At 41.4% G+C, this 288358-nt stretch overlaps 1 protein-coding gene and 1 long non-coding RNA gene across 5 annotated transcripts; one reads left to right on the top strand and one right to left on the bottom strand.

Annotated features, from left to right (window-relative positions):
• The first annotated feature begins 20354 nt into the window (after window positions 1-20354).
• Window positions 20355-22675, top strand: LOC308649978. Its single transcript, XR_014022204.1, has 2 exons — window positions 20355-20879; window positions 22442-22675. It is a non-coding gene; the product is annotated as an uncharacterized lncRNA (long non-coding RNA).
• A 95264-nt stretch (window positions 22676-117939) lies between these two features.
• Window positions 117940-252141, bottom strand: QKI (QKI, KH domain containing RNA binding). Of its 4 annotated transcripts, none has more exons than XR_014021952.1 (8): window positions 251852-252141; window positions 216820-216962; window positions 197007-197123; window positions 159098-159241; window positions 130229-130316; window positions 128590-128889; window positions 125782-126635; window positions 117940-121948 (listed from the first exon to the last, which is right to left on the bottom strand). XR_014021952.1 is itself a non-coding variant. In XM_081294237.1 (8 exons), exons 1-8 carry the CDS (start codon window positions 251991-251993, stop codon window positions 121932-121934), a joined length of 1026 nt encoding a protein of 341 aa, XP_081150363.1. In that variant the 5' UTR covers window positions 251994-252141; the 3' UTR covers window positions 117940-121931. The 4 variants fall into 4 exon arrangements, 3 of the variants coding, with proteins under 3 accessions (XP_081150363.1, XP_081150364.1, XP_081150365.1); XM_081294237.1 differs by having other exon boundaries at window positions 125782-125856; XM_081294238.1 differs by having other exon boundaries at window positions 125782-125856; window positions 128590-128865.
• Window positions 252142-288358: the final 36217 nt, after the last annotated feature.

The raw sequence follows: 288358 nt of genomic DNA, 5'->3' as shown, positions 1-288358 counted from the left end.
TGGCTTCGAGGCTAAGACATCATGGCAGAAGCCTATGACAGCAGGAAACCAGGTTGAGGGAGAGAGAGAGAGAGAGAGAGAGAGAGAGAGAAGAGCCAGGGATAAGTAAACCCTTCCAGGGCACACCCTCCAACTAGGTCCTTCCTCCAACTAGCTCCCACCTCCCAGTAGTCTGTTCAACTGTCAGTTGCCGCAGTCTGGCTGGGCACAAGATCACGAGCCACTCACAGCTTTGTAGATTCAAACAGCAATTCTTTATTCCCGAACTCACACCGGCCTCTACACACTTTCTGGGGAAATCCAAGTTCTGGGCCCAAAATCACGTCCTCCACCAGGCTTTTTTCCAAATACTTTCTGAATTCCACGAGAACTCAACGGGAACTCAGGCAGCAGGATATGCCCTATTCCCAGCAGGAATAACCTTAAACCTGGAACTGCCCTAAACCCAAATTGTCCTAAACCGGGAACACCCTAAACCCAAGGAGCGGGATACTTCCTAAAACCTGCAGGATACACCCTAAACCTGGATTCACCCTGGTCCTTGAGCAGGGTCACCTTTCTCAAACATACATGCAATGTCACAGTGAATGTCCAAGGCAAGTCCATTTCCACAAGTCCTTCCTCTAAGCAACATGGGGTACGCTGGCAAGGAAATTTCGATGCGTCATTCCTACTTGGCAATGGCCCTCAGCAGTCAGTGGATTCATCCATCAAATGCATCGATTCTCTGATACATCAACAGCCCTCCTGTTCCAATCATTGCTAAAAGCTCCACCTCTGAGCCTCACTGCCCTGGGTTCCATGAGCTTTGGAGAAATGCTCCAGATACAAACCATAATACTTCCTCTGCACTCTCCACCCCCTCACTTAGAACCTACATAGCTCCAATTGGACAACAGTGGACTTGTCCACCCTTCCCCCTAAAGAAGATTCCAGAAATCGCTGCCATAGATCTCACTGCATTTACTCCAGATGGCAGGGTGGTGGCTGAAAATGGCCCAACCATCCTGCATCTCCAAAACCTCACTGCCCACATCCCTTGGACCAAGCCTCACCTCCGTCCCATCTCCACCCAGCAACGTATTCCTGCACCTACTCTTCCAGGCCCACCTGCATGTACAGATCACCAGGTCATCTCAGTGGGGAGATGCCACTCCTCTTCTGAAGTCTTGTGACACTTATGCCACCGCATAGCAATTTCTATCACAGTCCCACAGATGCACAACTGGCCTCTCCTCACAATTTGCAATCTTCCCAAGGCAAGTTTCCCAGCTTGTGTGCCCACCCATACCTGAACTCCGTATGGGGGACTACTGATAAATAACTAAGTATGTTTTTGCACAAAAAGCCTTAATGTACTTTTTATTGAATACTATAATTTTTAAAAATTATTGGTAGCAAGATATGTTCTTGTGAAGAATGCCTTTGGACAGCTAGAGGTGTCTCTGTGGCCTTGGGCAATTCGGTTACTTTGGGGGCCCTCGTGTCTCTCAGCAGTGAAACGGGGTTAGGGATGGAACCTGCCTCCTGGTCTCACTAGGAGCGTAGCCAGGTTGTAGGAATTTAAACTGGCAGAAAGGGCAGCTCTTAGTTAGTCTGGCCGTGCCAGCTCCATGGCTGGAAGCTTCTGCCTGGGGAGCCACACTGTAGCCCGTCTTCACACACAGCCCTGACCACCCCAGCTGTGCCCATCAAGGATCTGTCTACATGAGAGCCACCTGTGTCCACATGTCAACAGCTGCCAAGCCTCCGTCTCCAAGGAAGCCCAAGTCCTTCGTGACGCTCCTTCCCCAGGAGTCGGGCTCTGTCTGCCACATTCTACACTACAGATGGCTTGGCCGCAGAACTGCCAGGCTTTACCTAGTCTGCCCGCCCCTCCTCTCCAGCCGGGAATTGTCCGCAGGTGGCACACTTTGGTCCTGCACAGCACAGGGTAGCTACTCTGATGGTTTGGTTTAACTGGGTGGATTTTTAAGGGTAAAAGAAGAGCCAGCTGGCCTATGATAAGCCCAGGACACAAAACTGACCCTCTCGAAATGACACAGAAGGGTCCCAGGATGGCCTAGCACTTCCCTGACACAGATGCGCAGCACACGAGAAGCACTGTGTTCCAGTCTCCACAGTCACACTCCCAGGCTCATTGTCCCAGCCTCCTCCACTGCAGGGGCCTCCTGTGGGGTCTCCCTGCATCTGCCTCCCACCCACCCAGTCTTTCTATATGCACTGGTTATTTTTAAAAACTCCTACCTAAGAGACGAGGGGTGGGGTGGGAAATATTAATAGAATAGAACTGAAGTTCAATATCAAAAGGCTTACAGCTGAGAATAACTACCACACGTTTTTCTGCTGGGCCACGAGTTTAAAGTCCGACTTTCTGGAGAAATGGAATGGCAACCTGACAGCTCTGTACAGACGGCATGTATAGATCGACGGAGGACACGTTTGCAGCAAGCCACAGGTGTTTGTACTCAGCATTTTGACAGTCACAGGCCGTCAGTGTTCCCTAACTACAACAATAGTAATGAACTCATAGCAAGCATAATACTAACGGGGACATGACATGGAAAGAAGATCCTACAGGTCCCACTCCCAACTCAGGCAGGTTTTCAGAGCCTCTGTTCCTCATTTTGTTTCAAATCTCCTAAGCCAAGGGTTCCAAACTGAAGTGACACATCAGTCTCAGGCATGTGAATGTTAGCTCCAAGAACATTTCCATGGTTTGTATCTTCATTGTGGAAATCTTAAAAAATGCTGCATCATCTGAAGGAGATAACATCAATGGACCATGATTCAGTTCTGCTGTGCTGCTCCACAGCCTGAGCTATTGACTGTGGCTCCGAGCCCTGGGATCACCGCCGTGATGTGCTCTCACATCTCCGGCTGCCGTGTCCTCGAGTCGAAATCCCACACAAACCCTCCGTGGAACCCTGAGGAGTCTTCATTAATCAGTTTTTAGAGTAAAATTTCTGTTTTGATGTGATAATTCTCTATCAAGGAGCATTTCCAGATACTAAAAGTTTGGTGTGTGGAAGGTGCTTTCCAAACTTTCAGAGGGAAGACAGAGGCCAGTGGCTGGCGAACAACAGAGGCTGCGTTCAAAGCCCTGTGCTGCCACGTAGTAGCCGTGAGTTCGCCTAAGTTCCATTGTCTGTCTGCACTTGAGTTTTCTTAACAGTAAAACGAGTGTAACCGACTGTGGCAAGCATTAGTCTCAGCAAGATTTCTAGTCTCTTCCATGTCTGGCTACATGTCTCCTTAATTTCATAGATGGCCATATGAAATGCTTTGGCCAATGAAAGGCTGTGTGTGTGATAAGAATTACTCTGGGGAGAAATGTTTAAGAAAGTGTACACAATTTCCACGTCTTCCCCCCCCCCAAAAAAGATCTGCAGGAATAGAAGCCAATTTGGAGGTGAAGGAAGATATGAAGCAGCCTAGAACACTGAGCCTGCACTTAGACGGTCCTGGACAGCCGCCCATACCCACAAATGACTTGATATACAGAAGAAATAAACATTTGTTGAGCTAAGCCACGGAGATTTGGGTGTTGTTTGTCACCGTGGAAGAAGCTGGCCTGTTCTGGCTGATGTGCTTCCTCACAGAGCCCTGCGAGGATTAAGTGAATTAGTGTACATAAACACTTAGCACATGAAAGCTCTGCAAACATTTGCTAAAATTACTCTATTTAATTTATTCTAACATGTATTTTTTTCATCTTATAAATGATGGTGTTTCATATTTTAATTGACAGCAGTGTTTCTTTCTTCACAGCCCATAAAATCCTCATGCACCTTAGATACAATGAGATAAAGTTTTGTTGTTTTATTTTAGGGGTTAGAGAGCGAAGAACAGAGACCACAGTCTTCATGGGCAAGTCTTGGTTTCTCACTTCACAGTATAAACAAAGGTTTCGCAATAGTTTAAGCAGAGGAAAGTGAGAGAAAACTGAGTTGTCGTCCAAAAGACAGTAGCAACACACGCTGAACTCTGAATTAGTGACCATATTTATTTTAGGAGCAGATGTGTTATTTGGATCTAATCATTGTACATACCGGCTGGTAACAGTTCATTTGTAGTCAGTGTAACAGCCAACATTCAAGGAAGGACTTTTGGCAAATGCTTTTTTAAAAGTGTTCAAGATTACATTTTAGAGCACACCGATTAGTTCATCTATCAAGATAATAATTGGCAGTTAAAAGAAAATTCACTGGATCTTCTTTTCAGCAAAACACCAGTTACCCCAATAAATAATGCTAACATGAATTTTATTTGTTAACACTTTCTCTTCATTAGACTTGTAAATTTGTTTTAGTTTTATAGTTGCATAAGAAATGGATGCATAAGAAGATTTTCTTAGGTATTTTTATTTGTACATGTTGATGTAACAGAAAAATAAGCATAATTAAGTCAAAACAGAAGGCCTTTCAAAGAAGGTTTATACATTTTTTAATGTTGAGAAACATTGGCTCAGTTTATGCAAGCATACAGTTGTCTCTGTCTTTCTGACAACACTCCTAAAATATTCTGGGTGCCAGAGGAAATCATCACAAGCCAGAGAGAACCTCTGCTTGGTGGGCCCTGCGTGGAGGCTCCAGGTCCCTGGCGCTGCTTCTCAATTCTCCTGCAGAGCCCACACATGGCCATGGTTTCTGGCAGAGGAGGTGGACCGGAATAGTGAGGGACAGAGAACATGCTGGATGGGAGGTCCCAGGAATCATGGCAAGGAAAGGGGCGGGCACTCAGGAGCCTCCTGAGGGAGCGCAAGGCACTGCTGGGATCGCGGCCTCCAACTACTGCTGCCACGGTGACACGGGCATCAGGCATCCTGGGCTCCTGGACAAAGCCCCACTAGACCTGCGCTGACAGAGCACCCCACACCTACAGCATCTGCGTCACTTTTCCTCGACCCCAGTCTCCCTCACCCAGACCCCACTGCACACCAACCAGCTCCATTTACCACTGCTTCACTTGGCTTGCCGGGGTTTGCCCCTGAGACCCAGGGAAGTCGTGTTCTTTTTGATTGACATTTGGACCTTGACTGACCTATTTAATGAATTAATTAATGATTTGGAAACCCTGCTTAGAAACCGAGTCATCTTGGATTCTTGCAGAGAATATATTATTCAAGGTGAAGAACTGAAAATAGCATTCAAATTTGATTATCTGGTTCTATGAACCAACATATGATTAAAAAAAAAAAAACTACCATCCTTTAACAAAGAAATTTTAGAAACTGACTCTTTTCCCAAATTTACCATTTAGTTGCCATTATGCAGTTGGAATTGACCTTGGAGCCTTCTAGTACCATCACCTGCTTCACTGAAGGTGCTGAGAGGAACTTACCCAAGGCCAGGTAGCTAAGAAGCCCCAGAACCAGGCTAGAGCAGGTCTTCCAATTTCAGGGCTGTCTCCTCACTTGCAGAAAATAAAACAGACCATTCTTTTTAATTTCCCTTCATGGCCCCAAGGTCCTCAATGATGGCACTGCACATAGAGCTCCGAATATTGGATGATCAGTTCAACCTGCAAACCTACTACACACAGCCCCCAACTGGCAACTCATGATTTTTTCCTAAAACAAATACGCATTCAACAGAAACCGTACTTGGAAGTTTGAATTTTGACTTATTCCCACTCTGGCAATACGTGACATGGTACAGTGTTCTCTGGTGAGAAGCACGGCTCCCGGTCAGCCCCACAGTCACCAGGGAGACAGCCAGTCTCCCCCGTGCCCAGTGTGGCTGAGCTACAATGTTCAGGAGGTTCTGTGTCCTCGATGCCCTTTCCACTTGTGATATTTTCAGCTTACAATGCAGCTCCAACATGAGTCCTCGCAGCATCAACCAGAGGGAGAGCCCAGCTGGGCAGCGGCGGAGCCCTGGAGAACCAGGAAATGACCCCGGGCACACTCAGTGTCAGCTAAGAAACAGCACACTCATGGAGGCGCACCCCGTGAACACCACGCTGGGCCGGAGGCAGCTGTGGTTTGAACTATGTCCCCTACATCACGCCGAAGTCCCACCCCTCATACCTGTGCATGTGATCATGTCTAGAAATAGGGTCTGCTAAGAGGGGGCCCTGGTGGGATGAGATTGGGGGTGGGTCTTAATCCAGTGTGACTGGTGTCCTCAGAAGAGGAGGAGACAGACACACTCAGGCAGGCCACGTAGAGGCCAGGTGAAAAAGAGGCCAAGGAGCCAGAGGTGTGTCTCCAAGCCAAGGGACTCCAAGGCTCAGTGACAGCACCTGAACCAGGAGTGGCCAAGAAGGAAGGACCTGGGCCTACTGACACCTGCCTCTTGGACCTCTGGCCTTCAGGACTGTGAAAAATCCATTTCTGCTCTTTTAAACCATGCACTATAGTACAGGAGCCCCCATTGTCTGCAGGAGATACGTTCCAAGACGGTCAGCGGGTGCCTGCAGCCCGGCAGTACCAGGCCCTGCATGTTCTATGCTCTGACCCATGCATACATGCCTGCCATAGTTAGGTTTATATTAGGCACAGCAAGAGATCAACACTCAGAGCAGGGAAGTACAAGGATTACAATACACCATAATGAAAGTTGTTTAAAAGCTTATACTTTTGTTTCAGGAATTTTTCCATTTAATATTTTCAGCCTGAGGTGGACCACAAGTTACTGAAACTGAAGAAAGTGAAATTACAGAGGCTCCACATCCATTGATTCAACCAACAGGGACCTAAAAATTGCTGCCAAAAAAATGATGTCTGTATGAAAACACTACCGAATTTTCCTGTCATTATTCCCTAAACCACAGGCATAACAACTGTTCACAGAGCGTTTACAAGGTATTAGTAACACATCATCCAAAGACGATTTCAACCCTGCAGGCGGGTATACAAAGACTATGCCACTTTACCTAAGGGACCTGAGTGTCTACGGAGTTTGATATCAGTGGAGCCCCGGATCCAATCCCCCACAGATACCAAGGGACAATAGCACTGGGCTACAGCAGCCTTGAGAAGGTCACACAGGTGACAAATGCTTTTCCTCAATGCTTGTCTAGCAGTGACTTTAGCCTTTTAAACTCTTCAAGGGCACTGCCAAAAATTTCTGGTATTTGAAAGTATCCTGCAAACATGAAATAATTGAGAACAGCTGCCACGCTCCCCTTAGACGCCCACATTCCTCCCACCCCTGTCTACACCCCTCCACCCTTCAGGGGTTCCCCTCCCCCACCCCAGGACAAAGGTTCTGCAGGTTCTTCACTAAGTGAGGGAGAGCGCAGGACCCAGTAGTGCCCATTGTGCCACACCACTGCCTCCTGTGTCCCAGCCACACTCAGGCCACTCAGTCAGTTATTCAGCAGTGATTGCCCAGCACCTACCACGTGGCAGGCATCACTAGAGCCCAAAGGCTTTCCAGAGAGCGGATGTACATTTGCATGGAGGGGGAGGGAAGGACAAATGGATAGATAGACAGATAGATAGATAGGGAGAAAGACATAGGTAGAAATATGGACAAAGAGATGTGAATGGATATATATAGGTAGACAGAGATGGAGCTAGAGATAGAGGTGACAGATGGACAGACAGGGATGGAGATAGATATGGATGGAGTTAGAGAGAGATGGTGGAGATAGGTAAACAGATGATAGATAGATAGATAGACAGACAGACAGAAAGGAAAAGTACCAAGAGGTCCTAAGTGTCAAGCAGAAGAGGCTCGGTGACATGATAGTGGCCAGCCAGGTGGTCGTTCCATTTTGTCTGGTCAGGAATGTCACTCAGGGGTGACTCAAACTGAGCCCTGGATGGATACCTGGAGCACAGGCCCTAAGGGGAGGACCTGCCAGCTCTAGTAGACAGCACTGGCCCTCCCTAGGCCTCCCCAGGTCTCCCACTCCCAGGTGCACAGTGGCCTGCACAGCCGCCTCCTGGGAAGTGGGTGTGACCCACGTGGGGCCAGGAGAAACAGACCTGGTAGGTGCAAGCCCGGCACATCCTTCCCACTTCCGCCCAAGTCATGGGGCCTATGTGGACATGCAGCTGAGGTCAGTGGTCCCAGGCCCTGTTACAGGCAGAACCTTCTGGCTGGTCCACACAGGGCCAGCAGTCAATGGCCCTGAGTTCCGGTTCCAGTAGAAAGCACATGTTTGTCATTGTGAACCACCACTGTTGGGGGCACAACCTGATCACTATGACAGACCGTGCTTTGGGGAGAGAAGGAAGGATCCGGGAGGTCAGGGGCAGTGGTGGGAAGAGCAGGCCAGGAGGCGGGCAGGACCAGGCCGGCCTTCCCCTAAACCCTGGGAGAAGCCTTGGGGGTTTTCGGCAGGGTGTGATCCCCATGAGCAGACATCAGCTAGGAGGAGGGAAAGCCCAGCAGGGCCTCAGAGCCTGACCCGGAGCCAGACCTCTAGGACGCTCCTCAAGCCCTGGGACTGGAGAGTTCCCCTCTGACCGGGCTTTACTCCCCTTCACATGACGGTCAGTCACACTCCCAGCACCACCGCGTCCTGGCTCCTGTAAGGGCCTGGAGAAGCAAGCGCTCCAAAGCGGCAGCCAACTCCAGGCCCTCCCCAGGCCCCTCGCTGTTCCGGCACTGCTTCTCAGCACTGCCCTTGCCGTGGACACACTTACGCTTCTCTCCCAGCTCTGGGCCCATCTGACCTTTGCATAAACGTGCCTTCAAGGTAGGCCCAGAAACGGGGACTCGGCCTCTTTGGAAAACCAGAAGTCAATTTAGGAGACACTGGGAGTAGGAGACTACTCAGCCTGGGTACTGAGTAGGACCGGATCCTGAGCACCTAGGGGCTCTGCTGGGCGGGGGTCAGGTGAGCAGGGAAGACCTTCCACTTAGGGACAGGCACTTGCTGCGGTGGGCAGAGCCTTGGTTTCCTTTTTTATTCATCAGTTGTGCTCTGAAGGAGGGAAAAGGCAGACAGGAGATGTTCAGAAAAGAATGACAAATGCAAATTTATAATGGATAAAATGCCATCTGGATGATGGCCAGACCTTCCACTGAAGAGACCCAGACCAGAAGCAAGGTGTCCGGAAAGGGCCTGGCATGGAGCTATTCTGAAGCACCAGAGGCTTCATGATTCTTGTGCCTCTGTCCCTCAGGAGAACTCCAGAAAGGCCCCCGTCCACTGTGGAGAAGCTAACAACGGGCACCTGCAGAGGGGGTGGTGAGGCCCAGGACAGGAAGCAGTGACAAATGTCCCCGAGAATGTATGCCAGCACTTCTTCTTTTTGCTCTAAATTGCACATCCTTTTTGTAAGTAAACATAATAAATTAAAGATGGTTTTAATCTCTCTTAATATTTGCAGCATCATTAGAAATCATGTTGACTCAATTCAGAGTACCCGTGGGATCCCAGGCACCTTGGTTCCTGGAAAACCCCAGAACCAAGGAAAAGTGTAGTCTGTGGTTTGCAAACCCAAACCTATAAAGTGACAATAAATGCCACCTTGACCTTCAGCAAACACTAACTCCTCAAGAAGATATTCCTTGTAAACACAGGGTTTTCTGGACCTTAAATGTCCCTGATGCTCTTAAATGCTGTGCTTAGCAGGGGAGAGAATTTGTAAGAGGGCCCTGGCTTTGCTGGCCCCCCACCAAGCCCTCTCCAGATCCTTTAGGACCAGAGCCACTGCAGACCTGGAGCATGTGGCTCCCTGGCATTAGAGCAAGAGGGTCCCCTGGGAGATGGGGACACCGTCTTGGGCAACTCTAACAAGATACCACAGTGTATGTGGCTTATGAACGACAGACATTTATTTCTCACAGCCCGGAGGTTACAAGTCCAAGATCAAGATGGCAGCAGAGCCCAGGTCTGGTAAAAGCCAATCCCTGGCTCACAGAGGCACCTTCTCATGAAGCCCTCACAAGGGCAGTGCTGAGAAGAGGTGGGAGCTCTCTGGGGCCTCTTTTATAAGGACACCAGACCCTTTCCTGAGACTCCAGCCTCATGACCTGATCACATTCAAAGGCCTCAGAGTGTCCTCTTGGGGGTCAGGATTTCAACACACACACATCCCAACACAGCAGCACTGACCTGCATCCTAACATGCAGGCTCGTCTGAATCAGTGTCTTTCTGGTCCTTGAAGCCATTGTCCCTTCTGGGACTTATCACTCTCTGGAGCCGAAACTCCTGAGTCCCCTTCAGCAGGACCTCATTTCCCGTGAGGACAGAGCCTGGAAACAAGCAGGCCCCTTGGTTTAGCACCCCTGTGCCTTCTCATTTCTGCCTGCCCCCCGCAGCTCCCTCCATGCTTCCCACTCCCTGGACCCTCTGAATGGACAGCACCCCGTCTCCCCTCCACGTCCTCCTGAAGCCTGTGACCCAGCTCCACCCCACCTTCCCCCAGAGTTGTCGTCCCGATCACCAGTGGCCTTCCTGTCACCACATCAGTGTCTCGCCCTAATTCCTTCCTCCTGGACTTCTTGGCTACACCCCTAAACGTGCGCTTCCCTATCAGAGAGCCGGGGTCAGCTGCAGGCCAAGCTGGGGTGCTGCTCTACCAGGCTTCCCAGCAGCCTGGCCCTGGACCCTTCCCCAGTCACAGGACCTCTGCGCAGGAGTGGAGCTGAGGGAGGGAGAGGAGAGAGGGGAGGGCCAGCGGCAGGGGCAGTGGGAGGTCGGGACTGGAGGGGAGAGGGGAAGGCAGGGCAGGAAGGGAGGGATCTGGAGAGAGGAGCATCGGGGTCCCTTGGGGGAAGGTACGTCACTCTTCAGACTCCTGATTAGGTGGAGGGGAGTGGACTGAATAGGGGAGTGTCCACATCAAAGCGCCAACAGAGGCCTGCCTCCCACTCAGCTGTAAACAGGAGGAAGGACACCCAGGCACCAATCGTGCATGGGCACGAGATGTGGGTGGGAGTCCTGGGGGAGCCCTGAGCCCAGGACCATGAGGACAAGCTGCAGAGGCCCACAGCACCGTGGCCCAACACAGCCCAGGACCCGGCTCACAAACCACAGGAGGAGTCTTGCCACCCGCCCTGGGCTCCCTGCACTGGGAATCCGAGCGTTCAAATTCCCCTTCCCAATCCCAGCATTCCCCACATGGGCCGAGACCAAGCCGCCCACGGGGCAGAGCAGAATCAGGCACTCATTCTTACCAGACCTGAATCCACGGGGTCAGGAAGGCCATGGGTGGGACAACACCCCCAAGAGCCCTGAGGCCTCCTGGAACAGAAACGCAGGCGGCAGCCCCCCCCCCCCCCCCCCCCCCCCCCGCACCCTGAGCCCTGCTGTCTGCGCCTCTTTTGTAGTTGTTGTTTTGGGTACGGAGGATTGAATCCAGAGATGCTTAGCCTCTGAGCTACATCCCCAGCCCTTTTTATTTTAATTTTTATTTTAATCAGGGTTTCACTAAGTTTCTGAGGCTGGCCTCAAACTTGAGGTCCTCCTCCCTGGGTCTCCTGATCCACTGGGATTACAGGGATGCTCCACCACACCTGTATTTTTTTAATTTTAATTCCTCCACAATATTAGTTCTCTTGTGCATAGTGAGAGCTCAGGAATTATTGAACTGAACTAAAGTCAGCTGAATTTAACTGGATTGAATCTTTGTCTCAACACCCTCTAGGTTGCTGAAAAAGCAAGTCACCCCAAGGGCAGCCAGCCCAACCCCTGCCCCAGGCCCCCTTCCCTGGAGGCTGGACGTGGAATCAGCACTTGCCCTCTTCCCAGTGTTCTGGGGGAAATGAGGCCAACACGGCACTGGCCCAGAGCACTGGGTTTGATGACACCCTCAAGGGTCTATATTTGTCCACAGCTGAAAGGAGGGAAGGAAGCGCTGGCGCGGCCTCTCAGCTGCCACCAGTCCCAGTTGCGGAGGAGGATGGAGGCAGAAGGCAGCTGTGCCCCGTTGTCTGCAGCAGCACACAATTCCTCCAGTGTTGTCACCATGTGACTCCTTTCATTCACAGGCTCACGTAAAGGGAGGCAGATGAGACCGCCTGAAACCCGTCCTCACCAAGGGACTGAATGCCCACCCTCCCTCCCTCCCTTCCTTCCTTCCTTCCTCCTTTCTCTCCTTCCAAACATCACTTCCCTGCTGGAAAACAAGTTATTTTGCTTCAAAAACTATTAAGCTCAGAACCGGCGAGAATAAATGACCCTAAATTTAGCCAATTTCCTTCTCCCAGCCGATGTGCCATATTTTCTTCCCACCCTTGGCCTCGAAGTCAAAGTTCAGCTGGACGGGCCCTCTCTCCCACGCCTGTTCCTGTCCTCCTTCCCACATTCTCTTAGGATGGTTAATTGATACAAGATGCAGCAGCTGCATGGTCGCTGGGGCTGAAGGGCGGGAGGCCTCTGCCCCGCAGCCACTTACAATAAGCCCTTCCGGCTGGGGGTGGGTGGAGATGAGAAAAACATCTACCTTCCTCATCTGGAGTTCAAACTACGGCGTGCCCTGGAAGGACTCTGGAAGGGAGGACAGAGAGTCCTAACTGGCTGGAAGCTCCTGCCCAAACAGAGGATCTGGAAAGCTGATTTCAATCTGGGGTGATGGGTGTTGAGCGAGAACGACCATGCAGACTCACAACCTTTCTCTTCATTCCAGAACTGGTGAGACCTGTTTTCAAAATCCTCAGCATCAACACCAAGCCAAACGCCACCCAAGTACTCCGCTTTGTGTGCGGTGGGTTGACGGCTTCTCTTCAAGAGCACAAGAACATTTGAGCTGGGAAGAAAAAGGTGAGAGAGGACTCAATCCCCCATGCCCTGTTAATTAGCAAGACTGGAAATGATTCCTGCACTCGTGCCGTCCCCTTGCACATGGCACACCCAGTCCTGTGTCATGTCCTGTGCAGGGGGCCGCTCCTTATTTTGGAGCTGTTCATGGGTGTGCCACTGCTCTCCAGTAGCGTACAGACTAAAGAAGTCCAAACACAGCTGAGTACGCTGACCCCGGGAGCTTCCAGTCTCAGACATGCCGCTGGCAGGGATTAGAGGCACATACACAGGCTCCTTTGAAAAATTAACTGTACGGAGGGGAAGAGGCATTGCAGATTTATCATCATCATTATCATCATCAAATTAGGCTTTTGTGAAAGCAGGAAATGGAGCAGGAAGTCCAAGAATGTACCCGGGAGCTGAGAGATGAGGAAGTAAAAGCCAGGAAGAACCAGGAAGAATGGGCTTTTACTTTCCTGGGATCTCCCAGAGGATCCCGTCTCCAGTCCTCCCTGACCATGCCTAGAAGTAGGCTGGTGAGTTACACGGTATCTGTCAAACAGGCCGATTCCTGCGCTGAAGTCTGATGCGACAGACCTGAGGTGTACCCCAGGATCGCGTCTGTCTGCTAATTTCCAAGTGACCCACATACACAGCCAGGTTAGACCAATCTCCAAAACTCAGTCCTGCTGATTGTCTTTCCATATCCATGAAACCTAAATGCTGGGTTATTACAAAAAAAGATTTAAACAGGGATATAAAATCAAAGACAAAAAAAAAAAAATACCAAGGCTACTTAAATACAAGGTTTACTGTGAACATTATTTTGACATTCGTTTTGTGTCAGATCAGGCTCTAAACATTTTATAAGATTTTTAAGAACGCATTTTATGTTCAGTCACATATTGAAAGGAGAAAACCCTCAATAGCTAATTTGATTTGAAATCAGCTTTATTTATTACTAGATAATGAAGCTCAGGAACCACTGTTTCAGGCTAGTGTCCAAAATGCTGCTAAATTTCAACAAATGGCTGAAAATAACCTAGTCCTTCCTTGCTCTCTAGTATTTGTGTTGTTCTCTGTGTTGGGGAGAACAGTGTCCCTCCTGCACTCCTGGAGGGACACTCAGGGTGAGGGCTAATACCTGTCCTTCATGCACAGTAAAGAGCAGAGCTGGGCATGGGGGTCCTGCAAGGGGTCCTGGACTCTGTGTTCTGCCCCTAGTGGCTCAGGGCAGCTGGGGAAGAGCCCAGGGTTAGAGAGGGATGAGGAGATTATGGGGATCACTTTGCCAAGCCGATTACACACCTCCTCCCGCCCTCCACCCCACATCCTTTGCTGCCCAGTGGTTCTCAGAGCCAAGCTGGCATGGACTGCCCTGAAGAGAGGGGGAGAATGTGGTCTTCAAGCACTCCCTAGGGGCCACAGCCCTGGCTTCCTCTCCTACAGGAAGGAGGCCATGTGGCACCTTATGAAGGATGTGGGATCAGGAGGGGCCAAACACAAAGGGCAGAGCAAGTCAGGATGTTCCTAACAATCCAAAGCTTCCTTCCAAGGTTCCTGTTTGGCTAAACATTTCAAAGGATCGGACTTCCAAACCTGTAGCTCTTCCCACACATTCCTGAGGCCTGCAGGGAGGGTGGAGTCAGACCTGGGGCTCTCCACTCCGCTGGCCACCGGAGCACCTCCATGGTGTTTCCCACTTAAACTGACCTCTTGGGCAGCTGTGGAGAACATTTCTTCCACTGGTCCCTCTGAGTTGCCCCCCAGGGGAGCAGATAGACTTCTCCTGGAGACAATGGCTGGAGCAGAGAGCAGGGCCTGGCAGGCACTCCTGGGCTTCGAGGTGGGCTTCTCAGTGGACTGAAGGGAATGGACGCTCAGATGCTAAACTGGGTCTCCCTCTGCTGCTGCCAGTTCAGAGGTGGTGGTCGTGACGGCAGGCTGAGAGCTGCTGCCTGGGCTCCTGTGCACATCTGCCATGTTGTTCTCTTTAGAACGACTCAGGAAGGGAGCCTATTGTGTCCACAAATGGTGCACGTTCACCCCCATTACAATGCTAAGAAGAGGCCTGCATATGGTAGGCCACTAATCAATCAAGCTAATTTTGAGACAAATTAGCTGTAGGGGGTCATCTTCTTTCAAGACTTGAGTATGAAGAGAAGGCGCTGTATTAAAATCTCCCAGACTATTTGTAAGCTCTTATGACACATAAGATGAATCTCAAAATAAAACTCAGTAAGCATTGTATTTAAATAGCATGAATTTTTTCTTTGTATTTTACAATCATTTTCAATTCCTATTATAATGAAAGCCCAACATTCTCATTTTGTAGATATGAAAAAAATACCATGTCTGAGTGAATAATGAGAGATCTGGATTTACAGCTCCTGGTCCAGTGAGCTCTCAGAACCACATGAGGACCAAGAGGCTCATCAACGTGCCACATGCTGCCCGAGAGCAAGGCCCGCAATACCCACAACCCCAGCTAGCTGTGTCAGAGGGGAGGCTCCCGCAGCCCTGGCAGCTGTCATCATGGGGAGAAAACTCACCTTCCTGAAAAGCCCTTCCAACCACACAGACTAGGCCCCCAAACTGAAGTAGAACCGACAGCAGCTCAGCAAGGCCCAAGATCCATCTTCTCTCCCTTGCTTCTCAAGTGTTCTGGCTCCACACACTTGCCATAGCCTATTCTAGAACCTGCTAATGGTCAAGTGTGGTTGGCTGGGGGACCTGTTTTTGACACAGGACATTCTCCAGTGGTTGTGGTGTCAGGAACAGACTCTTTCCATTTCTGTGGTAGAGTGCCCTGTGGTCCGGGTTCACTCACTCAATCTGGATGCCAGGTTTTCGTTCCTCCTGCATAGCAGCTCACGTCCACGCACATTCACCATGCAGCCTTTGGGAAAGGTCACAACTGTGTCAACGGGGCCAAACACTCCGACCCCGGAACATCGACTCCCCGGGGTGGCCAGCCATCTGCAGTGACACTGTTGACAGAAACAGGTGTTTTAAACCGGATACTATAAAGGTAGCATGTCAGAGTCCCCAGCCGTGATTTCACCATTCACCCAAGGCGCTCTCCTGTCTGAGAAGTATTCACCTCTTAGAGGGAAAAGAAGAAAGAGCTGGGGGAAGGCTTGCCCTGGGCAAACGCCTCCAAACAAGAATCTGAAAGCAGGTGAGTCTCAGTAGTCCAAGTCACAGCCCAGTGGTTGGAAATCCCCCCCGTGTGTTTGACAAACGATGCGTGTCATTTGCCACTCAGTCCCAGGCTACCTCTGGTCCCCAGCAATGTCCGGGCTTGGTTTCTTTTTTTTTTTTTTTTTTTAATATTTATTTTTTAGTTCTCGGTGGACACAACATCTTTGTTGGTATGTGGTGCTGAGGATCGAACCGGGTCGCACGCATGCCAGGCGAGCGCGCTACCGCTTGAGCCACATCCCCAGCCCCTGTGCGGCCCTTCTTGGCGTGTGTGTTCACAGGGACCTGGCAGGAGATACAGTTTGTGTTCCTGCCTTTGCTGACCTATTTTCCAGAGGAAAACTTCTGCAGATTCCTCCCAGGAACCTCCGCCCACGGGAGCTTCTCCGTGGCAGTCTGTCTCCCACCACAGGTGTGCTGGCCTAAGCTCAATTATGAAGACCAATTTGCCCCAGGATCCCCCCGTGGCGGGAGTGCTGTGCTCTGTGAGCAGCACAGAGAAGCACCTTCTCTTCCTGGGCTTTACTCCCTCCCCCACCCCCGGACCCAGCCTAAATATCACCACCCCCATCTCAAACGGCTGCTTTCACTTTCTCTCTACTTGTTGGGAGTCATATTCAGGGCTCCCACTTAAATTTATCACATGGGTAGCTTCTAATGTATCTGAATTCTAGAGTCATAAGAGAGAACAACAACTAGAGTAAAAGATGTGGCTCAACCAATTTATAGGCAGGGGACATGCAACCCAGCAGAGGCGACAGCATTCTTGTGAGGCAAACATGGAACTCCCTCAAGGATTTCTGCACTTATATTCACATCTAAGATCCATATCCCAATTACCCATCACTATGGAAACCAAGTATTTTTGATTGATACTTTAAATATAACAAAGATACAGGAGAAGGAAAAGACCCCCAAGATGCAGATCTCCTTCCAGGTGATGAGTGAGTGTGTGTGTGTGGTGCTGGGGATGGAACCCAGTGCCACCTCACACCTGCCAGGGAAACTCTATCACTGGGCCACACCTAGCCCCCAACGGGAACTTAAGGTTTTAGGGATGGGTTGTTCATGGGACTGCCTATTCTGACATGGGACCTAACTTAGTAGTTCTGAATCAGCAGACATCAGAGTCACGGGGAGGACTCTAAATACCCCGATTGCAGGTCCCACCCACAGAGCCTCTGATTCAGAGGGTCTGGGGCTTCGCCCGGGAACCTGCATTTAAACAGGTGCCGCAGGCGCTGCTGGCTTGGGGACCAGGCTCCGAGAACCTGCTGCACGGCTGAGTGCTCTAAAATTTCACACAGCCAAGGACGACTGGGAGAACAGACCCGGGGGCCGAGGGTCACCCTCGACTGCTGCCGCAGACTTTCTCTGGCAAGTCCTCCCCCGGCTGCTCCTTCATGCCAAGGTCCAAGACTAGAATTCCACTTAACCAGAGAGCACGTGGCGAGGGAGCTGCGGTCCTGATGTTGCTCAATTATCTCAAGTAGACTTGCTACAAATTTAATTTAGGTTTAACAGGCGAGTTTTCACAAGCTAATTAAACACCGATTGATCACCAAAGGCGTACCGGTGGATTAACGTGGGCAGACCGGGCTGCCCAGGTGCCTGCCACATGTGGTACTTACCAAGGACTAAGGGCTGTCCCCTTAGACAGCGAGTGACAGGGGAGACACTTAATTTTGAAGTGTGAGTATTTTGGTTCAATGATACCTGGCAGCACACAGAACTGATTTGGGCCAGAATTTTTAAGCTGTGGTCCTGTGCCTGACTCGGGCAGCTCAGGCCACGTTGGTGGGCGTGGACCGGACGACGAAGCCCTCACTTAGCGCCTCGCTGATTGGCCCACTCAGACCTGAAGGGGCGGGGTTCTCCATCCCGTCCTTCCTTCCCAGTAACCACTGCCAGGACAAAAGCATCAGCGAGTCTACCCTGTTTCCTATACCTCGCGAAATGGGGATGGCGACCCTCCTTTTGCAGTCAATGGAAGTAGGTTCCCCGGGGATTAAGGAGCTGACCCAGGCCACACGTGCAAGTCAGTGATGGAGCTGAGGTCAAACTCAGGGTGTCTGACCCCAAAGCGCTCCGCTTAATCACTATAGACGTATTGAATATTGGACACGTTAGAGTTTACAAGAGCTTTAACATATTTGTAATGATTTTTTTTTATGTGATACATACTCAGATACTGGTTACATTTTACAAACAATAGAACGGAGGTTCAGTGAGGTTGAGAGACTTACAGAGCAAGTCTATGAAAAGCCAAGACTCTATACTAGGAAGCCCCCTCTGAACTCTGCAATGCTCCTGGATAACTAGTTTTCTTCACTCAGCCAGTTGCAAGATAGTTACAAAAAGCCTGCCACGTACTCACACTGACAAAATATAATTTCTGGTGATGTTTGTGATTGGTCTATTTAGTCATCATGGTGGCCACATGGTCTTTGACTCTCCTCCCGATATCCCAAGGGCTCTGAGGTAGTCTATGACTGAGCAGAGGGCCAGGTGACTGACTGACACCTTGGCTAACTCCCCAGCCAGCCTAGCTGCTAGCCAAATAATGCCAAGTGTCTTGTCAGCTTAGGCTGCCATAGGCTGGGTGGCTTAAACACGAACATTGACTTCTCACAATCCTAATGCTGGGGAGGCCGAGGGCAAGTCACACAGATCTGTATCCCATGCAGACTCACTTCCTGGTTTGCAGATGGCCACCTTCTTGAGCAAGACAAGCTCTTGGGTCCTAGGACAGTAATGATACTTATAATCCCATGACCCCCCAAAGTTCCCACCTCCTAATGCCATCACATTGGAGATGGGGACTTCACTGTAAATCCTGAGGGGACACACACATTCACTCCACATGCCAGGTGACCCCAGTCAGTGCAACATGAATACAAGCATCATCCAGCCGCTCAAATTCCTCTCTTCCCACTTTATGGAATGTGGTAGGATTGTACAGGTTTTCAGTCACTGAGTCTTGGGGTAGCTTGTCAAGCTGCAGTTGGTTATCAGAAAAAAACAACTTATCAGCTGGAGGTGGGGTGGGTACTGACATGACAAAAATGACAACATGTGGCATTGTGTTGGGGACATGGGGTGGAGGTGGAAAGAGATCTGAAAGATCTCAAAGTGTCCTGGTATGTGGAGGGGAGGTCAGTGAGAAGTCATTATTGGACACTGGAGAAGAGATGGGGGCAAAGAGTTCAAGAAAACTATTTCTTACAGAAACAGGGAAACTAGAGGGCATATCTGTGAATGCATGGGTTTGGCTGCAAAGTTTCCCAAGTAGCTTGTAGAACCCTTCTTCTGATTGCCAGTGATAAAATTCAAGATTCTTCTGATTGCCAGTGATAAAATTCAAGAAGAAAAAGATGAACTACAAAAGGAACTGTTCATGTTTTAAGCAGAGTGTCCACGAACCAGGACTTGCTAGGTTTGAAAATAAAACTCTTTCTTCTCGTTATTCTCTCCCAGCAACACTTCTCCAAGGGAAGGAAAAAAAAAATGGATTCAGGGCAAAGATCAATTCCAGGATATTATTGCAAGATTCTTTGTTAAGCCTCAGAAGATCTAAGGTAATGTCTCACAGATCACTTCAGAGAGATGAAAGTCCTGCTAAGGATGTCCAAGGCATGCCTCAAAGACCATCCCGTTCAAAGATGGCTTCCAAGGAGTCAAGGTCACCGCAGCTGCACAGCAGCCTTACCCAGAGCTCAAGATAAAGAGAGGCCTATGTGACTCAGGAACACATGTGAGAAGAAGAGGGGCCCGAGCAAGCCCAGGCTTAGTCCTTGAGCATCTCCCACGCCGTGGACCCCGCCCACTTGCCCTTGTGACCAGCATGCCATCCTAGCCATCCATCTGCAAAGCAGAAGAATTGCAATGCCTGTGCTTGCCCAAATCCCTGACCCACAAATTTGTGAAATACAACAGAATGATTAACATTTTGAAGGTCATCTATGCATCAAATATAACAACAGCTATGGAAAAATTTTTCACAGAAAATGAGATAAGCATTACAAAAGTCAAGGGGAAGCTTCTATCACTTTATGCTCATAACTGCAAAAGGTTCCACCAACTACAGGCTGCTACTAACCACCTAACAAGCAGATCCAAGCGTTCCTGACACTTTCTGCTGCAATAGACACTGTTTACCTCATCTCCTGCCAGGAACTTCCTTTCATGTGTCTACCGCACACGGCACTTACCATTCTCTTAAGTCCCTTTTGTAAATGACTACCATTTGTCCCCTTTCACTTCACCTCATTGAAGCCTGTCTATCTCTTACCCAGGCTGTCGCAATTGCTTTCTAACTAGTATCTCTAGCTCCAGAATGTCCTGAACTTCATGCCAGGTTAATCTTCCCAAAGTGCAACTTTGATTATATCCAGCCTGACTCCTAACAGATGTCTCAAAAAAAATTTTTTTTTTCTTTAAGGGCTGGGAATGTGGCTCAGTGGTTAAGCGCTCCTGGGTTCAACCCCCAGTACAAAAATATATATATATTTAAATTACATACTACTCACCATACCCTAAATAACTATCCCCTGAATCTTGACACATGCCATTCCTTCTTTCTAGAATAACCCCTTTCCTCACTCAACATTCATCCTGGCCTCTGAAAACCAACCCTACTCCTTTGGATCCCTGAGTTGCTGTTACAATGCCTTTTTCCCTCGAGGAGCTATGGACTGAACAGCCAGCCCCATGTCGGTCTCCTTCCTCTTCAGTTCCCAAGGCAGTTGGATCACAACTGCTCAGACTCAGCCAGTGAGTGACTCATAGGCTTGTCCTCTACCCGCTTGTGTGTTGCACAAGGTTGGGATGAGATCCCAGCTGTGGACACCCCAAACGTCAGCTGAACGCACTGGGGAAGACGGGCCTTGCTCTCAAAACATGTTGCAACCCACAAAGGCAAGAGCGACCCAGTGAGCAATGAGAGAACAAAACAAGACAGGATGTCATGCACTCCCGATTCCATGGTGCGGATCCCAACTGCTTCGGGAGACTGCAGAAGAGGGAGGTATGGTCGAGTGCTGGAATGAGCAAGCAAAACTTGGGATGAGGAAGGATGAGAAGCTGCGACCTGAGGCTGGGGAGGAACTAGTGAAGGAAGCCCAGGTTGAAAAAGAAATCAGCACAGGCCAAATGGGAGATGAGAGAATTGTGCTGTGGTCACCACAGAGTGAGGAGATGGGCTGCAGGTCACGAGTTCTCCAGGGAAGAGGGAGGCTCTCCAAGGCCAGCCTATCCTCATAAAGAGAGAAATGCCTATTCTTGACCTAAGCCAGAGTCCTAAGACCACCTTACTTTTGGCTATAGAAATCATAGGTATTTCCCAGACAGAAACCTGGGCAGGCAAGGACAACCCCAAACAGGAAACACAAGGAGATGCTTTTACTTTGTATCCTAAAGCCCTGGGCCAGTGCTCCCTTCACATACAGAGATCTCATGCAGGAGGTCAGGCCCACAGCTATGTCCCTGACCAAGAATACTGAACCCTGGGCCCTCAGTTCCTGATCTGGTCAGATTACAGAGCCAGTGTCATTGTCATTTGCTAAATGCAGAAGGGCACCTGGAGAAGGATGAGCATGTGCAGTGGAGAGCCTGGCATGCATCCACCCCAGGGTTATGCCAACTCCAGGAGACACCAAGTTTCCCAGTCCATTCCTGCAGTGAGCAGGGACCTGGGTCAGCTGGCAAATGTCTCCTATAACCCTGCCACAACAATCAGAAGCAGGTGGAACGATGAAGCATCTCAAGATAAGCAGCCCTTTTCCCTGAGCCACCTCCCAGAAGACAGCCACCCCTGGAAAGTTACCCACACCTGAAGTAGACTATGTGAGAGAGAAAGGAACATTTGTTTGTCCACTGAGATTTGGAGTTGTTGTTCCAGCATGACTTTGCATGTCCTGACTAATTTATAAAGTATTAATTACATACATTTCCTAAACAAACTACTTTCTTCACTTTAGAGATTATGAATCTGGGGCTTGGTTTGAGTAACTTAGAGCTTAGTGCCACACCTAGAGCAAGCCTAGGACCTGACACGAGCTGTCTGATTCTGAGTCCCAGAAGTTTTTCACTTCTGTTCTGTCTTCTCTCAGGACAATGACATTATGGATATTACTCAGAAGAGTAAGCTGTGCGGAGGGATAGAAATGAGTCTTACCATGTATATTTGTAATAAGGTGTTTGCAACAGGAATTACTCCTCCTCCTACCTCCCTGCCAACCCATAACACTAGGACTTGCACCAACACTTCTACCCTCTCAGGATGTGGCCATCTCCTAAAGAGGAACAGCAAATGAAGGACACCGTGGGACAGTGGGGGTCTGGCAACTGTCACTGGTCCATCCTCATTTCTCCGATAGTAGGGTCAAAGAGCTAAAAGAAACTGCCCTTTGAGCTGCCTGTCCTCTCAGGCCCTGTCCACCTGCTGGGCCCATAACTCAGCCGGAAAGTTCCATGCAGGAGAAAGGGAAGTAGGAAGCTCGTTTTGGCTTCATGAATAAGTTCCATTCTCCCTGATCTTCCAGCAAAGAAATAATTATTTCTAACTGAAATCACTGTTTCTTTCTCCAGGAGCTCAGAATTCAGAGGCAGTAAGAAAACTGACTCCCTCAAAATCCTCCATCACTGTCATCCTGAAATAAAGATCAACAGAAATTGTGCTCCGTGTGAAACGTCAGCCCACTCAGCTCCAGTCCAGAACGGTGGGGTGCATGCCAACAGTGACTCATGTTCTCTCCTTGACTTCCTCTGAGCAGGGCTCTGAGCCCCCACCCCGCCCCCAAATAAATAAAGCTCTGGGCTTGACATCAGTCGAGTTGTTTCTGGTGCTCTGGGGCTGGGCCTTGTCCTCCCCCTTCCCCCTAGTTCTTCTCTGTGGGGGGTGCCTATTGTTAGCAGAGCTGACGCCAGTGCTGGAAATGGCACCCACCGGCCTAATCATGGCTTCTGAAACAGCTGCAGTGTCTTCAGGAGTCGGATGGCAGAAATGTGTTTTCATAGTTACCTTTAAAAATAAAAGAACAACAGGACAATACTGAACTCACAGAGGACAGAGCACAGAGGTGCTCCTGCCTGGCCACGCCCAGCCTCCTGTTGGCTGTGCAGTTGGCCCTCGGCTACATCTATCCCTAGAGCTGCTGATTCTCCCCTTCCAGATTCACACCTCCATCCTTGAGCCAGATCCCATTTCTCCTTTCTTTCTTTTCTTATTAGTGCATTACAGTTATGCATAAAATTGGGGCTTATCTTGACATAATCACACAAGCATGGAATATAATTTGCTCCAATTCAGTCCCCAGTACTTCCCTTGTCTCTCCTCTCCTACCTCCCCTGTTCCCCTTCATCTATTTATTTATATTTTTAATTGGGTGTTTATAGATACACATACAGGTGAGATTCACTGTGGCATCTTCCTGTATGCACACAGGATAGTTTGGTTGATTTGTTCCACCCCTCCTTCCTCTTCCCATCCCTCCTCCCTCCCCCTCACTCCTCTTCTGTACTCCGTGGATCTCTCTTTTATTTTCATGGGATATCCCCCCACTTTTTTTTTCTTATTTTGCTCTGACTTCCACATATGAGAGAAAACATTTGATCCTTGACTTTCTGGGTTTGGCTTATTTCACTTAGTGCGGTGTTCTCCAGTTCCATCCTCTCACCCGAAGATGCCATCAGTTCATTCTTTCTCATTCTTTACTATGGCTGAGTGAAACTCCACTGGGTGTATCTAAAACCACATCTTGCTTATTCATTAAACTGTTGACAGGCATCTGGATTGGCTGTCATGAAGTATGCTGCCATGATCATTGATGTCGCTGTCTCACTGTAGCATACTGACTTTAGACCTTTTGGAGTGGGATAGCCAAGTCACATGGTGGTTCCATTTCTACATCCCTAGGATTTTTTAGGATTCCCCATACTGCTTTCCAGAGTGGTTGTACTGATTTTCAGTCCCACCAACAATGTATGAGTATATCTTTTTCCTCACGTCCTCACGAGCATTTATTATTATTTGTATTCCTGATAATTGCCATTCTTCCTGGAGTGAGATGAAATCTCAGCATAGTTTTGATTGCTAGTGATGTTGCACATATTTTCATATATTTGTTGGTCATTTGTATTTCTTCTTTTGAGAAATGTCTCTTTACTTTTTTTGCCTATTTGTTCATTTTTGTTAGTTTGTTTTGTTTTGTTTGTTTGTTGGTGTTAAACTTGAGTTCTTTATATATTCTGGATATTAATTCCCTGCATGACAAGCAGGTGGCAAAGATCTTCTCCCATTTTGTAGATCTCTGTTGGCGCTCTTGTTTCCTGCTGTGCAGAAGCTTTTAATTTTAGGCCATCTCATTTATTGATTCTTGGTTTTATTTCTTGCACTTTAAGAGTCATGTTAAGGAAGTGGGTACCTGTGCAATATGTCGGAGTGTTGGGCCTACATTTTCTTCTAATTGCAGAGTTTGCCAGATCCCATTTCATCTTTCTTCTACCAGACCTGGATCCATCCATGGTCCCTCTCCACACTCAAACCTTGCTTCCTCCCTGTTGACTCAATCCTTTCCCCTGCCTATAAACTTGCCTCAGTGACTCCTTTCCAGAGGAAAAGCCTTTACCTGCCTCCCCCTCAGTTGTTACTGCTCTTTTATCCACTGACCAGCTGCTTCAAAGAGCCACATGCTCCATCTCTGATTCCCTCTCTACCCAAGGCTGCCTGCATTCACTCATGCCAGTCACCAAGACTGCTCTCTCTCTCTCTCTCTCTCTCTCTCTCTCTCTCTCTCTCTCTCTCACACACACACACACACACACACACACACACCATCTCTGAAGATGGCCTCTACTGGGTTGAATGCCACCCTCTGAACACTCGTGTCCACAAAGACCCTGTCAACGTGACTTAATTTGGATGTAGGGTCTTTGCAGATGTCCTCAAGTTAGAGTGAGATTGTTGGAGTGGGCCCTCATCAAACATTACTGATATCCTTCTCAGAAAGAAGAGACCCAGAGAAACACTCAGGAAGAAGACAGCCATGTGACAATGGAGGCAGAGATGGGAGTGATGAGTCTGCAAACCAAGGAGCACCAAGGATGGATGGCCAGCATCAGAAACTAGATGAGCATTGGAAGGACTCTTCCCAGGAGCCTTCAGAGAGAGGACAGCCCTGCTGACGCCCTGTCTATGGTCTTCCCGCCTCCATAACTGTGACAGAAGTTCCTGTCGGCCGAGTCACCTAGATTGTGGATTTTCATTATGGCAACCTTAGGAAGCTAACACATGTCTTCTTTTCAGTCATCATCCTAGCCTCCTCCTCTTTGCAGGATGTGATGCTTTTTGAATGTTTGAAGGGCTGGAGTATGTCCATGGTAGGGCACTTGCCAATGCATGTGGATCTCCTATCCTTGGCCCCACCAAAGAAAAGTGGAAGAGAGAGGGGCTTTGAGCAGCCTACCATTCATACCAATGGCAGACCCGTTGCTGGGCCCTGGGTGAGACTGGCTGCCCTGGAGAGTTCAGTGTTCACCCTGTTGCCTGTAGGGTATGAGTGCAAGACGCTTCTGTGGGTGGTACATGGGGCATGGCTAACCTGGGTGAAGGAACTGAAGGTTCACCCTAAAATTTGTCATGTGTAAGAGGGGGAAAGCCTTTTGCAACTGGAATACACATTTTATAATTTTAGATCAACTTACTGATACATTTCTTCCCAAATTCAAATTTCCACACACCAATTTATGTTAGACATATAGACATCTATGTAATCTGATAAATGTATAATACCTACCTTCTATATCATCACTTGAAAGTTACAGAGGCAACAGATCATCTTGAAGTTTACTTTCACAAAATATGGAAATTGTTGGGTTATAAAAACCTATGGCCATTGTACTGGACGGCTTATCATCATCCAACTAGTCCACACTGTGCAGAGCTTGTCTAAGGACCTGGTTTCCTCTGGAAGAAAAGGAGATAGGCCCTGGCTCCTTCCCTTTTGCAAGGGTGCAGTAGCCTAAGATCCCTGGTGGTCTGAGTGACCCTTAACCAGGTTTCCATGGACAGCAAGAGATGCCAAAACAGGGGAAAAGATGGAAGGGCCCGGTGCCCTAGCTCAACGTGAGGATCAAGTTTCAGGGTCTAGGAATAGTCTGGAAGTCCAAGCGCCCACCATCCTGAGACGGTGTTGACAGTGGTTTGATGAACATAGCTGCCGTTGTGTACTGGACTCAGAGCCTCAGTCCAGAGCCTCAGTGCCTACGAGTGAGGCACAGGGGTCCACGGAGTCTGGAGCAATAAGAGTATCCCCATGGCAGTGCCCCTATGTCCTTTGGCTTGGCTAGGACCCAAGTGGCTTCTACAGCTATATGAATGCAATTAGCACAGCCCTGAGCCTGGGTAGCCAATCAGACCCTTCAGAATGCCACCAAAAAGCTGGCTTCTGAACGTAGATGACTCTGAATTTCTTGGGACTTTTCACAGAGGTGAGGTAAAGAAAGGCCTCAGGAGGGAGATGATGGAATTCCTGCTTTCTAGGCAAGTAGAACAACTAACAATTCATTAAAAAGTGACCCATTTGTCACTCCAAATTGATAGAGCAAGTCATACTAGCTACAAAACACACAAATACGTGTCACATTGCATTTAAAACCAAAATTAAGTGCACACTCTTCAGAGATGGCTTTAAGTGCAATACTTTGAAGTATGTTGATCAAAGAATTTTACCAACACGTGAAATGCAGAAGCAGGGGTATGACTCAAATGTCTTTATTTGCTCTTCCACTGCCTCTTGGAAACACATTCCATGGGACTGAATATTACCTATGTGGCTTACTATTAGGTAATAAACCTTATGGCCACTTTAAGTCCCAAACATTAATTTGTATTACAAATTTTAATGTCTGTTTGAGGACAATCATCAATCTTCATTTCCAAGGATAAAGTCTCTTCTCCCACCTCTTACTTAGTGAAGGCATGATTAGCTTCCACTTTCCTTCCCTCCTCCCACTTCCACACTCAGTGATTAATTATTATTTCAGGCCTGGGGGAGTCTGGGGACAGCAGTCTTTACCTCCGCTGAGTGGTTGCATGTGTCTGGGGGCCATGTCAGATCCTCACACCCAGGAACCCTGCAGTCTCCTGAGCCAGGAGGTGCAGCTTGACTCTGGACAGTGTCTTCAGATCCTCTCCAGGGCCTAGAAACATTCCCTCTCTGACAGCTCCCTGCAGCTGGCATCCCTCCATCCTTGTGGGTGGCTCCACTGGACGGGACCCAGGATGGTCCCCCACCAACTCTCATGAGCCCCATCTTTAGGTCAGAACACATTGGTCCATCTGGGAGCCCAGGACACTCCCAGGCATCCCTTGCTGTTCCTCAGGCCCTCAGCATCCCCCGCCCCATTGGAAGGCACTCATTTCAAGGCCCCTGAGACTGACGGAAATCCCCTCACTAGGTGAGACATGAGGGCTGTGGCTCCCCCAGACCCTTAAGAGGGCATGGGGGTTCACAGCACAGCAACCACACTGTCCAAATACATCTTAGCACAAATGTCCATGGATCCTTCCTTTATCCCCTTCTAGATCTTCTGTCTGGTTTTGAAGTTCAAGACTCATCGAATCCACTTGCAAATCTTCCTTCTGTAAATTCTGCATATAAATATTTGTCTCCACTCCTTTTGGTATCTGACATTTATCCTAGAGACGCTATAGCCCAAATCTCCCCTTTAAGATCTACTCAAACACTAACCATTTTTGACAAAATCTGAAGTTATTATTTTAATACCATATTTATTTCTACACATATTACCTATTCAGCTTTTGATGCACGATTCCTGCACTTGACATGATTAAGCCTGAAGTTAATCCACTTAACTGCAGAATTAGTTGGCCAACATGCCTTGAATCACTCTTGTGTGTGCTCAAGTCCTACAAAGTCTACACAGGACCCCAGAACTAAGAAAGCCAGTGGACTCAAAGACCAACAGGACCCACAGCACTGTCCACAGAGCCGTTCCAACATGTACAGTGACAGCAAATATAATAACCTGTTCAACTTAAAGGTTGGCAAGTACAGCCATGTGGGGATCTGTGGCTGGATTTTCTCATTGAGAAATAGACAGCCTGGTTTATTGTCACCAGAACAGAGAGTTAGAAGGTGTTATTTGCAAGGATGTTTACAGTGGTGTAAAATGTTACTTGAGAGCACATTGAAAGACTGTGAATATGACACCAAATACCAGTACTTAAGCTTCTCAGTGAAAGTGTCAAAAATAAAAAATAAAAAAACACTCCCCTGCATTTACTGTATTTGATTTTAGTCAGATACCAATAAACATACAACGGTAGCATTTATTTGTATAACTCCAAGTGAACATAGTACATGAAGACTTACGTGACAATTTGTGACTGTATAGGCATGTAACTAGTTTTATCCAGTTGGCCCACGTTTATAAACATATTTATCAGGAAGCAGACGTGACCGACGTATACCTGTATGCTTTTCTTTCGTTTTTGAGCTACAGATGGAGAAAAATTTGCACCAAGTTCATAAGGCACGCGCCCCCCCTGGTTAAAATCCCACACATCTGGTTGGCGTGGTATTTCCAGGACGGCAGGTATCCAGCCCCTCGTGCTACTGTACTCTTGGAGAATGACAGAGATGACTGCTTATAAAATGGTTTTGACAATGAAGTTGTTGAAAACCTTCTTGGAAAATGTGATAAACTTGAACCTTTTGCTGATGCGAGTGTTGGGGCTAGTCTTCCCTCCATGTTTCACAAAACGCTGACACAATGACCTCAAGCAGCAGTTCTCAACCTCAGCATTATTTCCAGTTTCAACCAGACAACTTCTCAACACGCAGCACCGCGCATGGGAGGGCGTGGAGGGGTCTCCCTGGCCTGTGCCCTCTAGATGCCAGTGGCACCCTCTCCTCTATCTGCAATAGCCCAAAATGCAAAAATGTCTCCAGACATTGCCAAATTCCCTGGGGGCAAAATGGCCCTAGCTGAGAATGACTGATTCACATTCAGCATTTGGGCACAGATGTGGTAAAATCCAATTCACCCAACAGTCGCATGTTCACTGGTCAAAGGTATGGAGCTGTCAGTCTGGCTGGAGAGCTCGCCAGAAAACTGGGGTTTATGCCATGAGCTGCCCAGGATGGCACCCAGCCTGCCTTTTACTCTTCACCTCTCAAAGGATAGCCACGTTAGCCATGCCTTGTACAATGGTGGTGAGAACTGGATGGGAGAGTCGTTCACAGGAGACACACCAGTGGTGTTGGCAGAGGCACTAGGTGCCATACTAGCACACAAGAGCACAAGAGTTGTATGTCTTCCTCTGACCTCAGCTGGACATGGTGAAAGGCATTTGCCCAGCCCACCTCCAGCAACCGAGCATGGGGTCACTGCAGACACATGCACATACATGTGAGCACACACTTGTGCAGTTTTCAAAAGCTCCAATCTGTAGCATCCGTGTTTCATCAGGGTGTCCGCTGCATTTTGGAGTTTCACCTTCAGTAAGTTAGACAGGGTGAATTCGTTTCCATTCTGCTTGTAAATATCATCCCTCCTCACAAAAGCCTGTAATTGGCATCATGCCACTGTTGCTTTAGGAGCCAGTGCTAATATTATGTTTGGGTTTTAGATGTTCTTTTCAAAACATCTTTTAATAAAGGTAAAGGAAAAGAGAAGAAGCTGCCTGTGATTTGAAAACTAGTGTCTGTTCATTGAAGACATTTGTTTCCCTCTTAGTGGGAGACTACATGGAATGGTCTCCCAAGCATTCAGCTTGGCCCACGTCATTCCACAAACCCCAAACACAGCGGCAGGAAGGAAATCCAGCGGTAGCGACCTATCAGATGAGACCTTTCCAGCCCACGCCCATCTGGAGTCATGAGGTCACCGAAAATAGATGTTCAGCTTGGGAAGTGCTGAGAGAGAGTTCAGCAGGCTCTGCTCTCCTGAGGTTCCAAGGCCTTCTGGACCTGGCCCCTTCCTCCAAATGGGCACAGCCCTGGGCCAAGACACAGGGCCCGATGAGTCAAGAGAAGGTGGCCTCAGCCCCACCAGCTTGTGTACCAGGCCTGTGTACTCCCCAGAGGAGAATGAGCCTGCAGGCTCACTCTCTGTGCCTCCGGGCCATGCATGTCTTTACCTTGAGGTGCCACTGGGCCAGAATAAGGGAACTCTGCTCAATCCCAGCCCCTGGATCCCAGGGCCCAGCACTGATTGGCCTCCTGGACCTCAGGAGCAAGTCCTGACACTCTGGTCATCAGGCCTTTACAGAAAACCAACAGTCAGGCCTCCTGAGCACAAGAAAACCATTCCTCCTCCTATGGCCCTGCACCCCACCTCTCCCAGCAAACCCCTAGGGCTCCTCCACCACTCAGCCAGAGGTAGGCTGACCACCAAGGCCTCTCCTAGCTCCCTCTGCCACCACCAAATTCCGAGGTCACTTGCTCCAGCTAACCATGCATCATCAGAATATTCATTTGTGAGTCTCTGTCCCCCGCTAAACCATGAGCGCTCCATGGTGCGCTTAATAGGTTGAATAAATAAATGATCTGATTGACATTTTATAGAATTGAATATAGCTTTTCATTTCAAGGGACAGATTAACACTACATGAGGTTCAACTGTTATTTTTCTTCCAGTGAAATCCTCCAAGCCTTCCGAGCGATTTAATGTTTTCCCAGTAGAATCATCTAAATATGAAAATAGCCACTGTCCCCCAGAACAGAGCAGCTTCCCTTAGGAATCAGACATGCAGTTCACAGAGGTGGCTTCTAGCTCTTGAACCCACTGAGCATGATGATGTTTATCAAATGCCTGCCACAAGTCAAGTAGGGAGGGTGGTCAGGCACCTGGAAGGCTCACAGGGAAACTGAGGCACCAGAGGCCAAGGTAGCCACCACGGTGCAGAGCAGGCACATCCCGGAGCGGGCTCTCATTTCAGGTCTGGCCACCCCAGGCCCCTGCTCTCTCTATTGCTCACTAATTAAGTGCAACATCCTCAGGGCTCTCCTCAAGGAGAAACTGAAAAATCCTTGAGGGACATCTAAATTCCTCCTTCCTGGAATTCAGTTAGATACCAGGTGAACTGGAGTGTGAATTGAAAGCACCTCAGTCATTTCGGGCCGCTCCATTCTGAGCTTCAGCACAGTTGGGTGTGTCTCTCTTGCAGGCACCTCTCCTCCAGAGCTCTCTAAGGGGCTTCCTGAAGTGCTATGGGTTCATGACCGCCCTGACCGGGAGTCATCCTGCCCTCACCTCTGACAATCAGGTAAGAGAGAGCTTCCAGCTCCTCACGCCTCAGTTTCCCCACCTGGTGCAAAGACAGCAGAGCATGGTGGGCTTCCTCCAGCCTCCTCACCCCATGCTGCAGGCCTCAAAAGGGAAAATAAGAACCTCTGTTTCTCAGAGTTCTGATGCCTGGAGAGAGCCCAAGCTCTATTAACCCCTAAATGCTGGTAGCCTCCAGACTGACTGGGGCATTTTTATGTATAATACAACTTGGACAGAAAATGTGCACCTTTGTGAATTCCTCCCTGGGAAAGCTTATTAGAACATAATTAAGGAAGACCATTTCTTTTTCTGATGAGTTAAAAAAAAAAAGTCGCATATTACACATATGATCCTTGGGAAAAATGAAAATGAATGAGACCTCTGAAATGACAAGGACTTCTCCCTCAAAGCCAGAACTAGTTGGTGTTTAACCCCATCCAAGCAGTTTCCTTAAAGACTGCTAACCGGGAAATGCTACCTGAGTTGTGCACGTGTTGAATGTGCAGTTCACAGTCAACACCAGGTGCTGCCTGGGGCTGTATTTTCTTCAAACCGGCCTAGCTCGCGTGTGCATTTGCAGCAAAAAATATGTGTGACACCCAGGTCAGTACCACCCTGCAGCAGAGGCTTGATTTGACCATGCAACATGCAGCCAAGCACCGCAATCAAATTGTCACCCGCTGGAGAGAAGGCAGCGTTCACACACATAGACCTGTGGGGTCCCACCCAGCATGCCCACCCAGCGTGCAGGATACGAAGCCGAACAGCTCCGCACTGGAACACCGTCAAAGGAAACTGCTGTCCACACTGCTTCTGCCTGGGAAGGAGCTCACTGCTTCCTGGACACCTCGGCCACCTCCTGCCACTTCAGAGAACAGATACCAACTTGAGGAAGTCACGTTTGCTTGTTTGTTTCACAAAAAGAGAAAAGTCCTAAACCAGAGAGAGAATTAAAAGACTCTATGGGGTTTCAGTCAATTCAAGGCCTGGACATGGGGCAGAAAGCTTCCCCTGCCCAGCCCTTCCTACAAAGGCGCCCTAATCTCTGGTTTCTGTAATGGAGGTTACTGATGAGTGATGGCCCCGGGCAAAGCACAGGCTGACACTTCCATTCACTCTTCCCAGAACTTAGGGAAATGCGACAAATTGAACTAGGGAAGAAGAGGGTCAAGCCTTGCAGTTTGTGTCCAGTTTTCATCCCTGGGTCCAAAACACCTGACATGGACAACCTAGAGGAGGAATGATGTACTTTGGCTCATTTATTTGGTCTATCCGTCATTGGCCAGCTGCATAGCCCTGGGCCCAAGGTAAGGCAGGTCCCCACGGTGGAAGGGCATGGAGGAGGACAGCTGCTCAGCCCACAGCAGCTGGGAAGCAGAGACAGGGAGGAAGGGCCAGGGACGAGGTACACCCTGCCGGGCACCTCAGTGACCTGCTTCCTCCCACGAGGCCCCGCCTCCCACAGCTTTCCCCGCCTGCCAGTAACATCGTCCCATGTTCACCCCTCAGCGGGAGAGTCCCAAGTCAGGGCCCTGGAGATCCCCTCACTGCCAAGAGCCCCGCCCCTGCACTCTGCTGCCTTGGGGACCCGGCTTTCCACATGTGAACCTGGGGACTGCCCGCATCCTAAGCACAACACAGTCCACGAGGTGCAACTCTAAAGTTAATCATGACGGGTGTCACCAGTTGTCACCATGATCCCAGCGTTTGCTAGCTCTGTTGTCTCCTAGTTTAAAAACACTCACTGCCAATTAGTAAGAAAAGCCAAGTTCCTGACGGCAAGAGCTGGAAGGTGATCCGCAGGCTGCCCGTCCTGTACGTCCACAAACACAACACCAGAGCCAGTGTCACTCTTGGCTCTGAGGATGGATATGAGCGATGGGCCACTGCCGTCCACAGCAAGAGGGGGACGGAATTGACCTATAGTGCCAGCAGAGACCGCACCCGTTCTGTCTAGAGTGGCTTCTGAGCGGCCCTGGGAGGGGAGAGGGAGACGCTGGAGTCCCTGGAGAGAGGGGAATGGTCCAGGGCAGAGGGCCAGTAACAGCTCCAGGCAATTTCAGAGGGTGAGCTGGCGTCCCGGTGGACTCAGTCACAGTCCTTTAGGGAAGCTGGGTTGGGCCGGAGGACAGCCATGAAGAGGGTAGTTCCAAGAAATAGGCTGTGGAGCGCAGGGTGGCCAAGCCAGGGGACCCACGGGGCAGGAGGTGGTGGGCAGGATGGGCTCCAGGGACAGGCAGGAAGAGCCCTCACTGGGGAGCCTCAGTCCTGTCCAGCTCACCCGGGTAATCCCCTGGGCTCCACTGAGTAGGGGCTTAATTACACCTGAAAACACTTCACAGCAACACCAGGCTCGCGTCTGGGACTGCAGGACTGTAGCCCTGCCAAACCAACACCTCAAACGCCGTCCCTTGGCGGTCATCATCGTTATCGGAGTCAGTGAAATGAGGCACCAGACCATCTGGGTCTGAACTTAGGTACTGTCACCTAGTACTAGCTTCATGTCTTTGAGCAAGTCACACATCTGCTTAGCACCTCAGTTTGCCATCTATTGTACCCAAAGGACTTAAAATCAGCATACTACTGTGACACGGCCACATCAATGTTTATAGCAGCTTAGTTCACAATAGCTAAGCTATGGAAGCAACCTAGATGCCCTTCAACAGATGAACGGGTAAAGCAAATGTGGTATACAATGGAATATTACTCAGTCTTAAAGAAGAATGAATGATGGCATTTGTAGGTAATGTGTGGAGCTGGAGAACATCATGCTAAGAGAAATCAGCCAAAACCAGAAAAGCCAAAGGCTGGATGTTTTCTCTGATAAGCAGATACTGATCCATAATGGAGGGGGCATGGTAGGGAAGAATGAAGGAACTTTGGATTGTGCAGAGGAGAGTGAGGGGAAGGGAGGGGAGGGGAAGGACGGTGGAATGAGATGGACATGATTACCCTATATACATGTATGATTTCACCACTGGAGTGGTCTGCTGTTGAGAGCCACAGCCAAAGGAGCCCCAGCAAACTTCCAGCTGCCAGCAAACTTCCAGCTGCCGGCTGATGATTGGCTCACAGCGCCCCAGCAACATCTAGCTGATTGGCTCCTCCGCGGAGCTGCTCATTGGGGGACTTCTTTGGCTCCGCCCATGCAACCCAGCCAATCCGCCTCAAGAGCAGTAGGATTGTGGGAGGTGGAGAGGCTGGTGTGGGGGTGAGAGGCTTGTGGGAAGCCCCTGGTGGCAGTTGGGCTCTGAGGGTTTTTTCCTGAGGAGCTGTTTTGTTTGGCATGTGTGGTTCTAAAAATAAAGTTAGTTTCTTTTGACAAGTGGCTCCTGAATTGTGCCCAGCCAGACTGCGGCAGTCTGCACCATGTACAGCCAGAGGAAGGAGAAGCTCCATCTGTGTACAATGTGTCAAAATGTGCTCTACTGTCATGCATAACTCATTAGAACAAATTAAAAAATAAAAGAGAAAAAAATCATGAAAATGGCCCCCACTGTTTAGATGTGCTAAAGGACTAAATTGACTCACAGGCATAGAATGTTCTGCATGACACCAAGATACACTCAGAAGTCAGTGGGTGCCATCTGTCACTGTGACTGTGACCTCCATTACTTAAGGCATCTGTGCAGCACTGTGGCTGGGGCTGAGGTGTCTCAAGTTACCTTTCTGAACTGAACTGAAAGTTCCAGACCCAATGCTTTGGTAGCTATTGATTTAGTATCTGGGACGCATGGCAGGGTGAGGGTTTAAATCGTGTACAGAGGACTCCCGTACTTGTTGGCATTACCTTCCCCCTGGAAACATGAGGCAGACAGGTTTGGCCCTCAAATGCTGAGTGAAGGGGAAAGAAAGTGGTGCTCTGGAGTGCAGATGGGGAGGGCATTGTGCTGCCGGCCTGAGTCCCACCTGCTCTGGAGGCGGAGGCCCCCTGAGGAAGGCCCCTTGAGCCCAGGCGCTCTCAAGGCCAGCCTGGGCAGCTCAGCAAGAACCCATTTCAAGAACCAAAAACAGAAAAGAGTGCAGATGGGAGACAGGACTTCCTTCCTCAGTAGGGTCAGCTCTGCTCTGGGGTGAATAAGTAGGAAGTTGGAGGGGGGGGAAGAGAACGGAGGGGAGGGGAGGGGTCGGTAGGCAGGCGGTGGCTGGACCAGTGCAGGGTCATAAAGATGGCCCTTGGCCAATAAGAAAATCCCCAAATGTACGTCTCCACTCCAGGAACAGGGGAGTGCTGCACTGGGAAAGCCGTTCGCTTACCTCAGAGCTTCAGTCTTCATGTGGAAGACCCAACAGTCCCACAAGCTCCAGAGCATGTCCAGGGGTTAAAAACACCTGCGGGGGAGTCTTTTCACTGAGTGTGGTCTCTCCTGGGCTTTCCTCGGTGGTCTCATAGATTGAAGCAATAGGTACAGGCAGCTGATACCTCCTATTAAGAAGCAGTCGCTCCAGGTTGTCACAGCTGAAGAATCTGATTTTACAAATTCCATAACCAGCAAACATTGGCTTTGCCTTTTGTACTAGAGTTGCACTGGAATTAAAGGATTCAAGATTGCAAAGCCTTCATGAATAATTTAGAATCCTCCAGTTCCAGCCAATATTGGCTTCACTTTCCATGTGCCAGTATTGGACTCCGACATTTGAAGAGAATTTAATGGTGCCAAATGTCCTTAATTCAGAGTCATCTTCGAATGCACATGCACATAGGCCCAGGCACACACATGCACACATACGCAAGAAGAAAAGCCATGTACAAATGCACAGACACACACACACACACCTGCATGCGCGCACACACATGCCCCTTTCAGCTGTTCTGTGGAACTTGATTTCTAAAATCTCAGAATTCATTCATTCCTCAATATGATGAGCCCTGTGCTCTATGCAACTTATTTTAACACTTAGTTGACATATCTTAAGATGGTCCCCAGCAGTAGCTCATGGGGACCTTCATAATAATTGATGAGATAAAAACAAAAATAACACTTTTTCTTCAGATGAGGTAACAAAACACAGAGAGGTTAAGCAGCTTCTCCAAGCCACACACCTAGGAAGGGGTGGAGCTGGGATCCAGATGCAGGCTCCCCAGACCCTGTGTCAATATGTTTCCCCGTGAAGCTGCCTCTCACACTGGTCATTAAGATATGAAGATGGATGTCCACGTGCTGCTTGCCCCTCTGTTACATACTTGGAAAGGGGTCAGGACACTGGCTGAGTCTCTGCCCAATCTGGAGGATCCCTTCTCAGCTCAAATCTCAAATAGCAGCAGTTCTTCTGATCAACCTGCAACAGGAAGAAACATCCTCCATTACCACAGCCTGTCAATGACAAGACACAGGACAAGCAGAAACTGCTGAAGTATCCAGTTATATCTATTTCCCCCCATAGAGCATGGTGGCATTCCCAGGACTAAAAGAATTGCAGGGACAATTCACAGTCCCTTTTGCAGAATAGTCTCAGAAACACCAGACTCTGAATAGGTATTGAATATTCCCGACTCTGAATCTTCCCTAAAGGGTCACAAACATCCTTGTATACCAAAGTGATCATTTAAAATTGGACTACACAAAAAAGAAAAGGCCAGCACAGTGCTCTCCCCTGATCCCTGGCCATGCTCTCCCTGAGTTCCCTAGTTAAAGAAAACGGAACTCCATCCAACCTATGTTTACATTGCTTGCTACGGAGGCCTCGTGATCATTAAGTTGGTGCAAGAAGAAAAGCCAGCTCAAGTGAATCCACTTAAAACAGAATCAATATTTCACAGCAACCAAAACCATTTAACTGGGTTTTATGTTGAACCAGAAGTCAAATCAAATTCATTTTCCCATAAACATGATAATAATTATGTGTCAACTAAAAATAAATTTTAAAAATCATTTTGTTCATATTTAACGTTATTTTAGGTTAATATTAAACAAACCACACATTGAGTATTAATGGGGAAGTCCTCACAGCTGGACACACCACATTCCAGGCAGCACAACCAAAAAGAGGATCCAGAGGCTGGGGATATAGCTCAGTTGGTAGAGTGCTTAGTTCACATGCACAAGGACCTGGATTTAATCCCCAGCACCACACACAAAAAAAAAAAAAAAAGAAAAAGAAAAGAAAAAAAAAATTCCAAAAAGAGAATCCATTTTGCAAAATGTCTCAGCCCCTTCCCCAAAGCTCCCAAGGGCTCCTCTTGAACTGCTGAAACTTTTCACATCACGGTCCCTCTCCATTTCCTACTCCTCACTGGTTGGCAGCCTCACCTTCTCCAGAGCTGCTTTTCAAAGGCTTTGCATAAGATATGGACAGTTGTGCATCAATTTCATCAACTTGGTATAATCCTACCTCCACTGCAGACTTGAAATTTTGCTTTACAAATGTTCTCCATATAATTGTATAGCAGTGTCTGATGTCATGGAAAAGATAATAAGGAAGAGAGGGGGTTTCCAAGAGGACTGGACATTCTTTTTAGCAAGGCTGGGACTATTTTTTTTTTAATAGTGACATGCATTTTCCCTAAGCAGATTTGCAACTGAAGAGACCAAGCTCATAACAGGAGAGAATGGGAACCTCCTGACATGGTTGTTTGAAGGACTGAAATCTTGGGGTCCTCTAACTTAACTTTAGGCTTTGCAGGTGTCTTTGGAGATTCTGCATGATAGATGCTTTAGGGAACTTAGCATTCCATCTACCTGAATCACGTAAGCCTAATCTCCCACAGAATTCTAGTACTTTCCATTTTATTAAGATAACTAATGGCACAGGCTCAAGACCCTCCAAATACAAAACTATTATATAAAATGTTCATTTTAAAAAAAAATTTATAGCTAGCCTGACAAGAATTTAAAGGCAATTCTCACAGGCCATAAATGGTGAAACACCCTGAATAGAAAAGTGTCAGCAAGGGCTAAGGCTGGCAGATGCAGTGGCGGGGTAACACCCCGGGCTATGCAAAGAAAATGGAAGAGCTCACCTAGGATCTATGTGGCCTTGGAGCAGGTCAGAGGCCACCACGTAAGGAACACAGGACCCTCAGAAGATCACAAGCATCAGCAAGAGAGAGTATGGAAAGATTGCTTCAGAGTGGTTCTTAGGGAAGGAGAAATTCCCCGAGGATTTCTAACTACACACTGGTTCTCACTGAATTTGGGAGTAAATTCACTCTACCCCTGTGGCCCCTATAATCCCTGGTCTTTGTGTCCGTAGGCACAGAACACGACTTTAGCCCAGGCCTCCAGGCATTTCTGTTCATAAATCTCTAAATGACATTTCACAATTGAAAATCAGGCCAGACATACAAGGATACAAGCTACCCTGAGTGAGAACAAATGGAAGCAAAAACTCCAAAAGCAAAAAACACCGAAAGCAAGCCCACAAAGAAGCAGAATTCCGAATCACCTAAATGCACAACTTGTATGTTTGAAGAAATTAACCATCTCTGACCCATGATACAAACACCTAAATAATCATGAAGATTTGAAAATTTTTCTAAAATTGGAAAAATGTAAAAAATAATTAATTTTTTTAAAATAATTAAGTTAGAATAGCAAAGGATGAGTTAAAACCGACTATATATCTCTGAAGAGAGAATTAATGAGGTGAAAGATAGATTTGAAGAAATGTCCCAAAATGAATCATACAGATAGTAAAAGGGAAAAGAAAATATTAACAAGAAATTGAGAAATAGCGATAGAGTAAGATGCCCTATCATGCACCTATTCAAAGTTATTAAGGATAATGCAATGAGGAAGAAAAAAAATATTTAAAGAGAGAATGGTTGAAAATTTTTTCTTATTAATAACAGACATAAATCTTCAGATTCAAGAAGCCAAACAAATCCCAGGAAACAAAATAAGCATGAAAATATTGGAGAACACTAGGACATTAACTGGGAGGGCATGGGAGGAATTAAAGCTTTCCAAGATTTTTTAAATTTTTAGAAATAAAATAAAGATATTAATTAAATTTAGATTTTTATAAACTTAAATGTATTTTAATTTTTTTCAGGGAAATCACTATAATACATTTCTTCCAATTTGTAGAGGAAAAAATTATTGCAAAGAGGGAAAAATAAGAAATACTCAGTCAATCCAAAAGTGAGAGAAAATAAAATACTAAGAAAAGATGGGAAAAAATAGCATAAAAACAAGATAGTAGAAGTAAAATATGTCAATAATCATTATCAATGTAAATGGATTACACTCACCAATTAATCGGGTTGTTTGATCTTTTATTAATAAATATTATATGCTACACTGAAGACTCATCTAAGACAGAAAGACTCAGAAAAGTATAAAATAAGAAGATATAAATTTTAAACACTAACAATATAATTGGCATTAATAATAGAAAAATATTCTTTGAAGTAATAAGTATTATGAGAGATAAATGAAGTCCTACACCATATTAAAATTATCAATTTTGTTAACATTTCTATAAGGGGAATTTTAAAAAACTAAAACTTGCATGCACTTATTAATATAACTGCAAAAATATTTTAAGCTGGGGTTATAGCTCAGTGGTGGATCTCTTACTTTGCACGTGTGAGGCACTGGGTTTGATCCTCAGCACCTCATAAAAATAAATAAAAGTATGGTGTCCATGTACAATGAAAAATAAAAAATTAAACAATTAAACCAATCTAGTTGACAGTGTTTTACATATATGCATAGATACATTTATTTATTTAAACAGCAGAATTTCAAAAGAAATTGACAAATCTACCAAAGTACAGGAAGCTTGTAATACTCCTTTCTAAATAATTGATAGGACAAGCAATCAAAAAACCAGAAAAATAATGTAGAATATTTGAACAATGCAGTCAGCTAGGCTGACTTGCTTCTTAAAGCCACAGAATTCTTCTCAAGCATGCATGGAACATTTATAAAAATGTTATGGGCCTATGGGCCATAAGCCAAGCTTCAACCCATCTTTAAGAATCATTATTATACAAACGACATTCTCTGTATAATAAATATACAGTGCAAGAAAGTTAGATATTAAACACACACACACACACATTTGTTTACACTCCCTCTACATGAGTAAAGTTACAACATCTTGTTGCTGGTTGTGGTAGTGCACACCTATAATTCCAGTGGCTCAGGAGGCTGAGGCAGAAGAACAAAAATTCAAAGTCAGCTTCAGCAGCTTAGGGAGGCCCCCAGCAACTGGGCAAGACCTTGTCTCAAAATTTTCTATAAAGGGCTGGGAATGTGGCTTAGTGGTTAAATATACCTGGGATCAATCTCTGGTACAAAAAAAAAAAAAAAAAAGTTAATTAGTTCTTAGTTCAGAGAAAAAAATATAATTGAAATTTTAAAATATTCTGAGCTAAACAATATAGATCTATTACAAATGAATACATGTGTTGCAGCTGTGTTATACTTTAAAAAATATAGGATTAAGTTCTTTTTTAGAAAAAGTGTCTCAAAAGTCTGAAAATTAATCAGCTGAGGATGCAACTTAGGTAATAATATAAAGAACCATAGAATTCAACTTTTGAAGGAAAGGGACAATAAAACAAAGACCCTAAAATAATGAAAAGCAAAGACCTACAAAAATCAAGTTGAAATCAGAAGCTAGTGTTTCCCACAAGGGCTTAAAACCATGGATAATTCTCCTGCAGTCCTGATCAAGAAGAGAGGAATCAGAATTAAAATTTAAAAAAAAAAAAATGCCAGTGCTTGTGCAAAGCCAGGCATACATACGAGGTCGGTAGAAGTCACTCAGGGTGTGTAAGCTGTTAAGGATGCGACATGTGGAATCAGGGCCCAGAACTTGCTGGGGGGTCTGAAAGGGCCTTTTCAGGTCGGACTTACAAGTGCGGCTCCGAGAGCCATTTGGAACTCTCATCTGCAAGGAGAAGTTACTTCTTGTGAAGCCACCACTGGCATGCAAGTTCAAGAGGGCACTGCCATGGCTACTGTCAAGGCATGGGGATGACGGCCACTGTGCTGGCAGTGCACAAGCACATCCCAACAGCCAAAGCGGGCAGAGTACCTCCCCTCACTAACACCCCGCGTTTCACAGCTTGCCTCTAATTAGTGCAGACTAAACTGCCTCTCCAAACAGAAGGGAGGTTGGAGAATACGTCTGCACACCCCTTTCCCGGCACATCCTCCACCAGTTATTTCAACAGAGCTGTGATTGCTTCCTACACAAAAACCGGAAATGCCTGCAGTTAGAAGAAAGGTCCCCTCAAGCTGCCTAGGCCCAGGACAGAAGGATCTGCTTCAACTCCATGGAGCTGTCAGATAGACCAGTTACCACTGGCACAAGGCACGTTCTGCCTCAGTACATTTCTTCTCTCTTCTTTTACTTCCCCACATTCCTGCCTCTGAAACAAGAGCCCATTTTTGTATTAGGTAGCTAACAAAGATGGAATAAACCAAATGGACTGTCAGGATCTAGAAAAAGACTCAGGATAACCACAAAACACAGCAAGCCCAGAAGAACCAAGTCAGGGCCAGGTACTGAACTCAGAGTCGGTAGGACCCAGGACCCTGAAGTGTGCTTCCTTCATGACAACCACCAGCCAAACAGCACTGAAACTACAGACAAGGCAAGTAAGACTCATGACATTTCATGAGCAAAGACATTTCTAGAAAGCTGGTGATGCCATGTCAGTGAAGTTCAGCCACCGACGCTTCTGAAGAGGGCACTGAATCGCCTGGTTTTTCAGATGACCCCAGAATGACAATGCAGACTCTCTCCCCAAACCCTCATCTGGTCCCAGGTCCTACCTGCAGGATGACATTTTAACGTGAAGGGAAACGGCCGGCAGGTCCCAATCAGCTTCACGGCTGGATGCAGAGCTGTAATAGTTTTCTCTTGTCACGTAACAAATGGCCACATGGGTCTGTCTAAAAACAAGTAACAATTGCAGTGACCACTGAAAACACACCTTAAACCGGGCACACTGGCACACGCCCGTAATCCCAGAAGCTGGGGAGGCTGAGGCAGGAGGATCATGAGTTCAAAGCCAGCCTCAGCAACTTAGTGAGGTCCTAAGCAACTTAGTGAGACCCTGTCTCTAAATAAAATATTTAAAAAGGGTTAGGGATTGGCTCAGTGGTTCAGTACCTCTGGGTTCAATCCCTGGTACAAAAAAAAAAAAAAAAAGAAAGAAAGAATTCTTACTTATCTACTTAGAATTGCACTGCAGGGCCACAGTGCTCAATTTATTCAAAGGCATCTCTGATTATTAATTTCATTTCACCTTTTCTCATTTCCTTCTTTTGAAGACCACTTCTCCTATGCATGGCATTAACATAACACGATTCTCCCAGGAATACGAATGCTTTGTTAGCTCACCATCACATTCCCAGGCCTTTCAAGGACACAGTGGGCACTTCATGGGGACCAGGACAGGTTACCTATAGCAATGGTCATACTCAACTCCATGTTTGATTCAAGCACCAGATCCTAAGGAAGACACGGACAGCTTGGAGACCAAATTCCTCTGCAGAATCCACCTCTCCTCCCTCTCCATGTCCCTTTCCCTCTCTCCATCACTACCCTTCCTTCTCCTTCCCCCTGAAGACGTCACAGAATGTACACACACACATGCACACACACACACATACCCACACACACACACACCACCACTTGTGCTTCCAGCTTTTAGTGGAGCTCAGCGTCTGGGTCAGTGCGCACGCTGTGCACACCTGTGAGACCCAGGAACTGCAGGTTCAGCAAGAGGCTGTGTGTGGAAATCTCTGCCTTCAAGCGATGACAAGGGATTCTGGGAGTCTACAGATACAATATTAATTATTTACAAAAAATGACTTGCACCTGCATTCAACATAGAACTATATCAAATAAAATTTATAACACACAGATGATTTCTGGTCTTTTATCACATTTGTTTTCTTAAAATAATTATGTTAAAAGGGGCTCCCTTCAGCAATAAATCCTTACGTTTAACTTAACTCCCACTTTCCATTCTAACCAGGCTCCTCTGTAATAAAACCAAAATTCATCTGACATGTTTGTAGAGCACTTTATCCAAAGAGTCCCAGAGGCTTTACAGATTTCACTCTATCGAAGGGAAGGGAGTAAATTATTCACTTTACCGAGGGCTGTGAATAATGTTTTCTGGCTACTTCAGTCAACTGCCTTTAACAGTGATAAACTAAATCAGGCTCTTCCGCCATCTGTGGGCCAACCTCCACCTGTAGGCTTGCCAGCACCCAGCGAGACGAGACCCCCTCTCCCAGCTCCACATCTCCTCCATCTCTCCTCTCTCCGGTCACTCCGCTGTCTTTCCTGTCTTCACTGATCTTACTCACCAAACTGTGGAGATAAAATGAGGACATTTCCAAAACTTAAGAACCAGGGCGCTCAACGGTTGCCTGTCACTCTGAAAGGTTAACGTCATCTCAGAGAACAAGCCTGCACCCCATCTTAAAAACCCCCTCTTGCCAGCCATTCCCCCAATTAAATTTGATTTTCCAACCCATGTATTGCCATTGGCCACCAATAAACACAAAATGAAAATAAGGAGCAAGGATTCATCGAAATACAATACTGTCTAAAGACAGAATATCTATGTATGTGAATTACAGTAGTAGTAGCCACCAGAAAAATAGCATTAAAACACTAAAGGGAAAGAAAGAAGGAGACGAGGAAGGGAGGGAGGAAGGAAAGTTACAGGGGATCTCAACAAGCACCTAGTAAGAAGGCCACCAACACAGCTTTCTAGTGGGTTAGGCGTATTGTCACAGAGGCCCAGAATCATCCTGGTTTTTTGCTCAAGGGAAATAAAGGTAGAGAAAGAGCACCAGTTGACTATCAGTTTCTGGAAGATTCAACAGTGACTCCCTGAATTCACCCAATCCCCCGACATTACTCATGATCCTTCAATGCTAGGAGCCCTGTGCTGGGCATGGAAAATGTAGAACACGCTTTGCATTTTCTCCACCTAGACTTACAGGGCAGCATCTTGAAAGAGCAAACTGAGAATTCTTAATTTATCATTAGAACACACGCACACCCAAAATATTTTTTTAATGCTAACATTACTTACACCCTAGTAATAAATACATGCAGAACTGCAGAAAAACACTTTGCAGATTAGGAATCAATGCACTAAACGTTTCAGCTTTACTCTAGTATCCAATCAATCCACAGCAGTTTATTGCCATGTATCTGCCAAATCGATAAAAAATACACCTTAAAAATATCTATAAAATGGAAAGCTATAGAACAGATACTGCGGGACTACAAGAGGCAATTACACTGTACAATTACAGAGCGTGATACAAACAGCAAGTAGTTATCCTAACTGCCCATGAAAAATTATGGGATGTTTCAAGCTAACTTGCTTCCCATTACCTCCTTCCCAAACAAAATCCAATATCAAGAAGCATATTTATAGTCTTTTATTCACATTTTCTGGCACTGTCACCAATTTTGAAATGTTCAGTGCTAAATAGGCCTGATTTGAAAACTATTCAAAGCGTGGGCTCCCTTTGGTCCCAAGTAGGATCCTGCCAAGGCTATAGAAGGACTGTGTGTCTGTGCTGTGGTCCTCCCTCCTCCAGGCCCAGATCTGAGCCCCTCACGGACCCTGCTGCCCCTGGTCCCTGCTGTGGCCCTCGTGAGGGGAAGCGCCGCACGCTGCAGCCTTGGCTTGCTGTGTCTCCTGGGCCTGCGCCTCCCCGGCCCTGCTGTGGTTGGAGGGTCCTGGGAGTCCACCTTCCCTCAGCGCCTATGGTGAGCAGCAGGTCCATCACCCAAGCCCCACGCAGAGGGAACGGGAGAAAGAAACAGAAAGGGGAAAGGAGGGAAGAGCAGAAATGGCAGGAAGGAAAAAATAGAGGAAGACTCTACCATGCGGCCTGCGCAGTGGTTTCATTAATGAGGTTCTAGGCATAAAGTTAGTTAGAAGAGATCGAAATAAAACACACAAACCAGTTACCTTATTTCTATTGCTAGGTCCGAGACGGCTCGCCTCCCTGGTTCCCGCCTCCAGCCGCCCAGCAGGGCAGCGAGGATTACTCTGGGCTAGCAGGAGAGAGAGAGAGCGAACACGCCGGGGAGTAGCCTTTTATTGGGGAACAAGAGATTCAGGGGAGAATTCCATCCAATGGAGGTTGAGGGGGGGCTGCACTCCAAGGTCAGGGTCAGTGATAGGGTCCCCGGGGTCAGTGGTCAGGCACACCCCACACGGATGGGCTCTCTCATCAGGAAAGGGTCGGGAAAGCTCCGACAGAGCCAGAGCGCCTCAGGCCCTTAACGGGAGTCACCCAATCACGTGTCAGAATGGCTCTCCACAGAAGACGTGAGAAGAAATGAAGCCAGAGATGCCCCAACTGTTTGAAAATGATTTACATCTGCCTGGTGTCCTGGACCACCTCACAGAAGCGTCTCCACGGCATCCGAGTCACGGTCACTGCTTCCTTCAGACGAGGCAGCAAGTGGCTTAGGCTCCAGTTCTGAAGAACAGGCCTGGAAAAGGGCCCTGCCTAGTAGTAAAGTGAAGGGTGATTGTAAGAAGGCTTCACCCTCGCTGGATGGGAAATGAGGGTCAGCGGGGCCAGGGAGCCGACGCACAGAAAGAGGATCACTGTCTTCAAATAGCAGGTGCCATGTAGGGGGTGAGACCTACACTCAAGGACCCATCCTGTGGCTACTGGTAGAAACTCATTTTAACATAACAAAGACTTTCTCAGGCTCTCAATGCAGGGACAAGCTGTATCATAGCCCAGTGAGCACCTGCCGCCGAACACCAAGCCCAGCTCTCGGTGAGATGAGTGAAGGAGAGCCCTTCCTTTTGGAGGAGAAAGAGTTGGGTGACGTTTTTATAGCCCCTTCCACACACCTACCCCACGAGACAGAATGGTATCATGTTCCAGGACCATTAAAGGAAACGACACTTCTGACAGCAAGAAGCCTGGCTACACTTCAAGGGAGAAGCTTCCAGAACTGAACAACTAGCCCCTCTGAAAATCAAGAAGAGTCAGACTGGGCTGGGGATGTGGCTCAAGCGGTAGCGCGCTCGCCTGGCATGCATGCAGCCCGGGTTCGATCCTCAGCACCACATACCAACAAAGATGTTGTGTCCGCCGAGAACTAAAAAAAATAAATATTAAAAAATTCTCTCTCTCTCTCTCTCTCTTTAAAAAAAAAAGAGTCAGACCAGAGGGACCCAAGGAATTGCACCTTATGAGAAGGAGCAAAGTGTCCAGCAAGTAAAGCAGCAGGCGACGAAGACCACCAAAGGCAGCTGGGGATTCAGAGGGAAACGGTCTCCCTTTGCTGTGTAGATTTTGGTTTCTGTATGTTTTATATTTGGCTTCATTAGATTGAAAGCTACATTACACATTTTACAATAGTCCATTTTCTGTTTCTATACCAGAATGCCATAGACTGGGTAATTGATAAAGAGAAGAAATTCATTTCCCACAGTCCTGGAGACTGGGAATCCCAAGATCAAGGTGCCAGCATCTGTCGAGGGTCTTCGTGTTGCATCATCCCATGGTGGAAAGCAGAAAGGTAAGAGGGAAGCAAGCAGGCAAGAAGGCTGACCTCGCTTTTATAACAAGCCCACTGTCGAGATAATGGCACTGACCCATGCAGGAGGCAGAGCCCTCATGGCCTGTTCACCTCTTAAAGGCCCCACTTTTCAGCACTGTTGCTCTGAGGACCGGGTTTCCCACACGTGAACTCCGGAGGCGTGTTCACACCATAGCACACAATGAAGTAACTCACGGGTGTGGGGTTCACACCCTGTAAAGTGTTAATGCTGTTTCACTGCCCAGAAAAGGGAGCCAGCAGCAGAGTCAGGATGGGTGGAGGAGACATCAGATGTTTCCTTGGTCCATGGCCCTGGATGCAAACCTGCTGGGAGCGGGTGACAGTGGGGCTGATGCTCAGACTTTACCCTGGAGTCCCCGGGGTTCAATACTTTGCATGTGTCTAGTTCAACTCTGCTCCATCCCTACCCCAGGAGAGCCTCTCTGCCTAGGAGGTGTCACTCTCAGGAGCACCAGGCTCTGCTCAGGACTGATTTAGACAGGAAAGGCTGAGTCCTGCTCACCCTATCAGCCCACAGCAGGCCTCTGGGCTCAGCTCCACACAGGGGCCTCAACTAGATGCTAGAGCATCTCCTTGACCAAGGGAGCAGGTTGGAGGACCACAGGCAGGGTCCTGGCCACTTTCATGGCCCAGAGCAAGTCATATAGACATGCTGAGTTCAAAGGGGGCAGAGAGAGAATCCTCGGTGCCTGCCCCAAAGCAGAGGCAAGCACTGTGTTTGTGCCCAAACTGGACAACCACCCCCAAGACGGACAACATGATTCTGCCTTAACTGAGTCTAAGTGGAGCTAAATGCTCCTCACTTAAACAAGATAGGGCTGTCCAGGGTCACAGTGTCCCGCTTTTGGGTGTGGCCATAGGAATGTAGCTCTAGATACTGGCAAGGATCCAAGAAGGGGCTACAGATGATGGCTTTCAACCCTGGCCCATCAACAGAACTGACTGCAGACCCTTACAGAACAGTGATCCTGAGACCCCCCAGTGCAGTCACTGAGCCAGAATCCCAGGTGTCCTTTCAGGGCACCCCTGAGCCAATGACTTCCTTAGACCTTCCTGGCCCTGCACCTCAAGTCCTCAATTCTAAGATGGCCTGTAATCTCAATTCAGAAGAAGCTTGTGGTCAAAATGTGCACAAGAATCTAGTCCCTGGGCAAGTCTATCAGAGCATTATGATGTCCCTGCTCCTGAGTGTCTACTGTCCACAGCTGAATGTTATCTGAGCCAACGTAGCTCTGAGAGGTTCAAGCTTTCTGATAAGAAGGAAATTCACCTTATACCTCTGTAACCTGTGATTCTGTGACTTCTCAGGCATGTGGCTCTTCACAGTACAAACATCTTCAGGAAAATCATCCAAATGAGACCTCATTAGGGCTATCACTAACTAATAAAAGAAAGAAGTATTTAAGGTATCATTCCTCCCCCCACCCCTCTGAAGGTGGACGGAATTTCAATTTTCTCCAAGTAAACATGGGCTTTGTTGTTTTATAAATGGACGCTTTGCCTTTACAATTCTTGCAGTAGAAAATGCTGCTCTTCATCTCTCACTCTTTGTCCTGGAGGAGCCCTCAAGGAGGCGGTCGGGGATCTCGGCCCTTATTAGATGCACATCAAGCAGACCTGAGTGCTTGCTTTCTGCCTTCCTTCTGTGGCATCAGGGGTGGGATGCTATTTGCAAGCAGCCAAGGTAATTACCAGTCAGCGGGGTCCAATTGTTTTCAATTAAAAGCTTTACTGCAGTCTTTAGTTTTAATACCATTGTGGCCATCTGCTTTCACTGAAGATCTACCAGCCAAAAGCTCAAGCCACATCTTAATGCCATTAACTCCTGAGAGCCATTTTCCTCCAAAATGAAAAAAAAAAAAAAAACTCAATAGTCCAGGGAAAATATGAGACTGTTCCCACCTATCTTTGGTAGCCTGGGGAAAGCTACAGGACTCCAGAAGTTTGTTCTCAGAAAGACAAACCCTTCCTCTTCTGGCCGGAGCATTAGGTCCTGTATGAATCCCCTGCTTCCTTCTGCAGAGGAGGCTCAGTTTGGCTCCACTGCCCATTTTCCATTGAGCCTCGATATTCTGTAGCTCTATTCTCAAGTCACTTTGGTGGAGACAGTTTCTAGTTCCAATATCCAATATTAATCCAAATCTGCTTAGCTCACCATGACCCAGAATCCAGGTGTGGGTACATTGTAAGAAGCCATCCACATGACCTACCGATGCCCACACTGTGGTGTGAGGTGGCTTAACTGTTGTCCTAGCCAGGAGCCTGCAGCCCATTCCATAGATCACAAAGTTATTAGGAATTCGCTGGTTTTACTGGCCTATCAGGGCTGACAGCCCAAGGCCTGGACTTGGATTTTCCAGCACAAGTTCAGTTCTCCCTGATGGTGCAGGCTGTGCACGGGTTCCACCAAAACCACCTCTGAAGTCCCTTCTCTTTTCCTTCCTCTACAAGAGAGGCTCCTTTGCACTCCAGGTGGCCACAGGCTGTAGGCCTGGCCCACCAGGTGGAGGAGCAAGGCCTGGGAGGGATCACCTTCCCGAGTAAAAGGCAGACCCTCGCATGAGGCAAACGTACAGATCACGGAGCAGACATTCAGAAGGCGTGTGAGGCCCGGACGAAACAACCTGTGCTGCTGCACCCAGACTCCTGGTGGGTGAGGCATGACAATCACCAGCTCTTCAGACCCACCAGAGGACTTACTGTTATTTGAAGAAAGGAAAAAGCAAGTATCCTAACTGTTAGAATAATCAAGACCAAGAAAAAAGGAGTCAAAACACCAGAGGCACAGGCTAAGGATAATTAACTCAGTGGCAAAGCACTTGCCTAGCATATGTGAGACACTGGGTTCGATCCTTAGCACTGAATAAAAAAAAATAAACAAAATAAAGGCAAGCTGTCCATCTGCAACTACAGGAAAAAAAGAAAAAACAGAGGCATCATCCTTCTGGTTCTAGGCCAAGAATGCATTTCCGCTTTGTAGCAGCAAACATAATCTCTCAGTTCTCACAATTGTAAGGGAAAATAGTCTTGAAGGAACTAGCCAAACTATAAGAATTTTGAATGCAAAAATAATAAGCCCTGGGTCATAGTCATTTCTGTATTCCAATATTTCATGCTTCCCCTCTCCAAAAACCTGGTAGGATTGTACCTTCCTGCCCTTTCAATGACACATTAGGGTTGCTTGTTACAGCACCGTGACTTAACTGACTTGCTACACCATACTAAATCAACAGGACCCAGGAAATGCAGGGACATCAAGTTGGAGAAAGGATTGAAAATCTTGACCACGAATATTTAATCAGATAGGCCAAGAAGCACAGTTGAAAAGTGAAGGACAAGAGCTGTGACTTTCCAACTTTGCTGACATTCATCTGGAGGGCGGCTAAAAGTCCTGATGCCACAGCTCACATCCTACACAAATTATATGAGTGTTTGAGTGAGAGCCAGGCATCCGAATGTTATCAAATCCCCAGGTGATTCCAAGGTATGAGGAACTTTGGGAACAATCCAATCAAAGTTTTTAATTTCTTAATTTAAAAAAAATTGCACTTTTTTATGAACATAAAGATATTGATGCAAGGAAGTCAATGAGCAGTGGCTGGGCATGCTGAGAAAGGAAGCACAATGACAGCACTGTCACTCAGAGGCCATCCACAGTGCCTCCACACAGGCCAGACAGGAAGGGGGCTTCTGCAAACTCTCCTCAAGCTCAGCACAACCTTTAGGGGACCTACTCTTTGTCACGTAAGTCACATGATATCATCTCAGTCAACTTTTCAACTAAACATGCCCACCTCTTTCTCAAGGACTCATTCACACGTGGCTTTGTGCACCGAGATTGCTTTCGGGAGCTACATATGCATCAAGCATGGATATCCTGTTGCTCTAGCCAGACCCTTGGTGTAGACCACCCAGGAAGGCTGCTAGCCTCTCCACAGTTCTGAGTCCCAGCCTGGGCTTCAGGAAGTTGCAGGCTACCTTCTGCAGGCAGCAGGTAGCCCTGGCTACAAAGACCTGCCCTGATCTTCAACTTGCCCCTGCCCTCATTCAGAAACGAGACTGGAAACCTGACTGTGGAGAATTGACTTTTCTAGAAAAGAGCAAAGTAAGAAATTAGATATTGATAGATTGTGCACCCCCACACCCCCAACTATTTTTGAGAAGGCTTTGACAAACCTCAGAGGGGTTGGGCCAGCCTGGAACAGTACCGGAGCCACCTGAGAGAACAAACCTCAGCAGCGTTCCAAAGCCCGTTTCTGGAACCTAAATGTACCCATTCTCCGTCCACACTTGCTTCCCCCAGCCCCTGGGTCTTTCCTGTTAGGTCTGAAGAGTTACTCAAGAAGCTGTGCACGTAGCCCAGCAACCAGACGCCCTCTCAGGCGGCTTGGCTAATGGCCACTTCCTGCGGTTGTCAAATGAAAAAAGAAAAACTAGCACATCCCCAGTGAATTACTGTATCACTTCCCGTATCCCCCTCTCTGGCGGCAGCGTAATTTAACATCTCTCATAAATTAAGAGCCTGTGGCATGGGTGCTACAGCCGAGTCCTCCAACCCCCATTTTGCTGATTAGAAAGAAACCTTGCCAGGACTTCCATTATGAATAGTCATTTCCTAAAATGTAACTCCAACAACACTGACATCGAATCATATATTAAGTGAATGAATAGAGGTTATACATTCACCCTCTATACCTCTGAGCTCATTCTGGAGATTAAAATGACTTCCTTTAATGCTCTCAAGCCAGCACTGAGCCCATGATGTCAGGCCTCACCATGACCCGCACAGCCTTCCCCTGCGTACCCCTGCAGCCTGCGGCTTCTCTACACTGTCTTTGTTTCTTTCTTTCTTTTTCTTCTTGAGACAGGGCGTGGCTAACTTGCCCAGGCTCTTGCTGACCTTCTCAGAAGGTCACTTTCGAGCCTGGCTCACACCTGGAGAAAAGACCATCTTGGAGCCATAAGTGTGTTTCATGTGTGTATCTTCTGTTCTGTGCTGTAGCTCTGCTTTCCCAGGGTGGAATTGTGAATGGGCCCTGGCGTTGGAGTGAGACTGTGCACTTTGCGTGCCGACTCTTTTTTCCATTCACAGAGTGGTCCCAGAGGCCCTTTAGGGACGCGAGCTACATTGGGGTCAGTCCCAGTCTCTTTGAACCTTGGGTTTCCTATCCGTAAAATGAGGATAAGTCTAAAATCTGTACTCAGGGTTGTTGTGAAAATCAGTGTGCTAACGCACCAGGAAATACTGTAGGAAATGAAAATAGACTAGCCATCATTTTTTCTGGTAAGAAAGGACTAACCCAGTCTGACCACGACCTCCCTGAACAGGATACTTAAACCCCCTCAACCCCAGGAACTTCCAACAGCTCACTGCTCATTCCTAAGTTTGTTGTAAAGGCTGAAACAGTGAGAAATAAGACATTCTGCAATTCTTGGCAAAAAGTAGGCCCTCAGTGAATGACAAGTGCTGTTATTTTCTTATTGTTAGTATTTTTTTTAAATTTGCATAGAACTAAGCAAAGAAAAGACTTGTCCAAGAAAACCAGTGAGATACTGCCTTTTTTTACATTTCAGGAGCCTCAAAAAGGAAAGATCAGGAAGCAGGCTTTTCACAGCCCTAAAATGGCTTTGATTCAGAAATGAAAACCAGTGTTCAATAGTTCCAGAATATTGCCTAACGGATTTGGGAACTCTGAAAAAACAGAACAGCTGACGCACTGCAGCTTAAATATAATCAGTCGCTGAAATTGCTCTGCAATTTGTTTCAGTGTTTTCCTGTGGATTTCTTTTTTTAACCATACATGTGTCCTAAATATATAATTATATGGCAGAGTATAATAGCTCATTTAGAGTTATTGAGGTCTATTATGTAATCCAATAGGACCACGGGGCGGGGCCTGGAGAGGGCTGCTGGTTATTAACTCAAATGCGCATCGCACAGGAGCATGGTGGAATGGGAATGGGTGGCCTCAGCACCAACTTCCTTCTTGCCTATGCCAGTACCCCAAAGACAGAGAGGTCACTTTCCTGTCATTGTGAACAAATTGTTTTGAATTAATGCTATATGTTTGTTCAAAAGATCAAAGATCCCTTTCTGTAACATTTCTTAAAAGTAGAATATGTGTGTACCTCTATTGTGTCTGTGTGTGTGTGCCTGTCTGTGTATCTGTGTGTGAGAGAGTCTATGTGTAAACTATAGGCATGTGACTGTGTGTCTGCATGTCTGTCTGTGTGTATTTCTGTGTATGTCTTTGTGTCTGTGTCTGTATGTGACTGTGCCTGTGTGTGTCCAGGTGAGTGAAGCTGTATATGTGTGTGCCTTTATGTGCATGAGGATCTCTGGGCATCTGTCGAGTCTGTCCACCTGTCTGAGTGTCTCTATATCTGTGTAAGTCCCTGTGTGTGTGTGTGTGTGTGTGTGTGTGTGTGTGTGATTGCATAGAACGTGTGTTTTCCAGTGTGTGAAGTGGTGTCTTGCATGTGGCAGATGCTCAGCAGATGCCTCTCCCTGGCACCAGCCTGTGACACGTGTGTGCCTGTGTCAGAGGGACTGAACAGGAAGTGCCTTCCGTAGCACCTTTTCTCAGACGTGAACAGAACTGCCAGAGCTACGGTCCTCTGCTGGAGCTAATCGCCTTGCCAATACTTCCCCGTTGATTAACTGACGGCCTCAATGAAGTCTTTGGTCAATTTCCATTCCTATTGGATGGCATCTCTCCTCCAAGACAAATTAGTCAGGGCATTAGAGATCATGTACCCCAAATCCACTACTTAATTTATTTTTAATCCCAAGAAAATCCAACACAGATGACAGGTCTGTCGTGCTGTAAACAATTGACTCCCTAGGCCAAGGCAGCAGAGTGCCCTGCCCAGCGGGCTCCCCAAGTGCGTGTGCTCCAGGGCTCCCCCTGGATTGGCATACATCCCTGCATGTTCAGCCAATTCTATGGAACAGACTACCATTTAGCTTCTGGCACTAAAGTGTGTGAAAAAACTGCATTTCACCCAAAGTCTGTCTACATAAGGGACCATCCCACTGCCATATCCGAAGGTTGTCACCCACTGTGTCAGCTTTTCATTGCTGTGACTAAAGAACAACTGTTTCAGAGGTTCAGTCCATAGTCAGCCGACTTCACTGCTCTGGGCCTGAGGTAAAGCAGAACACCGTGGTGAAGGGCGTGGTGGAGGAGAGCTTCTCCACTCATGGCTGCCAGGAAGCAGGGGGGGCGGAGGAGCAGGACATAACCCCCAAAGGTACACCCGTAGTGACCTACTTCCTCCAGCCATATCCCACCTGCCTACAGTTACCACCCAGTATAGACAGCCTTGAAAATTACTAATATATCAAGTGGATTAATCCACTGAGTGGCTTACAGCTGGCTGTCTCCACAACCAGCGGTTTTTCTCAGCAGACAGTTCACGTCATTAGCATCACCTAATTCCTGGGGTCTCCCTTCCAGCTTGGGCTTCACCTTTACGCCTTCACCCATCACCCTCTGGGGGCAGCTGCTTCCTGGCTCCACCTCTCTTCTTACCGTGGAAGAGGAGCCATCATGAGGCCAAGAGGAGGTGCAGGCCTAAGTCTTGTGGAGGAGCCGGGCCATGAGGCTGCAGCCCCCCGGGGTGAGAACGCTGACCTTTCCTCCCATGGCAGAGGGGAGACTCCCTCAGGAGAAGGAGGGTGCTACGCTGAGCCTCACAGGGGTCTCCAGATACGGGGGACCAAGATGGGCACCTGAGGTGGTTCACAAAGGAAAGAAACCGGAAGGAGAAGGGGGGTGAAGGAAAAGACCCTGGTGAGAGAGACCACTGGGCCTTCGGGGTCTCCTCATGAGGCCCTCAAGAGACCCCTGTGCTGACTGACCCGACCATCACTCAGCAGTCCTTCCCCGACACCACTGGACAGGGCCTTCCCGCCTTCCCCGGCCATTCCTGGCTTTGAATGTGTTGCGGCCAGTGTCCGTCTCCTCCTGTGAGAGGACCCTCTCCTCACCCAGGAATGCTGTCCACCAGGTGAGCCGCTCACTCACCCTCTCAGTCAAGGTCACCTCCTTGCCCAGAAAGGTGACAGGAGTGAGTGACCAAACAGTGCTGGGTCCTACCCCCAGCCCCACTCCCAGCAAGTGGGCTCCTGGGCCTCCTGCCGCTGGGCGTGGGTCTCCCCGGGAACACCCAGCCTGGTGTTCTTAATAAAACCTCCACCGCCTCCCAAGGCAGGGCGGGCTCACCTCTGCCTCCTCGAGCAGCCTTCTTCTCTCAGCCGACCAGACGTGGACGGCTGCAGTCCCGTCTGCCGAGGGAAAGGAGCTTTGGTTTAGCTGATGACATCAGGGCCCTGATGCTGAGCTCCACCAGGGGCTTCCTGTGAAGAACTAAGTCAATCCACTTAGAAGATGTTGTCATTAGCTCCTTCCACAGTGTACAAACTGGGGCACCAAGAGGACAGTTCCTGTGCCCAAAGTCACCACTATAAGCCTCCAGTCAGGCCCTCGCGCCCAGCTCGTGGGCACAGAAGCTGTGCTGTGACGGCCCTGCACCCCCTCCACCCTGCCCTCCTGCTCCTTGTTCCCTCCATGCTGCGCCCAGCACAGCCCCACCTGGCCTCAGGTCTTGTCAATTTACACACCCACGTCATCATCCGCCAGACTGTGGGGTCCATGAGGCAGGGATGGTGACCCGGGCCCCTTATCATGAAGCCGCCAGGGGTCAAGAAGGGGCCCAGGGAGCCGCACTCTCTTGCCATGGAGGACCCTTGTCGAGTGATTTCTTTGTTTTCCTTAGAGTAACGGATTCTTCTTCTCAGTGATTCCTCAACTATGTAGCTCCTGAGTCCAGGAGCAAACAGCACAGTGGTTGGATGACCTTGGCTTGCATGGCTGAGTCTATACCTCTGTGCAGGGGACAGAGTGCCCTGCTGCTGGACAGTGGGTTTCCAGCCCTCTCACACATATTTTCTTCCTGGGCGACAGGTTTTCCTCCCAAAATAAAAGGAGAATTGCTAGGGCTGGGGACATTGGATTAAGAGAAAAGTCAGCCTGCACAAGAATAAAAATTCAGCCATGATTCATTCTAAAACTCACCAGGCACTGCTGATGCTAGAGGTCAGCAAATAAAATCTCCAGGTCCTGTGTCTCCAGGCACCCCAGCAGAAGACGGCTGGGCTGTCTGTGCTGAGGGCTGACCCCTGAGCAGAACTGACCAAGGCCAGGAGCTACAGCTGTCAGGGCGTGATGGAGGGGGCCTCAGTCAATGCCGGGTTGTGGACACCAGGAACAAGCAGCTGACAGGCAGGACCCACACAGGCAAGTCCACCGTGAAGCAAAGCCAGCTAGCAGGTGAGGCTGCAGGACCTCGTTCTGCAGTTGATTCTACAAACCCCTGTAGTGTAGCTGCCTCCATTTACCAGATTCAATTTGAGCCCATCAGAAACAGCCGGAAACGCTGCCATGAGTCGGAGAGCATCCTCGTCTCAGGCCTGACTTCTCTGTTGACCTCTATTTGACATTTGCTTCATGATTTAATTTACCTTTTCCCACTCACCTTTCCCTCTCTTGTTTACCTGCATCGCAATTGGATTTAGCAGCTGAATTTTCATTACGCAAGTCAGAGGCCTGAGGAAAGCAGATGAGCTTTGAATTCCTGCCAGCAGGGCCCTTTCTGTTCTAGTCCACTCACCGTCACATGACGAATCAGCCTGGCCCACACTGACCCACTTGGGTAAAACAAGGTTAGCGACGAGGAGAAGACTCATAGATGCAGGAAGGATCTCGCTTTTCTCCCCAGCTTCACCCACCATCAAGGACAAAAATGGGCCTGCACAGCTTCTCTTGGTGGTGCCCAGTGGAGGGACAAATGTAAGCGTGGCCCTCATGTCTGCCTGTGATCCACCTTCCTCCCAGGGACTCCTGCAGACCTGACCCATGTCGTTAGCCCTAAAGGAACCACAAACGGTGGCTTAGGGAGAGCCGCGAGCTGTGCCAACTCCCCAAACCTCTCAAATAAGTACACACTGCAGCTGAAGGAAAACATGGACCAGGAGCCATAGCCTCAGACAAGTCCTCCGGCTGCCTCCTACCCACGGCCCCTCCTGGACAGAGCTCCAGGGCAGCCGCGCCTGCTGCTTCTCCACTCCACACCGTGTTGCCTTCCAAGCCCCGTCTCCTTCCCCAGAGGAACAGGCCTGGCTTCAAGGCCACTCATGGGCCCCCACAGAAAGGCTCTGCCTGGGACAGCAAAGGAAGGACAGAGGTCTGCTCGGGGAGCTGCCCATGCCTGCAGCCTGCCATCTCAGCCGCCTGGTGTACGGGCATCTGCAACCTGCAGAGTTGAAAGTACCAAATGTTTCTGTGACCCAAGATGAAATGGTGATAAGAGGAGGCTCTAAAGAGGGAGAAGAAATGAACCCTCATCTGGTTGCAGTTACCTCTTCTTAAGAATTCTTGGGTAGATCAGCAGGCAAAATCAGAATAAGGACAGTGACTTCTATTCAAGCCCATTTTTTCAGATGCCTCAAAGGAGCCGCTGTACCATTGGGAGAGAAAGAAGATGGGCAGGACGTGGAAGCGGGTTGGTGAGATAGGACTGGAGCACAAACACTGCCCAGATAAGATCCCTGGTTGTCCTCTTGCAATATGGAGCTGGGTAGAGAAAACAGACTGTAAGACTTGCATGTTTTTGAGTGCACTGTATTTCCAAAGGAACACAACTGACCTGCAAAAGCCTCGTCTGTAGAACCTACGAGAAGTCCTGATTCCCCAGGCCTGCGGGAGTAGACTACAAATGCCACTGGCCCCACAGAAGGCAGGCCATGGTCTCTAGTGCCCCTGTCACGTATGGCCAGAGAGGAAAATGGTCAAGAAGAACTTCTCCAAGGGCAGAGTCTCACCCCACAGAGCGCAGTGGGCAAGGGAGCTATTAAGCTAGTTACTCCCAGAGGGCAGGTGGTGGGGGCACCTTGGGCTAGCTGTCCAGCAGGATTGGAGCACCATGATGGACTGGGAACTCCTGTGGTCTTCTCCACTCTCCCTCTACCCGATGGGGATTTTCTTGAGGTTACTCTGCTCTTGTGTCCTGGTGATGGGGGACCTTGAGTGGAGGTGGGAGTCAGGCAGGAACTTCAAGCTAGATGAAGTAAGTTGACTGGATGTAAGGATTCTCTTTCTTAGGAAGAGGCGAATGTGTTTAGATGGGGGAACACAGATATTTGAGTTATCAAAAGAGAGATCTGTCTCGGAAACTTAGATGTTATCCCTTGAAATCTATTTTTCTATAGTAATAGGAACCACAATGCTTAAGATCCAGAAATAAAGACCTCACTTTCCAGGCTCCCACCCCAGGGTGAGATGAGGCCAGGTGACCAAGCGCTCACCAAGAGCATGCAAATGGAACCAGTGCATGTGACATCTACGTTGCGTCCTCCCATTACCCCAGAGCTATAATATGGATGTGCTGGCAGGAATTCAAAGCTCATCTGCTTTCCTCAGGCCTCTGACTTGCGTAATAAAAACTCAGCTGCTAAATCCAATTGCAATCCAGGTTAAAAAAAAAAAAGAGGAAAGGTGAGTGGAAAAAGGTGAACTAAATCATGAATCAAGAAGACACTGGGGTTCCTGTACCTCAGAGCTCTAGCCTTAGTCCTGGCCACCGGGGCCTGTCACCTGGGCGGGCCAGTGTCTTTACTTCAGCAGCCAAGCCTAACCTAGCAGAACACGGACAGAGCAAAACTGAGTGAGTTTCACCAAAAGGAAGGGAAGGAGGACAGAGGAAAAGAGGAAGGGGTAGAAAGAAGGAAGGAAAGGAAAGGAAAAATAGAAAGAGATATACATAAGTAAACTAGAAGAGAGGCTGCAAGATATAACATCCAAATAACAAGAGTTCTAGAATTGAGAAAATGGAGAAGAAATCATTAACAAAATAATTCAAGAAAAGTTTTTTTTCAAAAAACAATGTGGAACATGTATTTACAACTTGGAAGATCCATTGAATGTCCAGCACCGTGGAAAAAATAGATTCACCCCAATGCTCAGCACCACAGGATTTCAATAAAGGAAGTATGTTACTGGTTAGTATGGATGATTCCAATTAATAACATGTTAAATGTTCAAAAATGAAATCAAGACCCCTGACTTATATTCAAAGGCAAATTTCCAGAAATTCCATTCTTTAAAGTTGTGTCTGTTTTATGACAATTCATTGTGAGTTAATGAGCTCCACACTGTTTTAAGGGTGAATGTCCTCATTTTACTATATTCTTTGGCTGTGGTGAAAACTTTTTGTGACCTAAGAAGATAAGCTTTGAGTAGAAATATCTAAAGTAAACGTGACAGAGTACTCAATGAGATTTTTTTTAACATCATTATAGATTTGAATAGATGACAGCCAAACTATGCGTTTGCTTTCTAACATACTCCCATCTCCAGGACAGACTTGTAATAGAGGGTAGTAACTCATCCAGAGCAGTCCTTCAGGGTGGAGAACGCCAGCAGGGCAGCAGCTGTGAGAGCCACCAACAAACAAGGTAGGGATGTCCCTATTGGGTTTCCTGGCTGTCAATCACACATTCCTCAGCTGAACAATGTCTGCATTAAGAGAAATAAAAAATAGATGCTCATGTATTCAGGTGCCTGCCTGCATGACAACTTCGTTATCACTCAAGTGGTAACAGTGCCACCAGGGAGAACTGTCCAACAGGCCTTGAATTTAGGTTTATAATTCAATTAAATTCTAATTCCTGATTTACTAGGAGTATTTCTTAAAATATACCAAGAATGGCTTTTGAATGTTATAAAACATTCTTATAGAATAAAATGACTTGTTTATAAAATAAATCATATTACTGGATCCTCTAAGGCCAAACCATTCCACATTCTTGGAACACACTTTATTTCATTGTGCATCAAATGGCCCTATTAAAAGGATTATTAATATATATATTTCTATTCATAAGCAAGATTCATCTTAGATGTTTTTGCTGATGATGATGATTATTATGTTCCATTTTGACACATTTTAATATCAAGATTACGCTCTCTTTGTAAAATAAAACTGGAATTTGTCTATCCCATTGTGCTCTGAAACACTTTGACAGGATAGGAGTTGCGCATTTGAACTCACCATAGTATCACAGGACAGACCCACAAAACTTCGTATGCACTTGAGAAGACACTTGTTTTAGTCACATTTTCCATTATTTCTTTGGTTTTTGGTCTACTTCTATATTTCAATTTTATTATTTCATAATTCAATTTTTTTGATTTTATTTTTCTAGAAAGTTATCCATTTCATCCAGGGTTTTCTTTTCTAAATTCTTTAGCATAAAGATACACACACAATGCGAACTAGGGTTGTCCAAAGAAGCAACGATAGGAGATATACACACACACACACACACACACACACACACACACACACACAGAAAGAGAGAGACAGAGATAGAGAGACAGAGAGACAAAGAGGCATGATGATTATTTTAGAGAGCTCATGCAAATGTGAGAGCCAGCAATTCTGAAATCCACAGAGCAAGCAGAATAACAAGCTAGAAATTCAAACAGTATTTTCTGTTACAGTCTTAAGGAGAATTCCTACTTTTCTGGAAAACCTGTCAGCTGGTAAGGCCTTCAGCTGATTGAGCGAGGCCTGCCATTATGGAGGGTGAGTCACTTGCAGTCTCCTGACTGTGAACGCTAGTCATAGCTACAAAGAACCTTTATAACAACAGGTAGACTAGTGTTTGTCCAAACAACTGGGAACCCTGGCTCTGCCAAGTTAACACATAAGTCAGCCATCTCACCAACTGTCATCTATTCTAAGATGCCTTGTTTGGTCATTCTGATGTGGCAAATTGGGACATTGCTCCTGCCCATAGGCTGGGTCATGGGAAGATCCTCCAGCTTTGCACAGGACCTAAACAAGAAAGGGTGTCAGCTGCATCCATCATACAAGTACCCGCACCCCTGAAGGGAATCTGCAGCTCCAGCCGCAGGGAGGAGGCCCAGAGCGCGGCCAGCTCACCCAGGGTCCGGCAGACCCTGATGGGTTGGGCATGTCAGTGGTAGGAACAGAGTTTGGGGTGAGGCCATTGGAGAATCACAAGGCGCTCTCCTGAGGTCCTGGAGCAAGAGGGTGCCATCGGCATCAGAGAATTACACATCTTTTGAGAAATATCTCCTGATGTTCCATGAGCCCTGGAAGAAACAGAGGGTCTGACCCTGGACACCAAGTGACCATGTGACCAGGATTGCCCAGGAGGAGCTGAGACCTTTCAGTCCCACCAAGCCATAAGTCAGAGCAGACACAGCAGCAACCCGCTGCAGTGATTCGTTTGGGTTCCAAAGAGAGCAGGACAAGCAAGAAGCAAGCAGCTGCACCCTCCCCCAGGCACGCCTGTGTGACTGTCCCATCAGGAGGAAAGAAAGCCTGAGGTGGGTATGGATGAGTCGCCTGGGTACCTGCTGTGTGACAAAACCAGAGGGGTCTTTGACAGACGTGTTGGAGGAAAGTCCTCTTTATGGCAGAGCTTTGGGTATTGCGCCTGATCTTGGGCAGCCAGAGAAATGTCTTCAGATTAACTACAAATTGTCTCATGGGTGGTTGGGAATGGTCTGACCGGTTGATCAGAGCCTGGAAGGGGAAAGATTGGAAAATGGGGGACAAGAAGTTCTGAGACAGGGGCATGTGGACATTTGTAAGTGGGCATAGAGTTTAAGATTCTGTATCACATGTTAATACCCTCCAGTAGCCACCCACACTGAAGGGACACTGATCAAACAAGTAGACAGACTGAATGGGCCAGCCGTGCCACCCTGTCCTTGGCTGCTCCAGGAGGCGTGAGGAACACAGGGATGTGTCAGTCACCATGCAGAGACGGAGACTATGCGTGGATCAAGGCCTGGACTCCCTGAAACTGACCTAGTCACTGCCTTCGCTGAACTTTCAGTCTGAGAGTAACAGAGACCATAGCTGAGCCTTCAGATGGCGTGGCCATCAAGTGGACCGCTCTCTACTCGTGGCTTCTTGACTACATGAATCCCGGCCACATCGCAAGGGTCGGTAGTTATGTTGGACAGGAATAAAGGTGTCCACAGCGCAGCCCCACCTTTCCACAGGCAGGGCCACTCTGCGAGACCTGCAGGGCTGCCCCGTTGCTCGTGAGAATGCAGGGTCACTGCAGAACGCCAACCCCTTTACAGCAGAGGAGGCACGAGGCCAGGACCCACTTGTCACATCCAGAGTGGCTGTCCAGAGAGGGCAGTGGAGCCACCCGCCGAAGGGCCAGGCGGAGGGCCAGCTCCGGGCGGAACTCAGAGCGGACTGCCACCCCCCAGCACAAGTGCAGCGCTCCTGTGCCACGTGTCCAGCTGTGCAACTCCCTCCTGTGCCACGTGTCCAGCTGCGCAACTCCCTCGGGGGCGCGGAGTCTGCAGTCCAAGGCTGGACGAGGAGCAGTCCTGGAAGAGACCCTCGCGGGCCATCCCTGCCCGGCGGGGAGAGATCTGAGAACGAATCCAGCCGTGGTGCCCTGTGGAAGGAAATCATCAGCTCCAGCCACAGGGAGGAGGCCTAGAGAGGGGCCAGCTCACCCTTCAGAGGCAGCCCCGCCCACGATGGCCCTGACTTGAGAGGCCAGGAGGGAAGATCAAAGCCTACATCCCACCCACTCGGGCTTCATGTGCCAGAAATTCCCCTTTATTATCTATTGGGTTGGGCTGTTGAGAAAATGAAGATATGAATAATTTAAAAGGAGTTCTTTTTTAATTTTGCCAAAATCTTGAGTAATGTGAAAAAATGACTAAATCAATCCCTGCATCTCAAGCCAAGCAGACAAACATCCAAAAGAAGGAGCTTCAGCCAGGCGGGGCTGCACCTGTGGCTGGGCAAGCCGGAGGACACCTGTCCTAGGGCAGGGAGGGAAGGCAGGGATGGCCTCCAGTTGTCACCTAGAAAAGATCAACAAAAAGGTGACCTCATGGTGGGTGAGACCAGGGGCAGGCACAGGGTCACCTGGAGAGCAGGTCCCTGCTCCTGGGCTGGTGACCCTGAAAGTGCTCTCAGGATGTGCCTCCCCCATGTGAGTCCCCAGAAGGGCAGCAGCACATCTACCCCATGCAGGGCCTCTGCCACGTCAGGGGACTTCCAGACGCAGGTGGTTCTCAACCCTGGCTGCACACGAGAGCCACTGGGGAGCGCTTGCAGAATAGATAAGTTGAGTCAGGATGGCGATTCCAAGCAGAAGCCAAAGCTGGGACCCCCTTTGTTCATCCTTCACTCCCCCAGCGCCCATGCCCGCCCTCAGGAGAAACGGGGAGAACCGGAGGAAGCCAGCTGCCCACCCTAAGCTTGAACTTCAGACAGCGAGTCTCCCTCTGCCTGCCTTCTCCGTGGTCATGAGCTCTGGCCTCTCTAACCCCATATTCTCAACCTTCAGCTGCCTCCCATTCCTTGGAGTCTGGAAAACACAGAGGGCGCAGGCCCCACCCTCCACGGCCCTGAGGCAAGAGATTTGGCTTGGGGCCCAAGAATCAGCATTTCTAACAAGTTCCCAGGGTTGGCCAGGGCTGTCTGGGGACCACAGTTGAAGAACTGTCCTTCTCTCTCTGTGGTTCTTTTTTTCCACATTTAGTCTACTATGTGACCTTCTTCTGACCTCTATCATGGACTCGTCCATGAAAAGCCTCTATTTGCAAAGCAGGCTTCCAGCAGACTGACCAGCGCGCAGCAGAAAAGAAGGATTACTCTGCGGCTTTGCTGTGTCAGCCTGCGTTGAATGTCCCTGAGTGCTTCGCCTTGTCGTTCCATCTGTGGAGATGGTTGGTGGGCAGTGGCCATCTACTATGACCCTCCATCTCTTCCTTCTGACATCCTCTCCCTCCTGCACATAAACACCCCTGAATGTTTCCTGTAACAAGAAGAATGGCTTTGTATTTTCCTGCTGAGGGACTTATTTATTCATAACCATGATGAAGAATTCGAAACTCATAGATTTGAAAACAAGGAAGAATAATAAACGACGACTGATCTCTTGAACTAAACTCTATTGAAGTAAATTGCCTGGAACCCTTCGGGTGACTCCCGCACACTACTGTTGCCATCCTATTTCCTTCCCTTGCATAGGGAGAGCCTTCATTGTCACAAAATCAAGCTTCTAACTATATTCCAAGTGGCAAGTGTGATCCTTCCAGCCTTGGTGACGCGGAGCCACGGCAGGTCTGGCCTTTGAATTAAACATAACTCGTCCTCCGTGATCCATTTCTCAGACTTTGCTCTTCTTGTCCATCTCAGGCTTTTCACTGCTGTGCGAGCTGTCCTCTCCCATTGGACCGCCCACCAGCCCTCCGGGCAGTTTGTGTCAAGAGTCATATTAACCCTTTCAGGCCAGGCCCTGCCACTCAGGGCTTCCACGGGACAGTGCTTCGCTTCTCAGGGCTGTGGGTCTCACTGGGACAAGGGCACCTCCCGCAGCTGCCCTTCTCAGAAGATCTGAGAACGTGGCGTTTCCATGCCCCTAAGGATAGCGTGCATCAGGTCAGCAGTGACACCTTGCCCCCGGGGCCAGCCAGAAACGGAGGAAAGCCACCATCAGAAGAAACTGATGGGGACAGGGCATCGAAGTGGGTTTCAGCTCCCCAAGGACTGAGCCAGACTTCATCCCTCCTGAAAGCCTGAGGCTCGTGTTGTCGGGCTGAGGTCACAAAAGCCCTGAAGCCCATGCCCCAGAGCCAAAGAATGCCAGGTCATTGGGGGGTCTCCTGTTAGTCCCCCTTGGTAATGCTGAGATGGCCCATGGTCTAGAGCTGATGTCACCTGACCCAGGTGCTAAATCTGTGGCCAGCTCTTATTTCTTCTAAAGCCAACACCATTTTATAAATCCTAAACTACCACATCGACAATGAAGGAGTGCACACACATACATAACACAAGTTGGAAATTCAAGTGCTCCAGGGCGAGCGGGTCCATCTTAGAGCCGTGTGGACGGGTGGCATCGTCACAAGGGAGTCACTGAGTTCCCCCAGCGTGGCCACTGAAGAATTGCCGGACCCTCTCACGTAAGCTCGAAAATCCAAATTTTAATGTGAAAACTCCTGGCTTTCCGACGTTGGCAACCAATCCAAAAATGTTGAAGCTTAAGCAGCTGAACAACGCAAGTCTGATGACCAGTCTGGCCCTCAAGTCGCCTGTCCACGGCCACTCCTGCTTCAGCGGTCTCAAGGTCTATCGTATTTGACCCGCCCACAGCGTCACCACTGGGCAAGGTGAACCCCATCTCTCCTCCCAGGCGGAGCCACGGCTTGCCAGAGACCTCACGGCTAACTCAGCAGAGCCAGCACTCGCACGGCGGGGTCCGGCTTGTCCGGGACCCGTGTCTGCTTGTGCTAACTGTCGGCCTGGGGTGCTTGGGGGGCACCGGCAGCTCTCCCCCCACCCCTCTGGCCCCTGCCATCTGGTGGCTGTGCTGTCTTCATCAGTTGCCTTCCAAAGCCACCCGCTCCAGCCAGCGGAGAGGAAGAAGAGCAAGGGTGGCCTGTGGGGACAGTGGGTGGGCAGGTCCCACGCGCCCACGTCATACCCGCCTACAGCCAGCTGCTGAAGACTGGGTGACATCAGAGCACCCCAACACAGGAGAACCCGGTGACGCAGTCTGGCCCTGAGCCTAGAGAGCAGGGCGCAGGGATTTGGTGGTCTCTTAGTTCTTCTGCCACAAACCGACACGACACCAAGTTGTGCTCTCCGATGCAATCCGTGTTTGGCTGGAAATACGACTCATTTGTGTTGAGGCCTCACATTTTTGGAAATATTTTTAGAAGAGAACAGAGGGACAAGTCTCCTACTGATTAAATACCTAACTGCTGCTCCGGGTTCACTCTTCCTCGTATGATGCTGGGCACGGAGGACTCTGCGTTAGTATCGACTGCCGTGGAGGTAACTAGGCCTGGGGGCTAGTCAGCCCTGATGGGGCTGAAGGAGAGACTCCTCCCACGCCAGCCAACTGGTGCCCCAAGACGTGCCAGGTTCAGGAAGAGGACCGGGCCTGTCTAGATTCAGCATTGTGCTGAGCTTTGGGGCCACAACCGTGGCCAGTCACTTCCCTCCCTCCACATCTAGCTTCTCATCAGAAAGGAGATGATCTTGAACAACAGGCTTTACCATCGGCCCTGGTGCCACAGAAGTCAAAGATCCGCCACGGTGCCTAACAGGTACAGCGTGCACCAATCAGTGCTAAACACACAAGAGGCTGGGCTGGGCGCTGAGGTCTGAGAAGCCCAAATCTGTCAGTGCTGAGGAAACCCCAAATTCACCCACTTGCCAACGGGGGCTGCAGGGACATCGCAGGAGAGCAGGCGACCACTCTTCCCACACAGCGGTCGTGGGTGGGGGGTGTCGCAGTGGAGAGGTTAGGACCCAGTGGCTTCCCCTAGAGTGTACTGGGTGCTTGGTTCTGCCAGGGGGTACCAACCCAGTGCCCTTAAGCCCAACACACACCTGCAGCCTCCCAACAGCCTGGCCCAAGGCTCTGAAGCCCCTCAGCTCCTCCCGTCTCCATGTGTGGAAAAAGCTGGGGACTGCAGACCTTCTGCAGCCAGATGCAACTCCCCCCAGAAGCCCCAGTTCACCCCCAGGTACCAAGCAGAGCGTCTCTGGTCGGCAGGGGTGGGGAGAAGAGCAAGAACTAGCCCAGGTTAAAAGAGCCAGGCTGGGCCCTGAGCACTTGTCCCAAGTGTGGTGGGCTCCGTGCAGGAAATGGCAGAAGGCTGGCCCCGAGGGTAGGTGTACCCACCAGAACATAGCCATGAAATCAAGTTAAATTGAGTATCGAGTGTAGCTGTAAAATGGAAAAGGAAAAAAAAAATCGTTTGCAGCCAGAGAAGGGAAGAGAGGAAACTGTGACCTTCATTTGAGTGAAGAGTACAGGATCACTCCTCAACTCGGGCAGGATGCGCCTCGAGACCCAGGAAGAGGCATTTTGCAGGGACCCCTTCATGGAGACCACTCCCAGAAATGCTGACACAAGGCAGAGTTGCTGATGTCCATAGCCAAACCCAGATGTCCCGGCGTTTGAACCTTCTGAGCCACGCTCTCTCTAACTTCCAATGTATGAACCCTACTGTGAGCCTGGCCCACCTCTCTCCCCAGTTGTCCTTAGCGAAAAGCCAGTTTGAATGTGCAAGCTCATCGCTGGGGATCTTGCTAAAGTCCAGGTTGGATTCAGAAGGTCTGGGGTGGAGCCTGAGATTCTGAGGTTCGGAGAAGCTCTCAGGGATGCCGACTTGATACAAGGTCCCCAGACCACCCCATGAGAGGCAAGATCCAAAAAAAGCTAAGTGAGGCCCTCAAGTATGTCAAGTTCTGGGGCTAATGGTAGGGGTGGGAGTGAGGGTAGAGGGAGCGCAGCTCAGGGACACTGCAGCTGAGAGTCAGTGACCACTGTTTGGGGGGATGCGTGGCCCTTCCCAACCACAGGAAATCATCGTAGCTCAGTCTGCTGCAGGTCTGCTGCCGTGTGACTGTAGCTGGGCCAACACCTCAAAACCCCCGGTCAGCATCCCCGGCACCCCCTCCGGCCTGCAGCTTCCGTTCAGCCACCCGGCTTCCCTGGTCCAGTCCACACCCTCCCGGGGTCCACTTGAGTTTCTCCTTTGGAAGTGGAAATGAGTGAAGCAGGAACCAAACTTGTCCACAGAAAGACACCATCAAAGTGTAGAAAGACTTTCTTTCCCCTGAGAGACCTGCGCTCCCTGGGGAAGTGATTCTGAAGGTGTGGTCAGCGCCATGTGGGCCTGCTCCAGAAACCCTGGGTGGTGGAGCCCAGCCACCCAACTGCAGCCCACCCACCAGGTGGTTCTGGTGACCCGTGTCCTAGGGCAGAGCCCAGCTTTTAACACAGATCTGCACAGTAGGCATCAGGTCTTGACCCCAGCCTTGGTTTTGCTACCTAGCTTTGCTACCTGGCTCCCGACAGCTAGAGAGATTTAAGTCATCTGAATAGTTCTGCAGGTTACATACTTCCTTACTAATCACAATATAAATTTACAAACCCAGGCCAATTTGGAAGCGTAAGTTGTCCTTTTGATTTATACCTATAATGACACTCATGCCTAAATTATTTATGTAATATGATAATGCTCCGTCAGTTGTAGGCTCTTTGAGGTGAGCCCACATAGATAACCACTCTCCTTCCTGAAAATAAAATGTGTCAAAATAGAATAATGCGGTATTTTCTTAAGACGAAAACGATGATGTGATTTGCAAATGTCAGGCTTTCAGGGCATGAGTAATATTCTCATTATTCATAATCTACCAACCAACCTGGAATCTGTGAGACCGTTGTAAAGGCAAACAAGGTGAAACTCTCTATGTAAACATGCCAAACACATCGGATATTTCTTCTTGAATTATTTAGACTCGATCACCCACACATGCTGATTGTTCCATGTTGGACGTTAATTACCTCCTTGAATCACCTCAGTGCTCAGAGCCCTGCTGCAGAAATACAGCAGAGGTTGATTCTGAATTGGCAGTGCTCAAAATGAGCACCGCACACTTAAGAACAAAGGGAAAAAGGATAAAACTGTCATCCAGAGACCTCAGGAGAATCTAACAAGATGTAAACCCGCTCATGCTTGATCTCCTGAGCCGGCATTGACTAGGTTTGCCATGCAGCAAGGGTGCCAAACCAACGTCCCCATGAGCTGGGTCGGCATGAAAGATGGGCATGTGTCTGGTGAGCCTGGTCTCCGTGACCACTCTCCATGATGGATGGCCCTTTCCTGTCACTTAAAGGATGGCTTCTGAATGCAGAGCACCGACAGGTTATTTTTCCTGGTTCTTCTTATTTACTCCAGATCTTCCCTTCCAACTTTATAGAATTGAAAGTAAATTCTGCACAACCAAGAAAGACAGGAAATTTTCCTGCATTCCATCCATTTTGTCTGGGGAAAGTAAGCTGCAGATCCTCAGCCCCAAAGTCGGAGAAGCAAGTCAAATCATCAAAATGCTCTTGTTCTTGGAGCACAACATCACAGGCTCCCCAGGCACACAGGAGTGGCAGTTCCTTCCAAGGTCTCTCAAGAAGGCTGGAAAACAAACATAAGCTATAATGATACCTGCTGCGGTCTGAATGTGCCCAATTCCTCAGATTCATGGGTTGAAACATAATCACACTGTGATGACATGAACAGGTGGGGCCCTTTCAAATGGGATCAGTGCCTTGTAAAGGGCTCAGGAAACCAGACACTCTCTTGCCCTTCCTCTGTCCTCCATGTAAGGACATAACAGGACAGGCCTCATCAGACAAGGAACACTGGACCCTTGCTCTGGGGCTTCCTTGTCTCCAGAACTAGAAGTAAAGGACTCTCCCTTCGGTGTGCTCACCCCGTAGAGACCTCTTCTTCAAGAAGGGTGAGCCCTGGTTTAGGCTGGAACATTCGTGGCTACTTATTATTCAGGGATGGGAAACTAATACAGAGGCATGACATTATTCAGAGGAATGTTGATAAGTGGCCACTTAACTCGAGCACATTTTCTTTAAAAAAGGAAAGCTTAACTTGGATGTAATCTGATCCACTAAGCCAGCCAGAAAAATCATTGTAAATTCCGCGCCTGGGAACTAACAAACTAGCATTCCCTCCCCAGGCCTCGCGGCTCTCATCTCAGTCCAGTGACGTTTATTGAGCTCCTTCTGTATTTCTGGTTTGCTCTGCAAGTCTTTATTACCCTTCTTCTCACTAACACCAAGTAGAATCACAGTCACGTTACTGGGACTATTTTTGTATCTTCTCTTGTCTTCTGCTCCTGGTAGTGGATCTCAGTCCCTGTGTGGTCCCCACCCCCACTTATTTCCAGTATCCTCCAGAAGTACCACCAGTTTCCTTGCTCTCTGGTCCAGCCCCACCCCTGGCCCCTGTTCGGGATGGATGCTGCCTATTTTGTCCCTCTTTGGGTGCTGGAAGAAAGAGCTCCCGCCAAACACAACCCCAAACCTGCCACAGGTTTGGAATCTCTGGGGTCCCCAAAGCACTGAAACTCCATGCCACCCACTTGTCCCTGGGTATCCAAATAAACATGTCACAGAGGCATGTACATCACAGCAAATCAACTGAGGACCTCTGTTGAGCTTCTTCAGGCATTCTCACAAGCCAGACCTCACCTCCCCAAGTGGTGCTGTGCCCTGGTCTGCCCCTCACCAGGCCCCGAGTGATTTCCCATGGGTCCAAGTCTGGTTACTCGGCACCCCAGGTCCCTCTTTCTACCCCAGAGCAGCTCACAAAGCATTGACCATTCCCTTCACCAACACACACCCAAAAGAACACTGAGGGATTCTCCTGCCAGCTGCTAGGATTTTAAGTTCTTTGGACACTTTGGAGATGAGCTATGATCCTCAAGGTAGTAGAAGACAGACCCCCAAAATACCTTTCAGCAATTCCAGTAGTTTGTCATAGTCAGCACTTGCTGCATAACAAGCGACCCCACAACTCAGTGATGAGATCAGCAATGGTCTGTTTTGCATTCTGTCTGTGAGCTGGGAGCCTCCCTGCTGCTTTCACTGGACTCTCCGGAACTGCAAGAGCCATACTGGTGAGGAACCCTGTGCCTAGAGGGGAGCCTCTGTGCCCTTCCACACAGCCGCCTGCCTCCAGCAGGTTAGCCTAGAATCTTTCCACGGTCATCTTGGGACAGCATCCCAAAAGAGAAAAGCAGAAGCCACACAGCTTCTGTGGCCCCAGAAGCCACAGAATGCCACCTCTGTCATGTCCTATTGATCAAATCACCTCATCCTGAGGCCAGCCCAGAGTCGGGGGGCCATGAAGGTGGGACAGGACCTAGATCTCACAGGAAGAACAAAGTCTCGTTGCAGAGGTGCTGCCGTGCTAGGACGAGAATAACGGGAGGACACATTTTTCAGTCCACTCCCCGGCTCTACTTGTATGACTTCATTCTCTCTCTCATGCTCACTTTAATGCATTCTGTATCTCCCACCGCCACCCCAACACACACACACAAACCCAGACACTCAGACAGGTGCCTACACCCTCCTGGTCAGGAGGCAAACCCAGGTAATGCGCACCAGGAATTTCGTCTCTGCTTTGTCTTTGACCCACTTGCCTCCCCAACTCCTGCTTTAGGATGAGTTCTTCCCAAGAGAGTGCTCCGTCCCCTGAACACATTGGCCCTCGTGATCCAACATGTCTGAGTCCAAGGGGCCTGATCTGTTCTGCTCAAGCCAGCACGACTTCCACCCCGCTCCATGGAGCTGCTCCTCTGACCACCCCGTGAGGAGGGCCAATGCCACCAGAGCTTTGCACAACCTCCAGCCTCACGGGTTACCAGGGATGCACAGGCCCCCCGCTGGGCGGCAGGGACCCTGGAGCAACAGAACAAAGGTGCAGGGCAGCAGGCAGATTGGAGGTAAAATATCATAGCGGGTGTCCACTGGGAGCCTTGGAGATGGTTCTAGAATAAGCCTGGATCCTGGGGTTCACCAAGGAACTCACTGAACTGCAGATGCCTTCCAGCTCCTGAAAAAGGTTTCCGTGAAGAAGGAAAACATGAAGAAGCAAACCACGGCCCCAAGAGCTTGGCTGCAAACACTCAGCATTCACACCGTGGTGGAAAAGGAGCCTTAGAAAAGCTTCATGTGGAATCTGACGGCTCAGTTAAAACATCCAAGTTCACCAACTTGATAAATTTCAGCTTTCCTCAACGTGATACAGACACAGCATCCCCTGAGATCGTGCAACAGTACCTTTCCACAAAAAAAAAATAGTAATAAAAGGCCACTAATCTATGTCCTTTCAAAGTCTAAGATCACTGGGGAGCCCAGCTGTCCCCTCCTCCAACGTGATGATTCTGGGCACACACTTGAACCCATCTGGCCACTCAAAATCGCCCTGGTCTAAAAAGAACAAGCCAGCAAACACAAAGGATCTATCTGCCAACTCAAGAGTTAGCGGGGCAGAGCGCTTGGGATGAGGGAAGGAGAAGACAAACCTAGAGGCAATTTAGAGATCATGTTTGGAGGGAGTTTTAAAAAAAACAGCTTGGTACATTTCTATTTTCAAATTAGTGACATATACTTAATCAAAAATGGTATTTCAGCAAATTGCACAGATAATTAAATCTAATTTCAATGATGTTGAAATAAGGACAATAAATCTTTATTTGTTCTTGTATGCAATCCATACTGTAAATTTATTTAAATTTTATTTTAATACAGATTTTTTTCTCAACTTTGTGACATTTCCTGAGTTTGATTAGCTAAAGATATATCTACATATCTAAATACTTTGGACAAAGAAGGAAAAAAGAAAATTATTTGACGAACTTAATTATTTAAAAATAGTTCATCCTATTTATGCATAGTAGGGCCTCCATATTTCACAATTATTCCTTTTATGGCTTTAGTATTTATTTTCTCAATTCCTATCCCTTAGGTTTCAGAATTTATGGATTATAATTCTCTTTTCATATTCACAAAGTGGATTTAAAACTATAATAAGTGCATCATTTGACAAACGACTCCAAAACTCTAAATGAACAAAGGCTGGGGAGGTAGTAGAGAGGTCCTAGTTGAAATAGATCCATATTTCTCTTGACCTTCGCCAGGCCAGCGGGTGGGGAAAGCTGTTGGGGAGTCTCAGCAAGAGGAAGCTGGTTCCAAAAAACCACACACCCAGGGACAGAACACCTCCTGGCAGACCTGAAGCCAGGAATCCTCATGCCAATGTGTCATGGAGTGTTTGATAGCAGAGCTACTCCCAACTCCCGTGGGTCCCAGACACCTGGAAACGACTAACCCTGCGCGTTGCCTGAGTTACTTGTAGACATGAAGGTCTACAAGACTGCCTTCGAGGATAAGTTAACCACATTCGTCCCACCATAGGGACGTTGCTGCCTGGGGGCAGCATCTTTGGCTGAAGGGCTACCAGACCCAAAACTCCTCAGGTCTGATGTGCACATTTGGTGGAGACCGTTACTTCTGTGGGGAATGGAGCTCATGTAGCTGAAGTCCACCACTCTCTGCTGCAGAGGTGCCCTGGGGTGACAGAGCTGGAGCCTGCAGGATTAGTACTACCTCAGGTCCCAGTTTCCAGACCCAAGTGAGCTCACAAAAAAGACTGAGAGAGAAAGCAGGGAGGCCCCACAGTAAATATGGAGCTTTATTCCAGAGCACCGAATTGATGTCGACATTTTAAAGATAGGAAATAACGCATTTATACTAATTAAATGTACATATTGTGGAGTAGGAGGTACAGTGTACACAACCTTTCAGATCAGTCACAGACTTCCAAGAGAGATGGCTGTGGTAGGGTAAAGAGCTGATGTTCAAAAGTCAGAATATATTGGGGCTGGGGATGTGGCTAGAGCGGTAGCGCGCTCGCCTGGCATGCGCAGGGCACTGGGTTCGATCCTCAGCACCACATACAAATAAAATAAAGATGTTGTGTCCACCGAAAAACCAAAAAATAAATATTAAAAATTCTCTCTCTCTCTCTCTCTCTCTCTCTCTCTCTCTCTTAAAAAAAAAAAAAAGTCAGAATATCTGGGTACAAATTCTGGTTTCCTGGTACAGCCCCAAGGAAGCTACGTTGCCTGAGAGGTAGTTCGCTAATTTGTAAAATGAGGTTTCTAACTGCACCTCACCAGTGGCCACAGGTTTCAATGGCCTATGTAAAGTCAGTCAGCACAGTTGGATACCTGGTCCTTACCCTGCACCAGCCTGGTTCCTCCCATGCCTCCCATGCCAGCTGGGAGCTCTCTGCAGGTGGCACCTGCCCCTCCCAGTCCTTGCTGGCTCACTGCTCCACCAACCCAGGGCCAATGCGCCCATTCAGCAAATAATTGACAGGTGTTTCCAAATATCCAAATACTGGGGGTCATTACCTTCTCATTCTGCCTCCCTCTCATCTCTTCATTGCATTCCAGAAATGTTCTTGAGATCATTCTGAAGGGCCATGGTAGACCCACAGACCAAAGTATAAAAAAGTATTTATCCCGTGACTCCTGGTTCCCACCAGCAAAGGTGCTAAGAAAATAGTTAAATATCACACTTGACATTTTTAAAAGATGCAATCAGATCTGAATTATTTTCCATGTTGAAAGAAAAATTAAATAATTCAGAACCCTAAACCACTGTTGTTTGAACAAACATCACTTGTCGGAAGTCCAGTGTTGTCTGTGGTAGGTCATGAATTTCATTCCTAACAACTAAGCCATTTATTACTTTTTACAAATATCAGGTTCTTGGAAGCACTGCATTTAAAAGAAAGACTCTTGACCTCAACACAAAGCCCCTTGGTTAGATTTAATCACACACATTACTTGATTTTTTTTTTTGGTAACTATGTATTTAAACTAAAAATTATTTATTGATTATCTACTTTGTTCAAGGTCTCTCCCTTCAAAACTTTGGCACCCTGATAAGAGGCTAAGAAGAGCATGCAAGTGATTTCACTCTGACCTGAGCAGAGTAGCACACAAGCAAGGCAGAACACTCGAGAAGCCAAGAGCAGAGGTTTGCAGGCCAAAGAACATTGGGAAGCCCAACTCTCTCCTGGCCTCTGCCTCTTCCCAAGTGCAGGGTCCCTCATAATATCAGTACTAAGGACTGGCCTGGGAAAGATCACAAGGGACAACACCGCCAACGCCTGCCACAAGCCATCTATGAACAAAATAATGACAAAATAAACAAAGAACTGGCAATTTGAGGTGGGATGAAAAGATCGTAACACATACCCCGTCTGAGAGAGTCACCGTCGGTGTAAATTGATTCATTCAACCCTCCTACCAGAACCAGAGCACAATGCTGGTTGTAATACCTCAGGCAGAAATTTGGTGATGGCAACTTCCTTGTAACCTTTGTCCTGTTTCTGTGCAATGATGAAGGGTGCACACTCTTCAGCCCCCGACGCTCACAACAGTTGCCCGTGAACCGACAGCTCATTCGAATGTCCCCAGATGAGTCTCAGCCTTCAAACTCCTGCTCCAGGGAGCAGCAGGGCAGTGACCTGGGGGCAGCCTTGGGACGTGGCTCCTGCTGCAGGAAGACTGGGAACACCAGGGGCCTCACCACCGGGCCATTATTCCACCCCGTCCCCCTTGCTGCCTGTCCTCCTCCTGGTCTGCGCTGCATGGAGAGGGGACCAGCACTGTCTACCCTCCCACCCTTCTGTCAGGAGGGAGCCTTTCCCAGTGACCCGGGCATTTTTCCTATTTTTAGCCTCCAGCTCCTGACCGCCCGCCCCCTTCATAGTCCTTGCCCCAGGTCTTTTCCTCAGACCCCAGTGAGGACTGCAGACGAGAGGTCCCTCTTGTATGGCAGGAAGCACCCCTTCGATGTCCGCCACCGCACACGCTCACCCCACGTCACACTCCCTCCTGCACACTCAGCACACGCTCAGTCACTTGCTCGCACACTCCTGTCACACACCCATGCTCATGCACACCTTGCACACTTGCTCATGCACACGCATGTGCACAACCACACGCCAGCCCTCTCCAGAACACTGCAGTCCCAGGACCAGCACCCCAGTCACGGACAAGAGCCTGCAGCCCGGGAGAAAGCGAGGACACGGGGCTCCTTTGCCTTTGGAGTTTCTGAAGCACAGGCCTGAGGGAAATGGAAGTGCATAGTGCAAACACGGGAACGGGGACATCGGTGAGGTGCCACAGCAAGTCTTCCAGGGCCTGTCCAGAAAGATGAGGGAACACAGACTGGAGAGGCGGACCTGCAGGGCAGACCAGGTGGAGACAGGGGCGGGGACCCCCGAGGCCAGGTGGGCTCCACGGTCTGGCCAAGAAGACTCAGGCCCTTTGCCCACAGAGCTCTGGGAGCAGGGCCACTCAGAGGCCAGATGGCTATGCGGGCAGTGGGGACAAGCAGGGCCCTGGGCAGCTCAGAGGCCGCAGGAGCTGTAGCAAGCTCCAGCGCCAGCAGAACACACCCCAGGTGGCCTCGGGTTAGGAACGGGGGTCCTGAGGACCTCATGGAGGCAACTGGTGACTCACCTTGAGACCCAGGGGCTGTGAGGCAGTGGACATCTGGGTGGACAGTCAAGGACCAGACACAGCTAGCGCACGGTCACTGGGTCGACTGCTCCCACCTCCTCTGAAACTCGGGGCAACTGAGCAGGGGCCAGGGAGAACCAAGCCAGCTGAGATTTAGAAACAGAGATCAATAGGTCGCCTGCCCCTCTCATCACCGAGTTGGTGTCTGAGAGCCAGGAGCGCCGCAGGTACTCCTTGCTGACTCCCTCCTCCGAAAGCTGCAGGTTGAGGGCGGGGAGTGGAGCACAGGAAAGGCACCGTGTCCCCAAGTGTGCAGGCTGCGGGGCCGAGGCCACCAGAGCTGCTCCAGTGCCCACGCCCAGGCCAGCCAGGGAGCAGTGCCGCTGGAGGGGCCCCTCAGCAGGAATTTACCAAAGTGCTGGTGGAGGCCACCCTCAGCCCAGAGGCCTCAAAGACCTGACCCCCCTCCTTCCCTCTCTTGTATCAACAACACAGTTCATTCCTTTGTCATTGTGTGAGTGCTATGGACTCGCTTCATGGGCAGAGACGTGTGGCACCTTTTCTTGTTCCTGACGACTGCACAAGCAGGCAGGGGCTAGATGCTCCCTGTGGTCAGCCACCTCTGAGATGCTCCAGTGATCCCCATCTCCTGGAACTCATTCCTATGTATTCTCCGACCCTGGAGCGTGGGCTGGACCTGGTGACCTGTGGGCTGGCTTCTAGAATGGAACTCAGCCAGAGTCAGGGGATGTCACTTTCCAGCCTGAGGTGGCTTCTGTCAGCCATGCCCTCGTTCTCTCTGCAGCCTTTGCCAACCCCTACCTGAGCTTGGGGAGGCTCCTCCGCCGGCCGAGCCTCCTCATGAGACTGCAGCCCAGCTCCTGCCGTGGTCGCAGACGTGTGGAGACACAGAGCCAAGTAGTCAGCTCCACCGCAGATTCCTGACCTTCAGAGGCTCTGAGGCCATCGTGCCTTGTTATGTCAATCCATTAGACTTGGGGGCAATTCATTACACAATATGTGTAACTAAGACCTCACCGATATACTTTTTTTCCTTAAAAATAGAATTTCAAATTTTCTCTTAAGTTGAGAAAGAATTGTCTTTTATTTATTATTTAATATTTTAATTCAATAAGATATTTTATGAGCTGCTTGTGTTTTTTAATGCTGAATTTCATCTCTATCATTTAAATCACCTTTTCATTTTCTGCCCTGCTTATAACAGGGCCCTCATTCATTCTCCTCACAATTCTAAGATTTTATATTTTTGATTATTAAAATGGAAGAACAAAGAAAAAGAAGAGGAGCGAGAGATATTTCCTGTGCGTGCACTATGCTCTTTCAACAGAGAAAACATTCTCCCTCAATCTCAATTTCTAGCCTCTTGCTCTATCAAGTGTTGCAAAATTACATTTTTCCCTACATTACCTAGAAAGATTGTCCCTTTCCATATCTTATGCACTAGCTGTTCTGACAGAGCAATCTTTGTGCAAAATATAAAGAACCTATTATTTGGTAAATTAATGCTTCAGTCACTAGGGGTATATTGAGGGATCATGATATTCTTCTGGCCCCACTGGGGGGCTAGGCTGCATTGCCCATTACCAGACACCTCAATGAATTTCCACCCAAAGTCAAAACTCCACTCTAAACAGCATCTTTAAAGTGAGCCATAGTGGCTGCTTTCTACAAATAAAGATAAGTTTTAAGGGGTGCTCCTAACGAAAGACTTAGGGTCACCCTGTCTCCACATGCAAACAGCATGGAAAACAAAAGCAACAATCTGGATAATCAATCCTCAAATCTACCTCTCCTGGAAATACCTTGATAATTTGTACAAAAATATAAAGGAGGGGTTTTCAGGTGTTGGGCTGTGGTCCTAATCCCTGCCAGCTGGGTCAGACCCCCTTCTCTGCAAGGGGTAGGCGCTCCTTTCTGGACCCCAGGACTCCTGGCACCTCTGTCGACACGCTCTTTGCCTCCCCTGGCTCCTCTCGTTTCCCTGCAGCACTGTAGCCTCTCCCAGGCCCTTGGATGAGCAGGTGCCCTCACTGGTGGCTTGCTTTCCCCCCAGAGCACCCATCACATCTAAATCACAGATCTACTGGCTCCTTTGAAGATTAAGTCCCCTACTAGAGTATAAATGCCAGGAGGTCACGGATGGGCCCCTTTCACATGAAAGTGTCAGGCACAAAGTCATCGCAAAGCAATAATAATCAAATAAACAAGTGGGTGAATTTAATCAGGTTACAGAAAGAAAACCAAACAAGACCAGCATCTTAGGCAGGAAGACATACTAGACTCCAGCTGCCCAGTGACTGCAGTGTGAGAAGGTAAGACATGCACAGAGCTCTCCAGAAAGTGGAGCTGTAGGAAAGAAGAAGCTCATCCTGCAAAGCCAGGCATGGAATTGGCGGACCCTTGCAAGGGGCAGCGGCTGTGGGTGGGGGTCTGTGACTGTCACCTGCACGGCAGCCTCTCACACACCTGCACAAGCGCCACTCTGACTTCACCTCTCCTGAGCGAGGCATTAAAAGGCAGGGCCAGGAGCACCCAAGACAAACGCACCCCGGGCAGCTGGTGAGAAGCGCATCCTCAGCGTACCGCTAGGCGGAGAGGGCCTGGTAACAAAGGGGTAATGGAAGGCGCTGCTGTAATTGTGCCTCACTGGCCATCGCGGTGAAATGACAAGGAACCGCACCTCATTACCAGGCAGGGCCCCGCGGAGCCTGCTAACGATGATGTATTCACACCGACGCTTCTGGTCCTGCTGCAGCGGCCGCCTGATCCACATAGACAGAGGGAACAGATGGATGGCTTGACCTTGGACTTGGCCTGAAAAGTGGCTGCCACCTAATAAAGTAAAATGACACCCTTTTCTCTCTGCAATGGCGCCCTATCTGCAAGGGAGAGATGTGTGCCACCCTCAACTCTGCCCAGTGGGGCCACGCCGGGCATTTCCTGTGTCTTCTCTATTTAGGGCACCAGGCAGGTCTGTGCCCTGACTTTCCACTTATCTGATTTCTCTGATGTCGGTTTATCCTGCCACATCCCCTCATCCAAACCCCAGGCACCCCTTTCTACTGCTCCCGTTGATGCCATGATGGCAAACCAAGTTGGAGCGCCTTTGAGCAATAACTAGGGGCTCTCTGGCCTCCCGCAGAGGATAAGCCCAGCAAACCCAGAGACACGCCTGCCCTCCAAGAGGCCCGAGTCTGGTGACCCATCCTGGGTGAACAGACCTCTCAGACGGACGCTCAAGACAACCTCACATCTGATTACACTGATCCAAACTCAATTAAATTGGCCACAAGAAGACAGAATTGATTGGAAAGGAGTTAAATTGCAGATATATAATGTCAAAACAATCAGGGGGGAAAGCTTTTAACATGTGGTGCGTGAGGAGGAGGTTAGACAGACAATTTGCAGCAGCCATTGAGTTCTCCTCTGAGTTCAGTGATTATCCAGCCCTGCTGCCTCCCCTGTGGGGCTGACAAGCTGTCACAGCCCTGTGCAGACAGGAACTAAGGAGAGGGTCTTGGATTTCACCCAGCTCCCAACTGTGCCACAACTGCCCTCACGTCCTCCCATCCGAGGACCTCACCACAGTGGTGGCAGGACCACATCTCAGCCACCCTGGATCCTTAGGCCCAGCAGGAAACCTGGAATGGGAAAGCGGCTGGTATTAGTTTCCTGTTGCTGCTACAACAATTCAGCACAGATGTATTGATCTTCAGCAGCACAAATCGGTTCTCTTGCAGTCAGGAGGTCAGGAGTCTGGCCCCATCTCAGGGGGTGGAATCAAGACTCCGGTAGAGCTGTTTCCTTCTAGCGGCTCTGGAGAAGGATTTACTTCCCTGCCTGTTCCAGGTTCCAGAGAAGCCCACATTTCCTGGCTTGTGGCCCTTCAATCTCCAAAGCCTGTGGCTGCCGGTCAGGCCTTCCTTACACCACACTGCTCAGACCTCTATTCTTCTTCCTCCTTCTTCCAATTTTAAGAGCCCATTGGAACCACCCAGATAATCTAGGATCATCTCCCTATTTTCAGGTCAGCTGACTGCCAACCTTAATTCCATTTACAACTTTAACTTCCCTTTGCCATGTGGCCCAACATCTTCATAGGTTCTGGGGATTAGGACTAGTACCTCATTGGGAGCCTTTCTCTCTCTCTCTCTCTCTCTCTCTCTCTCTTTGCATACCATAGTGCTAACAGATTAGTCGGTGCCGAGTCAATAACTCTAGATTATTTAAGACTTTATTCACCGGGTATCATTGTGTATTTTCTACTGCTACAGCAAAACACCTGAGGCTGGACACTTTATAAAGAACAAATGTTTACTTAGCTCATAGTTTTAGAGACTGAAAGTCTAAGATCAGGTAGCCCAATCTCTGGTAAAGGCCTCATGAGAGAGGGGACCACAATGGTGAGAACATGTATGGAATACAGGAAGCCAGAGGGATTTGAGGACCAGGACTGCTCTTTTTATAAAAACTCACTCTGGAAAAAAGTCACTCTGAGACACCAGCGTTCATCCTTTCTTAGGGTGGTGCCCATGTGACCTAATTACCTTGCCTTAGCCCCACCTCTTTAAGGTCCCACCTCCTCAGCACAACCATATCAGGGACAAGCCTCTAGCATGGGAACTCTGGGGGATCCTTTCAGTTCATATCCAGGCCTTACTACAGAGCCCCTAGTTAGCTATTTCCCTCCTCGAAGCATTGCATATTTCAAAATGGAAAAAGGCATCCAAAGTTTATAGTGTCCATTTTTATATCAACCTGCAGGGTAAGGGCTCAGAGCCTAATCAGTGATTAACTTCACTATCAACAGCCACATGTCAATGCTTTAGGCTGAGGGCACAGAATTGTCTACGTGGCAGAAAGCCTTATGGACTAGGTCCTTCTTGGAGGCCACTTAATGGAAGCACGAAGATATTTGTTTTAATGCTGGTTTTGTCTGCTCTGCTCAATAAGCCCTGGAAACTCCAATTGCACCACCAACACCGTGTGGGGGAGAAGGCTCGGGTGGAGGGGCCAGTGCTGGCCTCAAGGGGAAAAGTGCTGCATCCAGTCAAGGAAGATCCAAGGTCCTGACTTCCTTCCCTTCCTACAAAGTGGCATTTGCCCCTGGCACCAATCTTGCTGCTGGCCTGACCCACTGAGAGTGACTCTTCCCTCCTCCCCAGGCCCCTCAAGTCAGGGCACCAGAAAACACAGGGCCCTGTCCATTTCAGAGCCAAGCCCTGGGAGCCCTGCTCCTCACCTCCACCCACTGTGCTCCGAGGTTGGGCTTCAGGGGAGCAGAATGGCCAGGAGAAGGGAGATCTGATACAGGATCTGCTCTTCCTTCAGACACGCCCCCAAGCCAGGGCGGAGCCATGCTCAGAGGAGGCACCACTGAGGGTCCAGCCATAAGTCTAAGTCTCGTGGGTGGATCCAAGAGCCACCCACATGGAGCCAGGAGCTGGGTGGGCAGCCCGGCAGGTTGCAGCTGCTTTTTCATGGAAGTGCATGCAGACTCCCTCTTGGACCTCTGCACCCTGATTATTTTTAACTCTTAGCATCCAGTGGACAAGGCCACTTCTGATCCCTGGAATACAACTTAAAAATCACCTTATGGAGAGAAAATATCAGTTATTTGTTAGAGATGCAGAAAATATTTTAATAAGGCAGAAAATTCACATTCCTCCTCCTGACCGACTACAATGTATTGTGTATTTCCCACGTGTCAGGACGCGTGCCCAGGGCCGTAACCTCACCACCTGCAGCCATGACCACAACTACACAAAGGCTTCTTGCAAGTGAAAACAGGAAAGTGCCACAGTGTCCCCGGCGGCTGCGGGACCCTTCTCAGTGTCCACCATTAGTACTAGCTCTAATTACCTGTCTATTTCCTTGTCGGTGTGTTGTTCTGGAAACCTGAGAAATGCATCGTTTCTGAGTTGAGATGGCCCCGAGTCCTACATCTTCCATGAGCATTTCTGCTCAAAATCCAGGTGCACTTCAACAAGCTTCACCGCCATCGTCACATTGTCAGACCCTTGCAAGATGTCACTGTGGCATTTCGTTCCAATTGCCCCGATGACAAGAGTGGCCGAGTCTCCTCTCTGGTTTACTATCCACTTACATTTACCTCAGGACCACATCCACTTTGAAAAGGGGCCAGGAGCAGCCAGGAGAAGTGGGAATCTTATGGAAAACTGTAGGAAAGTGGGGGACCCGCTCCCCTTCATATTCCCAGCCTTGGAGCCATCCCCCCCTGGCCCCGGGGCTGAGGGCTCCTCTTCTCACCAAAGCCCTTGGTCCTGCCCCTTGTCCTGTCCCAGGTGCAGTCTAACCAGAGGCCCACATGATGTGACTAAGTACAACATAAAACAAGTGTATGTGTGGGCGCCATCCTCCTCCTCAGGATCACAAGCACCGAGCGTTACAAATGGGTCACTCTCACCTTGTGCAGTCAGACTCGGCCGTAGGCACCCACGGAGAAGAGAAGATGCCCTGTCAGAGAACCACCCACCTCCTGAGAGCACCCCTGGAGGCAGCTCGGCTTCCTTCCCCCACCAAGTCCTCTGTGCCCCCGGATTGTGGTGCCTGGTTCCAGGGCTGTGCCTTCTCCCTCCCCATGAGCAGTAAACTGAGCTGTTGGATCACAGCTATGTGCTCCTGATGGTCCTTGGCAGGGGGACCTTTATGTCAGGAGGAACTAGTCATCAGATCTAATTAACAGTTGTGGAAACCCTAGCTTGACAGGAATCCTTTAAATGAATTAGTGCCTATGTAAATGTGATGATTCTGTTTTGATAGGCTCTATTAGTCCCTGGGATGGTAGAAGGGAAAAACGAGACTGAAGATAAGATTCATCCTTGAAAATAGCAATATGTCCTCATATAGAAAAAAAAGAATGGGCAAGACACACCCAGAGACAGTCCCTCCGAGAGGAGTACAAACGGCACACTTGGGAAACACACTCAGCCTTGCTCAGGGTGGGAATTTGTTTGCAAAACCGAGACGCCATCTCTCATCATAGACGAGCAAAAATGTCCAAGCTTGGGGGCAGGCACACTGCCAGTGGCTGGGGTGGCTCTGTCCCGGGCTGCTGGAGGGGATGAGAAGAGTGCACAAGGGTGTGTCTGCAATGGAACACTGTGTGTCCTAAAAGGAACAGACATGTCCGGTGGCAGTGAAGTGACCTACAGCAGAGAGTGAGTGACAAGAGCTAGGCTGTGGAGCAGTAGGGCTCATGTGCCTTTGTGGAAAAGGGAAGGTGGGAACAGAGGGACGGGTGAGAGGCCAAGGACAGGCTCTTACTGCATGCACCTGGCCAAAGAGTCTGGACTTTGACTCTGAACAACGTTTTTATAAGTCTTAGACAGCAGAATTGACTTTTTAAAAATGACAAGCTATCAAAACACTGAAAATAAACCAAAAAGGATATTTGTTGATGTATTCAAATAAGACATACCATAAGGCCCCAAGCACTCCAGAGCGATCCTAAATTGCTGTCCCTAGCTCTCAATAGCCAACGCATTCATTATGATGGTTTGAAACTCTATAAGAGAGGGATAAAATCAATTATTATGTCAATGGCAACCAGATCAAGGTTTTCAATGTGACAAAAAGACAAGTGCATATGTTTGAATAGTGTACTTGAATCTTAGTGTCCATCCATGATTTCCTTCGTGTTATTTTTAAGTGCTCTATAAAGCAATATTGAAGGTCTTTTAAAACATCCACAGAGTTTGTGATGAATTTAGAAGTCAGTGCCTGATGTTGTCACCTCTGCCGCTTCCTTCAATGCGGGTCTATTCTTCTACAGTTGCCAACACAATAGCCAAAAACCGTCTGGTGTTGCTATTTTAGTTCCACTTCTTAGAAACAGAGAAATAGGAACCCGGAGGAACAGACAGCTTTTCAGATGCTTTTGGCCAAGCCAGGACTTGTGTGTGGGTGAATCTTCTGTTCATCTCTTTGGTCCCATCTTCCATATGTTTGACCTTTATTTCATCAAACCTAGTGTAGCTGGCTTTTATTGTGAGCTGTTTTTAAGAAATAGGCAGTATAATAATAAATAAGAAAAAACATTGAGTTAAATAAATACTTTTTGAAAAATTCTTACACAGGGGACTTGATCAGGCTTTGGACACACAAATGTGGCCTGCCTGGGGTCACATCCTCAGGAAGCGAAGGACCAGAGGGGAGATAAGACTTGAATATACAAACTGCATCACAAGAAGAAAGAGAGAAAGGTCACAAGGAAGAGATAACCAGGCGTAAGAATTCGCAGAAGGCAGAGGCCCCTCTTCCCTGGGAAGATAAAGCATCCGCTCAGAGGAAGAGGTGCCCACGGTGCAGGCTGTGGAGGGCAACAGAACTCTGCCATGCGGGTCCTGAGGAAAATGCATGTCCCACGGGAATGAAAACAGAGGCTCAAACCTTGGAGCATGAATGAGAGAGAGAAAGAGAATTTCCATTTGGTTGCATTGAAAATGGGGAAAGAGAATTGTGGACATGGCAACTGTGGTTTCCCACGGGACCCAGGGGATCAGGATCCACTCCGTATCAGCAGCCATGAGCCTTTGGTTTTGAATTTGATTTTTTTTTTTTAATTTTAGGGGAACTACTCTAAAGTGTCCTTGGAAGGGCTCTGTAGTAGCGCAGCCCAGGGCTGAAGGTGCCTGCCCTGTGGGGTGAGAGGGAGAGAGGATGGGGCAGGGTTGGGGGGACCTGACACAAGGGAGCCTGTCCCTCCTGGGCAGGCTCTGTGACAGACCTACAGCACACAGCAGAGGGAAACCGGGCGAAGCCAGTCTGCAGAGAGGTGCTCAACACTGCATCGTGGTGACAGCGGAGAGTTAGTCTGAGAGAGAAGAAAGCACGCGCCCTTTCCTGGGGAGTGCAGGAAGGGTCCAGTGAGCACCAAGATATGCAGGAAACGGAGAATAAGAAGTTGGAGAGCCCCACTGGCCTCGAGTTCCTCAAGGTCACTTAGTAAGGTAGGAGGAAGAAGAATCTGTCCCCAAAGGTGATGCTGGAGTGGGAGTTTGAAGAGGGTGGAAGTTGGGGATGCATTCTGCAGAGCCTAAGAGAATAGTCACATGCTGAGAGGGGCACAAGGTGTCCCTGTGTCACGGGAAGCTGCCCCAGAGCCACTGCACGAGGTGGGCTGGTGTCAGCCCAGCTGGACGTTCAGCAGCAGAGAGACAGGAGGGAGGCTGATGGATGAACTGGCTGGCAGGGAACAAGGTGTCCACCCACTCCACGAACACCAGCGGGGCTTGCGGAAGGCATCCTGGAAGGCCGACCCCAGCCGCGTGGCAGGCTGACAACCCGGGACACAGGGGTGCTAGCACGCGCCACCCGCCCAGGGCCTGCCCAGGAAGGATGGGGCCAGGAGGAAAGGGAACCGAGTTGCACAGAGAGCCTATCGGGCCAGTTTGAGGGGTGTGGCAGGAGGAGGCTGGCGAGGACCAGGGGACCTGATGATGTGAGACCTCAGGGCAGGGACCTCGGGTGCCCAGCCCCGGGGTGTGCGGAGCAGGCATCCAGCCCATCCCTCCTGGGCGGGCTCTGTGACGGAACACCAGAGGCCAGGTGTCTCCGGAACAAGACATTTACTTCTCACCATCCTAGAGCCTCGAGGTCGGAGGTCAGGGTGCAGCGCCGTCAGGGCAGGCCAGGGCCACCTCCCGGTTCAGCGTGTCTCCACGTGGCAGGAAGAGGATGAAAGAGACCTCTGGGGTCTCACGGGGCATGAAACCCAGCACCAGGACTGCACCCGGGAATCATCGCCTTAACCATCCCACCTCCTCTTCCCAGCGCAGGGGGAGATGAGCATTTCACCTGTGAAATTAGGGGAACAGATATCCAGTCCAAAACGATGTGGGCCTGCGACCCGGTGGAGGGGCACACTCTCCAGGGCACCTAGCCCAAGGAGGCCTGGCTGAGCTGAAGGTCACAGTGAGAGCCAGGAATGCAGGGAACGAGAAGAGGGAGCCGTTTTCAGAGACACTGTGGGTCTGCAAGACGTGAGGGTGGACGCAAGGGTGGAGGGACGGGAGTGGCATGGGCAGCCTGAGAAGAGGAAAGCAGGAGACACAAAATCAGGGCAAAGGCACCAGAGCCTGATTAGTACAGCAGGAGCCCAAAGAGAGACAGATGGAGGGGACAGAGAGACCCTCGAAAGGAGGTCACACCCGGCCTCTTTGGTAGCTCTGGGTGCCCTGTCACCCTGCCGAGCTGAGGAACGCCTGATTCCACCACCATTCGTTCCCTTTGTGACAGCCCTGGCTCTGCTTTGACTACAGAGGGCGAATCTGATTAAGCGTTTGGCGCAGGTCTCCCGAAACAGTAAAGCCAAGAGCTTTCTTGTGCCATTTCTTTTTTATTTGTGTGTCATTAACATTAAACACATGATGTTGCGACAACGATATAAATGATGGCTTAATGGGTCAAATTTAAATTCAAGAAATATTTCCATTAATCTAAAAGCCATCCCTTAAAAGTCAGTAAAATTAATTTATTGAAAAAAATTTCAACATAACTCTACCAGAAAACTCTCCTCTGAATAATAAGGCCACGCATTGTTCTGCTAATTCCTTTTTTCTTTTTCATTAGCTCATGCCTTCTTCCAGCCGAGGCATTGCCAAAGATGTGACCAAAAACCTCAGAGCAAGAGATCCGATGTGTCTCTGCAACCCTTGAAGCCCATGGGGACTTGTGAAATCAGAGCACAGAAAGGCCACGCCAGGGTTCCCAAAAGGAAAGGTGGCAGGCCTCTCGGGCCATGGCTCGGAGCCATGTGGGTGCCAGGGAGGAGCTGTGTACCTGGAGTGGAGGAGGGACAGACACAGGTCTCCTCCCGGTTCATCTGAAAGTCCACAGAGCTCTCTAGCAGCCTGGGGCTACTGGAACAAATGACCACACACTGGGTATCTCAAAACCACAGAAATTCATCTTCTCTCTGTCCTAGAGGCCAGAAGTCAAGGCACCAGCAGGGCCACACTCCCCGAGAGGCCTCCGGCTGCATCCTTCCCTACCTCTCTGCCTTCTGGTGGTTTCGGGTGTCCCTGGCTGTGGCCACACCACTCCAACTTCCGCCTCCATCACCCTGTGGCTCGCTCTCTGTGCTTGTCTCCTCTCCTGTCTCTGATAAAGATGCGGGTCCTTGGTTTTAGGGCCTGCTTGAGTCATCCAGGATGGTCTGATCTCAAGATCTAATTTCATTAGTAAAGTCCTGTTTTCCAAACCAGACTACAGTCACAGGCTCCAGGGGTCGGGGATGGCACATCTTTGTAAAGGGACCCCATCAACTACCACTCAGGGAGGATGACGGTGTTTGTTCTAGAGGGGACACTTTGGGCCACACGCAGGTAATAGACATTACACCAGTTCTGATATAAAGGAAGTCGGTCAGCTCACGCCCCAGGAGGGGCAGACACCTGGACGGCGCAAGTGCGTGGAAAGGAGTCTGGATGCAGAGGTCCTTCTTCTCCCCCCCACCAGCTCCCTCCCGGGGCTTGTCACAGGTCAACAGTGTGGCCATTAGGGCAGCACGTGTTCCTGTTCATGGCCAGCAGAGCAGAGCAAGAGCAAGTCTCCCCAGAGCTCAGGTGCAGCCCTGGTTGAGCCCCCTTAGATCAGGGCACCCATGGAACATTGTGGTTTCTGGGGGAATCCCACGACCCCCCTGGGGCTGACATAAATCCCACCTGCGCCTGGATTGGGGCATGTGCTCAGCCTCCTCCAAGCTGTAGGGCTGAGTAGAAGAGTAAAGAAAACCCCACATCAGTGGGAACCCAAAAGGGTAATGTGGACAGGAAGCAGGAGACACCAGCCCTGCTGGAGCCTGCCAGCAACGGTCAGTGAGAAGGGTGGTCATTTACCTTGAGGCCTGCTAGAAACAGCCGCTCCACGTGGCTGGACCTATTAATTGACTCCAGGAAAATTATCCAAAGGGGTTGGGCCAGAAATTTAAGAGCAAGGAGAGTCACAGTAGCATTCCGTACAGACAAGGAAAACTAGAAGTCACCTGAACACTCAACACCAAACACAGTTAATAAGACACCAGGACCCACGTGGTGGGACATGGCGCATCTACTACATGCTCTTGGAATGTGTCATCTGGGTTGATTTCTGCACTGGGACAAGAGGAATAGCTAACATTACAATATGGGGACACTTTAAGGAGTTTGAAAATGGACTATGGCTTGGATGATAATATCTGTGTCTAGGTTTAATCCCTGAATTCTGATAATTATTCAGCGGTTTTGTAAGAGAATGTGATCATTCTTAGGTCACATTGCCTAATGCATTCTGAAGTATTTAGTGTTACAGAAGCATGAGCATGAATTGGGGGGAAAGGTAGATATGGAAAGAGAGAGAAGAAATGATAAATGAAACAACAAAATGCCCACGATGAGTTGCTCTGGGGAAAGGGTACAGGGGTTCTTGGAACTACTCTTGCAACTTTCTTCTAAGCATCCAAATAAAAGGCAAGAATTCTATGGATCTACCCCAGCAATCATGGAGCAGGAGCCATACAGGGCAGGCGCATGGGAACTGGCCAAGAAGCACTCAGTGAGGCACAGCTGGGTGGAGCCAGCAACACTGCTCTCACCCGCAGGTCTGCGCTGGGCCCTTCATCAGCCCGGAGCTCTGCAGCACCGCCTGGAAGCCCCCAGGGCCTGGGACACGTCTGACATGGAACAGGGGGCCTCAGAGTCAGGGTCAGCCAGGAATCTCAACAGAACCTCACCTTCCCCGCCGCTCTCCAAACACATGACAGCGAGAAAGCCAAGGTTCTAGCGTAGACTTTATAGCACACAGCTGCACTGGAACACAGGACCCCTCCCGAGCCCAAACAGTGAGTTAGGGTCCAAGCCACAGAACCTCTGGGAAGCCAGGAGTGAACGGAGGCAGACTCCCTCTGCCCAGGGGATGGCCTGAACCAGGGCCCAGGCCACTGCCCTGCAGAGCCGCTGAAGGAGCTCCACCTCTGTGAGCTATGAAAGCTCCCAGAGGATCTGGGGACGGTACGCAGGAGGGTCAGCTCCTAAACACAAGCTCTCCAATAAACTTACAAACGGCACAAGAAAACCCTGCTGGGGAAAGAGGCCCAGCACGCAGTAGAACCCAGAAAGAGAGTTTATCTGCCAGAAAACAGGGGCGTAACACCTCCCAGTGCTGGAGGAAAATGACTGTGGGCTCAGAACATTCAAGGGGAGGGTGAGACCCAGGGGTTGCAGACATCTGCAGACATGCATCTAAAATTCTAGAAAGGGATATGGGATTCAGGAGTTGGTTTTCCGAGGGATGTGAACGTGTGTTAAAACTTTGTGAATGAATGTGTATGTATGTTTTCCAGGAGAGGAAACTCCATAACTTCCAGCAGACTCTCAAAGAGGCCCGTGACCTCAAAAGTAAGCTAAGCACCATTGTCCTTGAGGCTCTCGGATCAGTCACAACACAGGAAAGGCTCAGGTTCTCAGAGCCGCCCGGCTCCCAGGAGATCTGCACTTTCCTCCCTGCGTTCTGGGCTCAGGGCCACCAGGTGGTAGCAGTGGAGGCTAGAGACAGCCCCTCCAGCAGCACCCTAGTGTCCCGCACCTGGGACCAAGAACAATAATGAGCTCTTTCAATCCACGTGGCCACATCTGAACCTAAACCCTAAAAGCTGTTAAAAATGAAACAAAGCGTCCACATAAGTCTTTCATCTAGCTCTTCCAACGGGTGGTGTGGCTTTTCTTTGTAACTAATATAGATGTTTTTGCCTGAAACAGTTCTCAGCAGTAGCGCTCTGCAGCCCAGATCTCTGCTTCCCAATGACAGCAAAGCTCCCGAGGCTGCCTGGAGCTGAGAGGCAGGGACTGGGCTGAGTACTGTGCATTGAACGGGAAGTGAGGACAGCTGTCACCCCTCGGGCACCCTCACCTGCAGCTGCACCTTCCCAGGAAGGAGAAGAACCAGCAAGTGTGTTTAAACTGTGCAAGTGACCAACTCAGTATATTTCTCATTGTCTGATTGACTTTGTTTCTAAGGGAACCATGAGTGGCATGTGACAGGCACTCAGCAACAATTCTCTCCCCTCGTCCTGGCCCTCAGGGACGCGTGCTTCCTTTGTGGTGGGCTTGGTCACAAGCCTCACTGTGCCCAGAGAGCTCAGTGGGCATGTGCAGCATCTGCAACCCAGGAAAGCTGCCCTGACAAAATGCTTTCCAAGGAGAGCAAGAGGGAAGCCGGGCCTGTCACCCGGGCTAGTTAGAGTTGCCATCCTTCAAGGAAAACAAGAGGGACCATTGTCGGTCTAGAGACCAGATTCAGAGCCTCCAAATCAATGTTTAATGACAAACAAGAAACCTTCACAAACTGAGTACAGATTTATAATGGATGAAGCTACTCTTGGGACTCTGACGAGTTCTAGAACATGCAAATTGTAAAGGGCCCATCCCGCCTACTGGCTTTTAAAGTTTAAGCTCTCTTCCAGGTGTTTTAGGGTTGGTGGTGAGGTTAAATTTATCACTCAAGACTTTTTAAATTAAAATATAAGATACTTAGAACAAAATAATACATATGCAAAGATGACCATATAAATTCGTTGGCAATGGCCAAGTATTGTGCTCTGAAAACTCATTTTGTGTGAAGTGAAGATATTTGCTTTTGAAGATATTTGCTTTCAGGGGAAGACAAACAGAATAGAAATAAAACCTGATGCACCTGTCTTTCATCTTAGCAAAGGAAACTACCCGGGCTCTCTTGCTAGGGAGAGCAAACTTACCCATAAAACCGTCCAGTCAGAAGGATTCACACCCATCATCAGGCCACCAAGTACAGCTGTTCACCATTAATGTCTCTCTCCACCCCACCTGACAGGCTCAGCATGAGGAAATGGGACCATTGTGGGAAAGGCCAGGTAGTTTTCCAAGTCTAAGACCAACAGCTGGCTCACAGTGGTCTCTTTACACCCCGAAGGGCTGGGAGTGCCCACTTGACACTCAGTGCAGGGCCACCTGAGCCGAGCTCACACACTGTCTGTCACGAGGAGAGTGATCCTGGTCACTGCTCCAGAGGCAGACCTCTCCAACTGGAATGTGTGAGGTGTTCAGGCCCCAGGTCTGGTTTCCCAGAGGTCAAATGGAGATAATAAGGACTAATTCATGTAGATCATGTTTCTCCACCTGAGTCCCTGAGGCAGAAACACCCACAGGACCTGGGAGCTGAATAAAAATGCAAATCCCAGGTCCCACCCCAGAGCCACTGAGCCCCAGGCTAGGGTTAGAGCCCAGCAGTGTGTGGCCATCATCTCTCTGTGACTGTCCTGGGAAGCTTCAGGACAAGTGTCAGTGGAGTGCCGAGTGGACAGAGGACTGCAGGGAGAAACCAGTGGTCCACCTTGCACTTTTTATCCTATCTGCAGTCATTAAATAATGTCGGGCTCACTATGATTAGTATTGTTCCCACACAGCGAAGGCAAGAGACAGCTCCTGCCTCAAGCCTCCCCACCCCCCAAAGCACGTCCACCACCGAGCTGGCCCTGTCACCTTCCCCGCGCCAGGAGAGAAGACGCAAGGGCCTCGGGGCGCCTCCATCCCAGTGCAAGCACCAGGCTCTTTTCCCTCACCCTTCCCCCGCTCCGCTCCACCTGATGAAGACTTTTTTGGGTATAAAATCTGTAAAGTTCTCCTTTCCAAGGGAGGCAAGTCTCCTGCAGGAGACCTCAGACAGCAGGGGAAGGGGCTGAGCAGGTCTTCTGTCCTTGGCCTCAGGTGGGACTTCAGAATCCACAGTGAACCTCTGAAGTCTGCCCTGCCCCCAGCCTAATCTGGGCGCTGAAGAAAAACAGCTATCATTCTGTTTTGTTCCGTCTTATTTAAGGCTTCGTGGAAGAGCCTCTGTCCTCAGCCCTCCAGTCACTCGGGTCCCACAGCTCCTTGGAAAGGCCATGAGGCTGTCGGGGTGTACCTGACAGAGAAAGGAGAGCAGGGAGATGGGGAGACAGCTGGGAAACTCATGCCCACAGGCTACAAGAGGGGCCCTGCTGATCTCCAGCACGGAGCAGAACAGATGACCAGCAGCAGCCGCCCAGGAGGGGAGGGGAGGTGTGCAGGAGGTTGGTGTGTGTGCTTTCATTCTTGCATGACATTCTGTTTATTAAAGATTTCAGAGCACAGTGCATGAAACGCAGTGAGAGAAGCCACACCACGGTCGGCTGCCTTCCTCCAGGGCAGCACCCTTTAGGCAGAGGTGGGAGCTATGCTGCTCCCGGGTGAGCCCAACCGCACCTGTGTCCACTCATGCTTCTCTCCTACCAGCTCTAAGTCCACCTGTGCCAGAGGTCCACATCATCATGGGCTCTCAGTTCTTCCCAGAATGCCAGGTGCACAGGTTCAGGTGTAGGAGGTGAGGCTCCTAATGCTGAAACATCATTGAATTCCAACTTCACCAAAGGCCTGCACAATTTGCAAACCTAAAGTCAGAGGCTATAAACAAAGGGTTTTGTTTTGCTTTTGTTATAAGAAGAAATAATAGGGAAAAATTTTTAAAGCTTTAACTACAGCTCCAGTCTCTCTTCGTGATTGTTGAAGTGGCAGTGGGTCCCATCGGGACAGGTCCCAGAACACCTAAAACAGGCAGGGGGTGGAGGAGAAATGAGAGAACCAGTCCCAGCTTCTTGTTTTGCCCCAGAGGCACATGGTGGTGTAGCCTGGGGACCTGGCCACCTGGAATCCAAGCTCCCCTCTGGCCCCTCCAATGCCCACTGGGGTTCATGGTGATTGTACCCTCAGAGGGAGGAGAGAACGAGCTCCTGGGGAACTCTGGGTCCTGTGCCACAGTCATGGTTCCAACGAAGGTTCCAAGAGTCACACAAGGTGTTAGTGCAAAGCCAGTCCTGTCAGAGGGTGCAGCCTCCTGGCAGTGCTGGTGGCTTCTACGCAGGGCCACGTCACAGGGCGGAGCCGGCCTAAATAGGTTTGCTCACCTCCTTGCAGCCACGCCTTCCTTGCTGGATTTATCAGAAAACCAGCAATGGGTGCTGTACCAGGTACAAACTAAGCAAGGCTCCTTTGACTGAGGTCCAAAAGTAAGACCATGGATTGACCTTTTTTCCTTTAATCAAATGTGCTTTCTAAAACAAATATGTAGCCTGCACACCATGTGCATGATCAAGCGATCTCCACAGGGGCTAATATCAAGTTAGAAAAATCCACTCTCCCTCCTGCCTCGTCATTACTAAATTGTGGAAGCATTTATATGAGCAGAGCAATAAAAAGGGAAAAGGAGATGGAATCCGAGAGAAACCTATAAAGATGATTAAGCTTGTTAAAATAAGAGCTGTTAATGGAATAAATAGCACCAGCACTAAGCACAAATTGACAACATCTTTCTCAAGTTCAGATAGTTGCTAGAATGATAATTCCACTATTGATTATATTTAATTATTAACATCTTTTCCTCAAATGAAATGCAAACTAGTTTTCTGGATGGCAGACTGTTATTAACTAATGCAGCTAAATAATTTTAATGACTATCATGCATGAAAATAGAAAAATTATTTAGCTTTTTTTTACACCAAAACAATACGAATGAGACAAAAAGCCAAAAAGATGGTTTAAGTCGACGTGCTAAAATTGAAGATGTAGTTTCAAAGCGAGGCTATCCTATGATTGAAGCCTCCAAGTGAAAAGCTGAAGACCTCCTTCTGCAAGCCAAGGCCTACCTGGGAAGGTGCCCACACGCAGCGTCAAGGTCAGCACTCCTTTACTGAAGGTCCCCTGGACGAGGCTTGAGCTCCACCGCTCCCTTCTGCACCAAGTCCCCTTCCTGGGCTCCTCCTGCTTCCACTTCTAAACTCTGCTCCTAGGAGGGTGGGGAAACTTACTCAGGAAGAGATGGGGATTAAAATGCATCCTGTCCCTGGAGAGTTTGCACTTTAATGAGAGGAAAAGAAAAAAAAAAAAAACTAACCCCACAAGAATGTGTCATAGAACAAGAGAATGGCAGGGACCAGGCAATCAAGGGCCTGGTGGTGTGGAAATTGGAGTTGATGGGCAGGGACCCCTAGGAGCCTCCTGGGGGGATCATCAAGAACCCATGCCTCGGGCTGGGGATGTGGCTCAAGCGGTAGCGCGCTCGCCTGGCATGCGTGCGGCCCGGGTTCGATCCTCAGCACCACATACAAACAAAGATGTTGTGTCCGCCGAGAACTAAAAAATAAATATTAAAAATTCTCTCTCTCTCTCTCTCTCCCCCCTCTCTCACTCTCTCTTAAAAAAAAAAAAAAAAGGACCCATGCCTCCCTGCAGCCCCACGAGATTCCCTGCCTGCCGGGGTCTGGGGAGGGAGTCCTCTTCTTTATCTACCCGTCCAATGCACACGCATCTTTTGCCTGCACTGATGTAGATGCAATTTAACAGTGAAGTTACTGACAAATGGCAGGCTTGAGACATCGGTTTAGAAAGGAAAGAAGCTGACTGTGATTTCCTTACTCTATCACATACCCCAAGATGCATTTTAAGGCCTCACAGGACAGAACTACATAGAACTTACATGTCTACATCGAACTTTGCGTTTTCACATATTCAAGGAAATCGCTGTAACTAATTTTCATCAAATTAATGTGTTAGTGGTTTCCACAAGACCCAGTCTTGCTGTGAACGTAAGATGCCTATTTCTCAGTGTTCTACTCAATTAACTTCATGAGCTTCATAGCCCGTGTCCACTGTCGGCTTCCTGCCTAGAACGGCTGGCCTTGCTGCTGACTCTTCAGAGGCCGGTCACTCTGCAAGCCCAGCTGGGTTTCCCATTACTGCTATCACTTTAGGTAACACGTGGGCGTGCTGGGAGCCCAGCCATGCTCCAGTGGACAGGTCCCTGTGAGGGGGATGGACTGCCGACAGTACACAGTGCAGCTAGCCAGAAGCAGAATCCCCGCTCCCACTGCGACAGGAACACAGCTACCAAGGCCCCAGCGCAGGGGGCGGGGGATATAGCTGTTGGTCGGGTGCTTGCCTCACGTGCCGAGGCCCGGGTTCCATCCCCAGCACCACACACACACACAAACAAAGCTACCAGCACTTGCCCAGGTGTCTCACTGTGGCCACAGAGGCCAGGCCATTGATTCTCTGCCACTGTGGGTCACACCTGTCTGCCACCCAGCTGGCCCCCAACTGGAACATAGTCTGTCACACCCTGGTACCTAATGTGGCTCCTCTGAACCACAGACAGCATCTTGCACAGATGAGGTGGTGTGTGGGGCTGGGGTCTGAGTGTGCTGCCACAGGGTCGACCAGATGCCCACTGTCACTGAACACAAGTGACAAAGCTTCCTCTGTTGCTGACATGCGTCTCTCGAGGATGTGACGCATGAGCAGGTCAGTATCCTGATGGCCGTTCACAGTGAGGGACTGAGGTCTGTGCCAAGGAAGATCTGTTGTGCCTTGTCCTCTGTTGTGCCTTGTCCTGTTCAGTCTTGATCAGGATGACGCTGCTGTCTCCAGCATGTCCCCGGCTCTGAATACCAAGGTAAGGGAGGCAGATGTGGGCTGCTGTCCAGTGGTGACCCGTGAGAGGACCCTGGGGACCCGGCAGCACAGCTGCAAAGGCTACTCCAGATCACCACCCAGGAGGAGGAGCCGGTGGATCTGTGCCTCAGTGACAAGGGGCGGGCGCAGGTCCTCAGAAGTTCCAGGCCAAGACCTCCAGTGGCTAAGGTCCCCCAAGGGACTAAGCATGGTACGTGGTAACCAGGGGGTGTGGGACCCCGTGAGTGAGATGCGACACAGTCCCAGGTGGGGTCCCAGGTAGACAGGGCACCTAGGAAAGGCCTGTCCTTGTCCTCGGTATTCCAAGTGTCATGGGAAGCTGATAGAGCCTTGAAAGCAGGAGACTTACCTGGTCTAATTTGTTTTCTAGAAGAACAATCTAGCCACTGTGTGGAGTTGGTTGTGTTGAGTAAGAATAAAAGTTGGGATTGTGGTGAAAGGGCAGGGACATTTAGACCAGCAGCCACGCTGGGACCCCACCTCCCCAGGCTCCCTGGGCTCCTCTGTCAGGCACACTGTCTCCTGGCACGGGCAGGAAACCTCACCCACACCTACCACTCAGAACCAAAAGCACGTGTCTGAGCATCCTCATTCCATAGGACCTGCAACATGATCCCACAGACCAGGTGGGAAGCTGGGTAGATAGACCACACCCAGCTTAAGGGGAAGAGGCTAACAGCAAGGAGAGGAAAGAGCAAAGGGGCTGGGGATATAGCGCAGTTGGTAGAGTGCTGGCCTCACATGCACGAGGCCCTGGGTTCCTTAGCTCCACCTTCCACCAAGCTTCAGAGAGGGTACCCTCACATCACCCTTGCATTCCTAAAGGTCAACAAATAGAATGAGAACTTAAACTTCCCGTTCTCTCTCTGACTCAGTGTGGGAACTAGCAAACGGTTCTCACCCAGCAGAAGCCAAACTCACGGGCTTTCCCCGGATCCAGAGTCCTGCACTCCAACGTAGCCTCTGAAACCAACCCGTCTCCCTCCTGGCCGGAGAGCGGCCTTTTCAGAGGGAGGATCCAGAGGACCCTGAGAGAGGAGGATGGGAAGGACAGTGGAGGGGCCTCTGTGTTCTCCTGGGGGAGTCCTCGGGGCTGCTGTCGAGTGCTGACCGACCCATCTTCGCAGAGTGGCCTCTGCCTGGGTCCAGAGTGCACCCTGTGGCTCTGCAGCCTCCTGGCAGGAGGAACCCCGTGGAGGCTGCCGTCCATTTCTGCATCAGTGGACTGGACAACGAACTGACATTTTCTAAGCAGCCTCTGCTCCACCCTTGATTAGAAACTATCTTTAATTAAAACACCACATCAGAATTCTGAACCAATTTCATCCTGGCTGTCCTAAGTGCTCTGCACAAAACATTAACTCTGGAATCTCGTTACGCATTTGCAACCCCTGTGACAAACATAAGTGATAATTTAGGTCTAATGCCTTCTAGAGCGAGCCATATTTTTAAAGGCTCATGGATAATAGTAACTTACAGAGGGGAACGTGTAAGGGCTGGATTCATCTGTCTCTCTACTTTTTAAGCAAAGAGTCAGAGCTGGTGTTACAAGGGGTTAAACAGCATCACCATGCACCATCTAACCCAAAGTGGGTCGGCAGGAACCTGGAACTCTAATTCAGTGTTGTTCCTGGCAAGTCCCTGTCCTTAGGTAACAACAAGGCAGGTAGGGGACACTCAGCTGCACAAGTGAAGAATAAGATTCTGAACTGTATGGCTCCTGGGCTCACAGGAAAACTGTCCAGTGATTTGCATAACAATTTAGAGAAGGCCCTCACTGGAGGAAAGAGAGACTGTGAAGCCGTAGACTTGATGAACGACTTTGTGACCACAAGGCCCAAACCTTCTGCTTTGCTCTGACCTATCAGTTTCCCAGTTATGCCCAGGGAGACAGGGGTCATGGCCATGGCCCTTCCTAATGGAACAGCCTTGGCTTGCTCTGCATGACCCCATGCTGTCCAACCGTTGGTGACCAGACCAAGGGTAAACCTTTGATTTGACCCAAGAGCAGCTCATCCTTAGGCTCATGGGGAGGCTGTGAGGTGGCCTGGGAACAAACACCCTGCTCAACAGGGGCCAGCTGTGCTGACCAGATGCTCAGAACAGAACAATTCAGGGGCTTCAGGACCAAGCAAGGAAGAGTGAGGCTGAAGTGGAAGTGACTGTGTAGAGGCCACTAAGTGGAGAGCGGGCCACAGGAGTCACGAGCCCGTGGAGGTGGAGAGAAAACCAAGCGTGTCATGGGAGGAGGCCACCGAGAGAGCAGAGGCCAGGCCAACCAGGATGTGGCCAGAAGATGACCACATTGCTGAAGACCAGCGAGGTGACACACACCTTAGGCCCTGATGGCCTCCCTGGTCAGGTTCCAGGAGGTTGGGTCCAGTGGCTCCTGTTGGGGGGTCTTCGTGGGGTTTCAGCAACCTTCTTCCAAACACAGCCCGAGTGCCTCCCTCAGCCTGGACACAGGAAACCACAGAATACTCCAGTCCCGCCAGCGCGGACACCTTCGGTCCTCTTGGGGAACATGGTGTCGACTGAGGACGAAGGCCAGTTGGCTGCTGTCATACAGGGTTTCCCCACCTGCTTCATCCTGTCTCCACAACCTCTCTCCGTGGATGCCACTGTTTCAGAAAAGGACTTCTCCAGAGCCGAGGCTGCAGCCCTGCGAGGGAGGCCCCACTCGCCTCTCCAGGCAAAACCAGAGAGAGGCAGCGCACGTTCTCTGACCAGCCTGAGGATGTCAGGCAAGGCAACTTCTGAGCCAAAGTTTTCTCCGTAGGAAAATGAGAAAAATAAAGACTCTCCTTTATTGAGCTATTTGGAAGGTCAGTAGGGAATAACAATAGAGGCTGATTTATAAACTGCAAAGTGCTACAAAATGTAAGGGATTCTTATATTATTGTGGTCCATCTGTTGGTTCTCATTTGTTACATCCACTCCTGACACTCAAAGCCCAAATTTCTGATTATTAGAGAGAGAATGATATGATATCAATAATATAACAGTAAAGCAGGTTATAAGTGAATAATCCATGCTTACAGAAATGAAATACACATGGTCACATTATAAATAAGCCACATGGGAGGACATCAACCTGCCCATTATCAGGACCACACTTGGCTGTCCTTGTTTTATGACACAAAATAATGATGTTCAACCCCTTCTTGGGGGTTGAGAAAAATAGGGCACTGATTAGAAACAGTCCACAGACATTCATTGGATGAATAATCAAGCTTAAACAGAGTGTTACAGAACATTCCCCCCTGGAACTGTGGAAACATGGTATCAGCACCATGCCGAAATAAACCGGCAGATGATTATTTAAAACAATGCCATCTGTGAGGCCAGGATCATATACTATAATGTACCTCTACTCATTTTAACCAGACCAAAGAAATATAAAATAATATTCAATTGCCATATTTGGGGTAAAATAAAAAGCCCTTCTCTGAAGAAGAGAATGTCCTTCACTCCAGCCCTTTCCAAAATGTGTGCTCAGCTGCCTCTGGCGGGGTGGAGGGACGTGATGTGGGTGAGTCCGCTGCAGGGAAGGGGAGAGGCTGAGCCCCAGAAGCACATCTACTCCCCGTTCTGTGAGCTCACTTCCAACACACTGGGGCAGGGGACAGAGAGAGGAGAGGCCGCGGTGCCTTCCCACAGCTGGGCGCATCGGTTCTCAGGAATCCCGGCTCTGAGTCTATTGAACTCGCCAGAGGTAGTTGAATGGATCACACCAAGAAAAGCTTAGAAGAAATGGTGACTGCTGTCGATTCCACAGGGACAAGGAGCTTAGCACCGGTAATTGCCAACTCTTTCGTGTCCACGGGAACTGGACATCAGTACCACACACACGAGGGCCCCACTCACTCTCCTTAGGACTCCAAAGACAATCCGGGAACCAGTGGGAACTGAAGCTCTCCACAGAGGTGGCGTTTGAGTTTGGGGCTTCCAGGTTTGGCTGATGTGGAGCACGGAAACCTGGTGGGATCGTGGAGTAAGTAGACGAGGAAGCAAAGGCTGCATGGTGCTATCTCGGGTCTCTCTTGACAGCCATTTTGTTGGTCTCTGAGTCTGACCTGGCACTTCTGTGACCACTGGATAAATGCTAAGGTTGATGGACCTGTGGCCTGTCCCAGACTCAAGGCTGGGAATGAGATGGCCCGAATCCCATAGGGGATGTCCTGCCGAAATGTGAATCTGCTGGAGGACCCTCTGCCTACACGGTGCCCGCCTGCCTTCAGGGAGGACTCTAAAAGGCTCGTGAAATCTCATCGGGGGAGAACCGTGTCCTTGGGCCCCGTGTCCTGGGGAGCTCGTGTTGTTAGCTCCAGCTTGTGTTCCTGGAGTGTGGTCATTCATGGTGGCTCAGAACCAACCGTGCTCTCCTTTCCTCAAAGCTCAGTTGTCATTTCCCGTTGACACCAGGATCAACACCCGAGCCACCATCCAAACATGCACCAAAGTGACGTCACACCAGAGCTTCATTCTGAGCCTTTCACCTCCTCAGCTCCCTCCCAGCCACTCCTCCCTGTGCCTGGGAGCACCTCCCAAGCCCAGTCTCTGCATCCACCTGCTTCACCACCCACTCGGGTCTGCGCCTCCCCCTCATGCATACTGCTGTCCCCCTCTGGTTCCTTTCCACCCGGCCAGTGGATCCCCTTCCTCTGCAAGCTGCCTTCCTAACACTTTTGACAGGGCTACTGTCTACACTGGTGGGGAACAGCATTCTGGAGCAGGTGGGATTTCAGGGTATGGGTGCTGCAATTCCGCCACCCCCTCAGCGCCACTCACTGGCTAGGGTTTGTTCGCTGTGGGAATACTCTCAGCCTCAGGTGTGAGAAGAAGATAAAAGAAGGAAATGAAATTGTTATTCTTAAAAGGGAGAATTAAATAAAGAAAAAAATCCCATGTGATAATCTGGCTCTTAATTCCAGAAACTCTGACTTTCAAGAAGATAAAAATAGAAACTGCATATATAATTGCAGTTCGTCTCTCTCCAAGGGGTTCTCTAAGCATTTTATTCTAGGTGTTCGTTTTCTCACGTCTTCTCTCAAGGACACCTGGCTTCCTGAGGCCCTTCCTTGCACCTGTCAGTAGGCAAGCTCCAGACGAAGCCTGGCTTGGCTGTCAGGCAGACTGTTCAATGAACACCAGTCCAGGGGGACGGGGACCCAGGGTCTACAGTGGAGGAAGGGCAGCAGGTTTCTGTTCTAGAGAGGCGGCATCTGGGGACTTTTAAAACCCCAAATTCCCATCCACAGCCTCACTTGCTTCTCTGTTCGCAGGGAGGGAATTGAAGTACAAACTCCAAAAAAAGAATTATAATCTCACAATGCTTTCACAGGAAATGCCTTTTCCTGCCTAGAGGGTTACTGAATATGCCAACTTAAATTTTTTTGAAGTTATTTTAATTTATTCTTTACCAGCTTAAATTTTTTTTTCTCAAAATTTGAGGGAAACCACTTTTTCCTCCTCTGCCACCTCTTCTCCCCCTTCCCCTTTCTTCTTCCCGTCTTCCTTCTCATTTTATTTCAAAGCCTTTTCTCTTTACATTTCACAGGGTGTCCAGATGCTGGGGTTTGGTCTTGCTTGGATAACTTCCACCCCCCCCCCCTTCCTTCCCTTCTGTCCCCTCTCCTTGGGAGACAGAATCAAGTTGAGTCTCCACCCAGAAATGCTCACATCTTAATCCTGGAACCTGTGAATGTTGCCTTATGGGACAAAGGGGCTTTGCAGATGTGACTGAAGTGAGTATTTTGAGGTGGGAGATCATCCTAGATTATCCAGTGGTTCGGTGTCCTCTTCAGAGTTTTCATAACGTCACAGGAAGCTCAGAGTCAGAAAGTGCCCAGAGGACAGGCGAGAGGCACTGGCAGCCACAGAATCTCCCTGGAGCTCACAGGAGGGTTGAGCTCCTGCAGACCTGTGCTAGACTCTGGCCTCCAGAGTTAAGAGCGTAAATGTCACTTTGGTGTGAGTTAGTGGTGATCTGTGACAGCACCCATAAGAAAGAACACTCCCCTCATACGTCCCATCACCCCTCCCCCAGTGAACCTGGGAATCTTCAGGGTCATACCAACCATTGCATCTAAAGCACACTGGCTTCAACAAGACACAATTGTGCGCCTGCTCAATGTACCCTCAGGACTGTCCCCCAGAGGGCTTTTCAGTGACCCAGTGGTGGAGGCTCTGCTGCCCTTCCCTGTGGTTTCTACAGTCTCTCCCGTATCACTGTTCCAGACAGAGAGGGGAGGAGAAGCCCAGGAACAAGAGGTGGGGACTGTGACAACTCTTTTGTACACATTCCACTGGAGAGAGCCTGGTCCCAGGAGCACACCTAGCTGTTGGAGGTAGTAGGGAGGGGTGTAAGGGAAGGCTGTGAAATGTCATCAGCTGGACTTCCCTGTACTGGCCACCAAGGACCTGACTCCCACTGACTACCCTTTTCAAAGGAAACAGCCCCAAGTTCATTCAAGAGAGGGGGATGCTCCTTGATTGGACCTCAATTCTGCTTTCTGGGGGAAATACCTGCTGCATTGTCCACTCTGACTCTTGCTTTGTCCTCTGGGAAGCCTTGGTCCTTATTCTTCACAACTATCTGTGAGCTGGGACTTGGGCAATCCAGCCCAGAGCTCCTGCACCTGATGCTGGCACACCTGCGGGATGCCAAGCATTGTTGTAGGGCTCAGCTCTTCACAGGTCTCTGCACACCTGGACCAGCTCAGGTGGGCTGCAGGTCCTTTTGGTCATGAAATTTTCTCAGAATCTCAGGACACTTCTGGTACATTTGCTTGTAGTCTGTTGGATGTGCCAAGAACAACATTCAAAACTTCACCCTGACCTTGCTCTAAACTTAATGATGACTAGCTTAAGGGCATCAAAAAGAATTATGGAAAGGCAACGCCCTTGCATTTTTACAATAAACTTTCCTACAGGATGGCTCCCCCCACCCCATCCCACCCCGCCCCTTTTTTTCAGCTGAGAGGTTCCCAAACTGCCCTGAGTACTCCAGCTTTCCAGGTCTGCTCCTGTCCGAACAGACTCTCCCTCTCTACTGTTTTTCTTTCCTTCCTTCCTTCCTTCCTTCCTTCCTTCCTCCCTCCCTCCCTCCCTTCCTTCCTTCCTTCCTTCCTTTTTTTGTTTTTTCCCCTTGCAGGGCTGGGGATTGAACTCAGAGACCTCACACACACTAGGCCAGCACTTTATCACTGAGCCACGTCCCCAGCCCCTCTACTGTTTTTCTTGAACATTCTCAGGCACATATCCCTTCCATGTGAACATTGAGTTCTTACCCAATCAGAGTGTTTGGGGAAGTGTTCTTGAATTGCACTGTTAAGTGCCTGCTGTATTCTATTGTTTTATTTCCTTGGGCTAATCAATTACACATATGTTGGACCTCCTTTGCCCATATCAGTCAACTGTTTCTTCCTTTCATCTATTTGCCCTGACTTCAAGACTTTTCTCATTTTTGTCTGCTTTGTCTCTGACTCTTATTTCTATTTTCCTTTGTGCACCTGCAGTGTGAAATGATTTCATATTTTTTCCAGAAAAATATCCAGTCCTCTCTTTTCTAAATAATAATAATAATAATAAAGTATTATCTGTGATGTTCTTTCAGAGCAGCAGTTACTTTATAACATAGCTCCTCTTTTAAAATTCATTTTGGAATTTTGTGTCAAGTATCCTCTGCTGTGTGGATTCTTTCTGTTTGTTTGTTGTTGTTGGCTTTTCTTCTCATAAGAAACTTTAGAGTATGCTCCCATTTTCATTATTATTCCTTATTTGACCCATGACCTCAGTAGTGTGTTTCTTAGTTTCCAAACATATGAGAGATCTCTAGTTATATTTTTATTGTTGACTTCTAGCTTAATTTTACTGTGGAAAGAGAGAATAGTCTATATTATTTTAGTCCTTTCAAAAACTCTTAGATGCAATATAATGTACAGCAGTTGAACACAGTGTTCTAAATAGCTACTACATGTAAGTATTTTTTTTAAAGAGAGAGAGAGAGAGAGAGAGAGAGAGAGAGAGAGAGAGATAAGTATTTTTAATCATATTGTTCAAATAGTCTAACTTCTTTCTATATTCTCACTTATTTTTGTGTACATGTTTTATTGATTACTGAAAAACAGTAATAAAATCTCCCACTCTGAATGTGGTTTGGCTTAATTTCCTTATGGTTCTAATCATTTTTGGTTTTTTAAAATCTATCTTCCTCAAATTTTTAAATTGTTAAACATTAAAAAAATGTCTTTCTGTGTCTGGTCTATTTTGTCTGTTATTAATTTAGAAAATCTGCTTTCTTTTCCTTAGAATTTTGCTGGTTATTTTTTCTCTATCCTGTTTTGATCTTTTTAAAATCTTTGTGTTTCATGCATGTCTCTTGTAAATACTATTTGGCTTGATACTCTTAAAATCCAGCCTGATAATTTTTTTTTATTTTGGCTTTAGATGGACTTTGTAGTTTATTTACATTTGTTATATACATACTTGTCTTTATATCTACTACCTTAATGTATGCTTTTTAAATTTTTCCTGCTCTTTATTCCCCCCCGCCTTTTGTTGTATTTTGGTTGATTGGACATTTTTCCCATCCTGTCTTTTTAGGAGAGCCTAAAGATGGAAGCTGTACTCTTCATTTTACTAGCAGTTGACCTATCAAGTCCTAACATATTTGCAGAAACAAAAATAAGTCCTCTTTGAAGACATTCCCCAAACAGGCAATAACTTGTTAATAGAGCTGTTCAGTCCAGTGTTGCTCCTCCTAGTCTTGTAGGATTTAGCTGTGGTCACATGACTTATCTTGGCCAATAGAGAAAAAGGAGGTCAATTGTGTTAAAGAACCCCTGAGTGGTTCACCTTCTTTGCCTTTACAAGCTTGGAAACCTGTCAAGATGGAAGCCCTTCACCCTGGGCTCTGGAGGGTTTTTGATCCAGTGAGTGTTGCACTGATCTGCATGGGGACATGTGTAGGGGAATGAAGCTTCCCCGTGTGCCTGTGTTCAGCCACCAACATCTCAGGATTGCTTGTCACTATAGGATAAACCAGCCTAATCTGAATCATTTCACCCCTTTCTAATGCATATACTATGTTGGCATTTAATTTTATCTTTCTTTGGTAGAAGTCCAAATACTCTGCTTCATATTTCTAAATCTCTTGCTTATATTGTGCATCTGTCTGTACATAAGGGTATCTATCTTAATTCTCTCTTGAGCTGCATCTAATCACCTCTCAAACCTTTCTATTTGAAATTTTCCTCTCAATTCTTACATTTTTCACCAATAGGCGGTCTATTGGTCTGTTATTTAGATGTACTTGGTCATTTTTAGTTTGAAGCTTTTCCTTCATTGCTTAAGCATATTAAACACAGTAACTGCACAGCCTGTGTCTGAGGACTTTCCTTCCTGAAGTCCTGGGAGCCTGGTTCTGCTGGGCCTGCATCTGTATGTGTGCTTAATCCACACACTCACACACACACACACACACACACACACACACACACACACACACAGCTTTCACTCTTGGTGCCTTATTTCCTTGTTCATTTCTGTGTTCATTTGTTTTTATTTTTTTTATTCATTTGTTCATTTTTATTTTAGAATTGTGTTAACTGGTGTATTTTGAAGCCCAGGCTAAAGGAAGAGTTTCCCAGGGAGGATTTGTGTTTGTTTCTGAAGGTGCAAGCCAGGCACCTCTTTAGAATAAATCTTTGGTTTGAGGTTATTTTCAGTCAGCAGGTGGTCTGAATTCTGTCTGCAGGTCATTGGGTGGAGGCAGCTCTGGTTCTCCCTTTCAGACAGAGCTTGCTTTCTTCTCCACGTGTCAGACTTGTGGCTGCCAATGGCTTCCCCTGTAGGTTCCTGTGTTCTGTGGGTAGGCAAGTCCTGTCTACCTTGCTTATGCCAAGGAGTCCCTGCTCTACAAGTGTCTCCTATTAGACTTCCTCTTGGCTTGTTCCCATGTCTTTACCTGTATCCTGTGCCTCAAAAAGCAATAAACATTGAGCCTTAAGTTACCCAGGTTGGTAAATATTCTCTCAGCCAAAGCCAGTCTCGCTATTACCTTCTGCTCTAGTTTCATGACTTCATCTAAAATTTGGACAAAGGAGGGGCTGGGGTTGTGACTCAGTGGTAGAGTGCTTACCTAGCACAGGTGAGATACTGGGTTCGATTCCTAGCACCACATAAAAAAATTAAATAAACATAATAAAGGTATTATGTCCATCTACAACTAAAACTAACTAAATAAATAAAATTTGGACAAAAGGTTCTTTCTTCTCTTTGCTATTTTGTTGATGCTTTGTAAAATGGATAATATATTTTATACAACACATTTTGCTGCTTTCAGTGGGAACATGTATCTGAGTCCCAAATCTGCCACATTACCAGAAGCAGGAGTTCCTCATTGGTTTTCAGAACAAACATTAATTACTTCTAAGTGTCGGAATCTACTCCAGGTGCTGAGATTTGAAGATGATTGACACGTAGATCTTATCTCAGGGACATCATGACATGGTATGGTGACAGATGTGCAGAATGACAAGAGCTACCCATACTCCCAGAATGTTTTATGGGAGCCGAGAGATACTTGGACCATCCCAGTTAGCAATTCAGAAAAGAACTTCTGATTTAGTTGCTGAAAGTCAAGAATCAGCCAGGCAAAGGTAGGAGGGAAATAGTGGTCTTCAGAGGAAATAGCAGGCAACACACTTGAAGTTTAAAGGTGAGAGAATAATGTTTGAGTAACAACCATTCAAACTGGACTAACCTGAGGGTGAGGGCAGTTAGGTGGGGAGAGAGGACCCTGGGAAGAGGAGTGGAGGGGTCAGAGTGTTGCAGGAGTCTGTGGTCATCAGTGTGTTTGGTGGCCTGGAAGCCCACTAACGGTGTTCTGGGAACAACATGGGCATGGTCTGTCCCCCTAGAGTAATTCTATTTTGCTTAGGTGACTTGGAGAAGACTATTTGACCCAGGTGGCTGTTGGGGACAGGTGCTGGATTCTAGTAACGGGAGAGGCTAGAGCAGAGAAGAGGAGGAAGGAGGGCTGGCTGGAGGAAGGAGTTTCTGAAGGGATAGGAGATTTTGGCTGAAGAGAGGAACTCTCAAACTATCTGGAAGACTTGCTGTTTAGCAGAGCACGGCAACTTTGATAATCATAGCTTGCCTTCAGAGCCGGATGGTAAATGGCACGTTGACAGATTACAGAAAGAAGAACCATCCAAAATGCAGGATTTCTGGTCTCTAGACTCCAAAAGGAGAGACGGGCTGTGGAGAGGCCCAGGCACGAGCATTCCTGAGTTTAGAAGGGTTTCCGGAGGATTGGCGGGAGGCAGCTAAGGATTGGAGGGAGGCAGCTGCGGAGGCCGAGGAGCTGTTGTGAGCACAGCCCTGCAGCGTCCCAGGAGACAGCACATCTCTGTGGTGGCAGTGCAGTGGCAAGGAAGAGAGGACAGAGAGTGAGCACTGCCAGGGTGGCCTCTGGGAACGCGGGGGACGGAGGAGGTGCATTCCAGGTTTCCACCTTGGACAAGGGGTGCATGGCGAGGCCAAGTGCCAGAGCAAGGGCAGGTCCAGAGGGAAGGGGGCTCAGCGCCGGACCGACGGGCCCCAGGTGTGGTCTTCGGTAGCTTTTGGGGCACCTCCCCCAGCAGGAAGGAAAATACATTGCATTTCACTCTAAATCACGGAAGAACTCCAACAGAGCAGACTTTGATGAAGTGCCTGAGGCTGACCTTCTTCTTGTTGTTGTTTTCGGTTTCACGAAGGTGCCCAGGCTTCTGAAGGCCTCCAGTCCACCCCTGTTCCTGAGGTTCCCGAGGTGACCAGGTGGAAGGGGCAGTCATTGCCCTTCACAAGCACTTTAAAATCCATTGTCCTGCAGAGGCAACCTGCTCAGCTCCTGGGCTGCCCCAGCATGGTCCCGTGGCTGAGTTCTCCTGTTTTTCCAGCTTTATTCCCAGCTCCGTTTCCCTATTGTCGTCGGTTGATGGTTATCACCAGCATCTTTATCTCACCACCATTATTTTAAAAAACGGGCTTTCCAACCTCAACAGTGCATTCATTTTAACAATTTCCACTGGCGTCCGGTTCATACAAGGCTCTCTTCCTTTTCTTTAGAATCTGCGCCTCAGAAATCTTCTACAATGCTAATTACAAAGCTCTTGCCTTTGGACAAATATTTCCGTGTAGTAGAAATCACACTACACGAAACCCAAGAATCTAAGAACTCAGAAGGGAAAATCTGACATCAGCAATTTTCCTCCAACTGCCCCATCGGGACGGTCTGATTAGGTCTATTTGTTCTGTCTTCTGAATTCTCCTCTGCCTCCTCTGGGACCCAGTCCCAATTGTAGTCTTCTGTTCTCCCTCACTCTGGGGTTCTTTAAAGCAGACCTAACTGAACCCCAGAGTGTGTTATTCTTACTACTATATTCCAAGCAAAGTGGCTCAGACAGGCCACATTAGAGTGAAGACCAAGGACAGGGCACCAGTGCTCCATGGACGACCACTGTCTGAACCAGCCCAGGGCATTTTCCAGGGCTGCCGCCTGGCCAGGTCCCTATGAAAGTAGTGAAGCAAAATTTGTACTATGAAGAAAAAGCCCAGGAAGAAGGCAGTGCCTGGTGGGATTTCTGACTCTATTTCCCAAATGCATGCAGGCGACGCCCTGGCACACCTCACACAGTCTCTCGGTTTCTCAAGAGGGGTTCCTCCAGGCTGACTGTGGAAGCCCAGAGCAGCACCAGTTGTATCCTGAGAAAGCAAGGGAGGGCTTCTTGGGAGTGGGGAGAAAGATGGGAGGTTTCCCTGGCAGGTGGCCTGCTTCAGGGTTTTTTTGGGGGAACAAAGACAGGCACAGTGAGAATCATCTTCATTTACTCATTATTTTATTCTTTGGCCTGTCTTTTTTAGAATAAACTTTAGCAAATTTTGAAGTCAGTGTGGAAGGGCCTTAGGATCACTGGTAGGTGAGGCCAACAGTCCCTCGAAGAGAGAGAACAGAGTGCACAATCACAGCTGGGCTTTGCAGAGTTCCAAAAGCACTGTTGTGCTTCCTGGCACTTGTTTGGAGGCCATGGGCATTAGTCTGGCCTCTGGTGTGTCTCCAATTGGTCACTGATCAAATCACTTGGCAGGGTTTTATCTCATCTGAATATTCACACATTGGGAAATTGCCTGGGAACATACATCCTAATCTAATTGTTAGGGATGATGTCTAGGTATTGTTTAAGTGTTCACCATCACATAAACTGCTTTTTAGTGTGCATCATAGAAATTAACATATAAGATTTCAATATAATGGCCCAGTGGAAGCTCTGAAGGCCATCACAATTGTTTGTGTCCGTCACAGTTGCATTACATTGAGCTACGTTTTGTCTGAAAACTCCAGCTCCATGATAAACGCATAGATCCCTGCAATTGTGTACCAACGTGTAGATGAAAGGACTCGGGAATGGAGGGCTTGAGGTGGCAAATCAAACACTTCTTCCCTTCCAAAGGTCCACCACAACCACCATGCAGGGAAGGAAACAGGCCTCCTACCCAAAGGAAGTAATAAAATAAGTAATACTTGGAGGCTCACTCTTCCTGTCCGCTAGGGCCTCTGAGTGATGGCCCAGACTGACTGTCCTGAGCACACACGCAGGAGTACCAACGTGGCTCCTGCCGCTCCCCACAGCACCTCCTGCAGGCGGACACTCACTCGGTCTGTGCCCTGCGTGTCTGTCAGGATGAAGTGGCTGAAATTAGATCAATTCAACTCCGAGAGTCCTAATTTGAGTCTATACTTTCTGAGGATTTACCAGTGAAAGTAAGTCAAAATCAATTGATTTTTGTTGTCAAAATGATTGCATTAGAACTTCTTGGTATTCAGCTTTCCATCTCAAATATGAGCAGTAAGGTCTTTTTTAACATTTTGTTTTAGAAGCATGTGTGTGCCCTACTTATGATTGCTATGAATGGCTTAGGTTATATAAGCCATAGTTTTAGTCTGGGTCTCAAATTAGATGTGGCTTTAGCAGGGACTCCAGTTTTGGAATGATGGTCAGCGGCTTCTGATTGCAGAAGCCCCATCAGGTAAGACTCTTTGAGTGCACAGGCCTGGCCAGGCTGGGGTCTTCTGGTGAAAGCTGCACTGTGAACTCCTGATCTATAAAAATAAACAGTCACCTTCCATAGAACATCAGACACCAGGAAAGAACACTGACCACTGTGTAGTACCACATGACCCACAGGCAGTGTGATTCTGTGGGAAGAGAATCAAACAAGAAACTGAAATCCCCCAAATTAAATGGTAAATGTGAGCCAGGTTACTAGGCGGGGAAAGGAAAAACAGAATCAGAAAAAGACACACCTAATTATTTTCTCCATCATTGAGAGATGAAGCAGAGATCTTCAACTAACAGACGGTGACTCCTAAAGGAGATGTGTATAGCTAGGAATCAGGTAGTTAGCTGGTCTAAATAGCCCTTCAAATTCCTAGAAAAGCAGTCTCATTATACTCAGAATTTTCTAAGTCTTCGGTACTCCAACCTTCTCATCAACAGGTACAGAGGTGTAGGATAATCTAGAGCCCCAGTCTATGCTCTACTGCTGTGTTATGAGAGGGCAAGCAGTGATTATTAATACAACTTACACACAGGACACCAGGGAGACAAAAAATCAAGTCTTACAGATAGCAATTTAGATAGGAAAAATAGATGAGTATGACTTTATTAGCAAAAACTGATATGAATTTTGAATCATGAAACACGACATTGGACATGTTATAATATAATGCTGAGTTTCCCTACACTATTACCCTTTGAGTTATCCTCAGCTCTGAACTTTCCATTTTGCCTGGGTTGCCACATTGAATTCTACCTTTCTCCAAAGCAGCAGAGTTTTGCTTGGCTCCCTCCTTACCCCCGGTATGCAGGGAATGCAATCAAAAGATTGTCCACTCAGCTGTGACCCCTGACCATTGGCGCTAGCTAGGAGCAGCCTCATCCGTTGTCCCAGTCGCCCATTCATTATTTCCTGAGGGTACCAGGAATGGGAATCTGGGAAACCCTGTGGAGAGCCTGCCTGATTGCTGGCATTTCAGAGCAGAAGCTGAGTCTTCCTCCATATCCTTCTTTTTGCCTCTCACCTTGAGGGAGAAAAATTGAGATATGGTACACAGGAGGTGTCATTAAATGACAAGGAGATCTGTGCCCTCAGTGCTGGTTTAGCAGAAAGTTATCAAGATGGGCACAACGGGACAAACAAGCAGCAGCTGTGTGGGCAAAGAGGCTGTGAGTCACTTACATGTGAGGGGTGGTGGCTGGCTTGCAGGTCATACACATCTGAGAAGAAAGGGAAGAGCTGGCTTGGCCCTTCCCTGTGCCTACCTACTTCCCTCTGCACGCCTCAGAGTCTGGGCAATTTGCAGCAGGTCAGTAAGATGTGCATTTGGCTTCTCTCTTTTTCGTGCATGTGGTGCAGGGATTGAACTTGCCTTGTGCATGCCAGGCCACACCCTACCACTGAGCTACACCCACGGCCCCAGGAGTTGCATTTTGGAAATGTTCCCTATTGTTTTCCTTTGTTTCCCCAGATTCCACCTGAAGTGGTAAAGAAACTAGACTGAGGTGGGGAGTCCAAGCACAGTAGGGACCTTCACTTTGATGAAGCCAGAGCCTGAGACAAACAGTGCCCTTGCATTTGCATTGCTTTCAAGGGCTCAGTCTTCAGCCACATATCTGAATTTAGGAATATTAAATATATTTTAAAAATATATTTTTCCTCTCTGGGCATCCAATCCTCATCTGTAATCGAAAGGATGTTAGTTCTAAGGGTCTTTGATCAACTTTTTGTGGTTCCCAGATACAGGAAAGGGATAAACTATCTCTGCCTCTCCATCAATAACTTATTGTATGACTAAAATGAGCATCCAAAGTCATGGAGATTAAACTGGCATAAGGAGTATGGTTTAAATCTTGTTGACGGATGAGCTGGTGAGGGGCAGTCACCGGGCTCAAGTTTGCTGAGACCTTTCTGTGGACCCTCGTTCCTCACTTCCTTGCGCCTCCACTGAAGTACACCAGTCAGTCAATGCTCCTGTACAAGCACATCTACCACTTGAACTTAAAAGAGACAAGGTGTATGGTGGCATATATTCATATATTCACTCCGCAAATATTTATTGAGCCCTTACATTCCAATCATGCCTAAAAACTGAGACATGATACTTCAGGAAAAACATAGCACTCTAACATTTAAGAGTACTCTGGCAAGTTTTCCCTCATATTTGAGGCTGCTCTCATTGAACAGAGTTGATAAAAGTACTAACAATCCTAAGCATGTAGACTGCTAAGGTCAAATGCCAGGCTATGGTTTTTGGACAAAATTCCTCTTAGATGATGGAAAAGGATTAGAGAAGAGCTGCTGAATCTGTTGTTGATTCCTAGGACATGGAAGACTTTGAGAAGGATTCTGTTTAGTACTAGGGCTTGGCTGGGCAAGGAGGGTCAACACTCACGCCTGGCACTGGGGAAAAAACCAAACCCAGGGCCAAAGGCCACTGAGGAAAAATGGCACCTCACCCTAGGACTGAATATAGTAGCTTTAATGGAAGCTATGACTTGAGGAAACAGTTACTTCACACGTAGCTGTACCACCATGAAGCAAACTTTGCACTAATGTTTACACATCTTTATCATAAGCAGCTTTCCAGAAGAACATAATGCAAGAAACTTGCTTCCCTTGTGGAGGAGAACCACAAACACTCTATTTCACATAAAATGGGGCTTAGAAAGCTGCTGCCACACACGGGAAAACTTTCACATGACTCTTGTGCTGTTTGCCCCAGACTTGTCTAAAGCAGGAACCCCGTCTTCCTCAGTGGCCCTGTGGCCAGGCTCAGCATGCAGAGAGTCACTTAGCACTTACGTATTTCTCCAGAAAATACAATGACTTAAACTTTAGGGTTTTCTTTCATTCACACTTTTAATAAATCAGCATGAGTTCCAAATCTGATCTACTCAAATAATATAACTGATGGTTCAGTCTCAAAATCACTTTTTAAAAAAAATCTACTTATTTCCTTAATCATTACCCTCTCTTAGATTCTATATTAAGTAACTTGGTGCAGATCAATTTACTCATTTTCAAAAAGTAGGGACCACATACATAATAATTTTACAAAAACTAGCTTAACCAAAAAACATGTCATCATAATCACATTACTCCCCAACCACTATATCATGTTTCCTGTGATGAAAGGAACCAGACAACTGACATGGCAAGAAGCATTGCTGGAAATGTCAACTTATCTCCACTCACACACGAATTCCATCTCAAGCTAGCATAGTGTAAATGCAGAACTGATGTCTGAATGTGGACAATGGCCAGTCATTACAACCCTATGGCAAAGCACATAAACAAAGGAGCAGGTTGTACTTCACAACACACCACGCTTTTGGACACTGTGATGCTTTTGACAAAATAAGTCCATGGTGCAATGGTAGAAAGGAAGCTATATCACCCCCATCCCCCCCAAAAAGAAGTAAATGTACAGCACACACACGCACCCTTGTCTCTATTGGTGTGTGGCCTCTCTCAAGCATTTAACCTTTCAATTTCAGAGTTGTTGAAGAGAATACCTTGAAAATGGGTGGCAGTAAAACATTTGTAAAATTTTTCAAAAATGAGGCTAAAATTGTGAAATAAAAGGTGTCTTTAATTAAACATCCTCCTCCCTGTCTACCTAGATGACATGGTCAGGGAACACCAGCAACAACAGTAGCAAAATCTCCCTAACAGGTGCTTAAAGGAGTGTTTGGGAGGACACAGATGATGAATGGAAGATTAGACTATTACATGGCTTTGCCATAATTGGTAACATAAATTTTATTCGCAAGAGATCAGTTTTAGTGTATTTTGATGCACAGTGAGTGAAATGGCCATTTTTAAAATTAATTATATTACTGATCTCATACTAATTGTAGCATTTAACACCACGTATCTTGTATTTAACTCTTGGGCTATGGGTGTCCTATTAAGGAATTTGGAGCCCGACCCCACAATATGTAGATCGGAGCCAACTACATATCCAGCTAACACTCCAAGTTGACAGAGTGCTAATTTCCATCAGTAAGTAGCTGGAGTGTGAGGCATGTGTGGTTTCTCAGGGGATCCTTCCTATTGTCCTTTTTTCTAATGTCTGACTTTTCAAGCCACTAGGGTACAATATAGTGCTAAAACAATCATTTTCCAACACACAGCCTAATGAGTTTTACTCTGCCTTTCCAGTACAGTTTTAATTCTATTTCAAACCTAGTTTCAACTCTTTTAGGAAATTTCATGGGGGAAATAGGTTCCAACTTAAGAGGAGTGGCTTGTCTACTACGCATGCAAATTTGAAGGCATTCCTCACAGCCCGTTGGAGACCCTCAACAGAAGACTCACTTGGATCCAGATTTCCAAACAGCAAGCAACCTGCCAGAAGGGTGCAGATACCATAGCATGTGCATTACAGTATCACTTCTGCTTCTAGCAGGATGACAAATGTTCTTCCTATTTGGATGAAATCTGTGGGGCTTTTTCTATTATTCTTCCAATCAGTTCTGTTCAATGCAGACTTGAAGAGAAGTAGTATTCCTCTTTGCATTAGGATGTAAGGAGTTCCCCCAATACCTCCCTCAACACACACTCTGGCCACGCAAATGTGGAATTTGATAGGCAAGAACAGAGCAGATGTGTTTCAGCAGTTAAAACCAGTTATCCTCCTGGCAAGTACTTCTTCCTTTTACAACAGCTTCGTCTGCTTTTGGACTTCAGAACTCCTTGACTAAACTCTAGGACGGAGGTGAAGAGATCTTTAGCAGAATATAAGAAGCAGGTTGGAATCGGGGCATTTACAAGCCACTTGGCATTTACTTGCTTAAAAGCATACAGCGTATCGGTGGAGTAGTGCGTGTCATTTGTGACAAATCTCTGTCACAAAGATTTGCCCACAATTCAAGGAAAAGGCAATGTCCTTTAGGAAGACACACGATAAAACATCTACATTTTCCCCTTTGTTTCTCTCCATGCCTGTTGCTTTCATTATAAACCCAAAGAGAAATGGGAGGTACTGAACAAAATCTTATTAGAGGACAGACCACTTGTAGATTGTGTCAAATTCTGCTTCTTCCCTGTGGCCAATTTAAACCCTGTTTCAGATATTCTCCCACTGCACTCTACTCACCCACTTCAAGTGTTCCACTCTCCTACCATCTGGAAACCTAGTAGGTTTAAACTTTTGAACAGTTTTTAAATGTCCTTTTACATCAGTGAGAAAACAATGAACAAAATTTTCATTTATCAATGTAGACTGTTAAGTCAACTCTCCTTTTGTACTGCTGGTCTAATTTTGTAGAATACATCAATTAAAATACCAGGTAAGAGCAGCTTTTAAAACTTAGGTTTCCAGGACAGCCAAGGCATTTTTTACTTATTCCCAACCTTGACACAAGTTCTAAGTTAGATAAGTGATCTTGAAATTTTTAATACTGACATTTTAATAACTCAAATTTCCTGCAAGAAAATACTTATTTGCCAACTGTTTTCTTCTTTCATATTCATTTCCCCCATAACTTTCACTAAAATCCAGTTAAGCAGCCAATATATATAGAACATAAATTAAGGAAACAGGGATAACAGTACATTTTAATTCAAAGAGATGTTCTGAAAAACTGGAACTGCAGCACAAACAGGTGATACTTTTATGAAGGTGCACATATTTCACAAAACAGTACTTAATTAGCATAATCTAACTTTAATACACATTTCCTGAAAAATTTGACTCCAGGCTTTATGAATCACTAACGTTTTCTGTTATACATGGAATTCTTAAGTTCAATTAGTACTACTTTCTAACATCACCAAGAGTTGCTATGAAAACAGCAGCAGATAATAATTAAACAAAATCACAATAGGAAGAACATTTAAATATCTACTGCCTTCACTTCAATAGGTATCTCACTCCACCAAAACACAACACGTATGAATCACAGTGACTGATGTTTGATTAATGCAGAAACCATATTCATCTCATTTTTCAGGAGGAAAATCATTAAAATCTATTCTACATGATCCCCTTTGAGGAGGCAATTTGGTGTCATCACTCTGATTAGGACAGACAAGCAATACAGGAGCCAGGAGAGGAGAGACCAAAAGCAAGACAGGATGGGGAAGCAGTAATAGGGATAGTTTTCAGTTTTAAGCTGATGGCTCCTCTGAAAACATGTGCTTGAGCTTTCTAGATACTCTGATCTTTGAACTGAGCAGACTTCATGAAGATTAAGTTTACCCTTTAGATTTTTAATGTTGGCAAGTAATTGGGGGGGGGGGGATAAATAAATAAATAACAAAAAACTCTAACCAAAACCAACACATGTATAGGCCAAACCAAGACATGACTCTGGGCTAGTAGTCTACCTGGTCCTATGGATGCCGACCTAACGCTACTTTGAGAGGCAGGTGAAAAAGACATTGTCAAGGAGAATCGAGAGTCCACAGAATGGGTGGAAAGGAAATGAAAGAACTTGGAAATTATATAAACAAGATAGACTGGAAAGTGCAAGGAGTTACAAAACTGGATATCAAGAAGAGATCTTAGGAAGTATTGGAAACAATATTTCACCAATCTTTTACTTTATAACAGTATTATTTATAAGATAACAGACTTTTTACACATAGTGGGTGAGATAAAAAATTGGTTAAGGACTGCTTTCTTACATTTAAAAATTACATAAAAATTGCACTAGGGTTTCTTTATGATAACTAGAAATGCAAACTATTTTGGATATGCAGTCCAACAGAGGAATACTGTAATAGTCTATTTACTTATTTCCTTTTCTTATTACTAAAATTAGAGCAAGTTATATGATCATCTTATAATTACATATTAAAATTAAAGAATGTAAGCTTCCTTTAAGTAGTGTTAAAAGCATTAAAACTTAAATTTGCATTCTTTATTCTGGATTTACATGTGTGTGGGGCCAGCATTTTCAGCTGTAGTGGCTTAAGATAAAGCACATGCAGTCTTTCCAGGTGGCTTACTGCACTTCATGTACTGTTTTGTTGTTCGAATCACATGTGCTTGGGGAACACCCATTCCAATGTCTGTATATAATATACAGAAACTATAATTTCCAAAAGTTTTAAATGTTTTATACATACCATACATACCATTATAATATAAACCACAAGATAAATCTGAGGACCAAAGCTTCTCAATAGTAACACCTTAAAAGAGATGTTAACTGATTTTTATACACTGGGAACCGAGATCATTCCACAATGTAATATCTTTTCCTAAGAAGGGACAGCAAAATTTCAAGTGATGTCAAATCAACAAGTGTTGCTCTCTGCTGCACCCACCACCACCTTCTACTTACCAAAGTCATTCCTCCTCCCCCTCTCCACCCACAGCAGTAACTGCAGGAACAACACAAGAGGAGGCACTGTGTTAGAGTCACCATTGAGTACTAGTTGTATATATGTAATTTTAAGTCTCTTCAAAACAAAGGCACTTCAGTTTACATAATTTTATAGTGAAGACACCATAGAAAAAATTGTGTGCCACGAATATTTCTAAAATAGGAGTCCATAAATAAGTTAATGAAGACAGGCATGCCCTGCCAAACAAGCAAGGAATGCCCCCCTCCAACTGTCACACGTAGGATACCAAAGTGTTAGACTTCACTGGCAGAAATTGGCAACAAACAGCCATTGGTTTAATAGAGCATCTGCTTTTGTTGCACTAGAAAATGACACCTTACACTGATCTAGTTACTCTGAAAAACTTTACCAAATATTATTCTTGTATATCATGCGTAAATCTTCTGTTTTATGGACAACATGCTTCAGTAACTGCTCACATGTATCCTAACACAAAAACTATTGACTAGGGTTGTATGCAAACATGTACTTTCATATGTTCTTCCTGACATTTTGTACCTAAAGGAAAAGAATGTTTAAGTATGTTAATTTCACCAACTTTTTTGACTGAAAACTATCAATCATTTTATCAAATAACAATATCAAGCAATAAACTCCAGAATTTTACCACTCCAGCAACTTGACAGTTTCATGTTTAATATTATTGCGACCTGTATAAAAATGGGATTTGCAATATTATTTTCACCCTTTAAAACTGTCTTTTACAACATTTTCAACATAAAAGGTGACAATGACATAATTATACATAAAGTACCCTTAACTGAAAATGAGATGAGACTGCATTCATAGGCTTCAGAGAATAGCAAGTTGCATAGAAATTCTTCATCACTTTAAGTGACATGGTACCTCAACTGGTGTATTAGCAGCTTGACAGGCATCTTCAAATTTTCACAGAATGATACATGAAAACTTGTTATGGCAATGTGAACTTCAACAGGTAAGTAGCATATCAAAGATCTGCCTACCTAACAATGATACACTGCCTACTCTTTCCATCAGAGAAATGACATAACCCAAATGACCTTTTCATTGGTGATTAAATTATCACTATTCTGATAATTTCATATATGCATATACATATATGAAACAAGAAATATCTTGATAATCTGGTTAGAAGCACATTGATATAATTATGACTATTACATGTAACTCATTTCAGCCCTAAATTTTAGAACTCTTAAATAAATAAAATATAATTTATAAAAATAAACCACTATTTACAAATGCAAAATTCATCCTGAGAATTTTTTTTTCTTACGCAGGAGAATTGTTTCACAGAAAAGGCTATTACCAATCTGTGACATAAACACACCTCAAGAAGTCAAGATTTAGAGGTCCACTTACACAGGCCACGAAAAGCAGGATATTTAAGAAATCTTCTCAGATTGATTTGCATGCAAGAAATTAATCACACCTAACATTTCAAATCTCAGTGTTCTTCCCTCTTAAATTTCTTGCATCAATCTTGGCTGTGTTTTGGAAGTGGGTCAGAAAAAAACATCTGAGAAAAATCTCCATCATTCATTGAAGGCTGGGTGAGGAAGAGGTGGGGCTGCATTATCCTGGCTACTCATCTCTTACTCTGCAATATTAGGAAAAACAGACCCAATTTGCCTCTAGCCTTACCTACGTCAATTCCTCTAAAAGAAACAGCTGGCTAAACAATTCAATGCTTTACAAAGGAAAAATACCATGTTAAAATAAACATCTTAATACAAAAATTCTCTGCTTTATGATGTGACCATAAAATCACCTACTCATAGAAATTAAAATGAATGTTCAATGAATGAAACTGTTTTCTCAGGGCATGTCATCACATTGAATCTCTACTCTGTATGCTGTGAGCAGACAGTGATTATTTTGGAGAAGGAAAAAATAAGAAGTGTGGAATTAGTAATGCAGATGCTGAAAGGCAAGTGGCATGACCAGGAGAAGAATGCCTCGAACGAATGCTACTTTGTTCTCATCTCCACTGGCACCTACACCCGAAGTAGAAGGCCAGAATAACCAAAGCCATTTGAACAGTAGTGTGCGAAACTGTCAGCTGACAAACAACACAAAACAAGTCACGCTATGTTATCTGTGGTCACGGTCTTCAGGGTTAGTCCAGGAACTCAAGACTTTACATTCTTTTGTCTTTATTTGTTTATTTTAATTAAACATGTAAAGGTTAATAAACAGACATAGTCCAGAGTTAGTAGGTTGGTATTATAACATTTATTAAAATAATGCTATGGGTTAATAGAAACAGCAAAGAACCAAAGAATTAAAATGCAAGCTATGTAAAATCCCAACTAAAACCCAAAAGTGTCTAATTAATGTATTCATTCATCAGCTAACTAAAAGCCCAAGAAAGACAAGACACCCAATATAATAAAGTACTGCAAAACAATTGGCAATTTTCAGTTATCAAAATTGTGGATTTTGCATTTTGTATCCTTTTCTCAATCAAGAAAAAAATTCTTTTTGAATGTTATATAACATACATATAAAACAAGATAGAAAAATACATTATAAACTTGTAACAATGGCTGTAAATACATTATCTTACATGTTTCTCATAGGCAATAGGTTGGTTATGGTACATATAGAGCATGAAAACTACTAAGATAATAAAGAAGACAAAAATACATGTCAGCTGTACATTAACATACCAGCGACACTCCCATCTACCCACACTAAAAATTACATAATACTGTCAGAAAAAAGTCTTAAAAACTACATACTTTAATAAGAAATAAATTCAAAAAGAATGATAATACTGAGAACCAAGGCATTCAGATTTCAAAAGTCATGCTTCTTTTAAGTTGATCCAAAATTTTGTCAACTAAGTTTTTAAAAGTTTGTTCAGAGCCAACATTACTCATGTCACACTTTTATTATTTCATACGTTTACTTTCTTCCCCATAAAAGACCTTTGATAAACATCTAAAATGTCCAGGTTTAACATAGTTGAGATGAAGCTGGATCAAATACTGGTATCATTTTAACTATCACCTCAAGTGTTTGAGTGTCGCAATTTATTCAACCAACCAACCAAAATTAAAATCAAAATGGCAAGGCATATATTGTAAATAAATCAAAACAATGGCATGTGTAACAGAAAGAGCAGTGGCACATTAAACCAAAACTAGCTGAATATAAAACAACAACTGTCTATTGCATAGTAAATAAACTGAAAACGGTTCCAAGTGAGACAGACAGCTGATGGAGAGGTCACCATGAAGGTGCCAACTGAGTTTCCTGCTGATCTTGACTATGAAGCTGTGAAGGTATGGAAGAGGGAACGAGCTGATGAGCTGGGAGTCCACTATCACTTGAGATTTGCCACGTCTGGTACTGAGCAGTTAATGATTTCCTCAAGTGTTTACATGTAGCCTTTAAATGCAAATTGTTTCAACTATAAAACTGCACTTCGTGAGAAATTGGAAGCTTAAACTGAAATGTAGTTCAGTATTCATATGCACAATGATGCTACTTTTTCACATTCTTTTGAAGTTAAAAAAGGTGGCAAAAAGGGCATATGTGGGAAGAAGGAGAGAGATTGCTAAAGCCAGCAGAAGATGGACTTTGACTATGCCAGTTATCTGTATGCTATAAACAAGTCTCATTAAATTTGGGTCATTTAAAAACACTATTTTTTCCAGAATGAAAGTCACAAAAAAAATTAATTTTTGTGAAAAAGTTTGCTAAGTAGACTATTATCTCCATTACGAAAAAAAATCCAATGCATCTCTCATCTCCAAATATAATAAGCTCTAATTTTGCCTGTAAACTGGTGTTCAGATCACATAATTTTTCAGAATTCTTTAGGTTAACATTGAAGTTTGTAACAACCAAAAATACTCAATTATGATATGTTTTTAAAAACTTACTAGGTCAGATATTAGAAAAGTTATTCAAATTTTTTTCACAGTATCAGATTTGGCAAATTTGCATCAAGGTAACGTGGCACAAATCATACAATTCAAACCCTCAACTCATTTGTCCCCCTCTCATCTTCTTTCACATACTGGGCGACTGAGTAACATGCATTTACTTTTATTTTGAGGGAGGAGCTGATCTTACAAGACACTTGACTAAATGACCATGAAGGAAAATAAGGCACTTTCTTTTCTTTAGACTTATTCCAATACTTAAAAAATAAAAAAGAAAGACAAAAAGGCTCTTTTGGTCTTTTGTTTCTTGACAACCACCAGAAAAAATCATTTAATGAAATAAAGGGTTTCTTTGTTCTTTTTCTTTTTTTATAACACTTGAAAGTATAAAATGCTACATTTCCAAAAATATATATATTTTTTCTGCACCAGCACCCTTGTATAGTAAAAGTATCTACTTTTTGTTCATTTGTTTCAATGCACTACACTTTATCTACAATTTCATTACATGTATACAGCAAATAGGCAAGCATGGCTTTTACATCCTTAATGATTTTTTTCTATACAGGGAGGTTTAAAAAAAATACTTGAACAGTTTGCCCAGTAATGTGACACATAATGCATGTACCTTGTTCTCAAAAAATTTTTTAAGGAGGTGTAAAATAAAGGTTCTGTAATTTTAACTCAGATATCCATCTTTTAAAAAATAGTGTTGCAGTTTTGTTCTTTGCATTACTTTTCAAAACTTCTTGTTAAGTTTTTCTTTCATGGCACACTCTTCTAATACTTCAAATTTGGCAGGCAATATAAAAAAGGCTGCAACTTCTGCCCTTTGAGGGCACTGTAGTGACTGAACAGTATATCAAATTTTGAATACTTTTTGAATCACTTCACCAATGACTTCCCTGACCAAAGGTTCATGCATGATGCATCATCACACAGTACATTCAGAGAGAGCTTGACTTCGCTATGAGAAGAAAAGGTTCCTAGAAGTCTCTCACAGTAACTGCCTCTGTCACTGAGTAGTTAAGGGCCATCTGTCTCCCTTCTTAAGGAGGCCTTCTTACCGTTCGCTTGGGGTGGGACATTGAAAGATGATCAGTGCTGTGGGATGAATTGGGCCTTATTGCTTTACTACTATTCAGTGCAGGTTCTAGAACCACTTTCACCCAAACGGGGGGAAAAAAGCTGAGTTGGAGGACAACAATTTCTTTGTCTTTTGTTTGGTTAGATGGTAAGACGAACGGACAAGTGCCTCAGCTCGCTGCACTGACGACAGGCAAGCAAAGGCGATTACCAGTTAACTGATCAGCAGGCAGGCATGGTCAGGTCATCATTGGGTGAAGAGTTCAGAGGTCAGAAGGTCATAGGTTAGTTGCCGGTGGCGGCTGGGTGGTTAGAAACAAAAAACAAAACAAAAAAAAGAAAAGAAAAGATAGAGAAGAGATTAGTTTCAGCTAGTGACGGCTTAATGACAACATGAAAAACTAATCACAACTAATAAAAAAAAAAAGCATGTTTAATTCTGACAAACTGATTGACACCATCTACAGAATACAATAAAAATCATGACAATTCATATCATGATTTGAACAAATGAAGAGGAGCCCACTCCCACAATAGAAAAAAAATCGGTTAACAGAAAAAATAGAAATAAAATACAACTAACAACTAATAGTTAGTAGCAGTCAATGAAAGAAATTGGAAAACAATGATGAATAGGTTTGATATACAGAATTTTGAACAGTCAGTGCAGTTATCAGTATCTGACTGCTATGAAGCATTAGTACTCTCTCAGATGCAAGCATTAAAGCAACTATTAATGATGGATGTGATTATTAATAACTGATGATTAACAGAAATGAATCTAAAGAAATTTAAATTTCTATGAGCAATTTGGTTCAACATAAACTCTGGGCCAAACAAGGTTTCTTTTGTTCAATAAATGTTTATTGCTTTTTCAATTATTCTATTTACAAACAACATGGAGTTTCTTGGCCTCATGATACAAAGCAATACTGTAGTCTAGCAGTGTAGGCAACATCATGGGAACTAGAAAAAGGCCAGGCCTTCTGCACGGGCCAACAATTTCCAGTTGAAAATACTATTTTACACATATAGAACACTTATAAAATGCACTTGCATGTAAACACTGTAAAATCCTGCCATTTAAAATTCTATACCTCAAAGAGCTCTAAGTACATCAAAAAATAGAAGAAATTTCTAATTGATACCAATAAGGCATTTTAAATCTACAAACAGCTTTCTTTATTCAATTTCAAAGCTAATACTCTGCAAATACAATAAAATCTGACATTTCATATACATTCCTGCTTTATATTTTTATATTTTAAAAGAAGCCACCTGTAAATACTATTTTCTTTTGCAAAATAACAAAAAGAACAAAAAAAAGTTTTTTGTTTTTTTTTTTAAATTACAGTAAAACAAAGTAGTTCTCAAGTGGAAAAGTTATCATTCCCAATGTCCTTGAGTTGTTCCTTCCTTAACCAACCTCTGTCACATTCTGCTTCACCAAACTTGGTCCACTTAACAGTAGTATGATTTTTAAGACTCATATTCAACAGCTTAATTATTTCTACTATATTCTGAGGTTTGATAGAATTTTCTGTACTGTTGCCATTGTGACTAAGGCAGAGGAGATATGAATGAAAAGATACTCAGTGCAAAGTTAAGATTCTGTGCCACTTCATAAATTGAAACCCAGCAGGCATAAAGTTCACAGAGTTTAAATGATCTCTATGATGGACTGATTTACCTTCATATGAGGAAAATGTTTCCACTATAGTCTATCATTTAGGATAGTTTATAAATACTACAAAAATATGGTATCATCATAGTGACCAAATCTTCCCTGAATGTCTTAAAAAGTAGAATTTTATTTAATATTTTCAGAACTGGTCTTCCAAAAATCAAAGGAGAAAATAAATATTTAATATGATGTAGTCACACTACTTTTTCACAGGTATTCCAAAATATGAATTTTAAAGCATTTTAGATATTACTTAAAATTCTGATTAAAATGGTTTAAGCTTATCCAAATTATGTAAGTAATGGTTTTTGTAAAATCATTATTCAGAAAAATTTCTGATTGTGGGGGCTGTGGAGTAGAAAAAAAAGCAAACTACCATTTATATATACCAGTACACCTAAAATATATCCTCTGCCAAGTCCTGGTCTCATACAGTACACACAGGTATGTCAACTGTGCAAAACCATTTATATAGTTCATTACAACTAAAAAGTCACTTGGTCTTAAAGGCTTTAAATTTAGTTTTGAAATATTTATAGAGGTGGGTTTATTTTTAGTAAAGAACTAGATATTTGTCTATCACATAGTACTCTAAATGATCATATAGAATTACATGGTTATATGTTCAAGGGCTGAGTTTTCTTTCATCCAAAATGCTTATAATAAGTTCTCTTCAAAATACTTTTAAAAATAAAAAAAAAACCTCAAAAATAGAGAAAACAGTAGTATAATAAAATAATTTAAGTGAAGGCTTCAGACATCTCCCTTAGACCCAAAGAGTGCACATGGTGATAGTAAGAATGAATGAATATTGTTACTATTAAAAAAAAAAAAAAAAAAAGCATTTCGGTTTGCTGACATTGCATTTTGAAAGTAGCAAAATTAATCAAAATACACATCACTACAAAAGAGCCATGCATGGAATGTGTTGTTGTTTTCCAAATACTTAATAAAATATTCCTCTAATATTTTCAACTATCTGAAGGCATTGGAGTAATAAATAAACCAATAATTACTGTGTTAAAATTAAGACAAGTCTCTGAAAGAAGGGCATACAGGGATAGAAAAATCTTAAATGAAAATACTTCTTTAAAAAGGAGCACTATCTTCATAGATAATCACTGAACTTGGAGTCTACTACTCAGAGTTCATTGAAAAATCACTACAAATTATATTCATTAAAAGTTTATAAGGGTCTCTCATTATTGTGATGCTAAATAAATGTCATCAAGGTCACTGGAAAAATCTTGTATTTCTAATGTAGACAACAACTATGTCCTGTATTTATCATTAGTACTCCAGGTAACCATGAAGCACTAGGTAGATCAACCCAGTCTTGGGCCCTGGAGGTACTATTGCAGCAGTTGGGTGAGGAGTTCTGTTTGGTATGATAGTGGTCTATATTTGTCTTATCAAATTGATAGAGGATGTACAAATGGAGTATAAATTCCTCACTTTCCCCTAATAATATTAAGAGTCTTTAACCCATTTAATTAGTAATAAATGTGTTCTAACAGAATGAGTTCTGAAGATGCTTTTCAACCATGCTTGGGTTTCCCTATCTTTTGATGAAAAAACAAAAACCATTCAATGTCAATAAACCGAAAATATCACTTCTCCATAAGCATAAATAATTTATAAAAGGGTCCAAGGGCAAATATAGGACACAAATTACAAATGTTCAAAGGAGAAAAATGAAGACTTATTTTCCAGTCACAGGTCAGTCCAAAAGGATATCCAAAAGCTGGATCTCACACACCACAGAACTTGAGGAGATCATCTACCTTCAAATAATATTTTAGCAGCAAATGACAAAAATCAAAGGATCCATTTTGGCAAGAAAATGTAAGAATAAGAGGGAGCTGATTTTCTAATTTATTAAAAAAAAAAATCCAACTACATGAAAGTTATCTTCACAGTCCTGACTTTGTTGATTTCAGCTAAATACTTGACATGTATACCCTCATGTTTATACAGTGGCTCAAGTGTTTTATTACAAAGAGAAATGGAAACTAAATCTTCAGTTTTCTCCAAAAGTACACAGGAGGCATATATTCCTTTACTTCTCTCATTAAAGCACCATCCATTCAATTCATTTTGCAATACCAACCCAAAATTTCAGAATGATTAAAAGGTAAATTTTAGCAAAAGTTATTAATGAAAAATAGTTAAGGCAAAATAAAAATGTAATAGTTCCCCAAATTGATTAATTTATGTTTTAGTAGAAATAAATCATAGTAATAGGAATAGAAGATTTAATAAGTTAAAATACAAAGGGAGAAAAAAAAAAAACCCAACCCTTAAGTTTGTCAATTATTATAAACGAATTTAGAAAAGGAAAAGAAACAGTGTACAGGTAAGCAGTTACATTTTTCTATCAGGTGTGGTGTTGCAAATTTTATGGACATCCAACGCATTTCTTATAAACAAGAACTGCAGAACTAAACTAACCTCGGTCTGCGGTCACAATCCTTTGGTAAGGATGGACACGCATATCGTGCCTTCGAACTTTAGTAGCCACCGCACCTAGTTAAATTGCAATTACCAAGACAAAGTTAGAAAACATACAGAAGGGGGAAAAACATTAACAGCAGGTTTATCAAAATGGATTTCTTTCAAATGTTCATTTACTACAAAAGTTTGTTTTAAGAAACACGTTAAGGCACAGTAGTTTTAAAATTAACCATTATATGTCACATATATATGCATCTATCAATATTGCATTCATTTCAAACATGTTGGCCTTAACCTATTTTATCCATTCATTTACAATCCCCAAGTTACAGTATTTCGTGAACTCTATTAGATCCAAACATATTTGAGCTTTACTAGTCACATATTCACTGAAGTGCCTTTCTTGCAGCAGGACTACTTAAATAATGCCATGTTTAATACTGACAATTATTTGCTAACCTTAAGACCACTTCCAGAGTTTATTATTTAAAAAGGTTTAAAAGCAATTCTTAAAGCCTACAGATTGTGGTTTAAAACTTTGAGTCAATAAGTATGAACTGCAATGAATTAGGTGATTAGTAAAGCAAACAGTATAGTACACTTAGCAGTCAGTACACTACTATACACTCCTTTATAAATTACCGTTACTTTGTCATATTACAGACTAAACCAAATTAATAACATGGTTTTACTTTATATCTATGTGCAAAAAGTGCAAGTAAGCCACTGACTGCTAGGCTAAGCTTTTTCCCCGGAGGCTGCTGAGACTAAGCATTTGTTAAATTCAGATCTGATGAGGGTTCAGTTAAGACCGATCTTGAATTCTTAGCCTTTCGCTGGGAAAGCCATACCTAAAGATAAAAGGAAGGGAATTAAAAATTAGTCATCAATGAAGATTTGATGCTAATACCAATCTCCTCACTACCACCAACACACATGTCTGCATCTGTTTTGAAAGGCACTGCTTATTTTAAAATTGTTTAATGTGAGATTTGCTATATAAGCATGCATGTTATCTGTGTGCAAATTTATTGTAACTTGGTAATTTATAATAATCCCCTCTATTCTCGTAGGGGTCAATATCATGTTTTACTGCTTAGGTAGCAAAGCAATAAATAACACTGATTATGATAGCCCCCTCCTAATTTGGTGCATGTTATTAATCACCTTTTGAATGCCAAATAAGTATCTCTGTATTTTGCTCTTAATTTTGCCAGTCTAATAAGTGGGTCTTAACAATGAAAAATTTCCCAATGGAAACACAAGCATGTTAGTTTATAATAAGAAACAAAGTTTACAGCAGTGCCTCTTGCTGTTTCTAAGCAGTAAACTGGTCCATCACCCCCTTTTTCATCTTGGATAAACTAGTTGTATACAAGTGTAATACTACATGGCAAAACTAGGGAGATCTTGGACTCAAAAGTCCTGGAACAGTAGCTGGTGGCTAAGAGCCTCAGCCCTACAGAAAATTAAGGGTCCTAACTCCTCGGGAACAGATGCTGTGGGTGCAGCAGAGAGGATTTATAGGGGGAAGGAGCATGCATGGGGCCACAGGAGAGAGTATTAATAGAAAGGAAAACTTAAATAAGGTTATAGGTTACATGTTATTTTAAAAATGTTCAAGAAATGTGCAACAGAAACAAGCCTCTCATCAATATTCTGTGGTATAATTCTGACCTGTAATTACTTTATACAATGATTTAGACAGAAAACATGTACAATAAAATGTATTTGTTCATAAAACAAAAGGCACCTGAGTGCATGCACACACACAGATAACATACAGAGCATTGTGACTTTCTTTAATTGAACAATGAATTTTCGAGCTTAAATCTTAATATCCGGGTTCATTAAAGATTTTCAAATTTTTATAAATCAATATTAATGCTTGGGAAAAATAAAACTTTAAAAGAACAAAGTCCTAAAAGTCAACAGCATGCATGCAGCACCAAGTCATATACAATTCAGGAAAGAAAGTGTTCAGATTCTGTCTGGTGAAACAAAAGGGCTGCGTGGAAACAGCTGTCCCACACTGACTGGTCGTGCTAGAACAGCTGCTGTGTTCTAGTCCTTCATCCAGCAAGTCAATGGGCTGAAATATCAGGCATGACTGGCATTTCAATCCACTCTATAAAAAAAAGGCATCAGTAATGTCTTTTTCGAGCACACCACTTTTTGTTCATGTTCATGTAAAAACCAAGCGTTTACAGTATGACCTTAATTTTTGCCTCCAGTGTGAATCTGAATTCAGTAACTGCATATTTACTCATTTATTCCAAACTGTACTGAAAGCTGTCTCATGTTTCATCTTAGGACTTCAAAAGACAAAAAATTCAAAGTTCAGTTAAGATTGCAACCAATAACATGGTCCCATTTAAAGTGATCACAAATACTTAGCACCCAATAATATAAATTTCATAAAAATCTCAAAATACTTTCATGGGTAAGTTTAGAAGTTAACTAGCCATTAAAGAAACCCATGAGTCAAAAGAAATCTAACTCCAGAAGGAGGAGCTGATAAAGGCATTAGGACAATTGGGTGAAACCTAAATAAAACTCAAGAACAATTCTAGCAATGTCAGATGTGAAAGTTATTTATTTTTTGTTTAAGATGTACATTGCAAATTTACCCAAACAAACGAATTTGAGTTATCAAGTGAATCTGAACAAACTTGGGTGCAGTTACTTAACAGGGGAACCCTTAAAAGGGGCAGAAACGCTTCTCTAAAACTGTTAAAATCATTTCTAAGTCTGGGCAACAAAATGTATGAAGAATATCACTGACCACCAGGGAGAAGAACTTACCTAAAACACCACTGGGTTCAATAGGGTACTCAAGGATTGATGTAGCTGGTGCCAACGTGTAAGGGTATTCATAGGGTGTGTAGATCAACCCAGCCTCGGGCCCTGGAGGGACTATTGCAGCAGTTGGGTGAGGAGTTCCGTTTGGCATGACAGCGGTCTGTATTTGTCTGATCAAAGGCATTATGGTAGGGCCAGCTGGCGTAGGAGTACGCAGGGCAGCTGGTGGGAGGACAGGCGCAGGCCCAGTTATGATCCTTGGAGCAGCCTGGGCTGTTGCTGCAAGAGAAAAGGCAAGGGCTGCTACAGTAAGCAAAGAAATTCAGGAAGAAATACAGGGACAGCAGTATAAAATATGGGAAAATGAGAGAGGAGTAGGAAAAAGAAAGAAAAAAGCAGGAAAGAAGAAAAATAAAAGGAAATCATTAGTACATGCACTGATCACACAAAATGCCAAAGCACACCAATCAAACGCAATCAGCTTTCCCTTTCCCAATGTGATTAAGAACAAATGTGCAAAAATTAAAAGCCACTGTAAAAAAATGAATGAAATAAAATGTTATATTTAGTTTAGATATTTGATATATCTGCTTTTTAAGATTTCTTGAAACTAAAGGTGCATGCAGAAGCACAAGAAAACATTTGCATTAAAAGATGTTAAAAAAAAATTTGTAATTTGGAGTCCACAGAAACAGTTTTGGTATATTTTGTAAGTGTAACTTCAGTTTCAAATTAAAAGAAAGAATAATTTTCATTGTATTAAGTCAGACCAGTAACCACTAGATGATTATATGTATATCCTGAAGCACTGATAGTTAACTTCTTAGAAAAAAAAAACAATATAAAAAGATCCTAACTTCATGACATTAATGATACGCTCACATTCTCATGCATAAATTAAAGTCAATTACAAATTACCACTTGTAAAATAATTACACTTCTAAACTCAATGAGTCGCCTAGATGTTAGAAAGTTGGCAAGGACTTTAAAATTTATTTCTTAAAATCATTAGTAAATGAAAAATAATATTATGCTTATATGATGTGTGACCATTAGATTATCTCAAAATATAAATTTCATTTTAAATTTAAAAAAGAAATCCTCATAGCTTTTAAAATCATGCACAGATGTCTAAGAAAAAAAATAGAAGACTGGAAATAGTTATCACCACCCACTGATCTCTGTGAACTCACGTGTGAACTCAACAGGGAAAAACACTGGAGGAGGGGGAACATGCAAGCAAAGGGACAGGAAAGTACTCAACAGAAGGGTCATTCATCCAGTAACACTTTAACTTCTAAAAAAGCTTTCAAAGTCTTGTATTGTGCATAAATACAACAAAATAAACTGGAGGCCTTGAAGCTGTACAGAACAGGAAATTTCTTGAATTTAGATATCAAAATGTCATCAGAAAAATAAAGAAGTATTTACAAACCTAAAGCTTCGATATGCTGGCATACAATAAAATCAAGAGAGGATAGTAATTCATGAAAGCATTAAAAATAGGACTGTTGCTCCCCTGTTCAATGACACAATTACTTCAATTCTTCAGTTTAATTGCTCATGTGTTATGCTGTGAAAAGAAGTCTGTAGACAAAACAACAGAGACAGCTACAACCCTAGACCTCAGTCTCATCCTTACGTGATTTAATGTTGGCATCTCTGTAGGTGCCATTCAGAATCGCAAGCTCCATCAGCTGCATCTTCTTCAGGCTGTCTTCTCCTTCTGCCTGTGTGTGGAAGAACACAAGAGCAGTAAGCATTTAGACTTTCCACAAACAACATAGCTAGATCTACACACAAGCCTTAAATCAGATACCATGTGACTATAGTGACCTACTTCAATCAGGAGGAAACAAACGAAAACCTGGGACCTGGGAATCCTAAGGTTCTTACATTCTAAAGCCTATTTCCTCAGGGGTGGCATGTGGCTACATAAGACATTCTCAATGGCCAGTGGCTGCCTTGAAATGGAAATAAATAAAAATGTGAGACAAAAATCAAATATAGTATGTTTTCTTTAATGAATATTCCAAAACTCAGATATGTTCATTAAAAGAAATACAGATCCCCAGCACTGCAAAAGAAAACACTATCTTTAGGGTTGCCACATGACTTACTTTCCCAACCAGGAAACATTTCCAAAGCTAAAAAGGGCACTAATAAAAACTATGTCACAAAGACAGACATAAAATCAGATCATCTCTGATCATCAAAACATTTGGCCACTTTATTTTACCTTGGCTTCTTTCTACCCTTCCATTAACTTTTTTGGGGGGTAGGGGGGTACTGGGGATTGAACTCAGGGGCACTCGACCACTGAGCCACTTCCCCAGCCCTATTTTGTATTTTATTTAGAGATACGGTCTCATTGAGTTGCTTAGTGCCTCGCTGTTACTGAGGTTGGCTTCGAACTTGTGATCCTCCTGCTTCAGCCCCCCAAGCCACTGGGATTACAGGCGTTGTGCGCCACCATGCCCAGCTTCCATTAACTATTGTTGACCTTGTTCAAGTCATTATTAATACAGTACTTATTTGTAAATTAGGAGTGGCCTTGATATTTTCATCATCTTTTTTCTTTTTCCAGTGTGAGAAAGAAGAGGCCCAAGTTTGAATAATCTATTAATGGTGGGACAGTTACTAAATCTGTATACCCAAATTATACTCAGGGGTCAGAAAAATAGCCCCAAACACAATTGTCAATGTTTCTCAACAATCTCATGTCTCAAACCCTTTCAGTTTCTTATTATCTAAAAATATAAGGTTTGAGTTACCTATGATCTGGCCCCAAACTACCACCTAAAGTTAAACCTATTAATCTTCTATCTATAATTTCACATACTTGCCCAATATTAAAAGTCAAACCAGATCACTCCCTCTTGTCACTCATTTGTGCAAATTCTTTTACTGCCAATGCTTCTTTTCATGTCATTCTACTCCCCCGTTTCCAAATCCTACCTATCCAACAAAATCCAATCAATGCTATTTTCTCATGGGGCCATCCCTAGACTGTTTCTGTCCTGAATCAGTCTGCTGAACATCACCACCTCTGAAGTACATCCCCCTAAAACAGAGCCTATTTCTTATTTATAACTGGCTAAACCCATGGTCACTGTCTTAAATGACAGATGTGAGAAATCTTTAATTCCAAATCCCAAATGTCAAAGTCCAAGAGGATAAACTTTAGCCATAGCAAAAGGAAGCAGTAGATGAAGATCCATCTCTAAAGTCTGTCCCTAAAAATGGTGATAAGGATAAAACTAAGTGCCTTCCCCCCACCACATTCTCAGGATTTAATATATTAAAAAAAAAAATGACCCGATGACATATTTTTCAGAATAAGCTTGTTTCTCTCAGATTAAAAAAAGGGGCAGAATGAGGACAAGTGAAAGCTTTTTGGCCTCCTCCTTTTCTGTTACACAGATAATGATACAAAGATCTTGGGCATTAGTGAATATACATATGCTATAATTTGTAGCAAACATAACTGCTGAATGGGCTTTTAACAAACCACAGAGAATTAAAGAAAAAAGATGATGAAAATATCAAGGCCACTCCTAATTTACAAGTCTGCTTCCAGTAGAGTACTTCGCAAGATGACACTTGCACATGTGGGATCACTATTCCTTGACCCCATCAATATGCATAAAGATGAATGAAAACAAAAAGTGAATAGGATTTCTTTGAAAGACACAGAAATTACTGGTTAAAAATAAAAGGGAAGAATTTGCAATTCATTATAAAACATCTTAAACTTGTTCATGAAAAACTATTAATCTTTAAAGTTTATCAAATTGGTTCAAATAAATCTGCATGCCATAATTAAAGAATACAAGCATTACGTATTATACTCTATATACATTTTCCCCCCCAAGGCAGCAGTAGTTATACCTCCCATCCAGTGTGAGAAAGAAGAGGCCCAAGTTTGAAAGTGTCAGCAAAAAGAGGGCAAATTTACCTCCATCAAAAACAGAAAGATACAAAAGAGTCTTCTTTGGAAAGAACAGGAAATTGAAAACATGTTTAAATGGAACTGCTTCTTTTGAATGACAAAACTACTCATGAGGTGGTAATTCAGTGTCAAACACAGCAGAAAGCCAAAGAGAATGCTGATGGAAGAAATGCACATGCATGCACCGCCAGCGGATGCATGTGTGCCTGCCTTCTGCAGTGTGCAGGACACTCACATAGAACAGAGATCACTTCAAGAGGAGAATAAAAATCAGAGTAGCCAAGCCTTCACTAAGAGGTGTCCGGTGTCATCTGCCATAATGTTGTCCCTGGCTGGCAGCGATTTATGTTATGCTGGGCCAGGGCTACGGCGGCAGGCTACACTAATGCCTTCCAGAAAAGCAATGGGTTTAGCTGGCAGAGCTGGAATTTGAACCCAGATGCTGTCACTCCAGGATGGGCTTCACCCTTGCTCTTTACCACACCCACCACTCAGGCTACCACCACCACTGGTATTCACAGAGCATGAGATTCTGTGTGCCTCAGAAGACAATCAAGTTCATTATAGAATTAAGTTCACAAAGAATTGATGATTTCAACTTTTCTGTCTTGTTTTTGACAGAAAGTAGGCATCTGTAACTACCTGAACACAACTGGATGTGTGTGCTACCTCTTTCAAGTTCAAGTTCAGATAAGAAAACTTGCTACTAAGCTTGACTACAGGCAGAAGCTCCAGAGCTTCTATCAGCCAGATGTTAGACTTCTCTCCAAGAAAACAACTGATCAGATGAGACATCCTGAGGCTGCATATTTTACCTCTGGACATTCTGCAATGGATTTTATAGAATCCTGTCAGGGATCAGCATATCTAAAAATGCAACACTGACTTTTTCACTTGTAACAAATGAAGCCACTCTTACATAACTAAGATAAGGTCATAAAATCATATTTTTCAATGCTGAATTCAAGTGATTACCTGCACTCTCATAACTTTGTCCCATATTTTGAAATCACTTAAAACTTTAGATATAATTTATATGTGCAGTGAAATCCTGAAGTCTTAAGTATAACACTGGATCATTTTTGATGAATGTACATCAAGAGATGGGACATTTCTACCAATCAAATCCTTTGTGCCTTAAATACCTATCACCCACCTGCTTCTCTCACACCACAATTCAGTTTGCCTATTCTAGAATCTCAAGAGAATGGAATTACATGCGATTTTCTGTCCCACTTCTTTCCCACACAGTGTCGAAAGACACTCACCCTACTGCTGCAGCACCCGCAGTTCATTTGTTTCCAGGGCTAGGCAGTACTCTGTTTATCCTGTCTTCTGCTCTCTAGACATCTGTGTATTTCCAGTTTTTGTATACTGTGAATTGAAGCCAGTATGGTAATTTTTGTACAAGATTTTCGGGGAAGGGAGTAATCTATTCATTTACAAAGGATAAATACCTAGTAATGAAGTTGCTGGGTCACAGGTTTGATGAAGTGCATGGGAAAACATCATGATAACACCTTTACTTATTTATTTTTGGAGACAGAGTTTCACTTATTTGCTTAGGGCCTTACTAAGCTATTGAGGATGGCCTTGAACTTGTGATACTCCTCAGCCTCAGCCTAGGAGTCTCTGGTATTACAGGCATGCACCACCATGCCTGGCACACCTTGACTTTTAAAAAACAATTCAAAACATAACAAACTCTTGTTAATACCTAAAACCTGAAGTATCTGAGTAGCTTCTTAAGAATTCATTTTTTTTTCAGACTTGCAGAAAGACAATATAACAGAGATTATATAACACCCCCAGCAGGGCTGGGGAGCAACATTCCTATAATCTCATCTGTATACTATTGGGATGGGGTGTCTAAAGGCAGGGTAAACATACCATTTTGAATTTTGGGGTGTTTGCAATTATGGATGTCACATTTATGGATGTGTGTTAATATATATTTAAATTTATGCACATTGCAGTAATAGAAACAGGCCATGTTTAACACTACATAAGAGTAACAGAGCGTTAACATTTTCAGGTGAAGCAATTTATATGCTGTTCAACTTTATTAGAACCAGATATCAGATCATTTAGAGATAAGATAAAGAGGTTCTTCAAACCCAAAAATACACGAATAATTAATACTTAATAATAAAACTAAGGTACTGGTACTATATTATTCCTGAGGCTTGGAGATGAGGTAGCTTATCCAAAGTTACATCAAGGTCACACTAGCTTCCAAATAATAACAACATTCAAAATCCACAGATTTAACCATTATATTATACCTACTCCAAAGCCTTTACCTAGAAGTATCTTTTGAATTCATCAAAGATCTCACATTAGAAATAAAGAAAATCATGTTTATTTAGTATTTTAAGATCTTTTAAGTATACATAAAAATATAATCTTACAATGTTAATTATAGAGTTGAAAAATAAGTGTATAAATATTCTCAGATAATAAAAACTCTACCAAAAAATTTTTTGAAACACTGCTTACAAGAAAAGCCTGTTACTCTCCAGCTTACCATTCAAGGAAATTTACTTGTATTAGCAGGCTTGTTTGCAGTGTTTTTCATTACTCAAAAGTCATAGTCCCTCAGAATAGACCTGGTGGATTTCAGCCACCAAGTTAGGCAGGTTCTCATCTAGAGAAGCATCCTGTATGTTCTGCCTTTCAACAGCTCCAAGGGCATTCCTCTCCCAGAGCGCAGACTTTCCCCACTATGCCTACATACAATAATGCTTCATGGATTTCATTAATCCATACTGTTTATTTTACCCCCCCCCCTTTTAAAATAAATTTGAACAGGTAAAAGACGTTTTTCAAACCCCAAAATACACGAATAATTCACTTGGCAAAATAAGAGTTGAATAAACAAACTAGTAGAGAATCAGAGGGTCCACATTATCAAAATTTTAATGCCAATCAACACCTTCATTTGCCCTGCCAGCTAGAGAAGAGAACTCAACTGACTTAAATTTAAATAAAGGGTTTTAAAGAGAAGAGTGATGTAACCAGCTGTAAAGGCTCATTCTGTTAGAGGACGAGACTGGTCATAGAGTTGACACAGTGCAGGAAACAGAAGTTTGATGATCATCTGGTTGCAGGAGTAAGGAAAAAGGAAAAATTAAAGAATGATGTTTCAAGTCTCTGGTTTAAGCACTAAAGTGGATGCTGGTTCCATTTAATGAGATGAAAAGGTGAAAGAATGATGCAGAATCAAAAGTTGTTCTGAAAGGTTAGGTCTGAAATACCTATTTTAAACTCCTAAGTTGAGGTCAGGAGTTGAATCTGGACTTGAATCTGGAGCTGACTTATTCTAACTTACCCTATAAAACTAGTAGACAAATTATGCTCTCAATTTTCAAAAATTTTCTCTGAAACAATACAGTAGTATTAAGCTTCAAGTAATCCACCATATGCTTTCAAATGCTTGTAAGACTCAAACTATTTCTTCTTTGCCAGTTAGTTTTCTGTGAGTCTTTCAAATGAGACACAGTGATAGATAAAGCTAGTCTTAAGAGCTGGATGGGGGAGAAGGGACAACACCTCTTCCATGAGAAGCTCCTCCTATCTCTGTCCCTGCCACAGGTAGTGGTCTCTCCACTCAGCACTGGAGACCTGGCTTCACTATGTAGCCCTTTGCACCCATGATCTACCAGCACCAGCCGGTCAGCATCCACTTCTGAGTGCCTGCAGGTTCCAGTATCAGCTGATCAGCTCCATGTCAGAGGTTTCTGTTTCAACTCAGCACTGCACTTTCTCCAAATGTCTAAGAGCAATAACAGCTCCAACCTCTCTTATTTCCCCTCTCTTCCTGGAATTTCCAAATCCGTGTCAAAGAGCATCTGTTTTCCTGATAGGGAAGGTAAGAGGTTCTCATCTCCATCACCACCTCATGCAAACTACATTTCTTAGATAGGCATTTATGGCCATGCCAACGTCATTCCTCTTATCCAATCCTCATCATGACAAGTCTATGTGTACTTTTCTTTGTTGATCATGCACACCTGTGTGTGATTCCTTTTAAATCATTTAGTTTCCTTGATTCCTGTGCCTTCCTATTATCTTTTTTCTTTAGGTATTGAGATGACTGATGAAAACCTTACTATCACATAGATACTGTGCTAAATCCAACACAAAGGAGGCAGTTCACAGACTCAAGAGCATCAGAGGACTTCCCAACACTGTGAATGATATAGGCAGTGTGAAGCTCCAAGTCAGAGTTGCTTGGCCAGGTAGAGAGCCTTGTTCCCAGCAGGCAACAAGCCTGATTGCCTGTGTAAAATACACTCAGTATAACTAATATGCAAAGACTGCTTTCCATGGGCAGATGCAGAGGTCAAAGGATGAGACACACAGTAAGAGAAAAATAAGTCTCCCTTATCTTTTTATATTTTCCATTGTATTATCTCTCACTTAATTGCCCATACCTGATTTAGGAGCAAGAACATGCCACAGGATAAACAAAGACAAAATACACAGAAAGTGAGTCACTTTAAATAAATAAATAAATTTAACACTCAAAACTCCCACATACGTGCTGTATCCTTCATTTAAACTATGTAAAACAAACATTTTTATCTCAGGGTAGTATGTTCTGCCTTTCTTCAACAAGATATAAACAGGTCCATTTAAAAGGGACCTACTTGTTTAAAAGCAATAAAGATCTCAGCAAGGAAAAGCCATGTCCCAATAATAAGCACTTATTTTGTCCAATGCAGTGTACAGAGTGATATTTACAAATTGTGATTTTACTGTACACTTAATATGGATGATAAAATTCTGAAAGTTGATCAACAATTCAGGGTACATACTAACATTAAAGAGCCAATTAGTTTGTAGCTAAAAAGACCTCTAAAGTTGATTGTATATTAGGTAGCTATTATTAGGCAGTATGGTTGGCCGATAAAGGCAGGACACAGAATACTAATTAGCAGTTCAAGAGTCTTATAGTTTTATAGTAGATAATAACAAGAATAGAAACCACAAAATAATGATCTTATGAGAGGTGCGGGAGAGGCAAAAATTTTAAAAAAGTCTGTGTGCAGTGATGGAGATTGGTGTGCAGGCGGCAGAACCTGCCTGACAAGGATCTGCAAGGGCCCTGGCCTGCACCCTCCCAGAGCCTTCCTGGCTCCTAGTACCCAATGAGATGCACTGCACACCAATGGAGTAAACGTGAGCTAAGTGATGGTGGTCAGGGCCAAAGTAGGTCTGCTGCTTCTAGCAGCAATCCTATACCCACGCAGATTTATTTAAACCTACAGCTGCCATGACACTTGCTTTTTTCTTACTTCCTACTGAAGATTGAACCCAGGGTTGCTTTACCACTGAGTTAAGTCTCCAGTCCTTTTGTTAGTCTCCTATGATCCTGATCTTTTGTCTACATCTCTACTATTAAGAGATTCAGGCCAAGAAAAGTCTCTACTTCCCCATCATCCAAACACAGCCCAAATGGAAACTAGATGTCCAAATGTCAAGGAAGAAGTAGGTTTGCATCAAATTTACCAATTCCACACCTTATTTTATTGCAAAGGAAATGCTGAGAATTTCACATTTGATTTGAAGTACATGTGAAGGGTGCCAATATTAAATTTGCCAGAGCTTCATGTGTAAGATTAAACAGGGACAACATCCAAAATTGGGAAAGGTTTCCTTGAATGCAGCATAAGAAATATGACACTTAAAACTCTTAACTTGAAAACAAAAAAATAGAGTTTCATCTAGAGATAAAGGATAGAATGTGCAATGGAGATTCAGTTTGCATTTAGTTCATTAAATTTGTAAGCCCATAGAATAGGGAAGGAACTTCCAGGTATACATCATCAATGTACTGTTTCAGCAATACTAATTTAATGCCAATATACTCTAGTTTTACATTGTTAAGCTGGAACTAAACTTGTTTTTTCCATTGCAGTTTTTTCCATTCCATTTGACATTGTGTTTGAACTTTTATGTAGTAACTGACATGTGCCCAGGCAACCATGGATTAAAATCCACCCCAAATCTAGGCATCATGAGTAAATCTTGCGTATCCCTGCAAACAGTAGGTATCTTCCATCTCCTGTTTTCATTGAGTGCCAGATTCATTTAGCTAAATTGGTTCCAAAGAGTACAACTGCACTAATCTCAACTAATTTCAAAATGCTGCTTTTTATTTTTACGTCTGTCCAATCTGTTTGGAAGGTAAAATCGCAAATCTTGAAATTAGAAAGAACTATGTGAAGGAGCCAGAACTATAAATCAAGCACTCAGAAAGTGAAGATTAGAAGGTAACTTGCATTAAATTCACAAAAACTTTTATAATTTTTCCATAATTACTTTTTTAAAAAATATGTGTAACACTTTTCCTATCAGTCAATATTTTTAGACAGTTAGAACCTGGTCCTAAGCCTAAAGGTGGGTCTGAATCTTGGTAAACCTTTTATAACTGCCTGGATACACAGAAATCTTCTTAAAAAAAAAAAAAAGGCACTCCCTGAAATCTTTGTTTGTATGGTTGCACACTGATGCTTACATTGTCAGTATCTAATATGGCCAAAGCAGTCTTGATAATCAAAGTCATTTGCCCTCATCATTAGATATCTACATGGAACAACCAGATCAAACAGATCTGAAGCTACTGTGTTTGAATGAACACTCTCTGTTGCTTCATACTAGAACACTATACATCTATTCAGATTGTACATTATGTTTGTGTATTTGTGCTTTCGTTCATGGTAGTTTCTCATGCTATGGAAATGACTGGCATTGAATATAAACTGTCAATAAAATAAATAGCTTCGAGAAGAAAAAAGATCTGAAAAGTAAGACTGTATTAAATTAATATGTTCTGCACTGGGTCTACAGGAAATAAAAAAATTTTTTAATACTGAAAACTATTTTAAGTACCAAGGCCAATCACTTGGTACTTAAATCAGGTGTAACGAATAAAATATAGTCCTTATAGTCAAGGTTTATCATCTAGTGAAGGGAGAGAGGTAGAGCAAATTTGTAATTGGGACTATGACAGGAAGTTTGCAGAGAGCAGTAAACACCAAATGAAAACACACAAGAAAAGGAGTAGCCTTAAGAGGATAACTAACTGTGGACTCCTTCTCTTGAAGGCTTAAGGGGGTAAACATGCAAAGACTGCTACATTCAATTTCAGGGGGTTGAGTACTAGCTTCCCCCATGAAGATCTGTTATAAAACTCTGCATTCACTCCAAATGCCCCTGCAGGACTTCAGGGTAACAATGCTGCATCATTTCCTCCTCTTATAGGGTCTATGCCAAGTAACCCATCTTCCCTAGGAGACATATGAGACCTCTGGGCCATCAAGCACAATTTTGAGGATCAAAAGAAGACAGAAAGATAGTCGTTTGGCATTTGCTGCAGTTTGAAGCCATCACTGCTAGTTTTACTTACATCCAAACTATTTTGCAGTCACTGTGGTCACAACTGAGATAACTAAGGTTGTTTGATTGATATTTATTAACTTTTATTGGTTGTTTCATAAGATATTTAAAGGTATTGCTTCAATAAATAAAAGAAACACTAAACCTCAAAGTCAAATCAAAGCAGAAAAAAGGAAGGAAAGAAAAATGATATTTCCTCATGTTAAAGGTATCTGACCTCTATGACAGATAGCATTCAACAACAGTAAAGTTAGACAAGACTAGGTCTTCTGCACTGCTGCTACTTGTTCTCAACTGCTGAAACTTTGGGTCAGAAAAAAATTAAGGTAATTAAACTTTTTTTTTTTTTTTTTTTTTTTTTTACAAAAGACCTCTCTAGGATTTAAATAGAAGTCTGTATTTTAAATTGTTTATGCTTTATAAAGAATTCTGCCTTTCTTGTTTCATTTAATTTTCTTAACAATTTATAAAGTATATGACAGTTCTTCCATTGACTATACTTTAAGAGTAAAATTAAAAAAATAATTTGTATACTATATTAATAAATCACTTAAATACTCATTTTTGCTTAGCTAGCCCACAAAAGCTATGAAACAAGGTTTGTCTAGTTATACTTCAAGAATCAAATAACAATAAACTTGGAATGTAAACAACACATTCCTTTAGGGATGAAAATAATTTTACTTCTGAACTAAACTGCCAATGAATGTTCCTCCTTAAATGGGAACCAATACATAGCAATCTAAATAATCAATTTCAACGTAAGCATAATAGTGAAAATAGGATTTGACTGCTAGGAAAAAGAGTCAATTCTAAAATTAAAACTAAGAAATTCCTAAACAACTCTGCTAATGTACACCATTCCTTACTTTAGAGAGAAGTGATATGTGTAAGAAGTTCCTTTACTTAAAGAACTCTGAACTCCATCAACATTTACCAAACTCCTGAACCAAGGTGATTTTATCAGCATCATTTTGGGTTTGGGTCCTGTGTTAACTTGTATTTTGAATTTTATGAATATTAATAATTGCAACATATTTGTTAACATGACAACAATGAGCCTATGAATTTAAAATAACATACAATCATCAGTAGAAACAAAAATTGGAAAGTATTGAGAAAATGATAAATGTGGAAAGCCCTATAAGAATCCAAGGACACTTATAATAAAGAGGTGATGAAACTTCTAAGCCATGGGCGACAGACGGGCGACCTCAAGGTTTGGGTGAGGTTTAAGACATAAAAGGTTCACAAAAGGACTGAGAAACTGGTATGTATACCAGGGTTGCCAAGGAATTCCCTGGGGTACCAGTTGAGATCAAGGAAGAGAGTTACCTGCCTCAGACTGTTTTACACATATACAAAACTACTTTATTTTGGAAAAAATGTATCAATGATATGCCATCCACAGAGGAAGAAAACAGTGATAGTAAAATTCTGAAGTCATAAAAGAAGCATCTTAATTCTGTTTAGGAGACTATATCCAGGGAGTAAAACGAAGAAAACTCTTATTAGTCAATCTGGACTTACAACTGGACTCAGGCATCGTCATTCCAAACCAGGAGCTTCATGTATTAATTTTAAATGTTATTCATAATCTACTACTCTAGGAAAATTTAACACTTTTATTCCTATCTAGATTTTTATTATAAAGGGGACTTTTCCTTTAAATGGTTACAAATGTGTGTGTGTATATGAAACAAGCTATCAAAACTTTCCATATAAATATTAAAAATTATTGCATTTGTCACAGATTTTTACTAAAATACTGTTTTTTTAGGATATGCTTTAACTAGCAAACAGATAAAGTCTGCTACTCTCCTGAGAACTCATCAAGGAAGAGAAGATGGAGGACTAAATAATTTCATAAATGAAACAAAGATGATAGGAACTTCCTTGGAACACACTGCAAGAGAACCAAGCCCCACCTTGGGTGACCAGTCTGAGACCCAAAGGAGAGCTAAGGGAAGGACAGAAAGGGGTGGTCTCAAGAAGAGAATCATGCTTAAAAATTCAGAATCTGGAATGCAAGATAAAGAGGCTGTGAGGTAAAAAATCATTGAAAGCCAGGCTCCAGGTAAGGGGTGCACTCCAGAAGTCACTCATCTTAACTTGAAGACAGTCAGGATTAGGTTTGTATTTTTAGAAGCACCATTTTGGCTCCACAATGAAGAATATCAAGAAAGGTTAAGATGAAAGGCAGGTAGTTAGAGGTTCCTAATCCAAGCAACACAGAAAATCAGCCCAAGCCAGGATAATTACAATGCCAGTGAAGAGATGTATGTGATGGTTGAAGTGGTAAAGCCAACTTTATCTGTGGGGTGCTGGTAAAATATTCTAAATGTTCATGGAACTCCAAGTTGAAACTGTAGTCGAATGAATTTCCTACTGGTTAACATTCACCTTTTGCTTTTATAAAAAAAAAAAAATACTGCTACAAATTACTCATCATGTTTGGGGTTATTTCATTGGAATAAATAACAAGAAGAACTGCATCTCATCCACCTCCCTTCCTTTTTATTCCAAAAACTGTCAACTGTATCCCGAAAAGTTTTCCAAAGTATATGACTACACAAAAGGTACAGAATTCATTTTATGGCTCCTGCAATTTCTGTGGTGCTGGAGCTCAGAAAATGATAACTTGTCATACAACTCTGGCACCCTGAATGCTTTGAACTGAAGCAGAAACAAGGTCTCTGTGGATCTGCTTCCTAGCCCCAAGTCGCTTGCCCTATATTTCCCTCCCCAAATGCAGGAAAGGGGCTTTTTTGGTTTTTTTTTGGGGGGGGAGGGGGAAGAGAATTTTTTAATATTTATTTTTCAGTTTTCGGTGGACACAACATCTTTATTTTTATGTGGTGCTGAGGATCGAACTCAGCACCCCCACACATGCCAGGCGAATGTTTTATCACTTGAGCCACACCCCCAACCCCAGGAAAGGGGCTTTATTTAATTTTTTTCCCCTACTGACCTAAAGGTCAAATTTCCCAAAGGAGAAAGGCTAGAGTTGACACCATCCTCAGAACTCTGTCCTAACCTACTATTGTTACTTAGGCCCATTCATGTCCCCTAAAATCTTTTTTACTTTTTCTCTAAAATTGCCTTCAGTTTCCACTCCCGTTGCCCCTATGAAAAAGGTAGTTAAGGCTCAATCCTCTGAGGTTTCCTTGAGTTTCATACTTTTTGCAAACTTCCCTGTGCTGAATATTAATAAGTCTGTATGTATTTTCTCCTATTATCTGTTCAGTTTGTTTTATAGATTCAAATTAATCAAAGTCGAAGATGGAATTGTGGGGAACCTTATTGACAGATGGCTGGTTTGAGGTATAGGCAACAACCTCCTCCTTGTGACTGTTACCTAAGTGAGGGACTGAGCCTTTGACCTGTAGAGTCTGAGGCTATCTCTAGGAAGATGATGTCAGAACTGAACTGAATCAGAGGACATCTGGCTGGGATCTCTTGGAGAATCCAGTACCAAAATGAACTGGATGCTAGTGAGGAGAAATCTCCACAGGTTGTGCTGACCAAAGGTCACACAAGTATTCTGTGTTGTGAGAATACAGGAGGAGAAACTGAGTTTGGTCCCTACCTTGTCAAATGCATTCACAGAAAACATGGGTATTCATCTAACATTAAAAAAAAAAAAAAAAAAAATCAATGAATTCAGAGAGTTACACTCACACTGGCTGACCACTATTGGTTAAAATGTTACCAGCGCTCCAAGGTTAACCAAGGTTAAGCAACTTTTTGTTGGGATAGCTTGTGCTTTAAATAGCTGGTGTGAGCATTTAAGAAACAATTTGTTAGTGGTGAAAAGAAAGGAAATTGCTCTGGTTCCAGAGTTAGACGTAATTCAACTGTTTTTATAACCTGTTTTACAGTATTGTATTTAGAATTTTCCTATAAAGTTTGACTACTAAAATTTATGTAGAAGAAAGTAACCTTAATATTAGTTCTGACAACATTATAACAGGAGCATACCTCTTCATTTATTGCAGAACAGAGTGCACAGTTTAACTTTGAAAAGTATACGGAGATTCCTGGTATATGTTATATGAATATTTGTTCAATGCACTTAGCACGTGCTTGAAACACTCTATTAAAACAGTTATGTGTAGACTTAAAAAAAGAATGCAACCGTTGAAGAGACTGTGAACAGCAGTGAAGCAGTGCTACTACTGCATATTAATATACACCCACTTAAGAAACTACAGAAACTAAAAAGACACGACAGTGTATTTAAGGAGTGCAATTTATTATTCTTTCACTGTAGTCTGAAATTGTTCAAAGCACCAGAATGCTAGACAAACTCTAGACATAGTGAAGTCTTGTAAATACAAGTTTCTCAATAGAGGTTTCTGAAGTAAATTATTTTCCACAGCCATTTAGTGCTTCTTTTAATCTCCACAGCTAAATTCAGTAATCAAGTATTTAAACTGAGCACATTATAATCTTTCCAGGAGAATTCATAAAACATTAATGTCACAAAGTTTGCACATTCACGAATTTGCTACTTTCCACAGACATTATACAATAGTATAAAGAAGATTACTAAACTGCTGTGTCAATTTAAAGGTATAACTAAAAACAATTCAATAGATACTTTCATACTTTGATTTAAAGATTGAATTTTTTACAAAGGCATCATAAGAGAATAATAAACAAAATACACCTACTTATCTTATAATTTGGCAGTATGAATAAAGAATTCTGTCTTACCAGTGATAAGCAGGATAAATAAAGAGTCGTTTTTTAAACTAAAACTTAAAAATCCAGTTTCAAAACTACAGAAGAGAATCAAGGTGTAACAGGAGCTGTCAAATAAGTCAACCTGAAGCAATCTTAATATGCTCATCTGAATCACTAACATACTACATAAATGTTATAACGTTTACTGATTAATTTTAATAAAAACACCCAAACACTAAAAACATTTGAAAAGTTGTCACAGTAAAATACAAGAGTTAAGAAAAACCAAATACATTAAGTAACATCTGGTTTTCTTCACATTTCTGCCAATTTTGTATCAAACACATGAGTACAAGATGAATAGATCAGAAATATTTCGCCTATATATAAAGAACATGATGCTACTTACCAACCATCAGAAGGGCATGCAAACAAATTAAAGGGATGCATGAAAATAATTGAACTAAAGAAGATACAATGAGAAATCGCTCACCTATTTTTCTAATTATAAAAATAATTTTTAAAAAAATTTCTAAAATATGTACTTTAGAGTATCTACACAAACTCCACATATTTGGTAAAAAAACAAAACAAATAAACAAAAAAAATAATAATGTAATATGCCAGCCAGTGAGGAGCTTAATTATGGGGTATAAATGTTATTATTTAAGAATTAACAGGTTTAAACAATTATAAAATACTGTATAATAAATTCAGTATGAAAATTCTGAAAGTGCAAAAAATGTAAAGTTAAAAACAGAAAACTCTCTATATAAACTACAAACATTTGTCTATGCCCCAGTCCTCTATTTTATATTTGTAACATGAAATTTAGAGTTATAAGCCATCTAAACTTTGTCAATCTCAACAAACCCTTTCGATGAAAAAAGCTGTCCTTCAATAAATCCTTACAAGAGTGAAGAAAAGGATGTTATTCAAAGTCTCTTTTTGAGAGCTGTTCACAATTATCATGAACAAGACATATCACCAAGGGGCTTCAAAATACAAAATTCCGACATATAGGAAAAACTCTGCTGGTTTTAAGAAGCCTGAATGATTGTCACAACAAGAATATGGATAAGACAGACAATAAAAAGAGTTAATGCAGTCGATTCAGTAACATATAATTATGCACAGTATTGACTGACTAGTCTTATAACAGATGCTGTGTCATACATCTGTTGTATGGACAGCTATAGAAGAAATGGTACTTTTAATTATCTGTGAAGATTCCAGTTGGAAAAAATGTTGTTGTCCTAATGTAGAGCACAATTAAATAGGGGATGGAGCATAAAAAGCCACAGACAGGAGTGAATTTTATTTAGAGGGACCTTCTCTGCAAGATAAAATTCATTGGCACATTCCAATTTCTGTAAGTGCTTTTCTCCTGATATTTTCTAAAGCAGAACACATTCACCAGGGGTTCACCCACAGCAAAAGCAGCTGTGTCAATTCGATTCCAAGGAACTACACACAAATTCAGAGGGTTGTGGGAAGCACTTTTCTGATGGTCTCTGTATTCTATACTGTATGGAGTTCTAGGATCTTATCTGTCACTAGACAAGTTTTATCAATTGTTCAATAGGAATCTACTACAGGATTTAGATCAAATGACATGGATGTATAATTAATTGCACAGTAATCAGTGAAGACTAATATATAAACAAAAATGTGTTCGTTGTACTTAAAAAGTATTTATTTTACCCATTCTCAATTCAATTAAACAACCATTCTCCCTTATACACTTGAATCTTCTGGTATATTTTAGAAAGATACATCTACATTTTCAGGCCACTATGATAAGCAATAGGCAAATTATTATTTTTCTTATCAAACTATAACTTGTATCTTAAAAATGCTAACATCCCCTATTCATTATTTAACTTATGAGAGAATGAGAGTTTCAAAATTTTAAATACTTAAGCTTCACTCTGAGTGTTTTTTCTGGAGGGCAGGTATAAACCATCAATGAAAGAACGACCACCAGCATTGCTGTCCCCAGAAGTGTCTTAAGCTCAAGGGATGCTCAGCACCTTAGGTATGAGAGGAGCTCGTTCTCAGGAAAAGTTATTCCACTAAAACCCAATTCTTTTGAGACAAAGGGGCAGCTCTTTCTGAAAGTATTTACATACAACACAACTCATTCAATTTGAGCCTGAGTAGTTTGTTTTCCAAAATAACTTTATAAATGTTCCACCTATTTTGTGAGAAAAATATGATGAGCAAAAACATATATGCACTGACTAAAATTAAAGTCGAGTTAATGTTTATTAAAACAAAGCAAAGAATCTTTTAATAGCATTATCTGCTGATATATTTAATTTAGGATGGGAAATTTATGTTTAGAGTTGCCACAGTTTTGCCTCCAGAGATCTGGAACAAAATATCTCTTCTTAAATGTCCTTACTGTACTGTATTTAGTTAAAAAACAAACCTTAATAAGCTGATTGCCTGCATGGGAGCAGGGATCAACTCATTGCCATTAAGAATTTAAGAAGCCATCAGCCCTCTATACAGCCCTGCCTATAGGAGAGATGCAAGGATTGGCTTCTTTCAAACCTGTAATTTATGAGTTTATTCAAACCCGCCAAATTGCTTTAAGTGAACGCCTCTCACATTCGAAAATTCCCATGGCAACTCATTTAGTTTGGCAGACAGGCAGACCCAAATTCAATCCTTTTATCCTGCAGCTAAACCATTACAATGGTAATTCTGCTCTGACACTCTGAAGAGACTGCTAATTACTGTACTCCAGGTCCCTAGACAGATTTCCCATTCAGATGAAAATGGCTATGCAAGGCACAAAGCCTCTAACACCTTTCTTTACAAGCCCTCCTACCACAGTTCTAACAGGAGCAAGTGCCTCACAGCTGGATGTCTTTAATGTATCTTTTAACACCTTGCCTTCCCTCCCAATAAAATCAAAAGGAGGCCAACAATACCATAAATTTCAATTATTGTTAGTTGGTCAACAACTAAATGTAGCACCATCAGTTCATTAACAATTCACTAAAAAATTTAACTCCACTATAAAATTACAGTTATCTGTAGAGTCAAAACACTGGCTACTAATCTCATTTATCAACTCTTTCAACTTCTTTTCAAGTTATAAATAGCAGACAACTATAAGACAAACATATGCCATCAAAAAAAAAAAAAGAGAGAGAGAGAATTTTGGGTAAACAAAAAGAAAACTTTCAAAAATGTATTTTATGAAAGATAACTTCCTATATTATTTCCCTAAAATTTCAATGACACTAACATCTAGTATTTTTTAAAGTGAATAAAATTACTATTGTTATGACAACATTTTTAAACTTGCTAATATTCCTTGACATGCCTGGAAAAAACTTTAAATTTCAAAACTCTTAGCTGGAAATGTTATATTCTATTACAGCAACTATTTAATGTAATATTACTGATCTCTTATGTAAATGTTTTTATAAAGAGATTCACTATATATAAAAATTGGTTCGTATTCAAATTGTCAAATACCTGGGGAGAAGCTTATACATACCATAAAGTAACAGAGCCCAAGATAAACACTTTTTGAATTGCCTGGGATAAGTGGCATCTGGTATGTTAAAATCTGTCTTAAATTAGGAACAATGTAAACTTTTGTTGCCTAAAAATAATTTCTTTTAAAAAAGGTTAGTAGTAAAGGTTAGTAGTACTCTGTTTAGTGTTTCCAGCTTAAGTATTCTTTCTAACAGAAACCTTTTACCTCCATTCCAGCAGAAAGGAGGAAAATTGATAGAACAAGATTTAGGCATATATCCCTCATCTCCTTGTTCTCATTCTTCATATCCATTCTTTCACTATTCTGATGAGAAAAGATCACAGGATGAGATAACATTTCTCACTAAATGGAGGCAGGACCCACTGAAAGAGAAATGGTTAGATACCTGAGGTGTACTCACACCAGAGTGTGCATGTGGGAGACAGAGGATGTTTTTACACATGATGTTTAAGTTCTAATAATGTTAATAAATGGATTCACATTTCTTTCCCTACTATCCCACTATTAATAAAAGCCAGTATTGATGAGATCATGAACTAGCAAAGAGTGTGCATCCTACAGGCTGGAATCAAACCTCTGTGATAAGTAATTTAACTTGCAGCCAACATGGTCAACGGATTTTCGACCTGTAAAATTGACTGAGACAGCAAATCATTTACATAAAAAACCTCAACAAATCCCTGATAATTCAAAGTAACTCTAACTTTCTTTCCTCCCCCCAACCACACCCCCCTTGGTGCTGAGGATTGAACCCATCTATGGCCTTGTGCATGCCATGCGAGGCAAGCACACTACCAACTGAGCTATATCCCCAACCCAACACTATTTTTCTTATAGAATGCACTTAAAATAAGGCTACCAATGCATTGACACAATGCATTATTTCTTCCTATATAATCCTTATTGATTAATGCAATATCTTCATACTCAGTAAATTCTACCAGTTTGAAGATTTCCTCATAATAATTTCATGAGAAATAATTTCTTCTTTTCACTTCCTTCTATAATGCCTCAAAATTCTTTCCCAGGGGTGAGGTATACCTCAGCAGAATGCCTGCCTCAGGAAGCCCTGAGTTATGTCCCCAGCACAGGCAAACAAATCCACTCCTCCCATGTTATGGTTTGGATGTGAGGTGTCCCTCAAAAGCTCACCTGTGAGACAATGTAAGGAAGTTCAGAGGAGAAATGACTGGGTTGTGAGAGTCTTAACCCAATCAGTGCATTAATAGAGATTAACTGAGTGGTAACTGAAGTGATAGGGTGTGGTTGGAATAGGTGGGTATGGCTTTGGGGTATATATTTGTATTTGGCAAGTGAAGACCTCTCTCTCTGCTTTCTGATCATCATGTGAGTTCCTTCCCTTTGCCACACTCCTCCACCATGATGTCCTCCCTCACCTTAAGCCTCAAGGAATGGAGCCAACCACTGAGAGCTTTGAAACCATAAGCCCCCAAATAAACTTTTCCTCCTCCAAAATTGTTCTGCTTGGGTCCTTCAGTCACAGCAGTGAAAAAGGTGACTAAAACATTCCATTTACAAAACAATTTAGAGAAGAAAAATAATATATGTGAAGTTTTACTTTATAGTTGCATGAAGTTATTCAAAAACCTAATTTCATTAACAATTCATTTTCCAACTTCTAAAGTTTTCATACATAAATAAGACTTTTCCTTCACTACATAACAAAGAACTTCTTATATTACTTTCAGAGGAGCCATTTTGAGGGTGTGTGTGTGTGTGTGTGTGTGTGTGTGTGTGTGTGTGTTTGGGGAGGGGGTAATGGGCATTGAACCAATTGAGTCACACCCCTAGTTCCTATTGTTTTTTGAGAGGGTCTTGCTAAATTGCTGAGGCTGGCCTCAAAACTTGCAATCCTCTAGATTTACTGGGATTACAGGCATGCACTACCATGCCCAGTTGGTATTTGATTTTTTTTTTTTTTTTTTTTGGCAAGTGAAATGAAAAGTCAGACAGTCTCTAAGGTGATCCCAATTAAAAAAATAAATCACTCTTATAAACTTATGACAATAAACTGAGAGGAGAAAAAAATGAAGAGAAGCGAAACTGTGTCAACCAAGGTAGCAAAAAAACATGTATTCAAGAAATATTCAAGTTAACATTTTCTTTCTTTTTTTTTTTTAAATTTTAGTATTTATTTTTTAGTTTTTGGCGGACACAACATCTTTGTATGTGGTGCTGAGGATCGAACCCGGGCCGCACGCATGCCAGGCGAGCGTGCTACCGCTTGAGCCACATCCCCAGCCCTCAAGTTAACATTTTCAACAGTGGTTTTTTCAAAGGATAACCCAAGTCCCTAAAGAGTAGCAAAATCAAGACACTGCCCATAATCTTTTTCTACAGTGAATGTAACTTATTAGAAAATATCACACTGTAATTACAAGAGTATAACAAAGGCCTCAGGAATCTGGAGGAGGCAAAGTTCAGGTTTAAAAGACTGAGTGTGAAAAAACTGGATTGATGGCATTTATGATGAAGAGGATGTTTTAAATAGATATTGGAAGAAAATAGATACAGACTTGTCAAATAAAAACATTATATGAGAAAAATAATTCTTGAAATTGCATGATTCATTTTGTGATTTAAGAAACGAGATTAAAGTTAAGTTTGTTATCAATGTCAAAGGAACATCTCTGAAATAAAAGTGTTATTTTTCAGAAGTGCTGTAAATAAAATATGAATTGCTTTATAAAATGAATTATGTGATTATCTCAGAACCCTTATTAATTCTGCAGAGGAATTAGATGCTGTTTTCTGGGAAGAAAAAAAAAAATCACCAACTGCTCCAATAATGCCAAGCAATTTGTATGCTTGTTGGCAAAAATGGGAAATCCATTTCACAGGGTTGTTTGAAAACCCAAATTTGAATGAAATGGATTTAAACTGATTTATTGAACATTTAGTTATGAGTAAAATTATGCAAATGAATGGGGCCACATCAAACCTTCAACCAGAATACCACAAGGAGTGCACACACAATCTTTATTCATTCCATTTAATTAAACAGCTTATATCAAGCAGTCAATTCCTTTCCACTTCTCACTCCTGCACCCCTCAACAAGCCAAGACTAAAACTTTTAACAAAATGGACATAAAACTGTCCTTCCACATCTTCCCACATATCAAGGTAAGAAACATTCAGGATAATTCTGGACTTCTGATGCAAATTCAATCTCTAAAGAGTAACAAAACCGTATTCCCCACAAAACCAATATGAAACCACAAATTGAGTATCTGTCCAAATGATAAAAATTAAAAATTTTGTAACACAAAACATCTATATCATCACACAACTACTTACTATCAAAACTGACCTAAAATTATAAGAACCAAGAGAATTATTTTAGTCCTATTTTTATAATTAGTGGCCTTTATTAAAAAAAAAAAAAGGTTATCAGAAAAGGAAAGGTTTAGAAGCTTGATAATATCCAGGATTTGAGATTGTTTGGGCAACAGGCATTTTCGTGCAATACTGGCAAGATTGGATACTGGGTCAGGCAAGTCAGGCAACAGTGGCTGGTACCTGTAATTCTACCAACTAAGAAAGCTGAGGCAGAAAGATTCCTAGTTTGAAGCTAGCCTCAGAAACTTAGTGAGACCTGTCTTAAAAATGCAAGGGCTGGGGATGTAGCTCAGGGGTAAAGTGCCCATGTATGGGTTCAGTCCCCAGTTTCCCCAACACCCACTGTCCACAGAAAAAGACTATATTGATATATGTTTTCTGGAAGTTATCACAGAAATTTTAATAAGCAATAAACTTTTAAATGCACTTGGTGTCCTAGTAATTCTACTAATTCTACATGTGTATATATACAAATGCTGACAAACTCCAACAGTGCTTGTCAGATTTATGCAGAACCACTTCACCAGTGAGAAATGAAATGTCCATTTCTGGATACTGGGCTATGGGTAACTGAAGCTGGGTGCAGGAGAAGATCATGGATGGGGAAGCAATAAAGGAACAGAGAAGCCAAGGTACTAGAAGCATTACATAAATAATGAAATCTTAGAAACAAACAAACAAACAAACAAAAAACCTCAGTTTTTCTTCTTCTTTTGACATTTTTTCTTGATCCCAGGCCAATGAATCTTTTTAACTGTTTCAAAGGAAATAAAACTAGGGGTCAACACACTAAGAAGCACTACCTGGCTTGTATGTTACTCTTTAGAGATTGAATTTACATCAGAAGTCCAAAATACAAGGAAAAGAGTGAAGATTCAAGGAATTCAAATAAATACAACAATTCAGCCTGCGGGTGCAGTGTGGATGTATGCATGTGCTTTAAGGACACTGAAGAATGAAGCCAAGGGTCAACTCCCTCTTCCCAGGAACCATCTTCAACAACATGAGTAACCACTCCTCCTTGAAGATGTCTTTTCTCCCAGGACTGGTTCCTGGTTTTCCTCTCATCTCAGGTTCTCCTCCTTCATGTCCACCCTTGCTGGACCCTCTTCTTCTTCCTGACAAGACTCAGAAAGTGTCCCAACTTCAGGCCTCAGACTTCTCTTCTTTACCTACTACCAACTGGTATGTATAATCACATATAGTCCTACAGCTCTAAAGGCTTTTGATGTGATGGCTCTAAATTTTCTTGTTCTGACCTAATGTACTTAAACATTTGATGTCTCGATTTTTACATTTCTAAATCGAATTTCTTAACTTCTCTCCCAAACCTGCTCCTGGAACAGCATAAATAAAAAGATATCTTCAACTACTTCAAGTCATCACATATAGTATCACAAACAATCCATCAACATTCTAGTCAGTTCTTCCTCTAAAGTAAATCCAAAATCCAAACACTACTCCATCTCTAGTCCAAAGTCACTTTAATCTCCAACTTAAACTGCAAACATTTCTTGTTGGCATCTACACTTTCACTACTACTCTCAAAGCCTACTCTCAGGCCAGATGCCAGAATGATCCTTTGAAATATAAATTAGACCATGTCATTCCTCTCCTTAAATTCCTCCAATTACTTCTCATCTCAGAAAAACTAGCAATCTGCAAGTTCATCCTCCCCCTTTTCTGGCCTTGACCTCCCACCTCTCTCCAGCCTGCTGACTGTCTACAAACAAGCCTCGGGATCACTGCACTTTCAGTTCTCTTTGCTTAGAAAATTCCTTGGCTATAGAAATGATTGCACCATGTTTCAGTTCCATTTTTTTTCCCCTTCAAATGTTACCTTAGAGGCATTTTCTAATCATCATCTAATAAAGTATTGTTTCCTGAATCAGTATTTCTCTACCCGCCTTTTCCTGCTTTCATTGCAGCACTTGATTAACGCTTCAATACAGTTAGTCTTTATTCTACTTATGGTCAGTACTCAAACTCCAAAGGTAAGCTTCATGATGGCAGGTACTTTTTGTCAATTTTACTTACACTTTCTGTATTCTCAAAAACAGTTATCTAGCCTAAGTAAGCATGCAATGAAATCTGATGGATGAATTTAACCAAAGGCCAGAGATAAGAAAAAGAGTGAAGTTCAAGGAATTCAAATAAATATAACAATTCAGCCTGTGGGTGCAGTGTGGATGTATGCACTTTAAGGACAGTGCAGAATGAAGCCTAAAAAGTTATGCCAAATCATGAAAGAGCCTCCAGGACCAGGGTGGGGTGGGGTGGGGTGGGGTGGGATGGGGTAGGGGTATGTTGAACACTGTGCTCTCAGAGTAGCAGAGAACCAAAAGGTTTTTAAAGCATGTATTTGTCATAGTGATAGAAAGCTGAGTGATCCAGGCCATCACTATAACTAGATACCCGAACATGTGGATTATAGGATTAGCTTGGAAAAGTTTTGAAGTAGTAAACTAGAAAAAGCCTAGAATGCTATTAAGTAGAGCCTAACATGTCACTCTGGTGAGGGCCTAAAGGACCAAAATGCTAATTAAAAGGCATACAGCAAAGGCAATCCTGACATTTTCCGATGGAAATGAGGATTCTACAAATCTGGCTGCATTTTATCCATGTCCTGAAATTTTGTGGGAGGCTGAACTTGAAGGTGACAGACTACTTTATTTGGCAAAGAAAATTTTAAGGTAGAAGAACAACTAGCAGCAGATCCTGGTGTTGTCTGTGATGCTGGTTTTGCAATCATGCAGAATCCAAGAGTTGTAGAGTTATGAGGTTTCCACTGAAGTTTTAAAGGAAAGCCTGCAAGGTCAAGCAGTGCGTCGCAGGGTTGAAGTTCCTGCAAGCAGACCCTGATGAGGATGCAAGGAACTGTGGTGGTGAAGCTAAAGTTGCAGTGTAGATCCCAGGAAGACATAGGTGTTGGCAACACAGGACATCTGCCAGGGGAAGCCACATGCAACAAGAAGAGGCAGCCCTAGGAAATGGTCATGTGGGCTGTGTCTGCAAAGTTACAATGCTATTTTAAGTCCCACCAATGTGTCTCAGATGTTGTACAAAGAACATTAGGATTTAATGTTTGCCCTGCTGTCAGTCTTACTTTAGTGTGATCCTTCCTTTCTAGTCCTCTCTTACTCTCTTTTGTAATGAGAATGTATACATTGTGCCTGTCCCAACATCGCACATTAAAAGTGTATAATTTGGTTTTTATTTCTATAGGAACTCACAACTGAGTTTGCCTTAAGACTTGGGTGAGATTTTAGCCTAGAACTTTTGAAAAATGCTGAAAGTTAAGACTCCAAACCTTTGGGAGATGGGGAGAATGCTACAGTTTGAATCTTAAAAGTCTTCGAAAGTACCATGTGACAAAGGTTTGGTCCCTAGAGTGGAGCTACTGGGATTTCTTTATATCACTGATGGCATGTTCTCCAAGGGAACAGCAGTACCTCACCCTTTCCTCTTCCTGTCTTGATTCCTGGACATAGTCTGAGTAGGTTTTCTTGGCCATGGGTTCTATGCCATTGTCATCTGATACTCCAGAGGCCTTAAAAGCAATGGGTTCACCTGATCATGTACCGAAACCTTTAAAATCACGAGACAAAATTAACCTTTTCTCTCTATAAGTTATTCATCTCAGCTATTTGTTATATTAACAGAAATCTAACATAGTAACCTTATTACAAAATTCAACTATTCATTCATTTTTCAGATATTTACTATGTTACTACTATATGCTGGGCATTGTGCTAAGTACTAGAAATAAAAATAATTTGCCAGACAAAGAGAGTATAGCTTTCTGGTTAAACAGGGAAAGAAGATACTATAATGTTTATGATGTCTGCTATGATCAGGGGAACAAGTACACTGTGGAAGAACACATGATATGGGTTGGAAAAGTAGGTCTACAAAAGTCAACAATGATGCCATGGTATTCTCATTACAAATCCTTATATCAAAGCAAGATAATTATATCAGACTACCAAATGTGTAATATCAGACTATGAAAATTGGTTCTACAACTATTTCCAGCAAAAAGCCCATCAACTTCAGTGTATAATAGAATACAATCAGAGGGGAATTTAAAACACAGAACTCACAAACTAGACACTGTGATTCCACTCCCCACCAAAAACAAAACAAAACAAAAAGACTAGGAAAGAGAGAAAAATTAACATTATGACTTTGTAGCTTAGTGCCATAGGGGGGAAAAAAACTGCTTAAAGAAAATTAAATCAGGTACCTTAAATTGTTTTAGGTGATAGAGGCTAGATTACTTCAATGATCATTGACGTCCCCATGTTAACAGATCCCAAAACCCTACAACTAGAACTGACCATTTTTTAAGTTTCAGAAGTTGATATGACCAGACAACATTTGGTATGACATACAAAATGTCCACAGTATAGCACTCAAATGTTATACCATGATGAATTTTGTTTAACACGAGAAGGATTTACTCACATGTTAATATAAATGACATTTAATGCCATTTAAATCAAACAACATTTTCTTTCTGGCTAAGCTTGATGATATTAGTCAATTATGCAAAAGCCAAGGATAGTAAAGCTTTTCTTTGGTTTAAATTTCTATTTTTCTTGGTATCATCATCACAAATGTACAACAGCATTCAGCTTAAATTAAATAAATTCTATAATAGAGCATCCAGGTTATAATATACATAATCAATAAAGTGAATAGTAATAAAAATTATTGCAAGTCTAAGTCACTGTATAGAACTCATACCTTAGAATATGTTATTTTTATTCTATTATCTGAAACTCTAAGAATATTTCATTACAAAAAGAAAATAATTTTAAATTATGCTCCTTGAAATTATTACTGTTCAATAACAGTAATCCTAAAAATACTTCCATAGGATATAAATTTATCATCATTTCCTCTAAGATATATGTAAATTTTCTTAAAAACTCTGTCATTTAAAAAAATCTATTTCCATGTTTACATATTCTGAGGCTTTTGTTTGTTTGTTTGATGATAGTGGTAGGGATCAAACCCAAGGCCTCAGACATGCTAAGTGAAGGCTCAACCAGAAGACAATTTTTGAAATAACAGGGTTTTTCAAGATCTTTGCTCCAACTGTATGTAAGTAAATACAGAGAAATTAGTAACAACTTTCTCAAGGAAACACAGCTTTTACAACACTCTTTCCCAGGTTATTACCTTTTAGAACTAAAGAAACTTATTGAAAGATGATTAAAATAATCTAATTGGTTGATAATACTGTTATTATACACTGATTTATTGGCTTTATTAGATAAACTTATTTGTTTAGTATAATACATGAACTGTGTAGCTTTGGATATACTTAATAAAGTTTAAGGCTAAAAGCAGCTTCTGATCATAAAACTAATAACTTATTAAATTCTTAAAAATCTCCTTTTCTATGCAGCTTTTCATATTAAGGAAAAGGAAGAAGATTTTACATGGTTTAATGGTGTGTAAATATAAATTTTAGTTTCCATTTAACCTGTCTGCATATATTCCTTCCACAACTATCAATAAAACTTACATGAAACTCAAGTTTTTAATTTTGTCAAATTAATATAAAATGTTAATGATTTGTGAATTAACTTCCAGATTATCAGGAAAAAAAACCCAGCAGATGTCATACTCACTTATGTAAATGACAACAGATTTTTTAACAGACTTTTTTTGACACAATACAAGCAGTAGTTCTAGTTTCTTTTTTTTTTTAATGAAAAAACATTTTGATAATGACACAGAAAACTAATGATTTATTTTTCATTTCCCACTGAAAGCTAATACTCGGGTAATCAATAGTTCCATTATCATTTCTAATGTTACTAAACAGATGTGCAACAATGAGAAACAGCTGAGGGAAGAACTGGCAGAAAATGGAAGGGTTTGGGGATAATTTGGAGAACACAAAGGTGTCTGGATAATTTCTTATGTCACTATCCAAAATTACTTTCAATGTCTTATCTCGGACTCTTAAATATAACTTTAATAGTTTTTCAATATTTTAGAAATAACATGCAGTATGAAAAGTGCTCAAAATGTTGCCTGGTACATCAGTAAAAAAAAAAAAAAAAAACCATTTTATTATAGAAAAATCTTACTATTGAACACTAACTTTTCTGTGGGAAACAATGATATGGTACCACAGACAAGTCAAATATTGTGCTAACTCAGCTCATCCAGCATGAATTGCATAGACTTTTGCACACTCATTACTTGCTCCTCCCCCCAAATGCTTGCCATCACCTTATCGATGTTCTGCTTACATTTTTCCCTATAATAAAGATTCAGCTAGCTATGGTGTTGCAAGCCTGTAATGCCAGTGGCTTAGGAGGATGGCAGGTTTAAAGCCAGCCTCAGCAACTTAGTGAAGCAGTAAGCAATCTAGTGAGACCCTATCTCAAAAAAAAAAAAAAAAAAAAAAAAGAATGGATTTAAAAAAGTGGCATTTATACACAATGGAGTATTACTCTGCACTAAAAAATGACAAAATCATGGAATTTGCCGGGAAATGGATGGCATTAGAGCAGATTATGCTAAGTGAAGCTAGCCAATCCCTAAAAAACAAATGCCAAATGTCTTCTTTGATATAAGGAGAACAACTAAGAACAGAGCAGGGAGGAAGAGCATGAGAAGAAGATTAACATTAAACAGGGACGAGAGGTGGGAGGGAAAGGGAGAGAGAAAGGAAATTGCATGGAAATGGAAGGAGACCCTCACTGTTATACAAAATTACATATAAGAGGAAGTGAGGGAAAAGGGAAAAAAAAAAACAAGGGGGAGAAATGAATTACAGTAGATGGGGTAGAGAGAGAAGATGGGAGGGGAGGGGAGGGGGGATAGTAGAGGATAGGAAAGGCAACAGAATACAACAGACACTAGTATGGCAATATGTAAAACAGTGGATGTGTAACCGATGTGATTCTGCAATCTGTATACGGGGTAAAAATGGGAGTTCATAACCCACTTGAATCAAATGTATAAAATATGATATGTCAAGAACTATGTCATGTTTTGAACAACCAATAATAAAAATTTAAAAAAATTGTTCCTGGGAGTATAAAACTTAAAAAAAAAAAAAAAAAAAAGGAATGGGATATGGCTCAGTGGTAAAGTGCCCTTGGGTTTAATCCATATCAATTCCTTTCCAAAAATAAAGACTTTCCCATTTAAGGATTTGAGCAATATCCATGTTTGCTTGTTACATTTAATGAGTTAATATATTTTTTATTTTGTGGTTAAATAAAAATCTCTACCAAATAATAACCCACTGTCTGTCTACTAAGATAAACATTTCAAAACCATGGATGGTGGCGCATTCCTGTAATCCCAGAGACTCAGGAGGCTGAGGCAGGAGGATTGCCAAATGCAAGGTCAGCCTGGGCAACTTACTGATATTCTGTCTTAAAATAAAAAGAGCTGGGATGTAGCTCAGTGGTAGCATTCCCATCAGTTCAATTCCCAGTACCAAAACAATAACAACAACAATAATAAAAACAGATAAATATTATGATAATCTAAAATTAAACTGAAGATAGGAAATAAGGCCCAAATCTAAGATTTGGAAATTATTACTTACTGCAGGTACCAGTAGTTTCTTCACTTCTTCAACTGCTCTCTTCAGTTTTATTTCTGCTCTGTTCTGAGCATCTTCCACAGTGATTAGTACATGTAAATCTTCATTTAGATGCTCCCAATTGGGTTTGCCTCTATTTTGCTCCTCCTAAAAAATTTACAAAGTACACTCTTACAATTATTTTTCTTTAAAGAGAGTGTATCCTTCATATTGTGCATCTGTTGCCAACAATTTAAGCCATGTTTGCATTATTTTGCTAAAATAACATTAGAAATCTTCTGAATTATTTTCCTGGCCAAAACGAAGAAACTTACATATGGCATCATCCATAGATTACCATGAAGAACACTCTGAGAAGCATGTTATTTCTATAAATTACTTATGAGTAAACAGAAAGTCATCAAGATTAAGCACGTCACTTACAAAGAACACACGGGAAATAAACAGTATAAAAATGAATCAAAGAATTCTCAAACTCGGTAAAATTTCCACTTCATTACAATTGTTTAATAACATTAGTTGTACTCAACAGCAGAAAAAAAATATTTTGTAAACAAGACATTATAGTGTAAAAGAAGTACTACACTTAAGTATTTGAAGTAATAATTATGGAAACATTTTATTATAATCCACAAGTAAGAAATAATAATAGTTATAACTATATTTCCATTAGACTTTTAAAAAATCAACTATAAGGCCTCTCTTTATCATTATATCAAGTAATGAATACAGTTTTTCAGACACTATGTGTGCCCAATTTCCTTAATGACGTCTAGTCTCCTAGTGAGGAGGACCCTCACACTGATACCTTGACACCACAGGGAGAACTAGGAAGAGCACACTACAAAAACCTATTAACTAAATTGGGTCATTTCAGAATTGCAGAGCTAATTCTTGCTTTAAGTTTTAGAGATAATGCAAATACAATTTATAAATTTTAAAACATAAAAAACAAAGAATATAAATTTATAAATAGGTAACATATAAATGTTATACAGAAATGGATGTGGCTCAGACCAAAGTACCACAAACAAACAATAAATATTACCTTTGTTGTTATTAGACCTTTATCTTGAATCTACTCATTTATTTATTTTACTAAATGTGAGACTCCAATCCAAGAAAGTAAAACTGGTATAATGAAACAACTTTTGTACAACTCACATGAATGAGCTTACCCAATGAGGACAGAAATGTCTGAACAGTTAAGTATGTACTTCTACTTTATTTTCAGCTAATATCTTCAGTGGGAAAATGCATCTACATGTTATAAGAGATAAGAACATTCATGTTTCCCCAAGTATGGGAGGCAGTAGAGTGGGCTCGAAAGATCCAGGATACGTGAAATTTCAGGGAACTGGAGCTATAATCACATCTATTGACACTTATGCACTACTAGCTCAAAGTATGTCTGTTTCAACATTAGATCACACCCCATCCCATTTGGTAATGATACACATGCACAAAGCTAGGTCTATTCGTTGCTATTACAAAAAGCAAGTCTGAAAAACTCAGCAGAGAATAAGAAGGTGGTGGTGTCCAATCTGACTCTGAGGTTTAGAACTTGAATGGCCCCCAAGAAAACAGAGATTCTATTAATAAATAATGTGATTATTTAAAAATAAATAATGTGGTCATTTAGAAAATCATTTTTTTTTCCTTCAATTTAAGATGTTCTAAAGCCAGGCACAGTGGCACATGCCTATAATTCAAGCTACTCAGGAGGCTGAGATAGGACAATTACAAATTCAAGGCCAATCAGAACAACTTAGCAAGACCCTGTCTTGAAATATATATATATATATATATTTTTTTTTTTTAAACAAAGTTTGGGGATGTAACTCAGTGGTAGAGTACTTGCCAAGCACACACGAAGCTCTGAGTTCAATTCTTAGTACTGAAAAAAAAAGTTTTGATACAGATATTATAGTTCTATTTATTATTTACTTATTTTTTTAAATATTTATTTATTTATTAGTTATTGGCGGACACAACATCTTTGTTTGTATGTGGTGCTGGAGAATCGAACCCGGGCTGCACGCATGCCAGGCGAGCGCGCTACCGCTTGAGCCACATCCCCAGCCCTTATTATTTACTTAGAAAATAAATAATAGAACTATAAGAAATTCATTTTCCCCTAGGGAGCACTATGAAAAAACTAAATGAGAAACCAGTTCAATCAAGAACTGGGAACTATGGGGTCATCTGCATGGCAAAGAATATAAAATGTGCATAAATATTTTCACTGTTGCTCAATTTTTAAACACAAATGTTAATTTTAATGTTGAAGATTGCTAATAATATTTTCCCACCAAAATTTGTGTTTTTACATGGACTAGTTACTGGCATTATTTGGTATAAACTGAAAGTGTGCCTTTTTGTCTAAATCCATCATCATAAGGGATTTTTGCTTCCAGCCAAGGAAAAATAAGAACCAAATGTATAGTCCCACTAGAAGCAAGTAAAACAAATGAACAACAGTTTTAAGCCAATAGACATCAGACAGCTAAGATCAGTGACAATGAAAAGACCTGGGGCGGGGACACAAGTGAGCCCTCCCTGAGTGACTTCTCCCTGAGTGGAAAAGACTAGCACAGCTGGGGTCACACAACCAAGTCCTGTACAACCACACTGGGGAACAGCCAAAGGCCCAGAGCACTCCACCCAAAAACACCAGTGCAGCCTGGCAGGAAACTCCAGAGGCTTATAAAACAAATTGCTTCCAGGACTCAAGGTAACAAAGGGCCTAGTTTTCATATGGAGTCAGACTGAAAAGACTTCCTGGGATTCAGAAACTGTACACTAAAGGCAACAATTAAATGTAGTCTGCCCACTGTTCCAGTGCTGCCCAAATAAATTTTAAAGCCAAAACCTAAAGGGACCAAACTTTCCAAATAACTTAACTGTGTCCCAGAACAAAGCTGAAGGGTATTTATAGAAATATAAAAATATCCACCCAAGAAGGTAAAATTCACACGTACTATCTGATAACTAATCAGAAATTAACAGGCATGCGAAGACACAGGCAAATGCCAGAGATTTAAAAAAAAAAAAAAATCAAATCAAACCACAACTGATATTTTATATAAATGTCATAATATGTATTAATTAGTATTTAAAGACATTAAAGGCTATTCTGTGTTAGGTGAGATTAAGTATGTGTTTAAGAGTAGCGCACATAAATACTACACAAGGATAACTAAAGAACATTAATAATTTAGAGTAAGTCAGAAAAGCTTTAGCATAAAAGCTGAAATTGTGACTTGCCATGAAACATTTATACAATGGTGAAGAAAAAAACCAAAGAACTTAAAAAGGAGATATTACCTGCATTATAGAAACACAGAACAAAGCTGCATTATAATTTGCCATTGCACTTTACAGAAGGAATAAATTTGAGTTGCTAAGTACCTTGGCAAAAGTGTGCACTCTTAAATCAAGAATTTAAAAGCCAACTTAAGAAAATCAGAATTTAAAATGTACAAAGCCACCAGGAAAGAAGAAAATGGGAATGAAAATAATTTTTTTTAGGAAATCTTTTCAAAACGACAAGAGTTATTGCTCAATATAACAATGTGACAGCAAAGACAAATTAGATAACATTACTATATGTGTATGTATAGTTGAGGTCAGAATAAATAATGAGAAGACTCAAGGAAATGGAAAACAGCTTTATATAGTAAATTAAAGTTTAGTATCATATTAAACAATTTTATAATACCATTTGCACCCAATAAAAGAACAAAGACATAATTACTAATGGTAATTTATTGTGTACATTCTTTATTTTTATTTTTTTAAGAGAGAGAGAGAGAGAATTTTTTAATATTTATTTTTTAGTTCTCAGCAGACACAACATCTTTCTTTGTATGTGGTGCTGAGGATCGAACCCAGGCTGCACGCATGCCAGGCGAGCGAGATACCACTTGAGCCACATCCCCAGGCCTATTGTGTACATTCTTAATGAACAAAGCATAAATGAATTTCAAGTAACTCTTAGCCTCTCAGGTAATTATAAATTTAATAAGAACAATGATGGTGATCATGATAACGGCAACTAAGCTTTTATTGAACACTTACTACTTATCAAGTACAATGCTAAGCAATAAAATATGCCGTGTCATTATATCCTCCTAACTAAACTATATGACTATGGGACTACCATTGTTATTGTTAGACAAGCTACACCAAAGTGCTTCTCCACCCAGATCACACAACAGAGCCTGCCATCTTGGCCACTAACTCCTAGCATACATCACCACCTACATCAGCTTCCTAGTTAAGTAAACTGCCCCAAGATAAGCAAAATAAATTAGTGAAAGACCAGAAACAAAGTTCTTGAATCTTTAGAATTCTTTTTTCAGCAGGGGTGTGTGTGGGGGGGGGGGGGGAGCATCTTACTCTGTTGTCCAGGTTTATCTGAAGCCATCCACCCAACCTTAGCCTCCCCCTCCCTGCCGCCCCCCTCCCACAAGAGCATGCCACCATGTCCAGTTTAGATTTTTTTTAAACCTTATTAACATTTTTGTGTGCAATTCTAAGCATGTCTTACCCTCACAGAATTTTTGATTCAGTAGGGACTTTGCAGACAAAGAAATACATAAAAGAGATTTTTTTTTTTCCATATTGGTCCTATCTCCTAATTCCAAGCCACTCCTTTCCCCATAAATAAATTCTTGAGTAACTCATGAAGAATATCAAGAACTGGGAGAAATGTACTTGGTAAAACATCTCTTGCACCTACAAAATTTTGTTTTTCCTAAATGAGAGATCTATCTAATTTGAATGACAGAAATATTAAAAAAGGATAAATCTGTAGCCATTTAACTTAAACACATAGAATCCCCCCAATCTTTAAATAGGTAAGGTTATTAAAACTAAAATGTGGCCTTAAACACAATGCATATTTTAAACATTATTACTAAAACATTAATATTGCCCATAAGAAAATAATATCATTTCTTTTTAATAAAATAAAATCCACTTCATTTTAAAGCTGTTGTACACAGTGACACATAAAAATAAAAAGCAATAAATTCTTATCATTTGAGAAACTACTGTTTGTGACTGTTTTTTGATAAAAAAGAAATCTGATGAGTCACTGCCTGATGAAATTTGAAATTATTCTTTAATTACAGTATCTGTTTGAACAACAAAGTAATTCTATAACATGAAGCATCAGAGCACACTGATTGTCCTAACCCCTGCTGACACACTTTTAATTATACATTTGTAGGCAGGCAAATAAGCAAAAGACTTCTCCCCTACTGTGCTCTTAATGTGCAAGTTCATATGCCAAAATCTCTTGGAAAGGAATTCAAAAGTGTCACATATTGAAGCAAACCAAGGTTCCAACAACATTTTTATTATGAATACATGCACTGTAGGCAAGTATTAAAATTTGGACATATAATCAACTTCAACTATATCTTAATGTTTTTTGAGAAACTCGGCATAAAGTAGATTTTATATAGTCTAATTCTTTCCTTATTCCAGTCATAAATATTGACCTCAAAAATCTTTTATTAATTTAAGAGCCATAACAAATTTTCAAAACAAATTATTTTCTAGTAATATATGAACATTAGTATGATTTTATTTTTAGTTTACTGAAATCATCATCTAAGAAATTCTTTAAAGGCAGCAGGCATTTGACAAATGCTCATTAAGTTAAGGATAAGGAAAACAATTTGCCAATTCAAAGATCTTTTATTACTATTCGATGCCAAATATTTTCCAAGTTGAAAACAGAACCAGTCCCAATGCCTTTCCATTACAAGAACACTGAACTCCTGCAGACACAATAATGGAGACATCAGGTGTGCCCTCCCCATTTTCGGGTCTCAATTCCACTAATTTAATTCTAATTACTATATGGTCATACTACACTTAACTCCCCAGTGCTTGCCAAATAATACTGGTCTGTCCAAATGAAAACTAAACTGAGGGAGACTGTCTAGACCTGAGGAACTTAAAAGTGTGTGCGGGCAAACAACTGTGAACAAGATAATTTGGGAAGCTGAATATGACCAATGATACATGAAGACCGAAATAAAAAAAATATGAATGAAATTTCCCATAAGACAGAAGTGATCAAGTGCTTTTAAATTTCATCTCTGAACAAAGTTAAAGACCAACAGCTGCCTAATGTTTATCAAAAAAGTAAGGTTGGAAATAGACTAGGAGGAAACTCAACTAGTTGAGTTTCTGCAGCTAAGGATCACCCATATATATAAGTTGGTTACTGCCTCTGAAAGCACAAAATGCTTCCTCGCAGACACATCCCACTAATTTACATGTGAAATTTTTGTATACTGGATGGTTGGTTTTATTCTCTCCACCATCTAGCAAATATAAAGATTGTTAAAGAAATGAAAAAAATGATACAATGCTTCAAAATATTAACTGTAATAATTATTTGTTGATAGTGCCCTGATAAAAAGTAAAAGATTAATCTATCCTACCTCTGCCCATTTTCCATCCCAAATCTTATTAAATTCCCAATTTTAAAAATCATCTTTTAAAGAAATTTATCACCAGGTCACTCCAGACAGGATGTTCTCTCTATTCTCCTCTGTTCTATTTCTTTTGATAAAACCAATTCAATGTGTATTATTGTAAAAAAAGCTCCAAGCACCATAGAATCAGAATCATCTTCACATTCTTTCCACTGTCTTTACTAAGTGCCCTGTTTTCGGTACTTACCACAGCAGAAAAAGAGACTGAGAAATAAAGTCAGAGCTATTAACATTATTCACAGAAACACATAAAGAGCTTCATACTCAACATTTTACGAAGCCCTTTTAACAGTCTTAAAGATGGGTATTAATGGAATCACCTATCTTTATTTCAATGGGAGATAAACTGATGGACTGATTCACTTGACCTTACTTTAAGCTGATGAGCTTCTGCCTTTGAAGATCCTACAATAATTCATGGAAGACAAGAAAAGTCACATATAATTTTTTAAAAACTAATCAAGATTATAATTATTTAGCTGAAAACAATAATCAGAACCAAGATGGTATTTGAAAAAAATCTTAATCTCAAGTAAAGGTCATTCACAGGTTCATGTAATAATGGTTTTAAGGTGAAAGCAAAAGTGTGACCACACATGGTTCACTGTACATAAAGTTACATTTTTCTGGGATAATTCTATTTGGACAGTAAATTCCACAGAAATTCAATAGGAATGCTTTAGAATATGATTTTTCACAGATAAAATTTTGAGTAATGGTCTGATAATCTGAGTAATTTATGATACTATGCACACTTACACACATACTACCTGTTAAATCCTGGGCAAAATATTTGCACATTTTTGTGCCTTGGCTTCTCATCTATAAAACAGAAATAGATGCAGCACATATATCACAGAACTATGAGGAGCTCTAGCTGTGTAAATCTGGACAGCACACAGAGGAACATCCAGATTTGCATAATTATGTTAACCATGATGGACTATGGCTGGGATAGAATGCAATCTAAAATCACAGACAGATGATTTAGGAGATGACATACCAGGAATATGGAGCAGGGGTAACTAACAACAAATGGACAAGAACATAAGCCAAAATTCAGAAAAACAAAATTGAAAATGTACTTTAGGAATTAAAAAGTACTAGGTCAACTTGTTTTTATTAACTTACTCAATAAAATATATTAAAATATTACATAAAAAAAAGTTACTTTTTACATGTAACTTTTAGAAAGAAAAAAGCTTAAAAAAAGATATAGCTTTATTTAATCTTTAACAAACTATGACCATGATTATTTCATAGGCTCTGTACAAAATGGACTGAAAGAATAGGGAAAGGAATTAAAAAACAAAAAAAAAATGAAAAATGAATTCAAATACCACCTCTTCCAAAACATTTTCCCAAGTTACTACATTCTATCTGAATTTATCTATCCTCCCTGTGCCTTACTTTGCTTCCACAGAACTCTACTACTCTATATAGGAAGCTTCTAGAAAGCAAAGATGTTTCATTTCCACTTTTTACATTAACCTAAAGTACTTAGAAATGCCTACAATACCTTAAGAGTTTGGTATATAATCAATAGCTTTATATTTCTCGTCTACCCACACAGATCTGAACCTATACTTCTCTTATTTCATTTCTATTGAGTATTAATTTCTGTACTTGTTTCATATGTATATACGCAACAGCTGCATATTCTATAAATAAGTGGCCTACACAAATGAATTACTAGTTTCATAACATATTCATGCTGCATAATAAATGCAATACAAATTCAATTTTAAAGCATTACTAAATCCATAGGGTTTTAACATTATGTATTCTTTACTCAACGTTAAATTATTGTATCTTATATATTAGAAATATATAAAATATCAGTAAAATATTTTGCATATTTAAAGCAATTAAAAAACATTTGGGGGCTGGGGTTGTAGCTCGGTGGTTGAGCACTCTTGCCTAGCACACATGAGGCTCTGGGTTCAATCAGTATCACATAAAGAAAAATAAATAAAATAAAGGTACAATTTGGTATTAAACTGCTACATTTAAACTGAAAACAGCACGTAACAAAATATTCTAGCTCCATAATTACTAAGCTTCTAAGTCATATGGTATTTTCTTGTACATTCTACATGTGTACTTCTCTATGTGGGTTAGGGAAAATAATTAAATACCTGAAAAATTTAATTAAAGATCTATAAAAATATAGAGAGCAGGCAATACAAAAATCCAAATATTTTCCATCTTCTGTTAAGTAAAAATAAAAAAATATGCAAAATAGAGATCAGAGTCCACTGAGCTACAACCACATACAAACTAAGAGTTACCTTGAAAGATCCACTGATAGTCTGTTTTACATTCTCAAACCTAAGACTGTAGCCTAATGCTATTAGAATTTCCAAAATGTAAATGAGCAATAATGCTCATTATATTACAAAAGTTGCTTCCTTGTTGAGGACTGTAGGATAGAGGATAGAGCAACTTTATCATTTGTTGTCATTGCTTTGTAATGTCTTATTCAACCTAATGCCACTATGGGTATGTACAGTACTCGTGTTGCCCCAATATCAATTCATAGCTGCCTTCATGCCATCTTGAATCCATCAGTGTTAAACAATATCAAAGTCACATTATGACTGAATATTTAGGAATGCATCTCTACATGTATAAAGAGTGCTATCTTGTCATAACAGTACCTTAAGATCTTTCCATAGTGCCAACATTTACCAAGTATTCATACTTTCTCACTGATAGAGTACTAAGTTTGCTTCAAACCCTAAATCAGCATCTGCTCATTGTAGAATAAAGAGTAAATAAGAAAAACTGGTTAAGGTGGAAGGAAACACAAAAGAAAGTGACTCCCCATACCAACAAGTGTTATATACATAGTGATGACAAGAACACAGACTCAAATGCTAACCTAATTTCTATACCTCTATAAACCTGAGCATCTCATTCATTTATTTACTTAATACTAACTGAATTCCTCTACACAGAAGGTACCTTGCTAATGAACAAGATTTTACAGGTAAGTGTGCAGCCACACAAGGCCTCTCTTAAGTATTTCAGACTAGCAAAGGAGACAGTGAAATAATTATAATTTTCTTGAAATCTTATTTTGTCATTTGTAAAAGTCACTGGATTGCAAGGATTAAATAAAGAAAAGATGCTGAAGGCAGGGCCAAGCTGTTATTGTGAAACTCCTTTTCCTCCTTATGCTATCTATGCCCTTCCTATGTCTTAAGTCAGTGTTCCAGGTAGTAGGAATTTCCCTTCTTTTACTTCACAACTTTATCCTGTCATTATATTAACATAACTATAGAATCAGAAACGTTCCGATTCTTCAATTAGGAGCTGCAAAATCAAAGTCACAGTGAAAACTTAAAAAATAATCAATTATTTCTCTGGATTAAAAGATACAGATGATGCAAGCATAGTGGCACACACCTGGGGTCCCATCTACAGAGGAGGTGGAGACAGGAAGAACCCTTGAGCCAGGAGTTCAAGGCCAGTCTGAGAAACACTGCCAGAGTCACAAAAGAAGAGTAAAAGTGGAAAAGAGATATTCATGCAAATTACCTGGGATGTCACAGTTCTATTTCTGGTGGTGGTTTTTGATCTTTGAAAGTTTTAGATCAAGATCAGGATACTAAAGTTAGGAATTCAGCCTAGTACTTCTTATTTTGTGTACTGAGATGTGTGTTTAGTGAAATGAAAACAATGTGAAAGGGGATAGAAAATACTGTGCCAGTGGTATTTCAATGAATGATTTAGCCATGTCAATGAACACTAACTTTGGACCTCATTCAGCTCTCGATTTTATCAACAGAGCAAAACATTCACCAATACATCCTAACCCTGAACAGAAAAATCCAATGGCTACTTCTGTCATTATGACACTCTAAAAATAAATGACAATAATAAATTGGCAAAAGCTATTTACATTTTTTCTTTCTTTTTTTGGTGTGTGTGTGTGTGTGTGTGTGTGTGTGTGTGAGAGAGAGAGAGAGAGAGAGAGAGAGAGAGAGAGAGAGAGATGTGGTGGTGGGAATTGAACCCAGGGCCTAATGCCCTCTAAGAAAGCATTTTATCATGTGAGCACATTCCCAGCCTGTTTACATTTTGGGAGAGGAGAAAATGGCAAATTTGTTATGGGCTTCCTAGGCTCATTTAGAAGGTATTCTTGCCAAAATACAGAATTAATATTTGTTACTAAAGAAATTATAAATTAAACTGACATGATTTGCTTTGAAAAACAGAATTCTGCTCTAATTATTACATGCTGAAAGAATAGTTACTCTAAGCCATTATACAATAACTAGAACCCACAACTCCAAAATCTACAGCTCATAAATTGCAAACAATTTATCTACATGTACAAAATTTAATCTCAATGTTAAAAGCTAAACTACTTCAATGTTTATTGCTTGCTCATTAAAGAAAAATAATATCCTTTAATATCAATAACCAAAATTAAGCTTTCTTCACAACAGGATTTATTTTACTCTTATTCTGTGTAAAAAGGTCACATCAATGTATTTTTATCAGGATAAGTGCATAAGATAATTTAAAACATTCCAGTTTCAATTTTGAACATTCCAGTTTCAATTCTAAGTATATACTGAATCAAATGTTGTTTGAGCAAATTTAGTCATTTTTTAATTATAATGGACAATGTTGTTCTAACAACTCAGTGGGCATCAAATGTTATGTTACTCTTATTAAACACACATGTGCATCCCCTTGATTATTAGTAAGGTATTACTTACTGTATGTCACCTACCTAGTATTTTTAGAGGCAGGTTTCGACATGCTCACTGTTCAGTAGGGTTTCTGTTCTGTTACCTGCCTGTTTGCTCATTTTTATATTGAATTTGTCGTCTTTAGAAACATTTTATATTTTTTGTTTTGTTTGTTTATTCATTCATTCATTTAATGTGGTGCTGAGGATCAAACCCAGAGCCTCACACATTCGAGGCAAGTGCTTAACCACTAAGCTACAACCCCAGGCCCTAGAAATAATTTTTAGTGAATTATTTGTATATTCTGAATAAATACACTTTGCCCTGTATCCTTAAGTGCTTACTTACATCAATACAACAGGTCTTCTAATGGACTGAAGTTCTGCCTCTTCACTCTCAGGTGCTTATTCCATCAGGAATATTTTGTATAAGTGAACCCAACCACCTTAATATCACATTTTGAATTTCATATGCCTCCCTATTCTCTCTGGCATTCCTTTCCATCTACCCCTTCTTCCCACAATACACACATTCACCTCATACTAAAACCGCCCTTCATCCAACCCCATAATGAAAAGAACTATGAAAATAACAGGAGCTAACTGCTGAAGACACTCCTCTATTTTTACTTTAGAATTTTCACAATTACCAAATGACAATTTTACTATCTTAAGAAGGTTGAAATAAATTTATTAGTTTATACAAAAAAATGATTAGAATTTTTTCTTTCTTTTTTGGTATCGGGGGTTGAACAGGGGCACTTGACCACTGAGTCACATTCCTAGCTCTATTTTATATGTTATTTAGAGACAGGGTCTCAATGAATTGCTTAGCGCTTTGCTTTTGCTGAGGCTGGCTTTGAACTCAAGATCCTCCTGCCTCAGCCTCCTGAGCCTCTGGGATTACAGGCTTGTGCCACTGCACTGGATAGAATTTCTTAATAGATTTTACTGAATAAGAAAACACCACCCTTTTTTAAAGTTACACAAGTTTTCAAATATGTAGCTCCAAAGTTATTCATTGTATTTTTTCACAAATTTTTAAATAATCTGTATTCTTTTTCATTTGGTTCCTGTTTCCATTTACTTACTGTATGTCACCTACCTAATATTTTTAGAAGCAGCAATAGGACACAGCTGGCCCTGCCTAGCTACTGTTGCAGTGATCCCAAGCAACCCTATATGTTCTGAATGTGTGGGAGTAAATGGCTTATGTATCTCCTCAATTTGAGTCAGAAGCAACTGAACAGGTCAAGGAGACCAGAGTGGGGAGATGTCCACTGCTTCCTAATAAGGTGCTGGGACCCTATTTCCAGGTTCCTTTTCTGAAAAAACTACATCCATTGGATGAAAAGTGTCATCTTGTTTTGCAATGTCTTGTGTAACCCAGGGCTTAGAGAATCGGCGCAAACAAAATGCTCACATTCTGTTCCTGCTTTTGCTGTGTTATAAAGTTTGGCTTCTGATCCAGAAGGCTCCGGTCTTCTGCCAGCACCAAGAAGCTGTGGCAGCAAGCTAAACTGTTAATTTAGGAGGAAGATAAAAATCTCAGCTGCCTCACAATTCTTCACAACAATGTACATAAAACCTGCAACAGCTTGAGACAAGCTCTAGAAGAATAATGAATGGATCACTCTTTCTAAATCATATCATATCAGGATCATATCAATGGTCCTTGATAGTACAGAATGCTATGTGGCATGAAAACCAAGATGGAGGGAAAACTGATAATTTTAAAAAAAAACGTTCTTTAATCATCAATATGCTATCCAATATATTTTTCTGTTTACCAACAATTTCAGTCTTTGTTTTACTTCTTTTCCTTCTTGATCTACTTTGTTCTTTTACATTTTTAAATGAAATCATGCCTCTCTTTTTTAACTCTCATTTTTTAATTTCCAGCTGATATCCCCCTCAACTCCAGTGTAATTTAAAAAACCACTTACTAATTTTAGAGTTCTGAAATTTGCTGAAGCTTTCTTATGGAGAAGCACAATTTCCACATACACTTTTTAAAGAATGCAAAATTATGTAATTGTTGAGTTCAATGTTTTTGTTTTAAATTAGGCCAAGTCTGGCTAGTTGTACTGTTCAGATCATCTATTTTCTTAGAGTCCCATGCCTTCTTGCTCTATCAATTAATTATGAGTTGTGCTAAAAGCACAACTGTGGATCTGTGGGTTTCCTACCAAAAGGTTCTGGTAATTTCCATTTTACAAGCCATGTTCTTTGGTATATACAGATTTAGGATTATAATCTGCTTTTGTTGGGCTGAACATGAATTTTCACACACCTTACAATTTTCTATACAAGCAGTCAGGATACCTGGAAGCATCTGCACTTCTTCCTTTCGGTTCTGTATGCCCTTTTCTTTTCCTTGTCATATTGCACTTGCCAGGACCTTTTGCACAAACTATAAAGGAAAGGCTGAAATCAAACATCCTGGTTTGTTTGTGAGTTAGGAGGAATGCACTTTGTGTTACTGTTGAGCACAACACTACTATATTATTTCACAGATGAACTTTATCAAACTGAGGAAGTTTCCTTTAAATCTATCATGAATATGCACTGCATTTGGCAAATACATTTTTATATACCTACTGATATCATGAACAGCTTTCTGCTTTTTTTTGAAACGATCAATGACACTAACTCATATATACATATATAAAATATATAATAACTTGTCTTGTATTTTCACATATACCCCACTTGATAATGTTCACCATGCACATTTAAAAAGAAATGTGAATTCTGCAACTGTAAGGTGTAGTCTTATGAACACCAGTGAGTTCAAGGTGGCTGATAATAAAGTTCAGATTACCTCCCCCTCTCTGCCCTTTTTGGTGGTACTAGAGATGGAATCCAGGACTCTGCACATGCAAGCCAAACCCAGTCCCTTAAGTTCAGATTTTCTAAGTCATTATTTGTTGTTCTACTAACCACTGAAAGAAAATCTTATTTTATTTTTTTTTAATATTTATTTTTCAGTTTTTTTTTTTTTTTTTTTTAGGCGAACACAACATCTTTTGTTTGTATGTGGTGCTGAGGATCGAACCCGGGCCGCACGCATGCCAGGCAAGCGTGCTACCGCTTGAGCCACATCCCCAGCCCCAGAAAATCTTATTTTAACTGTGAAATTGTCTATTTCTGTCAGTTTTAATTACTGCTTCATATATTAAGTCCCCTGGTATTAGGTAAATATACATTTGTGATTGTTATATCCTCCTAATGAACTGACATACCACTATAAAATATCCCCTTTATCTCATATTAATATACTAAGTCCAGACTTCTGCTTACTGTCTTGTAACAATAACTCTTTCAATCTACTTATTTTCAATCAACCTACATCTTTCTAATTTATCCTGCCAATCTCTGCCTTTTTAATTGAAATATTTCTTCCACTATTATTTATCACAACTTTTGACATGGTTGGGTTTGCAGCTATCAATTTTACTACTGGCTTTCTATTTCAACCTATAGGGTTTTGTTGCTGAACTTCCTTTCCAGACTTTACCAAACATATTTTCTCTAAATATATTTTACAAAACATGTTAATTTTATGTTATTGTGTATTTTTATCTATACTTCTGTTATGGTTTAAATAAGAGGTGTCCTCCCAAAGCTCATGTGTGAGGTAAGAAAGCTTAGAGGTGAAATGATTGGGTTATGACAGCCTTAACGTCATTGGTGCATTAATCCACTTGAATGGGTTAGCTAAGAGGTAGCTGCAGGTAGGCAGGGTGCAGATACAGGAGACAGGTCACTGGAGGTGTGCTCTTGTGGTTTGATTCTTGTCTAAGGTAAATGGAATGCTCCCTCTGCTTCCTGTCTCTCATGTCGTGAGCTGCCATCCTCTTCCACTCCATTCCACCATGATGTTTGGCCTCACCTGGGGCACAGAGAAATGAAGCTGCCCATGTATGGACTGAGACCTCTGAAACCATGAGCCCCAAATTAACTTTTCCTCCTCTACAGTGTTCTGACTAAAACATCTTCTTTGCATTATTTTTTCAGTGGTTGCTCTGGGCGTTACAATATAAATTTGTAACATCAAGTTCTACTTAGAGTAAGTACTTTACCATATCACGTAAGTGCAGAAACCGTGTAACCATGAAGGGCCCATATTTACACACACATTAGTTAAAAAAAAACTCCACCAGATAACGTCATTTTATTAAGCAGTCATATATAAATAAGGAGTATATGAAGAAGAAAAATATTTTTTCTGTTTACCCAAGTATTTCTAAGTAACCAACTTTCCATTTACTTTCATTTCTCTTTAGCTTGTAAAATGCCCTTTCGTGTTTTCTGATGCTGTCTACTGGCAATCAGTTTTCTTTTCTTATATTCAATTTCAAAATGGCTTTATTTCACCTTCATTTTAAAAATTTTTTTTTACTTGTTATAGAATTTGGAATTGACAACTATTTTAATTAGAGCATCAAAATTATACACAGTAATTGGGTACATTTAGACACAATCATGCATGCAAGAAACATGAGTTCCATCCCCCCAACTTTTCCTTCATAAACTCCCCCTGTATTTTCTCTTCTCTACTCTGTTAAAACTTCCTTTCTTCTCTCTCTATATATAACTGAAACTCTCTTTGGTTCCTTTATCGATAACATTATTTTGTTTAAATTCATTCCATTTATCTTCCACTTTCCCTTCCTTCATCACTTTCATTCTCCTACTTCTACTCCACTGATCTTCCCTGTATCTTTTATGATATTCAATCCCCTCTCCTCTGCCTTTTTCCTGTTATTTTGCTTACATTTAATTTTTAAAACACACTTTACTCTGGCCTCTCTACTTTCTGATAAAAAGTCATAAATTAATCGTTTCATTGTCTCTTGCGGTTCTAAATTGGTCCTGGAATCTTTAGTGCTCAACAGTTTTATTGTGATATGTCTCGATGTGTGTGGCATTAATGAATGAATCAATTTTTTTGTTCATTCTGCTTGCTACTTGTTGGGTATCTTGAATCTGTACATTTATGTCTTTCACCATAAGTGTGAAATTCTCAGCCATTATTTCTTCTTTACTTTTTCTTATTATCTTCTTTCTTGGACTCCAAATACATTAGACCATTTGACATGCTTCCCATTTTAAAAACACTTGTCCCCCCCTGTTCTCTACAATAGGAAATTTTTATTGCCCTATCTTCAAATATCCATACTCTGTCCTAAGCAGTAAATTTTTTCATTTTTTTTGTATTTTTTTTGTTTTAAAATTTCCATCTGGTTGTTTTTATTACATCTATTTCTTTGCTAGGATTAAATATTTCTTCATATTGTGTCCTACATTATGAGAATTGTTAAAACAGTTGGTTTTATAAAAATGTCTTGGGCTGGGGATATAGCTCAGTTGGTAGAGTACTTTCCTCACATGCACAAGGCCCTGGGTTCAATCCTCAGCAACCACCACCACCACCACACACACACACACACACACACACACACAAAAAGTCTCTTAGTTCCAAAAAGTAGAGATAACTGTTATTTTTCTTTTGAGAAGTGATTCATTTTCAGGGTTTAATTCTGAACTGTGTACTAACTCCAGATTCTGTTATTTTTCATTTAAAGATTTTGTTTGCTTTGTTTGCTTTTGCTTGTTTTGTTTCCAGCAAACATAACTGTTTGAGAAATGCAAACTCTCGTTTCTTTGGTGCCAGCACTATCTGGTCACTATGTCACATTTTTAGTTGAAATGCTTTATATCCATTCTACACATGTGTAATCAGTTAGGATTTGGGAATTCCCTTTCCTTTTGCTTTCCTTTCCCCTTTCTGCAAAACATAGGAGGGGTCTGCCCAGTTGTAATCAGTGTCACTTACTGTGCTGCATGTCACAAACCAGATAAACAAGCATTTGCTATACTGACCCTGTCCTTTATCTCAACCTGGATTCTGCTTGTGTTCTCTCCAGTTCCTCCCTGCAGAACCCACTGTCAGAAATTTACTCATTTGGTACAGAAAGCAGAAGCTCTCAAGTTCTTATTTAACAATTCAAACATCTTTCTTTCATATGAGCATCAAGAGCTTAGTATTCAAACCATGAGGCAGCATGTCCCCAGTTTAGTTAGAACATATTCACTCCTTCCTCCAACCACCAGGAACATTTTCTAGATGGTAGGCATACCTATTCACAGGTGATGTAGCCCACTTAAGGTCCAGATTACTCACACAAGACTGGTTTCAATACTCAATACCCATTCTTATAATCAACTTCCTGACCATTTTGGCCTTAAATCATCCCAGAACTGAATGAGTCTTTCAGTTTAGTCCTTGCTATACAGCAATGTGGTTTTGGATCACAGGGGATAAAAATATACACATATTAAAGAACAATGCTAACAGCAGAGCAAGCAAAGGGAAGAGTGAAGGTGGGTAATGTTGAAAGAATTACAATTATGTATGAAAATAGTAAAACGAATTCAAAATTATATACCAAATAGTTCCAGTGATTAACTCAAATATAAAACGAAGGGTTACATTAATTTAGCATTCTTGAGTGGCTACAATGTGTCAGGTACTGGGCTTTTACAGAAATTACTGAAAGTACATTCATTTCTTTTACACAACCCTGGAGTCCACTACAGAAAATACCAAAGGCTTGAATGGAGATGTGGATGTGTTATGGGATTGATGTTGTAGAAAACAGTTATTTTGTCTGAAAATATTGCCCAAGATTTAAAAAACATGGTCAAAATAATATCTAAAAAATAGGTTACACAGGTTGACTTTTTAAGATCACAAATCATGTGATATACAAGAGCATTATTCCTCATTTGTACAATGAAACTTCCTGTAGTTACAGATGTTCTGTACAAAGTAAAGAAACTTTTCTTTAACCATAGAACTCAAATGTACACTCAGATTTCACTGGCTGACCCCTATATTTTCATAAGTAATTCTTTAATAAAAATAAGTGCATTAATTTTGCTGAACAATTGAAATGTCAACCAAGCTGGGTAAATCTCACAAGAATAACTGAAATAGCTCTCTGCTAACTTTGATAAAATTTATTAAAATGTAAAACCTTTTTCCTCAAAATGCTAGAAAACACAACTTTTAGAAAGCCAAGAAAAATGAGTGATGTTTTTAAAATGAACTTTAATAAAAGTTCTTGGATTCAAAAGTAATAAACTTTAACAGGTCAGAGAAAATTATTGAAATCATATATAAAAGTTAGAAGTTTAAATAGTAACTACATAAATTAAGTTCACCCCTAAATGCAATAAACAATCACTAAAAATAGAAAAATTTCTTAAGACAGCAACTACAATAAAGCTTCTTTTTTAAACACCAAAACTTAAAAAGAGTAAACATTTCAGGAGTTCTTAAGAAATTACAGGTAAAGTTTTATCCAAACTACTATATAGAATATTTAATCTTATTGGTCCCAGACTGGTTATCTGTCCTCACAGAGAGAAAATGATTAAGAAGCACTTACTGGTACAACATTAATGCAAATTAAAAACCAGTTTTAAACCTGGGTAAGACTTAGAAGTTCAAATGAGATAAATCTAAAAAGAATCTTTACCTATAATTAGTGGCTATAAAACTTCCAAATGACATTTAAGAATCTTTACTTTTTCTTTCTTAACAACTCTTTTGTAAGGCAACAAGAAATAAATAAAATACTCAAGATCTATACTAGAAAAGCTTCAAGGACACATCTTTTGGTAAAGTTTGTTTTCCCCAAAGGCTTTACAAAAAACAAAGCTGCCAACAAACAGCTGAAAAAATTAAAGTTAATTCTCTTTACCTTATGTCTTCTGAACAGATAACTAAGCATATTAGAGCTGTTTAATACAAGTTTTAATTGAGTGCTGTCACTAGTGGGAAAAAAAGTGTGTAACTACTATTTTCCATATCAAATAAAGCAGGTAATTAACAACCATTCTGGCACAATCCCTTATCACCAAATACACAAAGGATGCTAACTTCTCTCAAAGCCAATGCTCTCTTACCACAAAGCTGAGCTGGTGTTTCAGGGTCACATTCACTTCTTAATAACACAAGCATAAATTTACTGCTCAGTCAGACACCTATAATTAAACACAAGAAGACTATAATGCTAATACTCAGGATAGCTTGCATGTAAGGGGTTCCCCCTCCTCCCTGAAAAGATGATTGCCTTTCATTTTAAAGTTTCAAGTAGCTACAGTTCACTTAGTTTTGATTACATAGCAATTAGATATGCAAATTTACAAGATCCGGAAAAATGCTTTTTCAAACATCAGAATTTAAGCAATCAGGCCCATTCTCTTCTCTTGTATATATGAGCAGCTCATTAAACAACTATTGTCTAAATAACAACTCTGCCTCAATGCCTTGGCTTTTTTTTTTTTTTTTTTTTTTTTTTTTACTTTTTAATGTTAAAAACATTCAAAAAACATCTGTGGACTTGATCTCGTGATGACCAAATAAGCTTGTATATGCAAATACTGGGCAGGATATATGGTAAGTAAATGAAGGAAAGAACACATTGGAATTCACACTATCTATTGAGGGTTGAATATTTAAAGGTTTGTCCTGAAACCTGCTTAAAATTTAATATGTAACTAAAAAATTCCTGCTATTAAATGACATCTATTACCAACAAAAAATATTAGCAAGTACTACCAAATATTCCAGCCACTTGATTGAAAACTATTTTCACTTTACTTTGCAGGTTTCAATTAAAAGCTAGAGTGTAAAAAACCTACATATTTTGAAGATAGGGCAAAAACATTCATACTTCATGGAGATCAAAACTTTATGTGGGTATGACTTTAAAAACTAATATGGTTACCAACGTTCTTTGCAAAATGTTATTTACATCCTATCCTTAGGTTGGCAATCAATTTTACTTTCAGGTTTCAAATTTCAACTTTGTTTCTTAACCTCAACTCCTATTTAAGTAACTTATAAAGTCCTTTTTGGCTCTCCCCCCACCCCCCCGCAATAATTTAAGTCAAATTCAGTTCTTTATAACAGATATTTCTTCAGCATCATTTGATACTCCCACACTTCAGAAAATAAAAAATTGGCTAAAATTCTATGGTAAGAATTTTTTTTTTGAACAGGCATCAATTATGTCCAAATTTCACTGAGGAAATCAGGAATATAAATTATTACTCCTGGAGACTACAACCTAGTAAGAAAATAAGAGCAAACAATATAATCAACAGGAAACCCAGCAAAAGTAGCTTAGTAAAGCCTAAAGTAGTTTCAAAGCACTGAATTAGAACCTTCAGCAAGACTCCTTAGTCCTGGCCATCATCTCCACCTCAGCAACTGCAATAGTCTAGTAATGGATCCCCTTTCTCTATGTCTAATCCATTCCCCCATTATTCCAAGAGAACTGCTCTTTAAAAGAAGATAAACACCATGTCATTCCTCTGCTTCAAACCCTCAAATAACTCCATAGTTGTCTCCCAATAAAATTCAAACTCTTGACCATGCCTACAGGGAAGGAACTGAACAGAGACTTACTTCAGATCTTCCCATAGTGACCTCTCATCCAATCTCAAATTAGATGTCACTGCCCCCCAGAGAAACTTTAATTTTTAAGGGGAGGGTGGATATTGGGGGCAATAAGAACCCAAGGGCACTTCACCACTGAGCTACTTCCCTCGTCCTTTATTTTTGACACAGGGTCTTGCCAAGTTGCTGAAGCTGGCGTTGAACTTATGATTCTCCTGCCTCAGTTTCCAAGTTACTGGGGTTAAAGGTATGTGTCACTGCACACAGCCTCAGAGGGTCTTTATTTGGCCAACCTAGCTAAATAAGCACTCTACCCAGACCACATTTACTATTATCAGATATTATTCTTTTCAAAGCCCTGGCCACTGTCTGAAACTGTCCTGTTCATTTACTTGTTTGTTTTCTGTCATCCTAAGTTGTACTCCAAGAACCATTTTGTCTCTCTCTCTCTCTCTCTCACACACACACACACACACACACACACACTTATTTTTTAAAATCTTGAAAGGAAGAAAAATATTCCAAGTGGAAAATGCAAATATAAGGAATAAGAATGGCTCAATTCTTAGGAGGTGAGCAGACAGGATAGACAACACAGAGGTACTGGAAAAATGTGTATTTTGCATTTTTCACATAATGTAAAAAGTAAACTATACAATTATCAAAAGCAATTTAAAATTTTGTCATTAAAATTCTTTTTAAAAGTATGTAATTGAGAATGTGAGTAGAATTTCTAATCCTACCCTATAGAATTAAGTAATTTCTAAAAGGATTTAAGATTCAACTGAATAAATTAAACTGACACTACCGAATGGCAAATATCTGTAAACTAATGGAAAACACCGTCATGCATGACATTAAAGACAGAAATCACAAAACATAATAAGTGTTCAGTTATTCAATTGATAATCTCTTCATGCAAAATAACTAAACAGAATTAAAAGTCACATTATTGCTCCCTCAACACAGAATTGCTGAGCAGCAACCACCTGGCAAGTAGACAAGGTAGCTATCAAAAGACAACTCTGCTCTCAAGAAGCATGACTCCTGGTAAGGGTGGCAGATATATAATAGATTTAGAGCACACCAGAGATACTGAATAATAAAATGAAAAATACAGAGGCAAAGGGCAAAACAGCAGTGCAAAGGCCTCAAGGTCCACTGTTCTCTGGGCCGATGGGTGATGCAGTCTTTGGACACATAGAGAGAACTCAAGTTTGCAATGAAGAGAGGGATCAAGTCACAAAGCTCTCAGGGGAAGAGTATTACCTACAGAGGGAACAGCAAGACCAAAGCGCTCCAGTGAAAGCATTTGTGCGTTCAAGGAATCTTAAAGGTGAGAGCTCAGAGAAGCAGAGAAGACCAGACTAAGAAGACCCAACTGTTACTGAACACATGACTTATATGGTGCCTAAGCAATGCCTTAGCCAAGAGGTTATTTGCCTTCCATTTCCTTATGTATAAAATAAGGATAACTAGAGCAGCTACCTTACAGGGTAGTTTGAGAATTAAATGGGTTAATTCACATGCACTTAAGTAGTGCCTTTATCACAGCTCAGTGTTTTATAGACTTTAACAAGAACATTATCAAAGTCATTGTTGCTACCACGACCAACTAACAAACAAATGAGGGGGAAAAAATAAGCAACCTGAAAATCAGGGCAGAGATCAGACAGGAGATATAAATTCTAAAATCGACAAAGGCAAGGGAATTAGTTGGAATATCTTCATTATGACGGAATGTTTGCAAAGGCAGTGACAGTTAAAAATTAACAAACCTAAAACCATGCGGCAAAAATCTGTTGGGAAAAGAATATTTACCAAGTTTCAAAGTATTTCTCTTTAGATGAGTTATAAATTTAAAAAGAAAAAAGGTTCCCTTTATTTTTACCAAAATATGGCTGATACTAACTAACCAACTGATGAAAGTTAACAATACCAAAAATAGGGGAAACCAATACCATCTCTAAAACATGATGTACAAAGAACACCAAAATAATACTTCCTGATTCAACTCAGGAGAAAAATAAAAGACAAACCCAATCAAGAAAGGTTGTGGAACTATTTCCAAATAGAGACTAAGAGATACAACAAATAAATACAATGAGTGATTTGGAATGAATTCTGGGTATAAAAAAAATTACAATGAATGAAAACTGAAGATACCTGAATTTAGAATGTTTATCAAGTAACATTATTGTCAACAATATTAAATTTCAGAATGATAGATGTACCTTGATTATGTAAGAAACTGTCCTTAAGTTTCATTATGAAGTATCATTATGTCTACAATTTATTCTCAGTTCAGCAAACAAAATGTAATAAACATTTTAAACACACATGTGCAGGCACACACATGCAGAGACATGCAAGGTCAATGCTCACTGTTACCACTATCCTTAGAGAAAATATAGGGTTAGGCTCCCACAAACCTCTGGTCACATTTTCACTAACCCATCAGTACATAACTCTCTCTTATGTATGTTTCTCTTCACAAACATCTCTCTTAATACAAACTGCTCATTCATCAATACTAATTAAACAGCTAACAGCCCTATATGTCTCACACCTGAACTAACCTTCTCTGACATAATTATTTTCTCTACAATGTACAGCAGTCTTTTTGCTCATTGAAACACTAGGCAAGCATCTCAGCACCATGCTTGGGGGTCATTTTAACCATCAAAATCACCAACAACCCTTCCTTTATTTTTATTTTTTTAAAGAGAGAGTGAGAGAGGAGAGAGAGAGAGAGAGAGTGAGTGTGAGAGAGAGAGAGAGAGAGAGAGAGAGGATTGTTTTTAATATTTATTTTTTAGTTATCGGCAGACACAACATCTTTGTTTGTATGTGGTGCTGAGGATCGAACCCGGGCCGCACGCATGCCAGGCGAGCGCGCTACCGCTTGAGCCACATCCCCAGCCCCCCTTCCTTTATTTTTAAATCAGTTTATCATGGAGCCAGGATGATATCACAACTTGTGGGTCTAAAATACTAAAACTTTGGACCCCCAGATTATTGAAATTCTTTTATTTTGCTATTCATACCATAGCACAACAATACAAAAAATATATGGCACTAAATAGACGTAGAAAGGAATACGATGGATTAGATTTGTTTTTTAAAGTGATCTTTTATCAAAGCACAACAATGCAAAAATATATGGCACTAAATAGACCTAGAAAGAAATACTTGTTTACAATATAAGACCTGAAGCAAGAAGGTAATGTCTCCTCTTGTTCTATCTCAGCTGTGAACAAAAGCAGTTGGATAACTAGAGGAGAGGGGAAAGGGGGGGGGGGCCTGTTCTGTAGGTGTCCATGAATAACTATGAAAGTGTCACAAGTTCAGTTTGGGAGGTACACACAAATATCGGCAAAAGATAAAACTGCAACATATGCGTGCCCAAAATAGTTCGAAATGTTAAAATATGGCAAATCTAGCTCAAGGGTATATAGGAAGTCATTGTATTGCTCTCAAAGTTGTTACGCAGGGGTATACATATATATAGGCCCTTTTTTTTTTAAATGAGAAGTAAAAGAAAATACAAAGTGGGGGTTTAGGAGTGGTAACAATGAACTGGCAACACCCAAAGTAAATATCCAATAAATAATAATTAAAAGATATGTCCCTGTTAACCAAAAGCATGCAAGTAACACAACATGTTGTCATTTTGTAATCCTGATGAAAAGGCTTATTATTTCAAATAGCATTACAAGGCAATTTTGATAATGCCTTTCAACTAACCAATTGTACTTCTATAAATTTATCTTCACATTTTAGTAGTAAAATTATTTTAAAAACCTCAATATACAATATACCTCAACAAATATATACAATTAAGTACTAATTTAGAACCATTAAAAAATGTGATAGCATCATGTACAACCCCAAGAATGGAAAATTATACTACATATGTGTATGTCAAGATACATTCTAATATCATGAATAAAAAATTTAAAAATAAGTAAATAAAGCATGAGAGTTTTATGGAAATAAAATATTCTTAAGCAAAACATGGCAAATCCAGGTGAAGGGTACACAGAAAGTCATTGCACTATCTCCAAAAATGCATGTGATCTCAAAATATATAAGTAACAATAACCTATATTAGGGGAAGATTATAGTTTTTAAGAAAAATAACAAATACTATTTAATTTTTTCTATATTAAATATGAAATGCTTTTGTAATTCAGAAAAATTTGTTTTTACTTTATAAAAGACATTTTTACATTTGCTTTTATTACTTATGACTTCTTTTAAAGTTATGTTTTTTAAATCCTAAATGTTTAAAACATGTTGCTGTTAAACACTTGTTCATATTACACATTTAAACATCCATGGTGAATTCAGATTACTCATTTATTTTTCAGTGATTCATAAATGAACACAAGTTACCACTAAGAAATAAATCTCATTAGTTAGTCATAAAGGTGAAGTTATACAAAACTTTCTTCACATTAGATTGTTAAACAGTATTTTCTATGAAATAATTAGTCTTATATTTTTAGAGTACATTTTAGGCATTTTAATTCAGCCAAAACCCCAAATTTAAAAATGTATAATGTCCTTTTAAAAATATTGCTATCTACTATAATTTCTATTTAAGTCTTGTTTTTAAGAACTGAAAATACAGCTAAACATGGTGGCACATGCCTGTTACTTAGTGACTTGGAAGGCTGAGGCAAGAGGATTCAAAGTTTGAGGTCAGCTTCAGCGACATAATGAGGTCATGTCTCAGAATAAAAAGAGTGATGGAGGTGTAGCTAAGAGATAGAGTACCCCTGGGTTCATTCTGTGGTTCAATCGCAGTACCAAACAAGAGGGCAGGGGGGAAGAAGAGGAGGATAGAAGGGAAAGGAGGGAGGGACACGGAGAAAAAGATAGGATCAAAAATATGAATAGCAAAATAAAGAATTTCTATAATCTGGGGGTCACAGTTTTAATTTTTTAGACCCACAAGTTGTGGTATCATCCTGGCTCCATGATGAACCGATTTAAAAATAAAGGAAGGGTGGGAAGCGGTTCAGTGGTAGAGTGCATGCTTAAGCACGCAAAAAGCCTTGGGATTCAATCCCCAGCACCAAAAAATGTACAAATACTAGAAATTAAACATGTCTTTAAAATCAAGAGTTAGCAATCACATGTGCTTTACAAGCAAAATGATGATGCTTTAAAAGAAAAAAAAAAAAAAGAACAGAACAACAATAATAGTCTTTCTTAACTGAAAGTTAGGATAGAATAGGATAGAGCTGGGATAGAATAGGATGGCTCATGAGGCTCACAAAAAATGCATAATTTGTTGTGAATATGACTAAAAAAATACCCATTTTTCAACTGAAGTTCCTTGTTAAGGATTTGAAAAAGAAAATCAAGTAATACAGCATAATGATATACACATTAAGTAACATCCCACTACCAATTCTGTTAACACAGAACTGATTCCTCTAAAATAATAAAAGTTTGGTTTTATACAACAAGGTGCTCAAATATTCCTTAAACTGACTGCAATCCAATCAAGACTTAATTTTAAAAGGCTCATTAAGGGCATCTAATAATAAAACGGACTCTCCCTTTTCACTGAAACTCGTGTCTCATTTCATTAGACATGGACAATTAACTCATCCTTGTATTAGGTCTATGGCACAGTAATTAGCTTAAGTTTTACAGGTTACTTAAAGTGTTACTTTGCTTTAATAAACAATGTTTTTTTTTTCTCTCACTGGGTCCATCTTTTTACCCCTCAAAGACTATCTCACAAATTTTAATAACTGCAATTTTACATAAACAGAATTTTTATTTCAAATCCTCCCAATCTTTCTTAACAATTAATGTAGGCAACACAGCAACTCTACTCAGTAAAACGTTGAGATACTCAGCAACCTGAAATAAATGTTTAATTTTTTTAGTTTTAGGTGGACACAATATCTTTATTTTATTTTTATGTAGTACTGAAGATCAAACCCCATGCCTCATGCATGCTAGGCAGACCACTGAGCCACAACTCCAGCCCTAAACATTTAATTTTATTTTTTAGTTGTAGGCATGCTAGGCAAGTGCTCTACCACTGAGCCACAACCCCAGCCCTAAACAATTTAATTTTTATCACATGGCTTAATACTCTTCTATCTGCAAGCAAAGCTAAGTAATCAGATGGAACTAAAAAATTAGTATAGTCAATACTCTAAAATAAATTTTACTTTAAAAGCACATATGAGGAGGTGAGAGATAAGAACAAAAGGAGAGAAGAGGCCCCTCTGGAACTAGTATGCAGTCCTGAAACAGCAGATCATGCCACAAACTGTATTTAATCCTGAGATGCTGGAAGAACACAGTTCTATGAATACACAAGTCACAGCATTTTGACTGGGTAGTTTTAAGTCCATTGATATATATTTTTTTAAATCTTTAAAATTAAAATTCCATTTCTCTGACAACTTATTTTATTGTATTTACAGAAAGATTACCTATGATGGATTAGATTTTTTTAAAAAAGTGATCTTTTACCATAGAAGGCTTGAAGAAACATGAATTTAAAGTCTTCCAGAAAAGACTTACTTTCTTCTTAAAAACAAACTAATCAACCATTTTTAAGGCTAAGTTTAAAACTGTATGACAAAAACAAAACTAAAGTTTCTAGGTAGTTTGTTTTTAGTTAAAGCAAGACAATTTTAAGACATAAGCACTGTCAAACATACCACAGGTGCTAAGGCTTAAGAGGTTATATGTGTTTGTATATATAAATACAAAGTAGAACTGACATCAGAGGATTGCTAGGAAAGATGATTTTAACATTCCCAACACAAAGAAATCCGAGATGACAGATATACCAATTACTCTGATCTGATAATCACAAATTGTATATGTATACTGAAATGCTACACTGTTCATAACACATAAATACCTACACTTTTGTGCCAAAAATTAAAATATATTTTAAAGAAAACATCAAAGGACTGATGTTTTGAAGGCACCGGTTTAATCACACTGCAAGGAGGAACTTTCTAAGCACAGTGAGACTTCATCATTTGTTTGTGGCCTCTGGCCACTTCCTCTTTCTACCCATGTCTTCCTCTAATGTCAAGTTATTTTTTTTAAATTAACATATAATTATCTTTTTTAAAAAAGTGTCAATGTACTACTTTAAAAATGGGGGTAAAAAAATCATTTGATAAGGCTTCCAAGGCCCTTATCCTCAAACCCCCTAGCCTTGTCTCCATTTCGTCTCCTGTGGAACCCCAAATGTTCTACTCCAACAGGCCAACCACCCACAGTGCAATATACACAAGTTGATCCTGTTTACAATGTATATAATACCATTTCACTTGTTTGCTTAGGAAAGTCCTACATCAGTGAATCCGCCTCCAACTTCCATAAAACACCTCCACCTACAAAAGAATTCCCCACTTCTTGACCTCTTAAAACACACACACACACACACACACACACACACACACACCCTCTCTCTCTGCTAATACCATGTTTTGTTCACTGTCAATATGCAAGTCTCCAGGGAAAAAAATTCCTTAGGGGCAAAGACCATAGAAATTCAAAACCATAAATGCTTTCTAGAAAAAGTATTAAATTGTGAAGGAGGCAATAAAAAATATATACTAACCATCTATAGTATGATCAACTGAAATACTGCAGAATTAAATATCACAAAAATGGTCAGACTCCAATAAGTTTCATAGTTGCACTTCTAAAGCAAATGATCTGTCTCCATAAAGTAAAAACTACTAGTCAAACAGATTCATGAATGTCCTTAAGTAAGCAATTGATAAGATTACAATGTAAGAGAATCTAAAATAGTTGCCACCTTCTAATTCATCTTGCCAAAAGGTACCAATAAAGGAGGTAAGTGAGGAGACATTCAGTGTGTTGAGGCAGATATATCAAGTGCAGGGAGAAAAACCGTTCCTCCCAAGGTAGAGCCTTTCTCAACTATTCTTAAGGCCAGGTCTTGAGCATAACCACAAGTAATACCTGCTTTCCTATGCAAAATGGTATTCTTGATGAAACATTCTTGGTAAAATCGAGTAACTTCTATATTCTGTGGTTCAGATGAAGAACCTTGGTTAGGAAGGCTTACAAACTAATAGAGAAAAATTACAACACATTTCCCCTCAAAATCATTTTAAAAGTAACTTAGGCCCAGCCAAGTTATTACAATCATGATGCACCATAACTTCAGTTACAGTATGATATCAACCATTTCTCTCTCTCTCTCTCTCTCTCTCTCACACACACACACACACACACACACACACACACACACACACAAATAGGTCACTATAAATAGGTTCCATGAGAAAATAAGAAACACACTACAAATGACTAGTTGGGAAAACTGAAAATGGTTATATTGATCACATTGATAATGACTTTTATATACACATGGACAGAAGTACATGTGCAAGAATTTCTATAAAAATGTCTTTCATAAATGCTCAACCTCCCTTACAACATGTAAGTTTGTTGGTGAAGCTGTGGAGAAATTGGTATTCTCACGCTACTTAAAACAATGCAAAAATCAACCCCCAGAGAGAGAAATTTAGCACTAGCTAGCAAAATTACACACTGCTACACCACTTCAATAAATCTATTTCAAATATAAACTAGAAACTTCATGTAAAGACATGTATAAAAGATATTGAACACAATATTATTCCTGTAACAGAAGATCAAGACCAATCTAAATGTTCACCATTAATGGGACTGTTTTAAGTGATTTGGTGGTACATCCATACAATGAAGCACGATGGAATTATTAAAAGGAGCAAATACTGTCTGTATAGATATACTCCTATTAAATGTCAATAGCATACTGTTAAGTAAAAAAATACATAAATAAATAAAGCAAGGTATATAAAAATGTTGAATAGGTAAGAATCTATGAAAAGAGTGAGAAATTACATACATGCATAGGCACAACTATTATGTAACTTTGTTTAAAAAAATGAAAAGATCAACTAAAAACTAAAATTTTAAAATCTACCCAAATGGCAACAGACAGAAGAGATAAAAGGGCAAGGATAAAAGTCAAACTTTGGAAAAAAGGTGATTTTTTTGAACCATGTAAATACTTTATATGCAGAAAAATATTTTAAGCAATTACTAAAACTAGTGAACCAAGTACAACAAATTAACAGTGGAGCCACATGATGGCATAACCATTACATATTGAAAAAATTATTTTGGGCCTTGTAAAAGTTAGTAATTTGTATCTTTAATGGGAAATAGCTTAAAACAGTTAAGAACTGGGAAGATAAAGTAGTATACTTTGATTCTGAGACTCTTTCTTAGAATAAAGCAAATGAATCATTATTTTGCATTAGGAACCAACCAGAATTTTCAGATGAAAAAAAATATGATAAATATAAGATCAACTAAATAAAAACACTATAATCCTAAATTTGAATAAGAATGAACTTGTGAAAATATATTTGTTAGTGTATGCATGTGCGTGTACTTTTTATACTTTTTACCAGCTCCATACTGAAAAGGTCTACAAATAATGAGTATCACTATAGTCCGTATTATCCTTCTCTAAAAAAGTAAACAGGATTCCTTAAAAAACTGGCTGATTTTTTAGTCTAGGAAGGAAATCTTACAAGATATATCACACCTGAAATCAAAGTTACTATCAGCATTTACTAAGATTCTGTTCAAAAGGATTCAGAAATCAACTTGAGGTAGCACCCAATGGTCAAACATTTTGAGCACAAAAGAGAACTGAAATGCATCAAAACTATTTAAATGCACTCACAATGATACTTAAAAGAAAACAAAGAGAGAGAACTCATTCTTCACCCCTGAGGATTGCTGGGAATTAATATACCTTTTGAAGCTAGTGAATGAAGATTTGAGCATTTATTCATTTTTTTAAATAAAAACTATATCTCATAAGTACTGATGAAGAAAAAGGATACAACTCCTGATGACATAAAGGTCCTAGAAAAGAATTAACAATGACTGCTAAAATCAGAAGAAATCAGACTTTATGTACATCACAACACTACTTGCAAAATATTTTTTTCAAAACAAATAACAAAGATGAAGAAGGGAAAGTGGGAGATCTGAATGTGAAAAAAACCTTTCTCATTACCAATTTACACGTAGGTGACAAAGATAAATGTTAAAATGCCACCACAAAAATGTAACAAGCAAAATCTATGGGATTCCTTCAGAACTGATCACCCAATACCTTTACAAATATCAAAAGAGGGACTAATGGGGGACTGGAAAAGGAGTTTGAGAGATCTATCCACCGATTACAATGTGCAGGACCCTCATCTGAATGCTCATTCAAATAAAACATTTTAAAAAGCCCTCATGAGGGGCTGGGGTTGTGGCTCAGCGCTAGAGCACTCGCCCATCATGCTCGAGGCCTGGGTTCCATCCGCAGCCCCACAAAAAATAAATAAATAAAGATATTGTGTCCAACTAAAAAAAAAAATTTATATATATATATATATATTTTTTTTTCTTTTTAAAAAAGCACTCATGAGATAGTAAGTGTACTATGAGCAAAACTACATATTTGAATATACTAAGTATTTTTTGAAAGAAAAACCATGTAGTTATTAAAAAGTCCTATTTTAGAGATATCAAAATATTTACAGTTGAAATTATATGTCTGGAATTTGCTCCTCCATTTGGCAGGTAGTGAGGTAGCAGGCGGCTGTTAGGGAACTAGTCAGAGTGCTCCCGAAAGAAGTCAGACAGATAGGCAAGTGACAGTCCATTAAGTTAGTAAGCCTTTCCCTTGTTTACAGTTTTTTCACTGAGAAAAAAAACTAAAATAATGATAAAAACTATACTCACAATTTTTTTTCTAGGATCTAAGTATACAATAAGATGAATAAAACAAACTGGAATCACACTTAATATTATGCCACTGGCTGTCCAAGCCACTGTGGTATGTCAACCACAAAAATCAAATTTCAAAGTTCTCAAACAGCATTGACTTATTACATAAAGATATTATTAAATTCTAAGATATTTCCCCTTAAAAAAATAATCAAGAAAATTTAGTTTTGCATATTGCTGTTAAACTGTCTATTATACATTCAGCTTAACTATCCATTAAACTGACATGAATAGAAAAAAGTGTTGCAGGAATAAAAGCTGATTACAAAAGCAAAATATATAACATGATCACTTTCTGGAAAACTTGAGTGTATGTGTATAATTTCATGAAGAAAAAACTAAAGGGATCCCCCCCCCCAAAAAAATTAAAGACCATTTGGCACTTTTCAACTCTTCTAAAAGTATCATGTATTAATAAAGCAATTAAAATATATTTTAAGGCTGGGGTTGTGGCTCAGGGGTAGAACATTCACCTCGCACGTGTGAGACCCTGTGTTCGATCCTCAGCACCACATGGAAATAAATAAATAAAAGGTAATATATATATTTTAAGCCTTCAAAATAAAGTAATAATATCAATCTGTGCTATAAGATACCTAAAATCTTACAATGTATAGGAAGTATTCTATACAAAAAAGTCATCTTAAAAATGGTCATATAAAATGCTCTATTTAAGTTCTTCAAAGCAATTCAAGAATTACACCTATGTTTGCCCTTATAAAATATGCCTCTATAAAATATTTCATAAATCATGTTCCACAAAACACCATAGGCTCCTTAACTAATCACATATGTCTAAACAAAGAATAGATTGTGATCGAATAAAGAAAATTGTAAAATTGAATTTGAATATTCAGTAAGATATATAAATTTCTGCCTAGAACAGTCTTCAGAAATCAGAGAAAAAACAGGTTCCTATACCTCTTTAAGGTTCCATTCTTATGATATCTTCTATGGTTGTCCCATGGTCTAAATCAGATCCTGCAGATCATCAAAGTGGTTTTTAGTAACTAGCCACTGTTGTTAGCAGCTCTAGAATGGCCACCTGATCCCCAGTGCAAACCCTGCACTTCAAACACAATGATGTTTCTAGAACAGCTACAATTGCCAAGTCTCTGCCCATTTCTCCAGAGGATACAAGTGAAGAACATGGCTCATGCCATCCATCAATACATTCATCTGAAAAAAAAGGGATGGGCAGGGACGGCAGAAAAAAGAGAAGGAGGAACCTATAAGGATGGCCACTTATGGGCTGGCCACTTCTGCTGAAGATAGTTAAGGTCTCAGAGAAGAGCTAATAAATTTGTAGACTGATAGGGAAAATTGTTCCCTACAAATCATTCATATAGACTCCCAAAAGGTGGACTTCACTTACCACTGTAATGACTATGATTCCATAACAACTTCTCAAGAATGTAGTCATGCACAAAACTCTTCTGTTTTAATAACTTTCATGTTTCCAATTGCCACACTAGGACTAACTGACACCTATGTTTCTGAGACTGGACCATTCCTTCTAATGTAAATATATTTCCCCCCCACCCTCAATGTGACCTCTGAAGTCCTCTGCTATTTCAACTGAAAAACTGTGATTACTTATTTTCCCTAAATTATTTATCTTGCAACAGTCATGTACTCAAGTGTACAGCTTTCCATTAGAAAAAAATGGATTAAATCTTTGGAGGAGAATTCCTGAAAATCAAGGTTTTACCTAAACTGAATTTATGAAATGCTCTAAAATGCAAAACATTTTGAGCGCTCACTTGATGCCAACAGTGGAAAATTCCACAAACACACATGAGAGGTTGCAGTCAGAAAGCAGGCACACAACCGTGTGTGGTGTCATGCCTGTAATCCCAGCAGTTTAGGAGGAGGCAGGAGGATCTGAAACTACCTCCAAGTAGACAGTGTCTAAACTGAACTAACTATAGGACACTCAATTAGTGGGCCCAGGAGAACTGACTGGTTGGCGGATTGCTGAGTATGTGAGGAGAAATCCTCAGACATCTGATGTCAGAAGTGCTGTGATACAATAGCTAAGCTATGGAGCCACCCTAGGTCCCCTTCAACAGATAAATGGGTAAAGAAATTGTAGTTTACTCAGCTATTAAAAAGAATGACTATATGACACTTGTTGGTAAATGAATGAATCTGGAGACCAGCATGCTAAGTGAAATAAGCCAGTCCCCCAAAATTAAGATTGAATGTTTTCTCTGGTATGTGGAAGCTAACCCACAAAAAGGCGAAGAGGAACAGAAGTTCAGCAGATTAGACAAAGGGGAATGAATGGAAGGGAGGAAGAATAGGAAAAGGAAAGACAGTGGAATGAATATGACATTACTTTCCTATGTACATATACGAATATACCAGAGTGAATCTCACCATCATGTATACCCACAAAACTAGGGTCCTATATAGAGAAAAAGATATGTTCCATGCCTGTATAATTATATCAAAATGGATTCTAATGTCATATAACTAAGAAGAATAAAATTTGTAAAAAGTACTATGATGTGTTAAGTGTAGGGAAAAAAAATCCACATTTTGGTTTTCTTTCCATTCTAAGAGACAAGCCAAACTTCAAACATATTTATCACTTAGCAAAGTTAAAAGCTTGGAGAAACTTTACAACACATATAATACTGATTTCAGTGGCAAAATTTATAGTGCTCTATGTTCAAGTTATTCTAGAAATTTTTAATCTAGAAGTTATCAATCTTAAAAATGATTTATAACTCGAAGGTAGGGTACCAAAAAATAGAATTTTAGGTTCAAATCTTGAGTGCCACTTTTCTGCATAAGACTTTTGGCAAATTACTCAAATTACTTCCCTGAGCTTCAGTTTCCTTATCTACAAAATGGGAATAAAAGACTTGGATTAATTAAAATAACTGCATGTAAAATACTTACAATAATAATGCTTGAGGCAAAGTACACACTTGGTAAAAGGATTATTCATCAAACAACCGACTTTCACTTGCAAGGTTCTTGCTAGCCAAGCCCTATTACCACATACTCAAAGAGAGCAGACAGTCCACTCTGCGTCCTACAGATGGGCACTAACAGTTCCTAACAGTTTTAGAAGTCCTACCAGGATCTTATGACTTTGGAGGAGATTCCTGCCCTCAGGTTCCATGATGATACCTAGCCCCATTCCATTAAATAGTAAGAAAAAAGCTGATAAGCCCATAGGTAATACTGAAATAATACCAATCCAAGAAAATGATTAAAGTAGCACATTAACTTACTTTGCTTAAAAATCAGTGGCCTAGAATGACACAGAACTGCCTACCTTCCCCAAAGAATTAAAAGCTCATAAGGTTTGTATTTTATTGGCCAACCCTTTACTGTGTGTGTGTGTCTATAGGTGCATTTAAGACTTACTTTTATTTATTACCTGAACTAAAGGGTAATTCTGCTCACAGGATTTTTCCCCATGGTGCCTACTCTGTGCCAGGTAACCAAATAGCAAGAAAACTCCATAAAAGACAGTCTAGGGCTGGGGTTGTAGCTCAGTGGTAGAGTGCTTGCCTAGCATATGTGTGAGGCACTGGATTCAAGCCTCAGGACCACATTAAGAAAATAAAATAAAGGTATTGTGTCCATCTATTACTTAGTCTGCTGTCACTCTATTAGGCTAGTGAAGAATTCAGCATACCTGCATCACATCATATTTTTGTTAAATTAGACAATCAGAAAATTAAGATTTATTATAATTTTATTTATTTTATTGTCTAGGTTACTTAATTTTAACACCTATTGATCACTATGTGGACAAAAAATGTTTTTTCCTTTTAATCTTCTAAAATACACCTCAATTAGACTTATACCAATACTTACTTTTGTATTCATGTTTGTCACAACTTTTTCTTTAACCAAAATAACAGCCAAGAAATAAATGATAAAATCTCCCATTCTGACTTTACTTGTAACAATTTTAAGAGGACAGCCCAGTAACTTCAGCATGAAACATGCTTATGTGGTTAAAGTTTTGTTATGTGCCACAGATTTAAATGACGATTCCAAAAAACATTCTTGTTGCTATAAATCTATACAAAATTTTTTTAAAATTTACATAGGACATTATCAACTACATGGAAGCCATACAGTTAACATTCTATGTACAAAGCATGTTAATCTATCATCTTAACAAATGTAAAATGTAATTGATTGCTAAATTTTATTTTCTGCTGTTTTTTTATTGTTTTCTTACATTATGTTCAATGTACAAAATTTTCTTTTAGTCGACAACAGTAGAAAATAAAACTGACGAACTGTTTCTATTTGTGATTAAGAACAAAGTGGTCAAGACAGAATTTGATAACACCAACCCCTAGGGAAAAAAAACCAAAAAAACAGAAAAGCTATGATAACACAGGATAGATACAAGCAACAAGAATGTCTTTCATTTTCAAAGCTGAATAAACTGTAGTATTCACTCATAATACTACATAAGAGTCTAAACATAAAATGTATCTAGCCTATGATTCAAGATAAAATACTTTTAAGAATCATCATGAACATTAATTGACAACTTATTATGTGCCAAACAGCATTCTAAGTGCTTTGCAGCTCATCCAACCCTCACAATCACTGTAAGAGAATAAACAATTATCACTTCCATGTCATATGGCACCAAGAGATTAAATTATTTATCCAAGGTCACAAAGCTGTTGTGTGGCAGAACCAAGATTGAAAACTAAGCAATCTGTTGCAGAGCTCACTTTTAATCATTTTAATTCTTCTTCGAAAGACAGCTGATAATGTTATTTATTCATGATGCCGAACTACACAGTTTTAAATTCTAATCCTTGTCTGTGAGTACAATGTGAGTGAAGTGAGCAGGCCATTATTACAGAAGTAGCAGAAGCTCAGGAGAGGGAAAAGATATTTTCTTCAATGACTTTCCTCTGATATAAAAATTGTGGGGTGAAGACTGCTCTGTTTGCAGTTGTGAAGTTCCTACTAATGCCAATGTCATCCCAAGTTCAAACATGGAAACCAAAAATTTATGGCAACACTCACTTGAAAAGACACACTGTTGATTCTAAAATGTTTAAGATCCTAATGAATTTTTTTTTAAATACAACATCTAAAACACTCAAGAACTTTATAATCTCATGAAAATGACTCAAACTCAACAGAAAAATAAAGAGCTACAAAATTTAAAAATAATGATATCTTTTTTTCCTCAGACTTCTATGTCTATGGGGGGGGGGGGGAAGGAGTGGTAGAGATAATTAAATCCACACAGCTTATAAGAGGGCTGAAGTATAAATTAGGAAGAAAATGAAGCCAACAATCTTATTGGTGGTGCTGTTCATTCTATCAGCTCCATAGAACAATTCAACACACAAGCTCCAACACAAGCTGATCACAGCTCTAACATTTGATGGCACGAAGGCACTTTCAAGTCAATGTATCAGAAGAAGAAAAAAATCACCCTTCCTAATAACAACTTTCACCTTTAGCAATCAAAATCTAGGTATTTTAGATTAGTGTCTCTCTCTCTCTTTTTTTTTGTCCAGATAGAAATTTTAAAAAGCATTCTACCTTATAGTATTACTGTAAAAGAAAACTAGGTAAATAAAATCTCCCTAATAAAATTCAAGACAAAAGAGTTTGATATTCACATTAAACTAGCAAAATAAGGAAAAGAAGGTAGGAGGAGAAAGAACAGGAATAATACATTTTAAAGTAAAATGCCTAACTAAAACACAAGGGTTGGAGTTGGGGTTCAATGGTAGAGCACTTGCCTAACACATGAGGCACTGGGTTTGATCCTCGGCACCACATAAAAATAAATAAAACAAAGGTATTTTGTCCATCTACAACAACAACAAATAAAATTTTCAATGCCTAAAAATAATTTACAGTTGAGATAAAATGTTGCTGAAACCAATCTCATATGGTTAGTAATAAGCCTTTGTTTTAACAGATTTCTATGTCTTCTAACTCTCCCAGTGATTTGACATACAACTACAGTTAAAATTCATGAGACCAATCCCCGTTTACAACTCATCAAAAGAAAACTTTTAGGCTTTTCAAGCTTTTACTTGCATATTTTCATAGACAACATGATAGTCTAATTTCCACATGGAGGTTTAAAATAAATATTAAAGTTAAATTAACACAATGGAGTAACTAATACTTTATTCCTAAGTGTAAAATGGTGATTAACAAGGGGGAAAAATCAGAGAAACACCTTAAAAAATATTTCAGAGTTCCTAACATGGAGTATCAAGTTTTACACCTAAAAGATATGAAACTTTACTATTAGCATGAAAAAATGTAAGTAAATTATTCACACAAAGACTTGCCCCTCTTTCAAGGACTTACCTTCTTTTTATCTCTCATTGAGCCTTTGCCTCGGACCATTATTTTACATCCAGTTTCTGCTTCAAGCTGTTTAGCGGTAAGTCCTCTGGGTCCAAGGATTCTCCCAACAAAATTAAACTGGAAAAACAAAGAACCACAAATTATTCATTTGCTATGATGGTCCTTAAAGTTATTTTAAAGTATATATGCATGTATGTATGTACGTACATACATACCTATGTGTAATAAGAAGTAAAATTTAGAGCCCTCATGAATCTCATGCCAAGTTTGGGATAAAACTATTGTTTTCTCATTGTTTTAAAATAAAATTATCATTTGTATTAACACAAACTATGAATTAGAAACAATACCCGATACACACAGAAGCTATACAGAATTGTCCACAAGTACATAATGTAAGCCAGAGTGTATTAAAGAGCTGATGAATGATTAGATGCCACCTAAGAATATAAACCTGTTCTATAAATTTCTGTCTGTTCCAGATGTCGGGTGCTGAATCAATTGTTCATTCTGTTAGTAGTGATTACCCTGTATGATTTAAAAGGGGGGGGGGGGCCTGAGGAAAAGTCCTACTTTCGTAACCAAAAAAGTCATACTTTCTCCAGATAGAAACGTATAAATTACAATTCTGAGTGAGCTGCTACAACATTGAGGGACAAATCTGTATTCTACCCTACATGCTAAGTCTTGAGAATATATATTTTTCATCATATTTCTTGGACAATTTCATGTCTGCATCTTTACTTTCCTTTATTTTTTTCCTTTCCATCTTTAACTTACACTTCTATTTTTTCTAAGGAGCCTAAACTCTTTCTTTCCATGAATAAGTCAGTCATATAAGCAAGTGTATAAATGAAATTTATTTTCATCCAACAGAAACTTTTAGACTCACATGTGAAAGTTTCTTTATATTAAGGCAAATGGTTTTTAGACATTTTACTTTAAAATGTATTATTTCTGTTTCCTGCTTTTTCCTTCTGTCAATATCTTGTTTAGCTATTTTAATTAGTAAATATCCAAATATCTGTGTGTGCATATTGAAAGTATATTTTCTTCATTTGCATATCATCTGCATAAAAACAATGAGTGTCTTCCACCAGGTCCATAAAAACTCATGAGTGGTTTTCATTTATTTAATAATAAAAAAATACTGATTCTTATGCATACAATTTCCCACCTTTCTCTTGCATTTATCCTACTGTTAGTGTATCATTATATCAAAGTAACAAGCTAGAATATTTACTGGTGGTCACAAGAAGCTGGGTACTTCCTTCACCCTTCTATACTCCAAAGGCGCTCTCTCTCTGCCTCAAAGAGGCTTGCCTTTGAGAAAGTGATTCTCATGTGAAAGGGGGGTAATTAATGCACGTGCATTCTTTGAAAAAAGTCTCCTCCCCCTAGGGATTCTGATACAGCCTTTGATCTATATGCACTTGACTAACTCTATAAGAGACCCCAGATTCTGAAATTTGCCCAAGCCACCTATTTACATTCAAATAAAGCCTGTTATTCTTTACCAGTTTCTTAGCTATTATATTTCATCTACCTTTTGACCGAGTCTAAACACAATTGTCATCTATTTTATAACAAGGAATTTTCTTTTTAGAATCCCCCGTCAACCTCACCATCCCACATCTCCAATCTGAAAAAACTAATAGTATACTAAGGTGAAGTGCTTAAACTCTGAAAACACAAAAATTCATTCAATTGATATCCAAGCTCCAATGAAACAGTAATTAGGAATTTCAGAGTCACATCAAATAAACCTTGACTACATAATGGAGGTGGTAACACTATCTGATAGAGGTATACTGACAGCTGTGCACACAGCATACATAGTAAGTTTGGCATAGAGTAGGCAATTAATTGTCTCCTAATCCCACTGCACATTCTCTTCAGGAAACCTCAACCCTTTGGCTCACTCAACAATCAAGCTTAGGATGTCACAGAAAAGGATATGATCAATGGCAAATTATATTTTGTAATCAAACAGCACAGCATATTACACTGGCAGCTGCCTCACACATCTCATGTTTACCACAGTCTCTTGACTGCATCAAGAGGCTGCACAGACTAACTTATACAGTCCGGGTTTGTGTAAGCATACTCTCCGATGTTCCCATAGCTACAAAATTACATGACAACAACATTTCTGAGAATATAAACCATTCATAAGCAACCTTATATAACTATACCTCAGTCTCTGGGCTCTCCATTCTATTTCACTAATCTATTTAGTCTTTCTTTAATATCATGATGTATTAACTACAGTGACTTTATTATAATAGATCTTGGTATGCAGTAAAAGCAAGTTCTTCTACTTTGCTCTTCAAGAGTGTTTTGGCTGTTTCTGGCCTGCCACATATTTTCACACATATTTTAGAATGAGTTGCTCAATTTCTAAAATAATATTTTTAAGAATTTGCATTGGAATTCTACTATAATATAGTATATATTCAAAACCATAAACATGGTATATAACTTCTCCATTTGATTAGGTCATCTTTTATTTTTCTCTCAAGAACGTAAACTTTTAAAGCATTTTTCATTATGCCTTTACTCTCACTTAAAACTTAACTCCTAGAAATTCATAGGGTTTTTTTCTGTCATCGTATATTATATTTTTAAAATTTTTTCCCTAAAAAACAAACATATAATTGGTTTTCCTATAAACTTGTATGCAACAATCTTGTTTTATTATTATTCTTGTTTTTTCTGTATATTCTTTAGAATTATTTCTTTTTCCTGTATATTCTTTAGAATTATTTAGGTAAATGATCACATCACTTGCAAATAAGTTATTTTTTTCCTTCCAACTATATATTTTTATTTCTTCTTGCTATCCTTTACAACACTGTCAATACACCAAAATTCAAGATTAAAGATTTCAAAAGTTCACCCCTAAAAGTTTGAAGTAATGTGTAGACATTTTTACATATATACTTTTTTAGGTTATAATGAATTTCAACAAGTAATGTTAAACTAACCTTCCATTCTGAAACTCAACTTGATCATAATTCATTATTCTTCTAATAAATTAGTGGATTCAGTTTCCCAGCATTCCAGTGATTTTTAAAAAATACATTCATGAACAGAACTGACCTACAGTTTTCCTTTCTCACAATATGCTTCTCAGGTTTTATCATTAGGGTCATATTGGCCTCAAAACATATTGGAATGTATTCTTTCTTCTTCTCCTCTTTGGGTAAGCTTCTGTAAGCCTAGTGTTATTTCTTCATGAAATACTGAACAGAATTCATTGGTGATACCACCTAGGACCACAATCTTCTCTGTAGAAAGTTTCAACTTACGGATTCAGTTTCTTTGATTCGTATGCCTTAGTATTGTCAATTGATACACTGTTTATCTAGAAACATATCCATATTGTCTAAATTGTCAAATTTCTTGGATTAAAGTTTGTCTAATTTTCTATTTAATATATATAAGATCTGTAGTGATTTACACACAACTAAGCTGGCTTTAGCAGTGTCCCACAAGTTTTCCAGACAGCATTTTTCACTTTTTACTATTTATCCACATTTCCCTTTTTCTTTCATTCTCCTTTGCTTTTGTTGATTGGGATGGAAAGATTTTAAACAGGTTCAGAGCTGGACACAGTGGCACAAGCCTGTAATCCCAACAGTTCAGGAGGCTAAGGCAGGAGAATGGCAAGTTCAAAGCCAGCCTTAGCAATGGCAAGGTGCTAAACAAACTCAGTGAGACCCTCTCTCTAAATAAAATACAAAATAGATCTGGGGAGGCGGCTCAGCTGTCGAATACCCAAGTTCAATTCCTGGTCCCCCCAAGTTGCTCCCCTAAAAAAACAGGGTCAGTATTCTTCCCTCCTCTTCACCATACTCCTACCATTTGTGATGTAAATTTGCACCTCTTCCCACCTCTTGAATCTAGGGTAGCAGTGACTTGCTTTGGCTGATGCAAAGGATATGCCAGTTAAAAGTCAACCTTATATGTGGTTCCACTCTCTTAAGACCCTACAGCTCGCATGAGGATAAATATGCACTAAGGTTGTTGTGGGAAGAAATACATGTGACCCAGTAACCATCAATGCCTACTGCTAGGAATCTCTCAAAAGCAGAACTGCCTGCCAACCCACAGTGGACTGCAGATTCAAACCCAAGCAGCTCTGCTGAATCCAGTCACAGAAGTGGGAGTACAAGAAATTGTTCATGTAAGTAATAAATTAAATTTGGGGGTGGTTTAATTATAATGCAGCAATAGGTAGACAATATGTACTCATTCTCTTCATTTTGAACTTTTCTCCTCCTTGATTTCTGCTTTAGTTTTATTTTCTTCCTTCTGCTTCCTTTGGGTTTAATCTGTTACTGTTTTTCCAAATTTCTGAAAAGAATGCTTATTGCATTCTTTTTTTTTTAATTGGCATTTTTTCCCCTAACGCATGTATTTAAAGATTTACACATAACTAAGCTGGCTTTAGCAGTGTCCCACAAGTTTTGACAGACAGCATTTTCAATACCATTCAGGTCAAAATAATTTGATAACTATTAAATATTTAAACGTATTTTTTCTCATTTCAAATCTATAAGAATTTCATAATTAGCTTTGGTTTTGATTTCTAGCTTCCTACACTGTAACAAGAAAACATACCATGTAAAATATTATTCCATTTATTTGTTCAGATTTGCTTTTTTAAATAGGATATAATCAATGTTTGTAAACATTCTATGAGTTGCTTAAAATGAATGCAAAGTCTACTTTGCATAAGATACCTGTCTCTGTGTTTTGCAGTGTTGGGGACTGAACCTAGGGCCTCAGGTATGCTAGGCAACAAGTTACCTCTGGGCTATGTCTAAGATTATTTGTCCTTTTACTTCTGTTTACAGGCCATGTTCATTGGCATACACATATGTTAAAAAGGTATCTTTCTGTCATTATGAAATGGCCCTCTTTATTTTCAGTAAATACTTTTGTCATTAAGTCTATATTGATATTAACATGAAGATACAGTTTTTTTATTTGACTTTGAGATGCATATTTCTTGATTACATACTTTGAATCTTTTGCTATTATTATATTTTAAATGGTATTCCTATGAACAGCATTTTGTTTCTTCATTCAAACTGTCAATCTTTCAATTTTAACTTAACTCATTTATACTACATGGATTTATATCAACCTTCTTACCAATAAGTTTTACTAATGACTTATCAAGTTGATCTTTTCTCTCTTCTGGTTGCTTTTAGGACTTCCATTTCATCATTAGTTTTCAGCAGTTCTAATATGGAAATATCTATCTATCTCCCTCTCTCTCCCTCCCCACCCCCCCTCACCCCCCCCCCTTTCTGATCATCATGTGAGCTGCTTCCCTCCACCATACTCTTCTGCCATGGTGTACTACCTCATCTCAAACCCCAAGAATGGAGCCTGCTGTCCATGTAGCAGAACCTCTGAAACCATGAGCCCCCAAATAAACTCTTCCTCTTCTACAATTGTTATGGTATGAGCTTTTAGTCACAGCAGCAAAAAAGCTAAAACACTCATACAGTATACCTTTTATTCCTCATACCCTCTCCTGTATTTCCCATCCTTCTGTGTCTCAGTGCTAAAGATTTTGTTTGGATTGTCCTCCAGAGTTCACTAATTCTACCGTCAAATGCTTCTAACCTCTGTCAAACTCATCTTAACTCATGGAAGTTAAGGATGTTTTGGTTTTACATTTTTTGGTTTCCATGTTTCTGCTTTCTTACACTTTCTTAACTGTTCTTACAAAGTATGAATCTGATAATTCTAACATCTAGAATTTCTGGGTGTTTGATTCTCTTGTTTATTCAGATTTTTGTTTGCAATCTTGCTCCCTATAAGTTAGCTTCTACTATGCACCTATAGTTACCAGCAACCCAAGATCATTCAATACAATTTCCCTTACTGAGAGCCAATTCTGAGTTAAGATGCAGTCTCTGAGAGGATCTGGGATGCTCTAAGTGAAGGATGACTCCTAGAGTGCACACCCATTTCTAGCCAAAGAAAAGTCTAAACAGGAGGGTAGTCTATAAAGTCCAATTTCTGTCATGCAAAGCTCAAGCCTCTCAGCCATCCTCCCCAGATTCAGCAAACATAACCAAATGAAAAAGTCAGGATTACATTCTTAATCATCTGGCCTCCTAAGGATGTTATCTTCTTGATGGGGCTCTGATGCATTCAACCAGATTTTTTCTTTCCTACTAGGTCCTATATCACTACTACCACTTTGCTGATCTGAACTACTTTGTACTTAAACGGAGAAATCCACTAAGCACTTTTTAAGAGGATGCCTTTTAATCTAAATTGATACAGAATTAACATAATTTCAGACAGTATGGGGTAAAAATTTATTGGAAGGAGGGTCTGGTGAAAAAAAAAAAAAAAAACCTTCACAGAAAATCTTACAGAATTTATCTACCTGCCTGGCCCTGTGTCTGCCTCTTGTTAGCTCTCCCTACTTTTCTGTTAACTTTTTTAACTTACCCAGTTTATATAATCAAGGATTCTACATATCTTTTCGCCCCATTTCCCCAATCAAGACAAAGTAATCTTTACATCCCCTCATTCATTCATTTTGTATAGTTTTGGTTATTTTTTAGCAGAATATAAAATGGCCTTTCATTTTCAAATTATATTCAACAAAATGTTTATTCAAGACTTGCTAGCTGCTAAGAAATGAAACAGATATGAGGGATTAAAAAAAGAAAAAAGGAAATGCCTGCTCAAGAAGTCTGTGAAAATGCCTTTTCTCGATTTGTGTCCTTGACTATTTCTTAAAACAAGTAACCTTGCCAACTAGTTGTACTTTATACAGATCTTTTTCAAATCAATTCATATGCTAGATGTATCTCAAACATGGCCCCCAAAAGTCTGGAAAAATGCACTGGAGATAGTTTAGCACATCAAATAGGTAACTGGTTTTGACTTCTGTCCTTTGTCAAACCAGTTGATCTACCTTTTCTGACTACTGCAAGAGCTTTCTCTGACACATCCTGCCCTTTTCATATACTAAACCTCCCCTTGCCTGAATCAGGGCTTCAAAACTATACAGAAAAAAACGCTTCTCACAGCTAATTAGGCCTTGTAATTACTACTCACTAAATTAAAAAATGTTCTTAAACTACATGAAGCCAAAACATAGAATCTGGACATAATTGGACATATTTTTTTTTAATCTTAAAAAACAGTCACTATTAAGAAGCAACAGACAGAAAAGTATGTTGAAGTGTGTAACATCGGGATTCTAATGCAGTTGAAACTGTCAAGGTCCTTCCTTCCCAAAATGTTGTTAAGTACAGAATGAAAAAAAAAATTACTCATAGCAGCTGCTTTGTCTACTGCAACCAATTTCCAAGTTAATATCCTTTGCCTTGCATTAAAATTCATTCTGTGTTGATTTATCATGCCAGTTCTGCAGCTTCATTCAATTAAAACAATGTCACAACACTTTCAAAGGAAATCATTTCAAACAGCCTGAGCCAAGTACAACTTTAAAAGCCTAAATAAGGGAAAGGAAAAAAAAAAAAAAAAAGATATTCATTAACCCCACTGTTTAAGTGCTGATATTTTCTGTGACTCACCAATTATATTTCTGCCAAGTGGCATGTTAGTTTCTAAAGAGGTTTAACAACAAAAATGTCTAATGCTATTCACTGTTGCTCACGACATTTTTAATAGAAATGATATATTTCTCAATGGTAAAATACAAAATTATGAAAAATCTTTCCATTAATCTTTTAAGAATTCTACAATTAAAGATAAAACTTCCTGTGACACATTATCAAAACCAATAACTGATAAAAAGTGTATTTTCAAAAGCATCTCAGTGAAACTTCCAACAACTATTAAAGAGTAATAATCTCTGCTTAAAATTTTGTAATTAAAAAAAACTATAAAAGAACATGTATTTTATTGCTTTTTGGAAAAAGATTGACAATCTGTTTTTAAATATCATGTCTAATATTTCAAGGTGACTTTAGTAGACACCTTAAAAACCTTATATTATCTCACAAAAGTTGTATTTAAACACAACCAAAAACATGTGTGTGGATATTTGTTAATGAAGTCTCACTTAGCAGAAGAACCCCCTCTAATTTAGCCAACACTACTCTGTTTATTTGCGTACATATTTAAGATGAGAAAAGAATAGTGAGCATTTAACCAGTTTAAAATATCAGAATGAATATTTCAAAATGTCTTGTGGCCATGGAAAGCAAATGCCTTATTCCTTTTCTACCATCATCATTAATTTTAGATAAGTAGCCAAATATGTCCCCAGAGAAACAGCTAATCTACACTACGTAATTATTATAGGCATCATTTTGTAAAATCTTTCTTATATTAGGACTTAATGAACATTTAGTATTCATGGCATGTGACCTACAAGCACCACATAAGAAAAATCTTCTTACAAACCTATGTACATAAAGGCACTGACAGCTGCTGTACATAAGGAAAACTACTAAGCAACTAAAAATGAAATCTGAAGTTACTGCATATGAATTAAGATATCCTGGGCTGGGGATGTGGCTCAAGCGGTAGTGCGCTCGCCTCGCATGCGTGCGGCCCGGGTTCGATCCTCAGCACCACATACCAACAAAGATGTTGTGTCCGCCGAGAACTAAAAAATAAATATTAAAAATTCTCTCTCTCTCTCTCCTCTCTCTCTCTCTTTAAAAAAAAAAAAAAAAGATATCCTAAATTAAAGAAAATCTTCATTATTGGGGATGATTATCCTTCTAGAAGCTAACTGAAAGTTGGGGGGGGGCACAATTAACTAATTTAAAAAAAAAAAAACCTGATGGCAAGGAAGGTCAACAGGGTTTTATGAGACACAAGCAGGCGACAATATTATGAGAACATAAATGTGGAAACCTCATATACTATGCCTTTTAAAAGATCCCAAAGTACTTTTCAAGTCTTTATTTTTGTTATTACCTCCTTCTTCAAGCAACACAAGCAATTCACTATTCTGTAAAATTGGCAGACCTTTTCTTCTTCTAATACCTTCTTCTCTCCTTCCTATCAAACAAGTAAAACTCTTCCTCACCCACAATACTGAGTGCAAGTAATCGCTCTGTAATTTCTCTGTTCCTTTACTTCCTGGAGAAGGTTTTCTCTCATTCAAAGTGAGGTAGGAGCCCTTGGCCACAAGGTTTATGATCTCCATGTTTCTTGAAGGTCATTACTTTAAGTCAGGCACAAGTTCTCTTATTTTAATTTTGAATTCACAGTGCTTTACACAACATATAACACACGAAAAACAAGTGAAATAATATTCAGCACCAACATCACACTCAAGAAGACATACGACCTTTTGAAACATTTTGGATTTTCAGATTAGGAACACCATGTCATTGACGTCTATGCAAATATCCAAATGCCCCAAAATTCCAAATAGTCCAGAATTTAAAACAAACAAACCAACCTGGGATTTTTAAACTTTCAATACTTGGTGCTTCAGGCCAAAGCAAAAGATAATATAAAGATAAAAGCAAAAATAAGTGAAAAACAGAGAATATTTAAGAAAATTAAGGCCTCTTTAAAAAAAAAAACTGAAAACTTTAAGCTTGACTAACCAAGAAGAAAACAGAATGTAAAAAAATAAAATTATAAAAAAGACACAATTAATACCAAGAAACAATTGTAAGATACTAAGAAACTACTATGAATAATCATACTCCAACAAATTGAACAACCTAGATTAATAAATTCCTAGAAACATACAACCTACCCAAACTGAACTGTTAAGTTATGGATAACCTTACTACACTGATACTAATGTGCAATAATCCAAACCTTCCCAACAACGAAACACCTAAGGACCACATGGCTTCACCACATGGCTCCACCAAACACTAAGAAGAATTATGCAAATTCTTTCCAAGCTCTTTCAAAAAACTTAATAGGACAATGTACTTTCAAATTCATTTAACAAGGCAAGAATACCATTGTGCTAAAGCCAGATAAGGACAAACAAGAACACAGTATCCTTCATGAACAAGTGCAAGAAACATCAACAAAATGAAGCACAATGGTAAGAGAGGAAAGAAGGAAGCAAGCTAACTGAAATCTGTTCTTCTAAGATCAGGAACAAGATACTGATGCCCACCCTCACCACTTCTACTCAACACAGTACTGGAAGACCTAAGCCAGAGCAACCAGGCCAAGGGCAGGAAATATAAGGCATTCAAAACAAAAAGAAGTTAAATTGTATCTGTTTGCAGGTGATATGATATTATATAGAGAAACTCCTAAAGACAATAATCATTAAAATATTTATGGACAAAGGGATCAAATGTCAACAAGTGCTCTCCAGTGGTTCATTAAAAAAAAAAAAAAAAGGTATAATAAAGCAGGGAAGGAAAACAATAATTGGAAATCTGAGTAAAGAGCTAAAAGGAGTTATTTGAGGTATACTAAAAATGTTTCTGTAAATCTAAAATTATATCAAAATAAAACATTAAAAGCTGTCAAGGGGAGGGAGAAATCCCTAAAGACTCCATGGAATAAACAAATTCAGTAAAGCTATAGAATACAAAATCAAACACATTTCTATACAACAAACAACATTTCTGACAACAAACTATCCAAAAGAGAAATTAAGAAAACAATCAGTTTCAATAGCACCAAAAATTATAAAATACTTTTAACCAAGGAGGTAAAAGATTTGTACACTGAAGGCCATAAAACACTGATAAGAAACTTCCTGAGGAAGATAAAATAAATATGTCATGTTAATGAATTTGAAGAACAAATACTGTTAAAATGTTCACACTACCCAATGTGATTTACAGATTCAATGAAATCCCTATCAAAACTCCAATGGCATTTTTCACAGGAACAGAAAATAATCCTAAAATTAATCCAATAAAGATTCCAGATAGCTAAAGCAATCTTAAGAATAAAGGTAAATGAATCACACTTTCTGATTTCAAACTGTTACAAAGATAATAAAACTATATGGTATTGGCATAAAAATATACGCACGGAACAAGCACAGACAGAAGCCCAAAAATAAACTCACGCATTTGTCAGTCAATTTTTGTCAAAGGGCATCAAGAATAAATACACATTGGAGGAAAGAACAGTTTCTTCACCAAGTGATATTGAGTATCCACAATATCAAAAGTTGGATTCACACATTTTAAAACATGAAACTGAACTCTTTATCTTACACCACATACAAAAACTTAAGTCAAAATAGGCCAAACACCTTTATGTACATGATCTGAAATTGTAAAACTCCACAAAATAGAGTTAAAAGCTCTGTAACAGTGGTCTTGGCAATCATTTTTTAGATATGTTATTAAAATAAGCAACAAAAACAAGTAGAATTATATCAAGATAACAAAACTTCTACAAAGAAAATAATCCACAAAAGGAAAGAGCAACTCAATTGCTGGGAGTAAACATCTACTCACCATGTATCTGAAAAGGGGTTAATATCTAGACTATATCAGAATATTAACTTCTCAAGCAAAAACAACCTAAAACCAACTGGAATTAAAAGGAAACAAATAGCCTGAATAGACACTTTTCCAAAAAGCAGCTATACAAATGTTCAACAGACATTATGAAAATGTGCTTCATATCACCAGTGATAAGGGAAATGCAAATCAAAGCCACAATGAGGGGCTGTGGTTGTAGCTCAGTTGCAGAGCACTTCCTAGCATGTGTGAGGTACTGGGTTTGATCTTCAGCACCACATAAAAATAATACAATAAAGGTATGAAAAAAATAAAAATGTATGTTAAAAAAAGACACAATGACATATCACCTCACACTTGTAAGAATAGCTATTGTCAAAAACTCAAAAGATACCCAAGTACTGGTAAAGATATAGAAAAAAGGGAATCATGTTCACTGTAGGTGGGTATGTCAATCTGAAATCAGTATGGAGGTTCCTCAAAAAATTAAAGAAAGCTCAACCCTCTATATTCTCTAGCAATGTCACTTTGGGGTATATACCCCAAAGAAATAAAATCAGTATACTGAAAAAGATCCAAACATCCATGTTCTTTACGGCATCATTCACAATAGCAGAGATATAAAAACAACCCAAGATATCCATATCAGAAAGTTAAATGGATAAAGAAAATATTAGTCGGCCATAAACGAAATCCTATCATTTTCAGAAACATGTATATACCTGGAGGACATCATGCTATAATGAAATAAGCCAAACACAGACAAATCTGCACTGATCTCTTGTGTGGAATCTAAAGTCAAATTCGCAAAACAACAAATAGAATGGTGGCTAGTGGTTGAATAAGAAATCACAGGCAAACTTTCTATCTCAATTGAGCTTGGAAAACATTTGCTTATAGGAAGTAACTCTTCCCTTAAAAGAACTCCATCTTTTAAGTATTCTGAATACTAGTTCCTTTTGGCACCTGCATTTGAGACTATGAAAAGGCTCATTATTTCAGAAACTATTATATTTCTGAAAAACCTGAGTTAACAAAACCAACTGCTATCTTGAAACTCTTTGTATACTAACATTCTAAGAAATTTAGTATATCTCATACCATAAAGAGCTTATTGAATATGTGGCACATAGCAAGTCCTCAACATACCTTAGAGAATGAAAAGTAAACTTCAAAACAAAAAACTCAGGTCATTAAAAAAAAAAAAAAAAAAAAAAAAAAAACCCAAGTCATGAAATCTGGTCTTCACTCTCTTGATCTGGTTTCAGTTCTAAGTCAAAAATAATAGTTTCTCTACCTAAAAACACAAAGATATGCTTTATACTATCAAATCATACTCCTAAATTAAAACTCCTAAACTAAATTTTATATATATATATATATATATATATAAAATCAAAGGATATATGCAGATCCCATTTTTAATTATGAAAGAAAATTTAATGTATTAAGACCATGTCCAAGCAAAAACCAGGGGTTAACCTTGGTATTAAAAAAGGAGATTTTGCAGACCATTAAATTTTGATTTAACATCCATTCGTTAATCAGTAAAACAAAGGTGAAAGTAGTTTATGTCAAAACTTCTGAAGGCTCTTGGTTAATCCCCAAACACAAAAAAGCCAAGAGAGTCAAAGATCTACAGAAAGACAATTCTGACCCCATCTCTAAGTACCCCTCCAAAACAAATGCCAGCTCAAGAGCTCATTCACAGGTGACAATTCTGAAAAAGAATATCAAACAACTCTGACTAACCCAGAAGTCTGATTAGCCAAATTTTACCTGCAAATTCAGGAAAATTAAAGAGAAAGAGTGTTTATAACTCCACTCCCCCACTAAAATAAGATTAGGCTGAGCACCCTGTATCTAAAAATACTTGGGCAAGTGTTTCAGATTTACTGGACTGACCATCTTAATTCAAACAATGTGAAATCTAAATTGCTCTGAAACCTAAAACTGGCACCCAAAATGTTTGGGCATTTTGGACTTTCAGACTAGGGATGCTCAAATTGTGTTATAAGGGAGACTACAGAAAGTACCAAAAATGATATTACAAAACTTTACTATCAATCATAGTTACCATGCGATCCTAGGAACTGGGGAAAAACAATTTGAAAAGGCATTTATCCATCATACAAACCCTCCGACAATGTGTCATTATGATGGCCTAGACTCATAAAAGATGCATCTCAAGGACATCTAATTTAAAACCCATTTTTAAAAGCAGATAATCAGTTATCATCACATAGAATTCTTTGGGGGAAAAAAGTCTCATTACAATTTAATCATTAAATCAGAGCAAAAAAATCTTTTCAAGTATATACAGGATGACTCTAACCTATAAAGGCTAGACCCTGCCAATATTTGGAACTTACCTACTAATCTGGCCAAGCCTATAAAACAATTTCTAAGGACCCAAAATTGATAATCAGGCAACTTTACTGACAAAACTATTGCCGATTCATTTGAAATACAGCACCTTTTACTTAATGTCATAGATAATTTCATTGATACACATTTATAAGATCTCCACATTTTCAAACAAATCCTTAATAACTTGCCAAAATTACCAGTTTGATGGTCTAAATAAAACTTCGACCTTCATGTCTCTTGATAAACAGACTAAAATGTTTCATACAGTATGTTTCACCTTTTATCTAAGACTGAGCTCCTTTAAAAATAAGATTATTATTCTTATTCATGAGCATCAGACTATATTAAGTGTCTATCAGATGCCGTACATTTGTTACCTTTATCTCTCCAAACAATTTTGGAGTGGACCTTATAACTATATAGACAAAGAAACAGATTCTTAAAAAAAAAAAAAAAAAAGACATGTGCTCAAAGCTAATATAATAATTTCAATTATTTTGCTGCAAATATCTGTTTCCAGTCCCCTTCTCATGAGTAACTTGATATGATTAATGCTAGATTTCTCAACCTCAGCAAGTACTAACATTTAGGGCTAGGTAATTCTTTCTTGTGGTGTGCTAGCCTGTTCATTGTAAGATGTTTAATAACATTCCTAGCCTCCACCCCATAAGTACTGGCAGTACCCGCCCCTTTCAAGTTTTATCACCAGGAAAATCTCCAAATATTGCCAATGTCCCTGAAGACAAAACTGTTCCCAGTTGAGAAGCACTGAGCTAATGGAATACTAGCAGATGGGACAAAAGCAGAGGTCTTATACATGCTTATGCAATTTTGCTTGGCTCTGGCATTTCAGTGATCTACAATAAGAGCATGCCCCCTCAAGTAGCTACTGCCCCTCCAGCCCAGCAAGAACATAAATGTAGAAGACCTAATTAATCTCACCCACTAATAGCCTAGATCAACTTAGACTCAGTTTCAATCATCAGAACCTCAGCCAACACAGATATCCATGAGGATCTGTTTATTAGTTTAAGCTTCTGAGTTTTAGAGTGTTTCATTGTAGAGTATTTGTAAGGCAACTGCTAAAAATTCAGCCAGCAAGGGGATAAAAACCAGGATTTAAAACCTAGAACTGGCCAGGAACAGTGGCATACATCTGTAATCCCAGGGGTTCAGGGGGCTGAGGCAGGAGGATTGCTGAGTTCAAAGCCAGCCCCAGCAAAAGCAAGGAGCTAAGCAACTCTGTGAGACCCTGTCTCTAAATAAAATACAAAACAGGGCTGGCCATGTGGCTCAGCAGTTAAGTGCCCCTGAGTTCAATCCCCAGTACACCACCACCACCCGCCAAAAAAAAAAAAAGAAAAAAAAAATTTATATATATATATATATAAAATTAGGCCTGTATTGACTCAAACGCCAACTACCATCTTGAGATTTTTAAATCAAAATATTCTCACACCCAGATTGTGTTTGGTACACAGAAAGATGCAACAAAAATCTGCTTTATTAGTTTATTAATGTAAACTTTGAAAAACTTTTTAATGCATTTTCAATAAGACTGCTCATATGAACTTCTCATTCCCACATCATTAAGCCAAGGGCTAAAAAACATTATGATTGGGCATGATACAGCACTACACCATTTTTCAGGTTCTGAATCTAAGGCTTCCTTCTTTTATCTGTTCCAGAGCTCTACATAAACAAGTACAAAATACTCTGGGCTGGAGATACAGCTTGACAATAGTAGTTCTTGCCTAGCATGAGAGGCCTTACATTTAATACTCAGCCACACAGAAAAAACATAAAAATAGAAAACAAAATACTGCCTTCAACTTAATGTTGACTTCTATAGTAGCGAAATGCAAATGACAAAAATATTAAAATATTTTTTCATATTTAAAAGAATACGCTTCAAACAAGTGTGCACAATGAATATTCCCTGTGCATCTAACATTTATCAGACACTGTTCTAAGCACTGAGAATATAACCCTGAAAAAGAAAACTTACAAAAATTCCCTGCCCTCATGGATCTTCCATGCTTGTTAACAACATTTACAGAGCATCAAGGTATTTTCCAAGTGCTTTACATGTTTTAAACCATTTAGTCTTCATAATCCTGTGAGAAACTTAGTATCTCCATTATGAAGTGAGGAAACTGAGGAACTAGTTACAAAACAAACAGAAGAGCTAGCCAGAGTCTGGGTCTGAGTTCATACTTCTGGACATTATGGTACCCTGCCCCTCTAAAGCTTTAATAATAAAAACATTTTATCCCAACAGGATGAACTCATTCTCACAACTCAAGATTTTATACAGACAGGGGAAGAAAAGAAGCATACAAAATGATCTCTAGGATGTATTAAGTGAAGACTAAGAATGCATGTTCTTTTAATGCGGCCAAAATTTAATGCATAATTCTGAAATAAATTTTTCCCACACGGCCAAAATCTGACACAGACTCTCCTGGTTTACTTTACCTTAAAAAAAAAAAAAAAGCAAAATAAATCTCCTCTTATATGCCAGTTATTACTCTATATTAGTAACCTCCAAGAAGAAAAACTAATAACTGTGTTCAGATTCCAACTTTGCTAAACTTAAGTGCTCCTAACAGCAATTTAAAATTAGGATATTAAAAAACTTGTCTGGAGGATCCAAACTTTTGTATCCATTTCTCTCCTCCTTTCTGGGGTAACAAAAGCATCACATCAAATCAGATCTCTACCTGCCTGACACCTCACATCTGAATGCCTATCTTCAAGCTTCACATCTCTATCAGAACCATGGAACCCCGTCTTCCCCGAAGCTATTCCCTCCTCAGTCTTTCCTGTCTCAGAAATGCAATTGCACTCCAGCTGACCAAATTCCACCTTTGGACCATTCCTGACTCAATTCAAATTTAATCTATCACCAAATCCTATCAGTTCTAACTCTAAAATATGCAAACCACGCCTTTCTTAAATCTTCTAGTTTAAGTCCCCTCCCCTGCCTCCAGACTAGTTTCCCTGCTCACCCAACAGTCCACATTCTCTCCACAAAGCAGACAGAAGGAATATATCAAAAACCCAGTGAGCATTCCTTGGCTAAAACCATTTGAATGGCTTCTTCTTTCACTCCAAATAGCATTCAAAATTCCCATTGAGCCCAAAGGCACTAACAAATAAGGCTCCTCTGCTAACCTTCTACTAGCACAATCCACAACAAGGTCACACCTGAGTTGCTGCACTCCCTTTTCACTCTGCCCAGAATGTGTTCCTCTAAATGGTTTTCATGTTTTCCTCCCCATGATTGTTCTTGTATGTATTTGTTAATTTTTTTAGAATTTTTTTAATATTTATTTTTCAGTTTTCGGTAGACAGAACATCTTTATTTTATTTATATGTGATGCTGAGAATCAAACCCAGCGCCCCGCACATGCCAGGCGAGCATGTTACCGCTTGAGCCACATCCCCAGCCCCCACATTTCTTATCATTTTAAAAGAAACTCTTTCCATGAGAACCCCTAGAAATGAACGCCCCCCCTCCCGCAGTCACTGTTCATCTATGTACCACACTTTGTGCTTCTCCATAGCAAGTACTACACCAAAAAGTATACATTCATTTGCTTACTGTCCGTGTCTGCCCCAGAAATGCTCACTCTGCAACAGTAGGCACACTGTTCAGTCCATTCTCTCCACCTCCTGGAACAATGCCTGACAAAACATCCAAGCCTGTGATCATCCACCTGGCAGCCTGGCTATTCTGATGATGAAGGCAAATTACAGCAATAATTCTAAAACTAAGCATGCATCAGGATCATCTACAGGACTTGATAATGGGCAGATTAGCGTTAGGGGTGTAGCTCAGTGGTAGAGTGCTTACCTAGCATGCTTCAGGCCCTAAGTTCTATTCCTAGCGCCACAAAAAAAAACAAAAACAAAAACAAAAAAAACCCTACAAAGGTGGTGGGGGAACCAGATGCTGGGCCTCTGCCCCATAGTTTCTGACTTAATCTGGGACTGGGCAAAAGGAGGAAAGGAAGACAGTGAAAAGATGCCCTCTGGACCCATGCCAGGTGCTCACTTAGAAAACTGTAAAAAAAAAAAAAAAAAAAGTCTTTTTAATAATACAGTATAAATATTCTTCCCTGAATGGGATTTATTAAAGAATAAATGGAAACAGATCAAGGTTATAATCTATTAAAGTCTTATGGCACATATATATTTATGTTAATGACTGCTACTCAAACTTTATCCCCCAGGGTTTAAAAAGCAGATGAGAAAGCTTATATCCTTTAGGGGACACTGAAATACCAAACAGTGCAGACCCCAGTTGGGATACTTTTTCCCATCTCTAGGAATAACCCTAACACTGAGGGTAGGCCTACAGCAGTCATGCCTAGCTTACAATCTGCCTCTCCAGTCATGGCAGATTGGTTCAAAATTCATTCTTTTCAAGAATTGGAAATTTGAAGATAAAGCCTTGTAACAAAAGGCCCAGTGTCTGAAATTATGACACTACTGTTAAAAGCAGTAATGAAACCATAAACTATTGCCACTAAAGTTCTCAGTAATCTCATGGTTCCTGCCTTGCTTTGGCTCTCCAATTCTTCCTTTATTTTTTTGACTTTTCCAATAACTTCCAAAAAACTCTTTTTTTTTTTGCCTCTGCAACCAAAAATATGCATAGAGTAAATGTGTAAGCTTTAAAGACAAGTGTAATAGAAATGCAAATTGTGAAATACTAAAGCTTTTCCCATAAATCCAACTTAAGGCATTTATTCCCATCTGCAGACTAGTGTTCTGTGTAAATAACTAATAAATCTTAGATCACATCACATTTTGACATTATGTCAAATTTTTTCTTCTACTTACTTCTTAGAGAAGTAGTCCAAAACTTAGCAAAAGTAAGCATTTTTCCTGGGCTGTGGTTGTGGCTCAGAGGTAGAGCATTTGCCTAGCATGCGTGAAGCACTGGGTTCCATCCTCAGCACCACAAAAAAATAAAATAAAGGTATTGTGGCCACTTATAACTAATATAAATAAACATTTTAAAAAAGTAACCATTTTTCCTTAGTTTATCCAAAAGGTATTGGATGCTTATTATCTGTCAATATTATGGGGTATATCATAATGAATGACAAGACCAAGTTCTTGTTTTATGTATTTTATATTCTGCTGGGGAGAGACAGTAAAATAAACAAGAAAAATGCCAGATAATAAGCACTGCTGCAGAGAAAAAAAGAAACTTGTGAAAAAAGTGAGTAACTCACAGGGCTTCTAGGTAAAATGTTAGAGGGAAGGAAGCCTCACCATCAATGAAGTGACATTTAAACTTAGATCCTAAAGAGAAGCAGCAGCCAGACAGTAGAGATCAGGGTACAGCTAAAAAAAAAAAAAAAAGGTTTTGAGGCTAGGAATAGACATAACTTGTTTTAAAAGGCCAAAAGAAGGACAATGTCACTACAATGTAGTGAAAAAGAGGGAAAATCATTAATGATGAGGTCAGAGAAATAGGCCTTGTAACAAAAGGCCCAGTGTCTGAATTTCTGTATTTAGAAATTAACTGGTATAGGACAAGATTATTCACAACAAGATGTTTATGGAGAACAGTTGAGTAACGGACTAAGATGAGAGGACAATCAGATTAGAAATAGTTTCCATAAAAATTTAAGAGCTGAAAGCAATCTTATATTCCCATACCCCATTTTACAGAAAGGATATGTGGCCCAAACTGTGACTTTTTTGAGGTCAGATTAAAGACAAATGGGGTTTAACTCATTGCTTTTTAACATTCAAGCCAAAGTTCTTCCCATAATTCTTTGCCTCATTTTGAAATCTCAAAAAGCTCTTTTCCAGGGGCATTTCTGAAAATGACATAGCAATAATCAAATGGAAACATATTTCAAAAGATAGAAATTATCCATACTTCCTTCCAGTCCCTCACATGAACTTTCTTAAATATTTACCACCAAATTTATGTTTCCACATTATATAAGCAGAAAAAAAAACTGAATAAAACAAAAGAATATACTTACATCTGGGTATTCTTTTACAGGCACATAAAGTTTCTCTTGTAACTGAACAATAGGTCCCACAGCATCAGGCAATTCTGCACTCCTTTTCTCTGTACTGCCATTTAATGTGTCATTGTACATGTCTTTCCGTACTCTGCTAATTTCTGTTAAAAGTAAAAATTTTAAATGTGTTAGACAAAAAAAGTATTCTTGCTAGTCCAGAAGAAAATAGGGGAGGGGGTTGCAGGGGAAGATTTCATGTATAGTGTTAAAACTCCAGTGAAGAATTACTGGCCTATTCTGTCTGTTTCTGGATTAAGCCCATGTTTAATAGATTGATAACCTTAATTAATTTCTACCACTAATCGAATTTATAACAACCAAATAAGACATCTTATTAAAACTAACTTCAGAGCCCAAATTCTTAAGCAGTATGATATAGATTTGTTTTACCTAATTTTTCCATGTTTAACTGCGGCCAGCCATTCCAAATGACTGCTTCATCAGTAACTATGAAGAGAACGCCTTCCAGACAACACACACACCAGAGGTTGTTTGACACTTCAGAACTAAGCTCTCTGAATGAAGTTTAGACTGGACCGCTTTGTTAGATCCTTTAGATGTCCTCAGAATATTCAGAAATGCCCAATAGATAATAGGTGGCAAGTTTAGCAGAAGTCCGAGTTTGATACACAAATTTAGGAGCTAAAGCTATGAGAAGGGAGATCTTAAAAGAAGGTAAAGGGAGAAGGGAGGGCTGAGGAAAACAAGATCTAAACCAATAAGAAATGAAGGTAGATAGGAGAACTTGAAAAGAGAGGTGATATAAAAACTAAGGTGATCAAAAGTATTGAATACTACAGAAATATGGTGAAGTAAAAAGAAAAAGATCGTACCTGGGATTTGACCATTAAGCTATTGGTGATCAAAGAAGTTTCAAGAAAAAGATGGTAATGGAAATCAAACTACTCAGAGTTACTGAATTAAATATAAGAAATTAGAGATATCCCAAATCAATAACCTTTAAAAAAAAGTATTACAATTCCTAGGTATAAATATATACTTAAAGAAAAAATGTAGAATCTATTTCACTAGGTCAAGTTTTTAAAGAAAATGGATTAATTCTTCCAAGAATTATCTACTAAGCTTCTATTCTGTGCTAGAGGATAGGTTCCCACTGGAACATATATGAATTGTCATTATTAGGCTATTAGCTGGATGCCTATGTAACTGTCTTCCATTCTACAGATTATGTCCTCCTTGAGGAAAAGGCTCACATCCAAATAAGTACTTTTTTAAACCTTTTATTTTTAAAATGTATTTTGTATATCACCCTAAAGTGAAATTCCAATCTACTGATATTAAGGAACTATCAAACTTGAATGCACTCTTTAATTTTCATAACTACTTATTTAAATCTGTTTCAGTTAAATAAAATCCAATACAGAAAAAAGGTGTGATCAAAGGTATTTTTACCCAGTTATAAAATATTACTTTTTAAAAATTATACACATTTTTGCTTCATTAATAGCAATATTCATTTCATTACAAATTTTTTCTCCTGAATAACAATTTGATTATCAAAGCTTACCAAAGGTTTAGCTTTGAATAGCAAATGAAATCAACAAAAATTAAAAAAGAGAGTACCTTGGATTTGACTATAAGGGCAAGACTTTATTCTTTCTTAAAGTTCTTGTATATGTCTAGTAATGAAGACTTTCTTAAGTATCAAATTAGTGTGTAGCTTAGCCAAATGGCATTAGAAACAGTTAATATAATTTAAATTACACATATATCCTTTCATCCAGGTACACCAAGAAAAAAGAATTTATACCATAAATGCAAGAACTGTTCAAAATTCAACAATCTGTTATAAGTAATCTCAGTAATATAACAGAGTAAGGAGGGGGAAAAATCATAACCTTCCAGATAAAAAAAATTTCCAAACTTAGAAAAATTAAAAGAGCCAATTGTAAATGATAAAAAAATATTCAGATGGTGATATTAAAATATGTATAAATACATAAAACCAATAACCTTCATATATATATAAAAAGCATCCAGTTAGATAACAATGTATTTACCATTAGGTTGTATTTCTATAAATAATTGTGTGATTTTTTTTTTTTGATTAAGAACTAAAAGTTCCGCAGGCTTCTGTTACCCACTGTTTCCCCTGAACCCAGACAGAGCCTGGAACACAGGAGTCCTCAATAAGAGTAGATAGGTGGGTAAATGACATAGGATGGGCTAGTTCTAAAGCATAGTTCTTATTTCAGCTCTCAAAGAACTTATCCAATATGAAAGACAGATAGGCAGTATTTCTCCCATTATTTGTTTCAGTCTCTAACATGTACCACGGACCTTAATACCTAAATACAGATTATGTAGCAGTCAGTTCTGATGGGAATGAAAAGATGACCAAGTCCTCAAGGAATGTACAATTTAATTCATTATTAAATCAAACCAGCTGAGTACTATCTTTATCAAGAACCTTTCTAGCTTGGAAGTCATCAGCAATTTCTGGTGTACTATTTAAATACTCATATCAGAACAAACTGTTAGAACTATAGTAACTCTTTTAGATTTAAGACAAGTCTCTTATTTAACCTGTGTATGCCTGTGCTTCATATCATTAGAGGTCCATTACTGAACGACTCAATTGAACTCAGTGCTCCCCAACCTTAGCATGCAAGAGGCCCATTTACTATTTTCTCCTATAACCACATGTTCAAAACTTTTCATCCACTAAGCCCCAGAAATTAGAGCTTCTTCTACTATTATCCTATCAAGTTGATAAAATTACAACCAAGCTATTGTAGAAGCATGCAATAGGTCTGGGGAATGCTTTAGTCCTTGCCTAACTAGTGGGTTAACAGGTACTCATTTCTCAAACACTGGAATGCTTCATAACTACTGTTATTGTTTTATCAATTATTACACAGTAATACTCAAATGTTCCCCCCATCTCTGTATGATCTTAGGAACCATTAATACAAAAATTCCTACTGCAATAACCCTTAAATTGGGCATGTATCTTCTATCTAAATTCCTTAATTTGTTTTTACACTGCTCTGAAGTTCTTAAACGTCTGAAAATTCGTTTGACTGAATCGAAATCCACACTCCAGAGGCTGTTTACCTCTGGTCCTTGAAGGGTCCACTTTCCATAGTGTTAAGAACTCCTTTACTCCCTTGGCAAGCATGACACACTGAGACATTTTGCTGCTCATACGAAGGTAAGTCTCTCCTATTTCACATTTCCACAATTGTTCATTTGAACACCAGCAGACAATTCAAAACATTTTTTTTTCTGGTCGTTTTCTACAATATACATTCCTTGGACTGATGTTAAACAGCTAACTTTCTTTAGGGTTGAACAGTTTGAGTCAAAACTCTTAACTGCAATTTCAAAGAGCACATATTTTACTAATCTGGCTACCAAATACAGGCACTGGCTACCAAATACAGGCACCCCTTACTAACTACCTGATGAAATCTCCACCCACACTGGATTCACCTCCCTGTAGATCCACACTTGAGATCAATCATCCATTTGAAATCTATAGGTTATGCCATCAAGTTTAGGAAATTGGTTTTTTGGCTTTTAAGAGTATTTAATAACTAAGCAATAAGGCTCCTCCCATTTTGTGTTTACTTGAATAGATAATTCATTGATCACATTTTCCCCCAAATTTCAGTGCTGCAGAAAGCTATTTTTGTGAGGGCCTGAAAACTTGTTCTGGTTGTACTACTTAATGTCTCCTCAAATTTCTCTGCTTTAACTGATTTTTTCTTTTTCTTTTCCAAACCAAAGCTCAACTCCTTTTGTTGTATTTGAAATCACTGGACAGGTAGTCAGTCCCACATTCTCTTAAAAATTTTGTACTGTTCCTTTTAAAATTGGAATTACTGTATAAACTACCAGATCAATTATTCTGTGCTAAACTGGAATATCACAATCAAGGACAACATGAAGAAATGTCAAAGAACAGAAAAATATGAGTGGCAAAATCTAAATTTCAAAATCAAGCAATCATTTCACAAACGAATAAATTGAAAATAGCTAAAGCTGTAGATAATAAAATACAACAACAAAATGCATAAAAAAGATATTTAGGATTTGTAACAATCTAAATTAACATATACAGTATAGATTTTATAAGTTAAAATGATAGCTTTCATCATTTGAACGCAAGAAAATGGGCTCTAGTGTTTCCTCACTTTCTGCAATATACCTCTTGCTAGCCATTAAGTTAATAGGCTAACACAAAGAATAAATTAGATTTCAGTTATTTTAATTCTTAATTAACACAAGTACAAGTTTTTCTTTACAGTATGCTTCCTAAAATTATAATATTTGGAGTCTATTCAACCCTAAAAAAAAAAAAAAACCTGCTGCTTCATAAAGTGGTGGCTGTTACATACCCTTATGTACGTAGAATTAACAAAGAGCTATTAAAAGAAATATTTAATTCAGAGTTTACTAAACACAGGTAAAGTTTCAAAAGTTATTCTAAAAGAAAAACCCATGAAATATCATTTCACTGTAGTCATTCTAAGTCACATTCATAAAAGTACAGAAAGCAAATAAATTCAAAAGCAAATCACTACACAGTGCACCACTATTTAATGTAACACATTTTGCTTACTCTAACAACCAAATAATTCAATCTGAATTTTTTGAAGCAACTACTTTCAAACTGGTAAGAAAACAAAATAAAGTCATTAGTAATTCTCTAGATGGGGCCTCTTTGGGGGCTAAATTGTACTTCTGAACTTCAGAATTACACTGCACAAACTACAAAACGAAGGTTACATCATAACCCCCTTTATACTGCCAAAATTAACAACGGTGCAAACTGAAAACAAATTTCACACACAAAAAAATGAAAGAGCAGACCTTATAACAATGTTAATTAATTTGCTTAACTGTCACTCTCAGGAGCAGCTCCACACAATGGAAGGTACTGAAGAGTAAGCCATACCTTCCTGGAAAGGCTCTTTCATAGGTATACATAACCCAATTTATATACTTAAGTACATGTAGAGCGAAGACATCACTGCCATGAGTCGTCATCTCTGGCACTATTTAGCTTTCACATTTGACATGGATTTATTTTAAAACAATCAATTACCAGAAAATTATAAAGATATTCCCATGAGAAAGGGACAGCACCTTAGGTCAAAATGCTTCTTGTGATATTGGATTCAACATAATAGATAATGTAATAATGATTAAGTTACTGACTCCCAACTCTAAAAATAAACCAAAGGCCTATGTAGTTATTTTTTACATGAATCAACTGATCTTTACCAGAATGTAAAGCAGGTTATATATTAACATATCCATTTTCCCATCCACAAAAGAAAAACAAGAAGGGAGGAAACAAGGGGAGAGGCAGAAGAAATTAAAGAACTGATCTAAGGTCACAGCTAGTCCAACCAGCCTTATTTAGAAATTCATAGAGGACTTCCTACAATAAGAATCTCTTAAAATTCATCTTAAGAAACACTAATTAGAGAAATGAAAACAAGAAAATGGAAGAAACCAAGTTTGGGCTCATGATAAGATGGCCACACTATAACAAGTGTAATTAATGCATTATATGTTCACCGTTTTAATAATGACTACAAAAAAAAAGTCCTTGCGGAAACTTTTGAAAGACTCCTCATTTACTCCACTCTAACAGTTTGTGGATGAAGTGTGGCTCCTTAAGACTTTACACTATGTACTCTTCAGTGTCTTTAAATTTTTAATCATCTTAATGTATAAACTTCAAAAAAACTTTTCTTACTATAAGACCATATTGATATAATTGAATAAATTTAAAAGGAAAAAAATACATTTCCTTGCAGAATTCTAATTATTAAATATAGAAGATGGAATTATATAAAATTACTACAATATGGCTTCTGAAGTGCTGATATTGAATGAATAAACCAAACTTGTGATAATCACAAAAGGTTAAATAGGCCATTGGAAAAAAAACAAATAACAGAGCTGACTACAATGGTATCCAGCTATTCGGGAGGCTGAGGCCCGGGGGATCATGCATTCAACACCAACCTCGGCAACATAAGGAGACCCCGTTTCAAAAAGAGAACAAAACAAAGCAGGGAAAGCAATTTTTTAAAATACAAAAACACCAATATTCTAATAGGGATGGGCTGGTTTCCTCATTTGACATTTATTTCAACTGAACAAATTACTTTCAAATCTGATTAGCTTCGTATGTTAAATATCAAGTATTACTTAATAAAAACATTGTCTGCTACCATTCAGTTCCTTAGAATACTCAAGGGAAATCAATCCTCTCTATATAATATCCATTGTATTAAACTTCAAATCTGAAGGTGAAACAGTTAAAAAAAAGAAATTGCCAGTGAATTCAGAGGAAGGTGCAGTAATAAACAAGCAGCTCTCATCAGAATCCAGGTTAAAAAGTAACACTTGAGAACCTGAAAATTTTTATTAACTACTCCTTTCCTATAACCTCATAGCAATGGAAATGGGTCCCCAAGACATAGAAAAGAAAAAACTTTAAACAAATGTACTCTTAACAAGTCTTTAAATCTTTAATAACTTAATGTACAAATTTCAAAACAAACTTTCTTACAATTGTAAAACCATACTGATATAACTGAATAAATTGATTTGAAGAGGAAAATAAAAAAACATTTCCTTGCAGAATTCCAAATACTAAATATAGAAAATGGAATTAGAAATTAGTACTGGAAAACCACAGTAATAATTACCACAGGGAAAAATTAAATAAATCATCCAATGGATGAAAATATTGAAAGAGCAATAGTTTGAGATACGGAGTATCTGTAATATATTGGAGTATCTCCCCATAAGATATTCAGACACATACCCCCAGTCTGATGCACTGAAATGGGCACAACAGTTCTTGTGTGTGATTTTCTTGCTAAAAATGAATAACCTCCATCTGATTGTGAGAGTACAACAAATACTGAATAATATTTTACAATCAAGTTCATGTAAGAAGCCCAGATACAGATTAAAGGAAACTAAGGAGACATCGCTACCACATGCACTATGGAATCCTGGATTGGATCATGTAGGCACGAATAGAAAAAACTAGTAAAAAGTGAGTTAAAATTTGCGGATTGTTTAAGGGTTCTACTATATCAACATAATTTTCTGATTCCCAAAATTGTACTATGGTCCAGTTAACATCAATCTCTATATTATTTTTCTCTGTGTTTCTGTAAGTTAAAATTTATTTTAAAATAAAGAATTAAAATTTTAAAAGTTTTGTTTTGGTCTTTGGAGTTATTGGGGGGGGGGGGGTGGAAAAGCCATGAAACCACCTTACTTTTCTAGTCTAATCCTTGCTTTATCAGGAAAATCAAGGAAACAGTCATTCAAAATAATCTCTTGTGCACTTTAAGTAACAAGTACATATCTTTCTTAAAATAAGCACTCATTACTAGTCACTCAAAATATACAAGTTTTGGCTAAATGTAAGTGCTTAATAGGTCAGTTACTATATACCCCCCCCCAAAAAAAAAGAAACCTGAAAATAAGAGATCTAACATCAATTTCAACTTGAGATGACTGTCCTTAAAAAAAAAAAAAACTTCATAGATTTTATTTATACATTTGATTTTCTTTAATAATAGATATTATTTAGGAAACAATGGCACTCTAAAACTGCCTTGCAGAGTATGTAGCAGATTACAATTGATAACCAATGACCTTTCTGTAGAAAATGAATCTTTATCAGAACCACATGTAGTAGGGGGAAAAAAAGCAAAGACCTTGGTGTTACACAACTGCATCTTACTCCTGCTTCCCTACACTAATTACCATGGGGCTTTGAATTTAACCTTCTGGGTCTCATTTTCCTCATCAGTAAAATGAACATGTTAGACCAGATCACATTTATGGCCTCTATCTGCTCTAAAATGCTATCAATTGGGAGTCTATGCATCTTCTGTCTCCTGACAGCTCCATTTTGTGAGCCCTCTGTACTGATACCCAACAGGCAAGGACTATATATAGCCAAAAACTGAGTGAGAATCACAGAATCAATTCCTGTCAGAATTACACAACTACTGGATATCAAGATTTACTTTATATGATACCCTTGGTAAAGCACCAAATTCTCATATAAGGATATTTATGTTAGATATAGTATTTAGGTTACTCCTAAATATTGTTTATTTTACTTTCTTGGAATTTTGAATCCCTCCAGGCTTTAATACGAATTTGGTGAATCAGAGTAAAAGCAAAACAGACCTCTCAAAAAATTTTTGAAGGTATTATATCTGTATAGAGGAAAAAAGTGAATTGCTTTCCCTAGGTAACAATTTCTTTAATTATACTTTTCAGTTCAATGTTATTCCAGATTTCATCAAAGTTCAGTGGAAGAAAACCTAAGATAGGAAATTATGTACCACAGGTTTATGAGACTCTTAATTTCATAAACAAAAATAAATGAATGGAGCTGGGGCTGGGGCTCAGAGGTAGAGCACTTGCCTGCATGTGCGAGACACGGGGTTCAATTCTCAGCACCGCATATATAAATAAAAGTCCATCAACAACTAAATATATATCTATATTTTTTTAAAAAGCAAGTGCATGTCAACTAACATTCAAAGTGTTACAGTAGCCCATAAACAAGAGAAATCTCTCATACTAAGCTAACCAGAGTTTTTAAAGCCATAATGAACTATCAATCATACCAGACTTTCCAAAGATTCTTTATGGAAAGCACCAATATTGTATTAGGAAGGAAAATAAAACTTCAGCAAAAATATCTTAGTTCCATTTCTGTTACAAAAACAACATATTATACAATGCCCTGAAATGTCAAAGTAACTGGAACTGAAAACATCATTTTAATATAGTAAGCAGTGTGATTCCTTCTAATAAAGCCAAAATTAGAGGACTTTTACAAAGAATGAGATTCAGAAAATCTAAAAAATGTCATGTTACTGGAAAACTGCATTAACTATATTTTTTACTGCCTCCTAAAGTATACATTCCTCCATCGTGTAATAACATATTTGGATAGCAATTTTAATGAGTCTTAAAATGCAGAATGACATTCTCTCTGAGAATATAAAACACTGGTTTGTTAAAAATAGAAGCTAAATATTATTTTTTTAAAAAAATTATGAGAACCCAACAAAAATCCTGGTAAAGGATTCCAGTCTAACACTTTTACCATCAGCACCACTTAAATTCAACTGCCTTCTTAACACATTAACTTGACAAGTTTGAATACAAACTCCCAATATTTCCTCAGAACCTTGTTCCTCTTGATCTCAGAAAAAGGCAAATTCATTTTCACACCTTGGCATCCCATCTACTGACAAATACATTGTATTTAACTTTCAGAATATGTACAGAATTTCATGTCTCCCCACTTCAACCACTACTACCCTGGTTGTAACCACAATTATTTCCTATGTAATTTATGAAATTACCTACTTGGTCTCCCCTCTTTCCACCACTGTTGGGTCAATCTATTTTGTATATTCCAGAGCCTGCCTGCCACCCAGCTTCCAAGTAAATGGTCATTCCTCCGCTCAAAATCCTCCTACTGAATTTTTCTCAGGATTATACTTTTAAATTTTATTTTGAGAAGCACAAAGAGTTTGTGTTCATGAGTTAAATCCACAGTACCTTACTAGAAATTAAAACTGAAAAAAATATTTAAATTATTATGATTAGTATTGGGGGTGGGGATTGAACGCAGGGCCTCGTGCACACTAGGCAAGCATTCTACTTCCGAGCCGCATCCCCAACCCTATTTTTGATTCATGACATATTAAAAGCAAAACACATACACATACACAATTCATGAACTACACTTCCCACAAAACAGGAAAAGTCATTTTAATTTTTTGAAAATCTTTTAAAAAGTCTGTCTTGATACAGATAACTAGATTCTCCTTTAAGCTGTTACAATACCACACAGCCCATACTCTCTCAAAAACCTCACTATACACTTGTGTGAGAATGTGGTGGAAAAAAATCAGACATCTTAATGATCAAGAAGGTAGTTGGACTTCTCAGGTTCCCTAAAGGATACTCAGAACTATTCTGGATTAGCCAATGCTCCAACAATTTCCCCTCTCTGTAAAAAAGCTCATATCCTCACAAAGATCTGCAAGGGCCTGTGGCAAATACTGTTCAGGCTCTCTTTACCTCCCCCACCCCCTTTTCTGACCTACTGTCCTAGCTAATCCAACCTCATGTCCAAATTCAGTTACAGTTACAGCCACACATGGAATTGCTGGGTCCTGCCCTCAAGGTTTTACAGACTCTTTCCCCCCATTGGAAAGCTATTAACAGAGAACAGTATGGCTCATACCATCTCACCTCCTTCAAATCTCTGCTTCAATGTTAATTTCTAAAGGAACTCCAGTCTGACTTTCCTATTTAAAACTGCCAACTTGCCCCAATCCATTTGAATAGTCCAGATCCTCCTAATCCAGTTCAATTTATTGCCATGATTAACACTGCCTAATATACTATAAAATGTATATGCATATGGCTCACTAGCTGTTCTCCACACTAAAATGTAAACTCTGAGAGGGTCCCTAGCTTTGTTTTTGCCTTTTGCTATATTCCCAACATCCATTTCCAGATTCCTGGAAAACAAACCTTTTGCATAAACTTTATTAAGACTATCTGAAGAAAAATATGCAAAGTCGCAAGGCACTCTTATTACTTTTCACTCAAACATCAATGGGGTATTTGCTTGTTAACCCTACTAGCATACTCTCCCTTCCATTTAAAGTAATATCAATTAAAAAAAATTTAAAAAGGCCAAAAGAAAAAAGCTGCCCTCCCCACCAAGATTACACCAAAGGGATTATAATGATTCATTCCTCTTTTGCCTTTTCACAATCCCTATGGTTATAGCTGAACAGTCTTTATCAACCCTTAACACAAATCATAGTAAAAAAATGTTCATAATGAAAACTTTTAATTTCCTAATAATATATCTGTTAACAAAATGAAACTGGCATGAATAAAGTATCATCTATTTTAAAAATTCTTAATAACCAATGGTACAATATGTTTCTCAAATACACATTTAACAAGCACATACTGTGCACTGACTACGTATCAGGCACTGGCTAAGGCCCTAGAGATATATTTAAGATGCAAATACAAACATAGCCCCCACTCCATTAGAAATTAAGTGAGTAAAAATAAAAGTTGAAGCCAAGTACACAAATATGACCTCTTAAAGAAGTGCCTCAACATACTTTATTAAAGTAATAATAATTTTACTTTATATTCAATTTCTACTCCTCATAATCATCCTATAACAAAAATCTAAGGAGATCATGCATATACTAAAGTATTAAGTTAGATTCAGTGGTCATGTGGTCTGTAAGGATGAAAGACATTCCTAGAATTAATTATCCAAGGAAAAATGAATGTTCAGTTGGGAAACCAGATTCAGCAAGAATCTGCTTCCTCTGGATTTCTTCATGCTTGAGCTAGGGATTCCCAAAATAAACGTCTGACAAATACCTTAGGAAAGCAAGCCCACCAGAACCTGTACAACAAGGCACTTCCCACAGGACAGTTTTAAATGAATTCTCCTGTGTAAAGAGAATTTTGCTTTAATCCAGACCCTTCCTAGAGACTGATTTATATGTCCCAACAAAGTTTTACTGGAAACGAAAGGGTTGAATGATGGTGATAAAGGCAGGACACAGTAAGCAAGGAGGTGGCCCTGCCACTACAGTTCTTCCCAAGGGAGGAAACAGCCTCCATGATGTAGAGTAGAGGACTAGAGAGGGCAAATATGACAAATGTTCTGGGATATAAATACCTAGTCCAGAGTGGGCACAAGACAAAGTTCTCTAAGAGTCAACTAAAGCTTTATAGCTTCATGGGGGTCACTACATTAGAACAAACCAAGCTTCTGAACACATAAACTTTAATTATTATGAAGAATAAAAGTGTAAAAAGACACACATTTTTGTGATGACCAAAATTATAATGATGGATCTGATACGTGAAAAAAAGCCTTAAAATATAATCCGTCCACCCCAAGTATTTTTTCCATACCCCGGTGTTTTTGTTTTTGTTTTGTTTTGTTTTGTTTTTAAAGAAAGAGTGAGAGAGGAGAGAGAGAGAGAGAGAGAGAGAGAGAGAGAGAGAGAGAGAGAGAGAGAGAGAGAATTTTTAATATTTATTTTTTAGTTCTCGGCGGACACAACATCTCTGTTGGTATGTGGTGCTGAGGATCGAACCCGGGCCGCACGCATCCCAGGCGAGCGCGCTACCGCTTGAGCCACCTCCTCAGCCCATTGTTTTTGTTTTTTTTAAGAGAGAGAGAGAGAGAAGAGAGAGAGAGAGGATTTTTTAATATTTATTTTTCAGTTTTCAGTGAACACAACATCTTTATTTTATGTGGTGCTGAGGATCAAACCCAGCACCCCCAAGCATGCCAGGCAAGTGCGTTAGCTTGAGCCACATCCCCAGCCCCCAAACCCTGGTTTTTTGACTCCTAATTTCGTCTTTATACTGGACTAATAATTTAAACAATCTCTGTGATTATCCAGGCAAGTAGTTTTTCTTGCTCAAGGTACTTTTTATTTTTAATCCAAAATTTTTCTAAGACTGAGGTCAATGAACAGTTCTGTGCTTCAAAGTAAACACAGTAAGGTTTAGACATGCAAGTTATCATTCAAAGTAGGTAAATGTTCCTTGAAACCAATATTAATTTTTCACAGCAGAAAATTTCAAAAATGCATAGAATTTCTAAGAACAAAGATTTGTCTCCACCAAGGACCACCAAGGGTGGGGGCAAGTAGAAAATTACTGATATCAAACAAAAGCTTTTAAAAAACTATTTCAAACAGCACTTCACCATCATCACCACACTGACACTGAAATGAATAAAATACTGTCATTAGAAACGTATCTCTTATGTGAGTTCAAGAATCTCTACCTAATAACAATTTAAAACAAAACACTCCTAGGAAGACTAACAATAGCCAAGTTCTGCCATGTGTAGTGGGATAACTTCATGGGCAACAGAAGGTTCAGAAGCATATTACAAACTCCCAATACAAACTTTTAAGGCAAGAAAACAGTAGAAATGTCACAATGTCTCAAAACTAGGCCAATTTACAGGTGCTGGGGATTCTAATAGTAAGAGTAAGAAGTACATCAGAATATGAAAATGTACCAGAAAGTGAGTCCATTTTAAGAAAGTCAGTGCTAACTGCTGAATATATTATATTATTTTTTCCCATGAAAAGAGGAATGACAATGTCAAAACAAGCAAGCTATTTACACAGTTAGTTAACTCCTCAGAGCTGCAGTTACCCTAACTAAAGATTTAATTAATGTAATGGACATATTAGGGAGGATAAGGCAAAGCAAGAGAAAAACTGATTCTCCAAAAACAAACAAAACTATCAGACACCATCAGTTCACAAGTTAGGTAAAAATTTTCACCTTTTAAAAAATTTACAAAACACAGGACAGTCTAACAGTAAGGATCAATCTGTGATGGAGAAGGAAGAAGCAAACTCCCCAAAGCACAATCTTTATTTAAAGCAAACAAACAAAAAAAAAAAAAACCTACTGCAAAGTTTCAGTCTGCCTCCATTTTCTTCTTCTTGAAACTGGAGTTATTCCCAATTCAAAGGATAAAGATTCAGTGTATGCCTGTGTGTATCAAGTGGTTAAATACCATAAACATATGTACATACATATGGGTATATACAGAAGCATGTATATATGTCCAAAATAACAACAGTATGACTCATCAATATCATCACCATATATGATGTGAGATTATATATTCAGGAACTGTACAATACTTGGACAGACCTGAAAGACAGCACAGGTAGAATACCCTTTATCTGAAATGTTTGGGACCAAAAGGGTTTCAGATTTTGGATGTCCTCAGAATTTGGAATGTTTGCATATACGTAATGAGATTATTTAAAGGATGGGACACCAATCTAAACATGAAATTCATTTGTGTTTCATATACACATTCAACACAGTCTGAAGGGTTTTTTTTCCATACAATATTTTAAGGGCACCTGCATTTTGACTGTGACCCATCATCTAACAACAAGTGTGGAATTTTCCACTTAAGGCATCATATTAGCTCTCTAGCAAATTAGCATTCTAATTTTCATATTGGGGATACTCAACCTGTATCTGCTATAGCTATCTGGTAAACATATTATCTGAAATTGGCCTTTCCCTAGACTCTACATACTTAGAAATCAAAGACACTAGTAAATACTTCAACTTTGAATGTAAACTAACAAATAAACCTGACCGCCAAGGAGATTGTTTGCACAGAGTTTCAAAGCACATTGTCTATAAACGGAAAATGAAATTTATAAAGATATTGACAAAACTTTTTTTAAAAGTTCCTAATTTTTTCATAAAAGGAAACCATTCCTCCTAGATGATGTGATTTTATTGTCCCAGTTTGAAATAAGTACCCTGTAAGCATGAGATAAATTAATGACAATCAGAACAAGTATGGTAGCCAATGTTCAAGAGAAGTTGCTATTGCTACACTGATTTTAATATCTGTTCATAAACACTGATTTTTGAGCATTATTTTGTATTTGTTGTGCTTTAATACCTGGTGTACAGCTCCAGAAATAAAAATCTGGGAATCAAAAAAAAAAAAAAGCAAAATTTAAGAATGTGTAACAGCTACAATTTTCCAACTCATTTTTACTGTTATTTTTCAAATATTCAACTTCATAATCCACAGTATCTTACAAACCATTAATATATAAACTCTACAGTACATTCAGCTTATTAAAAATGACTCAAATATTTGGGGCAAAAGGACTCTACAGCACATCTCCTACAACACACTCTTTTTTTAAAAGGCCACAGCTTTTTTGCTCCAAGATTTGACTTTCACTAGTTTAACCAATTTTCCAGAGTTTAAAGTTATCTTAACCTCAAATGAATCTGGGAAAAAGGATTTAGGAAAGGAACATTCTAGCCTGTAATGTATTTATGTAACTTTATAAATACTGTGTAACCTGGTAATGTATTCTGTATAACTATAACTCAAAACCCTAGTGATCCAATAAAACTGAAAAGCATCCCCTTTTATGCCAATCTGAAAATACTTTCTTCACCTGCAACACCTGAGAATCCTGTAATTTCAAGCTAACTAGGTAATATGACTACTCAAACACATCATCTCAGAATCCTTTCACATCCCAAGATCTTAGATAACTTGAGGCAGTTCAGGCTCTGTCAAAAACAATCTTGAAGCTGGGTGTGGTGGCACAGGCCTATAATCCCAGCAGCTCAAGAGGCTGAGGCAGGAGGATCACAAAAGCCTCAGCAACTTACTAAGGCCTAATCAACTTAGAGAGACCCCGTCTTAAAATACAAAGCAGAACTGGGGATGTAGCTCAGTATGTGTCCCTGGGTTCAATCCCTACTATCTATCTCCACATACAAAATCTTAAACTAAACAAGTGTGGCTACATTTACCCCATAAACAGTTGTGTTTTGGATATGGACTTGGCATATAATATTTGGGAAAAGTAAATCACCACCAATATCTATAGAAACTGAATTTAGAGTCAGCTTGTAAACAAGTCATTATATTCAGTCAGTTATACTTTGATAATAAATATAGTAAATTTACAGATTATATAAAAATACTAAAATTTTGATATTATCAATATTCAGTATATACTAAAATACCTATATGCAAATTATATATTTGTACACACCTTACTCCAGTTTCACCTTAGATGTTAAACTTCATAGAATTTTAAGTTTTCTGTGAAAGTAAAAATAAACCTGTCCTTTCTGCACATAGATTTCCTAAATCAAAAATAATGTTAACATTATACTTCTGTTAAGAAGGACTAGCATAAAGAATATCAATCTTAAGACTCTATCTCCGAATTTTAAACTTGCCAGGACTTAAGTCAAATAAATCAGATGCCCAAACATCTGTATCACTGATAATGGAATGAAGGAGTTGACTTATTTTAAAATAAACTGTACTCTCAGTGCAAAGCTCAGCACTGGAAGAAATATTCAAATATGTCTTCAACATTACAAGCTAAGGTCAGGATGCAATTCCATCAATCTTTCAAAGCTCTAGTGCTGAAATTAATTTAAACGAAACTACTTTCAATGACAAAGATACAATTACTGGTTCTTGTCTTAATTAAAAAAGGAATATTTCTATTTCTTCCTGGTTTTCATATATTTGGTCTCCAACCCACAACCTCAATAAACTGTTTCCTGAATACAGAGAATATGTAAAAACCTTTTTCTCCCTTCTATCGTTGCTTCCTCAATCATTAAATATTAAGTTCCCACATTTGGTTTAAGACTCTTTTCTAATCCTGTATTTCAAGAAAACAAATTCACCACAGCATCACCATTATGTTCTGTACTATATAAAAAATAGATCAGAGTTTTATATTCCAGCAAAACCTATTACACTTCTAGAAGCAACCCTCGTTCCCCTTTAAAATCCAGTTTCAATAATTATAATAAAAGTGTTATATTTCAACATTTACCATCCTTGGCTAGGTTTTGCTTACTAATAGTCACAAGTAATTCTCTGAACATGTAGATGGCTATCTATTAAAATAGATGCTACAATGTACCTGTATTCAGGGTTAAACACTCTAAATACTACATGGTGGGTCAAAAGTTTAGGTTATAATCAAGAAGTAACAAGGATTATTCACTTAAGAGTAAAAAATGACAAAGTCTAGATTTCCCACAATAGAAATTCCACCAATCTGTGCTTACATTTTTACATTTTATAATACAAACTACTTAAATACAATATAAAACAATAGATTGATGACATTCTATCAATTGTTATTTTACAAACCCAGACACAGTATTCTTTTCAGATTGCAGTTCTTCATATACACAACAAACATATGATATACATGGCATACTCTTCAAAGTTTCAATTCATTAAACATTATGTGCTAAAATATTAAAAGCAGTATTTTAAATATTTAATAATACACACGTGCTAAAGTTTTTATGTATAAAGCTTAAGCAACTTTTAAGCCCACTATCTCTAGCTTATAAATAGAATACTCAAGTGTCATTCATCTGAACTAAGCAGGCCAAGCAAAATATCCTATGATTCCTATGTTCTCCTCAATGTCGAAATGGGTGGATAAATTTAAAGCCTGTTCTCTCAAGAGTTGCTTTATAGGCAATTTTCTCCCAGTATCAAGGTCTGCAATTTCCATTTGACTGCCAGTTTGCGATTAAATTCATCACCTTTATTATAAAAATGTGCTTTACTCCATGGCCTGCTGCACAAGAACTATAAGGAAAACATTTTTCACTGCTAACGGCAAAATAATTCTAAAGCAACCACCACATCTACTCAGATATTAGCTTCTTCAACCTGATGAAACAGCCTTATCACTCCTAGGGAAAACCTGTGAAAATTCTGTAACCTACAGAAACTAAACTATAAAAATACCATACTTGCTTTCAGGTTTTGGATAAAATCTAACTGAACTCCAATTTTTTTTGTTTATGATATTGGGGATCAAACCCAGGGCTTTGCACATAATAGATTCTACCACTGAACTACACTCCCATGCCTTTTTTGAGACAGGGCATATAACTAAGTTGCTGAAGCTAGGTCTCAAACTTGTGATCCTCCTGCTTCAGTCTCCCAAAGAAGTGGAGACTCAAAGTAACACTGAATCTAGCACCAGCACCTGGCTAGATTCAGTGTTACTTTGAGAGAATTAACCATAAGATGGAAAGTCGATATATAAAATACTTCCAAATGGCAATGAAAGATAAAATCATTCTTAAGTGTTGGATAATTAAGTACCCACCTTTTACTCTATTTAGAAATTCATGGTTTGTTTTTAGTTTAACTTTCATCATCTTGGCAAAGAGCCAATATTCAGATACCTGTTTAACCCACAATTTGACCTGACTTTTTCTTAAAAAGCCAAAATATGGAGGGCAAAATAGTTTGAGTAGAAATAAATATTTCCCAAGTAATGATATTAAAGCTAGTTACTATGAAATACTTAGGAAAGTAATAATTTTGCTCATTTGTAAAAATTTTTAAAGTATTTGATATTTAACAAACTTGATCAGTAAACAAAAAATTCAAATCTCTTATAAGCAAACTTGGTATTATTCATTTTAGAATACACAGATGGGGGGAAAAAAGAACTATATTTCAAATTAAATTAAACCTGAGGAATGATCAGATTATATACTATATGTGAACCTAGAAAAACCTTTCATCTTCCTGCTAGAAAACAATGTACTTTCCGTATTAGACTGGGAATGCCTATTACAGCAGTTAAAAGTACTGTAATTTCTTATTTTCATTTTTCTCTTTATACCACTATATGGCTCCAAGGACTGAGTAGATATATCTTACTCATGTTTGTATCCCCAACATCCAGTAAAGTGCTGAATTAAAAAAGTTTGCTGACCAAATTATAGGAAAAGTCAGCATCAGTTCTGCTAAAACCACACAGGTCATAACCCATTAAATTATTAATCACAACCAGCATTTTTTTTAATGAAATAGAGAAGAAATATACTAAATTGCATCATAAGCAGTACAAATATTATTTCATAAAACTTTCAGTGTAGTTATATAAATACATGCAGGGACTTTACTGCATACTTCATAACATTTCTCTTTATATTTTTTAAAACATTTTAGACACATGCTACATGCTACCTTTTTGGCTCATATTTGTACTGTCAGTATATACTTTCTTCATAAAAATCAAAAATTTCTGATTGAGGATCCTCTTAATTATCATCACTTGCTCCAATATTCTCACTCTCAGGCTTCAAAGTCTTCTTTAAACATACACATAATAATAATAGCCAAAGTTGGTCAACTTGAAATACATCTACATGTGTTCAAGGAGGACAAATCTTCCTTCTTCCCTCCTTCACTCCTGTGCTAGAATTGAACTAGGCAAGCTATTCCATTAAGCCAAAACAGCAATGTTAACTAGGACATATCCTATGATATTCAATTGGAAAAATCAAGTTTCATTTGGGTGAAAAATCAAATATTAAAAAATCATCCTCTTATAAAATAATTCAACTTTACTATAACCTAAAAATAGACCTAGGGTTTTCTAACTTGGATCTTTCATCCTCCCTAATTACTATTCTTTTAAGAGATATGCCTATCTATTCACCTCCCCCCTTTTAACCCAAGATTTTAAAAAGAACAAAATATTTTTATCTCTCTCGATTGATTATCCCTTGAAATTTAGAGAAGTCCGTCCAAATCTATAAACTACAACCTGCACAGAACATCAACATAAACATGTCTAAGTATTAGTCTAACAATGGTAGGGAATCCAGACTGAGCATTCAGACCACCTGGCTTTTGAATTTTCCTTTCCTTAAAGACTTTTATCACAATATTCTAGGTCAAGTGACCTACAGCTCTAAAGTAACTGGAGCAGTCAACAACTCTTAACCCTTTATAACAAAAGATTTTAAGTTACTTATATTGTGTAAAACATAGAACAGTGAAAACTCTTATGCAAATATGCATTTAATTGCTCCAAGGCCTAAATTCAGGCTTGTTTGGAAATGTTAATAGAGACTACCATGAACACCTAGGAGTACCTGATGTTTTTGATTTAACATCATTTTAATAGGACTATGCATTAGATACTTGATTTTATTCTTATTTGAAGGAAAAGGTAAAAATACCCTGGAATAGATACTTCAAGAAACAAAATGGAATTTTAAGTAATTAAGACTGTCCAAACCAGAAAGTAGTCACATTATACAATTTATCAGTCATGACATAATTCTCCTTAGAGAGGATCAGGACCAAAGGTACTCTTACTTGCTAATAACATAATTTAGCTATTATATTTCTGCTCAAGAGACAATTTATTAATCATTCCTATAATCAGCAGTTTTCTGCTACTCTGTAAAATTTCTTCATACCTTTCATAACTGCATTTACATTTACAATGAAAGATGGGACAGTGAGGGGGGGCGGGGGCAGGGAATTGATTTTTAAGATACTTTCAGCTTTAAAATCTCAGCATTTCAAATTTTTCTTCAAAGAGGACAAATCTTCCTTCTTGGCTCCTTCATTCCTGTGCTGGAATTGAACTAGGCAAGCTATTTCACTAAGCCATATTCATAGCTCTCCCCATTTCTCGCCCCTGGGCCTTCCATGCAAATTCTGCCATTCATCCTAATACTTCTGTTTTTTAAAGGATGCTGCAAACTATAATCAAAATTTCAACGACTGAATAACTGCTAAAACTGTAAAAAATATGTATTCACAGATTACAAGTGCACAGCAGAAACTCAATGGGTTACTGATTTACATCTCACAAAACTAATGCATCACTACATCTTAAGTCTGCATCACTGTTTAAGCAATCTAGCAAAGCTAAATATTTCTTTTTTCAAAATTTAGTAATTCCCTTTCCTTCACCTTACAATTCAATAGTTCTCAATTTAAAAATTTTAGACCTATGCCAGGTATATTAGAACATGTGCAGATTTTTTCTGTGTACCTAATTTAAAGGAAATTTCAGTATGTTTGCATTGTCAGAATTGTGCTAATTTTCTCGTACTGAAGAAAACTGCATTTTGAGAACAGCAGGCTTAACTAAATAACAAATATATCTGAATTAAACAAAATTCAATACTTAACCCACTTGGTTGAATTGTTCATTGTTTAACTGTTTAATTAAAATCAGAAAGAAAGAACACTTTTTCTTATTCCCTTTCAGCTATCACTTAAAGCTCAAGCTAAATGAAATTTATTTTTTCAAAGGGTACTCTAATCTGACTAGAACCAGCATCCTCATTCAAAAAAAATAAGTGAAGATCCCAAGCAATTATTTAAAACTGCCTTCTCCAGAATCCTCAAGTCTTTATAAAATCCTTTTTTAAATTTTCCATATTTCCTGGGAACATTAGTTCCAATAAGAAAAGAAAAACTATTATCTTAAAAAGTAATATCAGAAAATGTTCAGTTAAATCAATTTCACTTTCTTTACTATAGATTCTGGATATTTTAATATGTTAAAGCCATACTGAATTCACAAAAGGAATATTACTTACAGGGCCCTCCTATTCTCAGACTACTTTTGGAGGCCAGTACTCCAAGAAACACGCTTTGCAAATCCTACCCCCTAAAGCCATTCTCAAGAGTGAAATGAGTAGACACTCAACTCACTCTTTCAACCTAAGATTGCAATCTCTCAAGACATTAGCAAAAGCAAATGTAGAGAATGGGAAAAGGAAGGTACATTGGCAAAAACTATATCATACTATATAGACAAAACACACTAACATTCAGAACTGAAATGAACACTAGAATTCATACACTAATCCAAAAGTACCTCTTTTTACAAAAGCACTTGATACATTCCCAAAAATCAACATAATCACCAACCTCCCACCACACACATGCACAAAGAAATAACTGCCATCACAATAAGGGTTAAGTAAAATCCAAGCGTACTGGAGGAAAAAAATAAAGAGAAAGCCAAAGTACACAAATATAGAAATAAAGCTGATAACATATCCCACCTCAAAAGAAAAAAAAGTTCAGAGCAAGAGACAGAATTAAAGAAAAATCTTACAACAAAGGCAAAAGAGCAACAAAACACAACAATTTATCATATCAAAACATCACACTACAACTTAAATACCCATTCAGACTAGAAACAAGAACACCTTAAACAAAAACCAGAAAGTGGAGGCAGATGGGGAGGTAAAAGGAAAAGCCTTAAGAGGGTCTCCTGTTATCCCTAGAACAGGAATATTAACTACAAGCATTTAAAAGTTTCTTCCCCCTAGAGAAGCTATTTCCCTCCTCAGAGTATTCTCACAGGACACTGCTCCTGTGTTCTTCCACTGAAACCCCATCTGTCCTAGGAGAGCCAGGTGAAACCTTCCCTCTTCAGAAACACCCATACCCCTCAGCCTAAAAGGAGGTGGTTCTCCAGCATCAGGCTTTCCCTCTCCTGCTGTGGTCGGTTGCCTATTATCTTTCATAATACTTACCCAACTGCTCAGAAAACCTGAAGAAATAAATCTGAAATTTTGGTGTGTCCCTCATGATATCCCACAAAAACTATGCACTCAAATATCTGAATAGGATAAAAAGTGTTAACTGTTAAATCATTAAAAACTATTATGTGAAATATGCAATTCTGACATACTCAAAAATTACATGTTGTATCATAGTAATTACTTTATACTACAATGCAGTAAAATAATGCTAATATCAGATTAAATAAATTGCCAAAAAAGTTACAAATTAATAACACCAGGCTTTTTAAAGAGTAATGAACTTTTGCCTGAAAATGTTATTACATACACTTTCTGAAAGCAAAGTGGTGTGCCCAACAGAGTACAGTTAAGTAATTCCAACACAATTAGCATGAAATGTTAGCATTAAAAAGTGAAATGATTTTAGAGGGAAATCTCATGATATAATTTATTTTAAAAAGGAAAACAAAAATACCCCATACTTTTATACCCATTAATACAGGAGGTAAAAAAATAATTAAAGAAAATTCACCAAAATTATGGGTCATTTTTACTTTTAACTGATGACACTGAGTTTTTTCCCCATAAAATGAAGAACATTTGTTATGATAAGAATAAAATAAGTGCTATTTTAACAATATTAATTTATAATTATTACTAAGGACAAAAATTTAAGCTTCTCATAAACTCACAAACAGTAAGAAACCATCTTTAAAATGTATATACAAAACTAAGTATTCCTAACTTTCCCTGAAAAGTAATAATTCCCATTAAGATTCAAAGACAATGTGCTATGATGCCTCTTTGTCCTCACCACTTCTCCCGGGGCTGAAAAAGAGACCACAAACCATGCTTTCTCCAAAAATGAATTAAAAAGGTTTTGATAGTCAATTCTCTACATTACAGGAATAACAGAAAACAGAAAAATAGTCTAGGGTAAAATGGAAGTACAAAAAAAGTTAAATTCATTTTGTTACCAGTTCAAAAAGCTACTTCCTCTCTTGTTCCCCATGTAAAACAAAAGATTCTTCCCTGAGGTCTGGTGATTTTCAAGTGATTAAGGAACAAATGGCATTTTACAACTGCTTTGACAGTTTAAGAAAAAAAGCTCAGTAAAATTAAATAGAAACTGCAATTCAAATATATTAATCATTAACAAAAGCACATACTTCTCAAATCCTATCTAAGCAGAACATAAATGAGCAGTATCTCCAACAGCTGCAAAAGTATATTTTAAAACAAACATACAATATTTACGTAACTAAAAAAAAAAACTGACAAGGAATGCTATAATGCCATACATTATAGTAATGAAGTGAGATAAGATTATCTTCTTACTGCTGATAATTTTTTATTACTACAATAAACTATGATTCCCCAAAGAACCTTTTTCTTTGTATAACATAACAGTAAACTATGGCAAATTTTCTTCTTATATTAATAAAGAGAAATCAATCACCTGATTTGAGATTTTAGAATCAAATGTACAGACAAGACACTTCTTGATATATGTGACTTAGTCCCCTACCAAACAACAAAGCTGTAAAAAGAAGAAACTATTTAAGAAAATAGCTGTAATTAATCCAAAATGCTAAGCCAGCTATATTTAAATACAATCAACATTACAATATATGGTCTCTTAAAAAGACAAATTCTTTAAAGAAATACCACAACTTTTTCACATTACCCCAAATATTAAATTCAATAATCACTATTCATCATATTCCTAAGCAACTCTTTCCTTACAATTTAAAGAACAAAAATTTCTATTCTGGCAAGTTATTTATCTATACATTTTAATCACTAAATGCTTTCCATTGTGTATTAATATCCCCATCTACTGGAACATAAGTTCTTACCATAAGATTCCTGAAGACAAAAAATTTACAGTAAAGATTCTGCAAGTGCTTAGAAATACAATTTTAAAACCTAATTCCTACCTAGGCATATTCTGTACCTTTAGGACTTTAAAAGCTTTTTAGAAAGTCATATGTATTCCTCTTTCACTGATATTATTTAAAAGAATTCATTACATTAAAACGTTTTGCCTGATATTTCCTATTCTGTTCCTGGACTTCATGGTTTAAATACAAAACACTAATCCAAAGAGAACTACCCCCTTTTAAAGAAACTATCTTTCTGGATCATACCACCATAAAATATACACATGCTCATGTGCACACACACACACACACCACTAGTTTAAAAATGTATGTATTCTTTCCTCTAATTCACTGTGCAGCAGCTAAAAACTAATAAAAACAGTAAAACAAAACAAAAAAATATAGGTAAGTGAAAACATGAAAAAGTCAAAAACAAAGGTCAGGTACATGACTCAGTGGTGGTGGTGGTGGGGGGTCAAACCAATACAAATTTGGTACAAAATAAAAACTTATACACAGAATAAGATCCCATCTCCCCCACAAAATAATTATTTAGAAGAACAGGTCACTATCTATACCTGTAATTTGTCAAAAATGGACAAGAAAATTTTAAAGACAGTTTTGTTTACTTTTATTAATAATATGATTTTGAGGATCTCATATATATTATCATCATGATTTTTGAGGATATGTATAGGACAAAGTAAGTTAAGTAGCTAATCCATCAAGAATAACACTGCTTTGCTGTTGAAAAAAGGCATTATAAAATTAATAGTAAGATTCAAATTAAAGTGAAAATACAAACATGAACTCACAAGGCTTCAACACTGTGTAGCTTTGTCCATAGTTCTTCCCAAGAACAAGGAAGAACATTTAGCACCTAACTTAAGAGTCCCTCATACCATTTCCATGGAAAAGAACCCTGAAGAAATGGCTACTTCTGGCTATGTGACAGGGAAGGCACAAAGGGGAATTTGCCCCAGAAAGTCAGGAAGATTTCAAAAGACATAAGAGTCAGTTTGATTATTAGTAATGGCCAAATTTGTGACAATTTGAACATCAAAAAAATAATAATAATAATTACAGATGATTTGTTTATATGCAGTCTCTGGAATCTATGAGCCCATAATAATGATCATTAAATAGAAAGAAAAGAAATTCAACGGTCAACCTGAGAGGCAGCTAGCAAGTCAACAATGTACTTTGGGAACCAACCTATAAAGATGAAAACCAAGCATCTATTTGCTTTCCCAGTAGAAATCTATTTCAAAACAGCAATACATTTCCTGTGAGTGAGAAAAGATCTACCTTTCAAAGAATAACAAAATAATAATTGTAGAAAGAATGACAGAATTAGAAAATCCCATGGTGTATCTAATGATGGGGCAATCTAATGTTATAGACTAACTCCTGGTCCAAAGGCGGGGGCGGGGGAATCTAAACTTAGAGTGGAAGGATCCATCATCACACTAACCAAGGTACTGATGCTGGCTTCAAAAATGCTGGAACCAGTCTCAGCACCTCCTGATTTGATGCAACATGAAGTATACAGCAGCACTTGTGTATACAGTAACCAGAGATGCTATCCTTTAAATCTAACTACTAGATACACAAGGCATGAAGGATTAATCCTCAAAATAGGGAAGGTAAACTAACGGCATAAAAAAGTTCTAGATTTTAAGATTTAAAGTCAAAACAACCAGATTTAATAAGTGGTGCTGATATTCTGGCTTGGGCAACTCAGCTATGAAGAACAGTATGTTAATCCAAATATGGATTGGTCATTTTTTTATGTGTAGGATTATTCTACTTTGTTTCATATGATGTCACTGTACAGAAAAAAATGTTAATTTTTAAACTGACACAAATATAGTGAGGAATGGCATATCAAGATATCTCTAATGTACTTTAAGTAACAAACAAAAAATTTAGGTAGAAGTAAGTAAATTGGATGCTGACTACAGTGAGATCAAATGGAACTCCTCTCCAATTCATTAATTCCTAACAGACTCCTGAGCTAAGAATTTCTTCAATTCTCTTTAACTTTCTTAAAAATTAAGCTCAATTCTCAAGTAACCAAAAACTGAGCTGACAACTAAACAAATGAGCCCCACATCCTATTTTGAGAAAATATAACCATTCAAACATTTTTTTTCTGGGTTGGGGTTGTAGCTTAGTAGCAGAGTACCTGCCTATGTTTGAGGCCCTCAGTTTATTTATCTGCACTGAAAAAGATAACAACATCCTAATGGGTTAACCACACACAACATCTAATCCTTCACACTGCATCTAATTTCTACTTAGCTCCTATGTTCACTGTGTTCTTAATAGTTTATCCACAAGGAGTTCATTATCACAACCCAATATTTCAATGATTCCACACAACCTTCAAAATAAAATTCAAACTATTAATTCTGGCATTTGGACTCCTCATAATTAACACCCCCCCCCAACTTCTCTAATCATCACTTAGTTCCCACCACTCTTCATGTGTTTGCCATTCCAACTAACAATCCAATCCACACTTTGTGACCAAGACTTATGGCACCCATCAGAACCAATCTACCATGGCTACACTTCCTCTTCTACTGGAGGATCCCCTGTCTCTCTGTTCACCTCACTATCAGCTGTTAATGACAACTCCAGTTCCAGGGATCCAGAAAACCTCACTAGAGGCTTCAGCTCATAGTATAACTTCTTACCAACCACATACAGCATGCTAGGAATGAGTGATTCTCTTGTGCATAAAAACTAGCCAACATTCACATGAAAAAAATTACCTTTCTCCCTTGTAGCTTTTTACTATACAAACGTTAAGCTTACCTGGTTGTTCATTCTGTTCTAAAGAACCTAAAAACATTGACAGAAATTTGATGCTGCTGCTACCTTCTAGTATGAACAGCTCTACTGCACGTTCTACCGTTTAGCCTCAAAATATCCGAATTTAACAGTAAGAAGAAAGCTAATAATTCCACTTACAGATGAAGCAGCTCAAGGTCAGAAAGGTTAGACATCTTGTCCAAGATGATCAAACTAACTGCAGTCATGATGAGAACCCACATCTACAAAGAACTCCTAGCACTTTACCACAGGGTTTCATTAGCTTATGACACAAACTCCTTTTCATCTTTATGCATGCTGAGCAAGCGCATGTGCAGGCACACACATGCTGAGTTAGCACTGACTCCCTATCATAACAATGGGAGGATGACTGCAACAATAATGGTGGCAGCAAAAACCTAAAGGATTAAGTGCAGGTAACTTCAGAGGAATTTTTATTGCCTGGATTTGAAAGTTTTTATTATTTTCTTAAAAAAAAATTCACCTACTATGTAAAAATTGTATCAAAAGGATACAATTACTGTAACAAAGAAAACCAAGAACTGTGGCTAAATTTTTTTTAATAATCCTGAAATAAGGAGTCAGTCCTCCTTCCAGATGTCAGCATCAGAAACAGTGGTACAGTGGCTCCACAGCAGCACTCACTGCCACTCAACTCATGACCACCCTGAGAAATCACTGGCCTGCTCCTTCTACAAGCATCTAAAATGGATCCAAGCTCACTGTTCCTGACTCAAATCACTTAGCAATACCACATCTTTCAATCAGAAATGCTGTTCCCTCTTGAGCGGTTACTAAAAATAGCAACAGTGCTATTTAAAGGAGACTACATAAATCCTTCAGCTGCACAGTTGTTTAAGTGAACAGGTTGAAATCCTCCAAAAACACCTTTATTTTCGGAGTTGTGGCCTCTTAAATTTTCTTTCCCCACACTTTGAAAAGACTACATATTCTAGCCCCAAGAAATTGACTGGATTTGTTCAAGTTCAACATATTGAAGAATTAGGAAACAAAACCATTTGCTTTTTCTTTGTTTAAAATCTGAGGGAATGCAAAAGTTGTTTTTTATATATGAAAACATACATGGGGTTTTTCTCCTACGGTTGTACAACACAAAACAGATCAAAAGGTAAAACTCCAAGTCTTGCTCCAACCATTATTACAACCTTGCCTTGTCATGTGGACAAGTTGCCACCTCTCAGATCCGAGTCTCTGCACATATGCAATGAAGACACCCCTTGCCTTTCAGACTGTAGCAGTCCTGAAATAATATGGACTTTTGGCATTACTTTAATTTTCCCTACACTGAAACACATTTGGGAAGAAATATTTTTCTAGTTTTTTTTCCTATAGAGCTCTTAAATATTATTTGTAATACAACTGAGACACCATGAAATGAAATCATAAGTTTATGAATGAGTTTTAAACAAAAAAACTGCACGTTTATCATGCACTCCCTAATTCTTCTCTTAAAAGTAATACACTTTTTAAAATTTTTTTTTAAATGAGAGAGGGGGGGAAATTTTAAATATTTATTTTTTAGTTTTCGGCAGACACAACATCTTTATTTGTATGTGGTGCTGAGAATCGAACCCAGGCTGCACGCATGCCAGGCAAGCGCGCTACCACTTGAGCCACATCCCCAGCCCAAGTAATACACTTTTGTTGTTTAATTTTTCCTATGTATTTCCAACCACCAAATTAGCTTAGTTTACCAAGGATTCCCCAAGAACTTGCTACTGACCAGGTAATGGTGCCCTTCTTAAATGACTTGTCCTATACAAATGCCAAAGGTAAGGTATTTATTTAAGACCTGGTATCTTTTCCATCCTGGACCAAGCAAGTTTCTCATTTTTTCAAAGGCCTCCTGCTCTGGAACCTACCATTCTCCAGCACCCTCTCAAGTGCAGGGCACACTGCATCTCTTCCTTCTGCACATACAAACACACTCACACACGTGCCTGGTGGCCCTAACAAGGGACCGCTTTGTGGATTTATCCACACTGATAACAAAACACCCAACCTGACAAATTCTACTTCTCATAAATAATATGACAGAAATGACAATAAGCTGATTCACTTTATCAGCCTCAAAAACTAGTTCAATAAAACATATAGGTTAGAATCAACATATGAAGAAATTATAAACACAATGAAATTTTGTTAGATTTGTTAGAATTGCTGAATTTTTCAAACTAGACTTTCTGCTTCAGAAAATTATGAACAAGTAGGGGTTTTTTTTGTAATAATAAGAATCCTAAACAAAGGACTTCTACAAGCTACCTGTTTCTTTAAAAGTCATGGCAAATCTTTAAGCACTGTTACTGTTAGAGAAGAAAAGTAGATTTCTTTCAGTAAGGACAGAGTTAAGTTTGAGCTAACTCAATTTCAATTTGTCTTCTAATTAATGGCAATGTTTCAAAACTAGCTTACAGACACACCTTTATTTTAAAAAACTTATTTGTATTAAATGACAATCTGCCACATATGATCACACTCAGCTTTCTTCTAAATTAAAAGTATTCATAGTCTTCTTTTATCCTGAACACACCAAACTAGCACTTGGGGATAAGAATTTTTCCTATTTTTGTGCTTTGCATATAACACAATATCTATTATTGACTTTTACCGGTAAATGACTTTTAAAAAGTTTACTTCATATAATTTCATAAATGCCAAAACTTTCAAGAGCTAAAATGAGCACTGATGGTCTTTCTGTTTATAGACTGATTTATTTTGGACTAATTTATATAAGGACTAAATAGAAACTATGCTGATTAAGTAAAGCAATTTTATTCTTCCCAGTTCCCATTCAAACCAGGTGTGGTGGCACATGCCGGTAATCACAGCTACTTAGGAGGCTGAGGGAGGAGGAGCACAAGTTGCAGGCCATCGTCAGCAATTTAGAGAAACCCTGTCTCAAAATGAAAAGGACTGGGGATGTGATATAAAGTAAAATTAATAGTGATAAAACTATTCAATATTATTTGTAGTACTTAAGAGCAAGTGCTGTGCTACAAATAATAAATTTCTGTACATTCTCTAAGTATTCAAAACCATCACCAATCAGAACATAACTGCTTAACTTTGTATTAGACAATGTTTCTAATGTTTCCATTTTTAAAAAATCACTGCACATCCCATTTTTAGAGAACTGAAAATAAAAAAAGAATATGAGGTGTCAATGTGTTCATTAATTCAACAAAAACTTATGTATCCACATGCCAGGCTCTAAGGTAGCCACCACCTTCAAGGAATGAGTTCCAAGACAGAAACAAAACAGATGGAGATATTCCAACATTAACAGTGGTAATAAAGTAGCATGTAAAAAAAAGCAGAATGGATAGGTGTTCACAGACCACTTCTTAACATCGTCAGAATAACTTAACAAATACTAATGATTGATAAGCTGAATATTTTTCTTTTTCTGTTAAATGAATACAAGGCTGTAAGAAATCTCTCTTGGACATTAAATAACCTAGCTATTTGGGGCCCCAAGACTGAAATACCTATTTTTCAAAATGGCGTATGTTTCCCCAAAAAGTTCTAATTACAAGAAAAAACTACAGAGCTTAAAATTCACATTGAACAGCTGATGTCAAATAAAGGGATCCAAAGAAGTAATAAAGTCCTGTCAACCATGTAAATAAAAATCTGGCATATAATTATGATCCCTGACATGGGCCTATTCACTATCCCCAGTCCCCTTGACTTTTTTATTAAAAGAGATTTTTAGTATTTTGACAGCAGCTGGACAGTGGGCTATCTTTTAAGTTAGCAAACAAAACCCAGTATTTTCCATCTCTGACAGAGAAGGGCAATCTTTGCATACAACTGCATCAACAAATAAACCAGACAAACTTTATTAGCTACATTGAATTTCTCAAGTAAACTAAACCGTAGTTCCAGTTTATAAAAAGCTGCTCCTGTGATCTCATTGGTGTAATTTTCTTAACAAAAACAAAAGAAAAAACATTACATTTCTAAGATAATTGGCCTCAAAAAAGGAGCCTCTGAATCATGTTTCAGGAAAGGCCAGGTCAAAGCAATAGGGTTTATTTTCCTCCATTTCATCCCAGACTAGTTCACTTTAAAAAAAAAAAAAAAAAAATTGTTCTCATAGAACCTGATGAAGTTCCATGAAGCTCCAGGACAGTGACGGTGCTGCAATAATAAGAGAAATGTACACAAAGCACTTTTAAAAATCAAATACAGGCTGGGAGTGTGGCTCAGTGGTACAGTGCTTGCAGAGCATGTCTAGGCCATGAGACTGAACCATGGCAAAACAAAACAAAACAAAAAGTGAAACGTACTTGTTTCAACTGGATATTCTCAAAATCATTAAGGAAAAAGTGTTCATACCAAATACACGGGTGAATGCAATTGGCAAAGAGACATTTTTATTACCACAACTGTCATATATCTTTGAGAGTATACCATACTGTAAAACATGTAAACTGGATAAAGTTTAAAAAGGAACCACCTCTTTTAGGTCAGACAGTACAGAATAAATGCTGAATAAATAGCCTATAACATAATACAAAATTATTATTTCCATTACTGCCATATATAGCTGGTGACACCTCCCGGGAAGAAGAAAGGATAATGGAAAGAACATTGATGATAAAATGCTAGGCTCTTTATTATCCCAACTAGTGCAAGGGCTCATGTACAAAAATAGAATCTTAGCCTCAAACCAACAGATTAATTACCTCACCTCAAGTAAAATATGTCACAGACATTGATTACTGTCAACAAGGATTCCTTCTTCAACAACAAAAAAGGTAAAATTCTAAAAAACTATACAGCCAGAGTCCTTTGATTACCACCAGCCATGTAATTTTAAACCAAAGCTTTTGTAGACAAGTTTCTCAAAAAAATAAAGTTATTAAAATAAAAACGAAATGCAAGAAAATTACAGGAACATGTCCAATAATGAATGAATATGAAATTTACATGGAAAAAATATTAACTATTAAGCAAGTTTTAATTTAAAAATATTTCTTTTCACATTTTTAAGGGAGAAGAAAAATTTTTACCAGGAAAAAAAAATCAGAAAATGAAGAATAATTTTTGAAACCATGAATGCAGAATCTTGTTGGCTTTTTCTGAGCTGCACACTAATTTTCCTAATATCCACAATAAGACTTAGACTACTCTTTCTCACAAATCATATTATAAATTTTTAAATTTTACCAACTTTAACCTCCCCACTGCCCTTAAAAAAAAAATACTTCAAAACACTGAAACTCAAAATCTGATTTTAAATAATTCCTTGTTCTCCATTTTCCTCTATTTGAGATTTTTAAGTCAAATTAATTTCATTCTTCACCTTTTTCATTCTAAATTGCAAAATTTTATAAACACATAATTTGCAACTACTGCTATTGCTTCCCATTTCCAGGACCAAAAAAAAAAAAAAAAAAAAAAAAAAACACCCTCCCTATAAACTCTTTTGTGTAGCTCTTTCCCAGGGATGGTCAGGGTTCTGTGGAAAACTTTCTGGAGAGAGCAGTTGAAGACCTGTTTCATCTGTAATCCAGTGATCATCTCTAACTTTGCTAAAAGATTAAGTATTAGGATTAACAACTGAAGTTAGGACCTTTATATAACTGGACCAACCTAAAAATATGTTCTCAATTTCAAAAAACAACCATGTTGAAGATACTTGGGAGAAAAAGACTGACAACTCCACACAAAACTAAACAATAAAACATAAAGAGTGTCTATAATCGGGATACAGACTAAAGGTTAACTTTAACTTGGCATGGAAATGAATACTTCTTCTAAAGCACTGACGTTTTAATAAAGTAGGGAAATCCAACCAATACTTAACTCCCAAATGTGCAACTAGCCAAATAAAAACTCTCCAACTGACAGACAAAATATTTTGAAACGTATTATTCAAAAAGTATCTTAAAACAAAATTGCCGGAGAGGCTCATTCAAAATTGGTATTTATCAGAAAGTATACCTACTCATAAACTAAAACTTAGAAATTCATATGAATTTTTGTCAAGCATTATAGACAAAAGAAAATGTAATTCCTAACCACAAACAGACATCATGATTAATTTGTTTTAGACAATGACAGGCCACGAAGGGGTAAAACACAACGTGACAAAATTCACAATTAAACTATCCAACAAGTAAAAAATGGGATGCACTTAAGAAACCAATACTTTTCTTAAGTCAAATTAAGTTTATAACAAGGCTAACAATTACAGGAAGCAGCTTATTCCACACTAAGGAATAGCCCCCTTTCCTGCATGTTTGTACTGCTCTGATAAAAAACAATCAAACTTCCTAGTCATTATGCTGTCCATTTTAAATATGCTAGCTACCACACTGAAGCAATCTATGCAACCGGGAATTGAAAAGGGTTAAAGATAGACTAAAATGAAAGAATAAGCCATATACAAAGGAAAAATACATTGTTAAGAATATATCATCCTAGTGGTCTTCCATATTTAAAACTCAAAAGGTTGCTATTTTCAACCAGAAAGAAAGAAAGAAACTGGTGTTAAAGATAATGACAAAACTGAAATTTCTAGATTTGGAGGATTAAAAATTATTAAAGATAAAGATTAGAAACTTAACAGGGACCCAAATGCAAATTGATTTGGAGCTTTCAGATCAACATAAACACACAAATGAGAAACCTTTTAAACTAGTCAAATTATAACTCAAATTATTTAGTATTTTAAGTAGCACATAAACAATACAAGTATTTCCTGACTTGTATAGTTTCCTATGCCGTTCAACTTAATTTAGCATTTTGGGAATAAAATTTAATTAAGTATTGTCAAGATCAATGTTAGTTTTAATGTATATAAAAGGATTCTCTCTAAACAACTGTATTTAAATATTTTTAACTAGAAATTGTTACTAATATTCCTTAAACTTTAACTTAACCAAAATAGGCCAAGGTGGGGAAAAAACTGCGTACCGAGTGTTTTCCATGTTTGTAAACATTTATGAACACATAACGGCAGATGAAATTATCTTTAAGTTTCAACTAAACTTTAACACAGGTCAGATTATTGAGTATACTACATACACATTTTGTTGCAAACGTTTCCATGGTTTAAAAAAAATAACTGGCGCCCCTTAGCGTTCACATTTGGAAATATTCAATTTAAGAGTTCCAGCTTGCTTTTTTTTTTTTTTTTTTTTTTTTTTTTGACATTCCAGAAAGTTTTCTGCCTCCACAATCTTTCAAATGCCAACACAAATAGGAAAAGCAGAGCCCCTTAAAGGGCCAGCTCGTTTTCTCCGGAACAATTTGGGATGAACAGATAGGCTGATCCAAGGGTGGCAAGCGCCCGCTGCCAGGTGCGTTGTGCTGTACGTTTAACACCTAAGCCAAACAAGGCAGCAGCACCTCAAGGTTTCCCATTTTAGAACCGCTTCTTTGACTTTCGAGTCAACAAAAGCTGCGGAGATCCCTCTAACTCCCTTTTACCAGGGAGATATTCCGGTCTTTTGTTCCTCCGTGACATTCCAACTCCCTGGGCTCCTCTCCTTTCCCGGGCTCTACGTGAAAAACCTCGAAATTCCTGGGAAATCTGGGGCCGGCGGTGCGTCCCCGCGGCGCGCGGCCTCGGCGTCCTCGGGCGGCCGGCAGCTCCGGCACCAACTCCGCGGCGAGCGCCGAGTCCGCCGGCCGCCTCGCGGCTGCGGGCGTCTGCGCTCGGGCCGCCGCAACTTGGCCAGCTCGGCGTCGGCCGCCGTCAATCTCCGGCCCGCGGCGCCCCGCCACGCAGCTCTCGCAAACTTTCGCTCCTGGGGGCTTTCTCCGGGCCGACCCCGGGCGGCGGCCCGGAGCACGCCCTCCGCCCGAGTTCCCTCGGCCCCGGGCCGTGTCCCGGGCCGAGCGCGCGGCATTTCGTACCCCACCCCCAAAAAGTGAAGTCAAACTCCCCAACTGCTCTCGCTTCCCCAACAAAAGGGCAGAAGTGCTCCCCGCGGGCACTCCGAGCTCGCCCGGCCACGGCGTGGCTGGAGGCCCGAGGGTCCCGCCCGCACGACTGCGCGGCCGCCCGCAGAACCCGACGGCCGGCGGGAGGGTGGCCCGGGACCCCGGCCTGCGCCGCCGCGGCCGCCTCCCCGCGCCGCCACCGGGCCCGGAGGGACCCCAGTCCCCGCCCGCCGCGCGCCGGCCGCCTTTGTGCGCCCGCCCGCCGCCGCCGCCGGCCTCCCGGTCCCGGGGCGCGCGTCCCGCCCGGCCGTGACCTTCCCGCCGCCCCTCCGTCCCGGGCGGGCCGGGCCCGCCGGGCCGCTCACCTTCGTCCAGCAGCCGCTCGAGGTGGTTGAAGATCCCGCAGAAGTTGGGCAGGCTGCTCATGAGCTTCTTGTCGTTCATCAGCTGCATCAGGTAATCTGGGGTGGGCTTCGGCTTCTCCTTCGTTTCCATTTCCCCGACCATATTCCAGGCTCCGCAGCTCACTCCGCCCGCCGCCGCCGCCGCCGCCGGAGAGGAGGGAGGGGCGGGGGCGAGCCCCGGCCGCCGGCCGCTCGGGACGCGGCGTCCCGCTCCGCGCCGGCTCCCGCTCCGGGCCCCGCGCCGAGCCCCGCGGCGGCCGGCTCCGCGCGCCCGCCCGCCCCCCGCAGGCACTTTCCGCCGCCCGACGCGCTCCGGCAGCCCTCGGCCGCCCGGGCGGCGCTCCCTCGCGAGGCCGGCGGCGGAGGCGGGTCTCCGAGTGCGGCGCGGGCCGCTGCGCCGCGCTGGACCGGGCCGCCGCTGCTGCTGTCGCGCCGCTCAGCGCCGCCGCCGGTGCGCGGGCTCGGGCTCTCTGCTCTGTCCCCGCCGCGGCGCTCTGCCGCTGCCGCCGCGCTCCGACTGCGCTCCTCCTCTTCCTCCTCCTCCTCTCCTCCTCCTCACTCACTTGGCGGCGGAGTTCGCCTCAGTTCAGGCGGCGCTGCCGGCGGCGGGGGGAGGGGCGGCGGGAGGGCCGGGGGCGGGGGCGGGCGGGGCCGCGCAGGGCGGCCGTTAGCGGGGCCCGGCCGGCGCGCTCCCGCCGCCCACCGCCCCCGGCCCGGCCGCTGGCGCCGTGCTACCCTCCCGATCTGGCTCGGGCGGCCTGGGTGCCGGGACGGGTGACCGAGGGCGGAGGGGGGGGGCGCGGGGCGCCGTGGGTGGGGGCCGCGGGCGTGTGGGGCGGGGGCCGGGCCGCCCCCGCGCTCTGCCGCCGGGAGCCGGGGCCGCGGGCGCGGTCGGGCGGGCGCGGTCGACGAGAGGAATTCCCCGGGACGCGCCACGACGCGCCGGCGCTGCGCTCGCCGCCGGCGGCCCTCGCCTCCCCCACGTTACTATAGTTTTTTTAAAACCTCTCGTCCACCCTCCCCGCTATCCTCCGAAAAGAGATTTTTTTTTTTTTAACGTCCTGTTGCTTCAAGGGGGGGACTCTCGGGGTGGGCATCACGTGGCGCGACACGTAGCCGTGGGGCGCGAGAGCGCGTGCGCGCGGCGAGGCTTGTGGCCACGCCCCTTCCGAGGGTCGCCCCGCCCGCGAGCGCGCGGCGGGGGCGGGGCCCGGAGCGCGCCTGCGTGGGGAGGGGGGCGGCGGCCGCCTCGTGCCGTGACAGGAAGGGCCGTTCCGAGCCGCCCCAGCTCGGGGCCCTGGGTGTTGGGGGCTGGGTGGCTTCGCACCGTGCGCCGGCCCGTCGGACCCGCGCGGCGCCGGTCTCTATTCAGGAACGAGTCCGGGTCATGACTGCGGGTGGGGCGGGCTGGCCTGAGTTGGGTCCCTGGCCGCGCCGCAGCGTGCCTCCGCAGGGCTCCGCAGGCGCCTACTGGGCGCGCCGCTCCCGGGTGGAGCCGCGCGTGACGACCCTCCCGTCGTCGCCTGCGCTCCCCGTGGCGCGGCCATCCACTGGGAAGCTGGAAAGTAGCCTTGGAGCGCTGGGCGGGAACCCGCCTATCCGCGCGCAGTCACGCGTGCGCACCCACGGGCGGCGTGGGCGGCGGGACGCGCGCCCTCGGGAGGGGAAGCTTGTTGCGCGGTTCCGTTATTTAGAAAGCGAATTAGGTGCAGCAGTGAACACAGCGGTGGACTGAGCAAGGAGGGGAGCTTAAACAGTGTTTTGAGATGCTTTGCTTGGAGATGGCATCAGGGTTGTGTAATAGAATGAAGTCACCGTATGAAATAAAGAGCATATACAGTTTGAAAAGCAAAAGTCAACATTTATTTTTACAGACTTGAAAAATATCGAGGGCAAGAGGTTTTTCCATAAAATATAACGGATTTCAAATACTTAAAAATTGCTTGGAGCACAATTTTGTGAATTGCAACCGTGAAGTCCTTTTTGATTTATGAAACTTGCCAGTTACTACATTTGCGTCTGCGTTTCGTTGCAAGTTCTTTATAATGTGTTCAATTAATGCACACACAATTATTTAATATCAAATTACCCATTTGAGAGTTAGGAGTGGCTAATCATGCCTTACTGTGAATTTAGCGGTGCCTTACTGTCAAACTGCTTTACACATCTGAAGAGCACTTCTATGTGTTGTGCTCAAGGTACTAAAAGAATTTTGAGCAAATATAGCCAGCAGCTTCTGACTCTAATTGAAAAGCTACAGAGTTCTTTTTCTTATTTTATAATTTTATTACTTGGGTAAAGGGAATGGAATAGCATTGGTAGACAAAGTTAAACACATATAACATGAAATATTTTTAATTCCCCAAGGCCATAGCCTCGCCTAGAGCCATAGAATATTGACCTTCTTAGCTATCTATTTAAGGAATGAATTGTGTAAACAGGGAATAATAATTTGATCAAAAACTGTGTAAAATACAGTTTGAGTACCTAGAAAAGAACTATTGTGATGCAGAATTAATCATTTGCTTATGTAAATGACACAATCCCCCTTCTTAGTTGGTTCATTGTTTATTAATTTCTTGGGCCCTGTGCTAAATATTTTACCTATATATTTTATTCAGTTATTGGTACAGTCTTGTGGCTTAGATTATACTGTTACCCTGTAAGAGGAAACCCAAGGAGAAAAAGGTTAAACAGCTTGCTCAGGACTATAGCTAATGAGTCCTGAGTTTGAGATTCAAATCCAGTTATTTTCCAGAGCTCATGTACTTTGCCTTTTCACCATCCCTCTCCAGCAAATCCATTGAACCTTATGATAATGTTCCACCATTTTTGACTTAAAGAAACTGAATTTTCATAAAGCTCAACTACTACATCTAGTTGAAGCACTTTAGAATTAAGGAACAATGGCAGGCATTATTCATTTCCCATGCATTAATCCATCATGATTGCAGCATTTGGTAATAGCAACTATGTGTTATCTTTTCAAGTATATATAGATGTTCAGTATAAGCTCATTTGCTTATTTCTTATGCAGACTGGCATCTGCATCCAGCCAGCCATGGTCCAGGCAGGTTTCCTGGCTTGGCTGCCAGAAAGTACTACCAGAGAAGGCTTCTCTGAACACGATATAAGCGTACTGCAGCCAGCATGCACCCACCTCATCTGTTACTCTATCTCCTTAACCTTCTTTGAGATGATTTCTGCAGCATTTCTCTCCACCCACCATGTCATTTCGATGGGTCATTTTGGCACCTGGCACTACACTAACCTTTATGCTGTCTTCCCAGAACAACACCTGATAGTGTAAGTACTAATTACATATGTGTTCAAAAAGAAGCATCATGTTCTTGTTATGTGTCAGGAAGTCTACAAATCCCTTACACAAGCCTTAGAGGTAGGCATGAGTAGCCATATTTCAGGAACAAGGTAACTGATTGCTTAAGAGCAGCAAGTAGCTGTGTAGGCAGGACTGGTAGGTTCAGGTGTTTTCTTTGGAGCCATTGACCTCCCACATAGACCCCCGACCCCTTCCTTTTCTCTCTCACATTCTTGCCTCAGCATTTTATGTATACATTACAGATTAATTACCCAATGTATGATAAATGCAGTGAGGAATACAAAAATTCTTGGCTTACCTTCAAGAAACTACAACACTGAAAACTACTACAGAGGGCTCCTCAGTTACATTATCACAACAATCCTCTTAATATAGTATTCAAAATAAGTTAACCTCCATCAAATGTATGTGTGAAGTGAGCTTGGAGTTGAAGATCCTTGTAATAGCTTTCCACTGTGAAAAACACATAATCTACTATGTTGACCATAAAAATGGTTCCACATTCTTGTTCAACATCAGTAATTAACCAGGAGTGAAAATTATATTTTATCTTCTCTTAAATTTCATTGGCTCCATTTGCTTATTGCTATTCTTGACATTTAAAATAGAAAATTATAGTATTCCAAACACTTTTGTCTTCATCACCATGAAGTTCTTGCAGGAACTAAAATTTTCTTTAGACTTAAGATTCAGTGTTCAGTGGCTTTTTGTCCCAATGTTCTTTTTAAAAAACTTTAATCCTCAAATTGCCCTAAAAAGGAATGGGACATTTTTAGTATCTTTATAAAGTAATTGTTTGTTAACAGATTTCTCAAATACTCTTTTAAATTGGCTTATCAGGTGCTATTCAAAAGATGGAAAATGACACATTTTAAGACTGAATCTCTTACTCAAATACTTTAAGTACCTGTTATATGTAAATGCATGTCATTAACCCTGGGCATTTAGGGACTAAGTTAATAGCATGCATATTTGAGAAATTAATTACTGACAAGTGATAGCTAAAGACCAAGAGCTGTAATCTTGTCAGTACTACATTCCCTGCCTGGAAGCCTCAGCAAGATTGCTGGGAAGGGGGTTTGATTTCCTGCTTGAGGGAAGAGAGGTGCTGGGACAGGCACTGACAAAGACTTGGACAGTGGAAAAGTACCAGGACTGGACTAGGAGTTCACTCTGATGCCAGATTCTGGTGGCCTCGGATATCACATTGTATTTGTAGATTTAGATCCTTGGAAATTTTTTTTTTTTTTAAATCAAATAGTAACATAGATCCCTTTCAGCAAGACATACTCTCTCTCTCAGTACAAATAAAGTATTTGTAAAATGGAAGACTTTGCTCCTCTCAGCCACTGCAGTAGTAACTGTGCTGCCTCTTAACTCACTGACGTGATGCTTCCAGATGTAGTGCTAACATTAGCTTAAACCACTGCACAGTTGGTTAAATGTTAACTGATGGTGTAAGGTTTCTGCTCATTTGACCCTAAATGAAACTTTAGAGGTAAAAATACTCTCAGCCAGGATGCAGGCCCTTGTGCCATGCAATCCAGCCTTCATTCCATGTTTAAACAGAATCTTCAACTAAAATATAACTGTCTATTAATTATAGGACTATGAAACTGAACTAAAATACATTTTGTTTTGATCAGCTTTCAGCTAATTCCTGGCTTTATGACTGTAAAATAATTTCAATAGTGTTCCCCTTGATTGTTAACTTGTTGTAGATCCTAAAGGATGAATCTGTGATTAGATTTTTTAACACATTAAATAGATATCATTTGATTCATAGTCTGTGGTTTAGTTTTCAATAGCTAATGTGGGTAAACATTTTACAAGCAAGGAAAATAACTGGTCATGTCCCGGATAGTTAATCAAATTCCATCATCTTTTACTAAAATTTAACTTAGGAATTGTAAACCAAAAAGAGGACTGACATTTATAGAGTCCCTATGAAGTATCAGCCACTTTAGTTATTTAGTGCATGACAGCTCTTGAGTTAATAATTATCCCCATTCTATAGGTGAAGAAGCTGGAGCTCAGAGGGTTAACTAAATAGCATGACTCTTGACCCACAGCTGGTAAATGCTAGGGATAGGATTCAAACTACACTTTCAAAGTCCCAAATGACTCAAGATACATAGCTGGTCCTCTTGTAGTTAAATTTGGGTGCCCAGGAGCTGACTTTTAATGACAGAAATTGCTGTCATCCTTGAGTCTTCCTTTTCCTTGGTCCTTGTGATTTTGAATCTTTTCAGCCATTAAGGTCTTATATCTGCTAGTGCTACTGATGTTGTATGATTAAAAGATAGCTGTGCTGGGTATTAAAAAAAGGCCTTATTAGGTCTCTCCTAACAAGCTGTGAAACACTGAGCAAGTAACTATCTATCTGAAAGTGGAACTAAGAGATCTTGGAAGTCGTTTGAAGTTTTAAAATTCTCTGATTCTGAATGAAATGCTTTTATTGAGATCAACAAATTAACTTTGTTTGAGTTTAGTCTCTGTGCTTAAGGTAACACCATATATAAATTGGAGATCATGTAAGTGGTAACAAGAAATGTATTTAAAAACCCTTAGTTATCCAATTTTGAGCTCCTTATTGAATTTTTTAAAAAAAATCATATTTGAGGATCTTTGCTTCCCCTAAGCATTATTACACCTTAGGTTGAAATCTTAATTTTTTTTAATTTCCAAAGGGTTAAAACTAATCTTTTAAAAAAAAAATGCAACCAAATAAAAAATAGAGAACTAAAAACCTCAACCAGAGCTCTTAATGGAGAAACTGACTACAAGTAGAACATAAAGATTCCCTGTAGGTAATAGAGTCCTGGCCTTATTTCTCTCTCTGTTCTTAAAGTGCTTTCTTTACAAGTAGTCCACTTTCAGGGACTTGACAAATAGTTCAGTGGTAGAGCACTTGCCTATTGCATGAGGTTCTGGGTTCAATTCCTAGTACCAGAAGAAGAAGAAAAATATAGTACACTTCAATAATTACTCATTTGGATAAATTAAAGAAAAAAGATGGGTAAACATAGGCATATTTGGGATCTAAGAAGGGCAAGCAGCTTCTAAAACTCCAAGTTTCCTTCGCCTTCAGTGATAAGGAAAAATCAAAGGGACTGATAAGGGCTTTGATGCCATGTGTTCAGTTTTTATCAAGGTAATTCAGTGATTTTTTTTTTCATACTAGGAATTGAACCCAGGGGCACTATGCCACTGAGCTACATACCCAGACTTTTTTATTTTTTTTATTTTGAGACAAGGTCTTTTGCTCAGAGCCTTGCTAAGTTGCTAGGGTTGGCCTTGAACTTATGATCCTCCTGCCTCAGCCTCCCAAGTTGCTAGGATTACAGGCATGCACCATCACACCCAATGATTCAGTGATTCCTAAGAAGCCTTTTGGAGCCAGGTGCAGAAGCACACACCTGTAATCCCAGCAATTGGGGAGGTTGAGGCAGGAGTATTGCAAGTTTGAAGATAACCTAGGCAACTTAGTGAGACCATATCTCAAAAAATAAAAAGGGCAGAAGATGCAACTCAGTGGTAAAGTGTCCCCAGGTTCCATCCCCAGTACCACACACATAACACACACAAAAAAAGAAAAAAAAAAGTATTATTATTTTAAAGTATGAGAGACCTCTCGCTCAGTAAGAAGCATATTATTTGAGGCAACTGGTTCAGAGCATTCATAGTTCCCAGGTTTCACAGCAGGTCAGAAATAAGCATTTCTTATTTTAACATTAAAGGGGCTTGTATAGAGATGATATTTTCTTCAAATTACTTTCACTTATTACTATCCATATATAAGATTAAAAAAAAATTCACAGCCCTGATATTCAACTAGTGCAGATTTATCAGTTTTTACATTTGGAAAGATTTCCATAACACTCTTGAACTGTTGCTATGCTGAGCCACACTTCCCAGCCTTTCTTCCAGAGCTCTTGGACTGTTCCCAAGACCCAGCAGCCAGAGGCATGACTCCTAGCACCCTGTTCCCTCCAGGGCTGGAAGATACTCTGATCCTACCAGTTGTTAAAAACTTTTTCAGTTATTACCGGTATTTGCATCAACCTCTTTACATGCTTAGAAAATTATTTTATTTCACATCATGTTCATTAAACATGGGTTACTATTTTACTAATTGCAATAAAAAGGGATAATCTTTTGCTTAAAATATGTATAGATTCTTTGGGCATAAGTCCAAATATAGAAAAAGGTTAGGGAAAATCATGTTTGCCCCGTCACAATGGAATATAAAACCCTTTATTGTTACTTTCTATTTTCTCCCAAATAACAAAGGAGGTTTTTGCCAGAGCTGAAAGATGATTAATAATCCTTTTATAAACTTCATATTTCACACCAAAGTATCTCTGCTGTGCTGTCTCACCAAACCTAGGTGGCCACTCTTGTTTCTTTGCTGAGCTGTGCAAGGAACATTGATGATACCGGCATTGCAAGTCTGGGCTCAGACAACTGGTTTGGGCCCTTTTAATAAGTGCTTCGCTTTGCCTTGTGAAAATAGGAGATAATAATACCTTAGCCCATAACATAGCCATCTTTCAGAGCTGCAGAACTGCTTTTCCCAGATGACATGGGTAGATTGTCCATAAGCCCCCAGCAGTGAGGCAAAGTCCTGAAATATTCCTCCCAAGGAGTGTGTAGCCATGCACCAGGGTCCAGCCAAGGAGGCCCGGGGATCAGGTGGTGGCCTTGCTGCTTACCAGAAGCCACTTAAACTATCTTTGCTCCTCTTTTCTCACCTGTAAAATGGGATAATGCAGCATAAGGATGTTAGAATTACAGAAGTGCAATCAAAGGGCCTGGGACCCACAGTAAGCTTTCAATAATTAATATCACTTTAAAAATTGAAAAATATGAACTCTGATAGAGTTCATATTTTCAATGCACATGTGTTTTAGAATGTGTGTAAATATCTCTACGTACCTTGAAATGTTATCCACACAGCTTAAAAGTATTCAGTCATCGTTTTTTCTGACACTTCCTATTGCACAAACCATTTCCTGTTCCCAGGACTGCTGACACTAGGAAGTAAAAGAACAAACAACTCGATGAAAGGGAGGTTGGATCCCAGGCAGGCTGTGTCCTTAGCTGCAATAACAGTGCCTCTGACGCTGGCCAAGGCCTCATGTTCTCTAAGACACAGTTCTCAGCTACTGGGCTGGAGAAGCAGCTCTGGAGTAGCAGGAGAGCGAGGAGAGAAAAGGCTCTCTCCCTCCAGCCCCTGCCCTAGAATCAACTTCCTTGTCAGCAGAGACGCTGAGAAGATGATATCTTCTGGATGGTTCAGGAGCCTGGTGGACAGATGCCATCCTCCAAAGTGTGCTGGGGCTCCCCATGACACCTGGGTGGATTCTTCTGTGATGCTCCAGCACTGAGGGCTGTGGGCTGACCCAGGGTTTAATGTGTGGGGTCCAGTCTCCTGTCAGGGCTGCAGCAGGCCAGATCCAATTCAAGGGCTCTGTTAGGTCCCTGCCCCAGGGTGCCACAGCCAAGGGCAGAGGAGTGAAAGTGCAATAGGGGTGAGCACCCTGCCTGCACAGTCAACCAAACCCGGCTTCCTTCTCACCTCCCCACACGTTCCATTAGCAATAGCAAGAGGCCAGTTTGTCTTTATTTTTTGTTTTGTTTTTTAATCAGATACCATGGGGACAAAAGCTCTTGTTTTGAGGTACTTAAAATCTGAGAGTGGAACGGAAGAAGAGAAAAATGTATGTACAATCACAGGTGGCTTGTGCAAGTTCGAGTCATTAGATCACCTCTGAAGCAACTAGATGACAGGGACTCCCTCCAGGTCCCCAGGCCTTCACTGAAGGGCATTTCATCTCTTTGAGTAAAACCCCTGCAAGTTTCAGCTCAGCAAGACTAGATTCCTAAGACCGTGACCTCTGTTGCCCTGCATTTGAGCACAAGGCCTCCACAACATTTACCCATGAAGCCAAAGTTTTCCCCACTGATTTTCAAGGTGTCCAAGTGATTTTCAGAGCATCATTTTAAAATGATGGCTGGGATACACACAAATCATGATAGCTGAAAGGAAAAAAGAAGCTTTCCAATGAAAGGTTTTGAGTCTCAATTAGGAATCTGGTTCACAGGGAGTCACTGACCCCATTGTAACAGAATTTACCTTTGCATCATGGGTTTCCTTGTCTACCCAGAGGCCACACTGTCAATAGATATCTGGAGACATGATTCAGTCTGCTATAACTGAATCCTTGAGGTTATAAGGGATTCAGTAAGAACTTTCCTTCCAAGATCTATTTTTACAAAAATGACTGATTGTAACTTTACACAATGATTATGCAATAAGAAAGGGTAATGCAGAAAGCCAAGTGGCCTGTTCTCATACCAGTTTTCCCCACGGCCAGGCCTTCCTCATATAACTGAGCTGGAGTTCACTTAGTGAGTGACACGTGTCTGAACTCAGCGCCAAGCTCTGCTTAGAGAGTCCCCTCTCCCCAGCCTCAAGGTCAGCAGCTCCCCTGGGCTTCTCCCGTTCCGTCTGCCATCATGTGGGTCTGGGGTCCTTTCCCTTCAGTCTCACAGCCTCTCCATGGGATTCGAAGGGGCCACGAGTTATTTTGAAATACATTGGTAAGATGTGGCAGGATTTCTTATTTGTAATGTCTGCATATTAGCACCATGATGTGTGCATCCGTAGTTTTATTCTCAGTGTCTGTCATTGCATGTCCTAGATGTAAACCTTTGCTAGCTTCTTAATATACCTTTTTTAGCCAACATAAGATTGATCTTTACTTACCCTCCATTTGACATTGTCTCCTGTGGTCTCCACTTTATCTTTCTAGCCTTCATGCGTGAGGCCACTCTAGTAACTAAAGAGGTAAAGGGAGACGGCCTGAGGAAGAAGACAGCAAAAGGGAAAAGGGCAAGAAGGGCAAATTACCCCCCCCCCAAGAAATCTTTTTGCTGGGAAGTGAACCTTAAAGAATCTTGTTTTTCAAGTTCTAAACACAGGGTTACCTCTTCTTACCTGCCAGGTCAAGGTTTAGCTCTTCCTTCCCTCAGCTACATCTCATTCTATTGGCTGTGGTCTGCATCTCTATCTTCTGTTCAAGTTGGTTCAAAGCAGCTCAAGAGAGCTTTATGATTCTGTGCCCTGTTTGAAATTGTTTGCAAGATCTGGATTGTTGAAGAAAAGGTGCTGGTTTTTCAATGATGTCAACTCTTGGAAAATATCAGAAAGCATTCCAAATAAAGGGTCCTTGGATCTGTCATTTTTTTAAAATTGGAATCAAATTAGATTACTGGCCAACTGCACAGATCTAAAAAATTGCTGTCATTCATTTTATCTTTTTCCTCTTTAAGAGTCCAGAGGAAACCCAGGATCTAGGGAGAAAATCTTTGTGCTAATTAAATCTTAGTTTGTTCTACCTGGGTCTGATCTGCACAGCCGCTTTCAAGGCCCAGCAGTTCCAACTAAATAGTTCAGGAACTGATGTTCACCCTTGGCAATGACAAGCGTCACTGATTACAGCCACCAAGTGTCTGTGATCCCCAGATTCTTTCAAGATTTACAAAGCTGTCATATTTTCTTCCTAATTTAAGTGCACTTTTGATGAACAGATTGGTATATGGCTTCCACTGAATGCACACATGAATTTCTGTGTCACAGATCCTTCTTGGGGCTGAGTGTCAAGGGGTATCAAGAGAAACATATGGATCCCCTGAGTCCAAGGGGCTTTCTGGCCAGCTACCGTCCACCCAGCCCTCTCCCCGTGTGCTGTCCTCCCTCCTGGGCCAGCCCAGCATGGAGGCAAGCCACTTCTTCTCTCCAGCCACTCCCATGGTGTCTCTAAAGCCTCTTCTCCCAGGGCTACTCCAGTCGGGACACAGCTTCTTCATCCTCTCCTCAGCCCTGTTGCCTCCAAAATAAACAGTAGAAAAAAAGGACAAAGGAGTTTGAGTAACAGAAAGGTCAGAGAGTTTTAAAAATCACCAACATGGGAAATTACAAGGTTGTTAAAGAAGCTCAAGAAACTGAGGGTAGTGGTTCCCAGTGCCTGACCTCATCTGCATTTCATCGCAAGCTTGGGCCAGCCATGTAGAACACCTCCCAGACATTCTTGTTAATCTGTGTGTAGCCGGAGGTCCCTGGTTCCTTCTCTGTTCTAGGCTGGGTCTACCACATGGAGAGTCCAGGCCACATGCCCACCCTTTAACAGAAACCCTCTTCTTCCTCCCTCAAAGGTTTTCTGGCTGGGCATTAGGCTACTGTTCTGATCTTGCTGCCTGCCCCCGCCCCCCTGTCTTCAAGATCCGAACTGTACCTCTTGCAAGTGCCTCCTCTGTCCCTCTAGCCTGATCCAGAGCAGGAGGCTAGTTGGCATCCTCTTTGTCATTGAATTTAGGTTGGCCCAGCATGGCAATAGAGCATGACAGCCAAAAGCTGTGTCAGGCATCCAAATGGCGATACCTATAATACCTACTTTATTGTGTTAGAGTGAGGATGAAATCTGGAGTGGCTGAAAAGCCCCTCGCATGTGTCTGGAGTACAGCTCAGTGAATCCTTGCTGCTGTTATGATTCTTGTCAGCATCCAGTCACCACTCTTCCACTGCCCCCTCTCACGTGAGGCCTGGTGTGAGGCATGGGATCAAACTGTGCCTCTGGCAAGTCTGCAGGGTGGTGAAGGGCAAGGACCAAAAATCACAAAGCCACAATTAAGTCTTGTCACAAGAACGTACTTGGGATCTTTAGGAACTTTTAATGGGATTCTGCCTGAGGACAAGAACAGGAGAAGGTTGTGCTGAGAAAACTATGGAAGGAGCTGCCAGGAGCTGAACAGGAAAAGGCCAGAAGGGAACTGTCTCAGAGCAAATAGAGGAAAGGCATTCTTGCTAGGAAAGTCCCAGCTATCTGGGTGACACCTGGCTGATTTACACTGGCCCCAGTGTAATAAACACATCTAGTCTCCTTAGGCCATTGCACTCTATAGAAAAAGGCATTCTGGAGCCTGCCTCTCTGACAGCCACCTCTCTGCCTCAAAGCTCCACCTCCAGATGCGCCTTCCTCAGAGGTGCAGTAATGTGCATGAGCTGAGGCACCAGCTGGGGAACAGTGCTGACCAGATTGTATGCAATAGCATGTGTATGTGAGAATATGGAGCAATGAATCCCACGATTGTGTGTAATTATAATGCACCAATAAAGCATATGAAAAAAAAGGGAGGAGGAGTGTTATCATTTAGATGTGAGGTATCCCCCAAAAGCTCACAAGTGAAACAATGCAAAAAGGCTTTAGAGGTGAAATGATTGGATTATGAGTGCTTTAACCCCATCAGTGAATTAATCCCCTGATGGGGATTAAGTGAGTGTGACTGCAGGTGGGTAGGGTGTGGCTGGAGGAGGTGGGTCCTGGAGGCACGCCTTTGGGTTTATATTTTTTCCTCATTGAACTGAGTCAGTCAGTCTCTCTCTTCTCCTCTCCCTCCCTCCCACCCCCCCTCCTTCCTTGTGTGATGTCCTCAGCCACTTTCCTCCACCACATACTTCTCTCATGATGTTCTGCCTTGATTAATGGAGTTGGATGTTTATGGGCTGAGACCTCTGAAACTGTGAGCCCCCAATAATCTTTTCCTCCTTGAATTTGTTCTTGTCAGGTCTTTTGGCCACAGCAGTGAAAAAGCTGACTTAAACAACCAGCATGTTAGTAACATGACTTGTACTGGCTGAGTGTTTCCTATGTGTCTGACACTGCCTAGGCCTTTACAAACATCTCATTTGTGTTTCTAACAGACACCTGTGTGGCCATCTTGTACCAAATCCTGGCCACAACAATTTCTAGTCCTGCAGCCTGGAGTAAATAAGTAAACTCTGGTTGCCTGTGTTTCTTAATTCTCCAGTGAGGATTCTCATCATGTCCCCCAGGTAGCTGAGAAGATGCTGTGAATTAATATGTGTGAACAGTTGCAGTAAGAACTCTGCAACTTCTATACTATGCAGCTATAAGGGCCACTTGTTTCCCACCCACTTGCAGAATAGTGGTGACTGATGAAGCAAAGACTGACAGTGGTTTACCAAAATTTATTCTCTCTTCTTGCTGAGCACATAACTAATCTACATTTCCCACCTCCCTTGAAGTTAGGTGTGACCATGTGCTTGAGTTCCAGTGCATTGAACATGAACTTAAATAAATAAATAAATAATTGGAAATTAGCTGAGGTGATATGTACCTCTTCCAGGCCCAGCCCATGAAATTCTCCTCCTGCCCTCTACCATCACTTCCTGTCCTATCCAGATCAGCTGCAATAGAGACCTGCTGAAAACGTATTAAAGATGTGGGTCCCACAATGAGTGCATGGAGAAAGATCATCCTTCAGGACTTCCCCCTTGTGCAGTTCTATTACCTAAATCAGAAACGACCTTCCGTCATTATTTGAACTAGCATGCATCTGGCTAGCAGCCTAGCCAGCCTTTATGACACAACCAAGGAACGCTGAGCTCCACAGGACCAATCTTGCAGGAGAGCGTGGGAGATCCATTTGTTGCATATGCAGCATGTTCTCGTCCTCTTCTGCCTTCTCTCCTTTCTGTAGGACAACCTGCACCACCATCCATAATGGGCTGCCAGCCATCCATAATGGGCTGCTGCGCCACGGCTTCAGTTGTTGGTTCAAAGTTAGCCACCTACCCAAGGCAGGCTAATCAGTCCTTGCAACAAGACCTGTTGAAGCTGTCAGGAGAGAAAGGATCTCTCATTTTTGGTGGATTTCTGGCTTTAGAGTTGAAGGTACTTTAGGAATCCAGGCAAAGAGTGTACCAAAGAAAGAAGCCAACACAGAGAAAAGCAGAGCTAACCAGGAAGTGCCTTCCGAGCAACACCATTTGAACTCTTGTATTCATTACTGTTTGATTCACATTGCCTGAATACCTTGGTCTATAAACCTCCTTTTTTGTTTAAGCTGATTAGAGCTAGGTTTTTGCATTACTTAAGTTTGCAAATTACCAATTTACCAGCTTTGCCCATTACCCTGGCTTCCTTGTGCCTCTCACTCTGGTACAATCCACCTTCCCAACATCTGCTCTGAAAGCCATCTTGATGATCCCATCTTCATATTACATGACATTAAAATTTCTTAAACAATCAGTGTAGTACAGGCCTGACTTCCCCTGAGGGAAGGACTACTAGTCATTTACAGTGGTCTCATATGCTAATATTCATTTTTAGGAAGGGAACCTTGCTATGTATGCTAGAACACAAGATCCCAGTAGAAGAAACCTCATAGAACTACTCAAATTTCAGGCTGGGGTTTAGCTCAGAGGTAGAGCACTTACACAGCATAATCAAAGCCATGTTGGGCTGGGGATGTGGCTCAAGAGGTATCGCGCTCATCTGGCGTGTGTGCGGCCCGGGTTCGATCCTCAGCACCACATACAAACAACGATGTTGTGTCCGCCAATAACTAAAAAATAAATATTAAAAAAAAAATTCTCTCTCTTTCACTCTCTCTTAAAAAAAAAAAAAAAAAAAAAAAAAAAAAAAGCCATGCGTTCAGTCCCTAAGAGAACCAAAAACAAAAAGTGTTTCCCAAAGAACCATCACATTTCTTTTTATTGCACTGTACTTTGGTCTTATTGAAGATTTCATAAAGTAAGTGGTGAATTTGGGAAGCTGGAAATTTTTGCAGATTTCTTCCATAATGTTTTTTTTTGTGTGATAGAATTTGACCAATAGTATTTTGATATGTTTCTTCATTTAAAGCTATAGAATTGCCAGAGATTTACAAAATGAGAAATAACACCAACAATATCAACTAATTTTTTATAATTATGCAGACGATCCTCCCAGCATTTACTTCAGTCTTTTGATCAAATAAATATTCCTACCAATATTTGGTGGGATCATTTTCTAAGATCCCACTACTTCTTTTATATTGCCAGACTTTTATTTTCAAATTCCAACGTGTACAAACCAAACTCTTGTCAAAATGGAGAATCTTTAAAGCTGTTTCTCTCATCACTTTCATTTTTCTTTCCTTGGGTGCAAGTTTTTTTTGTCATATGTATCCCCAGGCTTTGAGTTCTTCCTCCCTGAGGAACCACTCTTGGGGGGTTGGGGGGGGAGACTTTTCTAGCCTCATCTTGGCCCTTGAACTTTGCTCTGCATACCTCAGCCTGTCCCAAGTCAAGTGCCAGGAGTCCCAACTCCGTAGGAAAATCTTTTTAAAATCGTTCTTAAAAGATTTGCATGCTGGGGGAAGGGAAAGTCAGAGTCACTGTAAAGAGTTCCTACTGAGGAACGTAAGTTCTGTGAATGTGGCAGTGAGGTTACACAACCTTGTGAATGCAGTTAATGCACACCCAAAATGACGACTTTTATGTATATTTTGTCACAATAAAAGCAAATTTATTCCTGTTTCCTGTTTGTATGGTTGTGTAAATGATTAATTACAGATGCGTCACTCCGTATTTCTCTTCAAGAAAAATGAAGAAGCCAGTCAAACAGAAAGAGTAAAGCGGTTCTGTTCCTCGGAAAAGTGCAGGAGAGAACAAAGCCCACACATTCTTTGCCAACCGTCTCTAGAAACCGGCTCTGTTCGCTCATGCGCAGAGAAAAGCCAGGACGGTGGGGCAGGACGGGTGGACGGCCCCCCCGGGACCGCGGGTCTGCGCTTCCAGCACCTTTCATCCTTTGTCCCCTCCTCGTTTCACATGCAGATTAACGCAGGCCCACTCCCCACGAAATTCTCCTTTTTCACCCTGTTCGGAAGGTGGAGGAGCCTCTGAATATTCATGAGGCGTTTCCCGGGTTTCGGGCTGGCCGCGGGAGGGACGGGGATGAATGCGCCTGCACCCCGCGCGCCCTGGGCAGCGGTTCCCAGGAGGGGAGGGCCGGGGCGGCGGGGTCAGAGAGGGAGGCTGTCCGAGAGAGGCGAGCGGCACAGCTCAACCCGCGGGGAGAACAAAGTTTCATCTTGCTTTCTGGAGTTGCAAGTGTGACTGTTGTTCCCAGTTCTAGGAATGCGCCCTAGCCTCGGTCACTGGACAACCGCAGCCCACGCCGGCTCTTCCCAGTGGTGGACCACAGTGAAGGACATCTCGATCTGGGAAATAAACGTGGATGAGAAAACCAAGAGCTGACCAGCGTCTCCGTACAGTGCTCTTACACCTGCTCCTGCAGTCCCGCCTGAGTGCGCACCCCAGAGGACCTCCAGGATCTCTATGGCACTGCCCATATGCGATGTCTTTTTCTCCCTCTGCCTTTTAGATACCATTTTCATTAGGCTAGCTAAATTCCACTTTAAAGTGAATTCACCCTAAATGTGTTTGCATGAAATTTTATCTAGTTATGGCTTAGAGTGTAAATCATCTTTAATTATAGGTAAGCGTTAGGGAATTTTAATAGATAGAATAATATATTAGCACACCGGAGGTGAAATGCAGACATTTTAATGGCCTTAATATCACACTGCCAGAAATAGTCATCTTTCCAACCTTTAATCTTCTCCCTGGACTCCTCTCCCTTTCCCTGCTCAAATGAACAGCGCCTGCCCAAGAAGCCTGCCTTAGTCCTGCTCAGGAGGGAATGCAGGGACGCTGTCAGTATCCATATTTGCACATGTAAAGGGTGTGTTGACAACAATTCTTCTCTGTTATTTTGTAAAATATTACCCTCACCTGGTATTTATTTTCATTTGTAGGTCTTAATATACAGAGAGATTAAAGTTTTATTTCAAAAATTTATTCTAGAATCAAATCATATTTAGCCTGCTCTCTTTGCCTGCCTCACACACTACCTCTGCCCAAACTGCTGCTCCAGCTGAAGGGAGGTAAAGCAGAAAACCATCCCCAAGTTCCCTTTAAACACATGGAAGACTTCCCTACACACTTTTGTAATGAACTGAAAATTAGTTGCTATTAATATTTCTTTCAAGTTAGAGTAAAAGGTAGAATGTCCTCTTCTATTTTCCAGCCGCCCCCCACCAATGAAATTCTGGTTACTTGATTCTTAGTTATTTGAATACTAACCAAATCATACCTATTTATGTGACAATCATTATAATTCAAGCATTAATATTATTAGCTTGTAGCCAAGGTATCATTAAACCTGGTTCATCAATAAAATCTAAGACAAAAAGTTCACACAGAAATTTTTAACTGTGTGACAGACACTTGTTCTCAGCATTATTTCATAGTTATTTATTACTTCTTCAGATGAATAGGCCCTTGGTATATCTAAGTTTAAGGAAGACTATAGCTAAAAAAAAAAAAAAAAAAAAAAGAGTTAATGAAAGTGTTCAAAAAATTCTTCCCAATTCTTCCTTGGGGGAAAAATGCATTGCTAAGAAGCTGTTTCACAAGGGGATTTTGTAGAAACAGTGGAGATTAATGACACATAAACTTGGCCATCATTTTCTGCATAAATAAATATATGTGTACGTGAACATAACTATTACCTATTGATGGCATAGCAACACAGGCCAATTACATCCCACACTTCCCGGTGGAAGCAGGGTACCTCCTCCAGCATGACGCAGGAAGGAGCCAGCCAGGGCCATCACCAGGTCTGACATGTGCAGGACCCCCTACAGCAGGCCTTCTGGCTGACCACAGGAGAAGGCCAGGATACACAGGAGTAAAGTGAGTGTCCCCACGAAAGCTTTCTGTTGACTAAAATATATTCCTCACCAGTGAACTCTACTTCTCGAAATTCCTCTTATTATAAGTCTTTAACACACACACTCATCTTCTGAGAGGATGTCATTATCAAGGGTCACCTCCAACCAAAATAGTGTATTGGAGTAGCCTGAGCGGGAAGGGGAGTCAAGACTGTAAGGAACGAAGAGAGGAGAAGGTCAGGCCCTGACAGCAGAGCCCTGTAGCTGAACGCAGAATGGGATTCTCTAAAGGCAGAGGTACAGGTGGGTGGGGAGCACATAAGAGAGGTGGGGGGTAGAACCAGCTGAGGACAAATGGTACAGAAGCTTCTCCAGGAAAATGAAGCAAATATGAAACTCGGTTGTCACCTGTGAACTTGAACCCTGTGTTTTAATCATATTATCCACGTGAATGAGGTGAGGGAACAGACGTTTTCAAATATCGAGGAGAGTACAATACTCTCAGAGGATTTCTACAAGGCAATTTGGTACCAGATACCAAAAAGTTCAGGATTTATATGTTCTTTGGGCTGTAATTTCACTTCTCAGAATTTACTTTGTATAAATTATCATGAATGAGAGCCATATTGTTTCAAATGGAAAAAAAATTATTTTTTTATTATTGTTGGCTTAGCTATTATTTCTATAATAAGCAGAATCAATTATGTGGTAAGAAATCAGTAATAAAAGTTGTTAAGGAGTTTGTTCACAGTTGTTGAGAACATCCCTTGCTTGAGCCATACGAAAGCTCCTCAGGTGCTGCAGAAGTGCTCCGGAAGAGTCCATGCACAAACACTCCTAAAGCAGTGCCTCTCCTGACATCAAAACAAATCATGAAAGACAGTAGAATGAATTGGAAAAGGTACCCATAGGCCTTTGATGGTTCAATTTAAGCAGTTTTTAAAAAAAAAAATTTTAATGTATTGTCATGCAAATTAATCAGTATGCATATAAAAAGTATTATATATTTAACAGCAATATTAGTAAACCATAAAAATCCATTAAAAACTCTAAAATATTTATTGGTCACCCTGAAGGTTGTGAAAGCAACAATTCAACACTCTAAAAATTGGTAAATAAAAGGAAGGAATAGAACACTTTAGACTACCTTTTTTCTAATATATATATTTATATATTAGAATACACAACCAGGGAAACTCCTCATCACATACAACCACAAGAATCAGATCCTACTTAGAATAAGGTATACTCCATGTATGTACAATAGGTCAAAATACACTCTACTGTCATGTATATCTAAAAAGAACAAATAAAAACTATTTTTTTAAATCATGAAAAATTTCAGCAACTCAGTCATACTTTGAGTAGTACACAAAATTTGAAATTTTTCAATAAATTCAAATATGAATTTCTGAAAACAGCATAATTATTCTCAATTTTTTTAAAAAATACACATGAAACATAAACAACACAACATTTTCCACTCTCTAAACTTCTCTTCTATGTACTTTCTTTCTTTCCTAGTGCAACTGCGTTACCATGGAGTTTCATGCAAACAGAGCAGCATTGCAGAACACCACTTTTTCTCAAACCAGACCTGATCCAAATTTGTATTAAAGCAGCAAAGTACAAATAAACATATCTATAAGGAGTCTTAGCTCAGAACTGAAATTAAAAATGACACTCTTGTATTGTCTCTTTCCTCAAAAAGCTTTATCTCATGGAATGATTTTTGTTTCTCAAACATTTTAAAAATATCTGATCCCTGAAGCCTTCACCTAACTCATTGCCAAGTTTTAAAACACTGTCAATTTTGTAACGTTTTCCGCATGCTTTTCAAACTTGCAGGATGGGGAGCTGAGCCCCCAACTGTTTCCCTGGAGGCTCTGGGTGGGATTGGCTGCCACTCATTGTGATATTTGTCCAGCCCCAAATTGCTTTTGCCCTAGACAGCGACACATGTTTCACAGCTGAGCCTACAACCACATTGAATCTAAAAGTTTACTGGCTAACCGCCAAATTCCAAACTACCCTGACCTGTCTCTGCGGTTCTCTGACAGCATTTGCACGTACAAACTTGTCTGAAAGAGTTGGTTTGTAGATAGTGAGAAACTGTCCTAGAAGTATCCCCACAATGAAGTAATCCCTTTACTCTGTGCATAAGACAACCAGTTAATTTTGTGTAAAAAAAAAAAAAAAGGCAACATTTTCTTTTAAATTTTTTTTGATGAATCACTTTAATTTCATGGTTTGTTTATATTGGTTAATTAATCACTGAGTTATCTCTGAAGTTGAATTTTAAATATGACTTTTCATAATCTAAGGAAGAATTTTCATTGAATAATAATGTTTTAAGTTCCAGTCATCTCACCACGTTTAAGCAGATGTTTGAATGAAGCTACTGTCCTAACTGCTTCAAGTGCAAAAGCCCCCTGGAGTGTCTCTTGGCCAGAGGCCATCAGAACCTGGGCTTCTGGGTTCCCTTCCCCTGCGATCTGGGCCAGTCCCCTATTGACTGTGTTGTGTGTTGGACTTCCCAAACCAGAAACGAGACTGCTACATGAAAGCCAGTGAGCCAACCTAGACTTCTGCTTATTTCACCCCTAGATAGTATTGTCCAAAGACATGAAAACTAGGGCAGATCAAATTTGGAGCCTAGCAGCCTCTGCTACGTGCCTTAAAGGACTGTTGACGCCTTTCAAAGAGGTGCTATAATTCAGTTTTGTGGCAGCCTTCTTTCCACTTTTTTTTGTATCTACCACTGACTTTTTTCCTAAGCAGTTGAGTGCCAGTTCTTGGCATTTCTTAATTGTTAAAAGCAACATATAAAGGAGAAATATGAGTAATAAGACTTATATAATGCACGATTTTAAGCAGAATCCATCTATAAAATCATTCAGTCTTTCTAAAGTATGTGAATGGAATTTGTTTGCATAAATGTAATTCCACCAAAGGCTTCTAAACTGGGAACTAATTACACGATCTAATTTTGGTGCTTTCCCAAAGTTAATCTCTGAATTAGTTATCTTTTGCTTTTTCTTTTATGTGTCATCTTGCTTTTTCACATTTCATTAGGAATTAAAAACCAAGAGAGCCAAAGTACAAGCTATTTATATTTTATCAAGTCTCAAGATAATGGAAAATATTCTAACTGCAGTTAGAACCACAGAAGAATCAGGTAATTTCTAAACCAATATTTTGGCAGAATGAAAGAACAAATAATTATGAGCAGCAATATCTTAAAACATTTTTTAAGTGATCCCAAGGAGGACAGTTATTGTACAGTTTTCATTTTTAATTGAAATGAACCTCTGTACCACATGTGTTCAGCTGTGTGTGTGTGTGTGTGTGTGTGTGTGTGTGTGGTTCTGAGGGGCAGTAAATGGCATGTCAAGACATGAGTTCAAGCTCTGTTCCTTTACGTGCTGATTGACAGTAGGGAAGTCAGCTAATGTCTCTGAACTTCACTTTTCTCATCTAAAATTTGAGCTAACAATACTTATTCATCTGATTCAAGGGCTTGTCATAAAATTAAAAGAAATAGTCTATGTGAAACTTTGCATTAATTATATATATAAGGTCCTAATAATGTAGTGGTGAATACCATCATTTTAGCAACAATTCAATATGAGATTTGGGGCCATTTATTGAACTCTACCAATTTTGTCATATGTGAAAGTAAGGTTATTGTATAATGGATTGCGGGAATAGAAATGATAATTGCAGTATAACCTTGAGCATGGGTATATTAGTTATAACTTTTTTTTTCAAGTAACATGAACTTCAAATAGTTGCAGCCAAAGTGGGAAGGTATCTATTCAAGGTCTCAAGTGTCTGGAAAGGGCCAGGGGATAGCTGAGCCTTCAAGGCCACTGGGGCTGGAAGCTGGATGCTAAAAGACTTGTCTTTTCTCACTGCATATTGTCCTTTTCCCACCCTGTCCACGCGAGGCTGGACACACAGCCATGGCAACTCCTGTCCCCTCATCTCACAACTCTGCAACAGGAAAAAACACCTGGGCTAACGTGCCCACCTCCTCACCCAAGCCTTAAGCCCTGCCATGCCTGTTGTAAAGTCCCAGGAAAAGGCCCCAGCATCTGGGCTCAGGTCAGAGGCCGGGATGGGAGCTGTCATGAGCAGCCACCATCTGAACCCAATGGTGGGGACAAGAGAGAAGCACTCAGAGAAGAGCTGTGCTGTCCTCAGAGGAGAGGAAGGGCCCAAGCAGGCACAGCAAAAACTCATAGACAGCAGAATGTCAAGTCGACCTCAAAGCCAGGGTTAGTAACCCTCTATTTCAATTTTAGGAAGCAGCACTATTTCAGAGAATGTCTCGTGTTTAAAATTGTGTTTATTTACTACCTGTTAAATCGTGCATTAAGACTTACTTTGGAAGATCCCTGAAATTTTCAAAATTAGGAATTACAAAAGCCATTATTTACAATGTGCTCATAATTGGCTGTTGTAGAATACCACCAAAAGAAACAACAGATGAATAACAACCCAAGCACAGATCCTTCAGTGCTCTGCCTCTTCTTTTAGGTCCCTTTGTGGAATTTCCCACTGTTAAACAAGTTTCCCTGGGGCCGGTGTCTGTTTGGCAATACTGTGCCTGCTGTGTGAAGATGTCTGTGACCCTAAGGTGGGGACTTACATCCCAGGCTTCAACTTGCTGGCCAGCCCCAGCTCTGTACTGGTTTGAGAAGGTGCTGTCCACTTGAAGGGCCCCCACCCATCTCTCCCTGCCCAGCTGGGCCCATGGTTTCCTCAGGACCCTCCAATCCTGTGCCCCCTCCTGTCTGCCCTGTGGACCCGCTCCTTCTTCCTCTGTGTGAACGTGCCCTCCCAGCATGTTTGCTGGCACTGCGCAGGCACAGCTCTATACCTCTTTTCAAGTTGTTACATGTGTACATTTTGTCTCTCCAAAGGATTAAAACCTGAGTAAGTGCCGTGTTTCTTTGCAGGAGCTGGCAGTGACCTTGGATGCTGCCAGAAGAAAGCATTTGGCACATCATTGTAAAGACAGAACTTTAAGCAAACACCTGGCCAACTTCAGTTCTCTGCCCCATTCCCATCTGTGTCCCTTGTCTGATGGGGAACTGGGAATATGTTTGCCCAGGTCTTGTCTCTGGGCCTGGGGCTGGGGCCATGAGAGGACAGAGCACCTCCTGCCTCTGGTAGCAATAGGAAAGCTAGAGGATAAATGCTGAAAATAATACCCTGGGGTGAGGGCCAAGGTCATGGCCAGTGAGTGAGTCCAAACCATGTCATAAATTAAAGTAACTTAGAAAACTGGGAGCTGAGGTAGGGAGCCAAAATGAGTGGTGCTGAGCCACAGAGAAAGCCAAGGTCACACTGTCCAAGGTCATCTGAGCATTTCCAGTTGTGGGCTGTGGACGAGCCTGTCTCATTGGGGCAGGGGAAGCCGGAACCTTCAGACAGTAGCCAGAAGCTTGGGGGCTTATTTGCTAGGTCATTCCACATGCTCCCAGGGATTCCCTACTTTAACATTTAAAGCTCCTCCAGGAGATTCTACTCTGGTCACTCTAATCCCCCAAAGCCTTGACACCTATGGAGCCAATTCCAGTGTAACTGTGTTACCTACATCCAAATAGAAATTGCCCCCAACGTTCTACAAAATATCCAGAATCCAGCAGCACAGAGAAAAAACAACAGCTAAGGAGCTAACACCATGAGGTGGAATGAACTTATCATGGCTTGTGGCTCTGCACGTGTGGAGGGGGATGTGACAGTCTCACACTTTATCTAACAGTCCACACACTTCCTCCTCTTCCCTCCTCTTCCTGTTGGGACATTTCATACTTGCCACATGCCATAAGATTCCAAAGGAAATCTGAGCCCTTTCTGACCCCTAAATCAGAGTCCAGTTCCCAGGTGGGCTTTCTGTTACAGGTTTGATCATTGACCATACATCTTGAAAAATAAAACACTGAAAACCCCAAATACAATTCTAACTGCTTCTACAATGCCATTGTTCTGTTAACTACCTACTCAGCTCCTACAAAGGCAAAACGATACTGGTGCCTGCTGCTCAGAGTCTAAGTTGTTCCATCTTTTAAACTTTTTCTGATGGAAAGATGGAACACATACAGCTCTCCAAAGTTTGCATGTTTTTAATTTCAATTGATTGGTGATTACTCTTCCTGTACTATTTAGCTTTGAAATGACACAAGTTCAGGTGAAAAAAAGGTGGGGGAGGTAGGGAGAGGGAAGAATCCCTGCATCCCTCACCAGTCAGAACCACATCATTGGATAGAGACTCATGTTGGTGACAGGAGATGAAAAAAATCCAGATGGCACTTGAATGATTCAGAGCTGACCATAATTTTCATTCTCTGTGCTTTCTAATAGGAATCTAAAACCATTTTAGACTCTGGAGAACAACAACAACAACAACAAAATGCTTTATTAAAAAAAAGAAAGAAAGAAAAGAAAAGCCTTCTTTATTCACAGCCTCATTGCCCAAGTAAAATTTATCACTTTTGTAAAACTTTTTATTTTCTGGTAGGAAAGTTCAAACCTGGTTCAGGATGAGGTTCCCTTCTTGTACCCAAGGATTTATACATGCAATTTCTCTTGATATCAATTCCTTTCCTATGAAAACTTGAGTGTTTCACTGAAATGGTGACAGCACAAGATCTTTTCCTATCTAGACCATAACAAGGGGGGAACTTGGGACATCCCTTTGCTATGCCACCAAGAGCTCCTAACATCAAATAAACACAGAGGGGGAAAACGACTCCTCTTCAGGCTTGCAGATTCGAGGAGAATAAAATGTGAGGTAAAGCGGAGATAACAAGCAGTGCAGCAATTGAGTAAGAGAAGGTAAGTGGTCGCTGCGGCGCTGGCTGCCACAGCGATGCCAAGCACCAACCCTGCCACTCCCAGAGTGTGAACTCCGTTATTCTGAATGCACTCTCACTTTGGTGACCAGGGGTGAGGACATTTATATGCCTTATGGGTGACCAATAGTTTACTGTAAGTATCTTCTGGAAAAGGGAACATCCACCAAAAGGAGAGATGGCAATGTGCTGACGTGCCAGCGCCACTGCGCTGGTGACGAGAGGCCTGAGGTCCAGCCCTGGTTTTGCCACTAAATACCAAGCAACTTTGGCAGACCACTTCCTCTCCCTGGGTTTCCCTTTCCTTATTTTTGTAAGAATTTTCTCTGCAGAACTGTATTCTCTCTGACACCTCTTCAAGCTCCAAGATTCTATAATTATAGCAACCAATACCAGCAAGAATGTTAAGATTATTATTTGAGCAATTAGTTTCCAAATGTGAATTAAAGAATGGATTCCTATGGCACCATAAGCATGACTTTGGTATTATTTTATCACATCACCTCTAGGAACATCCTGAGATAGAGCCTTAATCACATACCAATAAATTCCAGACAGCAGGGGAAATATCCTATTATAGGAACAAACTAGCAATTAGGAGAACTGATTTTTATCTTAACACGAAGAGCAATAATTTATTGAGCACCTACTGTGCCAGGCAGCGTATTAAACCCGTATGTACCTTTACTCTCTTAATCTTTGCAGCAGTCCTGGGAAGCTATTAGTAGCCATTTGCTGTGATGTGGACACAGTTTGAGTGTGTCTCCCCAGGGTTCATGTGCTGGGTGCTTGCTGGTCCCCAGTGTGGTGATGTTAAGAGGTGGAGCAACCTTGAAGAGGAGGTCCTGGTCGGAAGAAGGTAGGTCAGTTGGAGGTGCTGCCCTAGAAGGGATTAATATAGTTCTCCTGGCGCACACCTGTAATCCCAGCAGCTCCGAAGGCAGAGGCAGGAGGATTGAGAGTTCAAAGCCAGCCTTGCAAAAGCAAGGCACTATGCAACTCAGTGAGACCCTGTCTCTAAATAAAAAATATAAAATAGGGCTAAGGATGTGGCTCAGTGGTTGAGTGCCCCTGAGTTCAATCTCCAGTATCCAGGAAAAAAGAAAAAAAAAAAGTTCTCATGGGACACGGAGTCAGTTCTCAAGAAAGGACTATTGAAAACAGAGCAAGGCTGGTCCCTCCGCTGCTCTGCCTTCCTGTCTTGACACGTCACCCGTTGCTCTTGCACATGCTTCTGCCATGATGCCATTGCCAGAGGGCCTTCGCCAGAGCCCAACAGCCCAGTGCCTTGATCTGCAGACTCCCAGTCTCCCAAACTGTGCACCGAATAAACCTCTTTGAGCTACCTGGCCTCAGGTGCTGCATTGCTATAATGGAAAACAGGCAAACACACCATTTTACAGAAGAGGAAACTAAGTCTCAGAATGAGTAAATTGACCTACGCCATGCAGCTCAAACTCAAAGCCTGACACAGGCTCTATACTGGTGTTCTTTCTCCTCTCTCTCTATTCTTGGTGCTGGGGTTTAAACCCAGAGGTGGTTTAGCCCTGAGCTACATCCTCAGTCCTTTTTATTTTTATATTTTGAGACAGGGTCTCACCAAGTTGCCGGGGCTGATCTGGAGCCCACAACCCTCCTGCCCAGCCTCCTGAGTCACGGGGGTCACAGATGTGCTGCACCCGCAGTCCAGACTGTCCTTGAATACTGCACTGCACTCTCTCACTCATTAGGAAAACCTAACCCATTCACAACACCTCCTTCAGAGCAAGAACTTTGCTTTGCTCATAAAATCATCTTGTGTGCTAAGAACAGGGCCTTCACAAAGATGGTTTCCATTCAAAGTTTGTTAAATGAACACTAGCCACCTGTTGGCTGCCAGGTCCCAAATCCTTGGTGTTTAGAACAGGGCTGTCCAGTAGAGTTCTCTGTGGTGGGAGAAATATTTTGTATCTGCATTGCCCAGTTAGTAGCCATTAGCCAGGTGTGGCTTCTGAGCCCTTGTAATGTCATTAGTGTGACTAAGGAAATAAGTTTTAAATTTCATTTAATTTTGATATTTAAAGTTTAATAACCCCACATAACTAGTGGCTACCATATCAGATAGCGTCTGTTAAATATGTGTAAAATGCTTGACCTGCCTTTGGAATTTGGGTTTACCTGTGAGAAAAGAGTCTGAGATTAACTGTCTTCCCAAGGAATCATAAACTGGAAGAACTATGACTTGGTCCTGACTTTTTTCAATATTACTCAAATTCATACTTTCTCCACCCCTTTCCTCACCACATTACAAAATAAACAAACAAAAAACAAGGATTAAGAACGCTTGTCTAATGAAGTCCTCAGCTGGGTTGATACACACCTGTAATCCGAGTGACTGGGGAAGCTAAGACAGAAGGATCCCACGTTCGAGGCCAGCCTCAGAAATCGAGTCTCAACATTTTAAAAAGTGTAAAAGGGCTGGTGTGTAGCTTAATGGCAAAGCACCCTGGGTTCAATCCCCAGTACCAAAAAAAAAAAAAAGAGTCCTCAAAACAAAATCACATGAGAGCATCAGCGCATCAGCTAGTCCCTCCCATCTCCCACCTTTGGGAATGGCTTCACCTAAAGAGCACACTCATCTTTAGAAATGGAACCCACTGTCCTGTGGGAGGGAGCGGAGCGCTGAGGATTGAACCCACTGTCTTCTAACAAAAGCTCACCAGGTAAGAAATAGCACTGCCAAACGGGATGTGCAGCCAATGCTCAGGTTCTGTGTACAGAGTAGTGAGCTAGACGCTTGCTCACATTCAGTTTGCCTGAGTTGTAACACGTGCAGTAACAACAGCAAGAGGAACGCTGCTGACCCATCAGTGCACTCGAGGGTGAGAGTGATCGTGTGGGCAGCATATGGCCACGTTTCTCCAGCACCGTTGCTCACTCTGTCTTCTGCAGCCTTTGGGACTGTTGTCAGAGTCATGAGAGCCCCAGAGTGCTCACGAGGAGCTTGTGCAATGCAGGAAGTGGTCCCTAAGTGCTGGCTCGTTTATTATTTTTATTCACACAGAAACTTTCTAGCAGGGTAGCCAGTTTCTAGATCCTTCTTTTCCAAGGTTGCCATTTTGAATTCTTTAACTTTCGGTGGGGGCTTTGCTGTGTCTAGCAATGGCTACTTCCTTCAGGGTGAAGGACCGTAAGTAATCACTGCTCACAAAGTGGCAGGGGTCTTCCTCATCCAGCCAAAGTCAGATCCTCCAGACACTTATTAAGGCCCTTCAGAGCTGATTAGAGGGAAATCACAGGCAGCATGTGCCTAATATAAAATATGCACAGTAACACCATCCTAATTAGATGTACATGTCTCTGAAGATATAAATAAATGCTTCCTTTTTGATATGTCTGATTTAATAGCCTAATAACAGGGGAACGTTGCTGAAATATAATTCAGGGGGTGAGGGAGAAATTAATAAACTCAAATATTTAAAGCTCAACAGCAATTAACAACACATTTAAAGCAAATTTCTGAATTTTAATTTTATTTATCCTTATCCGACCAGGACTGAGTCCGTTGTTCATCGTTAGACTTTTGCACACCTGACAGGGTGCTTTGCCCTTGGCTCGGGAGGCACCATCACTTCCATGATACGGCGGCCGCAGGCCATCGGAAGCCCCTGGGGCTGCCCTAGGCCTGGCCTCACATTTCCCTTCACTCTTCTGCTGCTCTCATCCCTTGGGAACTCAGTTCCTAGTTTTTGTGCTGCGTGTTTCATGGCGCATCCGCCTCTGTGGAATCAGAATGCTGTTCTCTTTAGAGTCCCCGTGGTTGAGAATGTTCAGGTCGGTGACCTCTGGTGGGCAAGGGCACAGCGAGCCCTGACCTCCTTCCTACTCACACCAAGGAGACAAACACATGGCCTCCAGGCATGGGTGGTGATTCAGTCTAGACCCCTCGTTTTTTAAAATACACATTTCTTAATATTTTAGTTATTCATCCAATTGTAGTTTGGCAGTAAAAGTTATTTTGCAGCAAGATCTTACATGTATATTAGCACATTGATCTTCACTCGTTCATTTTGCCTTTCCCGTTTCTCCTGGTGGCTTCGTGAGAAGGCAGGACTCTGGTGTTCCAGGGTCAGGTTTGTTCAGCTCAGTGAACAGCTGAGGAACGCTAATTCCTCAGGCTCACCTCTGACAGATTTTAACCTTGAGTTTCTCTCTTCACCTCAAACATGGAGACCTGACATCCTCCTGGGGTGGAGGGGGTGTGGTGGGCTCTGATGCTTGGGGTTTCTCCCTCATACCTGCACCTAGTGGGACACAGGGTGGGAGCAGAGGGCAGGCGTGCAACCACAAACACTTCAATGGAGAGTCTTGACGCTGGAAGGACACAGGGCTGGGAGAAAGGCCACCAGCCAAGGAGGCTTTTCTAACACAATGCCTGATGTGAGCCTAGAAGGGAACAACCCAAAGAAAAGGAACTGGGGGTAAGGAAGGTCGTAGGTGGTGTTAAGGAACTTTGCATTCCCCAAGGGAAATGCAGACAGGCCACTTATAAAAGGAAGAGGTTCATTTAGCTCACAGTTTTGGAGGTTCAAGGGCATGACACCTGTGTCGGCTGAGTTCTGTGAAGGCCCAAAGCAGGCCATGGGTAGGGGATGGTGGGGCACTGTGGAGGAACTAGTCACTTCTCAAACAAGAGGGGGGGACAAAGAGACTAGCATCACACGTCCTCTTGGGGACACATCCTTAGTGACTTAAGGACCTACCAGTAGCCCCCACCTCCCCAAAGTTTCACCTCCTTTTTAAAGGACCACCTGGGGACCAAGCCTTCAGTCTCAGGGACTCTTGGTGGGCAAAAGCCATATTAAAACCATAGCGCGTGTAGAGGGCCAAGGTGGGGAACCCTGGAGTCCCCCTCGTCAAGGGCTGCACCTTCTGCCAGGAGCATTGTCATTTCCTTCCTGTCCTTGTTCTTCCCTGAGGGCCACCAGTGCCCCAGCAGGAGCCATCAGCCACGTCTGTGCTACACGTTTCTGCACCTTGGCTTCATCCAGGGTCTCCCCAGTTACACACTCTCAGAGAACTTAGAACTGGGGATTCTGAGGTGCTCACCCCCTTGAGCCTTCTTCATCGGGGCTGGAGACCGGAAGTAGGAACCTCTATGTGGCAAGGACAGCCAGGCTACAGAGAAAGAGGAAAATGCCACATGCAGAGAGAATGTGTGACAAGAGGCCAGCAGCTCCTGGGCTGCGGGGCTTATCAGCATCCCACCCGGTGCTGGCCAGACCTGCGGTGCTTCCCGCCCTCAGATACTATTTATCTGAAGAATAAACTCCCCTTTGTCTTTTGTTGACGCTCACATGGATCATGATAATTGTAACAAAAACAAAAACAATCTTTGAATAGCCATAATGACCAACAAGAGCCAGGGACATCTTGGGCGAGTCCAACATATTGGAGAAAGCAGGGAGCCAGAGAGGGATTAAGTCCATCACAGAAGATGCTCCAGAGGAGGACTGCTCCTCTTAGAAGCTGCGAGGAAGGCAGGGGACAGTATGTCCCTGTGCCAGGTGATGGGTCCCTGAGCTGTTCAACAGTGGGGTCCCCAGGCTGTCCATCTGAGATGGTGCATTTGCTTCCTTGGGCTGCTGTGATAAATGACACACTTGGTGGTTGACAATAGAAACTGAGTGTCTCACAGTTCTGGAGGGCAGAGCACCCACAGGGCTCTCCACTCCTGCCTCATCCAGCCTCTGCTGGCTGCAGCACCCCTTGACCTGCGGCTACAACATTCTCTGCCTCTGTTGCTGTGTGCCTTCTCTTTTCACCATCTCTCCTCCGAGTGTCTCTTACAAGGACCCTGGGCATTGGATTTGAGGTCCACCTAGGTAATCCAGGATGATCTGATCTAAGGGGCATCTGTGAACCTGCTTTCCCCCGGGGTCCTGGGTTGGTGGCATCTTGTTGGGAGCACCTATCCAGTGCAGCCCCAACGACAAACGGCAGGGAGGGAAGACTTGGGATGTAACGCGGGACTCCTGCATCTTTCCTGTTGCATCAGACTTAATGTTTATTAATTCTCTCTTATTTAAATTTTCTCTTGAAACATAATGGACAGTTTATTTCTAGGGGAGGATTTTGTACCAGTCAGTTATGCTGCTCAGTGAAACAGGTATTCAGGTTTCTCAGTGGGAGTTTGAGCCAAAGAATAAAGAATATGCTGAAGAATGCTTACAGCTGTCAGACCATGGGCAGCATGGACACCATCTTAGCTCCTGAGCAAGAGGGTTCGTTTCCTTCCAGGACGTGGTAGTAGGTGAGGAAGAGGAGAAGGCAGGTCAGATGTGGCTGCTGAAGTAGGTTCAGGACTTGTGGTTGGTGAGAAAACTCAGAAGACTCGGGGAAGATCAGGCAGAAACAGGTGATGTTCCAGTTGACAGGACCCGGTGGAAAATTAGGAGATTATTGTAAGCAGATGGAGTGGTGAATCAAGGGAAGGTGCATTAATTTTTTCCTATTGATCTGCTTTTGCCAAGCTGCCTGAAGCCATGAAGATGTACAACAGCTACTGGAGTAGCTCAGAGAACTATGGAGAAGCTGAGCAGTCCAGCCTGGAAACCCACAGAATCCAGAGTAGAGCCTGCCACTGAGCTCTGCCATGTTCTGAAGCTCTGCCATTCCACACCCTGCCCCAGTCACGTCAGCATGTCTTCCCAGGCAAGTTTCAGATTTCCCAGGGAAAACCTGACCCACTCAGACCTCGCACACATGCTGACCCGCTGGGCCATGTGGAGACATGGCTTCTGTGAATGTATTGGGGGCTAGAAAGTCATGCCAACTGGGATCAAGGACGGTGACACTCCAGAGCTAGGGGGACAGGAGGGGACCAAAAGTCAGGGCTTAAGTGACTGTGCTGGGATTGGAAATGGGGCTTCAGACTGCAGGGACTAGAAACAGAAAAGGCTGGGGGAGCTGAGGACCCATCTGGAGGTGGTATAATGCAGGGTGGTGGCTCTCAAACTCTTTCATCTAAGGACCTCTCCGCCCTCTTAAAAATTATTAAGGCCCCACAGAGGGCACTTTATCAATGCTGACCTTATTAGAAATTAAGCTGGAGACGTTTTTAAGACACAGAACATGCGTACACTCATTCCGTAGTTGTCGGAGTGATGGTGTCGCCTCTCTTCTGACAGCCTTGGACCACTCCCCTGCGTACTCCTGAGAGGAAGTGAAAAAGGCCAACGACATCTTAGTGTGATCAGGAATGAGCTGTGACCCTGGAGGACCTCAGGAAGGATTTTTCCCAGGGTTCCCAGATACCCTTGGGAAATGATGGCACAGTTGTTCATAACCTGGCCTCCAGGGCCAGGCTGCAGCAGGGGGACAGCAGGTTTCTCAGGCAACGCCTCCATTTCTTCATAAAATGAGGCAGTAGTGGTGCCTTCCTGACAGGGCAGCTGAGAGAATTAGAGACAATTCACAGGAGGGTCCCTGAGCGAGCCCGGCACACTGTGTGGTTCTGCTCAGTCCTCGCATGGCTGCCCCAAGGGCAGAGCCCAGACAGTCCGGGCCTTGAGATCCCAGGGCTGCTGAGTGAACAGCCTCAGCTCCAAAGGTCAACGCAGGGGCTCCTGGCTCCGTGAGGGGTCCTCAAGCTGAGTCCACCTCTACGAGAAGGCTCAGCCCCACCCCGGAGCCTGAGGGGTCTCACGACCCTGGTGGATCTCCAAGGCTTTGATCTCAGGAGATACTGAAGTAACAGTCCTTGGAAATGAGATGCAGTCTGATACCTCAGCACAGATGATTGTTAAAAAGAATGTTTTTATGATATACGTGACCTGAATTGCTGAGGTACCTCTTTCTTTGCATTAATCAATAAAAATGTGAAATTGGGCCAATTTATGAATATTTCATATATGTAACAAATCTAACTTTTTAATGATCAAAATGATCAAAAGTAATCAGTTCAGTGGAGTCTCCAGAACCCAGGAGGCAGGCCGGGTGTCGGGAACAAGCACAGCACCCTAGGTGCTCAGTCCTGCTCCAACTGGCCCAAGGATGTAGGCCCAGCTCCCTCAAGGAGAGCCAGGTGCTCCCCAGAGGCTGGGATACACTGGACAGTCCCACCAGCCGGGCCTAGGAGCACGTGGTGCTGGCCAAACTCGCACACATGCAAATGATGCCAGAGCCGTGCGCTCAGGCCAGGCAGACCCTCCATCAGTACTGCCCTGATAGGGTGTGTTCCTTACTTGAAGAGTCACCACAGTGACCTTAGGATGAGAAGGTCATGTCCAGAGCATGACCTACGTAAATAGGTAAACAAAGACTTTCAGACAACAGGTTGTATGAGCCAGGGGCACTTCCCTGTGTAACAGGGCAGGGTGGGGATTGGCTGCCTGAGGTCCAGGAAGCGCCAACAGGCTCCTCCCTCCTGGTTTAGCTTTCTCCTCTTTTCTCCTGGGGACCCCACCCACCCACTCCCACCCAGGGCTCTCAGGACGTCTTATTGGGGCTGTTCTTTCTCTCTGTGCCCCATTGCTGTGGGCCAGTCCTTACCGAGCATTGGCAGTGTTTCCAGCACAGAGGCCCACAGAGTGGCCCCTGGTTCATTCCCTGCTTTTTGAGCGGTATCTGCTGGCATGAGTTACCTTGAGGCCCATCCCTGCACACCCGGAGAACCTAGAGCTCAAGTGCTGCAGAGGTCACCTCCTTCAGCTTCTTGGTAGACTGCAGAAAACAGATTTGGAGGAGGAAAGGACTTTCTCCATGGGCTAGGGAGTGAAGAACAAAGCACCCCCCCCCACCCCGCCGTGTGTGTGTGTGTGTGTGTGTGTGTGTGTGTGTGTGTGTGTCTGTGTGTGCCTATCTGTGTGTGTGTGTTTCTTCCTCTCATCAGCCTTTTGCTCAACTCTGGAAGCCTTGGGGCAGGTAGGGAAGATCCATGTCCAGAGCATTACCTACATAAATAGGAAAACAAATACATTTGGGAAGATAGGAACAGTATTTCTACTCTTGTAAGGCAAGCTGGTTTCTCTGCAGTTCTCCTAGGTCTTGTGCCTGCTAATCCATACGAAAGGGTTCTCTGAAGCCCAAGATGTTAGCTGATAAGGGATTCAGGAGATTTGTATAATAAGGGACTCTTAAAGGCCAAAATGGCTCTCAAGACTCAAAGGACTGAAGTTATGAAAGTGGAAAATTAAACTGTGCTGCTGAGTTCCCCTGAGCCTCCCTGAAGCCCATCACTGTGTTCTTTCTGTTTGGAGTGCAGGAGCCGGCCAGGACTCTGTTGATGACCTGGATCACACCTCTGTGTTACCAGTTCTCAGGAAGGCTCGCCCTGCGGCCAGGAGGCACAGGGTGTGAGAGCTCCGAGTCCAGAGTTCTCACTCAGGTTACTCTTGGGTTGAAGAGGCGAAGTGATTTTCTCCAGTCACACACCACTTAGTGTTGGAAGCAGAGCCTTTGGAAGCTCTGGTATCTCAGACCAGAGCCCTCTGTACCAGTGGACCCCATGCCTCTGACTGTGTGGAGCACTTCAAAGTCAAAGCTGTCACCTTAGACCTCAAGGGCACCTGATCTTAACCAAGTATGATGGCATGACCTTAGTTAGGTATGATGGCATGCACCTGTGGTCCCAGCTACAGGGTAGGTTGAGGTGGGGGGAGGGGGTTGCCTGAGCTCAGAGTTTGGACGCCAGCCTGGGCTGATTCTAGACCCTGTAGCTAGGATAAGATAAGTAAATAAAAAGATCAAAGGCACCCAACCATGAATCAGTCTTTGTCGATTCACTGCTGAATCAACCACTCTGATTTAGCCCTCAGTGTCAGTGGACACAAACACCCTCCTGCCCAAGCCATCCTCTGCCCAAAATTCTACAGGGTTTCTCTTGCCTATTCACATGTCTCGTCCTGTATTACACATGAGGGTCTGTCTCCCTGGAGTAATGATTTTGTTTAAACTTTTAGGGGAAAAAGACCACACCATTATGATAGTGCCCCCCTTATCTGCAGAGGTGTATTTCAAATTACTCCATGAGAGCCTAAAACTGAGGATGGTACCAACATCTATATATACTATGTTTTTTCATATACATGCCTACCTATGGTAAAGTTGGACTTACAAATTAGGCACAGTAAGAGATTAATAACAGCAACTAAAACTAAACAGAACAAAGTAATCAAAGCTTGTGCTTCAGGCCGTTCTTAGGTAAAATAAGTTCCTTGAACTCAAGCATTTCAATACCAGGGCTGATGGTCTGATAAGAAGTGACTACTAAGTGGGTGGGCAGTGCTTTCCATGGGGTGTGCTAGACAAAGGGGGACTCACATTCGGGGCAGGATGGAGAGCTGCAGGGCCACGTTTCATCAGACCACTCAGAACAACAGCAATAAACAACACAAACTTGTGAAACATTATTTCTTGAAACTTCCATTTAATATTTTCAGACTGCAGTTGACTCTACGTAACCAAAACCATAGAAAATGAAACTCTGGAGAGGAGGGACTACTGCATTTTTATTTTAATTATGAAAAGAAGTGAAGCTTGATTGATCCTCTGAGATAACACAGGCACGTGGCTCTTTCAGGCTACTGCCACCCAAAAGTTCAAGTTCCTCGAACATGGGCTATTTTAGGAGAAGCTTAAGGAGCACAAGAACAGGGCAAAACTTGGCTGGTGACGGTCAGCAAAGCCCTTCATGATTTGACCCTCACCTTCATCACCTCCCTGCGCTCGGGCTCAAGGCCCTGCTAGATGACCAGCCATGTCCCACGCAGCCTGTGTGTTTCTGTGCCCGCTGCTCGTGGGCACATGGTTCCTGCTAACTTGGGGGTCTCCACTTGGGCATGATTGACATTAGGGGCTGGGTGAGTCTCTACTGGGGGCCTGTCCTGTCTATTGAAACTACATGCTTGCTGGTCTCCACTCACTTGAGGCCCAAATTGACCTCAAGTCATGACAATCAAAAAATGTCTCCAGTCACCACCACATGTCCCCTGGGGGAGGGGGAGCTGCAAATTGCCTAGTCAATACCCACTGTTTTAATGGAATGAGCTTCTGGAGCCCCTCCATCTAGTGATCCTACTCCTTTCCTGGTTCAATCCAAACATCACCCCTCTGGGAAGCCTTCTGGAAGTGCCCAGGCAGAACTAGATGTCCTGGTTTCCACAGGACTTTGTAGATGTGCCCCAGTTCTGTGCTTATTCGTGGTGGTGCAATTGTTTGCTCTGCCCCATTAGACTATGAACTCCAGGAGGTCAAGGATTATGACTCTGAATCCACATTCTTAACTTCCCAGCACTCAGCCAACATCTGACATAGAAGGAACTGAGTAAGTGTTGAATGAATGGGCCGTGTGCAACGTCAGACTGACCCTCCCTGAGGAGTGACTCCTCCAAGACATGTCATGATTATCCTCAGTCACTGCCAGAAATGGTCTCAGCCTCGTGATCTCACTCGATCCTTGTTTGAACCATTTCTTTGCCAAAGGAATAAGATTTTCATTTCTAGTCGCAGTGGTATTAGACTCCTGATAGAAGCTGGGGAAACTGAGGCTCTGAGAGTTTCATTTGCAAACGTAGCCTACTGGTGGCCTTGGGAGTAGACGCCAAGGCAGGTCAACTGAAAACCCCAGTTCCTGCCCTACCTTTAGATTCCGGATTTTTATTTTCAAGAGTGACTGTGGAAAAAGCAGCCATTTAA

The sequence above is a fragment of the Spermophilus citellus genome (genome assembly GCF_964194105.1).
Source record: "Spermophilus citellus genome assembly, chromosome: 5".
Classification (NCBI taxonomy): Eukaryota; Metazoa; Chordata; class Mammalia; order Rodentia; family Sciuridae; genus Spermophilus; species Spermophilus citellus.
The sequence above is the reverse complement of the archived record's forward strand: the minus strand, read 5'-3'. Positions and strand labels throughout refer to the sequence as shown.

Excerpts from the sequence above, each read along its gene's own strand:
- QKI (XM_081294237.1), bottom strand. The coding sequence starts at position 251,993 with ATGGTCGGGGAAATGGAAACGAAGGAGAAGCCGAAGCCCACCCCAGAT. Across the intron at positions 197,124-216,819 it reads CTGTAAAAGAATACCCAGAT|TTTAATTTTGTTGGGAGAAT; the intron begins GTAAGTATATTC and ends TTGTTTTTCCAG. Across the intron at positions 125,857-128,589 it reads TGAACCCAGTGGTGTTTTAG|GTGCGGTGGCTACTAAAGTT; the intron begins GTAAGTTCTTCT and ends CAATTTAACTAG.